Here is a 288,358-nt window from a genome sequence, read left to right on the forward strand (position 1 = left end):
AGCCATCATGCACAGGGAGTCAGGTGGCTGAGCGGTTAGGGAATCGGGATAGTAAACAGAAGGTTGCTGGTTCGATTCCTGGCCGTGCAAAATGACATTGTGTCCTTGGGCAAGGCACTTCACCCTACTTGCCTCGGGGGAATGTCCCTGTACTTACTATAAGTCGCTCTGGATAAGAGCGTCTGCTAAATGAGTAAAAATTTAAATGTAAACAGCCAGGCTTTCACTGCTGGCCTATTAAGATGCACTTGACAAGAGGAAACAATGTAGCTAATTTCTGAAGGGCTGCTGGGCCTCCAATGGGCTCATCCTTGGTGTGGCTGGGCCTCTAATTGGTGCTTGTCCTTGGGCGTGGCTGGGCCTCTGATTGGTGTTCTACTGCTAATGAAAGCATCTCGAGGGGATGAAGGAGTTATTGTTATTTGCAAGGTTGTCAACCAGGCTGACGGTTTCAGGCTGACGGTTTCAATTCAAGGAGCATTGCATAGAAGTACCGGAACCATCCTTGTCAAACATGTCTGGAGACAGCTAACAGTGTGACAACAATGACATCAAAGCTCAGTGAAATGTTTACTCAGTTATTCAGGATATGAATAACTGATATCAGTTCAGATATGCATAACCATCTCTTGTGAGTGTATTGTTGTTTATGTGTTGTGTTATTTGTAATCAATACCCATACAAGTAACCACCAGTTGAATCTCCTCTGGAAGTGTCCATTTGCTGCTATGAGCTAAATATCCTATGGAAGTAAGAGCACATGGAGATCACATGAACAGTTATGAAAGTGTTTTGTAGTTGCTTTAAATACCTTCTTTTGTGAAAGACTTAAGAGGAATCCCCTTTGTGTTTAAATGAGTGAATATCTACATGAAGCAGAACAAATGGGATCCCTATGGCACGCCACAAGCTCTCCAAGGTCAGCTGCTTCCAAAATGGTTTATGTTTGTGCAAATCAAGCAAATTAAGCAACTGTATTTTATTAGTCATGGTATACACATAGTACACATATCCAGCGGACCTCCCAAACACAAGATCCCACTCACATTCTACATACTTTCACAGATACTGCAGTTTCACTTCTGCCACTTCGTCAGGATGTTTTAAAGCAAGATGTAACACGCCCTCACATAATACACTTGAAGTTCTGTTCTTGATTGTCTAAGTTTCACTTATTCCCTGCGAGGGGATTGGTTAGAGGAAATATGAGCCACCTCTCAAGCAAACCACTGTGCTCTGCGTACATAAAAAGGATTACGGCAGAAAGAAAACAGAGAAATCGAATCTTACAATCAGCTGTGCGTAATATCATGTTTGCACGCAAACTATTCTTTGCTTGACAACCCTTCAAAAACAACTTTCTATACAGCCACTTCTTGCTTGCTTTGGAAATCGTACTGGAAAAATGGGGTTTGAAACTTCTATGAGAGCTGTGGTTTTGAGAGCAGGCATTCTGAACTGTGGCTTCGCTCCCCAAGGATATATTTAAGCCTGGGAAAATGTGATGGATGAGACTTCATAACTGAGTTTTGAGGTATCAGTGGCTTAAAGGCACAGTCAGTAATTACCTTTCTGTCTTTATTTCCAAAGCTAAAACACTTCATTGTGTATTTGTTAATCCACAGCCATAGGCTCCACAATTTCTCAAGTATTCTTCTACAATGTCTGACAACAAAAACATGTGGGAGGTCAAATTGGAGAGTGCAGGTAGAAACTATGCCCTTACTGGGATTATTAATCTACAAAGCCCGAAGGCAAGGTCAGGCTTTGATGTGGGTTCAAATATGGTTTCCTCCCTCTGTCACCGCAGCGGCGCTGATCCCTTCATTTAAAACATGATTAATTCATAGATTTATGGGCGAAGTGTAGTTACAGCCGGCAGTAAGTTGGATGCAGATTAAACAAAATAACAAAAAATGTAACCGAGGTGATGATGACGCAATGTGGAGCCGGCAATAGCCTACCGCATGTGTCTCTTTGCTGTTTTGCTAAGATACTCATAGTTGTCTGTTTTCGAAGCGTGGCGTTCATTAATGGGTTTGCTTCTTCCATGTCAGTGTTAGGGTTTTAATGACTAAGTCCTCCTAATTTGTTTGTAATTGTGACGTTGACTTTAATCCAAGCATGATTCATGGGTAATAGCTGACTTATTATCTGTGGATAATTGATAGCTGGAGGGATATTCTAGGCTATAGTGTCTCCAACCATCACACCACTTCACATAACTCAATTATCATTATTTCTGTATGCACCAATACAAAATCAAATGGCAACATTTTAATCAAATGTGGTGTTGTTTACATTACATTTATTGGTATCTTTACAGCATGTTGTTAACACTGCTGTAATTAATGACCACTGTTATTTACGCCGCCATGTGGCTTATAGATCAATTACACCCTACTAGCTCAAGCTTGGACAGTTCCCACTCATTCTCTCCAAGATCACTCTGGTTAGTGAGGTTTAAATACACTATGATTGTTCTAAACTGCCGTGTAAAAGTCTGTATCAAACAGATGTTCTGAGTGACTCATTTTTTAATATGAAAAAAGAATTTCACAATTCAAAGAAACAAACTGGAACACATGGGTCCCATCTTCAATAAATGGCATTCGCTATATGTGGCTAAATACACGTGCACTACACTAAATAATATAAGATTATGTGGGTACAAATAGTTTACAAAGAGTAGTATACAGTATGTATAATAGGTATAAGAATATCCAACATAAAAACAGAACATTTTCACAATTATATTGTAACACAAACAATGTATGCCAATATATTGTGAAGACAAAATACTAAGTTGCAAAGGCAAATATGAGCGGCCTTGTCCTTTTTCTTTGCCAGCATTGATGAGAGAAAAAAGAGCATTCACTAAAGGTGGCACCAGGTAATTTCATCCTGCTTATGCAGGGCATGTGGACTGTAAGGCACAATAGCAGTCTATCAAATTGCCAGATACATTTCACCAAGGTGAATGTTTTAAGGCGGTCATATTCAATGTTTTGACTCTTTGAGTCTGAGAGTGCTGACTGAATGAAAGCAACACGGAGATCGAACCCAGTTTGACTTTCTGCCATGTAGCTTCTACCTGTCTTGCCCTTTTTACAAGAGCACCGAGAGGAAGTAGGTCAAGAGGAAAACTGTGATATTGACGTGACTCCAAAGGTCTCTGGGGACAACTAGAGAGGGACAGAGTGCTGAGGTGAGGCTTCTTTGGACCTCTGAATCAAGGAGGTGTCATGCTATGTGGAAACACACACAGGTAACTCTGACCGATTCAACATGTAGATTAATTTGGCCTTTTGAGAGAGTTACGATCCTGGGATTTGGGTTTCCGGAGTCGCCCCTACAGCCATTACAACAAGCCCTGTGTGTTTTGATCTCTTGTTATTGTTAATAAAATCACAAGTTATTGATGTAGAAGCATAAGGCAAATGGCTCAGTGGTGTTAAAATATACAAAAATAAAAACAAAACTCATGAATACTATTGATGTAGTATTAACTACGTCAGAACATTGCAGTATTATAATATGGTTTGAATACCAACAGCATTATAGTGTGTAACAAGCCTTGCATTGTAAGTTGTGTGTATTGGGTATTTATACACACTCTGCAGTGCATATGTTTTTCTGAAATAAAATGTGTTTTCCTATAAAATAATTTTTATAAGCTATTATTTGTGTTCTACACACACACACACACACACACACACACACACACACACACACACACACACACACACACACACACACACACACACACACACAATAAACACACCCACACACACGCACGCACAGTCACACACATACTGTATGACATAAAAACCGGTAAAAATAGAGTATACATTAGATAATAAAACAATAGTATAGATACATTTTTTACACTGCATACACATCTTAAACATGTGATTTACCAAAATAAAATATTTTCTTTTCCCATATTTGAACATATGAAAGTGTACAAACTAAACACAAAAGCTCACTTAAAAACGAAATGAATCTGGCTCGCTTAATCATAATATTACAACAGGGAATTTGGCGACCTATATGATGTGATGTTTAACCATGCTCAGAAAATATAAGAATATCCATACTTCATACTTCTAATAATCTTACTCATAAAGAACTTGATAGATGTATAGGCTTCATCTTGCAGCATTATATAAACACAACAATAAGGCAACAATGAAGACTCAACAGATATGACCAAGAAAAATCACAGGAGTGTGTAAATTCCTATCTGATGTATGAGTCAAGATCACTTCTCCGTTCGGACACAGCTCCTCCGTCTGCTAGTTAGATGTCGCAGTAGTGGGTTTGGCTGTGGTTGGTAAAGTGCATGTTTCCATCTACCAGGGGTATTGAGAACAGTCCAGTGCTGTCCAGAGGCTGGCTCAGATTCTAGTGGAAAGAAAAACACATAACAAACTGCAAAACTGTATGTATATATTTTTTTGTTTTATTGTTTTAGTTTTACCTTGTTCCAAGCAATAAACTGAGTAAAACAGAAATGATCAACTATCAATTATCAAACACATCGAAAACATGTTTGGTTTCATTGTTGTTCTCAAAAAATCGAATGTATAGAATTTACAAGCATTTTCACCACTAGCTTACGTAACGTTTCCCTCCCTCCGGATGTGCAGGTGTGAGGTGTAGTTGTGTGTAGGTGTGAGATAGAAGCTGCTGTACCTGTGTCTGGCCGTTGATGCTCAGGTACTGCTGCATGGCCAGCAGATCCTCCGCCGTCGCCATGCTGGGTACGACGGAGCGTGTCTGTGGACTGATTCTGGCGTTCTCCTGGGCGATGGCCGACGTGCCCACCACGGGTTCACTGTGCCCCCACTGGAAGTAGCAGGACCCTTGGGGGGGGCTGTAGTCCTGGGGGGCGTCCGTCCTCCGCTGGCACAAAGACAGAGAGGGGTCCTGGACTGTGCCATCTATGTGGTTTCCGTTTTGGAGGGGTGGCAAACAGTTCTCAAACATGCAGCTGTTGGATGAAGCTGATGGGGCTGGCTGGCCCTGAGCCAAGCCCCCCCCCTGTTGAGAGTGGTACAATCCACTGGTGTTGTTGGGCCAGGGGCCTGCAGGGGGCAGTCTCTGGGGGTCTGAGGGCTGACTGAGGCAGCCTGGAGGAAGTTTGTACCCATCCTGCATGAGGCCGTTCTGGGAAAGCTTCTGCTGCTGGTTCTGGGGCCACTGCTGGGTCTTTGTGGACTGAAATGGGGCACCTCCTTGGATGCAGGCAGTCGGGAAAGGAGCAGAAAGGCCACTCGATTCAATAAGGGGGGAGGTGAAGCCGTTGCAATGCATCATGGAAGGCAAACCGGGGGCTACAAGGTTGGTGTGCCCCCCAGAGTTCTGCAGCTGCCTGTTTGCTACCATGGTGGCCTGCATGTCGTTGGGAGAACCATGCTGGTCAGGTTGGCCAGAGCACACCTGGCCAGGCATGACCTGGAAGCGTCCCAGGGGCTGGACCAGCTCCTGGGCACAGAACCTGCCCCCATGGCCGGAAGACTCTGGGAGGCCAGGGAGCTCCACCGATGGAGTGAAAATGTCATTAAGCTGCAGCTGCTGGAGTGTGGGGATGTTTAGGTCTGGTTTAGGGACCTGTGGACCAAAGTGGGTCAGTCTCTGGGTGCTGATGAACGCTTGGTTAGGGCCTTGTCTTGCCAGGCTGGCAGGCCTGTTGTTGGGACTTTGGTTATTGAACCCGTTCAACATGGGGAAGAGAATCTGCTGTTTCTCCGGGCTAGAAGCGTTCATGTAGGGCTCCACCTGGTTGCTGTTGGTGAACTTGTTCTCCTTGAAGAGCACCTCCTCCACGTAGGAGAAGATGTCGTCCGTGACGATGTCATGCAGCTCCGGTGTGGAGTCCCCGTCGGCAGCGCCCTGGCTCAACCTCAGGAGGGCGCTCTCCCAGTCCATCAGCTCTGCTGGGTCCATGTCCAGCTCCTCCAGCGTCGAGCACAGCCCGCTGTCCCGCACCATTTTCCCCAGGGCACCAATCATGGCCGCCATGGATGCGTCGTCTTCCTTCACCCCCAGGGGCTCCATGCTGATCCCCCGGGACCCCAGGGCCTGCCAGGGGTCGCTGGGTACGCTGACCAGGGCATGGCTGTCCATGAAGGCCTGGTCCACAGGGAGAGGGGGCTCCACTTGCTGGGTGTAGAGAGACTCATCCTGCTTCAGCAGAGAGCCGAGCAGGGACGAGGGGTCCACCTCTTTAGGGTCCACTGTCTTGGGGATCTTGGGGGGCATGCCGCTGTTCTGGAACTCGGTGGCATCCAGGGTGGGGCCCGTCTCGTACAGGACGGCCTCGCCCGTGGCGAAGCTGAACGGCAGCTGCATCTTCCTCTGGCGGAGATGCTCCTCCCCCTCCGCATTACTGAGGAATGAGAGAGAGGAAGAGAGAAAGAAAGAGAGGGAGGGAGAAAGTGGATGAGAGAGAGGGGGGAGAGAAAGATGGATAGAGAGAGAGAGAGAGAGAGAGAGAGAGAGAGAGAGAGTATCGAAACATGAGATATTGAGGGGGTGCTGCAGTGTGGGACAGTTGAGTTATAGATAATGTAATCAGGAGCTTCCTAGTCAGATACTCACACGAGCGCTCTCTGACGTGCGATGATGAAGTCGGGCCGTCCCCCTTTGTAGATCAGCTTGGCGTTGGCCTGGACCCATACCCAGCCACCTGTCTTAGTCAGCAGTCTGAACACTGTCAGGCCACTCTCTCCAGTCTTAATCACTGTCAAACGAACAGCAGGTGTCAGGATCTTGCTCTTAACTTCAACACAGTAAATCACTGTAGATCACAGAAGCTCATAAAGCTTATTAAGATCAAATGGAAAATGTATCATCCATAAAACAAAACACATGACAAGAGTGAGAATGGGTTGAGCCTTGACAGGAGACACAGGTCTAGAGATGGATTAATCTTGTCCCTACTAGTGTACTAATATTGTCCCTACTTGTGTACTTATATAATATATGAGCAAATACAGAATGTACTAACCCCTAAAATACAGAACCCTAACCCTAACAAATGGGAACGGTATTTTGAATAGGAGTATTGGGACGTACTTCTAACGTGGTTGTCAGCACAGTGCATCATGTCGGCAGCGTGGATGAACTGGTATCCAGAGCCTCTCATGCAGAGCTCTATCTCTGAGTAACCCAGCACAACCTTGCCCCTGTAGAGAGATAGTAGAGGAGATAACAACTACTGAACATTTCAACCTCTGATGACAAAAAGGAGATAAATACTAACACAATAAACTTTGACTATATTGAAGCAACAACACTGTCTACTGAAAAGCCTGACATAAAAAGAAGAGGGTCAATGGTGTTTCTGACACTGTTTTAAGTGAACTTTCACGCTTACACTATTCGAACGCTCCACACAAACCCAGACCACACTAAAGCTAACCATATTTAGACAACCTCAGGAGGTGATCTGAGTACGATTCGTAGTGGAGTTTGACTCTCATTTTGATTAGATTATTTTGTCGCCTTTTTGGTGACATCCCCGGCCCTTACTTTTTCCCACAGCTGAGGGTTTATAGGGTCACCTGGTGTCGATGCCCATGGGGGTGAAGTCCAGCTTGTGCTTGGTCTGGAAGATGAGCGTCTTGGACCTAATCTCCAGGATGGAGGGGGTCTGGACGGGTGTGGCGATGGTGAACATGGCCAGCTGGGGCGGGGCACGGCTCCCATCCTCTCCCATGACGCTCTGGCCGTGCAGGTACTTCAGCCTCCCCTGGAAGTTCAGAGCCTGGATGGCAGAGAGAGATATGAACGTGTTAAAATGGGGTGAGATCCAGGATGTGACGTTCCACTACCACCCACCACAGAAAGAGACAGTCAGGAGACGGGCCCTGAGAACAAGAGAATGTAGGATATTTTCGATTTCACTTTTACGGGGACCATGTTTGCTTGATTACCATCCAGGCTCTCCCTCCCACCTACCAGGAAGCCAGAGGAGTTGTCCAGGAGGCAGCGGAAACGACAGACGAAGCTTCTCTCCAGGAAGGAGGAGTTCTCTGGAGGAAGTTCATCTGGGTTGTAATTCACAAGGTTCCTGGTGATATCACTGCTGTGCTGCATACCTAAACATGACAGGAGGGAGAGGAGTGTTTCATCAGTAACCTTCCCTGGATTCAACCATGGGAAGCTTTTTTTTTTTTTTGTCTCGTGCTGTGTCTTGTAAACACAGACTGTTCTGTGCCACTAACTACTGTATTACTTATACATCATAAATACATCCCAAACTGATTTATGTACTTTTGTATGCCACTTTTGATAAAAGTGCCTGTTAAATGAATAAATGTGAATGTGTAAAGTATTCATGCAAACTTGCCCACATAATAGATGGAAATGAATGAAGTAAGGATTTGTCTGTTTTTATGACGGAAATGTCCAGAAACAGTCTCTCAACCTTTCTTAATAATGTAGCTTTTGTTAGATCACTCACTGTCTCCCCCCTGGTCAGCACTGAAGGGGTTGGGGTTGAGGGAAAAGTGGAGCTGCCGTCTGAACAAGGCCCTGTCGTCTGTGTGGATGAGCTCAAACACACTCTGGTGGATGACATCAGACTGCAGGGAGACACAGGGCAACAGAATAAAACACCCAATCACTGCTTAGCCCCCATAACAAAGATGTTTTTGAGATGAGATGTTGTTGCACTGTGTCTTGTAAACAGACTGGTCCTTGGCATCAACCACTGTCACATTGTTAGAACTTCGAGTCCTTGATTATACATCACTTAGTAAAAGCTCTATTTGTACGTCGCTTTGGATAAAAGCATCTGCTAAACGAATAAATGTACATGTAAACAATGAGTGTTCTTGCGTGTGGCTTCTATTGAAATGCTTACAGACTAAGAGACTCTAAATACATTTGGTAGGGTCTTCAAAAGAGATACTTCAGACAGCGACCACCCCCTTTGAGATGAAGTTCTACTTCTGAAGTTTTACAAAAGCGTGTCTGTTACTGAGCAAACAACCCCTAAAGCCACAAGACTGATGAGGGTCCTGACTCCTGTTGTGCCTTGCCTCCTTTTGTTTGCCTGCTAGTTACCAAGAAGTCTCAACTTGAGAACTGGAATAACTGTGCGAATCATGGTACAAGCTTAGACATACCATTGGAACACAGAGAGCAACATCACAAAGCCACAATACAGTTGTCACAGGATAGTCTCTGTCAAACCCAATCAGATGAGACTAGGTATATTTCCTCAAGACTTCATACGAAAGAATGAAGTCTGAATGAAAGATTGAAGCTATCCCTTTGCACACACAGGGATAGCTTTGTGAAAAACACAATGCCTTGTGACATTGATCTCCTCAGGGCATCTGTCTTAACGGTGATCTCAGAGAGATCTGAGATAGATCAAACACACAGGGACTGGGCAGGACTGCTGAGGGGGCACTGACAGGGAAGTCCAGCACTTATCTCCTCCCAGGCTCCTATGTGGCCTGATAGTAGGGCCTGATTTACAGTATAGACAAGTTCTGGATAAAACTCTAAAACTTCGGAGTAACATATTCTGCAAACTCATTTAAACTTTCTGTAAACCTACGTTAAAAATCCCTGCAAACTTCTTAACTTAAGGAGTACATTTTAAAAACTCTTGTTGTCAGACTCTAGTCTTGCATTGTTGGCTCTGCTGTTCCACAGTCCACCCAACAACATGGACAAGAGATCAAAGAGTCTCCTCCGGCCTCGTCTCCCTGTTCTGTGGTCTTTGTGGGACAGTCTAGATGCTGTGCAGATAATGACCGTAAGCATGGCTAATAAAAGACACATGTCTGATGGTAGATCCTACCCTCATGCTGTATTAGGACACCATGTAAAAAATGGTGGAATCTCCCTTTGTCTGTGGAGAAGACGGTTCTGATCTGGTGACTGTGTAATTATGGGGAGAAAGGAGAAACACAACTGCAAATTTGCTACAAGACATTTCCTTCAACACCTGCTTATTTTGGTTGAGCAACAGGTTGGGGAGCAGCAGACATGCTGCTTTGATAATGAATGAATTTGGATGCTCACCAAGTTATGCTAGGCTATGCTCTCCAGAAAAGATGGGGCCTTGTTCCTGTCCCGGCTAATTAACAACAAATGTTGCCCTTGGCTCTGTCTCTAGCTCTCCCACTCTCTCCCTATAACCACCTCTCTCTCTCTCTCTCTAGCTCTCCCACTCTCTCCCTATAACCACCTCTCTCTCTCTCTCTCTCTCTCTCTCTCTCTCTCTCTCTCTCTCTCTCTCTCTCTCTCTCTCTCTCTCTCTCTCTCTCTCTCTCTCTCTCTCTCTCTCTCTCTCTCTCTCTCTCTCTCTCTCTCTCTCTCTCTCTCTCTCTCTCTCTCTCTCTCTCTCTCTCTCTCTCTCTCTCTCTCTCTCTCTCTCTCTCTCTCTCTCTCTCTCTCTCTCTCTCTCTCCAAGGGTTGCCTCTCAAAGCAATACACCTATCCCTTCAACTAGGGCTGGGCGATATATACTGTTTGACGATAAGAAAACGTCCATCGTTTCATATTATTCTCTAGCGTTTCTATAGTGAAATCCCACTCGTTGCGGCAATATTTACGAATATACAAAGCAGAGTGAAAGAACGTGATTGACGACTAATCAAGAATCAAAATATGAAGTTTAATTAGTTATGTAACGTTGGATAGAACAGTGGACCGGTCACTGTATCAGCTCACAGCAGGCACATACATAAGAGATAACCGCTGCACGTCGGACGGTTCACGCTTACGCATCGTCCATTATTTTATGATAATGGACATCTCATCGGGCATAATCCCTTACATAATTGACATCCCTGCAGCCTATCAGAATCAAGTAATACACCCAGACCATGGTATAATTTTTTTTTAATCGATATCGGGATATGAAAGAATCCATATCGCACAGCCCTACCTTCCAACTTAACAAAAGCCTGTTATCCCCTTAATGCCCAAATGTAATGCAACGCTGCTAAATGGTAATTAATTTCCTGAATTCAAAGGTTGCAATTGTAAATTGACATTATTGTCTGTGACTCCAAAGTAATTTCCCTCTTTTTGTGTCATCTTATACCATGTGGAGACCATCACTGGGTAAGGTTATTTGCAGATGGCATCTGTCTACTGGTTTGATCTGGTATGTGACATGTTGACATAGTTACAGAGGGTGCTGGTCCTTACCTGATGGAAGCCCAGGTAGTCTTGGATGGTAGGGGATGAATAGAACACATGTCCCTCTGCGGAGACTACTAGCACGAAACCATTCAGAGCCTGGAAATACACACACACAGTGAAAGCATGTCCACACACACACACAGAGACCAATAATCCGAACACTGAAAAAAAACACTTTCTGAAAGGAGGTAGAAAGTTTCTATGTAGAAAGACACTACATAACAACATTCAGCATTACATAGAAGAGGGCATTTTGTTTGCTGGGCCACCTGTTTATGATGCTAGTGGGTTTCCAGGTCATAGTGCTAGTGGGTTGCCAAATTATGATACTAGTGGGTTGCCAGATCTGATTATGCCCCTGGCAGATGAGTGTTCACAACAGGAGAGCCAATCATGCGAGAGGAAACCCAAATATGCCAGTCTCAGACTGTGAAAGCATACCTGGCATGTGCATATCAGCAAACATGGTGCACAGCACCATGGGAGAACTGTTCTTTTAATGGCTTTAAACTGTGACCAGGCTTTGGCGAACAATGCCAGGACAAAGTGTTTCACTTGTCACAATTTCATGCTAAACGGATAGGGCTGTATTACCTCAGTCCACCTGGATTAACCAACAAATACACAAAGTCTAAGCCTAACCTACGCAGCTGTCTGTCTGTCAATATTTAAAATTAGATATTTCACCCACGAGCTGAGATAGATTATTATGTTATTATATCATCCAGGCAAATATGTATTTTCACCATCACAGGACCAATGTTTGCTCTCTTCTCTCAGCAACTTGATTAAACTGTAAAAAAAACTAGTGTCTGGGACAATCTAAGGACTTGGTACTCTACCTAACACCTGTCTATGACAGATTATGAGGTATTATAAGTGAGTTCTGTGACAAACGTTCCTCCATGTTTTGCTTTGCACTCCAGAGTGTGTTTTCCTGGGAGGTACCTGAAGCAGCACATCCCCCTCTGAGAAGGTGGACGGGTCCACTCCATTCAGCCCGTTCATGCTCAGCATGCTGCCACCAGAGAACATCCCACAGTTTTTCTTCATGGTGGCTGCAGATGAAGTGAAGGGGAGGGAGGGAGGGAGAGAGGGAGAGAGGGAGGGAGGTAGGGAGGAAGGGAGAAAAGGATAACGGGTTCATGTCAGCATACAAAGTTAAAAGCAATACACACAAGAGTCTGGGGATTAAACTGCCTGAACCTGTGGCCACGTTCAAAGTTTGTTTACAGTTTGTGGGCTTTTAACAACATACCAGCTTCTCCAGCTTTCCTCCTCCTCAACATCCCAACCCATACCTCCAGTCCAGTTCAGTTATCTTACTACTCAATTTGTTCTTCACTTAAACCTCACTCCGACACACACACACACACACACACACACACACACACACACACACACACACACCTTCCATCCCCCTAACCTTCTGACCCGTCCTCCCTAACCCTACCCTCCCATCCCATTCCCCCTAACCCTCCCATCCACCTATACACCCTCATCTCTAATTCTCTAGACATCCCTTCTGCTCTTTTTAATCCTCTCTCCCTTTTTACCTGTATCTTTCCTCCCCTCCCTTCTACTCTATCTTTACTCTGTTGTCCCTCCCTCTTTCTCCTGTCTTCTACCCCCTCCCTCCCTCTCTTCATCACTCCCTCTCTCTTTCTGAGACATTAGGGAGAACTAAGAAGTGGAATTATGTGATTCCACAAGATACAATAGTCCCTCTCCCTTCTTTCTCCTCTCCTCCCTCTTTCCTTCCCTATGAAGGTCCAAACACACAAGGATCAGGAGACGCTGAGTGAAAACAACTGGTATGTGTGGGATTGCGTCATCAGAGGCCGTTCTGCTCTCTCTCGGCTGGTTTGAAGAGCTGCCACGGTGACGGGCTGAATGAGAATCAGGGTGATGAAACTCCATCAATCATGACCAGGACAGAGAACACTTTTTCGTCTTCCTCTAAATGACATAATGTTGGATTCCATTTGCACACATCTGGTTCAACACATGTGCACACACACCCCAACCCCCCCCCCACACACACACACACACACAAACACACAGGCATACAACACTATTGAATACTCTTGTTTAGTCTGTGTATTAAAAATAACCTGTGTAGAAACACCATGTTTTCGGTTTAGCGAGAAACAGATGGATCCCAGATTTTCAGATTCCTCCCTCTGTAATATTAATGATGCAGATTTTGTAACCTGCTTCATAACACGTAATGTTAGAGCTAGACAGAATTGCCTGTGATTTCCCTGCCGCTTGCTTATGGGAATCGAAGACATATCTACAACTTTTAATTATACCACGGCACCACAACTTAGATGAGTGAATGTTACATCATTAGAAAGGTACAATGTGTACAAACAGTTTTAAGTTCCATTTTATAGGCAGGGTAGGTAAGTTTGGCAAAACTAGCAATTTTGGCTTGAGTTTGAAAGTATCCAACCTAATATATCCCATCCTCGCCCTTCAGAGCCACTCCCCCAAAACACATGAACACACTGCTTGACTACTGCAGGGAGGTAGGTAGGCAGAACAGGCAATCGGTCCGAATGCAATGATTGTTTATGTTTATTACAGTCCTGCAATGGCCATAGATGTTGGATTTATTTTATTGTCAGAGCATTTGATTTATTGATTTCTATCAAGATGTTAAGTTTATTTGAGCAAATGTGACAAAACTTGACTTAACTATGACTTCTTGAAAAAATTACCTACCCTGCCTTCAAGAGTGCATTGTGAAAGGTCACAGTTTAAGCATTTGCTTTTAAAATGAAACCAGTTTAACAAGGCATTGTCGCTGTCTATGTTAACAGACACTTATCTGTTCAGGCAGGAACACTTAGTATGCACAGACTGGAACAACAGAGCAAAACCTTTACCCCGTCTAAACGTCTTGTTGTTTCCTTGTTAGTTTATGTAATGCTAGTGTAGGTGTGGTGTATGTGTGTACGTGTGTGCGTGTGTGGGGTGTTGGGTCCTGTACATATGTATGCATGAGCTAGCTGTGTGTTCATGTGCGGAGTGAGATTGTGTGTGTGTCTGTGTGTGTGTGGGTGTGTACTATTTGTCCATGTCTGTGTGTGTGTGTGTGTGTGTGTGTGTGTGTGTGGTAAAGAATTCCAGATAATGACTTCCTGGCTCCATTCACCTGGACAGCCTTTCAGAGGAAAATGAAGCAGCTGCTCCAAACTATTCAGCCTGTTTAGAGAACCACTGTGGTTTTCTTGACATGATCGGCAGAGAACTGGCAGCCATTTGAAACTCAATAGAAAACACTGACAAGAGAAGTTTTCCACAGGAACAAAACATAGCCTCTATGAGTCATAGAGTCCTTCTATGAGTTTAGATTCACAGCTGCTACACCTTCTCTAATTAGGTTCCAAGGTTAAAAAAAAGAACTCTGTGCTTTACCCAACCTCAGTCTCCCAAACTAAACAATGACTATGTAAACTCTAAGACCTGAAGGCGGGATGTGCTTCGAGGGAAGTGCTCAGTTTAAAACAGTGTGTATCAGTGTGTGCAGATGTCACACAGTACTTGAGAAGCTACTCTTCTGTGGTTCCTTCTTAGAAATAATGAACAACACCCCTGCTTTGGGCAACTGAGGATAGTTAAAGTCAACAGGAAGACTGAGCCGTCTCCACCTGAACCTGCGACAAAGACAGAGAGGTACAGAGCCTGTTAAGACAGACACTTCCAGCCAAGGGATTACAGACGAGGACTTGTGATCTACAGCACTAAGTCGTAAGCAGTTTTTTTCTTTGACAAAGATCCCATGCTGTTTACAGCACACCGCATTCCCTGAGGCGAGGATCAGAGAGTGGGCGGGAGTGCAGAGCGTTACTCTCCCTGCAGTCTGGCAGTGGGCTAGCCACACGGCACATGTCCAGAGCTCCTTCTGGTGGTCATCCAGCCTGTTTGTTTTGGCCTGGCTAGGCATGACTGCCCCCTCTGCCAGCCTGGCCAGTGGAAGCCATTAGAACACGTCAGCATCGTCGAGGCTCTCTGGTCGGCCGGAGAAGGATGGCAGCACACGAAGGAGACAACAGTCGATGTTTCATCGATGTTGGCCACACACTACCTGGCTGTTTTGTGATGTGGTTTAGCTGCCTCTCCAATCCAACCAGTCTGCGTGTTTGGCCAAAAAATTATGAACCCCAAAACTGTACACTACCAGAATTTCTGAAGTTACAGTAGTAGGCCTACTGAGAACCGGGTATACCCGGTACCCATGCAGAATCGGACGCTAACAAGCACAGTGTTGCCAAAGAAATCTCATCAGAAGTCACTGGTGGCTCTCTGAAAAGTCGCTAAAAGTTTCTAGGTTTGTTGCTAGATGAGACCTTTTGTCGCTAGGGAGGGCGAAAAGTTGCTAAATCTATTGACAAAGTCGTTAAATTGGCAACATTGGACAATCATAAGATGCCGGCATGGTGACACGCAGCTAATACTGTAGGGGCTCCACTAAAAGTTGTTGACATGAAAAGTGGAAGAGCCACATATGGAAATACATTGGGATTGAGGCACATGACAATGAGAACATCGTTGATCACCAGAAAACAATTTGCAAACATCACCGTCAGGGCCGGAGTGGGGCCACTTTTCAGCCCGGGAGTTTCAGGCCCAAGACCAAGTCTTTTTTTGTATACCAAACCATGCCGGATGCAGCCTGCTTTGACTGGGGGTGCAGTGAACATTTCTGGGGGGTATCATGATTACAGAAAGGGATCGTATTATTTTTTATATTGATACCATTTTTGAGACTGCTTAACGATCCGATTGTTAATCAGGCATGGAGCCAGACGTTGTAAACATTAGGAGCTTTGCCCCAACCTAGGGTGTATGGGTTTGATGTGATGCAAGATAGGGACTTCTACAGTTAATGCTAGTGCGCACAGCGCGCGAGCGAAATTTTTTGGCCATTATTTGACCGCAAAATTGTTTTTTGAGCTTTATGTAAAATAAACAGACGTTTTTCAATTGGTAAAACCTTGTCTAGCGATGCCGTCACTCCGGCCCTGCTCCCATCCATCCTCCCTGACGCGTATCGTTACGGTAGGGCCGCCCGTCCTAGCTATCGGTAGCCGATCTGGGAAAACCTTTTGGAAAAGACGGGCTATGGACCCAACCAACTATATTTGGGAGGGGAGAACTCCCTCACATGGTACAACCCATGCTGAGGCTGAGGTGTCAGAATGCGGAACGTGTGTAGCCTACTTTAAGAGAAGATAGACTAACGTGACAAATGTCAACAACAAAAAAATCCTCGACCGGCCCAAAAGTGAAGCGGCCCACCGGGAACTCTCCCGATTCTCCCGATTACCCACCCCGGCCCTGATCACCGTTCATGTACTTTATGGTTTGCAGCATACTGTTAATGCAATACCTAATACTGGGGCATACGAAAGGAGATGACAGGCTTTTAGATTAAATAGTTTGCTGAAATTTGTGTGTTGGGGTTTGGGATTGGCTGAATAATTGGGATTGACCAAAGTTTAAAAAGCCCCATGAAGCGTGTTGAATCCACTCCCTCTTGCCTTTAGGCCTACATGCATTGTTATTGTATTAATGTTCTGTTGTTGTCATAAGTACAGCCTTAGATATTGTAGGTGACTGTTACTGTCAACAAATGAGTGTTGTTCAGTAACCTATTTTAGTTTTGTGCTTTGGTATCAAAAATGGTATTGAGTACCGTGAAATCTCACTGGTATTGGTACATGTGAAATGTTGGTACCGTGACAACACTATTCCCCAGTAGGTGGTTCCACTTTGGAATCTAGAAAACATTTTACTGACACACACACACACACTCACTCAAGCCCACCTGAGCCCACCCAATCTGTGCAAGTTCAAAGAGAGTAAATCTTCCCAGTTGAATAGAGCTTTTGTTTCCCTCATGTCTGAGCAGTGGTGCGTCTTCAGTTGCTGAGCAGGTTCTGACCTGCTGAACAGCTTCACCCAGACAAGGAGGGAGGGAGGGAGGGAGGGAGGGAGGGAGGGAGGGAGGGAGAAACAAAGAAAGAAAGAAAGAAAGAGAGACTAGAGAGAAACTAAAGAGAAGGAGGGAGAGATATTAGAAAGAAGAGAGAGCAAGAAAGGCAGACTCGACAGAGGAATTGAATATCATCCATTAAATAAATCAATAAATGTATGTATATATATATATATAATATATATATATATATATACAGAGAGAGAGAGAGAGAGAGAGAGGGAGAAAGAGATAGAGAAATGTTCTCATATATATATGGTGAACATCTGGCGGAGCACTGACAGGGACACTCATAGAGGTCTGGACATCCCTTCCCCTGAACCCCCCTCCTCCCCACTCAGACGGCCCAGCAGAGGGCTAGTATGCTGGGGTCGTGAGACATGCTTGGCCCCTTCCCCTGGAGCCTCAGGAACTCCCTTGACCTTGGCAGTGTGCATCTAGTGGTGGGCACGCAGGCGGCCAACAGGAGAGCTGTGACTATACCGTATGGCAACACATAATGTGCAATAAACGCTGAAAGTTAACAGCGGAAAGAAGGAAAATAAAAAAAAGCTATAGAGAGAGAAGAACACAATGCACAATTCACCATGGGGAGAGTAAAGCAGAAAGAAAACAAAACAAGCAAAACGCCACTAAGGGGCCTACTCACTCACGCGAACATTGAACAGGAAGAAAAAAAACATTTAAGGGGATGTGCTGGACTATCCAAATATGGGCTTGATTTGCATGTAGAATTTACAGGATTTACAAGAAGGGCAGCGAGAGAGAGAAATATATAAAAAGAGTATATATTGTCTGTCTGTAGTCTGTCTGAATGTGTGTATGTGTCTCTCTGTTGTCTGTAGTCTATTCTGGATGTGTGTATGTGTGTGCATGTGTGTGTGCACGTGTATCCATGTGCACACGCTTGCATGTGTGTGTGTGCGCTTGTTAATAATTTTTTGTAAATGTGCTTAACTTCATGCAAGTGTGTTTACATTGTCTCAGTGAGTGAGCATGTGGGTCTGACTGTGTGTGTGTGTGCATGTATGTGTGTGAGAATGTGTGCCTGGGTGTGTGTGTCTGCTGAGTGTTTGTGTAAGTCCTGTGTGAGCTCTTGCCAAGAGGACTAGGAGGGAGGGAGGAAGGGAGGGAGGATGGATGGAGGAGGAGGGAGGGGCGGTTAGGGGCCCCCTGCCCCCTAAAAACTTGCGTGACAAGAGTGGACGGACGGGCTGGGGAGAGGGAGGGAGGGAGGGAGAGGCCACATCCTGGGGTTTTCCTGCGGCGGCAGCTCAGATAAGGGAAGCGCTCTTGTCGGTATTGCTTACAAAAGCCCTAGGGGCCCGAGGGGGAGGAGGGAGTGTTTTTTGTGTGTGTTCCTGTATGTGTATATACGGTATGTGTGTGTTTATGCAGTCAGCCAGATCAGTCCCATAGAAATGAGAAAACCTGTCTTTTGGCACAAAACCAAAACTGAACACAATCAACACCCATCACAGCCAGACAGTCGTCTGGACTGTTTTGCAAGCATTAGTTTGTGTGGTCTCACATGAACAGAGCAGAACCTCTGGCAGTCCTCCAGCTGTTTCCAGATGCACCTCCCGCAACCCCGACTGTCCACGGGATTCCTGGCTCTAACTTAGGTTCATCACTAGGATACAAGATCCATGCAAAACACACATTCACTCCGCTTTCTCCATAAGTCTGAAAATGACAATTCAAATGTCTTCTCTTACTGTAATACCCCTACTCTTTTTCTTTTATGTCATGCAAACTTGCAAGTTAGGATATTTGTAAATGTAAAACCCAAACAGAAGCTACAGCTGACCACTCAACATCAGCCTTTTAGAGGAAGTAGAGAACGAGACTCCATTATCAACAGGGCAGAAACAGCATTCAGCACTTAGCCAACAAATCGAAGTTTCTAGTAACACTAACACTGTTACAGTATATTAGGATGATTTAATTCAGCTACGTATAAGCTTTCTGTAAAACCTAATGATTCCCTTAAAAATTCTAAGATATAAATAGCTCTGGGAACAACTAAAAGTTGATGTTTGATAACCCTCGTGCAAAAAAGCCAAACATGTCAGCCTCTACAGTTCAACAGCCGACTGTCCGTGAAACTGCTTTTCAGAATGCTCATGAAATCTGACACTGTTTTTGCAGCCCATATCCAACATGTTAACTGTGGCCCGCTCAGTCTCAAGCAGACTTTTATAGGACTCCCCAAATGTAGATGTCTCTTTTGATGTTTGAATCTTCGCTTCACTCCAGGCAAACATGCCCGTCATTCGCAAAACAAAGCCTTGCCAGTCCCGAGGATGGTTTGTCATCTTTTCAACAGTATGCAATTAGATGAAACCTGAAGACCAAATGGGGGGATGGGGTGCTTCTACAATATGCTTTGACTGGTAAGGAAAAACTCTGGAGCATGTTGTATACCAGGAGTGCTACCTAACACTGGTATATCACACTACAGAACAGACGATTCATGGTTGAATATACATGTTAGCTGAGGAAGCAAGAAAAAACTGATGAGAGAGAGAGAGAGAGAGAGAGAGAGAGAGAGAGAGAGAGAGAGAGAGAGAGAGAGAGAGAGAGAGAGATTGAATTCAGGCCAGAAAGATTAAGTGTGAGGTGAAGTAAGTTTAGGGGAAAAAAAGGGAGGGAGAGAGAGAGAGAGAGAGAGAGAGAGAGAGAGAGAGAGAGAGAGAGAGAGAGAGAGAGAGAGAGAGAGAGAGAGAGAGAAGAAATGAAAGCATGCCAGCTATGCATAGGGGGATATTATCTTGATTTGAAAACATGTAGTCCAGCAGATCCAGTACACAGATCTCTGTTCTCACGCAGATGTGCAGGAAAGGGTAGGGCTAACAATTAAACAAGAGCCAATCAGGAGGGCCACAACAGCCATAGGATCATCCTCCTGTCACTCAAGCTGATTTATGACCCCATTACTTCCTTGTCCGGAGGGAGAGGAAAGATCCCCAGCTTGTTTCATATCAGCTAGGAGTGCAATCTAGGTATTTACAGGAAGGGAAGTTACTTCGATTGGATTGTTCATCAGGTTTGAGCTAACCAATTGGGTGTCCATTTAGGAGGAGTCAACAGGAGTCAACTGGCACCAGAGATAGCAGGCTCAACAGTTATATAATGCTGCTAACCAAGCCATTCCTATGCTACGAGTCTTATTGAAACTAACGTTTGAATGTCAAGGGATTTATGAGGGAAAACCACGACTTGAACTCAAATCTCACAAACAGAGATGTGCATCAGTGTATTCAGTCATCTGTTTAGCTCTGGGTATCTGTGCAGGTCTTTCTGACTTGCCAGCGAGTTGACCACAGATCTTGAGAGGAAAATAAAAGATTTGCAGATTGTGGTGGTATAGGAATAGTTTGGAGACAAACATTATTGATGTTGATCGTGTATCTCCTGTTAATTTTAGCCTCCTTCATCTTTGGTTTCAAGGAAGACCCAAACAAAACACTGTAACCATAAAAGTTCATGGTTAAGGTGTGTATTCTTTTGTGACTTCAAAATCTATCCATCTCTTCAAAGACAAATTAAGTATAAAAACGTTTACTTTTATATGACCTCTGGCTGCAATAGACAAAGCATAACAAACACCCAAAGCGTAGCACTTTGAAAAGTCTGCATCAAGTTAGTTAACACTAAACTATTTGGATTGTTTTCATCCAAAATGTTTTGATCATGTACGGGAAACTGTGTCATCTGTCCTGTCTGACATTTTGCTGTTGATATTTCCAGATTCCTCAAGGCCCTGAGAGATAAGTGACTCACCCAACACACTTACACATAGACCTCCCCCCCCCTCCCCTTATGATAGTCTCACAGTGCTCCTCAAACTTCCAGACTTAGGTCTGTTGATTACGGCTTTCGATAAACACCCTGATCCATTGTGGAAGTTACTAAATGTCACAGTAAACCCAGTGGGCTGTGTCCAACAGCTGCCAACTAAAGCAAGAAGTTAAAATATGAAGAAAAGTGGAGAAGTGCTGGCGTGGGCCAGAGAAACCAAAAACATGAGCCTTCCACCAAACTCAAGTCTGCAGAAATGAAAACATCATTAAAACCGCTTCCCAGTGGTCGTTTGCCTTCTCACGATATTCTGAAAGGCGAGCCGTGCTCCCAGAGCCAAAAGGCAATACTTCAATGATAATAAAACCTGTCACCTCAGTGAAATGTCCTTCTTTCCTCTGAGATGTTGATATTGAGTTGACAGGTGAATTACACAGAGATTTATAGAGTCTTAAAAGCAAAACATCACGTCCTTCAAGGAAACACACCGATGATCAGTTAAGCGTCATTCAATAACAAACAAGAGCGGATGTCTCTGAGACAGATGCAGAGTGACACCCTCTGCCAATGTTGAGGCACTGTGTGCGTGTCTTTGTGTATAGGTGTCATCTATGTGTTTGTGTATAGGTGTCATCTGTGTGTGTCAAAGGTATCAACATACATTCATTTCCAAACATCACTGGCACCACAATAGACTAACAGGCCAAGGATGTTCTCAATGAACTTGAAAACGCATAGTTTTTTTCCCTGTCTTTTTTTTTGTAACAAACTGAAAATCGAAGAACTATCTAGAGAATCGAAAAACTAGCTAGATAATCTACGAACTAGCTAGAAAATCTAAGAACTAGGTTTTCAAGTCACACTCAAGTTGCTAGTCAGATCAGTTGAATAGGGCACACAACTGCTTCAATCAACTGTGTGTCTTGTCTCTTTCTGAACCACACAAACAAGCTTTGCTAAATGGTTACAGCATCCCCAGAAAACCTGGCTGTTCATTATTCTCCATACCTTTAAACATAATTTTTTATCTTTCTCCTGAGCTTGTCTCCACACGAGAGCTGGGTACGTTTTTTTTGACTGCAGGAAACCCTGAAACGTTGACCTGGCTGATACCATCTTGCTGCCCCAGATATAACCTGTGCAGAGTGCAGAGGCTTGGACTGTGTTATCACCTGCTCCATCCACCTACCACCAAACCAAACCTTTCAAACCGATTCTTCTGTTGCTAGGCTACAGAACAGGGTAGGTCACAGTTAACGGTAGGCTACAGAACAGGGTAGGTTACAGTTAATAGTAGGCTAAAGAACAGGGTAAGTTACAGTTAAAGGTAGGCTACAGAATACTACAGCCAATACACAACAAACCAGCGATCCAGACCATCTATTCACAACATGTCTCTAATGTTGTTGCAATGACACGACCAGCCGTACAGACCTGCTCATTTCATCCCTGTTCAGCTAGACAGAGGGTTCCAGTCAAACAGCCCAACCCAGTCCTGGAACTTCTGTACAAGCACAGGTACACACAAGTGGCTGGAAACACAGTTTTGTTTGGGAAACCAATGTCTGCTCAAGTCACAGGCCTTCCAATGTTTTTAACATTGGAAATATTCTCCAAATTGAGCAGGAACAATGACTAGCATCACACTGACTGATCAAAGACTCTAACCATCACCATGGGGGAGCTGAGGAAATCACGTTTGATTATTCCACTGGTTCCAGTTTCTAAGTGTTGCTATGTATGCTATCTGGGCGCAATTGTTCTGTTCTATGAAACAAAGAATGAACCATGGCAACTGTACGAGTTCCAGCTCCTTTGAGTTTGGGTTCAAAGCTCAGAGGGAAGGCCTCATGCGAGTGGCACAGTTAGGCCTGGGTGCTATGGACGCCTGGATGCTGGTTCAACTCCACGGTGACTTCTCTGGGGGGAGGCAGGGGTGTTGGTACAGGGTTTGTGGTGTGGGTGGGGGTGATGACAGGAGTGGTAGAGGTGGTGGTGGGGGACAGAGGTGGTTGTGGAGGTTGGGGGGGTTGCCACTGACCCCCATTAACATGCCACTCGTTCTAGTAAACAGGTGGTTCTAGCTCCGAAGTGGATATCCCTAACAGTGCACAACGCCGTCTGGAGGGCAGTCTGCTCTTTGCTTGATGCCTAAAGTCACAAGAGCTGCAAATACAGCCATCAGATGAACTTTCCCACAGTTTTTGTGTGTGTGCTTCTCCGCACAAAACTGGAAAGTTGTGTTTTTTCCTGTGGAGAACTTGAACTTTGACCTGAAAGCTATGAGTGAGAGGAAGAAGAGAGCACAGCGTCCCTGGATGTGGAGACAGTTTGGAGTATCTCCACAGTCTTTGAACCTTGGGCTCTGACCCCTTTACCTTTCACCTTACCGGGTGTTGGGAAGAGAGGGGACTCAGAGAGGTGAAACGATATAAGGATTAGAAGGCCCCCCTTTGTTATGGTTGTTCTTTATAAACACTACGTTTTCAGTCATGTCTCTGTCTTACACCAAGCATCTAGCACAACCCTTCATAAAAACATCAAATATTCACAACACCTGCATGGTCTTCTTGGGCTTCTTCAAACAGCCTCCTGACGTTTGATTCATTCAGTAATATAGGCGTTTAAGAAATAAATTATATGTATATATACAAACTACTGGGCAAAAGCTTTAGAACACACCCATTTTTTCCATTTGTATTGAAATTTAAGCAGTTCAAGTCCAGTGAATAACCTGAAATGGTACAAAGGTAAGCGGTAAACTGCTAGAGGTTAAAAAAATTGTTTACTTTTTTCAATTAACAAAGGAAAACAGACAGACCATTATAACCCTTAAAAGTGTAGGTCTTTACTTTAGATAGAAATTGCCAAGAAAGCCAAGGTGTCAGTGAGTACACTTTCCTACACCATCAAAAGGCACTTGGAAACTGGAGGAAACTCTGACAGGAATGGGTCTGAGAGTCAACAGATTGTTGATAGGTCTCACAGGACAACAGCTTCAAGCACAGCTTAACACTGGTCGAAGTAAGACAATCTCAGTTGATGGTTGAAATGCTGCAAAATGCTGTGGTAGCAGTTTTGGTTCAGGGTGTCACTCACTCTGTGGAAGTTGCCGACTCTGGATGCAGCAAAAGAGCTCCCAAACCATCACTTTCAACCATCAACTTCGGTACTTCGACCAGTGTTAAGCTGTGCTTGAAGCTTTTGTCCTGTGATCCGCCTATCATGCAAGCTGTTGACTCTCAGAAACATGTCTTCTGATTCTGTTGTGGCTTGGGTCTGCCAGACCTCTTCCTGTCAGAGTTTCCTCCAGTATCCAAGTGCTTTTTGATGGTTTAGGAAACTGTACTCACTGACACCTTGGCTTTCTTGGCAATTTCTATCTAAAGAAAAGACCTACACTTTTAAGGGTTATAATCTGTCTGTCTTCCTTTGTTCATTGAAAAACCTAAACAATTGTTTTAACCTCTGGCAGTTTACCGCTTACCTTTGTACCATTTCAGGCTATTCACTGGACTTGAACTGCTTAAATTTCAATACAAATTGAAAAAATGGGGGTGTTCTAAAGCTTTTGACCAGTAGTGGATATCCAGATAAGAAGAATAAACTCTACACATGCCTGCATGCTGATGACAGCAGCAGGATACTGACCCCTATGTGTTCAAGAGGAACGGGAATGTGTCCCCTCCAACCATGGCTGAGAGGGGCGGGGGGGTAACCATGATGTTTTTAACTGTCAGGACAGCCTTGACACTGCTGGATTTACAGGCTCCACACAGATGTCTGGGGAGCAGCTCACGCCAGAGAGCCAGAGGTCAAAGGTGAGGTCTTTACCACCCCCCATCTACTATTCATTTTAACAGACTTGAAGTCTCCAGCATCAACACACTCCAACACAACTGACCATCAGTTTGTAACACCACAATCAAACCGCTTGCTTTGAGAAGGGCGACAGAAACTCGTTTTTTGAGAGTTCCAAATATTCAGGTGAGAGGGTGTGACGGAGATGGGAGGAGTTGAGACATTTTATGAATGCCATCTCTGCTGAGTTTGAGAAGGGCTGAGTAACCTCTTCCGGGGTTGGTGACACCACCCGTTCATTCTTAAAAGCAGCAGCTCTAGCACACGGTCACCTGAGCACCCATCAGACACTGCAGAGAGCTACGCTTTAAATAAACTCTTCTAACAGCTCATAAATCTATTTGGTCATCCCTGCCCACAACCACCCTCACAGTCCCTTTCAGCACCTTGCATTCACCCATGGCAATAAGAGTTACGTTAACACAGAAGTGAATGATTGGGGATTATTTTGGAAACTGGAAAAGCCATTTATGTTCCACAACAGTTCCAGGAGTAGGCTATATTTCCATGGTGACCGATGGGCGGCTGTGTGCTGTACCTTGTGCAGACTGAGGAAGAAGTACTCCCAGACTCATAGGACTTGATAGCAAAGCCAGAGGCGCCTTGAGAACTTACTCAGCTGGTCTTCTCATTTAGTCATTTAGTCATTTAGTCATTTAGCAGACGCTCTTATCCAGAGCGACTTACAGTAAGTACAGGGACATTCCCCCAAGGCAAGTAGGGTGAAGTGCCTTGCCCAAGGACACAACGTCATTTTGTCATGGCTGGGAATCGAACTGGCAACCTTCAGATTACCAGCCCGACTCCCTCAAGGCTCAGCCATCTGACTCCCAACAACAGGGCTTTTATGTGTTTGCAACCCTTCCATGCTGGACGTGTTGTGGGTGTTTGTGATATTTCACAGGGATGAGTCATGACTCTGAGTCAAATGAGTCATCATTAGTTTCAACTCTGTTGTTGGAACCCTGTATTTAGCCTCATGACTGTCCTGAGATTTAAAGGATGTGATCAGCTGTCGAGAGCATGTCGTTCGTTCGTTATCTGCCGCTTGTCCGGGGGTCAGGTCGCGGGGGCAGCAACCTAAGCAGGGAGGCCCAGACTTCCCTCTCCCCGGCCACTTCCACCAGCTCTTCCTGGGGGACCCCGAGGCGTTCCCAGGCCAGCCGAGAGACATAGTCCCTCCAGCGTGTCCTGGGTCTTCCCCGGGGCCTCTTCCCAGTGGGACGTGCCCAGAACACCTCACCAGGGAGGCATCCAGGAGGCATACTGATCAGATGCCCGAGCCACCTCAGCTGGCTCCTCTTGATGTGGAGGAGCAGCGGTTCTACTCTGAGCCCCTCCCGGATGACCGAGAGCATGTCATGGTTACAAAACCAAAAAATCAAGATAGTTCATATTCTGAAGGTCCAAAGTTATACCTTTTTATTTCATGAAAAAAAGGTTAACTTAATTAAATCAGTTGTGATTACTACTTGTGATTTGGCTAAGGAATCCGGTAAAAGGCGGAGTCGACTACACACTCTTGAGGATGTGCCCTTTTCCTAAAATCAGATTCCCAGCATGCCTGGCGTTCCAGAGCCTTCTTTCACTAACAGACTCACAGAACTGCCCTAAACCTGCTCCCAAACGCTCATCTGTCACTGCACTACAGTAACAACATGAGAGGACATTGATGGACTGAGGTGACTTATGGTACACACAGTAGGGGCTGGAAAACAGATAACTGAGTTTCAGAAGTTATATTTCCAAACTGCCATAATTCACCAACATTCCTATTAAATTAATGGCTAAAGATAGTTGATAAAACCCACTCATTAGTGGACGGGCTTGTTCTTGTTGTCTAGTAGCGAACAGACAAATGGCTCCAGAGCCAAAAACATTTTGGTGACTCAGGTTAAACTAACGGTCTGGGTGTGGGCCTGTTTAAAGTTATAGTTGCAACTATTTATTAATGTTGGCCAACCCACAGATGTTAAAATAGCTTCAGATGTGTTTACACACGTGTTCTTGTTTAGGGAAATGAGCTGAATTTAGTTATTGTTTACAGCAGATCCAAACAGAAAGGTCTATCACCTTCTGAGCTGTTGTGTACTGTTTTATAAAAACATAAATGCCAGTGTTGACTGATTCATTCTACAACCGCTTCTCTTTTGCTCGTTGGGCTGAACTGACGTGGACTTTCTCCAAGACTCACCTTTGAAGAAGCTCTTGACCTTCAGGTATCCAACACTGAGTCGCAACACGGACAGCTTGTCCAGGCGGGTGTGCACATCCTCGGGGAAGGGCAGCAGGCCCGTCAGACGGTCCAGTTCCCCGTTAAGACGATCCCGGTGTCGCTTGGAGGGGTTGGACTTGCTGCCATCTGAGCCTGGGATCTTCTTCCTGCACAGCAAATGAGACACAGAGATATGGTTGCAGGTTGGATCACAGGAAAAGATGATGCTGATATTATATAATAGTACCACATTTTATTGTTGCGATGGAAATGACACTCAAAAAGCTTATGGGTATTATATTTAATGAATGCTGAAATTGAAGAATATGGTTCATGTACACAGTACAACGTCTCGACAACAACTACACCAGCCTTCAGCTGAACTGAGATCTCACTATGCTGGATCTCCTAGAGGCCGTCTATGTGTGATAGTGGGGGAGCCATAGCTGAACAGTGAGAATGGAAGATTCACATCCTATACTTCACAAGCTTGTAATGCTTGGCAACGATCACATGCACTAAAAAGCTTCCTGTGCAGTAACAAAAGAATCATGAAGCATGTAACAATGGAGAGACGCTTCCTCGTGCTTTATAGAGGGAAATGGATAACGAGTGTTTAAAAAGATATGAACCATGACTGAATCCCATCAGCCGGGCTTGGCCACCAAGCCTTTCCCCTCCGAGAACGGCGCCCTTCTGTGTGGGGCGTGTGACGCGCTCGTAAACCAGAGAGAGTCCAGACCGAGCAGCAGCATGGCGGTGCTCTGGCTCCAGACCCGACGCAGGAAGGACGAAGCCCTTCATAAACATGTCTCATAAACACCAGAGCCTGTGTCTCATCGTTAGCTGACTGAGATACAAGTTGGACCAGACATTGAGAACGCCCGGGGCAAGACAGGGCCTCCAATCAAACAGCAGAGCAGAGAGAGCTATTAGTGAAGCAACTGTCGTTCATTAAGCCCATTCACCAGAGGAAGGACACCCTTCACTCGTGAGCATAGGCGGAAAAATAGGATTTGTCCCCCCCAATAAATATCTGTAAACATAAGGACATTTCATTTGTATTAATAATATACATTTAACATATTACAATGTAGGCTATGTGTTAAAGCTGTAATTTTGGTTTCCCCCTCAGGAATTGGGGAGTCAGTTGGCTGAGTGGTGAGGGAGTCGGGCTAGTAATCCGAAGGTTGCCAGTTCGATTCCCGGTCATGCCAACTGACGTTGTGTCCTTGGGCAAGGCACTTCACCCTACTTGCCTCGGGGGAATGTCCCTGTACCTACTGTAAGTCGCTCTGGATAAGAGCGTCTGCTAAATGACTAAATGTAAATGTAAATGTAAATGTAAATTGCTCTTGAGAAAATGTAATATAATTGTCCCCCCCAAAATTTATAACAGATTTTTGCCACTGCTCGTGAGGACAATGTGAGGGGGAATGGAGAATACACTGTGACAGTTAACAGACACCAGAACACACAACGGAACAAGTTCATCCCTTCAGATTGAAATCTTGAGGTAACATTGATATGATTGTGCTGCAGAGATTACCTTTGGCACAGATCACAAGAAAATAAATGAGCTTTGTGAAGGATGAACATGGATGAGCCTTGAAGTTTGCTTGCCCCTCACTGGAATGATGGACACAGTGGTCCTACAACTCACTACATGTCACTGCTCTTTTCTCACAGCATCAGAAATGTTTGCTACCGTGTAAATGGCTGCTCAGGAGCGTGTGTTTGCTGTGCTGAGCTCACAGTGGTATTTGACTTCAGGGGTAACGAGGGGTGAGCAGGTCACAGACCACCCTTGCTGTAAGCCAGGGTCAGGTATAGGGGACACATGTCATTAACTGCAAATCAGACACACATGGTCAGAACTGCTGGGGAAGAGGAGAGGTTTGAGCCTGGAAGAGAGGGTCCCAGGTCTGATGGAGGGTAACAGGTCTGATGGAGGGTCCCAGGAGGGCCCCAGATCTGACGGGGGTTCCCTGGAGGGCCCCAGATCTGACGGGGGTTCCCTGGAGGGCCCCAGATCTGATGGAGGGTATTTAGTGGGTGCAATACATATGTTCTCTACTTCACTATGTATAAATGTTCTATACTTTGTACAGTAAATTCTCTCCACACCATTCAGTTTAAGTGTTTTCTAGTTCATAAAGACTGAGACCCTCTTGACTGTACTAACCCAGTACAGTCAAGCCTGTGCCCAGGGCAGGCTCAGTCTTGGTCTGGGATAACTGTCTCTTTATGATCTGTAGCTTTCAATGCAGGTCTTCTACACAGGGCGTTGCCAGCTGCTGAAGCTGAAGGTCTAAAATCACTGAAAGCACCAGATTCCTCTGCCAGTTCAATATCTTCTTGATTCAAACCGCAAACGGGGCTCCACCTCTTCCCTCAGATCTCTAGGATGAAAGGTCGGCTGTCATTTTTTTAACTTTGTTCCCTTCCAATTTCCATAATATGTTTGCTTCCTTTATCAAAACAGAGAGTTACAGTATTTGTGGTCATAATGATATTGCATATTTTCCGACTCCCTATTGAATTCCCCGCAAATAATTTGGCCATAACTCAATTCCTGGCCTTAGATCCAAGAGATACCTTCCCAGAAATAGGGCAAAAATGACCTCATTTACTAAAAATGCCTGCCAAGACAAAAGTCAGTATTTGAACTACCCCTCCCCCCACCTGCTTCATTCCCCTCCACCGTGTGCAGCAATGCATCATGGGACTCAACAAGTATCAGGGGAATCACTGTTAGATGAGCTGCTTTACATCATCTCTCTTTGGGGTGGCAGATTTACAGACGACAGAGACCCCTGACTCTTATTCTAAGAGGCTCATCTTGCATTCAAGATGTTACAATGACACTGCCATGCTTTTGTCTACTCAAAGTGACTGGCGTGGTTGTCATTGACTGTGTAATGTGTACAGGTGACTTACTGCGCATGGGTCTTAAAATATCAAATTAATGCATTTTAAAACTTTTATATTAAAAACACACACAGGAATAGGATAAGCATTTGGAATCTGGTATATTAGTCCATGGTAGGCGTCTACACTCAACCATTACTATAGACCTTGAATCCACTTCCTTAACAACACGGTACATAAGTCAGTACACACACACCAGCCTTGACAGTACGCTAAAAACCAAAGCTGCTTTATTTCACAATATCCGTTCTCAGATGTCTTTCTCCTGGTGCATGTCCTGAGGTGAACCCCAGCATTCCTTCCACCTGAGCTCTCTTAGTCACGGACGCAAATGGATTTGTCCGCTTCCTCCGCTGCATTGTACGGCTGGACTACGGATCTCCCCGAACCCCTGCCCGGACCCCTCTGCCGCACCCAGGGAGGGAGATTGGAGGTGATATCCCTACCTCCTCTCCCTCCCCATAATCCTCCCTTCCTCCCCCACAGGATCTTCATCTGTGGCTCCTACCCTGCACCAGCAATCAGGCACGCTGCAACTGTTTCCATGCCGCAGAGGAGGCTGACTAAGAGGCTGAAGAGGCACACCAGTATGGTCAGGAAGAACTTGGGAGAATGCACATCTGTCCAGGAAAGGTTCTGGTTGGCTGGCGGACTCGCAACTGGAAATAGAAGGAGTCACTGCACTCAAAATGTTTATTACAAAATGTAATAACATTTGGGCTGAAAGTTGTCTTGGTCAGGGAACCCTACACAGCAAACTTCAAGTGTTAATTTAACGCCAAAGGCCTCATTTATAAAGCGTGCTTATGCACAAAAAACATCCACACTCAACATTTAATGCACAAATCGGCATTTATGAAAACTGAGCTCATCGGGAGACTACAGACATTCCCATGGCAGCTCTAGACCTTGCGTACGGACATTCTGATGAGAAAAAATCTAATAGAAACACTCTTTGGCCGAACAACAAAACACAATTATATTTGTTCCGAGCACCCCTGCACGTCATTCCCTGCATCTTGTACATTTTCTTCTAATTCGGACCACATAACTTCATCAATTTGAAGTACAAATCTATTAACATCATTGTAGCACATCCATTATAAAATAAACTTCCATATTTAGAGAGTCAGGTGGCTGAGTGGTTAGGGAAGCGGGCTAGTAATCTGAAGGTTGCCAGTTCGATTCCTGGCCGTGCCAAATGATGTTGTGTCCTTGGGCAAGGCACTTCACCCTACTTGCATCGGGGGTAATGTCCCTGTACTTACTGTAAGTCGCTCTGGATAAGAGTGTCTGCTAAATGACTAAATGTATATTTATGCCATTGCTGTAAAAGAACAAGAAATCACTCAATCCATTTGCACTTCTCGTAAATTTCAAGAAAGTGGGTTTCTATACTGATATTTTCAAGTATTGTCCAGAGGATCTGACCTATCGGTATGTGGCTTAGCTTGAAAAGCCTTACTTTGCATGGGTACAGGGTGGAGGTGATTTATTTATTTATTAATGTAATGCACAAATGGTGCTGACAAATGTAGCCAATGAAGACTGTACGTGATGAACTCTGTAGGGTACATGACTCAACATTAGTTGTATAAGAAGAGAATACGTGTTCTACATGATATACTGTACACTGTTCTTAAATGACACGTAGACGACAGTTGATCTACAATTACATTTTCGGGGTACATGGCAGACGCCCAGAGATCATTCAAAGTGTTGTGCTAGTGTACAGTTAGTTTAGGGCGTTGATAATTACCATTTGTTGCTAATCGGAAGCGTAAAAGGTGCGGAGCATGATGCTTGATCACGTTTGAAAAATTATAGGATTGTTTCTGATTTATGATTGGAAACCTGTTGGAAACATGCGTTCTTGTAACATATGCCACGTTTATAAATCGTTCCGTATGAAGAATTTTCCTTTCTACTCACGCCACCATGTAGAATTATATGTATGGCAGGTTTTATATGTAGCCCTAGGGGAGTGTTCATTTCAGTGTTTATATAGGTCCACTCATGGGATGAACCTATACACTCCTAATGTGCTTGTAATGTGCTGTGCATGATAGTTACAGTTGTAATAGAAGCCATGGTTTATTAGGCCCAAGGCTCTGCTTCTGGTACAGATGAGGCAGCTAAATGTAACTTTGAAAGAGCTTGTTTACAGAGCTTCAAACAGGATTCATCTTCAAAGAAGTAGATGTTTAAGTTGATGCTGGTGTGGTGTCCTCCTTGTAGACAAGAAACTGTAGTAGAACAATGGGCCACTATGTTATCGTGCAGTCAGTTTATTTTGGCTTCCTGCCCCGGCTCTATCAGTTAGTTTGTGTGTGTGTGCACATGCAAGTGTTTGACTCTCTCTCCTACAAACACACACCTATCCTCTTTGTAGGCTGTTGGAAAACATTAATCCCTTCACACAGCAGTTGGCCCAAAGAAACGTTGACACCAGTACTCTCATAATGTGATTTTTGTTGCTTTCTGAAATAGATTAAGAACTGTAATATTATACAAATGCTGCAATTGAAAATCTGCTTATACAGAGTGTTGACTGTGCCAAGGCCCCCACTGTGTTTTACACACACACACACACACCACAATTTCCCTTCCCACAGGGACTTTAATGAGCCTTAGGAAATAATGAAGCCATATTTTCACACAGTGGTCTTGGGCAGTAATCACAACAAGCTGCAGAAATGCCTAACATAGATATCCAACCCTGTACTGCAGGTAGGACGTTTTATAACACAATTACTATGTACTACTGTGTAACTGGCTCTATGTGATGTTAAATTGTCTTACGAGACTGTAAGCACCAAACAAACCGACATTAACCCATGCATGTGGATTAACATGATAATAAGCAATGTTTCGGTGCTTATTACATTTACATCTTATCCAGAGCGACTTACAGTAAGTACAGGGACATTCCCCTGAGGCAAGTAGGGTGAAGTGCCTTGCCCAAGGACACAACGTCATTGGCCTGGCGGGGAATCGAACCGGCAACCTTCTGATTACTAGCCCGATTCCCTAACCGCTCAGCCACCTGACTCCCTGACGCTTATGAACATGCTTAATCCAAAGCAAATCAACATTGTTTCTGAAAACTAAGAAAGCAGGCTGGCTGCATTGAGGGAACAGAGAGGGAGGGGGAGATGCAGAGCCTAGATGGGCAAAAGTATTTTGGAATGCCACTATGAAGTGACCACAGCTTTTTTTTACAGTCAGTCTCAATGGTGCCTTTGTGCTGCCAAACCCAGATGGGAGTACAGGAAACCTCAGCCCTCTCAGCACTGGCCCTGATCTCCATGAACACAGAGACGTCTGCACAGGCCACCTCTTTATTTTGGTGGGGGGTTGAGGGGTATATTCGGAAGATATAAGACACACACGGCAACAACATACAGGTTTGGGCTGTCTAGAATAGTTTGAGCGCCCGTACAACCTTAAAGCGTAACCTAGCCTACACGAGTTCACAGACAGACACAAACGTTGCTTTTAAGATTCAAATTAATTTCGTGACATAATTACTTTTCCTTTGCATTTCGCCCTAAAACAAAACCCAAGAACTGAGTCAAGTTTGTGCGCGATAGCCTAGTCTTAAACTTCAAATACAGTGCACTGCATATTTACGGCAGACTCCAATTTAAATAAGAAACTCTTTGCAGAACTTTAGGTCTACAAAACTTGTCTTTTATAAATCGATGGCGTCAATAGTCTCGATTGCTTGCTCTAAAATATGTTTAAATGGAAAAAAATAGGAAAGACGCAAGTGTTTTCTCATAATGAGAAGAAACCGTAGCTATATCAGATTACAATAACACTCAGGCCAACGAACCCCAGCTTCCCCCGCCCTCGTGTAAGCATCGCGTGAGAGCGCAGCCGACTCTCAAACTTGATTGTGATTAATGCAAGAGTACTATTTCCATGCCAGACCAAAACTATACACGATGAGAGATTCTTAAGGTAACCCTGCAAAGTCCAAGAAGCACGGGTCTGGCCAGGAGCGCACATATCTTTGCAAAACAAAGACACGCACTTTAGCCTACTTCACTTTCATAACTTCTGTATGGGAATTATTCTACATATGCGTAAGAGTTTTTAAGAGGTAGAATATAAAGATCAAAATCATATAACACTGGCTTTTTACTGAAGCCCAGAGTAAGCAGCCAGCACTTTTAGAACCAGTATTTACTCTATTGTCTATGGCTTAAATCAATATTGCATTCTGTAGATTAATCTGGACCATAAGCAAGCGGTCGGTCTCGCAAACCTAAAGAATATTAGTTGCTTTTACTGTTATCTATGATCGATGTCCATACATTAGAAGATTATACGATACGCTGTATTTCTATAGGTATGTGACATAAACTACCAACAAAATACAGCTCAACGTCGCCTTCTACGGTGGTAAACTTGAAAGGCCCATCAGACTTAACTGTAGTAGCCTATGAAGCCAAGGCCTAAAGCATGTCAGAGGTTAAGATTTCATTCTTACGGTTTCTGAACAGGCTTCTTCCTCTTCTTGACAGCATAGATTCCAGCGTTACCGAGCATGGTGACACTTCTGATGTGTAAAAGCTCGAAAACAAGAACACAACATCCACTCTTTTCCGTTAATGCACTTCTAGAAGAGGCAAGGGACGTTATTTATTATCCACGCATAAGCAGAAGCCCTTAAATAGAGAGCGCTCGCTGCACTGATGATCGACGGCCGTGCGACATTGACAGATCCGAGCGATCCGAACCAACCGCGACCGATGTGCGGCTAAAAGAAGTTCTCGAGGGATCAATCGTTTTGGAAAGTTCCTCTTTTCAAGTATGTGGCCTGTGATCTCCTTGCGTCTTCCTTTTCCTGAAAAGTCAGCTCTTTCGACCCCAAAACACACACGAAATATTATACTGTCAATTGTGGATCAAAACCGATCAGTACACTATCGAAGCTGAATTCGGAGCAGGTAAAATTGGCCTATCGTTTTTGGCATGGGGCGTTTTCAGGAAATCATATACGCTATGTAAGAGAGTCTCTTAAGGTGGACTGGCGAAAACAGAAAAGAGAGGCGGGGTTATTCGTTACATTATTCTGTGTAGGATTGACTTTCTCCGTTTCGTCGCGTGTGCTAAAACCATTAAAAAAGTTTCGGACGTCATGTTTTTGATTGCAGCGTAGAGGCTACACTGTGGCCAGAAGAACCCGAACTACCAGAGAGGTCAAGCTGTGAATAAATTAATTTGTATTGTTCTGAGTTGTATCTACTTGGCTGCGTTTACACAGTAGCAAAACCACTGCATTATTCTCTGAAAGTAAGGGTTTAAAAAAGTTATTTTGGGTTTATGATTTAAAAAAATCCTGTTTTAAACTTCAAACAGTGGCTGTTGAAACTTCGCTTCATGAAGTAGCCTAGTTAAGCCACAATAATTAAAAGAGATCTTGATCTGCAACGACAAGGTGCCTTAAAGCTGTTAATATATGACACAAGCCTGACCTCTCATTTATTTATGACCTGTAAAACTTAAATAGTCTGACGTTTATGACCGGACATTAACTTAAAGTAGGCTACACAGCGCAGTAGGCCTACTGTAGCCTATATTCAAACCTTGGTGTTTCAACCTTGGGGTTGTTCAATCAAGCCAATTGCATATATTTGTATATTTATTTGCTTTCATGAAGTGTATTCTATGGTGTGTGTTACTTCTCTTTGTTGTTGTTGTTTTTTGTGTTTGTTTACCTGAACCTGGAATTTTCTTTTGGAAGAATAAAGCGAATTGAATTGAATCTTAGCGTTGGTGGTTGGCTGGATTCCCAGGAAGACCATGGACCATGTCCACACCTCACCACATATCAGTGACAGCCTGGAAGGTGTACATAACTTGAAAGAATGGTTCAAACTCCCAACATTTACTTCTCCATTCTATAAACATCTGTATTTCTAAAGCATCCTGTGAAACTTCCTCATAGCGACTGTCAATCATAGTGTTCCTGTCCCCTGCCCAAAGTATGCAAGTCATGAAAAAGGTGATGTCTGGCTTGAATAAAGGACCCATCTTACATTTCACCATAGACTGGCAGAAAATACTCAGGGAGACAGAGACCTATTAGCACACATGATCTGTAACTTAGAAATTTGTTTGATTGAGGACAGAGATACTCTGAATAAATATATCCCTTACCATGTCTGTCAATCTTAAAGGATATCTTTAGCCCTTAGGTTATACAAATCAACACCCTAACAACCAAATGAATAGTAAGAGAGAAAAAACATCCGTGAACATTCTCAATGATGTGCCGTTTAACTATCACCTGTTCTTCTGGTTTGACACCTTCCCCTCCACCACCCTCCTATGTAAACACCATCAAAACACATCACAAATGAAGCCTATTGATGGCAACAATCCTGGGAGATGGTCATGATGTTTCCACATTATTGTGTCTCAGTATTAATGTGTACGCTAATCCCTTCATCGTTGTCCCGCTCATATTGCCAGTTCGTTGCTGGGTGGACCATGTTGCCCGACAGGCCGATAGCAATGGCAGTTTGCACACGTGTATCAAAATAACCCATCTCGTTCCTCAGACAGCAAGGGCTGTGAACAAGGTCTCTGTTCTGCCACAAAACTGCAAGTGGTTTTGGCGAGAGCCCTATGCAGCTGTTCTCATGGGCAAGATTCATTACGTGTGTTTGTTTATGTGGCCACGGTACATTCCTGTGTGACAGCCACCGGTGCACAGCCATCCACACCGTGGTGCAACGTCTTTATTTACGTGTTCACTCTGGGGCAAAGCTAAGGTTTAATTCATCCTGGCAGGGCTGTTGTGGACATGCAGACAACTTCACACGTCCCATTAAACTGCTTGCCTCTGTGCTAGCAGACCCAACACAACCTTCTTCGCTGTTGTTGTTGTTGTTGTGTGACAGAGTCAGATGTATGAATTATTGTTCTTAGTGATGAAATATTGAACATCTGGAGAAGTGGCCACAGAATAACAGTGTGTGTGTCTGTGTCACTTGTTTGACAATAAAAGCAGTTTTCCACTATGGGGTGGTTGGTCTTTTATGGGCAAAAGCTTCAACCACACATATCTCCATATTTAACCCAGAAACCTCTGTTTGCCATGAGTAGTTCATATCCTGCCCATTATTAATTGTATTTTTTTGCATTCTATCAACTGAAAAACATGGCCATGCACTGTAAAAAAAAAAAAAAAGATGAAATTACCGCACTTTTTCTGTAAATTATATGTGTTTTTTTCTGTATTTCTGAATGACAGGAAATACAGATTGAAAGACAATGGCAAACTTTAAATTACTAATTTTACATAAACATTACAGCCAAATGTAGTTACTTAAAAATACACTAAAATGTTTGTTTTTTTAACAAATATTAATAACATTTTCACCAAAATGTTCTGTTAAAACACTTACTTTCACTTTATCAAAACTAGCTAATTTAAAAGTTATTTTGCAGATATTTACTTTCATCCCATGGACAAATAACATAATTTTTGGTTTAGACATAGGAACCTTGAATTGTGAACTGAGCTCGGGTAGTTGACGTCATGAAATCCCAGCATGCACCAGTCAATATCAAAGACTACAAAAGCCTGCAAAAGCCTTTTTGGGGCTATCTCGTTGTTCATGATCATTGACCAATGCACTTTGAGTAAAGTTCTATCTTGGAAGTCGCTTTGGATAAAAGCGGATGCTAAATTAATCAATGTAAAGACGCCAGAGGAGGACGAAGGAAAGTTGATTAGATAGTTGTATAGCGACAACGCTCCTGTTACCCAGAATGCCCCGCGGCAAGCTGAAAGACTACAGAGTTAAAGGTTTAAGCTTAGTTAGATAAGCATTGTTTGGAATTTTGTTGTTGTGTTCGTTCTGTTTTGTTATGTGTAATGTGATGGTCTGTAGTTTGGATACATTAAGTGTTCACCCTGAGTGTGAATGTTGTCCAGTTAGATAGCGATCTAACCTGTGTATGGAGTGGATGGACATTAAAACTCTATCCACTCGCACAGCTAGCCGGCGTTACACGCCTGGGACACTTTGCCTGCAATCTGCTGCGACGCGCCTGGAAGCGCCTCCTATTATCATTCGGTGCCCATGTTGTCAAATGGGACCGACCACACTGGCTGCGAAGCGCCGCAGTAAATAAAATTACTAAAAATACCAATGTACAAGATACAATTTTGTAATGTAGTGCAAAAAGCAGTGTGTTTTAAGCAGGAAGTCATTAGAGTCAGTGTGGTCCCTTGGCCTTGATGATAGTGATGGGCATTCCGGCTCTTTTTTGTGAGCCGGCTCGTATGGCTCAGCTCACTAAAAAGAGCCGGCTCTTTTGGCTCCCTAACGGCTCTTTAAAAAATACATGTTTTAACTATGAATTTGACTATGATAGGTGTGAAAACAATTTGATTAAATTATGAAATGAAATCATACTCGACCGTAACCACATATCTTTAAAAATGCATTGATTTGTCATGGCTCTCCTCCGAGTTTTGACTACTCTGACTGTGTGAGTTGTCTCGGCCCTCCCTCATGCAGGATTGACAGGAACAGAATGTGAGGATGATCGTGTGCGCCTTTAAGCCTACAAGTATTTTTTCGTTGTTCTTTGAATTAGTCAATTATTTTAAATACAATTAAAATTCATTATTTCATAATCATTTAGTTTTTATAGGCTGTATTAATCTATTAAAAATAGAATCGGCTCTTAAGATATGCGAGCCATCTCCCGACGTTCACCTTCAAGAGCCCGCTCTTAGAGCCGGATCGTTCGCGAACGACCCATCACTACTTGATGAAGAGGCCAACAGCGGAAGGGAAAAAACTGTTTTTGTGGCGTGAGGTATTGGTCCTGATGGACCGCAGCCTTCTGCCGGAGGGGAGTGACTGAAACAGGGAGTGTCCAGGGTGGGAGGAGTCGGCCACAATCTTCCTCGCTCGCCTCAGGGTCCTCGAGGTGTGCAGGTCCTCGAGGGTAGGCAGATTGCAGCCAATCACCTTCTCAGCAGTGCGGATGATACGCTGCAGCCTGCTCTTTTCCTTGGCAGTGGCAGCAGCGTACCAGACGGTGATGGAGGAGGTGAGGATGGACTCAATGATGGCTGAGTAGAAGTGCACCATCATTGTCTTTGGCAGGTGGAACTTCTTCAGCTGCCGAAGGAAGTACATCCTCTGTTGTGCTTTCTTGATGAGGGAGCTGATGTTCAGTTCCCACTTGAGGTCCTGGGAGAGGATAGTGCCCAGGAAGCGGAAGGACTCCACAGTGTTGACTGTGGAGTCACACAGGGTGATGGGGGTGAGTGGGGCTGTGTTCTTCCTGAAGTCCACAACCATCTCCACTGTCTTAAGAGCATTGAGCTCGAAGTTGTTCTGGCTGCACCAGGTCACCAGGTTGGCCGCTTCCCACCTATAATCAGACTCGTCTCCACCAGAGATGAGCCCAATAAGGGTGGTGTCGTCCGCAAACTTCAGGAGTTTGACGGCCGGATGACTGGAGGTGCAACTGTTGGTGTACAGGGAGAAGAGCAGAGGAGAAAGGACGCAGCCCTGAGGTGATCTGGTGCTGATGGACCGGGAGTCAGAGACTTGTATTCCCAGCTTAATGCACTGCTTCCTGTCAGACAGTATTACTGGATGCTGATTACAGCATCTGGATGCTGAATGTTGTGCACACAACTTGTTATGAATGAGAATGTTAAATCGTCATATCTTATTTTGGCTAATTAAATAGTTTTATTTATTGAAAATGCAGGTTTTTTTTACAGAGAAGTTCAATTAAGAAAAGTCATATTTACCGGAAAAGAACAGTCTGTAATGTAATATTACAGATATATCTATGTATGTAAATTTGGTACAGGAAAAATACAATAATTTTACGGTTAATTAATGTTAAGATTTTTTTTTTTACTGTAATTTAATGGGTTTAATCTGGTGTCCTAGCTGCCAGATTGTTCCTGTTTTTTTACATTTTTTTTTTTTTACAGTGTGCTGAAGGGTGATGCCATGACCTAACGCATTGACCCGTCATTTGTTTTACAAATTCAATGCTATGCTCATATTCTGTTAATCCACACAACCTTTCTTCCAGTCCCAGTCAAGTGCAGACCTATAAAGTCTAGCTCTCAGACCCAGGAGGTCTGAGAAAGTGCAAGATGTTTGCTTTGTGGGAAGGCAGTAGCGTGTGAAGGATGTGAATGCATTTATAACACTTTAATATGTGACTCAGCCATGTTATGGACTGTAAAACAGTTGCTCCATCAGGTCATATAATGTGTCCAGGGAGTGTCATGGTTTCTGCTGAACTGCTGCGGTCGATTTGGAGAAGGTGATGTTATTAGTTAACAATGGCAATTGCTTCTGTGTGATGAGGAGGGAGAAACCACAATGACTTTCAGGAAAGGAGTAGGGGTGTGTGTGTGGGGGCGGGGGGGGGGGGGGGTGCCATCATTGCTGCCCCTTGTTTTTTTTACTTTTTCTCTTTTGTCTTCAAGCCAAGTCTTCCTCTTCTCTGGGAAGGAAAACTGATTTTGGTGTACCCCTTCTCTGATTGATTGCAGCCTTAGATTGAGATCAGGGGATTATTGTTGTTGTACAGTCTGTTGGACACAACAGACCAAATGCACCCAGTCAAGACAAGTCATGACGAATGAAGTGTTCATTTGTAAGATAAAAATGATATAATGCATAGTTTTATTTTGTCTTTGAAGGTATGAGTTAAGGTATTAAAACCCAGCTATTTTTGTTGCCATGGCTGTCCATTTGTTTTAATGATAAACAATGCAGGCAAATTGCCTCCCCATTGGCACTGTTAAAGCTACTCTGAGCTACAGAAAAGTGAAATAAAACCTGCCATAAAACCAAGGGAAATTTGGCAGGAATACACCGTCAAATCCCTACTCTGGCCTCCCAAGGCTTCATCCAGAGACCTGAATGTACGGTATTGTTGTTTTACTGCACTGTACTTGATTTCCTAATTACCTTGGTTCCTGTGTGTGTGTTTGCACGCGTGTGTGTGGGGGCATGAGTGCGTGTGTGTGGGCGTGTGTGTGTTTGCAATCAAATTCTGGCAGACATCTGTGTGCATTTCTCTGTCTCTCTGTGTGTGTACTGCTGTGCTTGTGTGTGTTTTTTGCATGCCTGGACAGTTTTGTCTGTCTTGCCTTGCAATGTTCACAAAGCAGTGGTTGTGTGAATACCATTAAACAGACCTGTGATGAACATTGAAAATCATGTTGTATTGTATCTTTCCCTACTTTCATTTCCCTAAATAGCATTCCAACCGAAGTTCACTGGTGGTGTATGTGTGAAGGATCTTTTATCAACATTATTTATTCACAGTTTATTTAACTTTTAGGTTTTTTTTCTGTTAGGAAAATAGGTGATGAATGTGTGGTAGTGTAGTCTGAGTAATGACATACTGTATAATGCTATGATTGACAGTTGGCCTTGTTTACATCCAAGGTTTCCTGGACTACGAGGGAAACAGACAAAGCCCAGCTCATGATCTGACAAGCTGGAAGTGTTCTGCAAGGAAAAGTGAGTTACAGGTGTCCTACAGGCAGTGTACAGGCTGTAGGAGATAGTAACCAAGCTCAGCAAATGTACCTTCAGTGTTAAGCACTGAGCAATGCAGATGAACTGTAATTGGTCAGAGACACAGGTGTTCCTGTGTGTTCTATGCTGTTTCTGAACCAGCACTCTGCAACCATACATGGCTTTGCCTTGGCCTGAGCTGATCATTGGCATAGTTAGTATGAGGTCATAATGAACCTAACACCCCTGGCCCTTACCACTGATTGTTAAAAATATGCACTGCTGATCCTTGATTTTTCTGCTGTACTTTCTATATGCATAATAAAATATAATATATATATAGATCAAAGTGTAAACAAAATCAATAACATGTAAGTGTAACAAAAAGAAGGGGCAAATGTCTCATGAAAAACTGTTTCAAAGGCTTGTCAGGACGAACAGAAACTTGGCAATCATCTTGAGATGCTTCCATGCGTACTGGCTCTGTAAGCTGGTGTCTGTCACACAATGACACCTCTGACACATGTGATCTCTGTAAAAAGAAGAATGCATCTACTGGATCTGGTTTTGAAGTCAGTATCCTGCTGAGTATCCTGTTGCATCCGGTTTTCTGACACGCCATGTCACATCAGCTGGAGTGGATGCAGCAGGCGTTGAGTCAGGTAATCACTGGATTGGAAAAGGTACATGTATTTGTTATTTCTCTCTCTCTCTCCCTCTCCTTCTGTGTTTATACATACCAACCTTTTCTCTCTAATATAGAATTTTGTAGCTTTCTACTTCCATTATGTTCAGAAAAAAACATCCCAATCCTTTTACAGCAAGAGCTCAGGGTGCTGCAGGATTTGACACTGACAAACTAAGTTTACTCCATGATACTCATTTAGCACCATCTAGTGGTTTGTAGGCAGACCTGCATAAAATACATGACATAAACGCTGTTCTTTGTTGTTGCAGAATTTCAATTGAATCGTGTACATAATTTTGAATCTCAACAAAGCAAACCCAGTTATTTCAAAACAATATGCTTTTTAGAAAATATAACATACATGCAATCTTATTTCATACAACACACACAACAAAAAGATTTTATAAATTATGATTCTGTTTGTGTAACTGTTTGTCTTGTTTTACCTACGTTTAACAGCGTACATTACACTGTGTACGTTGAAGCATTCAAATATTCCATACACAAGTCAATTTGCTGGAAAGTACGATAAAGTATTCAGGCAGTGGTTGAGGCCCAATTCTGACGTCAAATTTTAGCGCAAGAAAGAAACGGCCCTCTGACGTATTAGTGTCGCGCCTCAATAACACAAGGCGATTGACCGACTTTTGGGTCAGGTTTAGGTTTTGGTGGAGAATAACAATGGCTTTACGGGTGATGCAGCTGGTCATCTCCCAGGGTGCTGTGGGTTACCACGCTGGGAAGACTGTACAGACGGTGAGATAAACTTACCGTACTAACCCGTTGAGGACAGCCATCAAGTTCACATGACACCGTACAAGGACACCGTCCGCAAAAATCCTGGTGCTTGCCAGAGAGATAGCTAATCATGCTAGCTAGCTAGAAATTATATATAGAGCAGGGACCAAGACAGGTTTAATTTAAGATTTTTCAGATAACTCTTTAGCTATGTGTATCTGACGTAGACTAATTAGCTAGCTAGCTAACAACTAGACATCTGTTTCCCGAGTTAGTCAAGAATAATCGATATCGTTAGCCCAAGTTTACCAAGAAATACATGTCACCTATTTTTGCATTGGCTGGTGTTCTTTAGATGCCAGTCGTAAACAACACACAGTTTGTCTGTTCAATATTCCCTCCCTCCACTCCCTCACTCCACTCTCACTCACCTAGCTAGCAAACAACAATCGGTATTTACATTTGTTTGAATAGAACATATTTTCCACACGTAGGCTGGGATCCACACAGGCTCAGTGAAGAACCTGCGGTATGGCTGGTGGGCATATGCTCTGGGTGAGAGGACAACCCCAAGATTCAAGGAGAACAGCAAGATCATCTCCATTGATGGCAACCTGGCATCAGGAAAGAGTGCACTGGCACAGAAGCTGGCAGACAAACTTGGTAAATTTACTTTTTAAATTTAAAACTATCCTCAAAAGTATTTATATGATGTATACTGTATGAGTGTGAATGCAGTGGAATTTGGTTACTTGCTGAATGACTGTTTGATTAAAAGTATTTCTGAGGCTTAACGAGAAGAATTGAAAATGACAGCAGAAATTGAATAAATATCCTTTTGGCGTTTGTAGGGATGTTGTACATGCCCGAGCCCGACACCCACTACTTGGACAAGATGACAGAAGAGAAGGTGTCTCTTCCTTCGCGGTTTAACGGCAGCTGCAGCCTGGAGAAGTTCTACCTGGACCCCAAAGCCTCGGACGGGAACTCCTACCGTCTGCAGTACTGGATGTACATCATGAGGCTGCTGCAGTACTCCAATGCCTTGGAGCACCTCATCACCACCGGTACAGAGGCCTCAGCCCATCCTGCTGGCGATGTAGAGCAGCGTTTTAGAAACTGGGGGGCAAAGCCCTGATAGGAGAATGGGAGGTTGTGGGTAGAAGGGTATGGTAGGACATCGTTATAGTAAGTTAGTAAGTACATTTTATTTATAAAGCAACACAGCAAGGCTGACCGAGTTGCCGAACAAAAGCAAAAAAAAAAAAAAAAAAAAGCATCAAATACATAGTAGAAACAAAATACAAACCGTCAATAACAGTAAAATAAGTAACATCACAACTCAAGAGGTAGTGGGAAACGCTAGTGCATATAAGTATGTTTTAAGTTTGGATTTAAAAACAGACATTGAAGGAGGCCTGTCTGATAGAGAGGGGAAGATGATTCCACAGCCTAGGACCAGCAACTGCAAAGGCTCTATCACCTGTACGTTTACAGCGTGACCGGGGAGTGTACAAAAGTAGCTTGTCCGCAGACCTCAGTGACCTAATGTTATAGGACAGAGATGCTGTGCTGTGAGACCTCCCTTTGCCTTTAGACTAAGTCTCAGCTGAGCGTTTTGATTATGTCATTGTTTTAAACATTTGTTCAATGTTTTAATGCCAGGTTCTTTCTGTTCTAGGCCAGGGAGTGGTTCTGGAACGTTCTCCCTTCAGTGACATGGTGTTTGTGGAAGCCATGTTCAAGCAGGGCTACATCAGAAAGCAGTGTGAGTACAGGAGTCCATCATACAGGATACATATTGTCACATTTCATTCATGTTTAAGAAAAGTTGAATGCATTAAATATGCTATAAAGAGAGGCTATAGAGCCTTTGTTTGGATATATCCCTGTGCTCAACACCAACCCAGCATTTGTATTTATGCAATACACAGTCTTGCTCTTCAGAATATAAAGTCTGGGTGGTGATGGTAGAGAAACTGCTGTCCATCTATGCCTGAACAACCTTGTGAGAGGGATCAGTGATTGATTCTCATATGTTCTGGAACGCAGGTGTGGAACACTACAACGAGATCAAAGGGATCAGCATCTGTGAGTTCCTGCCTCCTCACCTGGTCATCTACGTTGACTCGCCAGCAGAGGAAGTGCAGAAGAAGCTGAAACAGTCAGGCAAGGTGAGGAGACGGCAGCACCAGCTGGCAGCATGTACGACTTCCTGTCCTACTTCCTGTACATCTGCCAGTTTGTCTTTGTGTCTCTGTCTATAGCCAACTGGCCATCTGTGATCAGAAGTCTTTTCTGATTAATTTGTTCTTCTTAATGCTCCATATAGATTGTTCTGAAGGCTCATTTTGTAATCATATTTATGTGCTCTCTGTGGTTTAGTACTGTAGGCAGCTCGAGTCTAAAGGACATGATTGCTTCTGTGCTGATTATGCAAATGGTCCTCATTTGGAGGATCTTGGAAACCTCTGCAAATCCTCTAACAAATGCCGTAGTTCAGATATCGAAAGAGGCACTATGATTCCTTGTAGAAAGGAAAAAAAGAGGCATAATTGGAACCTTTTCCCTAGCCAAATGCCTCCATGCAATGTGTCACAATTGCAAGAATGAGTTGTAACTTTTCTGCACACGCTACCCATTAAAGACCACTCAAATTTGGCAGACAGGCAAACCCTCACAAAGCCTGGTTGTAATTAGCAGTGTGCAAATAGTGGTCCCAGAAATAATCTGCTCTTTAAAGATAATCACAGGGGCCTGGAGGAATGCTAGTGTGAACTGAGTCAAACATTGGGCCCTGTCGTTTTGAGCTTGATGTTCAGAACTTTGATTATGATTACTGCTGTTTGATTTATACATTAGATCGTTTGTTAAAATCTATTTTAAGCCCATTTAAAATGGACAGTTTAGGAGCGGTAGGGTTTTTAAACCTCGGTATCAGAAAAAGCTTCATAAACCTACTGAAAAAGAAACCTGTTTTTGGTTATGAAGTAAAATAAAAATACTTTGGTACCACAATAAAAATAAAGACTTTCAAAGATATTTGTTGTTTGACTATAGAACTAGGAACCAAGTAGTAAATATTTGTTTATTTTCCAGTCATATCTTCAAAATGTACCTTTGGCCTATCTGAAGAGCATTGAGGATGCTTACAAGAAGACCTTCCTTCCTAAGATGAGGTGAGTGAACCTGAACAGCCTTGCTTCTCTGCAGCTTGGTCAGCCCCTGGGGTGCTGACCTGGGAACAGGACACAGAAGTCCCATCTGTGACTACACAGCTTGGTTGTGTTTGTGTCTTATGTTTCAGTGAGAGTGCAGAGCTGCTTGCATATGACACAACCCAGATCCAAGACATTGAGAGGGTAAGTAAAGCAGGAGGAATGATACGAGGCATGTTAAAGACAGTGACAGTACTCCAAAGAACACATGTTCTACTGATGTTTTTACTGTATGCATGATTTAACAACCAACCTTCGCTTGAAGAAGTATACATATCTCTCTGCCGTATACAAATCAGTCACCTCACTGATAAGTCCTGTTCTTCTATAGGTAGCAGAAGACATTGACGTCTTAAAGTTTGATAAAGGACCATGGATGGAGCAGGACGATGTCACTTTCCACTACACCAGGATGCTGTGAGTCTGTTAATCTTTGTATCCACACCTGGAATACCAGCCTGTTTATCTCAGGGAAGTTGTTTGTTGAGCATCTGTGTAGTTAACTGAGGGGAGTTTTGCACAGTACATTGGACTAACTAGCTGTCATCTTAAGTTATGTCCTTGTTCCATGATTCAGTATTAGATTTCCCTTCTGTGGAGAATGTCACATTGCCCCCAGTTAATATCCAATGACCTGCAGGCTGAGAACTAACTTTCGACAGTTTTATTTAGGATAAGAATCTTATCAATGGGTCATTACTTCATTCGTGCTGTATGGATAGCTGTAACCAAACGCTAGACTTCCCCTGCTAATCCCAGCCTCATAGCGTCTGCAGTTTAGCTGTGGCGGCCTGGCGTTCTCTTATGCGTGCCATTTCCCTCCTGCTTTCCCCCAGGGTGGAGGACAAGCAGCTGGTGGGGGACCTGGCCTGCATACCCCGCTTCCTGCCTGAGGTCACCATCGGAGCCCACGAGTTTGATGCCAATTACTATGAATACAAATCGGTATGTGGGGAAATATCTCAACATTTCATATGTGCTCTGAATACTCGGACATCTCTCTGCTCTTTCCGCTTTACTCCATTATTTTTCATATACTCCATAATGAATTGCATTTTCCCCTGGCTGTGTTGGTGCTGTGTTCGTCAACAGCGAGGGCCTTGCCTGCAACATGATGAAGAACTGGTTTCCTTCGAAATATCGACATGAGAAATGAAAGCGGTGAAAATGCCATATGCAGAATATTCTCCAAGTCATCAGTCTTGCAGGAAAACATTTGGCTCTGACCTTTCTAGTTTATTGACTGGAGACTGGTTTTGTCTCCCTGGCACCAGGAATTGGGGCTAGGTAATGTGCTCCAGGGGTCTTTGAGCTGGCATTTAGCTCTGAGTTGGACCCTGTCTCAGTGTGGATAAGGCTGCATGCAGTTCTCCTGTTGCCCTGCTGTTGACTTAGTCTCCTGCAAGCTGTGATCAGAATAGAGTACGCCTCTTGAATGTACTTGTCATGGACACAAAAGGCTGTGTTTATAATGGCATAGTACCATCAGATCAAAATCCAATACATTTGTTGTTGTATAACATACATGCATTGTCATCAAGGGCTTCACAAGAACACCAAAAATGCATAGTAATACCCCTCAACTAAACTCACATCTCCATAGACTTGGGGAAACTTTCACAAGCAGGCTGAGTAACATTTCGACCTTGGGAGGAGTAATTCAACCTAGGGGTCTCCTCTCCCGTGCCTGTTGGGTAACTGCTGGGAGCAGATCCAGGGCAGAAGACAGATATCAAAAATGGTTTGTGACTGTGGTCGGGGTCGTGGTTTCTTGACATTTGTTAAGAAATGTATGCCACTTTCCCAATCCTGACCAATGTTGCCTTGACCTGCTGTCTTAACAGCGGTTACCCACCTGCTCGGCTAATTGTGAAGTGGGTGGCAGCGTTAGCGCTGTGAAACTAACGACATGGCAAAGAGCTGGAGACAGAGCTGCCCCCCTGTCTGTCACTCAGTCACTGGCGAGGCTTCAGGTTAGCAACAGCTCATAACAGGATGTTGGACAAGGCTCGGGGTGATGGACTGCAGTGTCGCCCTCAGTGACACGGCACTTTGCTATGTCATTAGTCTCAACTGTCAGCCCTCACCTGAGGATGAATGGGTCCAGACCAGCTCCTCCCTTAAAGCTTCAAGTGCAGAGACAGACCCCGGAGCCTAACATCAGACGACTGTTAAATCAGCAAGCCTCCATTAACTATTACTGACATGTCTAGTTAATGCAGACAGGACCGTGGTGACAGTGACCCCTGTTTATACTTTCCCATGATTGGCCGACACCACGGCCTGTGTGGGCATGAGTGATCTCTCCTTCTCCGTTTTAATTGGCCTTTGTTACTGTTTCTTCCCTCCTTCTCTGCAGATTCCTGGAAAGAAGTACGCACCCGGGTTTAATGCTGACGTAGGAGACAAGAACATCTGGTTGAAGTGAATGAGGGAATGGTGTAGGGGAAGCCTGGCTGGTGACTCACCTCCTCCTCCCAGCCTTCCTCCCTTGCTCCAGCTGCCCTGTGGGGGAGGAGTCTATGATGGGCTCATCCAATCAGCAGCTTGTAGTCGGGGATTTGACAGCGTCTATCTGGGAGAGGTTTTATGTCTTGTATAACGTGTATGTAATAAAACAAATTTAATTTAAAACTATTCAGTATGCCTTTCTTCTTTTGTATCTCTCATACTCTGTATCTGATATAGTCTGTAATATACTGATGGAATACACATGAAGAAGTGCATAAAAGGAGGTGGAGTTTGTGTGTTTCCAAAGAAACACTCGACTAAATGCTGTAGTTTTACCTGTGCCTGAAAACTCTGACAAAATAAGTACATGCATACCTCTCCAAACATAATGCCTAGACCCACTAAAGGATAGAGCACTTAGATTAAACAGCAGAGAGATCCACAGCTTATCTTTGACCCTCTATTATTGCCAGGCAGGCATATTACCTGAGTACAGTTATGCGAAGCAGCACCAAACACACAAGATTGGTTCAATTTATGTCCCACTTGCAGCTTTTAGTGTTTCAACAGCATCCTCCCGGAATACATTTCAGGGCCAGCTATAACTGGAGTCCTTGTTTCCTGTGGGATGTTATATGAGTATGGTGTCTAAACTCCTCTAAGAAGAGTGAATTAAGCTGTTTCTAGCTTCATAGCACTTTCCCAGTGTTTAACTAAACACTTTCCCAGTGTTTAGTTGCATTTCATTTCTTTTGATTCCTTAGTTTACCCTCACTTGTGGTAATATTTGTCATGCTGTTGCTTGTGTTCACAGGGTGTTTTTCTAAAAGTAAATTTAGGTCTCAGTAGATTGAACCCAGAGGAAATGTTGGTGGAATATATAAAACCAAAAAGTCATTGTAACTTATATTAAAAAAATAATATATTTCTGCTACTGTCTATCAACACAAGAACAGTTGTGTCCATTAAATGACATTCAATTCACTTTATTGATCCTAAAGTTAATTCAAGTATCCCATTATAAGATTGGGTTTATCTGATTATCACCTTTTATCTTCTCTGCATGACGGCGAGCTAATTACATTATAGCTTCGGCACAGGTCCATCTTCTACTATCATCATTAACAGATTTTACGTGTTGTTATAAAGACTGGAATCGCCTTTGAGTGTGATGAGCGTTTTTGCTGCACAAAAGGCAGATCTAACCGTAAGAGGCCACAGCAGGGGCCCCTAACACAGACCCAGAAGAACACAATGAAAAAGGTTTTAAATGTAAGTGAAAACTAGGCCTGAAGTCCTTTACATCAACAGAGAATGTTATCAAAGTTAAACAATGTTATCACAAAAAATAGGTTAACTTTTTTAAATTTAGTATAGTTTTTTATAGGTTTGCACTCATAGCTTGCCAAGGGATGCTATCTTTACCTTCTCTATTTCTGTTTCTCAGTTCCTAGGCTGAGACATAATTTAGCAACCAAACCTCCACAAATAGCTTGTGCTAAGAGCTTGAGAGAAGCGATTCATTCCTTTTTCTTTTGTGGTCTGTAGTCGGCTCTGTGCTTTAATCAAGCCTTGATTGTCAGAGCTGATGTACTCAGAGGACTTTATAGCTGAGTGTGCATGTGAGACTAAAAGAGGATTCTCCAATTACACCCTTCCTGCTCAAAGATCCTTATGAAGATAGCTCCCTTCAGCTGGACTTGATTCTCTCTCCTCAACGGCTCTTTATTGACAGCTCTGGCCAAAACATGTGGGGTCATAATTCACAACCCTCTGTGCTGAGTCAAGGTTTTGTGTAGCTTCAGTGTTTCTAAAGATTTGTGATATCACACAGAATGGCACTGTCAAGTAATTTTCCAATAGACAGGACTGGAGCTGAAGATCTCAGTTTCAAAAGGGGGCACTATTGCACCATTGTAACTTAGCGTCAATATTTCAGTTTATTCAAATATATGTTTTTGTTCCCCCAGATTGATATGCATGCTGTGGTGTGTGCTTTTGTCTGGGGTGTGGTGGATGTTAAGAAGCTTCTGTTTTGACATCAGCGTTTTAGGAGTATACATTTTTTATGTCAGAGAATGCTTCTCATGCAGCAGTTGCAGCATCAGTAGCATCAGATCTTAGGTCTCAGTTTGCGGAGAGCACTAAGCCTGCTGGCATGGGTCTGGTACAAGAAGCTTTCAGTGGAGTCACAGCTGATGAAAAGAAGTTGCTAATTCATTAACTCAAAACAACATCATTAATCAAAAGCTAATTCCAACCAGAAGTTAGACATCTGTCCAAAACACTTTATTGAGCACATTCATTCATCAAAACCTCACTTAAGTTCATAGCAATTCATCAAATTCATCCTCACTTTCTTATTTAGTTTAAAGATGAATACACATGATACCTTTTCCTTTGAGATTGAGACATCTAAATTTATGCGCGAAAAAAAGAGAATGTGGGTGTCCCAATACCCATCTCACTAACTATATGGTAAACACATAGTGTATATACCACAGGCCTACTAAATAGTATGGTATGGGTATTGGGACATACAAGTCATTATGGTCGAAAAGGCCCTTCATAACACTCACCAACAATTACATCACAACTCTTAAAATAAGAGTAAAAAAAACAAAAAACTCTTTGCCAACATTTTGCGGACAATACTATAATAAATCATAAACACAATCATCTCACATGAGAACTCCAGGCCAATCTCTGACACGGTTCCTCAATGCCGAGTTGGATCCAAACGGTTCCGTAAGCGAGTCCTCCTTCAGGGGCTCTGGGAGGAACACCCTCTACAACAGGTGGCATGCCAGGAAGAAGGAGGACCGGGGGAAGATGGCTGCCACCAGAGGTTGAAGAACATAATGAGAAGATCAAGGAGCCTGACACGACGGTGTTGGAGGGTGTCAGAGGAGCGGGGCTGCTTAAATGTGAATGAGATGAGCAGCTGGAAGACAGGGGGCGTGGGACATGGGAGGTCTTGCTGACAAGTCAATCAGGACCACTCCATATTCCACATGACATGTTCCCTCCTCGGTGACAGAAAGGCACTGAAAACCTCAGGCTCTCATTAGAGGGAATCAGTAGACTTGGTAAACTGGTGTGTACAGTATATTTACATGCAAACACAAAGCATTAATGTATCCTCATGAAGTCATCTTTTTAGAACCGTACATACGGAGATGTAGCATCTGAACTACTGTAGAATTACATCTGAAATATTATTTTAAAACATTTGAATAGGATGCAGGATAAGACTGGTTGTTATATTAATGCCAAATTATTCTTACCACAGACATTTGATTGTTTTACTGTTTTAGGGGTTTCTAGTTCTGGTTTCTGATCATTTCGTCACCTTGTGGATACAGCAACCCTAGGGGAATGACAATGTTGATATGCTTAATGTTTAATGATGCTTGAAATTTTCATGTGCCCAAAGGCCTCATGTTCATTCACTGAAACATTCTTTCCACTCCCTATTCGTAGTTTTGATTCGATTTTAATTAGCTCCAATAGACAAGTTTCAGTTTTACCAGCCTTTTCAAATGAAAATACTAACATTATTGAAGATTCTACATGTTATATTTCTATGTGCCACATTGTAATATTGTGCGATTGGCCATAATAAAGTTTTGTTTTTCCAACACTGTATGACAATTTCTTTTTTTTTCTTCTTTACGGCACTCTACCTTCTATAAAGTTTCATCAACCTAATCTCATAACTCACATGAAAATGGAAAAGATTTCTAGCACACAACTTATACAGAACTGTAGCTATGATGGTCTACTGTACTTACTAGTGGCAGCCTAGTGCATGACATTCACACTTCACTTGTTTGGTCATTCTTTGACCAACCTGACATCAGTTTAATTGTTGTCGTTCAACACCATTACAGTAAGATATCACCTTGCTTGTTGACATCTCTCCATCAACACCTCACATCAATGCAACCCAAAGGACTTGTTTTCACTGATAAATGTTGTCGAGAAATGAAAACCTTGTTCCTTATTTTTGCTCTCACTGAAATAGAAACACAGTAACTTGGATGTGTTAGGTAAATAAAAAAAATTACTGAACGCCAGTACTGTAACGTAGTGATATTCAACTTGGTTCAACAGCATGAACTTGAACTTGAAGTTGTTCTGGAAATGACTCAACAGTGCACACAAGCACACACACGCGCAGACACACACACACACACACACATAGTCTCTCAGTACCAAGGGGTATGGATTTGATTCTGCTTCCTCCCACTGACTATAAATGCCAGTTCTAGCAGAGAGAGGTGATCTCATTCATCAATATTGCGAAATTGTGTCTTGTAAGAAAGTGTGTGTGGAAATGCACTTCAAGAATGACAAGCAATATTTCTGCCTCGTGAAAATATTCCGTCATATGACTGAATGCCACCGTACTCGGCTGTAATCTCTTCTGAAAGCCACATCTGGAGAGAGAAAGTGCCCTGCAAATTTTTTTTTGACTTCTCACGATAAATAGAGTGCTTACCCCTGAACGCTGGCAGAAAAGGCTTCTGAGAGTGCTGGGTTCCAGTGAGGCGTGTTTGCACAGTGTAAGGCCGTCTTTTGAACGCAATCATGTCCAACACCATGTCATTTACCACTCCAGAACTCATTTATTTATCACATTGTCTACTATTTCCCTCTTTGAGTCACAACTCTATTATCACCCTATAGGAAATTGTGTCATTTAAAAAGAATAACAAAAATGGCTCCCAAGGCTGTGCGTCCTTCCATCAGAGTCAGGGCGGAATGAGCAGCAGATAGTGCAGACATCAAGGTGAGTGATGTCCATCAAAATATGAATGTACAAATTATAACTTCAGAACAGACTACCATATTCGGTGGTTGAGATCCAGTTATTCTAATGTACTCAGTATTTCTCTGTGTTTATGCATAGTAGAGGACGTCAGTCCGTGTGGCTCTGAATGGAAAGGTAAATTTATGTTCAGTCCCTAACAATTGCTGAAGACTTTTTAATTCTGATGTTACAGTTGTTGACTAAGCAGAAATTTATTTATGCTATTCCAGTGTAGCTAAACATCCTGTACATTTAACTAAAGCACTCACTGTAAATGCTGCTGAGGTGTACATTGTGTGTTAATTATCAATCAAATTGCCCACATTTTCCATGTCTAAACTAATTGTTTCACCCAACAGTAGGCTATTTTATCTGATCTACAAAGTGAAACCTCTTAGTTCAACATCATGTGTAAACATGTGCCTCATGGGCAAGGTAAAAAGAAAAAAGAAATCAATGGAACGGTTGTTGAATACTCCCTCACTGAAGAGAAGCGTGTTGTCAAAATGACTTTTCACAGCACACCACCGACCCACAACCCTACTCCGTAAAAGCTGTTCAGGTGTTGAGACTTCTGGAGATGTCCCCGAGGTCAGGCGCTGTACGGCTTATCTGCTCAGTATCCACAACAACACACTGTTTTCAACAGCTGAGACACGAAGCTGGACTCACGATGTGACTCATTGCCGAGGAAACCAGGCAAGGCTGAGCCGACGGCGTGAAGGCGGTGCCGCCCGCCAGCGTTAACATATTCTATTATTTACCAGCCAGGCAGAGGGCCCTTGCCCTTAGATAATTACATAACTTAACACTTTTAACTCCTCCGTTTATAGAGCCACACACACTGTCAATGCAGATTAAGGCACTCGCCCAAGGGTGGAGAATCGGCATTGCCTCAAACGTGATTTGGAGCTTCTGGCTATAATCTTAAATCCCTACTCTGAAAATGTCTTTTTTCCAAGAACAGACGCTGATATTTCTGAAAATGGAAAAATAGAGAAAAGCCTGGGTTTGTTGGATAAGCAGTGGGAGCAAGCTTTAAATAGAAGTTTTTATTCCGATGTTCCATGTGTAATACACGTTGAGAAAAAAGGATGAGAAAATGACTTGAGGGAATCTCTTGAAATCCAGTTAATTTGCTCCCTGGCCAAAATTAAGCCCAGAGCTTTCATAAATTACCATTTCATTAAGATTCGAAAGAAAAACAGATTTAAATATTCATGTATTCTCTGGCACTCTGGCCTCGTCTCTGATTAGATTTTAATTACATGACTTTGTCTTAAACAAATGAGGGGCGTCAGTGTAAAGACCCATTCGTCTTTGCGGACAATGGCGCACCTGAAAGGTAGCTCTGCTGATAAGAGCGAAGCGGATCCTTCATGAACAGAAACAAAAAGCTTCCCCTCCTGGATCCTGTCTCCTCTTGTTTACTTCGGAAGACGGACATTAAGGAACGAAATGAAATAAAATCATTGCTATCCACAGCTCGACCCAGCGGCGGTGATTCCACACTTAGTCATGAAGTGGCAGAAGCTCTCTTCTATCTGAAGAGCGTTTCTCATCACCTCTAATCTCTCACCACCTTCCGAATGTCCCTGTTTTTGAAATGTCACCTCTTTTCACAACCCTGAATGACATACTCAACGCCTCAGTCATTTCTGAAGTGGGGCAGCATGGATAGGTCAGGGTCAATTATTGAGTCTTTGTGTGTGTGTGTGTGTGTGTATGTGTGTGTGAAAGGCTGTTTGGCCTTACAGTAATTCATGTATGTTTGTGCACATGCATGTACGTATGTGTCTGCACCTCGGTGTGTTCCCGCGCATGTACAGTATGTGTGTCTATGTGCATGTGTTCCTTTGTGTATTTCTCTGTGTGTGTGGGTCTCTGACTGTTTATCAATTCAAAGAACGCTTAGAACGTACTTGCATTCTTGAGAAGAACGTTCTTGCATTCTTGAGAAGAACGTTCTTGCCAAGCGTCTTGGGAGAACGGTCTTGCAAGACCACGAGGATGGAGAACCAAGGACGTAATCATAATATATATTGGGGGGGGGGGGGGGGAATATTCAAATCTGGTCAAAATGTCCCCCCCAATATATTGATATAAAAAAAATATAAAAATGTCCTACGCAACGACAGGCAACCACGCACGCTGTCCAAAATTATCTTTAAAAATGTCATTCGTCCCCCCCAATGTTGACTCCATGGCTACGGCCTTCAGGAGAATGAATTGAAATGAGTGTGTTCTTGCAATGACTTCTGGGAAATCAGATGTGTTCTCGCTGGCCAAGTCACAATCCAATGCATCCACAATAAAAGAGGCGGAGCCGCGGAAGACTTCCGGGTATTTTTGGCGTCCTTGGTGACTTGTGTTCTTTGGATTGGAACAGTACTTGTCACGACGTGAGGTGGGGTTGGGTTGGACCCAAACACAGGGGAGTCGGCAGGCATGGCAGAAACAAGGGTTATGTGTCTCAAAAACGGGGAACAGATAGGGCACTCACAGGGACAGGTATTGTAAGGACAAGACAAAGACTGGACACAAAACAGAAACCTAAATACACAGAACCAAACGACACACAGGTGGACACAATAACGCTAACGAGAACAGGTGAAGACAATGACAGGGAAACACTAGGGCAGGACAAAACCTGAAACCGGGGGGGGGGGGCACGGCTGTGGCCGTGACAGTACTTGAAAGATGACGTCAAACGAGTTCACAAGAACACAAAAACGGAGAATAACATGGATTGATAAATGGCCAGTGTGTGTGAGTTTCTGTGAGTGTCTTTATGTGTGTGCTCCTGTGTGTGTGTTTGTTCCTGTGCCGGTGTGTTCCTGTGAGTGCCTCTGTGTGTTTGTGCTCCTGTGTGGGTACTTGCTCCTGTCTGTGTGTGTGTGTCCTGTGAGCGCCTCGGTGTGTGTGTTTATGTTCCTGAGAGCGCCTTGGTGTGTGTGTGTGTGTGCCCGAGGCGTTGCCCATAATGCCCTGCAACTGTGTTTACACCACAAAGTCAAACCCCTACCCTCTCGCAAGGGTTGGTGCCAGGTGCTCCCCTGCCAGCGTAAACCGTTTTACGAGACCCAGCAACACCTCCCTGCACTGGTACATTCACTGCTGCTCACTTGAAGAAGAGTGTCACTGCGATAAACAAGTTCAAATTGAGGAAACAGGAGTGGGTTCCATCTGCTGTGGTTTGCAGTGCTTGTAACAAGCCTCCATTTCCTGCTGGGTCTCTCTCTCTCCCCGCTCAATGTTGGTGTGTGTGTGTGGGTTGATCAGAGACCAAGAAGGGAACACTGGCATTCTCCCACAACTCACATTTAACAAATGAATAAATAGATGTTGGTTTCTCACTTCCCAGCTGTTCCATTCACTCTTAGATTTTTTGTACATGCTTGATTCAGTTGCACTGTAAAAATTGTTACAGTTCTGAATATTTTCCCCACCCCTCCTATTGCTGGTCTTCTGGACATCACTTGGCGGGCTGATAAGACATCTCACATTTCTTCATTCAGCACTTCCTCCTCGTGTCCTCTTAGACACCCCGAACCCCAGCATGCCTGTGGGAAGGACAGAGAGATGATCCCTGATAATGATCTTAGTAGAATCAGGAAGCTGCTTTTTGCCCGTGTAAGCAGTATGTCGTCCCCTATGACATCCCTAGCAGGATGAGCAACCATGCTAACTCATTTTGGCTAATGGCCCCACAACTGGATCCACCCCCCTCCTTGCCTTCACCTCCTCGCCTTCACCTCCTCTCAGCCAATTAGGTCCCAGTGTGGAATGCTAATGAGACCTGGTGTTTGATGTGTGAGGCTCAGATACGGCCTGATCCCCTTAGGTGGCGTCTGTTGCATGACTCATAATGTCTACAGACTCTATGTCCTCTCTCTGCCTTTTCATCTTCATTGATTACCGTGGCAGTGGCTGGAAGTGATTAATTTTAAAGTGAAAAGAGTTGGGCAAACTTCCTTGTCATTTAATTCCTTGTCATTCAATTCTCTCTCTCTCTCTCTCTCTCTCTCTCTCTCTCTCTCTCTCTCTCTCTCTCTCTCTCTCTCTCTCTCTCTCTCTCTCTCTCTCTCTCTCTCTCTCTCTCTCTCTCTCTCTCTCTCTCTCTCTCTCTCTCTCTCTCTCTCTCTCTCTCTCTCTCTCTCTCTCTCTCTCTCTCTCTCTCTCTCCTGCTCTTCCTTCTCAACCTGTTTGTTTTCTTTTGTTTTGACTGGCCCCCTGGTGTATGGAATTGGCTACAGCAGGGCTCCTGTGCCCGGAGGCAGGTAGAGTCCAGTTAGGTAACTCAGCTTGCTTCCACTTCTCACTTTAAGGCTAACAGCTTCCACTGCCTCTCGCCAGGGGCTGCACCTGAGGCTGTGCAAATAGGTTGTGCTCCATTGACATACGTGTGTCATGGCTGAAAAAGCAATTAACCGTAACCTTGTGTGGAATAAAAGATGCAGATAATTTTTTAGTTATTTTTTTTTTCTATCTTGAAGTGATTAAGGATGTTTTCATGAGGATGGATACGAAGCAGCCAGTGTAGTGCATTTTTTATTAGCACATGAATGGCAGTGAGGGCAATCTAGAATGTGCTTTCTCGTAAGAAAAACACAGGTGCACTAATTAATCATTCAACAGATAGCAACTGTCAGTCAAGCTCAATGTATAGCTAGAGATATAGGACAGCATCACAGTTTTTACTGTGTGTTCTCAGAGTGGTGTCTCGGAGCACAGGGGTATATAGTTGCACCATATCTCACAAGCAACAGAGATCTTGTCACTAATCATATTCTGAGTCCTTCTTTCATCCGTTCCCCCACGTGACCGGGAATAACAAGCGCTAAAATGAGCTCACATCACTGAATATCCATTGCTAGATAAATGACTCTAACACTGCTCTTTCTACTGATAACAGAGCCTTTAGAGGATTTGTTGCTTTGTGGATAATTGGGCCCTGAAACCCAGTGATCAGGGCTGGATCTCAGCTGAGTCAGCACAGACAGACTCAGGGGGCCCCTGTAGGGCCTGGCCCAACTCACTACCCCAGGCAGGGAAACAATGTTAGGGAGTCTTACACAAATTGCACATTGTTTGACTGTCCCTCATGATAAATCTCTGTACATATTTGGCACCAGTAACAGTCCTGTTGTAAATTAAATTAGACAAATGTAAGACGCTAACATGATGCAATATCATGGTTAAATTTGCTTTGTGTTTAAAGGGAAATAAATTCTGGCAGCACACATGAGGAGAGGAAGGATGTTTAGGATGTTGGACAAGCCTCCAGTCTCATGATACCAGGAATGATAATTAGGATCGCTACTCACCACGCATAATACACATGGGGGGAACAACACATGACAGAAAGGACTCTATTCATTTCTTTTTTCCTTTTTGAGTTTTGATTACCCCTAAGCGGAAACATATAATATTTACTGGTCCTGTCTAAAACGGTTTGCCTGGTATATTCAATTATATTTTTAAAGCCCATTTCTCTCTATTTTCAATATGAGGGCACACTGGGCACAGCGTTACAGAAAGAAGTGAAAAACAAGGCCTCAACCTCAATGTCTGTCAGAGAGAGAATATGAAAGTGGTTAGCATACACTTTGATCCATTGTAATGAAATGAATGCATTAGTCTCGGGGCCTTGAAAGCAGTGAAGTAATGACAAAAAATCCTATGAGATATAAAAGTACCGCCTTTGAAGATGTCCCAGGTAAATAGCTGTCATTTCAGAATAATTTGTCTCCCACAATATGTCTCAGGCATACATTATAAAATCCTGCCACATAAGCAGTTTCTGTTGAATTGCCCTTCTGAAAAGATGTTCTCCCTCCTAATAAATGGACAATATGTTCAGTGGTGCATCTCCACAGAGGCATGGGGCTTGATTATTCTGGGGAAGACTCTTAAGAGGATGGATGCAACGTGGATGCAGTACTGTTGTGGTGAGTATTAACATTGCCTTCGAAAACATATGACCAGGTTTATAACGTTGTTTTAACACATAAAACTAAGAAAGCATCACATTATGAGGCTCAGTGGCTGGCATTAATGTTAGGTGATTAAAAATGTACAATATTTTTCACAATAGCCCATTTTTCTATGTGACTTCACACAGAGTAAACTCATGCTCTTGACTTACGCCCTAGAGAGAAAAGTGAGCATCCAAAAGCCTCCTCATGGTTTGCATCATAAGATGCAAGTCCTGAAATTTAAAGCAAGGTTTCAGAGTGCTGTGTGTCACGTTGTTTTTCGGATCTAATCTATAAATCCTTCCATGTGTCTGCAACCCTGTCCCCCTGTGTTGGTGCTGTGGCCAGCCATCGCTCAGCTCTTCCAGCCAGGCAGCTCATCTCATCACCATGTCTAAAAATACCCCGAGCAGCACCTGAGCAGAAGTGGTGAGTGTTCCCTCCTGTGAGGACAGATGTCCCTGCTTCAGTAGGGGAGAGGACAGTCTCCAGATATGACCCCTCAAAGTAAGCCTCCATCCTGCTATTCAACCTCTAAAACGGGCACCGTCCATACTCCCCAATGCTCCAAAACTCAAAAAATAGTTGAATGTAGAATTTGTTTTTAATGAAAAGCTAAAGGACAGACCAAGGACTAACCTGCTGTGTCTCCTGAATGACCTGCAGTACATATTTGCGGGCAGTGCATAAGAAGTGGCTTGTCAAAAACACTGCAGGAAAATTGTGATTCTGTTTGATCTACGTTATATGATAAGACGTTATGAATGCATAGACTGTAGAAATTATCTTAATTTCTCCACCATCTCTATGCTGAGTTCATCTGTTCTGTTCAGAGTCTCTCTGATGCACAGTTAAGTCGTAACATTTCTGCTTCCAACTACAGCTTTGCGTGTGGCGCACCTCGTTAACATGTCTTATTGCATTTCTATTATTCATAATTATCTGGTTACACTGCATTCATATTAGATGAAGAATTATAATATTTAATACGCTGCAGCATCTCATTATAGTGCAGTTGGGAATGCTTACTATTCTCTTGGTTGGAAATCTGCATGCAGATAGGACTGCAGTTAGCATTGTAGCTCACCTAAAACTTAAAATACTGGTAAACCCTATAGTAAACCCTATATTGTATAATAAATAATTGTATAATAAAATAAATAATAAGTATAATAAAAGCTTATGAAAGATCCAGACTACAAGGAACACACTGTGAAGAGTGAGAATAGTAAATATAGCCAAACAAGGGATTAACTAACACTTGTTTCTGAACATGAAGCACTCACTACCTGGGAGAGAAATTGTAAAGCTAGGTCAACTTCCAAACAAAAGCTTTGGGTAACAAACAGCACAAAACAACTTGAGCTTTGCTGGTGATACAAACGTTCTCCTGAAGAATAGCTTAAACATTGTTGGAACTTGACTTTGATATGACAATTCCCAGCACACCATGTCACCACAGTGCCACAAAGCACAAATCAAACAGTACACTAAGCTTTCATCACAAAGGAGAACACTTATGCATTTCTCTCCACCTTATCTTGCTTACTCTTAGAGCGGCAAGCCTTTGGAGTTCTACAGAATACTGAAATAAACTTCAAGAAAGCAATTTGTCTGCAAGGTAGACATTCAAAACGCTGCCTCCAGAGTGCAGAGAGAGGATGCAGGGAGACTATACACCAATCTGTGGAGTCTGTGTAAATCTCAACACACAAGATGGGTACTGGGGACCAGGGTAGGCGATGGGGCATCTTATCGAAATGGAATGCCCATGCAGGCTGTTAGTGTGATAGTGTGGAGAACCTCATAAAAACCTGCCTAGGGCGTAAGTCAAGAGCATGAGTTTGGCTCGGAGCTCAGCTTGCTGCATTTATCAGTAGTTTTCCAAAACAACGTGATCCGAAGGTTAAAAAAAAGCGACAGACTTTAAATGAGCGTTGGGACACAGTGACCGGAAGAAAAGTGTCCGATGGCCTCGTCAGTTCGACCACTGGGTGAATAATTGACTGCGCTCCTTCCTTTGCCAGGGAGTGAAGATGGAAATCAATCTTGGCCAAGCCATAAACTGTAACTCCTGTCTCAGGTCTGACGGACTCAACTGCTTTTTTCATGTGTCCGCGTGGCGGACTGAGAAGATAGCCTGGTGGATGTAAATCAGACACCGAGCCCTTTACACCTGTCAAATCTCCGTTTGTATTTTGTACAATTCTTGTGGTAAAAATAAATAAAATGACACCGCAGGATAGAAAAGATTTGTATGAAAAACGAGTGCTGTAGAGTTTGTCATATTTTGTTTCTGTATAGTAGTTTCCTATGTGTAGCTACTTTTAGACTTTTGTAGCATTCATACATGTTTTGTAGCATAACTTGAATAAATGACGTAGTGCACTATCAACAGTTCTGCATACATTTTTTCTGTAAAAATGATACATTATGCATATTATAGTTTAGCTATTCTTCTCACTCTCACTGGGCCATAATTCGATTATTTTACCAAAATCCTGTTGGAGAAAAGAGATTCTGATGCCTTACTTGGAAGCAATTTTTAGGAGTTTTCACAGCTCAAAACAAAATCCTCTTTGCTCTGGCAGACATGCTTGATAAATTCCCAAGCTGTCCCTCTTTACAGTGAGCTCATCAGAGATATTGACAAACAGAACACACTGCTCTCTGCAGTTTAAATGGAAGTCACTTCTCCAGTCATAAAGAATGTCTCTGAACCCAGAGTAGCACTTTTCAGTTCTGAATGTCATTTTCAAAACTTGGAAATAGTACATGTTTGACTTGGAATGCCTTTTATTTGCTTTTAGTTGGATTTACCTCATGGAAATAAATAAAACATTGGAGCTTCAAAATAATACGCAAGCATGAATATTTCACCAGTTAAGACTACATTCAGAGTGGAGGGGACTTAAGGAGTGAATAGTTCTCACTTGAATCCAGTTGTCCCTGGGTAGAAGAGACACAGAGTAAAGTTTGATTTCTCTCTAGCTGAGACTGACTACCTCCTTTCCGCTGTTTCTTATTGTTACTTGTTTCCTCTAAGTTCAGAGACGGACAACCATTACATCAGAGTTCTGTTTTTGAAAGCTATTATAATTGTTCAGAGTATGCAAGACTGAAAATATAAAACTGCAGAAAAAAACAGATTCAACAAAAATTAAAATCAATTTGTAAAAAATGGTGTACATCTTTATTTTTCTGTGTAGTGTCACTGCTGATAAATAGTACATTATGAACTGAAGAGTAGTACTAATATAGAGATAAGTCTTTCTCTTTTCTTCCAGGGAAGGAGAAAGAAAAACAAGAACTGCAATATATTGAGGAGCTTGTTTATGAGCCTAAGTAATGTAAATTTCCTAAGTAATTACACCAAAAGGTTGTTTGCAGACAGTTCATCACCTTTGTCAGCACCTGTTATCAAAGCAGAGGAGCTGTTTTTGTTTTGCTCAGGCTTGGTTTGAATCCACAGCGCATATTTTGTATCTCTTCCATATCTTCTCGAGCAACCCTAAAGATAAAGAAAATCTCTCAAAGTCTTCACATTCCTCGGTGGTGACTGAGGGTGGTTACAGAGATTGGGGAGAACAGATGTAATTTGGAGCTCTGAGAATTTCAGTTTCACTGTCCATTTATTCCACCATTAAGTTAATGATACAGATAAGAACAAGGTACTCACAGTTGGCTTGGTATTGTTTGAGAAGGAACACACAGTCAAATAATTGTTGTTGTCATTGCCCCATGAGTCCAGGCAGTTATCCATTATAAATGGTGACTTGATTTAATTCAATCAGTCTGTATATATATAAGATATGAGCAAAACACATACACACCATAAACACATTTCAAGATTCTGGCCTTGGCTAATAAATAAACCAATCACAAGACTTTTCCCCAGAACCCTCAGGCTCTGTCAAAAAAGTATTAAATGATAAAAAACTATCCAAAAATGGTAAGTGCAGGAATACCCTTAATTTCAAACCATTATCAGATTCTGGATTCATAAAATCATGCAACTCCTGTTGTAATTCGATTTGATATGCTGTGTGGTCGACCAGCAGCATGAAAGCCCAGCATGTTTAGAGCTGTTCACCACTAGTGAGGTTGACCAACTGCCAAATACATCAGCACAGTTTACTTGACAATTCACTGCTATTCCAATAAGATCAGATCATCACCCCTGAATAATCCTCTAGAAGATGTTTCCTCGTTCATCTCTTTGTCCTTCACCCAAACATACCATATTACATAGAAAACACAAATGGTAATTTACAAACACAGTGACAGTGTGGCTACAAGACTATTGATGTATATTTTTATTATAAATGCACAATGTTGCATAGTGGCATTGTATCCGATGCCTCCTCTGGGCATGATAAATGTATGCCTATTTTTTCTTCTGGGACTTTTCTTCTAATCTCTCTTCAACATTTGATCCTTTCAGAAAAGGCTGATTGTATGCTGTACATTCATTTTTTTTACTCATATTTGCTGTGTTTCTGACTTCCAAACAATCTTTGTTTTACTCCAACATGGTCACCTTTGTAAGTGTGGTGAAAATGTAGGGTAAACCATCAATTCCTTTTTTAGAACTATAATCACAGACTTGTCTTTGCAAAAAATGTATTTGTGAATTTAGGATTCTATTGTTGTATGTGTGTCTCTGTTCCAGGCATATTCCTGTTATCGGAAGATGAGAGGTGTCTGTAGGTGTTTAGATCCTGGATCTGAAGATATTCACTGAAACATGAGAGTCTGTAGACATGACAAGCACAGCTTCCTACAACCAGGCTAATATGGAGCAATTCCTAAGTTATATGGTATTTTACAGTACAACATATGGTAAAGCGTACTGTACAAGAGTAAGACACAGGCACATTTAGCATTTGAACATGTCCCCCACTAGTAATTTTGTTTGGGCAAATAATTTTCAGGTTAGTCACTTAGTCACAAGGAAACATTCAAAGCAGATGCTCTTAAAATGAAGGTTATTCTTCACCTAGACACACCAAGGACCCTGGGTCCTCCCTCTTTCAGCTTTGACCCTCCACCCCCGTAACATTTAACACGTTCAGAGAGAGCAGTCCATCAGATACAGCGTGAGGGCCTATCCTCTCAGATGAAGTATTCTTTCCTGCTCTGGTCCACGGCGCCGTGCAGTGTCGGGTCGCCGCGCAGCGCAGCGTCCGCTGTATCGGCAAACTCTGTACCCTTGGCCTCGTTAGTGTGGTAGGTGCCCTTGTGTCGGTACATGTAGCGAAGCAGCACCACTGCCAAGCACAGGAGCACCAGCACCACTGCAGCAATCACCGCTGCAAGAGAAGGAAGGAAGGTACATTTACATTTAGTAATTTACATTTAGTCATTTTTACATACATATAAAGACTTATAAGTAGGTAGGTAGGTAGATAGAACGATAGAGGGATCAAACATGGACTATGTATTGTAAGACAGACATTAGGACAGGGGTGCTCTTCTTCTTTAAAATGTGCCCCAAATAAGGTCTAATGGTCTTGGAATACACAACGACAACATTTCCACAAAATGGGCTACTGAAAGTAAAAAGTTGTAGCAGAGACCTATTAACCAACCCTGACCCGTTAAATGCATCTGCCTTGGCCTAAATCACTAACTGTTAAGATGTTTTGTGTCTCACTATTCACTCCTTCATTGAATATTAGTCCTTTAAGACTTAAAAGTTTTATGTCAAATTCAAGAATTAAACACTTAAAGAGACAGAAAATAGTATTTTTTGGGGCATGCCATGGCCTGTTATATACAGCTGTTGGCAGACAAGGACAATGTTATGAGCTATAAAAATAGCTGCAACGACACATTACATTTAGAACTCACTCCCTTGCCTGACTGACTTCCAAATGACTTTAAATAGCTCGGTTCCAAAACATTTAGCAGCATTTTTCTGAGAGAAAGAAAAGTAGTTTTTCCTTCCTTGGCTATCATTGAACCAAGGAGCATGTCTGTTTCCAACCTCAATCCATTTGGTAGATTGACATTTGTTTTTTTATTGGGGAATAATAAAACATGTAAGGCTTCGAGTGCTCCTCAGGGCCTGTTGGGTGGGTTTCATCTCACCTCCTAGTATGGGATCAAAATAGCCGTCGTCCACGGTGGTAACTACAGGGACATAGAAAAGAATGGATTTTAGATGCAACAGTATCATGTAAAAACAAAACCAGCACATCAAATGTTAGATTGCAAGCCTAAGCAACTAACCTTCATCACATGCCATGCATCTCTACTTACATTAATATTTATTTTCCCCAGACTTTGACTTTGTTATTTTAACAAATGTAAATTTTTCATGAGCATTTGTTTTTTTTATAGACAGCTGTCTCCCTGGTGTGTGGAGATGGCTTCTTTGTATCCGTCACAGGGGGACGAAATGCTCATTAAAGAAAGTGATTAAAGGTAATCATGAATTATTGCACAGGCAACATCTGCCCGCCTCGACTTGACTTTCTCTGAAGGACAGAGGCAGGCCAAGCCTGAATGTGTGACATTTGTACACAAAGTGAAATCTGAAAACAAGATCGATCCTACAAGCTCAGTGAGGTGCTTAGAGAGACGAGAGAGAGAGTCAGAGAGAGAGGGAAAGCAAAAAAACAAAAAAAACTACAGAACATTGTTAATGGAGACCCCAAAGTATGCAATTAAAAGGCAGGCTCATTAATGCCTAATCACCCGAAACATTGAGGTGTTCGCCCACTCATTAAATTCTCATCTCATTGCATTGTTTACAATGCGGACACGTTCTGAGCAATTAAAGGAGAATTACAAGACTTGTTCATTTGGGACAGGAAGCGAGAGAAAAGAATCAGTATAGTTTATCTGGGCGTCCTCAGAAACAGGATTCAACTAAGGAGCATAATGACGGAACCGCTGGACACCTCACCACGTCTTTGGGTCTCACAAGAACGTGAACCACATCAGGAGTTTAATATCTTCGTGCACAGACTAAGTAAAAAAACATTCTCTGGCTTTTGAAGTGTACTTCCCTGCGTCAATGGTACCGCACCTTCCTGGGGCCCCTTAACCATATGCCTGGATGAATTGCTAAAACTTCATTAGTGGTCAGTGTGAATGTTATTAGATTTTTTAAATGCACACACACACCCTGTCCTCTCCCTCTCAAGTAATGATCAAAGGGACTCCTAACAGGAGTTCCTGTTTGGAATTCAACATTCATTTAACAGGCAAGAAGAAGAGTCTGCCATTGGCCTGGCCAAATTGTCTCTTATATGAATTAAATGTTTTGTAGTAACTCTGTTGCTGTAGTGTGTCATGTGGACTTAAATGATCAGGAACAGACATTTATGGCAGCAAAATCTATTTCAGTTGATTTCCTATATCTTCATGTGGCTATTTTAACACATAAGAATCACAAAGTTATGTATTATGTTAATCTGTTGTGCGAATATTGATTTTTATTATGTCTACTTGAGAATGTTCTACTTGAGATACAAAGACCCTAAAGTAACCCAACACATAACTAAAATAGAATTAGCTTAAGGTTGGATTTAGCATCAGCTAATGCAGGTCAATAGTTTGCCTCTTCTAAGACAGGGAAATTGCAAAGACGGCCTATTTGAAAATGAATCGTGTCTACAGTAGAGGAATGGGTTAAGCATAATTTATATGGTCTCTTTTAATCAGGGCAGCAGAGAATCTGGTATCCGAGGAGAGAGCTCAAATCCCTGATAAATTTGCCAAGCGAACACGGGGGGCCTGTCTCGCCTGGAGGTGCCTCCTCGTTAGCCTCGTTAGCAGGATCCGCTCGCCGCCGCGACACGGAGAGTGGGACATCTGCTCCGCCCCGACGGGGATCACTAAGCCACATCCAAGGGCACTTCGCTCTCCCTACTTCTGAACCCAGAGGGCCAGACAGACAGCCATACAGAGAGACAGGCAGGCAGACAGCGGAAAAAATGGGATGGGGAGGACTTAGAATACTGCGGTTTCGGATGCCACCGAGAATTAAAGCACCAACATGCCTCCCCGCCTCTTCGCTTCCACACATTTTCGACGACACATCCGCGGAAAAGTTTGCCCCGGGAGCAAGATTCAATGCTTTCATCGCATTCCCAAATGTGGCGTTAATCTCGACCCAAAGCCGACTCTGAAGCAGGCCTGGTAAGTGTCTCCCGGTAGGAAGGAAGGGGAAACTGGAAGCCAAATTAATTCCACCCTGTAGTGCTGCGGCTGACACTGTGCTGATATCATATTCACAGGAAGTAAATATATGCTAAAGCTTGGCCGCAATCTAACTCTCTCCGCGTGTCCCTAAATACGGGCCAATTTGGGGTCCATCTTTTGGAGAGTGGATGATATCCATTAAATGTTAGATGGTCTGCCATCTTGCTTCATGCCACATGGATAATCTTAATGGAAATGTTATCACTTTTGTAGACAGTTTGTGCACTCCAAGAGGTCTCTCCACTGTTATTTGGTATAGTGGACAGATAAGTCATTTTCCCTGGCGTTCCTTAGGATTGCCAGCATGGGTTTTGTAATTAAGTTTCTGATAAGTGTTGAGTTTTGCTGTCGGCAACCACAACCAAAACAGTCCTGGTCTTGACAGTGGTGGTCACTTAAGGCAATCCATGCTGTCACAACGACGTGATGTTTCCCATCATCTGCCACATGGTTATTTTTTATTTCCCCTTGTCACTAACCTGTTCTTAATGGGGCAACTCTACATACTACATTTAATACAGCTTTAACAGTTCAAGGTTGAAAGTGAATGCATTCAGTCTCAGTGAATCTCCAAGCTGAAATGGCTGGCCGGGGGAAGGCTGCCTCTCCCTAGAAGCTTCTGCTGCCTTGTGAATAGGCTACACTCCCGATTCCTGTCAACAAACACACCAGCTAGGCCACACTGCCTGTGTGTAACTGAGGTTGAAAATACTCTGAACGCCTGGCTAAACACTCTCCCCCCATCTATCTTGCTTTTTTTCTCACTGTATCTACACTTCTCTTTTTTCCCCTCCTTTCTCTTTGCTTCCACCCACTTTCTCGTTCTCCATTTCCCTGTCTCGCTCACTCATCTTTCTCTTAACCCTCTCTTTCTCCTTCTATTTCTCCATCCATCCATCCTCCCTCTCCCTCTTCCTTCTCTCCACTCTTCTTCCTTTGGTTTGTTCCAGAGAGATGGATGCTTGTCGTGGATTATTTAAGGCACAGGGGGCAGCTGGTGCTGAGGCTTGAGTACAAGGAGGCGTGGGTTGCCCTTTAAATTTATATGCACACCTCTGGAGTTCTGGCAGGTATGTGAAGGATAGGATTTACTGGGGTTAACTGTCATATTAAAGGATTGTGGGAGTGGACAAACAGAATGTGTATTTGATTAGGACCTCAGCACACACCTCAGCACACATACCTAAACAACTATGAGGCTTCACTACTGTTTACCAAATATCTACTGAACCTACTCATTCTACGTTGTGATGATCTATGAAGTGTTCTTTTCATTTCCATGGATGTAGAGAGAATACCGCATAGTCAAATCGTGAATATTTTAAATAGAGATTGAAGTATCATGACCGTTTGGAGTTGTTTTATCATGCAGTCATTCTCACTTCATTCATTCTCTATGACTTCCTGCTTCCAAAACGTAGTCGACTTCAGGACTTTTTATCCTGAACCTTTGTCTGAACCCTACCTTTCTGCAGGGCACATCACAGGTACCATGGACAATGCAGAAAATTTACCTAATAATAATTTTCAGTAAAAGCACTCGTCATTTTTCAAGCACTCGTCATTTTTCAAAGTCATATAAATACTCATGTACCCATAGCTCTGTCTGAAAAACAGCATAGATGGAAATACTGTACTTCACGTCTGTTAAGACTTTAGACTTTTCAATCAAGGGGTGTCTTCTTTGGCATTCAGAAGCGATCAGCACATTTACAATGGGATACTGTACAATCTCATATCTCTTTTCCTTCGTCCAGTTCACCAAGACCTAAGTAAACCATCCACTTTCCCTGCTAATCCTAATATTTTTTGTTTAAGATGACCAGAGCGTCCTCCTCCTTCGTGTTTCATGCCATGCTAATTTCCTCACACACAGAGCCGTGCTTGTATGCTGACCTCCAAACCACCTTCTGATAAGGAAACTAAGAAAGCTAGGTTGCTAGGGGAGCTCTCTTATCAGCCAGTGGGGAACCCTCACAGCCAGCTTTGACTTGTCTGTACGAGTTCATTAGCTTAACACACCTTTAATAGGCAGGGTTCCTGTACATATTTTCACACTACAGCCAGCTTATTTAGCAAAGCATGCATATACCACACTCAAGTATAGATGTTGAAATTGCTCTAACTGATAAACGGTCTGGCAGGAGAAAGCCCTGGTGTGTTTAGAGGTTTTCCAGGGAGAGCTAGCTAACAGAGATAGTGCTGAAGATGCAGACTCCCAGTTCAGCCCTGGAGAGGCTCTCTCAACAGCAGGGATACAGGTTGGTCATCAGCTGCAGTTAGAGTAATGGAACAAAATTATAGTCAGAGGGATGGAAAATGACTTAATATTTTAATAAAGTTCTATATCTGCTAATGGCCCACTGGGTAATCTACGAATTCTAATGAGTTTCAAATTTTTTTTTAAAACATCAAATAGTGCTGCATGATGGTGCTGCAAAACAGCCCTGTGAAAACATACAGAAACACAGACACCCACACATTAACCAGAAAAGGAGACTCATGATGACTCTTGAAACACACAAAACAACTTAACATCAGGTCAGACAGATACAGGAAATACCCTCCACATATTGGCTTTTGCTCTAATATATTTCTTCTATTCACCTATAAGTCCCCTGATGTAATCAAAAATATATGTAGGTTGGTTTATTGGGTGTGCCTGCCTTTGGCAAGGCTCAACCTATATTCTCTTTCATATATTTAGGATTCCTCCGTCAGGAGGAACCCTATTGTAATTATTGGTATTATTATTATTAGGCTTCCTCCGGTAGGAGGGAACCTATTGTTTTTGTTAGTATTCTTATTCTTATTATTTTTCTTCTCCTTGCGCCCCAATATCTCAAAAAGTCCCTGGCCATAAATTTCCTAATTTGGCACATTGATACTACATCCAAGCGGGTACCCCCACACCAAATATGGGCCACATCGGACCATATGGGCGACGCCCAAAAGTCAAATTTTCAAAGTGATGGCATTTCCACCCCATTGCTCCAATTCTTCTGAAACTTGGTGTGCATGCCTCATTTTTCATGAAGAACAAAAAAGCCTCAAGAACCCATAAGGTCCGCCATGATGGATTTTCCTGTACAGTACAGTCCTGTACACAAAACCAGTCAGAGGCATAGTTTTGATTTTTTATTCTGACTAAACGGTTTCTAGTCTTCCGATCAATCCTCCGGTTGTAAAACATAGCAATGCGTGTTTATTTGAGACCATCACAACACTCTGATCATCTGTTTAGCGAGACTGTGTAAACCACTGCAAAACAAGCCAGGTTACCACAGTAGCTAGCTACTTGTAGTCTACGCATGGTAGAGATAACTCTAATGGTTATCTCTAATGAAGTAAATTGATTGTTCAGGTGGATCCCTTGCCTGTTGCACAAATTCATTTCAGTAACCTAAGCCAGGACACATCCCCACTGATGCTAGACATGATTTGAAATTCCCTTCCATGACAAGTTATGGCACTCCAAACAACCTTTAAAAAAACTATGAGTAAGTTATTCTTTACAGCAGCAACCTAGTCATCCCGTTGTCCCGTTTTTATAGGAAATGTACAAGCAGTTTCAACTTTGGCTGAATCTAACAACGCTTACCACAGGAGAAACACCGGTAGCAGGTTGGAATCCAGCCATTATCATTTGGCCTGTCATAATTTTGATTATCTGCTAAACAGGATGACATCATTCTGAAATACCATGCACAGTTTCATGCAATTTCACCTTGAAATGTCAACCGTTTCTTAACCTTTGTCCCAAAGCTGACCAAAGCTAATACTCTGCCCTTTCTATTCATACACTCTCAACAGCTGGTGTGTAGCAGAGAGGATAGAGAGACTAACTTGTAACCTTATGCTCATGAGTTCAAATCCCCATTCAGCCTGTTGTTGGCCAAACATGAAGTAGTTTTGCTCTCTTGTTGTCCAACTCTCGATCTTCGACAGTGTACATGTTTATAATATTTTGCCATTTTGCGGAGGAACCCGCATCGCTGCTTGCAGCTATATTTATTATTATTCTTGTTATTTATCTCATGAAAACATTGCTAAAAAGTTTTTAAATTTGGCATATTGATACAACATGCCACAAATACCGCCCAAACACAGACTGGCCCACATCAGACCATAGGGGGCGCCACAGGCCACGCCCAAATGTCCACTTTTCAGAGTGATGGCATTTCCACCCCATTGCTCCAATTCTTCTGAAACTTGGTGTGCATGCCTCATTTTTCATGAGGAACAAAAAAGCCTCAAGGACCAATAAGGTGCACCATGATGGATTTTCCTATACAGTGATAATTTGGGAAAACCTTCAAAATTCCTCTTCTCTTGAACCAAAGTCCTAATTGACTTGGAATTTTGTTCAGATATGTATCATTGATGTATTTAAAAACCTTACTTAAGACAGTTGAAATCCAAAATGGCTGAAAGGGGTGTATTTATGTAAATGTCCACATTGCCTCAATATGTTTGTGTCACTAAATCAAATGTCATTTTGAATGATGGTTTTTCAAACCTAATAGGCTTTAAGGTGACACCCCCCTTAAGTACCCTGTAAAGTTTCACCTTGATATATGAAAATATGACTGAATTACAGCAGTTTGAGCTTGGGCCAAAGCTGACAATGCTTGCCTTTTTTTATTATCCAGTTACTGAACATGGAAAAGTCCAGATCTGGGAATGGCTCAATTGGATGAGATGTTGTGTTGGTAAATGTAGGGTTGTAGGTTCCAAACCAGTCAAAGGCAATTTTTTTTTTTTTTGGACAGAACGGTACTAGTCTTCCGGTCAATCCTCCGGTTGTAAAACATAGCAATGAGTGTTTATTTGAGCCCATAACAACAATCCGATCATCTGTTTAGCAAGACTGTGTAAACCACTGCAAAAACAAGCTAGCTACTTGGAGTCTATGCATGGTAGTGTCAGATTCACAACCGAGTTAGCTTTAATGAAGTATATTGATTGTTCAGGTGGATCCCTTGCCTGTTGCACAAATTCATTCCCTTCCATGACAAGTTATGGCACCCCAAACAAGCACTACGAGTAAGCTATTCTTTACAGCAGCAACCCAGTCATCCCGTCGTCCCATTTTTATGTCCCATATTCAAATAGGACTAAATTACAGCTGTTTGAACTTTAACCAAATCTGACAATGCTTGCCATTGGAGAAATGTCTTATTTCCTGATACAAAAACTGAACAACCAATTGTCTAAGTCTGCCTCTGGGTTAACAGGATGAGATGCAGTGCTGATGTGTGAAGGGTGGTGGGTTCTAATCCAGGCAAAGGTGTTTTTTTATTTTATTATTATGACAGAAATTACAGTTTCAAGTCTTCTGGTTAATCCCAGTGTAACTATCTATTATGTCAATTTTACAACATTTTGCCATTTTGAAGGAGGAATCCGCCATTGCAGCTTGCAGCTATATTATTTATTATTCCCACCCGAAGTAGTCCCTCAATTGGTGCACTAGATAGACAGTGTCAGTGTAAAAATGTTCGTCTTGATCCCTATTGCATTGCTTGTATTCCCTCAAAGGTTTTGTTGTATGGTTTAGGCAGAATATACGTTTTTGTGTAGAAAAGTGCAGTTAGTTGTAGCTAACTAGCTAGCCACAGTCAGAAACGTCACAATGTCATGCGTCAGTAACAAGGCCTGTACAGTAAAAACAAGCTGGTATTTCCCAGTGAGAACATGTTATGGATGGCTCCAAATGTTTGGATGTTTGATATTAGTTTCAACAATAGGTTTAGAGGTGACATAGTAAAAAATGTAATAAAGTAAATGTCCGAGCTGCAACTGATATAAGAACACCTCACAATTTCCCCAGAAATGGTACCCTCTCTAGTTATCCTTCAAGTGTTAAAGATGAAACACATATTTGACTTTTTGTGAGAAATAACTGTTGTTGCCTGGCCATATGACCTTGAGTGATATCAAGACCAACATATTTTTCAGTTATTGGCATGGTGTGTGTGTGAGGGAGGTTACATTTAATGCCTGTCGGAGCAACAATTCTTTGTAAAAAAAAAAAAAAAAAAAGAATTGACCAAGGCTTCACCAACCTGTATTTTTTGTGCCAAGACCTTTTTTTTTTTTTTTTTTTTTTTTTTTTTTTACAATTTGGCCTCCATCAACCTGGTGAAAAGTGGACTGTGTAATTCTTCTGGCCTCGGGCGTGATTGTACGAGAGATGCTATCAGAAGATTGGTCCTAGAGGGACAGTTTCTGGGGACCGGGGTGCGTTTATCAGAGGTTATGTGTGTTGTAACCACGTGCATACTTCTGCCAGGCACATGATCCCAGAACCCCTACGATGGATGAACATTCCTGGAGATACCCTGACTACTTTTTCTTTGCTCTCTCTCTTTCTCTCTGTCTTCCCCTCTCTCTCTCTCTGACAGGGAGGCATAATGTAGACTATCTCTGAGTTCTCAATGAAAACATTTCAATCATGACTCTTAAGAAGGCTATTATGCTGGCAGGGAGCCTGGAGTGAAACGAGGAGGAGAGAGAGAGAGAGAGATGAGGACCGAGGAGGAGATTGAGGAGACATGGAGGAAAAAAGGAGAGTAGACATGGAGGAGAGGAGGACGGAGGGATGGGGCTGAAACACCAGACACAGCCTTGGAAAGGAGGCCCTGAGTGGACGAGTGGAATTGAAGGAGAAAGATGGAGAGCAAGGTTAGAAAAAGATACAATTGAGGGAGATAGACTGTGAGGGCTGAGAGGAGGAGAAAGAATGATGGTAAAAAATGAAGTCAGACTGTAAGAGTAAGTTGTGGAGAGATCTCCGACTAGCCCTTGTTCATCATCAGGAGGGGCTATATAAAGCTGTGAGGAAAGTACAACCATTCCCCCTCACGCACGTACAGGCACTCACAAATCCACACATAAACACCCGCAGACACACACAGGGCCGTTGCTAGGAATCCCGCTGCCCCCCCCCCCCCCCCCCCCCCCCCCCATAATCAACTGTGCTGATTTTTACAGTTCATGGAAGTCAGTCAAATTAATGTACTGACAAAAAATCTAATGACATGTACAACCGACGTTCCCCCGCACCCGGTATCGAACATGTCAACTTTGACATCTCAAGCGAAACTACTACCAATTAAGCTAACGAGAAGCAAGTGACTCTCTGGTGCTGGTGCTTGAGTGAGTCTAACCGATGTACACCGGTTTTATAACTCATCTATCTGTACACCAATTATTTCATAACTGAATGTTTTTAGGAGATATCAGCCCATTGTCTGTTATTGGACACTGCGGGCAATGTCAGATAAATAGAAAGTTTCATGAAGCGTGAGAAGTAAGTGCTAGCTAACGTGTGTGCCTGGCCACCACTACACCATGATAGCTAGGTTACTAGTGTAGTCTACTGTTGGCTCACCTCTCAAATATTTTCCTGTTGTGGTGAAAAAACTTGTGAATCATATCCACCTTTCCCCGCGATGCGACGTACCTGGACACACATGCACACACACCCCGACACACAGGGCTGGGCCTAGGGTTTTGGGGGCCCTAAACAAAAACATATTTTACATATGTTTAGTTTTTTTATTGGGTTGGGCCAGCCCTGTCAACACACCAACCATCTCTCACACACACATGTACACCACACACACACACACATGCACGTACAAACACACAACCACTTGCATACAGACACACACACACAAACAAACACACATTCCCCCACTCGGCCATTATACCACAAATTTTGGGCATAATCACATTTTCTCATTTAGCACCTACACCCCTATATTTGGGCCACCAAAGATAGGGGTGTTCCTCAAAGACCACTTTGAGGAACAGAGAAATACTGAGACTAAACCTGAACCTGGTTTCATGTGTTTTCACAGAGTTAATGTGTTGGTACAAGACGTACCACACAGCACACATTTTCTGCCACACAACACGAATAGCACATCCCTATTTTTGTATTCTTATTGTTGTTTTCATGTTATACTGCTTATGTTAATTGGAGGCCTCCTTGTTAAAGATACCTCTGTGGGGTTTCTAGGGATGGACCTTTATAAATAAAGGAATCAACATACCTACATTGTAGATACACCTGTTTCCTCTGTCAGTATATATGTTTTATGTTGCCACGGTGAGGCACAGCATTATGCATTGATGTTTTCCAGTGATAAAGACAGCTGAAGTGTCATCCTATTTCTTCCCATCATGCTGCTTTGTTAAAGAAAATTAAGTCATATTTTTTCATAGATTAGATTTCACACAAATTGAGGATAATCTGTGTGTTCTGTATTTTCTTTTTACAATTATAGTCTACACTGGTCTTCCTGGTCTGGCCTTCAACCTACCCAGACACTCCCATGTTAGCCCGCTCCTCATCTCCCTTCACTGGCTACCCATCACAGCCCGTATCAGATTCAAGACCCTGGTACTGACTTCCGAGCGGTGAACGGGACTGCACCCGACTACATCAAGTCTCTCCTCCAGTCTTACACCCCCACGCGCCACCTACGGTCTTCTTCTGACAACCGTCTGGTGGTCCCACCGCTCAAGAGCGCCCAATCCCAACACAAGCTCTTCTCCTGTCTGGCCCCCCAATGGTGGAATAAACTCCCCACCTCCATCAGAGACACTGACTGTCTCCCCACCTGCCAAGAAAAGGCTTAAGACGCACTTGTTCCGGGAGTACAACGGTACTTAGGAATGATTTTCTGGACCTGATGTTAGTTTCCTCCAGGATCACAATGACTCTTATTGAGAGACTTGTTGCTATTGTTATTTAGTTGTAACAGATTTAATATTATTGTACTGAGTATTATTGGTTACTGTGAAATATTTTACTGTTGCTTGCTTTTCTACAGGTACACTCTTGCACTTTTTGAGGTTCATATTGTTTAATTGTAACTTGTTTAACATGCTCCTATGGTTCTTCCCTTTGGCACTTATTTGGTTTTTCACAATGTATGCTTCATGTTTTGGCTACACGCAATGTTTGGGGCTTGTTGTCTCGTTGTTATGATCAGTGACCTATGCACTTTTGTAAAGCTCTCTCTTGGAAGTCGCTTTGGATAAAAGCATCTGCTAAATGAATACATGTAAATGTAAAATGTAGACATTCACAATAAAAAGTTTTTTTAAATTCTGTAAGGGACCAAACTTGACCTCAAAACTCATGATGTAGAACAAAACAAATGTTGGCCCTGATGGAGCTAATGGCACATGTGTACAAGCACATTTGCCTACTTATTCACTTTTAGTTACTGTAAGGTATTGAAGTTAAAGGCTAGGTATCTAATGTGTTTGAGAAGCATTTTTGTCATATTTGCCTTAATAAACTTCACATCTTGATAGCAACCAATGCATATAAAGGTTTGACGGTAATATGAAATCAATCTGATATCTGTGGGCATCGCAAGACTGTAATAAACACAAATAACTAGGCTGTACCCTGACTAATGATTGGACGGGCTACCTACTATCTACTTGCTTACACTCTGCACCTGCACTCAATGCACATTGCTGTAGTTTTGTGGGAGTGGCTTTGATGGGGGGGAGGGGGATATTTAGGTTTGAATCGTGTCAAACAGAAGCTAAAATAGCTAGCTTCGCAAAACTTGCATAACTCAGCTTTAAGGTCAAGTTACAATTATAGTTATAGTTCAGTCAAGACAATCACGTATTGGATTTGAGCATTTATTGTTACATGACATGGACATGTAGATTTACTTTGGCGGAGTGGATGATCTAAGGGAAGCACTCCCTGCCTCCTCGATGCAACACATACATAGAGCAATAGAGATATAATCCCCCTGGTGGATAGAACATACAGACAGCATGGGGGAGAAGGGGATGGTGGAGGGTGGAAGCAGCACTGATCATACAACAAATGGGCTGAGTGTGTGCGTGCGTATCTGCGCGTCTTTTAAAGACGACTTATCGGACGTGGCCCAATGGATATGCGCTGCTAACATGGGTGTGGTAGTGGGCGGAGGAAAGGAAGGTGGAGTAAGACGCCTTATGTCGGAGAAATTTAGAATGTAAGTTTATATTCTGAAAATACTGGTGCTAGCATTCCTTTGTCAGTAGAGAGCCCTCTCCCCACATGACCTATAGATGACACTAGGCTTACGTAAACAAACTGACCTAGGTTGACCATTATCATACTAGAGGTGCAATAAACCTTATCTGTGTTGAGTGAATCATATGGTCAAGCCTAGGGTCGGAGAACTCTGTAAGTTTCCACGTGCAGGCGCACTCTGTCTCTGGGATCGATCATATTGACAGCTGATATGCAGGGAAGGAGACTTCTCACCAATAAATGGTCTTACCTGAAGACTTGTGAACCAGACAAACTTTGTAGCACAATGGCGTGTGATGTTTTTGTCTCCTTGTGGGCCGGCCGCAATAAAGCTTTCTTAAACTTGTTCACCGACTGACTGTGCAATGCTTGATAGATTAATATTTCTGAAACCTTACGTCCCTGATAAATGGATGACGCGCGCTGCCCGATTGCCCTGCCTGAACTAGCTGCGCTTATTTATAGTTATAATTTGGAAAAACAAAACAAAAACACTGGACAGTAATCAAAAAATAAAATAAAATAAAACCAACACATACAATATATCAGGTGGTGCAATATTGAGAGATGGATAATGAATTCCTAAGATGGTTGACATCCAAGAAATTGTAAATGACCTATAGGTCACATCTGCAGTTATTTAGAGAAATATTATATTGGTAGATAAAGCCAGAAGAGGAGGCCAAGTTGGTTTTCACCGATTGTGGCTTAGAGATAGCCCAAGGGTCTTGAAGCGATTGTGTGGAGAAAAAAAGTGATTGAAGATGGCCTGAAGGAGAATCACCCCTATTCTGGAGGACTATATATATATACGAAAGCACCCATTCCCAATCTTCCCTTCACTGTCACCTTTTCTTTGACCTGTTGGATTAGTTTTTTCAATAATACTTTTGTTATAATGTTTCTGAAAAAAACCCACAATATTAAAAAGAGGAAAATGTGGAAAAGCCTTAAAATGCTAGTGTTAAATGTCAACCTTGAATAAAACAAGGCAATTAACATGACAATGACCACAATGATTTTAAGAGGAATACGGACAGGTCCCTGAGCAAGCCACATCCTTGCCAGCTCTAGGTATCAGGACATTGACTTATCTTTACATCCCTCTACAGTCATTAGACATGATCAAAGAGTGTCACCAAGTGTGAAGAAGGGATTGGGGGGAGGATGAGGGAAGGGGTGCAGGTAGCTGCAGGGGAGTTTCAAGGGAATTGTTATTTGAGATATTAAATCACTTCCACCCTCAGATCCGTTCAATTAGGTGTGCTCTGCTCTCTGGCGGTTCAGTGGGAGGCTCAGGGTTAATCATGTTATGGACTCACAGAAGTAGCCAGGGTAATTGGAGGTGAGAGCTAACATGGATCAGGGTGATTCGTATGTCTTACCAAGAGAACTCCTGGTATAGAGTGAGATGTTTGAAGTTTGGATGAACAATCACACAGCCTCTGCTAATGCTAATACTGCTATTACTTCTAAAACCATTACAACTATCGATATTGCTACAACTAGTATAACTGATGCCGTATTTTTCGGAAAATTTGATGCATTTCCTATAAACTGCATCCCACTAGAATGGGAGATTTGCGTTTGTAAATCTGAGTATAAACCGCACTGGAATATATGCCGCACTTGATACGGGACAATGATACCAAGCAATGTACAAGTATAGGTGATCTTACAGCCTGCCGTTGTGTAACACACTTCGAACACTAAAGTAAGTGCGTAATGTATGTTTTTTATTTCCCAGGAATTACCTTTAGTACGCGTGAGTTCTAAATATTTCCGATGGTCCCCAAAGTGTAACTTATTTTTCCGAAACGGTAGCACTAGCTAGCTAGCTTTACTTAGCTTCCGGGCTAAGTTAGCTAGCATAATACTCGTAGCAATGCTACTACCATGCTAGTGTGACTTGTAAGCCTTCTCATTAGTACATTTTGAAGCCATACTAAAGCGTTTGTGGCATAGTTTTTGTCGCAAAATATTCAGTTGGAATGTTCGAAATCGCATATATGTGACGTTACGCTGTGAGACCCGCATTTGAACAATCACGATGATGTGCGACGTTACTCCTTAATGGGTTAAATAACATTCATGAATAGGGATGGGCATAATTAATCGACGATCGATTAATTGATCATTAAGAATTTCGTTGATGACATTATTTTTTCATCGATAAAACTAATGCATGTTCTTTTGCGTATTCTGAGTATTGAAGGAATGCAATGGATTTCGTTATGTGGCAGCAATTAAACATTTTACCACACGAGGGCAATGTTTGAAAAACATTTCCATGTATTTCAAAAGTAAACATGAAGAGGTCACGGCGAAGTCAGTGTGCGAATTACGGGGGGGTTTGGGGGAGTCTGACCCCCCCGATTAAGGCTCGGACCCCCCCAAAAGATGTAAAAACCACAGGTTGGGGGGGTCGATACATTTATATATCGTTCTTACCTGTAAAAGTTAATATCACAATATAGTTACCAATAACAGGTTGGCGATACACAGAAATGTTGACTTTATGGCAGGGAATATCACACACTATTACACTGACTGCCACAGTCAAAATTCACTCAATAAACACACCACGAGTGACCAGTGATCAATAAAACTCAAGTAACACCGCGCGCGAGTGACCAGGCGGTGTGCAATACAGAAGCTTGTTGAATCACTAGCGATGCGTTCTGCGTCGTGAGAAAGTGCAAGAAAGGCAAGTTTGCTATCTAACACCCCAAAAATCTGTCACGAATGTATTTGTAATGGAAATTAGCTGTAGAATATTCACAAGAATGTTAATGATAGAAACATGGTTTAACCACCAACTTAAAAGATAGCTATCGCTATCTCTATATCAAGCAAGATAGCTTCATTTGTCTGTCTCATTTCTTGTCAGAATCTGGAGCGATTTCCAACAACCTTAATTTGTGATGAACAGTCAGATATGTTCCTCTGGTAAATTTGTAAAGATCAACTTTTTTATTTCAGAAAGAAATGACTACAAACAAGTTTAGTAGTGCGTTCGTGTGTGCCATTGTTTTGCCGTTTACTTGGTTGGGGCGGCGGCAGGGGTAAACTTCTTCCCGGGGGGGGGGGCCCACGACGACTGAGTTGACCCCCCCCCCGATTGTCATTGTATAATTCGCACACTGGGCAAAGTGTAGTGTGGGACCATTTTGACTTTAAAAATGACATTGTTCGCTGCCAACACTGCAAAGTAGACCGAATGGCTTCCCTCGCATCTTTCTCCGCCGCCATTACGGAACTACAACACAAACTAGCGCACATCAACTTCATCGTTCTCAGCCACAGAGTACAGAACATAGAGTTAATATAACTAGAGGAAGCAACTTTTGTCTTCCAAGATGGCATCCCCATTCATTTCTATGAAAAGTGCTCAGTGGCGCAGTGAGGTAAGCGAGAGCGCGAAACTGGACCACGCCATCTTTCCACTTCCGACTCTTCCGGTCTAGCTTTAAACAGTGGCTCTTTTTTTCCATAGCTCCGAGACCTCGTGCACGCTTGCAACTAGCTGTACACGTCATACTTTGCGACAGCCAGTGGCGAGCATAGATTTATATGGTTGCGAGCGTGTGAGCTAAGGCATTGCAGTGGCAGAATGGGGTACAAGTCCGATAAGAATCAGAGACATGATGCAAACTTTACGTAAATGTATGCTGTCATTGTATAGTATTCCTTTCACTTGGTTGTTAGAAATAGGTTATAGGGCTAAATATCTTGACAGAAAAATCAAATCTGTTTTAAATAACGGGAATAAACTATATTAACAATATTTCATGTATGTGTGAAAACCATTTAATAAACTTGCTACAACAGGGCAGGCAACTCAAGCCATTTCTCCCTGTGCTCATTCAATATGGATCTTTCAGCTCCAGGTAAATCGGCTATTGGCCAATGTGAACTTTTGTGCTCGTGCCCTGTTAGTAACCGCGAGCACATTTGCAGGCAACTTTTATTGAAGTAAGCAAATAAATGGGGTGCTAGTTTACCCATTTCGGATTGGTTTCAAATTTAGCAAAAATCAGGAAAAATATTTTTTTATGAAACAGCTAGTAGTATGAGCCAGGTTCGAGAATCTAACAAAAATTATTGGGGGAGATAGTTTTGTAAATGTTGACTGGAGTTAATAGAATAAAAACGACCCGAAGAGCCGGAAGTCTAACAAGAAATGCAATACCACCTACATCCACCGGGGCCGTTGCTTCAAGCCGAGGGGTGGAGGCTTGGTACAGAAGCAAAATCAAAATTGAGCGGAAGTACGTAGGAGGGCAGAGCCAGGCTAGCGAGGGCCAGCCCGACGTGCACGAATACACCTGTACAAATGCAAATTAAATTTCTCGCTTCACACCACAGTTGAGATTGCGTATGTGCGTCCTTGAGAACTGTAAGTCGTATAACTTATGTTGTCAGTTCATTTAAGCCTGTTATTGTATAAGTCTATACAAGGAATCAGGTGGCTGAGCGGTTAGGGAATCGGGTTAGGGAGTCGCAGAGCGACTTACAGTAAGTACAGGGACATTCCCCCCGAGGCAAGTAGGGTGAAGTGCCTTGCCCAAGGACACAACGTGAGAGCCCTCTCCCCACATGATCTATAGATGACACTAGGCTTACGTAAACAAACTGACCTAGGTTGACCATTATCATACGTGCAATAAACCTTATCTGTGTTGAGTGAATCATATGGTCAAGCCTAGGGTTGGAGAACTCTGTAAGTTTCCACGTGCATGCGCACTCTGTCTCTGGGATCGATCATATTGACAGCTGATATGCAGGGGAGGAGGCTTCTCACCAATAAATGGTCTTACCTGAAGACTTGTGAACCAGACAAACTTGTAGCACAATGGCGTGTGATGTTTTTGTCTCCTTGTGGGCCGGCCGCAAGCAATAAAGTTTTCTTAAACTTGTTCACCGACTGACTGTGCAATTAATATTCCTGACATTTTGGGTCCTTCGAGCCGGATTCCAACATCCTTTCCATCATCCAGAACCAATAGCTGAAATCGTGCAGATGTGCACGACGATGGAGAACCTCGCAGCAAATATGGCTGTTTAAAAAGAGGCCAGTTTTTTTTCTGGGGGATGGTGGAAAGGTGACGGAATTCTGGACTAGCTAAGAGGCACAGCTTTCGATGGACAAGGTAAGAAGAAATTGTATATATATAGTCGAAGAATACTTGTTTTTATTTGTATATACCGCGAGGAATGAAACTTCAGCAGTGAAGTCGTTAAAGACTAATCACTGGTTATAGTCGACTTTTGTGTTCCCCTGAGAGAAAAATTACACAGTGTAGTCGGTAAGGATGCACTCTGGTCATATATTGCTAAGACCCGGTGAAAATCCAGTGCAGCTAATATAGGGCGTCATATTTTACTGAGACTGGTATTGGTGGCGTATCAGTGAACTAAGTCATTTTGCTAAAACCTATTGGTGAAGCGAAGTGTTTCGAAAACTGATGCAGGAGAAATACTGGTGATGTAAATAGGCGGCGTTATAATTACTAAGAACGTGGTGACGGGAGAACCGGGTAGCAGAATTAGTTATTAGGTGCGTTCGACTTCATGCAGCGCCGGCGTTGCCTGCAGCCCGGTTGACTTGAAGCAGCCAATGACATTCTCAACTTAAAGGCAGCCGGCTGTCGGCGCCGCCGGTGCTGCATGAAGTCGAACACACCTAGTATGACCTAACCGACCAGAACTGAGAATATATTTGAAATATATCTGAGTTTGGTGGTAGTCAAATACATAACCAAATGGAAAGATTTTTGCTCATTTCTGTGAGAATGCCATTGAAGTAAATATAACCTGTAAGTTCATAGCCTTATTTAGGAGGCTACAGAAAAAAATTATGATGAGCCAGTCCGAGGGACTGAAGTGTATACTAAAGAATATATTGTGCTTAGTAAAGTTATGCATTGTGCTTATTAAAGTTCTGTCTTATGATCTGAGAAGTGTGCTCAGGCTTAAACATGGTGTCTCACACAGGGTGTGGGAAGCAGGCTGTTCTTTGTGTCTCTATCTCTTCATTTTCAGAAACAACCTTGAAACTGGGTGGAGATGGCACCCGAGCAGGTGGGACGCGTAGGCAGGAACAACTCCCTGATGCACGAGAGAACAAGCTCAACCCTTTTATGAAACTTGTGTTTCAATTGCATTGTATATGATATGCTGGGGCAGGGAAAGATAGCCAGTTGGACTTCGTGAACCAGCCCAAACTCTGTTGCGGGTAGGGAAACTTAGACAACCCCAGAGCTCTGTACTTGTTGATTTCCAACTGCTGCATTAAAGCTGATATTATCGGACCTCTGCGACTCCAGACCACTCTTTCTAGAACACAGATTTGTGTCATTGAATACTATCATTACATATTGGAATAGACACAAGGAATTTCAATCCTTCAAATGGTGACCCCGACGCTGAAAAGAGGGAGTCCAGAGGGTTCCGGCCCGACCGACGGATCGGGGGAGAGACCCATACACCGGTACGAGGAGGCAGACGTAATCGTCAGAGGCCTCAACATAAAAAAAGGTAAGCAGACACCTAATTAATTCAAAGTACTGCTATTCGGAACTGAGAACCAAATTTAGACGATTACTATGTTTCATCATACCTAGTCAAACCAACAGTGGTGGGAAATCAACCGTTTTTGTGTTTTGTCTTTGTCAAGGGGAGGTTAGAGTCCTCTCCAAAAGGGTGGAAGTCCCTACACGTTTGTCTTTTTCAAGGGGAGGTTAGAGTCCTCTTCAAAAGGGTGGAAGTCCCTACACGTTTGTCTTTGTCAAGGGGAGGTTAGAGTCCTCTTCAAAAGGGTGGAAGTCCCTACACGTTTGTCTTTGTCAAGGGGAGGTTAGAGTCCTCTCCAAAAGGGTGGAAGTCCCTACACGTGTTTTGTCCTTGTCAAGGAGAGGTTAGAGTCCTCTTCAAAAGGGTGAGAGTCCTAACACGTGGTTTGTCTTTGTCAAGGAGAGGTTAGAGTCCTCTTCAAAAGGGTGAGAGTCCCTGTAGGCCTATGTGTTTTGTGTTTATAAAAAAGGAGAGGGTTAAATCCACCCCAAGGGTTAGAGTCCCTGAACTTGTTTTGTGTAAAGGGTTAGAGTCCCTGAGGTTAAGAGTCCTCTAAAGTCCTAAAAAGGGTTAGAGTCCCTGAGGTTAAGTGTCCTCTAAAGTCCTAAAAAGGTTAGAGTCCCTGAACTTGTTTTGTGTTGAATAACCTGTATAATTTCAGGTTTTTCTATTTGTTTCGAATTTAGTTTATTTTATTACAATTCTAAAAGCTTGGCTGAAGTTGTATGTATGTGGTGAAGGGGGCCTGTGAGCATGTCCAGGTCTGCCGTGGATACATGGATGTCGAATGTCCACTCTGTGGACTGACGGTGGGTTTTCCCCTATAACATCATTAGGGTTTTCCCACTGTGTCCAGTGTGTCCACACCACTTGACCATAACGCTGCATAGTCTCATCATTATTGTTGATTTGTATGTCAACATTGTGTAATCGGTAATGGGATATTTTTGTTATTTATTTGGGTTTGTTGTCACACCCTATAAGGGTGTGAAAGGAGGGATTTATTTGAACTTTAAAAATATCCACTTTAAATCCTCAAATGGGTTCTTGATTTCAATATCTGTGTTTAATCATTTGTGTTCGACTGTTCGCATCTCATTTGACTCAGTTACTGCTTGATCATGGGAGATAAGGTGATGCTGGGACTGTAACTCTTTTCTGCTTCAGGGCTAGTCAGACCGGCGGGTCTGACTACCTAACCCCTGTTCTAAGGCCCCATTCCCCTGGAGACCATGCCCCCCCTTCCCCTTGGAGACCCTGCCCCATCTGCCCCTATGCCTCATCAGACCTAGGAGTGGTCTGCCCCCCCCTTCCCCAATACATCATCAGATGTTCGGGGAAGCCTGTTGTACATTTATGGACTAGAACCATTTAAGGTCATCGAGAGAACCTTGCACGCCCTAAGGGTGCTGGGGAAAGGAAGTACGTGGTACCACTGGAGCATGTGTTGTGCTGCTCCAGAATCCAGTCGTACGTTGCAGGAGTTGGTGGAGAAGGGCTTAGTGAACCTTTTGCTATCGCTACGAATGTGAGAGTCCGGAAAAGAGGGTTACGACTAGGTCAAGAGTGATACTGCTTGACCACACTAGAATTGTACTGGACTAAGAAGGTTTCCGCTATTTTACTTAAGAGTGTGCTATATCAATATCAACATGATTGTTGCTGTATCCCGTGTATCAGGTCCCTGTGCAACCGAATCATTGTCTCGGCTGTGGAGAACCCAAAGACGGGGTTCCAAATACCGTTGCTGGGGCTGGCTGACCAGGACGAGGAGGCGGTGGTTGGTCCGGGCTATGTTGATTGATCTCTGGTGTTTTCAGAGATCAAAAGAGGGATTAAAGAATATATTGTGCTTAGTAAAGTTATGCATTGTGCTTATTAAAGTTCTGTCTTATGATCTGAGAAGTGTGCTCAGGCTTAAACATGGTGTCTCACACAGGGTGTGGGAAGCAGGCTGTTCTTTGTGTCTCTATCTCTTGATTTTCAGAAACAACCTTGAAACTGGGTGGAGATGGCACCCGAGCAGGTGGAACGCATAGGCAAGAACAACTCCCTGATGCACAAGAGAACAAGCTCAACCCTTTTTTGATACTTGTGTTTCAATTGCATTGTATATGATATGCTGGGGCAGGGAAAGATAGCCAGTTGGACTTCGTGAACCAGCCCAAACTCTGTTGCGGGTAGGGAAACTTAGACAACCCCAGAGCTCTGTACTTGTTGATTTCCAACTGCTGCATTAAAGCTGATATTATCGGACCTCTGCGACTCCAGACCACTCTTTCTAGAACACAGATTTGTGTCATTGAATACTATCATTACATATTGGAATAGACACAAGGAATTTCAATCCTTCAATGCATGGGGAACCAGGTCGAGATTGAAGCGCGATTGTTAAGGCCTAATTTTTATGTTGAAGTTAAAATAGTACTAATAGTTGATAGAATTGTAAATATCGAGGTTTTGTTGTAAATATAACCATGGGTAATTGTTTGACATGTGTAAGAGGGTAGAATTGTCCCAGCAAAGAAATCAGAAGGCTGACATGATTCTAGCGAATTTGCCAGTCCGCTGTCTGTTGAACAAAATTGCTAGGATAGCTTTGGGATCTGAGAGGAAAATATCCAAGCTGTGACTTTGTAAGCTAATGGCTAATGGTGAAAACGTGGAGGAAATGCATTCTGCTTTGTCCTGAGACAAAGAAGAGTCCAGGAAGTTAGATTTGCAACTATGGCAACGACATTTGTAGCTAACAAACTTAAAGACAGACTCAACAGTGATGGCGACGGGTACAGGCTAGTAAAGGAATTGCAGCATGACATTTGAGATCCAGGATAAGTAACCGCATGACACATGTGCAGACATAAATTGAGAAATTTACAAATACGTAAATTTAGAGAAATAGATACATTTGGAGCGAATTTGACATACTAATTTGGTTACTTTTGAAATATGTTACGGGATCAGCATTTTGATACATTTGCTAACAAGATTTTTGGTTGTTTGAGTACATTTTATATGAGTTACAGAAAATCCGAGGACAGATGGAGAAAGGTGGGGGCTAAAATAGAGTCCCTTTACGTTGAGATCTTACAAAGGTGATCCCAGAGGGTATGGTTCTGCATAATTATGTGAGTATTATTGCTGAAAGATGAGTCCATTTAGATGAAGTCGAAGTTTGGTGGTTAATAAATTCTTGATCAACATTTGTTCTAAATCCTGGTCAAACAGGGAGGTTTTTAAGCCTTTCTGACCAGAACTTGTATTTATAGAACGGAAAATCTGTGATGTGTGATGGTATTCAGTAAAAATGCAGAAATTAAACCCCTGGTTCATAAATTGGGATTGGAAAAGTTATCCTTTAGCGAAATTAAGTGAATAGAAGGTAAACGCCAACCAGCTGTGTTGGTCAAAGGAAAAAAGAGAAAAAAGGTTTTTCCCAGAGCGTTTTGATGTTTGTCTTGAGTTCCAACACGCGCTGAGAGGCTGCGTGTTTGATTCGAGTTTGAAATGCGCACTGATAGATATTGTTTATTTGAGTTGATTCATTGAGTAAAAACTAAGAGTCATTGAGAAATGAGAAGTGTTACATTAAATCATATACAAACTACTAAATATTCAAATTAAATATTTTCATTTGGGTTAATTTGGTCCGCAAATTTCGAATTGAGAAAGTTGACCGTGCATTACGCATGCTGAGGGAGTGGCGAATAGGAATATTCAAAGGAGTATTCTGTATTACATGCTTTAAAAAGACTTTTGAGAAGTTAGAGTAAGGTTTTGTGTTTTATGGGCTTATGTTACACTTGTTAAATTGTGAACTTAAGGGCTTAGAAAAGGAAAAGGGAGACTTTATATTTTCTTTTGTCTTAAGGGCATTGTTTGATTGACGTGATTACGAGTCGTAGCGTAATTCTAGCATGAATTACTTGGTTTAAGAGCAGTTTTTGACCTATCTAAACATGGATTTCATGAAACAAAGTTATGATAACGATAGTTAAATGTGGGTCAGATAACTAGTAAGGGGTTAATTTTGAAATCAAACGGCGAGATTCATTCGATATTTGCAACCTTGGGAACTTATGGAAAGTTTTTGTGTTCAGAACAGAAAGGGAATGTGTTTTGTTTTAAGGGTTTGATTTTATTTGAAAATGTAACTTTATTACTATCTACATCTGATTTTAATAACCACGTGCACATCGAATATCCATTGACATGGAATCAATTGATGGCACTTTTCCAGTTGGGTTATTTTGAAGCTGTGTTTTTCACAGATGTTTTATTTAAGCAATAAGGTACGAGAACCCTGGAACACGTACTTTATTGACGATAATGTACTGCCTCGAGTACCTTATTGCTTTTATAATACGGTTACCAGCGAAATTATAAATAGTAAATAAATAGTAAGCTGTCTTTCAGCACAAAATAGTTATAGCCAACAAACGTTGTGTATCCATTTCAGTAGCCGAGAGACAAGTCCCGTACGTGTGGCTGTTGCTATGCAACGGACAAACAGCATTGTGAACTTCACGTTTGTTAGCCTAGCTAGATCTCGCACCATCTCATTCATTCTCAATGCTCATTTTATAAAAGTTGCCTTTAAAATAACAACAATGACAATGGGACACTTTCAATAAAATATTTAATTTAAACATTAGGCCTAAACATTGTAAATCATTCAAATGTAGGCACTGGGTATAGGCTATACTATAGTTACGAGTTACTCGATAGAATAAGGGCAAACAGTGTTTCTTTCGTTGCGCAACATTTCAAAGACCTCAATTTCTTTTTTGTCTATAAGAGCATGACGCCCACCTGAATCATCCTCTTCGGCTAACCATTGATCAAAAGTCATCCCCCCCAAAAGATCGAAGTTAACACGAAACATGTTGTTGATGTGATTACTGTCAAGCTTGAAATGAATAACGGTCGCGCACAATCTAACTAATCTTGCCATTTGACTTTATTTCTTTTACCTATGTTTTACTTTTTATTAACCATGGTTTGATATTATCACCTGTATGTTTCAGTATATTCAGGGGGGAGCTGTCGGATAAGGGTACATAAACTAGTACTGCTAGTTTATGTAGGCCTACCCTTAGTATAGTCCACATATTTAACATTTTTGGTCCCTATATGTTTATTGTATGCACCTTCCTGCCAAAGCAAATTCCTTGTCTGTGCAAACTTTCATGGCAAATAAATCCCATTCTGATTCTGATTTAGAATGTAAGGTTATATTCTGAAAATACTGGTGCTAGCATTCCTTTGTCAGTAGAGAGCCCTCTCCCCACATGATCTATAGATGACACTAGGCTTACATAAACAAACTGACCTAGGTTGACCATTATCATACTAGAGGTGCAATAAACCTTATCTGTGTTGAGTGAATCATATGGTCAAGCCTAGGGTCGGAGAACGCTGTAAGTTTCCACGTGCACGCGCACTCTGTCTCTGGGATCGATCATATTGACAGCTGATATGCAGGGGAGGAGGCTTCTCACCGATAAATGGTCTTACCTGAAGACTTGTGAACCAGACAAACTTGTAGCACAATGGCGTGTGATGTTTTTGTCTCCTTGTGGGCCGGCCGCAAGCAATAAATCTTTCTTAAACTAGTTCACCGACTGACTGTGCAATGCTTGATAGATTAATATTCCTGACAGCGAGATGTTTGATCGGCTGGTGGAGCAGCGGTGGGCTGTTGCTGCTGTGCTGTCGGACTGAACCGTGACCAAGCTTCAAGATGCCAGGATCTTGGGGCCTCATGTATAAACGTTGCGTACGCACAAAAAGCTGTGTGATGTATAAAGATTTACGTGACGTGAGAATGTGCGGGCCGTCACAGAAAGTTTTGAGCAGACGTGAGAATGTGCGGACCGTCCGCAAAGTCTTGTCTGGCTCTGTAACATGGCGAATTCTAACTGAAAAGTGCCGAAACTCACCAAACATTACAAAATAAAGTTTCCACTACAGTTTCTGTCATACGTATAGGCATCACCTTAGTTATTCAAAAAACATATTTGGGCTACCTAATACAAGTTTGATCATTAATGTGGATGATCACATCAAAATGCCAAAACGGGAAATGTTATATAGCTTTCTGTTTAATCCGCCACCACTTAATAACTTCTGTTAAACTTTAGGGTGTCAAACGAACGACAAAATCACTCTGGAAATGCATGTCACGCTAACCCTATAGCTGCCATGCTGTTACGATGCACCACCACTCGTTTCTTCATTTAAAGTTTTACATCGGACCATTTCTTCTTAATTTCTGCCATGGTCCGGTTCTCTGAACCCACAGCATGTATGGCCCTATAATAATAATAATAATGATTTTATTTGTAATGCACTTTACATTTAGCTAAATCTCAAAGTGCTACAGGTTAAAAACAAGAAAGGGCACAAATAGTGACAGTTTTCCACTCCGCCGACTTTCTTTTGTCGCTAATACCTGATGACAGGCCGACAAACAGGACACATTTTCTCGCCTCCACCTCTGTTGTCAGAACCTCGATTTCACAGTCACCGTATTTCTTCGAATAAATAACGTTCATTTTTGGTGCAGCGTTTATTCGAGGGCGGCGTTTATTCTAAGAAATACGGTAATTCAGACAAAGAAATTAGGCCTACCTCAGGAGCGCATTTATAGTCCATCTGCATATTCATTTATGGGAGGAGGCAAAAGGCGGGGTCAGTGGCTCATTCACGTGCGGTCAATCTCACGTTGATTGTGATTTATAAAGGAAAGGTGCGCAGGACCTGGCGTACGAACGGTTTTATACATGTGAATATTTCTGTGCCTAGGTACTTTTCGAGTTTTGGCCGTACGCCATCTTCTGGTATGAAAGCTGCGCAATCCTTTATACATGAGGCCCCAGACAACTTTCTGAGGGAAGCTCCCCCACCCCTGGATTGCACCCCTACAGACTGGTGGAAAGTGAATGGAATAAGGTTCCCCAGGCTTGCCAAGTTAGCACGGAGGTACCTGTGTATCACGGCAACGTCAGTCCCCTCAGAGCGGGTGTTTTCGGCAGCTGGACTGACGGTCACCAGGCTGCGTTCACGTCTGACCCAGAGCATGTTAACATGCTCATCTTTCTCAACAAAAATCAGTAGGCTGGTGCTGAAGTTGTATGTGAGATACTGGTTATTTTTATGACGCTTTGTTAATTAGCCAAATTCGTTGTTAGTTGTTGCTAATCTCTCTCTCACCCTCTTTCTCGACTCAAGTATTTTATTTGGCAGACTTGGCGCCGTATTATATATTTTTGTTTAAGTTATTGTTTAACATGATTGTTTTTTATATTATTATTATTTTATTTTGGAAAAAAAAAAAGGAGGGTCAGTTGTTTGAGCACCAGCTTCTAGCTATCGGCTCCGCTGCTTAGGAGTACAGAAAGAGTTGTTCATCTTGTAATAATGATCTCAATGAAGAAACGCACTGTTTTTTATATTTTCACTGCATTTTAATATAGCCTATAAATAGTGAATTTTAATATAACAATATTAATGATGAATCGAAAATCGCATGCCCATCCCTATTCATGAATAAAGTTTTTTTTTCTATAAGCCGCTTTGAAATATAAACCGCACCACCGCAAGAACATTTTTAAAATCGGGGTATAAACCGCGTTTTTATTTCTGAAAAATACGGTACTTGTTATATTAATGCTAACACTATTACCTTTGTATCCTGATTGGATGTCAGGTCAGTGTTCGCTTGAGTTAACATCTGATGAACACAAATTGTGAGTTGAACCAAAACTATATTCTATATACTGTAGTTATACAATGACTATCCTTACTTCATGATGTTAATTATCTGTGCCTTACAGCTGAACTCTGTGAACAATATTTGTTAATGCAGGCTGGACAATGTTATCAGTGGTACTTATAGACTTCCTGTGTGGAGTATATGACTTCCTTAGGGGAATGCTTTCAGCCAGGGTTAAACTCTGACACTGTTTACAATCCAATCACACACAAACACACAAACGGACATACACAAACTTTCATACACTCACATAACTTTCAGTGACCTACTGCAATTGTTTACACAAAAACACATCCACATAAAACACACACACACACACACACACACACACACACACAAACAGACACACCCACACAAACATACCATTCTTTATCCCCCTCCGTTTGGAAAGCACTCATCCCTTTCTCTAACTGGCTGTCTTGGGTCCTGCAGCATCAGCCAGGGGGACAGAGAGTGAAGTTACTCTCTCAATATCTCCTCCAAACATATGTCTTAGGACACCAGGGGACATAATGGCACTTCCTGTGTTTTTACATCCTTGTTGCCACTCTTGTACAGTACAAGATCCAACTGCCTCAGTGCTAACTGGGTAGAGGGATGAACAATTTCTCCAGGGTACGTTGCTTAATGGCTCTGAAATCTTATGAGGGGATCAGATGACTGGCTGCCGACTTGGAGGAAGCTGACTGGGGACAGATGGTTCAGTGTCTTGTGCTCCCTGCTGTTTCAGTGCCTTGGCGGAAAGCCTATGGGGAAGAGCAGAAAGCCCCTTTTCTCTGCTGGTGCTGGCCCATTGTAGACAGACACATTGAGACCAGTGAATCAGAGAGAAGCACAAACAAACAAGACCCTCCAGGACCATGACATGCTGAGCAAAGGGTTCATGTTTTGCTCTGTATTCTGAAGCCAGGCTGATTTGATCACTTTAGGTTATTAAGAGTGCAAACCTTAAGAATGTGAAACGCATATTAGTGTGTTCATTAGGTAAATTGTAAATTCACTCTTCACAAAACAAACAATGTTTCTGCTAAATCTGAGCACGTTACTCTGACTCAGTGTACTGCAATAAGACTAATTAATTGGGTGATTCATGTTTTTCAATATATTCGCCATGAACAAAACTAAACAGTCCACTGTGAGCTCCTACTGAGAGGATTCTGTTGGGCCTTAGAGAGAGAGGGATGAGGGAGAAGAAAGGAGGGAGGGATGGAGAAGATATTAGAGACGGATGGAGGAAGAAGAGAAGAAAGAGACAGATGGAGGAGGAAAAGAGGAGAGAAGGATGGAGGGAGGGATGGAAGGAGAAGAGAGAAGAGAGGGATGGAAGGAGTAGAGTCAAGGACGGAGGGTGAAGATAGGACAGAGGGATGGATGGAGGGAGAAGAGAGGAAGGAGAAGAGAGGGACTGATGGAGGAATAAGAGGGGATACAGAACATCTGGTTAATAATGTCTGGAGCATGGCTAAGAGGGGGTGTTGGTGGATGCTAGTGGGGAGGTGGACACTGGAGGGGAAGAAGATAAACAGACTTTAAAGTGTCTGTCCCTGACCCCCCCAAAGGCTTGACACAGACACCCTGGTGCCCACTTCCCCTCCTCCCCTCTCTTCCAGATGAGGGACCACCTCCAACCCCTACAGGTTCCAATTTAACACATCCCGTTCCAAGGAGAAGGGAAGGCTTCTTTCCTGTGCCAGATCCACCACCTCCACGCCTCCAGCCCCCCATACACTTTCCTTGCCGCTCCTCTATTTATTTATCGATTTTTCAGTTTCACTTTCCAGACCTATCTTCTCTCCATCTATGTGCAGTGCTTTCTCTCTGCATCCTAGTTGCTCTCTGTCATTCTGCTTGCTTTGCTCTCTCTCTTGCACTCCCTCTCTGCCTGTCTCTCTATCTTCCTCCATCCCTCCATCCCGACACCTCTTTTGCGCTCGCTCCATTTCTCCCTCTCCCTCTCTCTTCCTTTCATCCTCTCTCTCCCTGTCCTGCTGTTGAAGGAAGATTTAAAACACTGACAGTAAGAGAGAGATTCCCCTCAATGTTCTGCCCATTCTGTCTGCCTTCTCTTCTGCCTGCAGATGAACTCTTCCAAGACGCTGTTCTCTGCAGCCCAGACACACCCAGGTCAGGTCTGCTGTCATCCCATCTCCGCTGTCTAAGACAAGTCCTTTTGTGATAACAACGTAGAGTTGCCACCGTGGTTTCCTTTGTGAATCATTATGTGTCTCAGACGTCATTAACATGTCCCAGGAAACTGTGAAAGGCACACTGGGGCTTAGTGTATGTGTCTGTTAGTGTGCGTAGCAGTATGTTGGTGTGTGTGTGTGTAAGCTAACTGAACATTTTAAAGGCATGTGCGCGTGTACAAACACAAAAGTGCCCTGCCATAGAAACTTTTACATAGAAGCTGACAAAGTATAGCGCTAATGACAAGAAGAGAAAGCCTCTGTTCCCCTGCTCACCTCCTTAATGAGATCCTGCCGACTGACAACCACCAAGCATCCCTTTATGCAAACATCTCCAGCACACACAGTCACAAACAGTTCTCCCAGACAGGCTCACTGGACAGCTGGCCTAAAATAACAGATCATTATTTAACACTGCGACTAAACACACCTTTAAATTGGGCCTCATTAATGTTGTGTGGAAAGGCCAGGGATAATACCATACCTACACGCTGGCAGCACCGTGCCCTGCACACCTGCATGTGTGACTCGATAGAAATCCTGAATTCCTATCTGTCAAATCCCATCACAGGTATACACTCACCTGTGACTGTAACATTTCTAGCTAAGGAGTTGTAGAACTGTAATGAGATTTGTCAGCGCAAGGACTGCATGAATATAAACTGTATAAACAGACGATATTCTGTAGAATGACTCATTCTCCACTACCTATTGATTGTCAATACAATAGCAGAGTATGAACAACTATTACATTGTTCAGTCTAAAGGGATTAAATATGGTGTTCTGGAGTGGGATTACTGTTGGGTTCTTCAGTGTGTGTGTGAAGAGCTTCACTGACAACACGTCGTACCACCTCCCTGATGCTACAACTGTATCGATTGTGTACAATATTACAACAGTGACTAGCAGTCAGGGATTTTCACAGAAGAAACTGGATTTCTGGTTCGTCCAATTCAGGGGAGAACTCAGCCAGAAGGCATGATAGCAGGTAATTGTCAATTAACATCAAAATCAAATTCCACCATGGTGTAGCACTTTATGGACATCAGCAGTCAAGCATTATGACCAATTTTATGCTTGCTTAATCATTGCTGTGACATAGAGGGGAGCTTTCAAGTTCATTTTTGTCAAAGAGTGACAAGTGAGTCTCTTCATGGTCTTGAAAATATTGTAGCAGCCCTGTGCTCTGAATCCAAAGAATATTTTTTGTATGTAGTCCAAATAAAAGAATTGCAATCTTCTATACTTTTATACTTCCACAAAAGTAAAATAAATCTGATCGTTCCCAGGAGCGAATGACTGCCCAGCCTTAAGCGCCCATGATGGAAGATGATACCCTCCTCAGGCTCACTTGATTTGTGAGATAAAATGCTGGTCATTTGGTGAAAATAACGAAAGAGAAGGATGTCTGCTGCCTCTTATAAATTTATTTTTAAGTTTGTGAACATGCATAGTAATTGAGAGACAGCTTTCAATATTTTTGTATTGTCCCGACATTTACTCCTCCACCCCAAGACTGATTTAACTGTAATGTTAGTGATGCCAGAAGACACCATGCCTCTTTGAATTAGAACATTTTTAATTGTTATTAACTTACATGTTTGTTAACACATACTCACATTTATAACCAGACAGCCCTGCTTACAACTGTAAAAGGGATTTTCTCTTTGGTCTAGCGATAGATATTTGGGTTCTCACATCACGTTGGTGGTTTCATCACTACCTCAACCCACAGGCAATGCTGTTACGATGATGATAATGAAGTCACCCACAAAAACCAGAAGTAATGAATTCTCCCACTTAGAAACCAGAAATGAAAGAGTGACATGAGCTCAGCAGCATTCTGAAGAGGTTTGTTGGAGCCAACGTTGTCACATGTGTCCTGTGCTACTTATTCTTTTCCTCTGACACATTTCCCTCTGTCAGTCCTAGAGCCACAGGCCTGCAGGAAGCAGTCACTCCTGCCAGCGTCGTACGGCAAAACACTCATCCAAACGCACATCAAAATTGAAGGTTTTCTGTCTCTTTCTCTCTCTTTCTGTCTCTCAGCTGGTTGTCCATCTGAACAATAATGCTCCTTTTTGTTTGTCCATGTCCAGAAAGCACCCTGCTGAAGGGAGGTTGGGTGGACTGCATGTTTTTGTGATTCCTGTCTTGTCAGACTACCGTTGACAACAAACACCCAAGCGAGTCTGACAGAACACAGAAGCAAACACAGTACAACAGTACAAGTAGCTGTGAGCGCAAGGAAAAAACGAGCTAGCTGTTGTTCCTTTCAATCTTGTTTGCAGAGAAAGAGGGACGGTGTTGACCCTGTCATGCTGCTCTCTCCCAGCTGCCAGCCCTGCTTTCTAAAGACCTCAAATAAGCGGCAGATATATTTACACTGCATGAGTCCTGCCAGTTCATCTGAGAGTGAATGTATTGTTGGACTACAACTCCCATAAACTCCTTTCTCAACTACTCCAAACGATATCTCCAGCTGTCAAAGTGGAGTAAAGGGTGATATAGCAGTCAGCGTTTTCTGAATGCCAGACACACTTGTTGAAGAGTGACGGCAAAAGTTGTTGATGTGGGTCTATTTGTGTGAGTGTGTTTGTGCGTGTGTGTGTACTTGTGCATGTGTAGGTTTGCATGTGTGTTTGTTTGCATGTGTGACCAAACAAAGCATCAAAAATGTATGTGTTCATGTGAATGTTGGGTTGTTTAATCTTCTACTCACCAGTTGGTGTGGCCTCTGTTTGCGCCAGGGCAGGAGGGGTGGTGGTAAATGGCGCAGCAGAGAAGTTCTCCATGCTGAGAGAATGTTAGGATGTCCGGAGATGGGATTGAGGGGGACAGCTGAGGACAGATGAACAGAGAAACGGAGAGAGAAACAGGGAAGTAGAGAGCGAGAGAGTGAGTGTGAGAAAGAGTGAGAGAAGGCAGAAGGCCTAAAGAGCTTTCCTGGAGGAGGAGGGGAACGGGGGGGGGGGTGGTTGAAGTAAGGCTCTTTGGTTACCTAGTCTCCATGGAAAAGGAAGAGAGGATATGGTGCAGTAATCTCTCCCAGTGTGTCCAGTTAAATAGGAAAGCACAGATCTTAATGCACTTACTGATACAGTACTGTACACGCATGTACACAAACCAAAAAAGACCAAACATAATATGTCAGTACTCTGAAGATACTCTCTGCTTTAAGTAAATCAAAGTTAGATTCATCAGGATACAATTCAACACGATACAGTATGATAAAGCACACTATCAAGTGAATCGTCTGGTGACCAATTCCTGTAGGCACCCAAAGGCAATGTATGAGAAATCCAGTCTAGCTACTGTTGATCTTTTCTCAAACTGACCAGGAAAATGCTTGTATTGGGAATTGGACACACACTACAACATCTGCAAACTGCAAAAAAGCTCATGCTGAGAGTCGACTCTGACTATTGCCTCCCCTCTGAGAGTCCTCCACAAGCCCTGCCTCCGCCTGCTGGCTGGCGTCTGCATCCACTGACCCCTCAGCTCTTCAACAAACAGAGGAAGTGAGGCTTTGACTGGCCGTTTCTTATCACAGACACACATTCAAATAGGCGCTCTGCAGAGCCGGATCTCTGTCCATACCACAGTGACCTCCCCCCTCATGCCAAGTCAACCCGCTCAAGCCCGTGGTCTGCTCAGGCTAGCTATAGCACTGCAGATGGGTCCTACATGGTCTTGTAGAAATCATGTGATGGAGATTTTACATTACACATAACACCAACATTGAGGTTACATGTAACTACATAGCAAACCCTACAGTAACCATGTTGAAGGTACATGGGACTTGCCATATTATTGAATGGTATTTAGTGTGTAGGTTATTACAAAGATGAAATAAGTCAAAATAAGAGGGATGGAAGGGGTATCAGGGGTAAGTGGATGTTGTAAAGGGGCATTTGAAGGTTATGTTACCAAAACAAGATCCATGTTGTTGTTGTTATTATATTATTCATAGAAATCCCAACATCTCCCATACCTTACAACTTGTACCACAAAACCACAATGAAGTGTAACTACATATCATCAGGTAATATGTTCAGTTACATATGCAACTACACTGTTGTTGCCATGGGTATTGGTACAGTATTTAGTTACATGGTAATTGCCTTAATGTTAAGTGTTGCCAAGATTGTTATGTAAACAGAAAGGTCATACAGGATCTTAGTATGTGGATATCATTAGAAGTGTTAGTCGGCATTTGAGAAACAAGTGCAAGTGTTTCTTAAATTGTAGATTGTTGGGATTTATCATGAATTTGATACAGTTCTGTGACTCAAAACACTGGCACCTAACCCTTCGGAAACAAAACCTCTGTGCATTGTGAGTTTGTTTTGTATAATCTGTATGTGGATGACATGGCCTGTGTGCTGCCACAGCATGAACTATGAACCCCTATGTCTCATACTAATAATCTTGAAACAAGGTTTTCTGTGTTTGGGGTCTAATTACCAACCGAGCGAGACAGATGTTATTCACAACCACTCGATCACATGAGCTGAAGACGCTACTTGTGTTCAGCATTCATGCAGGTCATTCCAATTTAATTACACAGCATGGCAATAATTACAGACCCCTGCATGGATCAGAACATAACTGATCTCTTATATATATATAAACACTTTAATAGTTACACAATATAATGCAGTTGTTCATAGTTAGTGAATAATTCACAAAACATCATCAATACATTGTTAGAACACAATGATGTTTAATAAACTACAGACCTGATGAACTAAAAATGATCAAATTATCTACAAAGGCTTCATTTTGTGTAGTTATTACAAAGTGTTACCAGAACTGTCCAAAAGGAAGGCTTACACAGGTCGGCCTGATATGTGAGTTAGATTAAAACAATGTGACCTCCCTCCAGTGTCCCGGGATGGCGTGGGAGTCAGCTGTCAGAGAAACGACTCCTGTTCATTAATTTCTATACTTTAAAACGAAACTAGTAAACTAAATTAGTTTTCAGGACAACAGTGTTGGTATGGTATGTTTATAAAGTGACTCTGGGAGCCATACTCCTAGCGAATATTCCCTGCGACAACTGATTATGGGAGGCCTCACCAGCTGTCTCAACACATGAGGGGAACGACTTTTCCTTCAACACACTACAATTGTAGAGACAGTTTTCAAGACCTAAAAAGGTACACTCACCAACTATCCAGGACTGCACGCTGTGTGTCTGTGAGCTGTGGGTCTGGGTACTGGATAGACCCCCTGCTCTCTCTCCTACTCTCCTGGTCCACAATACTGAAAGGAACCGTTATTCAGAGCAGTATAGCAGAGCAGCTAGTGCTATGGAAGCCTTGTTCTCTCTTGTTGACAGGAATCACACAATCTCACAATATTGTCGTCAAACCCTGCAACTTTTTACTTGGCGTGAGAACCGGGTGGTCTGCTCGTGAACTGGACAACTTTGCTTCCACCCCCTCCCTTTCACTCTGGTAAAGTTATTTCCCAGTATGGAATCTCTTCTGCTCCACCAATGGGCTATGAGGCCCCGCCCATCCCAGCAGCAGACAAGTGAAGCACAGCTGTTCCAGGGCCGAGGCTGCCTCTGGTCAGGAGTCTGAGGGAGGAGACAGGAAGTTGGAGAACAGGAAGGAGAACGAGGCGTAACCCTCAATCCAAAGTTGAGTTTTGTGAAGGAAAAGTGTGAGTGTACTTCATGAGGGTATGAATGAAACTATGAAACTTTAAATGTATGATATCATGGGCATCTCTCTGGACCATGTCCTGTACATCTGTTGGCAGACATATCCAGCTCAATTGAGAATTGAGTTGATCTTCAGGGGATGGAATATTGCAGTGATACAGTTATGTGGAGAGGCTGAGGGATGTGATGTGGACATGGGGGAGCAGCGACAGGGGGAGTGGAGGGAGGGTTGAACAGCTGCATGATGTTTGGGTTGTGTACAACCAAAAGCTATTGTCTCAGTACAGCACTGCATGGAGAGCAAACCAAACATTCTGTCCACCTGTGGAGGCAATCAATTCATTGTGCTGATAAATATACTACATGTTTCACAACTCTTGGTTTATCATCAATACAGTAAGCTATAAACTTCCTGTGATTTAAACTGTTTAAATTATATTTTATAACATTGCAAATTAATTTAATCAATTACAAGGCAAACATTTTACAAAATGAGAATTTATTTTAAATGTTACCTGGTTTACCATGATTATTGAGAAAGAGAGATAGAGTGAGAGAGCGATAGCTCATGGCCAAGGCCAGGTGAGGAGGGTCAGAGGAAGAAGAGTGCAAGGAGTAGAAGAAGTGACTGATAAAATGGTCCACTTTTCTCTTTAATACCCAACCATCATCTGTAAGAAATAACCAATCAGAACACATCTGGACCCTTACTCATTAGCATTCATAGCTACCAACTTAACAGGAGGTCACACGATGAGGTGTGAGAAACACCAAGCACCAACTCCTTCAGCATGTGTCCCCCAGGTCACACCTTTCACAAACGTGTTATTTGCAGTAGAGTATATACTTCCCATCAGAATTACCCAGAATCATTAGTCATTTTAAACTTTGATCTTGGTAAGATGGTAAGACAAAAAAAACTTTGATGGATGCACGGTGAATAGCAGGTGATTTGTATTTGATCAGTGAGAAGACATACGTAACCATGATTCTGAGGACAGCCGAGATCCTCTCCTGACACACAGATTATCTTGTTCTTCTATGCTCACATCCTGCACCCCATGAAGAACTCAGGAGCTTTCATCTTCCCCGAGACAGAAATCATATGGAGGTCAGTGGAAAAGGGGGTTTTGTGCAATGGTGGGATGACAGGGTTAGATGATAATGACTGCTCCTCAGTTTTATGAGGCAGGGTTGTGGGGATTTTCTGCTCAGTTACTGTAGCTGTTCCTACATTTTAAATAGCATGCCTTCCATGTGCAAAAGCACCATGATGTACAGCAGGAAAGCTATTAGACTGAGAAGACATCAATGATGGACACTCCTTGTGATTGTTTTGAATGGATTGTGTATTAGTAAATTGTGTGTTGACTATGTTGATTTTCAAAATAGTAGATTAAACTGTTCCCCTTTTTACTTAACAGGTTTTAAACAATTTTCACCCGCAAGTAAATATGCTTCCAAAAGGTGTATTTTGTCTTTGACAGCTAAATGCAGCCTGAGTTGTCCTCCTCCCACCACTTACCACTTCCTCAGCTCTCTGCTCTCCTGCATTCTTTCACTCATACTCACAGGCACATTCTGACTAAACTTATTATGACAGCTGGCATCTTAACTATGAAGGCAGAAATATCTGTCTGTGTGTGCCTGCGTCTCAATTATTTAGAGAACCTGACATTGTATGAAATTGTAGTTGTGCAGGTATGTTGCTCAGGATCCCCGGACATGCAGTGCGGACTGAGGATTGCGGATTGTTTGGATGAGTGGTCCGCGACAAATAAATAAAACGGTGTTTGTGGCCATGCTGAGCTGCACTAAGCAATTGAGCTACGGATCTTGTGAGAATGGGCATTATACTATCGTGCGCCACCAATGGGCACCACCAACTGGCACTGTATGAGTAATTGTGTGTACTTATCTTGTTTATCCTCCTATGCCACAACATTCCTGGCAAGTTGAATCATTTTAGTTTAATCAGAGGAGGCAGCAATGGACAAAGAAGTGTGCTAATGGTGATACCATCCCAAACCTGCAGGCTGCTATAAAACCATTGTGAATTAAGTGTGTTCATCACGGGTGTTCAGAACACGATGAAATACCTTTTCACACCTCGTTTGGGCTTCAGTGAGAGTCTTTAGACCATTAAGCACAACAAAAACATTACACATTATTTACATAATGGATGATGGACGATCCCACTAACCGTTAATTGTGGAAGTGGAAATTACTGTAAACAAAAAGGTTGTAGCTTACTCTTAAAAGCTACCCGCTGTGAACCTGGCCCTACAGGGTTCCTCAGCACATTGATGGACCGTTATGTAAACAAAGCTTGACTTTCTGGAACAAAATAGCTTTTTAATTGCCGCCATTTTCTTTCATAAAAAATTGTCGCTGACTGGTGACTGTCAGGCACTACAGATGCTGGGCAAACAGTTTTCATCTCCCTTCCCCTAGCACCAGATGTTTCCCTGTCATTTCCAGCTATTACATTAATTACCTTGAGAAGGCATTGTCTCATTGCATATATTGCTCCCCCAAAGTGAGGGACAATATTGCAGCTTGTAATGAAAACTGTTGTTTGAATCACCAACCCTTGTGAATTTATACGACCATAAAGGCTTGGTATACATTCTTTAAGAAACACTGTGTGAGCATTTACTGTGCTTATGCAATGAGTTGATTCATGGGAGTTCCCTCGAGTTGCTAACCCTGGCCTGGGACTGGGTTGTCTTATTATAGAGAGGTTTTGGTAGTCCATGATCAGAGTTAATTGTGTAGCCTCCATGTTAGTCCGTTGGGGATCCTGTGGATTGTTCTGTGTAGTGGGACTGTTTTCACACCATTAGTAAGAGGAGTGTTTATAGTAATTACTGGCAACAACTACATCCCCTCTACCAGACACACAACGGAAAGGAGACAGGAACCTGCTGACTGGCTTTTTAGGTTTTTCTCTCTCTCACACAAGCACGTATGCACTCACATACACACACACACACACACACACACACACACACACACACACACATACACACACACACACACACACACACAGTCAATTCATGAGATAGGGTCTTGGCAATTCTTGTGGGGACTCACATTTAAGTCCATAATCCTGTTTAACCTAACCCTCAACCCTAACCTTAACCCAAAGCTTAACCCTAACCTTATCCAAAAACCTAACCTTCGCCCCAAACCCAACCCTAGCTGCTAACCCCAAAACTATCCCTATCTACTAACCCCAACCCTTAATTGAATTCCAACACAAAGGTGCAATAAATGTGTTAACCTTATCTGTGCTGAGTAAATCATATGGTCAAGCCTAGGGTCAGAGAACTCTGTAAGTTTCCACGCACACACACGCCAGGTCTATGCAAGGGAGCCAATGAAGAAGAGCCATGGGACATTTGCATGCCTTTGTTTTAACCAATGACTGTCAAGAGCAGTTCTGTTTAAATAGGTAGCTAGCACAACATGCTAGCAGACAAACTTTGTAGCACAATGGCGTGTGATGTTTTTGTCTCCTTGTGGGCCGGCCGCAAGCAATACAGCTTTCTTAAACTTGTTCACCGACTGACTGTGCAATGCTTGATAGATTAATATTTCTGACAGGTCCCCACAAAAATAGCTAAACAAGTAAAGGTGTAGCAAGAGTTTTCAGTCAGTTGAAGGACTAGTGGGAAGCACGTACCTCCCAAAGACCTTAAGCCCATCCCCTACACGCTGAAATAATGGTGATGTGCTTTATGATGTGTGTGGTCTTTGGCTTTGGAGATGGGGGTTCTATCCTCGTCTTTACACAGGCACACACATCCACATGCTCAAAACATATGCCAACCTATTAGTCTTTTAACATCAAAGTGATGGTAATTTTTTATGCTCTGATTATTGATTTATGTTGCTATGCTGGGCTGCAGTTTTAAAACCAAGGATCTTACTTATTTTTAATCAGAGGAAGGGATGGAACTCATATGTAGACCTACATCATGTCTAAATCTCAAGCATCAACGATTAGACACAAAATCAGAGGAAAAGGCCCAATGGGGATTTGACGATAGATGTCACATGCAACACCTGCCCGGTGAGAACTGGTTCTAGTGTTTAGGCACTGTCACAACTTATGTATTGTGAGCAGTGCCGCTGCATGCCATTTTGGTGCCCTAAGCATAATTCCTTTATGATGCCCCCCCCCAAAAAAAAAAAAAACAGATTGTTTTTGCCAGTTAAACTTTTTATTACCAAACATATAACTCAATACCAATAGCCTAACACAACAGCAGCATCACAATGTAAAACCTATTCAGAGGTGGTGGTTCTCTGCTGTGTATCTGTCCCTAAACAGCTGGTTGAGGGTGGTTGATCAGGGCTTGGCAGGGACGGACTGGGAGTAAAAATAGGCCCTGGACTTTGATCCAGACCGGCCCACCAGAACCGGCCCCCGTATACGCCACCACAGCTGCCCTGCCAATGCATCCACATTCTGTGTTTGATGTGATGCTAGTTACGGAGTTCCCAACGTAATGCGAGCGCGAGCGAAAATTCTTGGCCTTTATTTGAGCGCAAAATAGTTTTTGAGCTTCGTGTAAAATAAACAGCCGTTTTTCAGTTGGTAAAACCTTGTCTAGTGAAGGTGATGTATTTTTGTCTCTTAATGCTTCAACCCCACCCTTACGTTTTCCAAATTATAAACATTTAAAACTGAAAGCATGCAGCCAAAGGAGCTCTCCACCGTTATTACTCATTTAAAAACTATTTGATAAATCGAATATAAAAGCATCATAGAATGTAAAGTAAAGTAACAGCTAGCTGGCGTCAGTTACTTGTAAAATGCATAGATAATGTTTAACAGTAAAATCTCAATTTAGCTTGCACCTAACATATTTGAGTGTGCTAACATTAGCAATAACGTCAGCTAGTTCGAGGTGTATGCATAGGCTAACCATTAAATTAGCAGCACATTTCCCGTATTTAACAATGCGTAAACATGGACTTACCTGAAAGTGATGCACGGGCATCATTTCGCAGTTTCTTTCTCTTTCTTATTTCTGCCCCTGACTCCTGGTGTCTTTTTGAGGCCATTTTTGAAAAGTTGACCCTACTGTCAAAGTTCGTCAGGCCACTGAGATAGGAAAGGGCACCCACGGCGAGCTTGGGAAGTTGAGTGTGTATTAGTTTTTTTGGGGGGGAGGCTCCATCGTAAATCTTTTTGAGTAATTAAATATATCTCTTGTTCTGCCTGTTTTGTGATATACATGCCTAAAAGGTGCCTAATATTTATATACTGATATAATATCTGCATTATAATTATTAGTACTATGATGGCTTAAAGATCCACCGAGCGAGGATGAAGTGCCTGTTGGGAGCAGATGCAACACAACGCACAGGTGTTACACCTGGTGAGACGCAGGAGGGGCCAGGCCTGGAGTCACCCCACAGTGCCCAGTACCTCCAAGTGATGCAAACTAATCCCTTGAGCATCAAGTCTGACAGGAGGCGGATCAAATGGCCTGCAGCTAGCATGACCTCACTCTGGAAGCAGTTTGATGACGATGTCGCCCAAATTCTGGAGGCAATGTCGAAAGGAGAGGCCGACAGGAAGCTACGAGCTATGACTACAATCATTGTCAGCATCGCAGCTGAACGGTTTGGCGAGCAGGAGAAGAAAAGCTCCGGAACATTTTACTTAAAGAATCAAAGAGCTGTAAGGATCCACAACATTAGGCAGGAGATGAAAGCACTGAAATCCCAGTACAAAGCGGCAGGACAAGAGGAACGCATTGGCCTGGCCCAGCTAATGTGCATCCTTCGGAAAAACATCAGAGTTCTCCGCCGGGCTGAGTGGCATAGGAGGCGGCGGCGCGAGAGGGCACGTAAACGTGCTGCTTTCATCGCTAACCCCTTCAAGTTCACTAAGGATTTGCTGGGGCAGAAGCACAGTGGCAAACTGGCCTCATTGCAGGAAGACATAGACCAACATCTGAAGCAGACGTACAGCGACCCCGCAAGAGAGCAGGAGTTGGGAGAGTGTAACAACCTCATAGAACCCCCTGAACCAGAAGTGCAGTTTGACATGTCGGAGCTGCAGCTAAAGGAAGTCAGGGAGGTTGTCCGCAAAGCAAGGGCAAGCTCTGCACCAGGACCGAGAGGCACTTCATACAAAGTGTATAAGAACTGTCTCAAACTCCTGCTGCGTCTGTGGAAAATCCTGCGAGTCTTCTGGAGAAGAGGGAGGATCCCTGAACAATGGAGAGTGGCTGAAGGGGTATGGATCCCGAAGGAGGAAAACTCCACTCAGCTAGACCAGTTCCGCATCATCTCCCTGCTGTGTGTTGAGGCAAAGGTTTTCTTCAGTGCTGTTTCCAAACGGCTGTGTACCTACCTGGCAAAGAACACCTACATCGATACATCTGTCCAGAAAGGCGGCATTCCAGGAATGTCAGGATGTCTGGAGCATACTGGTGTGGTGACACAGCTCATTCGGGAGGCCAGAGAGAACAAGGGCAACCTGTCACTGTTGTGGCTTGACCTGGCAAATGCATTCGGTTCCATTCCACACAAGCTGGTTCAGCTCACCTTGAGAAAACATCATGTACCCAGCAGGTGTAGAGACCTCATCGCTGATTATTACAGCAATTTCAGGATGAGGGTCTCTTCAGGTTCAATAACATCTGGTTGGCACAAGGTGGAGATTGGTATCATCACAGGGTGTACTATCTCTGTGACATTGTTCTCCCTAGCCATGAACATGCTCACTAAGTCTGCTGAGCCAGAGTGCAGAGGGCCCCGCACGAATTCCGGACAACGGCAACCACCCATCAGGGCATTCATGGATGACCTCACAGTCATGACAGAATCAGTCACAGGCTGTCGGTGGATTCTGAAGGGACTTGAAAAGCTGGTGGAGTGGGCCCGGATGCCTTTCAAACCCGCCAAATCAAGATCAATGGTGCTGAGGAAAGGGAAGGTGGAGGACAAGTTCCGTTTTAACATCACATGCACAGCCATTCCAACTATCACAGAGAAGCCAGTCAAGAGCTTGGGCAAGGTTTTTGACTGCTCTCTGAGAGACACAACATCTATCCAGTCGACCTGCACTGAGTTGGATGGCTGGCTGAAATCCGTGGACAAGTCAGGCCTACCTGGGAAGTTTAAAGCCTGGGTCTACCAGCATGGCATTCTTCCCAGGATCCTGTGGCCCCTCCGTGTCTACGCGGTCCCTATCTCAACAGTTGAGACCTTGGAGCGGAAGGTCAGCAGACATCTCCGGAGATGGCTTGGATCACCAAGGAGCCTGAACAGCATTGCACTCTACGGGAACACCAACAAACTGCGACTGCCTTTCAAATCCTTGGAGGAGGAATTCAAGGTAACTAGAGCCAGAGAAGTGGTTCAGTACAGGGACTCAAGTGATTCGAAGGTGGCTAAAGCAGGGATCCAAGTGAGGACTGGCAGGAAATGGAGGGCAGAGGAAGCGGTTCAAGAGGCAGATGCAAGGTTGCATCACAGGAGCCTGGTGGGAGTGGTCACACGAGGTCGAGCAGGGCTAGGATCCTTTCCAACTCCCCAAATGAACACCAGGGGGAAGGAAGGGCGACGACTTGTTCAGGAGGAGGTGAGAGCAGCCGTAGAGGAGACGAGAACCTGCAAGGCAGTGGGAATGAAGCAACAGGGAGCTTGGACGAGGTGGGAGAATGCGGTTGAAAGGAAAGTGACCTGGGCTGAGCTTTGGAAAGCCGAGCCTCACCGCATCAAATTCCTCATCCAGGCAGTGTATGACGTGCTTCCAAGCCCGTCAAATCTGCACATATGGGGCATAGCAGAGACACCAGCATACCCACTGTGTTCCAAGCGAGGAACACTGGAACACATCCTCAGTTGCTGTACAAGGGCACTTGGGGATGGTCGGTACAGGTGGAGGCATGACCAAGTCCTCAAGACCATTGCTGAAGCTATCAGCGCAGGACTGGCGTGGGCAAAGCAGTTACGACCCTCCAAGCAAACCATCGCCTTTGTCAGAGCTGGGGACAAGCCAACTCTTGCCAGAAGATCATCATCTGCAGGTATCCTGACGTCTGCAAGAGACTGGCAGTTGTTGGTGGACCTTGAACATCAGCTGAAGTTTCCCAGCCATATTGCAGTCACCACCCTGCGACCAGACATTGTCCTTGTGTCTGAGTCCACCAAGCAAGCAGTGCTGCTGGAGCTGACAGTCCCGTGGGAAGATCGCTTGGAAGAAGCCTTTGAGAGGAAGCTCTCCAAGTACGCAGGACTGGTCAGTGACTGCCAGCAGGCTGGCTGGAGAGCAAGGTGTTTCCCTGTGGAGGTTGGATGTAGAGGATTTGCAGCCCGTTCCTTGGCCAGAGCCTTCAGTAGTTTAGGCATCGAGGGTGAGAGAAAGAGGAGAGCCATCCGCAGTACCACCGATGCGGCAAAGAGAGCCTCAAGATGGCTGTGGCTCAAAAGAGGGGAGCCATGGAGTCATGGTAGCTAGCTAGCCATCTGGACACAAGCTGGGGTCTGATCAGCCCCGGCTGGGTCACCTAGAGGAGGGCGTATGATGTTGAAAGACCCGAAACGTCCAATGATCCCAGGAACATCACTGAAGATGTGTCCAGATTAGGCATCAGTAGATGTATCTACACAGTGATGATTTTTTAGTTGGCAATTTTTTGGTGCCCCCTCAGGACTTGGTGCCCTACGCACAGCGCGTAGTGCACGTTATGGGAGCGGCGGTACTGATTGTGAGGAAGCAGATGCCTGGAAGGCGTGGAGGCGAATGATGGCTGATTGAGCATATGACAACATTCACACACGTATGAGAATGAACGTCTGTACCTGAACATGTTTGGTGTTTAAAATAACGTCTGTAATAGCCAGGTCCTCTGTTGATATTGTGATTATGATGAAGTGCCATCTGTCATGAAAGTATACAACATCGATGAAGTTCTGTGAGTCTTTAATGTCTGAACAGGCACTTATCAATTCCACCTTTTTTCTAACCAGTTTTTTATTCTTTGCTTATCCGCCTTCTAGTGTGGCGTAGTTCTGTGCTTAATTGGAGTGCTATTCTGGAGCCTCCTGAGGAAGGCCTGTAAGGCTAAGAAACACCCCCCCCCCCCCCCCCCCGCCACCTCCCCGCTGTGCCCACACAAACACACATACACAAGGAGCAGCAATACAGGAGCTTGAGAATCTGTATTGGCTGAGTCATCTGTCATGGTGCAGTCATGGGCAGTGGACCTTCAACCGGCACTCTCATTATGATGTCTGCGTACTAACAGATTGAAGTAGAGGGCGTCAAATCAACCACTAAGAAGATCAGAGAGAAATACAGCCACACTGTTTTCTCTGAGATTTAAACTCTCACTACACTATGACCATGCAGTGTGTAGTATAATAAATATATAAACAGTATCTATCTACCTACCTACCTACCTACTTACCTACCTACCTACCTACCTACCTGTCTATCTCTCTCTCTCTCTCTCTCTCTCTCTCTCTCTCTCTCTACTTACGTAACTCTCCGTGGGTTTGTTGATCGTGGATATTCTCTGGCTTCTTTATTTGACTCAAATTGGCCAGGACTAATGCTTCACGTCAGTTCAGTATTTGGACCTTACTAAGTCACCTCTCTGGTTGTATCTTCAGCTCTTGCCCCTAGGTCACCTGTTGCTGAGGGGATTCATCAAGGGAGTGGGGCTTTAGAGTTTTTCCTTGTCTCATAAGGGGGTTTAGGTTGGATGTCAGTATTGGTCTGTAAATATCTGGTCCTTATGATACATACTGTACGTGCTGTGTGAATACATTTAGATTTGATGCACACACACTCGCATAACTACAACTCCAACATCATAGACTATCATGGAAAATGCAAACAAGGGCACATTAACACACACAGCTTTCACACACATCAACACTGTAAGCCCATGTTCCTTCCTCACTTCTGTTGTGTCACTGCCTCAATGCCACAGGAGAGGGTGGGGAGTGTGTTATTATTCAAAACCTTCAAAGCCCAATAGGGGGAGCTCTAGTTCCTGTGTACTGGCTTCTGTCTTGACCATAGAGACAGTTGTTGTTGATGAGTATGAAAGCTTTGTGGCTTTTTGCACTCCTACTTTGGTGGGTGTTGTGCAATATTTGGCAGTCATCTCACACAATATGTACCTCCCTAAAATTAACAAAGCCAATGATAGACACAGCCTCCATGTTTTCACATGAAATACAATGACAATGTCTCCCTTCCCTTACATTGAACATGTGTTTCTCCTACGCAGTTTTGTACCACTTCAACCCCATTTTATAACCCCCTTACTTTCTCTCTGTTTATTTCCTCCCTCCCTTTCTCTCCCTCTGTCTATCTCCCTCCCTGTTCTTCTCCCTCTCTTTCTTCCTCCTCTGCTCCTTCTGTTTCCCCATTCACTACCACCCACTCATGCGCTCTCCTCTCCCTACCCCCTCCCCAAACAGACTTTGCTTGTCGACTATTTTCGGTCTCATGCTCCTGCTCATTCTCCCTACCTCCTTCTTCACCCCTCTACCTCCCCATGTTCTCCCTTCTCCTCCTCACCCATTCCACACCTAACTCTCACACTATCGCTCACTCTATCTCTCTGTCTGTATCTCTTTTTCTACCTACTCTTCCTCCTCCTCACCACTCATGCCTCATTCTCACACCCTCTCTCTATCTCTCTATCTCTTTCCCTCTTTTTCTCTCTCCTCATCGTCCTTACCCATTCCCTACTTACTCTTGCAGTCTCTCACACCCTCTCTCTTTGTGTCTCTCTCTGTCTCTCTCTCTCTCTTCCTTCTCCCCTACAGCTCTGGGCTCAGATAAGCGTGAATGAGAACGCGGTGGGGGAGTCGGGTGGAGAGGTTGCAGGCGGGAGTCAGAGGCTAATGCCAGACGACTGGAAATCTATGATGCTTGGTTTGGCCCAGGGGGTGGGCGACAGGAGCAGCACAAATGCCAATACAGCAGGTTGTCTGCAGACACTGCCTGGTGCGACACCAACATGGGAAAGCAAAGCAAAGATCATAGAGGTGTGTGTGTGCGACGGGGTGTGTGTGTGCGTTTGTTTGTGTTGGGGTGGGCAGGCAATGCTGTAGGTCGGCCATTTAACCACCAACACTCCCCACAGGGCTCTTGACCAACCAGTGACCACTCTCCCGCAAGGTAGTCTGGGTGGAAAGCATCTGTGCGTGTGCTGTGAGTGTTATTGAGTCAGAGTGTGTGTGAAAAGGAGAGAAAGAGTCCACAGTGGTGGCATACACATTATTTTGCTTGGAGTCAAAAGACATTTGTGTGTATGGCTGGGTGGGTGTGTTTGTGTGCAGAACACTGTGTTTGTGTAAATATCACCCACATTTCACTTCTCTAAACATACTGTACAGTTCCCCCATGCACATCTCTGCTTTGTCCACAGGGCCAGTTTATCACAGTTTACAGTGTGACAAGTCACTGGAGCGATGCCATGGACCTAAACGGGTGTGTGTGTGTGTGAGTGTATACTGTATGTTTGTGGCCGTGTGTTTGCATGCGTGTATGCTTCTGTGTGTCTATGTGTGCGTTTACCTGCGTATGTCTGTGTGTGTAGTTGCGTGTGTGCCTTTGCATGTGCATGGGTGTGTGATGTCCATGCATCCATGGCTCCCCGGTGTTTTCTGTGTGTGTTTAATCAGTGCAGGACAGAGAGGAAAACGCCCAGATATGCTGATAAACATGACGCTCAGTAAGCCTGTCTGAGCCTCCCTTAACCCACTTAAATCAATTACCCAATGTGTTTGCTTTACCCATAATGCCTCAGGTGTGCGATTCTGACCTTGTAGAGGCACCCTCTGAGCCAGGGTACCAGCTCCAATCACTGAGATGGAAAATATCCACCAATCAGCAGGTAAAGCTACATTCATTGAGAGGAAAAAAATCAAGCTGCCATAAAAAATCAGTGACTGGCGTGAACTTGAGTGCTAAAGCTACAGCCGCAAGTGAAACAAAACAACAGCCATAGCTCATATTATAACTCACAGGCCACAAATCCATTTGAACGTTTTAGAAGCTCTGCTGGCTTCTTTGTGCCTGAATCTGATTTGTTTTGCCAATCACAACAGCCATTATTAGTCTATCGCTGTTATTAGGGAGGTGTGTAGGATCGGAGGGATTTTTAAAGGCAGAGGCGGGCGGAGGTAGAGTAAACCTTTTCTTAAAGAGGTCCAGGGCCCATGATGAGAGTCAGGGACAGTACTGAGAACTGAAAAGCTGCTGTTTGTATCTATAATACAATATGCATCTATAATACACAATACATGTACAGTACAGTAGAGACTGTGACGTGTGTGTTGGTTGTAAAATTGCCATTTGACTTGTTGACGTTGCTGTTTCTCTATAGGGGACTGAAACATGGCATGGTAGGATTAAATATCTGACATTTTGAAGGGGTACAGCACTTTTTTGACCTGACAGCTCAACATGCCTTGAAGCAAAGCCACACATGTACGTCAACAGTGACTCTCACTGCTACATGCATTCTGAGGGGTGTTGCCAGTGTAGCATTGATTTAACCCCCCTTGGGAGCAAACTAACACCCCTGGGGCTCCTCCCTTTCTTGTGAAGCATGCTTCTCATCGATCCATTGGCGGAGGATCTCAGAGGATCTCGCTGGGAGACGTCTTCCTTCCTTTAATGATTTCATGGTCACAGACACGCCGCTCCCGCAGTAAACAGTCCGTCTCCTCATGGCGTTGGATGAGAAGTTAGATTACAAATCCGTCTCATATTCTCCTCCCTCGCTTCTCTGGCCCTGAAATACGCAGGCTCTGGCGGGTTGTGCTATATTCACCAGCTCCCTAAAAGTCTATCTGGATCCTCAAATCTGTTTCCAGGCACTGAATCGACAATAATATGTCAAAAGTCTAATACAGTGTGTGGTTGCAATGTTTAGCATTGATACAAATAACTTAAGTCGTCTAATGGAGGTCACACACTTGTCTTTCCCGCTATCTCTTATAAGAAGGAATAAAACATTATTTGGGTAATTAATAAATGAATGTAGAATGAATACATGTATATTTTTTCTACTCTACAAATAAACAGTCCTGTGTGAGTCATTCCTCACATCTCCACCTACGCCTACTAATATTTATGACATCAAACGAAAATAATGTTTGAGTTTGAAACAGAACCACAGTTCATAACCAAACAAACACAAGTGACTCTGAAGAACAGGAGCCCATTGGAAGATGAGACAACGAAGCTTCTTGCCAAAACAAAATTCAGCGCGTCCATTTCTGATTGTATTTCTGCTTCGAAGAGCACTAATGGAAAGTGAGCGGATAGAATAAAAGTTCCTTGTCCCCTCATCAGTTGAACACGCAAACACCTCATGAGATGGAGGTTTTACAAATACGTTTTCTAGATTTGCAATACGACTATAACACAGGAAGCAGACAGTGTGAAATCTGATTACCCCCTACCACCAACATGCATGAAATTGGTTGATTTTTAGGCTCTGTCTTTCTAGTCTGCTCTTTTTTTTTCTCTTGCCCGGTTTCACTTAGCAAAAATATTAAGTAGGTGAAAATGATTGGCTCTTGACATAATAAACAAAAATAGATGTTGTTACCTAAATCTTTTTGGCATGGTCTGTGTGTGTGCTAACAATCTAAGAAGGTTTGCAGTGAGGGGCCGATTAAATTCCCCAATTACCTTAAAACAACATCAAATTGATTTTATAAAGTGTAGCTGTTTACATTTGACAGCCTTTTGATAGTTATTGCATAATTAATTTGCTTAAACAGCACATCAGGATGTAACAGTTTATATTTTATTTTACCCCAAATTGATTTACAATTGATTTGTGCAGGATTGTACTGTGTATTGTTTGGCAAAATATGCTTTTCCAGGGCCTCTTTTCTTCTTTCCTAGCATTCAACCTCAAGTTGACCTAAGTCGCTTTGGATAAAAGCGTATGCCAAATGAATAAATGTAATGTAAATGAATAGATTTGTTGTATAGACAATTTCATATTTAATACTGTCCAATTTGGGTAGAATGTACAACAGAGAAACAACTGTGCATTGTCTGTTTGTTTTAGGTAATGCATATGGATTCCAATATGGTTCCCTGTGAGAAAATTACATTTCAACAAGGTCTAAGGCAATACTGGTCATATTTGGCAGTTACAGTGTGCCAGTCTCAAATGATAATATTGTTCTAGAATGCACCTTTAATATTGTCTTCCCGACAGAGACAAATGAGGCAGCTGTGTCATAAGATCCAGTTCTGCTTGGTAAGCTTGTATGAGATTGGGTCCAAACCGTTACCTTCGTAGGTCTTCCATTTACTTTCTCTGTGGTTGACAATGACCCAATGACCCCGCGTCACAATCAAACCATCAAATGAACACTGAGCAACCCCGTCATCATTGGACATGCTGTGTGCTTTTTATGTGCTTATTACACTGTCCCTGGGGGTGAGGCTACCCACCTAGTAATGACTGGTAATCTACAATAGCACTGCTATTAGAAAAGTCTTACTACTCACCTTGATGGAGTACGGGACCAGTGCATTTCCACTAAACATCATGACATCAGCCGGGCGTAATTCTTTTTCTCTTTTTTGAAATTTTCAAACCTTTTCCTTTCTAAAAATCTATTTTTTCCAGTGCTGAATGAGGAAATTGTATATTACAGTCCCACACTGATAAAAAAGACCAATGCTATGAATAGATTATTTCTGAACAACATACCAATGCTGAGTGTGAAAGATGACTGTTGCCTCCAGTGTATTAAATGTCAGACTTCCACAGGAAGCAATACACAAATTCTGTGTAGTGCTTCCTAAGGGGTCCGCTACTGAACGCCACCTTTGCCGGTTTCCCACAGCGAGATACTCTCTCTAAAATAAGTGTGGTTTGAGGGTGTCACAACCCACCCCCCCCATACATGCAGATGCTGTAGTAGTGGAACTTAGATGACCCTCAAGGTTATTTATGGCCCATAGCCTATAGTTCAAGGTGGCCCATGAAAGACACAGACCTCCTTAGAGAGTGCGTGACAGATGCAGATACAATATATGAGGTCCTTGTGTCAAAACCCAGTCAATTTCACCGGACCCGCCCCACTGAAATCTAATTTCATGGTGGTTTCACCATGCTGCGTCCTCCAGACATGGTCCTAATCTGATATCTCAGCCTCCAAAGTTGCTTCATGTAGGTTCTTTATGGAATGGCCTTACAGTGTGTTGGCGTAATAATGCTCTTTCTATTACAGAACGAAGACAGCCTTTATGTTTCTGTATTGTGTCATTTGAGACAAGGTGTATGACTGTTTCTTTGTTCTTCGATGCCCAAAAAAACTTCTGCTCATCAAAAACTTTGAAGCTACTCTTCTGAGATGAAAATACGTTTAAAATAACAACATACAGGTAAAGTGGAGTGACATTGAACTGGTGCCCTCAAGCACAGGTCCAACTGTAACTGTTAGCTCATGTCGTTATATTTCACAATAGAGCCAAGGGATGGGGGTGAGATAATACTGTATACAGTGAAGTCAAATTTTTGGCTACATCTAAACTAGATCTAAACCTACCTTATGTGCAGAGGTCATTCCAAAGACAGATCATAATACAAAATCCAGACTTAATAATAATACATAATATCCACTTTTCTTCCTCAGTTGCACTTTCCAACCAACCACTCTTCAAGTGCATTCATGCTAGGAGGGAAGTGAAAGCATTGCAGGGGGCGGATCAATACCCATTGATTGCTACAAGATATTTAGTTCATCCATCCAATTAAGTCGAGGTAAAAAAAAAGTCGGGACTTACTGTTTTTTCTTTTTGTCCTCCAGTGTGGAACAAGCTACATAAATAGACCCTAAAGAATATCCCAGAGCTTTGGTAAGAAAACCGGCCAGCATGGCAGTTCAGCTAAATCGATTCGGCTTGGGATTCTCTGCAAACCTCTCCCTGCAAAACACATTTAGAGGACTTAGATTTTAGAGTGAGATAATTTTATTTGCTATTTTTTGTTTTCTCCATTCATGGTATTCAGCAGTCTATTTGCTTCTTTAACCAGATTGCACTTTTTAACTATTCTGTAATTATTTTAATAACGACTCCCAATAGAAAGATGAACTCCAGACAAGCTGTATTGATACTCAAAGCATACCTGTAGACAAGTTTTCAACCACAAAAAGGTCATGTGTTATGTATGGATTGCCATTATTTAAGGCAGCAGTTTCACACAATATAAAAAGTACTCCTTTCATTTTAATAGGGACCTTATGTAGGTCCGTATGATTCCTTTCCCCCATTTTTAAAGTGATGTTTTAGATGGAAAAACCTTAAATACAAAACTTGGCATTGACTATTTCTAAGATCAACAACATTCTTTGTGAACAACATACCGATAAGTAAAACCCATGATACTGAGGAACACAAAAGGTTTCTCAACCGTCTCTGGTGTCTAGGCCCAAGAACCATTCAGCATCCTAGAAACTAAATCAATATGAATAAAAAACTCAAACAGAGAAACTAAGACAAGAGGGAATGAGAACAAATAGAACCGGGGAATCATTCATTCATCTCCACTCGGCCCCTTAGCGTCATCCACTGATCTCATCTCATTCGGACTTCTACAAAGTAAGATGAGAAACTAACAGTCGTTCAGTAGGCATAAGAACACAGTCTATCCCTCTATAGTCTATACGCATCTGTCTGAGGGTATGCTACAATAACATATCTATTTTCTGAGCCGTCAAAAGCATGTTCTCTGTGCTGGCCTCCACAGGTTTTGGTTCTGAAAAAGTTTTGGACTGAAGCTCTAGGTTAATGTTTCATGGGAGGATACAACTGTAGGACTGTGATGGAAGAGAAAAGGTAAATTTACATTTATTCATTTAGCAGACGCTTTTATCCAAAGCGACTTCCAAGAGAGAGCTTTACAAAGTGCATAGGTCACTGATCATAACAACAAGATAGCCAAAAAACATTGCGAGTAGCCAAAACATGAAGCACATATTGTGAACAACCAAAGTAAGTGCCAACGGGAAGAATCATAAGAGCATGTAGTTAAACAAGTTACAATTAAACAACCTGAACCGCTATAAGTGCAAGTGTACCTGTGGAAAAAAAAGCATGCAACAGTAATAAAACAATATATCACAGCGAGAATTGTTTTTTAAAAACAGTTACCACTAACCACAAGAGCAACAAGTCTCTAAGCAAGAGTCATTGTGATCCTTGAGGAAACTAACATCGGGTCAAGCGAACCATTCCTAAGTACCGTTGTACTCCCGGAACAAGTGCGTCTTGAGCCTTTTCTTGAAGGTGGAGAGACAGTCAGTATCTCTGATGGAGGTGGGGAGTTGATTCCACCACTGGGGGGCCAGACAGGAGAAGAGCTTGTGTTGGGACCGGGCGGTCTTGAGCGGTGGGACCACCAGGCGGTTGTCTGAAGAAGACCGTAGGTGACGGGTGGGGGTGTAAGGCTGCAGGAGAGACTTGATGTAGACGGGTGCAGTCCCGTTCACTGCTCGGAAGGTCAATACCAGGGTCTTGAATCTGATACGGGCCATGATAGGTAGCCAGTGGAGAGAGACGAGGAGCGGGGTAACATGGGAGCGTCTGGGTAGATTGTAGACCAGGCGGGCCGCTGCGTTCTGAATCCTCTGAAGAGGGCACATGCTGGGAGACCAGCGAGCAGCGAGTTGCAATAGTCCAACTTGGAGAGGACAAGTGCTTGGACTAGCAGCTGGGTGGAGTGCTCAGACAAGTATCTCCTGATCTTCCGGATGTTGTAGAGGGTGAATCTACACGACCGGGAGACCGCAGCAATGTGGGCCGTGAGGGAGAGCTCGTCGTCCATGGTAACCCCAAGGTTCCTGGCAGAGGATGAAGGGGTCACCGTCGCAGATCCCAGGGTGATTGAGAGATCGTGGGAGATGGAGGGTTTAGCCGGGATGATGAGAAGTTCTGTTTTGGCGAGGTTCAGCTGGAGGTGGTGCTCGGTCATCCAGGCGGAGATGTCTGTGAGGCAGGCTTCAATCCTAGCTGAGATCCCCGGATCGGTCGGGGGGAACGACAGGTACAGCTGCGTGTCGTCAGCGTAGCAGTGGTAGGAGAAGCCATGGGAGGTGATGATTGGTCCAAGTGAGGTGGTGTACAGAGAGAAGAGGAGGGGTCCAAGGACGGAGCCCTGTGGGACACCAGTGGAGAGCTGACGAGGTCCCGACAGTTTGCCTCCCCAGGAAACCTGGTAGGATCTTCCCGACAGGTAGGATGAGATCCACTGGAGTGCAGTGCCAGTGATGCCCATCTCAGAAAGTCTGGCGAGCAGGATCTAGTGGTTAACCGTATCAAACGCTGCAGAAAGGTCCAGCAGAATGATGACGGATGACCTGGAAGCCGCTCTGGCAGACTGGAGGGCAGTGGTGACTGAAAGGAGGGCAGTCTCTGTGGAGTGGCCAGTCTTGAAGCCCGATTGGTTGGGGTCAAGCAGGTTGTTCTGAGAGAGAAAGTTAGATAGTTGGTTAGATACAGCACGTTCAATTGTTTTTGAAAGGAAGGGTAACAGTGATACCGGTCTGTAGTTCTGGAGGACGGCAGGGTTAAGGGAGGGTTTTTTGAGTAAAGGGGTAACTCTAGCCTGTTTGAAGGCAGAGGGGAAGGTGCCAGAGGTAAGAGAGGAGTTTAGGACATGGAGAAGAAAAGTTATGATGGAGGGGGAGATGGTTTGAAAGAGAGGTGAAGGGATAGGATCAAGGGGACAGGAGGTGGGGCGATGAGAGAGAATGAGGTCAGAGATCTCTGCCTCAGACAGGGGAGAAAAAGAGTTTAGACATTTAGTTGGGTCAGTCATGGAGGGTGAGAGGGTAGGAAAGGTGGGTTTAGGGAACCGACTGCTAATGTCGGCGACTTTTTTCTCAAAGAAGGAGGAGAAGTCGTCTGCTGTCAGGGTGGAGGGAGGGGGTGGGGGAGGTGGGTAAGGAAGGGTGGAGAAGGTAGAAAAAAGTTTGTGGGGGTTTGAAGCGGAGTTGATTTTGTTCTGAAAGTAGAGGGTTTTAGCACCAGTTATGTGAGAAGAGAAGGATTTGAGGAGGGAGTGATACTTATCAAGGTCCAGGCCGCCTTTGGACCGCCATCTCCTCTCAGCTGCCCGAAGGGTGGACCGTTCTTCACGAATAACATCCGTAAGCCACGGGCAGGAGGGAGAAGATCGTGCAGGCCTGGTTGACAGGGGACAGAGAGTCAAGTGATGCAGTTAAAGTGGTTAACAAGGTGTCTGTGGCAGTGTTAGTGGGGTGGGACGAGAACTCGTCAATGGGGGGGAGGGAGGATGAGGGAGGTAAAAGTTATTATATACAAATTATGCCATTACTGACAAAACTAGTTTGACGCTAATGCAGGTCACTTTCAATCTCTATATTGTTTGCATTTATCCTGGAGGACGGCGCAAAGCAGTTACTTAAGCATTGTTATTAACCCTCTTTTAACACCGTGAAGTAGTCTTGAAATCACATCATGGCTTTGATCAGAATCAGAATTTGGTTTATTCGCCATGTATGTTATACAAACACGGAATTTACTGTGGCAGGGAGGTGCAAAACACTAAACATATATAGATCTTGTGATCTAGAAGGATCACAATGACTCTTGCTTAGAGACTTGTTGCTCTTGTGGTTAGTGGTAATTGTAATTTTTTTTTGTTATCGCTGTGATATATTGTTTTTACTACTGTTGCTTGCTTTTTTCCACAGGTACACTTGCACTTATAGCGGTTCATGTTGTTTAATTGTAACTTGTTTAACTACATGCTCTTATGGTTCTTCCCTTTGGCACTTACTTTGGTTGTTCACAATGTGTGCTTCATGTTTTGGCTACTCGCAATGTTTTTTTGGATAAAAGCGTCTGCTAAATGAATAAATGTAAATGTAAGATCTTAAATTAAGTAAAAGTACAAAAGTTTAACTATTCCTAAGAACTAAACAATCTAAGAATACAACAATTTAAATATAAAATAAAATATATATAAAAATAAGAATAATGAGCAGCGTGAATGGTCAACATAGTGCAATCGGATACTGAGATAAAGTGGCTTATGCATACTGAATTGCCATTAGATGGACTTATAATAGTTAAATAAGTGAATGAATGTCAATGGGAGTCCTTGGCCTTGTTGAAGAGGCCAGTAGCAGATGGAAAGAAACTGTTCTTATGGCGTGAGGTTTTGGTCCTGATGGACCGCAGCCTTCTGCCAGAGGGGAGTAGCTGGAACAGGGAGTGACCAGGGTGGGAGGGGTCGGACACAATCTTCCTCGCACGCCTCAGGGTCCTCGAGGTGTGCAGGTCCTCGAGGGTAGGCAGATTGCAGCCGATCACCTTCTCAGCAGTGCGGATGATACGCTGCAGTCTGCTCTTGTCCTTGGCAGTGGCAGCGGCGTACCAGACGGTGATGGAAGAGGTGAGGATGGACTCAATGATGGCTGTGTAGAAGTGCACCATCATTGTCTTTGGCAGGTTGAATTTCTTCAGCTGCCGTAGGAAGTACATCCTCTGTTGTGCTTTTTTGGTGAGGGAGCTAATGTTCAGTTCCCACTTGAGGTCCTGGGAGAGGATGGTGCCCAGGAAGCGGAAGATAGATCCAAGATGGCGCCGATGATGGCTGCCTCGGTCGTTAGGTGCGCTCTTTTTTGTCTTGTTTTGTCTGTTAATTCAGTGTTCTGCCAAGATTTCCGGGGTTCTCTAACTAGAGAAGTACTTCTAAACATCAGGACTACAACTCCTGTGGATTTATTTCCCACTTTTCTGCTTCCAGCGGCGGAATTAGTGGGAATTATAGTCAAAGCCACCCTCGGCTTTGTCCTAGCAGCGAAGCACCGTAGGAGAGGCAAACGAGCCGGTGCTCTGGTGCGACTCCGTCGGCGTGGGGCACGCACAGCGTTACCGGGGATATTTCTCTCCAACGTGCGTTCACTGAGCAACAAACTGGATGAACTTCAGCTACTGGTGTGGAAAAACAGAGACTTTCATTCATCTTCCGTTTTGTGCTTTACGGAGACATGGCTGAGTGAAATGATCCCAGACTCTGCGCTACAGCTAGCAGGTTTCAAACTGCTGAGAGCGGATCGTAACCCTGTGCTCTCTGGCAAAACGAAAGGCGGTGGTATTTGTTTTTACATTAACAGTGGCTGGTGTGAAGATGTGACAGTGATTCTGCAGCACTGTTCTCCTGATCTGGAATCATTTTTTATTAACTGTAGATCTTTTTACTCGCCACAAGAGTTTGCATCATTCATTCTGGTTGGCGTCTACATGCCTCCGCAGGCTAGCGTCAACGAGGCTCAACGTGTGCTCGCCAGCCAGATACTGAGTGTGGAGCATGAAAATCCGGATTCCTTGGTTATTGTGCTAGGCGACTTTAACAAAGGCAATCTCACTCAACAACTCCCAAAATATAGACAATTCATCAAATGCCCTACCAGAGAAGGAAACACCCTGGATCACTGCTACTCTACAATCAGCAAAGCATACCATGCGGTCCCCCGAGCAGCACTGGGTCACTCTGACCACGCCATGGTCCACCTGATTCCTGCATACAGGCAGAAGCTAAAGCGCTGTAAGCCTGCTGTGAGGACATCAAAACAGTGGACCAGTGAAGCTATGGAGGATCTGCAGGCGTGCTTGGACTGCACTGACTGGGACATGTTCACGACTGCTACCAATAGTCTGGATGAGCTCACAGAGGCTGTGACATCATACATCAGCTTCTGTGAGGACTGCTGTATACCAACACGCACCAGGGTAAGCTACAACAACGACAAACCTTGGTTTACAGCTAAACTCAGAAGGTTGAGGTCAGAGAAAGAGGCCGCGTTCAAGAGTGGGGACAAAGACAGTTTCAAGGAGTCGAAGAACAGGTTTAGCAAGGCGGTGAGGGAGGCTAAACGACTGTACTCAGAGAGGCTAAAACACCAATTCTCTGCAAACGACTCTGCTTCTGTCTGGAGAGGGCTCAGGCAAATTACTAACTACAAGCCCAGAGCCCCCCACTCCACTAACGACTCCCGCCTGGCCAACGACCTGAATGAGTTCTACTGCAGATTTGAAAGACAATTGGACAGTCTTGAACTACCCCTTCCCACCCAGGAGGCCTCCCACCTCCCCCCCTCTACAGTGACGACTCTCTCCATTCAGGAGGGTGAAGTTAACAGACTTTTCAAGAGGCAGAACCCCCGCAAAGCAGCTGGGCCGGACTCTGTCTCTCCAGCCACCCTCAAGCACTGCGCTGACCAGCTGTCTCCGGTGTTTACCCACATCTTTAACACCTCCCTTGAGACATGCCATGTGCCAGCCTGTCTCAAGTCCTCCACCATCATCCCTGTGCCCAAAAAGCCAAGGCCAACAGGACATAATGACTACAGACCCGTCGCCCTGACCTCTGTGATAATGAAGTCTTTCGAGCGCCTGGTGCTGGCACACCTTAAATCCATCACTGACCCTCTACTGGACCCCCTGCAGTTTGCCTACAGAGCCAACAGGTCTGTGGACGATGCAGTTAACATGGCCCTCCACTTCACCCTACAGCACCTGGACTCCCCAGCATCCTATGCCAGGATCCTGTTTGTGGACTTCAGCTCTGCCTTCAACACCATCATCCCCGCCCTGCTTCAGGACAAGCTCTCCCAGCTGAACGTGCCTGATTCCACCTGCAGGTGGATCACAGACTTCCTGTCTGACAGGAAGCAGTGCGTTAAGCTGGGAACACAAGTCTCTGACTCCCGGTCCATCAGCACCGGATCACCTCAGGGCTGCGTCTTTTCTCCTCTGCTCTTCTCCCTGTACACCAACAGTTGCACCTCCAGTCATCCGTCCGTCAAACTCCTGAAGTTTGCGGACGACACCACCCTTATTGGGCTCATCTCTGGTGGAGACGAGTCTGATTATAGGTGGGAAGCGGCCAACCTGGTGACCTGGTGCAGCCAGAACAACTTAGAGCTCAATGCTCTTAAGACAGTGGAGATGGTTGTGGACTTCAGGAGGAACACAGCCCCACTCACCCCCATCACCCTGTGTGACTCCCCAGTCAACACTGTGGAGTCCTTCCGCTTCCTGGGCACTATCCTCTCCCAGGACCTCAAGTGGGAACTGAACATCAGCTCCCTCATCAAGAAAGCACAACAGAGGATGTACTTCCTTCGGCAGCTGAAGAAGTTCAACCTGCCAAAGACAATGATGGTGCACTTCTACTCAGCCATCATTGAGTCCATCCTCACCTCCTCCATCACCGTCTGGTACGCTGCTGCCACTGCCAAGGACAAGAGCAGACTGCAGCGTATCATCCGTACTGCTGAGAAGGTGATTGGCTGCAATCTGCCTACCCTCGAGGACCTGCACACCTCGAGGACCCTGAGGCGAGCGAGGAAGATTGTGGCCGACTCCTCCCACCCTGGACACTCCCTGTTTCAGTCACTCCCCTCCGGCAGAAGGCTGCGGTCTATCAGGACCAATACCTCACGCCACAAAAACAGTTTCTTCCCTTCCGCTGTTGGCCTCTTCAACAAGGCCAAGGGACCACACTGACTCAAATGACTTATTGCTTAAAACTGCACCACAACATGGTATCTTGTACATTTGTATTTTTTGTAATATTTGTATTTTGTATTTTTATATTGTAATTTACGGCAACTTATATTTATCCCACTTAGTACTGCTAGTTTATGTACCCTTAGTATAGTTAGTCCACATATTTAAATTTTAGGTATATGTTTATTGTATGCACCTTCCTGCCAAAGCAAATTCCTTGTCTGTGCAAACTTTCATGGCGAATAAATCCCTTTCTGATTCTGATTCTGAAGGACTCCACAGTGTTGACAGGGGAGTCGCACAGGGTGATGGGGGTGAGTGGGGCTGTATTCTTCCTGAAGTCCACAACCATCTCCACTGTATTAAGAGCATTGAGCTCCAAGTTGTTCTGGCTACACCAGGTCACCAGGTTGTCAGCTTCCCACCTATAGTCAGACTCAGCCCCGTCAGAGATGAGCCCAATGAGGGTGGTGTCGTCCGCAAACTTCAGAAGTTTGACAGACGGATGACTGGAGGTGCAGCTGTTGGTGTACAGGGAGAAGAGCAGAGGGGAAAGGACGCAGCCCTGAGGAGATCCGGTGCTGATGGACCGGGAGTCAGAGACTTGTGTTCCCAGCTTAACGCACTGCTTCCTGTCAGACAGGAAGTCTGTGATCCACCTGCAGGTGGAGTCGGGCACGTTCAGCTGGGAGAGCTTGTCCTGAAGCAGGGCAGGGATGATGGTGTTGAAGGCAGAACTGAAGTCCACAAACAGGATCCTGGCATAGGATGCTGGGGTGAAGTGGAGGGCCATGTTAACGGCGTCATCCACAGATCTGTTGGCTCTGTAGGCAAACTGCAGTGGGTCCAGGAAAGGGTCTGTGATGGCTTTGAGGTGTGCCAGCGCAAGGCGCTCAAAATACTTCATTACCACAGAGGTCAGGGTGACGGGTCTGTAGTCATTGAGTCCTGTTGGCCTTGGCTTTTTGGGCACAGGGATGATGGTGGAGGACTTGAGACAGGCTGGCACATGGCATGTCTCCAGGGAGGTGTTAAAGATGTAGGTGAACACCGGAGACAGCTAGTCAGTGCAGTGCTTGAGGGTGGCAGGAGAGACAGAGTCCGGCCCAGCTGCTTTGCGGGGGTTCTGCCTCTTGAAAAGTCTGTTAACTTCACCCTCCTGAATGGAGAGAGTTGTCACTGTAGAGGGGGTGAGGGAGGAGGCCCCGTGGGTGGGAAGGGGTAGATCAGGACAGTCCAATTGTCTTTCAAATCTACAGTAGAACTCATTCAGGTCGTTGGCCAGGCGGGAGTCGTTAGTGGAGTGGGGGGCTCTGGGCTTGTAGTTGGTGATCTGCCCGAGCCCTCTCCAGACAGAAGCAGAGTCGTTAGCAGAGAACTGACGCTTCAGTCTCTCTGAGTAGTCGTTTAGCCTCTCTCACGCCTTGTTAAACCTGTTCTTCGACTCCTTGAATCTGTCTCTATCCCCACTCCGAAATGCTTCCTCCTTCTCTGACCTCAACCTTCTGAGCTCTGCTGAGAACCAGGGCTTGTCGTTGTTGAAGTTCACCCTGGTGCGTGTTGGAATACAGCAGTCCTCACAGAAGCTGATGTATGATGTCACAGCCTTTGTGAGTTCATCCAGACTATTGGTAGCAGTCGTGAACATATCCCAGTCAGTACAGTCCAAGCACGCCCGCAGATCCTCCATAGCCTCACTGGTCCACTGTTTTGATGTCCTCACAACAGGTTTACAGAGCTTTAATTTCTGCCTGTATGCAGGAATCAGATGGACCATGGTATGGTCAGAGTGACCCAGTGCTGCACGAGGGACGGCATGGCCATGGTCAGGCTCTACTGACTGTAGTGTAGCAGTGATCCAGAGTGTTCTCTTCTCTGGTTGGGCATTTTATGAATTGTCTGTATTTAGGGAGTTTGTGGCTGAGATTACCTTTGTTAAAGTCGCCGAGTGCGATAACAAGGGAATCCGGGTTTGCTCGCTCCACACTCAGAATCTGGTCGGCGAGCATGCGTTGGGCCTCTTTAACCTGTGGACCCGGTGCCATGTAAACACCGACCAAAATGAGTGACGCAAATTCTCGTGGCGAGTAAAAAGGTTTACAGTTTATAAAAAATGATTCCAGATCCGGAGAACAATGTTGCACATCACTGTCACATCTACACACCAGCCACTGTTTATGTAGAAACAAATACCACCGCCTTTGGTTTTGCCGGAGAGTGCAATGTCCCGGTCAGCTCTCACGAGTTGAAAGCCTGCCAGATGTAATGCAGTGTCCGGGATCAAATCGCACAGCCATGTCTCCGTGAAGCACAAAACCGAAGATGAAAGAAAGTCTCTGTTTTTCACCATCAGTAGCTGAAGTTCGTCCATTTTATTGCACAGTGAACGTACGTTGGAGAGGAAAAAACTTGGAAGCACTGTTCGGATTCCACGTCTGCAAAGCCGAACTAACGCTCCCGCTCGCTTTCCCCTTCTACGGCGTTTCACTGCATGAGCAAAGCCTAGCGCGGCACTGGCTAGAATTCCCACTAAATCTGCCGCTGGAAGCAGAAAAGTGGGAAACAAATCCACAGGAGTTGTAGTCCTGATGTTTAGAAGTACTTCTCTTGTTAGAGAACCCCGGAAATCCTGGCAGAACACTGAATTAACAGACAAAACAAGACAAAACAGAGCGCACCTAGCAACCGAGGCAGCCATCATCGGCGCCATCTTGGATCTTGGATGCAAAACATTACACTGCTTCATTAACACCTTTACAGTGGTATTATATTTGAAATGAAACTTTAGCTACAAAATGCTTGTGTCCCATGTAATGAGGCCTGGATTGTGTGTCGTTTATCTTAAGGGTCACCGTGAACAGAAACCATTAGCTTTTCTGCTTGGTTTTACTTTTAGAGCAAATATTACCTGCAAACCAATACCATTACCGTGGAATTTTTCTCTTTGAATCCCATTAGATATGTTTTTGTTTTGTCTCTCCAAGCCTTGTAAGGAGGAAAAGGGAACAGAAATTAAAACCTTATACAAGGAGATCTTTCTGATGCGATTCATCTTTATTGGAAAAGGGAAGGATTTTAAAGATGAAACTCTCCTTAGTACATATATTAAATACAACTTTCCTCAAATTGACAACAGGTTATAATTTCTGTCTGCCTATACATGTGTATTTTTCCAATCAAAATCATATCCTTTACTAAAATAAGAAATGCTTCAGCAAGCATGAATTACTCATAATCTTCTCAGTACAGCACCAATTCATCATGTGTATTCTACTTCTGAGGTTGGTGTGGGGTTAGAGTGAGATATTTCACATCAAGGCAACGGTAAGGGTCAGAATTAGGGTCACGATTTGGTCAGAGTTAGGATCAGGGTCAATGTATAGTTAGTTATATTTGTCTTCAGGCCAGGATTCGGCAAGGGCCCGAGTTGGGATAGGAACAGGGGATTAGGCCGGGGTTACGATCAAGGGGTTAGGTCAGGGTTATTGTAGGATAAGGGTTAGGTTTACAACCAAACGCAGTAGCACTAGCTCAATAAAAAGGGTTGCACTTCATTGGCATGGATGGTTTTGGATTGTAAAGCACACTTGTATACCCTCTAGACACACATTTGTTTATTATTATCATTTCTGCATGCCTCCAATCACTGTTGGTCTGCTTCTGTGCCTGTGTCCTGGATTGTTTTAGGCGCATTTCTTCAATGATCTTGTAATTTATTTATTTTTCTCTCTCATGGCTCATGCTGCCAGCTAAAGGGTTACCCTTCTGATTAAGCCGCAGGCTTTCATTCTGTCTCTGGTTTGTTAATCAACCACATAATTGTTTTTAATTGTATGATTCATTCAGTCTAATTCGACTGGTAATTACAGCTGTGTTTCACATCCTCTGACTAGCCAGTGGGAAATGCCATTTATTTATCTTCTGTTTATAGAGTGGGGATGGCTCTGATATTATCTAGAAATGTATAGAATATATGCACCCTATGTATGTTAATGGCGGTTTTTCTTAAAGCAAACAGCACACAAAATATTGTATGCACTGTTAACTGGAAAGGTGTTTGCATGTATATTGTATATAACAATAATACTTATGTCAAGCTAAAAAATAATAATTACTTAAATCATATTAATCCTCATGACAAACTGACATTAACTGATTGATTCTGATTGATGGGAGTCAGATGGCTGAGTGGTGAGGGAGTCGGGCTAGTAATCTGAAGGTTGCCAGTTTGATTCCCAGCCGTGCAAAATGACGTTGTGTCCTTGGGCAAGGCACTTCACCCTACTTGCCTCGGGGGAATGTCCCTGTACTTACTGTAAGTCGCTCTGGATAAGAGCGTCTGCTAAATGTAAATGTAAAAATGATTCAATGTCGTTTTGTCAAAAATTAGATTCACTCTAAACCACATCATGGTGTCAGGACAATAACCTCTCTCTCAACATCAGTAAGACTAAGGAGATGATTGTGGACTATAGGAGGCGGCAGTAGGAGGAGCATGCACCCCTATACATCAACAAATCCGAAGTGGAAAAGGTCAGCTGCTTCAGGTTCCTCGGGGTGAACATCAGCAATGATCTCACCTGGTCTGCTCACACGGACAAGGTAGTCAAAGCGGCCCAGAAAAACGCTTCTTCTTTTTGAGGAGACAGAAGAAGTTTAGCATGGACTCAGTCATCCTCAGTAATTTCTACAGACAGCACTATAGAGAGCATACTGACTGGTTGCATCACAGTGTGGTATGGGAGCTGCACAGACAGAGACCGCAAGGCCCTACGTAGTGTAGTCCGGTCTGCTGAGTTCATCATCGGCAGGAAGCTCCCTGCCCTACAGGACACCTACCACACACGATGCCTCAGGAAAGCTGGCAGGATTCTAAGAGACTGTTACCACCCCTATCCTTCTGTCGTTTTACCCCGTTAACTTCTGGCAGGCGATACCGAAGCATTTGGTCTCGCACACGCAGACTGGACAACAGTTTCTTTCCAAGGGCCATCAGGCTTCTGAATGAACACTGATGGTTATTGATACACTGTCGACACACTCACACTAGTCACTTTACACACTGTCACTTTAGCTACTGGTTGCACAATCAGCAATATTGCACCAACTTGTCTCTAGGTTAGTATAGGTTATAAGGTTAGTATAGGATATTATGTGTATTATAGGTTTAGTATACTGTATTGTTTATTATTTTGTTTATTTTGAAGGTTTATTATATTATATGTTAACTTGTCATAGGTGTAAACTTGTTCTGAGTACTCATGTCATGTTATGCCAGGTTATGTTGTCTTGTCTTAAGAATTTCAGTGCCCAGTCTGACCCTGTGTTGGTCTGTGCATCTGACAATAAAAGACTTGAACTTGAACACATATACCAGGGGAAACATAGCTGCTGAACTATAGATCGGTGATGGAAGTTTGAAACACATGAAGCATGTTTTCTTGTTGACAATTGTTACTATTTGGTGTCCATCCATGCAATTTAAGGTAAACAAAACAAGGGGCTGAAATAGTGAGACTGAAGGAGACTTGAACTCACACAGTGTCGACCATCTGTGTTCTATGACAGACGCTTGGGAAGGTGTCATGCTTGACAAAGGTGGAAACGGCGACACCCATTTCCCAAATCCTGCTTCGCTCTGGGTTGGGGGAGATTAAAAGAGTGATGGCCTGTCACTCAGGCTCTACGTATATGCTCTCACCAGGGGCCATACTGCGAGGAAGCTAACTGCGGTCTGGGTTTGATGTATGATAGAGCTGAAATTGGCTCTTGTTATTTCAGGGTAAGGTTGCAGAGCATCATACTTGTTCCAGAAATGCAGCAAACAGCCAATCTAGGTGAGGATATAGACTGCAAACCTGGGTTTTAGTTTGACAATTCTTTCGTGACATTGTAAAGGCTTCATAAGTAATTGACGCAGAAAAGAAAGAATCTGAAAGGACTGTGAAAAGCACTTAATTATAATTTTGTTACAAAGTGATCTTACAAACACTTTTTGATTTGTATTTTCTTTGCTTATGCTTAAGCTATAGGCCCCTTATTCAATTAAAAGCTTCTTTAAATACAAGTTTTTCATTCCATGGTTATCTTTATATCTCTCAGTTCATAATATATTTCTTGCATCTTGCTATGACTCAGGTTGAACGCTTTTGAATGTTTCAAAGCTAGTGCATTAAAAAGCTATGCTCAGGAAGGAGTAATATCTTGGCATCAGAAAAGAAAGAAGAGACTGCTTTCATCTCTCGACCTTGATAGATTTTTCTTGTGTGTTATATTTATGTGTAAAGTAAAAGCCCTTTTTGTAAAATGGAATAACCATACTTTATGCAATATCAAATGTCAGCCAGCAATTCATGTTCAAGTTTTGTGTCATTAGTCATTCCTTCACAAACATAGGTTACTCTTTGAGTTGCCCACCTCAGATGAACTGCAAGCTGACATAGTGCAAGTTTATGATTTAGATTAAAGTTAATTAAGGTAATCTTGTTCGCAAAACTTGAACACATGAAATATGTTGGACAAGAATGCAAAGAGTGCACATATAAACCCCCAAAATGATGGATTACTTTTTGCAAAGTAATCCAGGAATTGTATTAGCGCTACTTTAATAGCAATATTCAATTTTGTTTTGAAATCCGCTCTGTCTGAGTTTAAGCCCATAGTAATTACATTGGCTCCAAACAATTCTGGAGAAAATAATTGGGTTTCACGCAACATATTGAACAGTCTTTTTGCTTGTGGTAATGGGTGACAAATGCTTGTCACTTTTCCCATTGAGTATCCCATATCCTCACAATAACAATTGTCTAATTCTGAGAAAATCCATTCTGGAGAAAACAGAGCATACAAGACCTGCATGCATCATATCATTGATCTGTTCTCCAACCCATCCCTCAAAATCATTTTTTTTTTTTAAGCCCAGAGGAAGGTTTGATTGATGTACGCCCAAATTACGAGGATGGTTTCATTTGTATACAATTTCGATTCGCCGTCTTTTGTCTGACATGCTATTTATGTGATTCTTTGTTGAATAGGTGTGCGGATAAAGGTCAAGTCTGTATTATGTGATTCATTGCAATGAGACTTTTGACAATCCTGAGGCTAAAGAAGTTCATTCTGTTTCTGGTGGTTTATTCTGGCCTTTTTTGCTTCCATTACCTAAATGGACCATCTCAGAGGGCCTCTCATGATAGTTAGGTGTTTTAACTCAATCTGTTACCTCGGACTGTACCTGTATGTTCTAATGTCAATAAATAAATGTACCAAGGTTATATTGCCTATTAAAGGAAAGCAAAGCCAAAGGCTAATTAATGATTAAACAACCAGATCACAGGTGAGTGAACTGCAACCCTCTCTTGTGACTTAACTGTTAATTACCTCTTGTGCTTTTCTCCACTCAGAGGAGTAAAAGGTGACTTTAATTATATTACATCATTCTTCAGGAGGAACTAATCATCTCGATCAGCGACAGTGACATTTTGCAACTAGCAGATCAACACTTTAAAACCTGAGCTGTTGTTTGGTCTTCTTCTTTTTGGAAATACAATTTTATTGGGTTGATGTTATTAGATAATCTCATCCTCAAAAACAGATTTTAGAAAAACAGTTCAGTTGTATAACAGGGCCATCTATTATTAAAAAACAACAACACGCTCATTAGCAGGGCAGAACATGGAGAGTCATGTATCTTTTCAGATACCATTTCCTTGTGAGATCTTAACTGACTTATGAAATCTAAGTTTCTTGTCATGGATAGTGGATGCAGTCAGATATAACAGATCCTGGCGTTGACCATCAGCAGGCTACCCTTTCAGCTTTGCTGCTTTGAAATTGTCTTTGAAATTGTCAATGGATCCGATCAATAGGATAAATGAAGGTGATCATTTGATGTAGAGAGATTAAGTCAGTAGAGACACAGTAATGGTTTCAGATGACACACAGTCTATTGACTGCCATTAAGACAAAAAGCCCCCTTCAAAATTCATACTCTGATAATCCGTGTATCATTCGTTCTTTCATTTTTCAATTGATAAACCAAAAACTATTTGTTTTTCCGTTATTCAATTGAGAAACCAAAAACGAGAAACCAAAAACTATTGTTTTTCTTGTTATTCAATTGAGAAACCAAATTCGAAAAACCAAATAGAAAAACGGGGCACTGACCAAAAATGATTTTGAAATGTTGTTTTTGGTGACCCGGAAGTTGTTACTCATACGCCCGTTGGCTGCGCGCAGTTCGCAGTGTAACCCAGCCGCGCGAGAACCATGGAAACGAACGGAGCGTCCACCAGAAAACACAAGGAAGAATGTAGATAGATAGATCCCAAACTTGAAATGGAATGTTTGCACTTTTTTTTATATTTTGTTGTATGTATTGTACTTATGTTTTTCATGCCAACAATGTTAATAAAATGATCAAATGCATTCAAATAGATAGGCTAACCTGGAAGGTCCTGACGATTTTTTCGGTTGTCATCAGGGTTCTAAATTAACTTTTTTGATCACCAGCCAATGTGGCTATGGTAACAATCAGAATTTCCACTAACCACATTTTTTCGGTGAAAATAAGAGAAATTATGAGTGCCACTGAATGCATTTGATCATTTTATTAACATTGTTGGCATGAAAAACATAAGTACAATACATACAACAAAATATACACTGAAAGTGCAAACATACCATTTCAAGTTTGGGATCTATCTAGTATCTACATTCTTCCTTGTGTTTTCTGGTGGACGTTCGTTTCCATGGTTTTTTCGCGCTGGTTACACTGCAAACTGCGCGCAGCCAACGGGCATATGAGTAACAACTTCCGGGTCACCAAAAACAACATTTCTAAATCATTTTCGGTCAGTGCCCCGTTTTACGATTTGGTTTTTCGATTTTGGTTTCTCAATTGAATAACAAGAAAAACAATTGTTTTTCATTTCTCGTTTTTGGTTTCTCAATTGAATAACGGAAAAACGAATAATTTTTGGTTTTTGGTTTATCAATTGAAAAATGAAAGAACGAATGATACACGGATTTCTGATGTCCTGGTTTTGTGTGCCCTGATACATTTGTGCATCCTTGTTTAATACAATACTGTTGGCATATGATGCATGGCCCTATTATAACCCTAGGTATTCCAGTTAAACCGAAAGCCTGTATTTGGTTTGGAAAAAACGTCAGAGGTTCTGAGATTTTACAAAACAGAACACAGAAGCTAACAAACACTTCCTTTAGTAATACTGTGTGATGAGATATCTCACACATCTCAGTCCCCATATGTTTTTACATCCCAACAGGCTCAGGTAGTCCTTTGAAAGCTGTTGCATGGTAAAGGTGCATAATATGCTGACGAGGTGTTACTGTGAGCAATATATGAATTCCCTTATATTAGGTTTGGACTTTATGAAAAAAATAATAAAAAATCAGTAATTCAGAAGGAAGCAGGACCCCACAGAGAGAGTGGATTGTTTGCCAACATGACCACTCTGCCAGGGCTTGCTGCCCACATTTCTGCTTGTCCCCTGAAGAGCTCCTCTTGCCATTCTAATTGTGTGGAAATAAGCTCTTTACAGGTAATTACAACAACAATTATCCTGTTCAATGGTTCACCAATGCTCCTACTAGCAGTCTATTAAGGGCAGATCACAGGGAGGAGAAAACACATGCATGACAATTAGTTTTGGCCCAGTATAGAGAATATGGGCAGAACACAGAATAACAAACAGTGGGTCATTAATATGCAGAGGTGAAATGAGGCCAGGTCAAAACACCCTCCAGTTTAGCGTCACAGGGCTACTTTGGCTAAAGACTGACTTATGTTGGGTCCTGGGTGTTTACTTTCAGAACATGTTGCATTAATACTAGTGTGCTACTCGCTGCTGTGCTGCGGTAAAATTAAACACAAATATTATTTAAGGATTAAAATACATTATTATTGTGCAATATTCATTTTGAACTCAGCTTACGTGTACATAGAAAAGCAAATAGCTAAATCAAACATTTAAATATAGCATTGTGTTTCACTCGATAATACTAGAGTCATGACCAAAGTAAGGAAGTGACAAATCTTGCGTTTTGTGTGTTGCTTCAGTATTTGCTGATTATTTGTTCACATTTCTATGGTATACTGGAAAATAATGATAAGCATCTAATTGTCAGTTTTTTTTAATTTTTTTCAGTTTTAAAGGTTTATTTTGTCAAAACATTGTACAGTATGCAAAGAGTCCCTCCTTTTACATTTACATTTTAGTCATTTAGCAGACGCTCTTATCCAGAGCGACTTACAGTAAGTACAGGGACATTCCCCCGAGGCAAGTAGGGTGAAGTGTCTTGCCCAAGGACACAGCGTCAGTTGGCATGACCGGGAATCGAACTGGCAACCTTTGGATTACTAGCCCGACTCCCTCACCGCTCAGCCACCTGACTCCCTTTTATAGCAATCAGTCTGCTTGCATAATCCAATCAGAATGATATAGTGATTTGTATGACCACACACAGCTCCAATGTCATCCTTAAGTTTGCGGACGACACCACCATCCTGGGTCTAATCTCGGACAACAATGAGACCACCTATAGAGATGAGGTAAGGGGCTTGGTAACAATGTGCCAAGACAACAACCTCTCTCTCAATGTCTGCAAGACTAAGGAGATGACTTAGGAAATGGCATCATGACCCCATACACATTCACTATAGTGTACATGCTGTAGTGGAGAGTCTCTGACTTGAAATTTCTCGGTGCGTTCATCAAAAATGACCTTACCTGGTCCAGGTAAGTGGACTCAGCAGTTAAAACTGCCCAAAAGTTCCTATACTATGAGGAGACTCAAGAAGTTTGGCATGTCTGCAAAAACTCTCACCAACTTCTACAGGTGCACCATTGACAGTGTGCTCTCAGGCTGCATTACTGCCTGGCATGGCAGCTGCTCTGCTGCTGACCGTAATGCCCTCCAAAGGGTGTTGAAGACAGCAGAGCGTATCACACGCGATCCCTAGGAAAGCACAAAACATCATAAAGGATCACAAGCCAACCAGGCTATGGACTGTTCACACTGCTGCCGTCTGGCAGACGTTACTGACGCATCAGCTCACGGTCTACCAGACAGGTTCTTCCCCCAGGCCATAAAGCTTTTGAACCAGCAACATTGACAAACTATGGACATTCTATGGTCACCCTCTGGACATCCCCTGAACGCTCTCTGGTCATTTCAGGTATTCTCTGGTCATGTGTACCCATTCATAGGCACTACCACAATATACATTTATATTATTTATATTTCTTTACGTTCCTATTCATATATATTCCCCATTCCTACACTCTGCAAACTGCTGCTAGTTTTTCACTTATAATTGTTATTGCTTCTGTTATTTTGCGTCCATCTTTGTATAGTAATTTGATCTTTGCATATTTTGTGTTGCTGTACGGTATACATACAGTATATATATAAGTGTAATTTTTATTTAGTATTTTTTATGATGCTACTGCATAGTTGCTTGCCAGGTCATAAGAATGTATTGGTCTTAAGGACTCTATGCTAGTGGGTGCTAATGTGACAAATAAACTACTTTAACTTTGACTTTTGACTTCACCTGACTAGTACTCATTCGCACTTTCCCACGTGCTGATGATATGATTCTTGAAATGATGTCAGCTTGTCATTTTGTGCCAGGGCCCAAAAATGTTGCAATGTGGGTTTTTGCAATAAATATCTTTTTTGGGGGGGGCTTATTAAGCTTTTATTTCAAAAGTATCTGATCATTACACAATTATCGAGAAACAATGGGAATCAACACCATTACAGTTGAAGCAGCAGGCTTTGCGAAACACAAAATGTATGTCACTGAGAATCCTTTTGGCCATAACTGTATGTGTACAAGATGTGGTCAAAATAAAAATAATTAAACTGAGAACAAATGAAGGGTAGTTTGAACCCAAATCTGAAGGTAAATTAGACATGTGAACCATCAAGGATATGGCTGTGTTTTAAAGTTCCCGGGTAGAGACACCTTTCAAGTGAGCAGTACACGAATGCCATACATGCACAAAAGTCTAGAAAAGTGGTAATCTAGATAGTAATTTAATGGATACAATTTAAATACTGTCTGGCAGTTGCTCACCCTGTTCTGCCTTTCACTCGCATCTTACTAGAGCTGTGTAGCACATGATTATCTTGATTGTTGGAACTAGAAGGTGTTCACCATCTGTGTACTAGCAGCTTCAGCAGTTATGGGGTCATGTATTCTTGAAATAGTGTTGCATCTTAACCAAGCCTGAGGACATCTTTGTTCAATTGAACCATTCCGCAAACACACTGTATCCGACAAATGCACAAGCCAATGATTTATATTGGTTAAAATGTGTAATTGTATCGTCAACACTTTTATTCCATATTACAACAGATACTGCATGGCTGAATGGTTGCTTCTTGCAAGATTAATTGTTGGCCAGAAGTCTCAATTAACCAGGTGTCAGAAGGTCAACATAACCACTGTCATGACAACATATATCTATATTTCCCCAATTGAAGCACATTAGAATATTATTTCCTTCTTGGTATTGTTGTTGACCTAAGCCGATTAGTAGAATATAGTGAATTGCTTTGTTTCACAATTATCCGCTTTCAAGTGATGTGTGTCCTTACTGAGATGATGATATGAATGGGAGTTATTCACTGTAGTCAGCTGAATGAGGGTCACTGTTCCTGCTGGTGTTCTGCTGCTCTCCAAGTGTATATTGACATGGATTATGATCTTGATCAGGTCTATTAAATCGAACAGTAGTTTTCAACAACAACAAAAAAAGGCCATATTTGGATGTCTTCCTTTATTAATTTAGGGGTTTAGACGCCTTGGAGAAAGGTCCAGGCCTGTGTTTTGCAAATGGAAACATTGAAACATTTATGCTCAGAGGCAAATTCCTGTCCATGCATGTTATAATACGTCACAAGTTTAACATAACATTTTCTGTTAAAAAATTATGATTTTGTTTAATTATCGCGGCATGCGTTGACTTGCCATTCGGCACTTGGAGTTAATGCTGTTCTGACACTTAACAATTCCTCTATCTCCATTGTAGTGGACATTGGTTTTGGGTTAGTAACTTTGCAATCATTTTGCCCTTTATTGGGGTAAAGCTGTGTTTTTAGTTAATGGGTTAATGTCTTTCACAGCTGTGGCATCATATTTGATGTAGCACTATTCTGCTCCATACATCTAAAACTGTATCAAGGGTATTTGTGCATTACTAACTTTAAATAGCTGTAATACATTTAATTTAAACGCTTTGTAAAATGTTACATGCAAAACACAATTTGTTAAGTTTACTTCCCCCAATCAGTGCCGCTGCTAGCCATTTTGGTGCCCTAAGCATAATTCCTTTTAAAAAACCCGATTGTTTTTGCCAGTTTAACTTTTTATTACCAAACATATAACTCAATACCAATAGCCTAACACAACAGCAGCATCACAATGTAAAACCTATTCAGAGGTGGTGGTTCTCTGCTATGTATCTGTCCCTAAACAGCTAGTTGAGGGTGGTTGATCAGGGCTTGGCAGGGACGGACTGGGAGTAAAAATAGGCCCTGGACTTTGATCCAGACCGGCCCACCAGAACCGGCCCCTGTATACGCCACCACAGCTGCCCTGCCAATGCATCCACATTCTGTGTTTGATGTGATGCTAGTTACGGAGTTCCCAACGTAATGCGAGCGCGAGCGAAAATTCTTGGCCTTTATTTGAGCGCAAAATAGTTTTTGAGCTTCGTGTAAAATAAACAGCCGTTTTTCAGTTGGTAAAACCTTGTCTAGTGAAGGTGATGTATTTTTGTCTCTTAATGCTTCAGCCCCACCCTTACGTTTTCCAAATTATAAACATTTAAAACTGAAAGCATGCAGCCAAAGGAGCTCTCCACCGTTATTACTCATTTAAAAACTATTTGATGAATCGAATATAAAAGCATCACAGAATGTAAAGTAAAGTAACAGCTAGCTGGCGTTAGTTACTTGTAAAATGCATAGATAATGTTTAACAGTAAAATCTCAATTTAGCTTGCACCTAACATATTTGAGTGTGCTAACATTAGCAATAACGTCAGCTAGTTCGAGGTGTATGCATAGGCTAACCATTAAATTAGCAGCACATTTCCCGTATTTAACAATGAGTAAACATGGACTTACCTGAAAGTGATGCACGGGCATCATTTCGCAGTTTCTTTCTCTTTCTTATTTCTGCCCCTGACTCCTGGTGTCTTTTTGAGGCCATTTTTGAAAAGTTGACCCTACTGTCAAAGTTCGTCAGGCCACTGAGATAGGAAAGGGCACCCACGGCGAGCTTGGGAAGTTGAGTGTGTATTAGTTGTTTTGGGGGGGAGGCACCATCGTAATTTTTTTTGAGTAATTAAATATATCTCTTGTTCTGCCTGTTTTGTGATATACATGCCTAAAAGGTGCCTAATATTTATATACTGATATAATATCGGCATTATAATTATTAGTACTATGATGATTTTTGAGTTGGCAATTTTTTGGTGCCCCCTCAGGACTTGGTGCCCTACGCACAGCGTGTAGTGCGCGTTATTGGAGCGGCGGTACTGCCCCCAATGCTGTATCAATACACAATACATAATCATACATCCTTAAAAAGTTCAAACCCATTTATTAATTCATATTTACCTCAACTTTGGTATCTTTGTACACAGATCCACAAAAATAATTTTCATTCTCTTGAAAATATTTGCTGTTTTCTGTCTAAAAAGAGGTTGGCCAAAACCAAGATTCACGGTGATGCCGAAAGAGTACAGAGAGGCAAACATATAGTACAAGTAACTGAATAATGTTGAATTGTATTTGTCAAGTTTGTTGAGAACAAGGCTGCACCCAGTCACCCAGAGAGCGTAGAGGAAGTAGTTAAGGGTGTGGATGAGGCCCATGATGGTGAACCTCATCTGGCTCTGGTGCAGGGGACTGGAGAACGAGCTGCTTCCCTCCATGCTCTTCATATGCCCACGAAGGTAAGCAAGGGTAGCTCCTGAAGATGCCGCCATCATCACAATGAAGAGGAACATGTATAAAGGATGGATGTGCCTAAACACACTTTGGTAGACCTCCATTGTACCATCATCAGTACTGGTGTTGGAAAACAGGGACAAGCCAAGCCTGGCTTGAGTTATTTCATATGTCATGGCACATGCATCCAACAAGATGAAAAGTCTGTCAACGGTGAGGCAGGAGTAAAAGACCAGTTTGATGTTCCTCCTCATCCAGATGAAGAAGGGTCGTTGGTTGGGCACGATCTTGGAGTAGTAGAAGACGCTTAGCCACACACAAGAAGACATGCTACAATATGAACAAAATATCAAAACATCGTAATAAGCTCTCTCGAGTGTTTTGTTTGATATCAAAGATGTAAAAAGCATGGGAAGAAGAATCATTGCCTGAAACAGGCCATTCACAGTCAAAGTGGAGCAGATAAGAAAAAATAGAGGCTGTTTAAATCTTCCTTCTTTATCACGTAGCACGCACAGAGCATAAAACATATTTTTAACAACACCTAAAAATGATATTAAGACCAACAGCAAAGAATAAACTACTGACATGGTGAACCAGTCCTGTCTACAGTGAAGGACTTCTGTTTGTTATGTTTGTTGGAGCTCCTATCCTTAGACACAATTTTAATATCAATGGTCTGTAGCATATGCTAATGTTAGTGCCACAGATTAGGCAAAAATGGACTATCAACAATGTGGATGTCAACACACTCTCATATTGGAAATGGAAAAGTGCTGCGTACCATCAAATCATGGTTGGAAATGTTCAGTCCCATAGGGACCTGTGCAACATTTCATGCCAAATGATTATCCAAAATTATCCAATGCCATTCTATGGTTGAATGTTTTCCAATGTTCTATGGTTAATCTGATTATGCTTTGTGGTATTGTAGGATTGTCTTTTGCACTTGTGTGACTAATTTCTTTTTGAGGTCATATCAATCCTTCATGGAATAGGCAAATTAGACACAGTGAGTCCCATTTTAAATTAATAAAGCCAGTCCCATTTTTAATGGTCAAGTCCACCTAATATGTAAATATTATAATGGAAAGCTCAGCAATTAGTTTAAAAAGTTAAAAACTAAATTGGAATTATGTTGCGCGGTTGTCATGCAACAGTTTTTATTCTCATAATGTCTATATTATTGTACAGACATCCTGTTTCACAGTCCCTGTAGTAAAATACAGGACAACCACATATATATCCAAAACCACAAACGTTTTGGTTTGTCTAATGGAAAACTATATCCGTGGTGGCAAGTTCTGTAATTATTAGATGAGGAAGTGCTTCAAGTAGCCATTTTATTTCTTTCTCATTTGGTAAGATATCCCACCATGTCTGTATTTACATTTGCTAATTTTAGCAGACGCTCTTATTACGAGCGACTTACAGTAAGTACAGGGACATTCCCCCCGAGGCATGTAGGGTGAAGTGCCTTGCACAACGTCATTTGACACGGCCAGGAATCGAACTGGCAACCTTCAGATTACTAGCCCGATTCCCTAACCGCTCAGCCACCTGACTCCTGTATTTAAAGAGATGTAAGGCAACTTATTACAAGTTAATACAAGTTAATTGATCAATACTCGTCCTAACAAATTCTAAATCAGTATGCTATTCACCTAGCACATACCACAGTGTGCTTCAGCAGATAAAACAGAACACGTATATTTTCTTGGAATTGCTAAGTATCTTTCTATGAAAACTGTTAACACATTTTAATGCACATTACATAGCTCTGAAAGATGTATGCACAAATCATAAACATGCTCATCATTCAATGTGAATCCATTTAACTACTTTGTTAAAGAGAGCAATCACCCTGTGTCTGAAAACAGACTGTGAGAAGCCCAAACACAAAGAATTTGAAAAAATAATGAACATAGCTATACCACTGTGGCTATACCCTTCTGGATCACGCTTCAGGTATTCAGGGTTGTCATAAATGGAGATCACTACAATGCTAAACACACTCCCTGGTAAAAAGATTACTGCCTGGACCATGCATGTGACAGCAACCCTCATCAGAGCCTCCAGCTACGGCTGGGAGAAGGAGCTGCTGTTGTCCACTATGCTCTTCATGTGCTTGTGCAAGTAGATGTAGGTGCGGCTGGAGCACCACACCATACAACTCAGAGGATGGACGAAATATGTCAATAATAAAACACGAGACATGAAAAACAGATAACTCTTGGCTGTGTGTCTTGCCTGGGGAAGTGTTGAGTTGTGGTGGACCATGCTGACGTCAGGGTAGACCAGGCCCAGAGTACGCAGCTTGTCAAATATGGCAGAGATCCAGACCTGAGAGGAGAAAAGTGCAGTCTATGACGAGACCACAATATGTGACTTTATCAAAGTTGGTTTTCACCCAGGTGAACATGGCTGTGTTCCGTTGTACAATCTTGAAGTAGTAAAACACACTGATCCAAGAAGAGCAGGAATAGTTGGCCACGAAAAGCAAGTAAGCTAAGTAATTCATGGCTAGAGAGTGGATGACAGATTTTTCAAACGCCTGTAAAACCACCGTTAGAAATTTACACATTTGGTAAAATAAGCTGATAAAAATAACCAAACCTATAATAACAAACCTGAGAAGATGTTGTTGGTTGACACCTGGTTCCCTTCTTGTGAGCACCAGGCAAAGTATGAAAAACACATTAAAAAAAATGTCTGCAAAAGTAATAGATCCACACACAATGGCAAATGTTTCCATTGATTTTTGTCATTTTTAAACAGTTTGAAGTATTGCTGATAGTAAAAACTCCTGCTCTCCACTCAGTCAGTTTCAGAGTTTGATCAAGACTATACCCGACTGCATAGATGTAAACCAGCTAATGGTAAATGGACTGCATTGCTTTTCTACCTTATCAGTACTCAAAGCGCTTTGAGCTAGGGGCAGTTTACATGAGCATGACCATTATGTCATGCATGCAAATCAAATACTTGATTTACATCACTCCTTACAGTACAATTCTTCATGGTGATACAACAATATTAGTCATCAGAATATATGGAAAATAAGGACTTGTCTGCACATGAGTGTATGGTTTCACATTCAGCCATACATACTGCACAATTGCATCGTTTGCATAGCTCCTACACAGCAGGCAAACACTGGCACAGGACAGAGAGGATGGGGAAAACTGAGGGCTAAGCATTCCCAAAGATCCATGGTAGCTCTCTTTTTATAGACAAAGATAAGCGGGGGGTTACACTAATAGGACAGGACCCCCCCAGGTCAAATTGTTCAGATTCTGGACTTTGGGGACAATTATTTTCCCGCTCTTTTGTCATACAGCCATCTAATGGCTGATGCTCCAGGCTCAATTTGATATTTTTAATGCTACCTCCAGTGCAGTTTGCAGAGTCTGTGTGTAAAATTGAACACAGAGTAGGCGGCACAGGTTATGGGTGTGTCAAGAAGAGCAGCAACGCATGAGAGCAGTGCTGCTCATCCTCCCAAATTGCATCTTCATCAGGAATTTCTTTCACAACTTCATTTATTTACTAAATCATAATTCAGTCAATCAAGAACATTTATTTATGAAGCACTATATCATATACCATCTATGTAAATCACATGGGTTTAAATTGCGTAAATGTTGAAGTTGTGTTCAATGAGAGGTTATGTCATGTCATGTCTGCAACTACCCTGAATCAGGGTATAATTCTTTAATATGACAGAATTCTTAACTTCCTGTCTTCCAGAACTAAGCTCTGTATGAGTGGGTGAAAGGTATCCATTATAGACCTGACACGCTATACTACAAATTATTTTCATACAACCCCTGGTTTGTACCGTTGGACAAATGAGTGAAAATTATTATTTTCATTTTGCATGGTACCTGCAACTTAAAATGCGACTCAATATCATTAGACCATACCTCTGTCTGATATCATATGTCCATCCTTAAAGTTGAGGCCCTACAAGGAATACATGTATCCATATGTACCAGCATGGACATGGTGGCATGGGCGATTCAATATTTAAATAATACCAGAACACACACAAATCCTTTAGAGTACAATTTTTGCATAAGCATCTAGTTATCTTTGGTCATATTTAATTCTGTTCAGTGTTAACCATGAACTTGTTTAGTGTAAGACAGGATACAACTCCATTAGGTATGCATTTATCCATGCATAAGCTGAATTTGTTTGTTCCGTTTCCAGTTTACTGTGGTTATTTAAGGACTTAAATGAATGCTCCCCGTCTTCACGTCTGGTCTTCCCTTTGAGGAGACATCTGCTTGCTTGCTGCTCCAGAATACAGACACACCCACCCTCTCACACAGACAAGCAGAGGGTAATCTGAATAGCAATTATGTGTTCAAGAAGAGATGGTTTGTTTCAAAAAAGAATGTCAGATTTTATTAAACATATATTGATAATAATATACCTGTACAATTAAAGCCATACAAAACTGGCCCTCAAAATAACCACAATATCAACATGAGTACAAAAAAGGTCTCAGAGGTTAATTACAACTTGCAGTCAAGGACACTTTAATTGTAAATAAAAAGGTTTTCAGGCAAAACTTTTCTGGCTTTTGTTAACCTCACTACTTTGTGATTGAGTGTGTTAATGAATAATTACTCATGTAGGACTTCAGCATATTATATATGCATTATTTGTTCTTTTGGTTGTTGTTGCCATTGCTGTAGTTAGACTGTCACTGTACCATTTTCTTAGACTCAGAGTATTGTCATTCATAATCATCCCTCTTACTGTGAGACAGAAAACACATCTACGCTATGCATCACTTTTTCATGTCTCCAACAACAATCGGCAGTGCTAATCCACAACCTAAATCTAAAACAGGAATGCTATGTTACAAAAGGTATACAAGATCACGTGACCCTGATCAGGAAAGCACACACATAAAAAAAATATCGGAAGATGAACAATAGCTTTGAACAAAATACAAGAGTTCAAGAGAACGTGGAGGAAAAATATAGATGTTCACACACGGCTCAGCTCTGTTGATGGTCTTCTAACCCTTGGCCAGACGCCACTCAAGTGGTATTTGATAGGTTTTCCAGCCAGAGGACAGGCAGCAGTTATTTTTACACACTCTTGCCTTGCCACAGTGCAGTCCCCATCCATACAGCTTCTACAGTGAAAACAAACTTGCTTTGAAAGAAACAGAAAGCAAACTGGAGGTAAGGTTTTTCGAGGAACAAAGAGAACTGTCTAACATCTTTGCAATTTTATCATGTATTAAGGATCTGTTTGAATTAACACGTAATAATGAATGTTCTGTTAGGGAAAATGCAGTGTTTCTCAAACTGAGAAAAAAAGAGGCCTCCCCTTGAATTATAATATACTGTATCTCTATATATTATACATTCATATATGTATCGATCCCCTCCCCTCCCTTCAGTTTGAGAACCACTGGGAAACTCTGCATTGAAGTGTGCAGATGTCTGAAATAAAAATATCTGATTTAGAATTGTGAAACGGGCCGAGGTGCACTCCAGTGATCCTCTTAATTCCTAAATTCCCCAAGATCCTCAAGATCTCACCAGAAATAACTTCCTGTTTTTACCTTTTTTAGAGCACCACATTGTCATTAGCTACTGATACGATCACCAAACAGTCTTCACTTCCTGGGAAGATCTGTCCTACACGCTTGTTTTCTTTATCTAGGATAAAGTTGTTACATTTTGGACCATATTCTAGCCATTTAAGTACATTAATTGCACTAACCACATTGAGGCAGAAAAAAAGCTCAATGATTTGTTGTTGCTTCTGTGCCTCCATCATTCCATTAATAGAGCCGTAGAGTCCATCTTCCCTTCCACCTCTACTGGAGGATCCTGAGGGACCTTTTATGCATTTCACCCTTGATATTGCCTCCGCCCTCCCATCTCTCCTGACACAGTGTACACAAAATCGCTGGATAAATCCATTGCACCAAACCCATAGTCATATTCTATCAGCGGACTGTCTCCTCCCGTCAACATAGCCAACATCATTCGTTGGTCCACAGCACAATGTCTTTGTCAGCTACAACTTCTGTTTTACTGAGTATCTAGACAGAAGCAGGGACATCTTCCCTTCTTCCCTCAATTCCCTATGGGAGAAAGGACTTCTCGGTCTCTACTCTGGGAGGAGGAGGATGCCAGGGGGAGCCACATCTTGTGCAGACAGCTGGACGAAACAGAAGAGAGGGAAGCAATGGTTTGAAGGCTTGGCTGGGCTTTGGGTTTCAGATGTAGTACTCCTTAATGTTGTCCCTGACTGGGTTGTGGAGGTGCAGCTCGGTCCGGTAGGCCGTCTCCAGGCTGTGCCGCTGCTGCTCCTTCTCCTTGATGCTGCTGGCGCTCCTCTGGGCCTGGCGCTGCTGGCACAGGAAACGACTCATCACCACCACCACACACAGAGTGATGAAAACCACTGCAGTCACCACACCTGAGGAGGAAGGAAGGGCCAGGGGCGGCCATCTTAGTTGATCAAGGTGGAGAACTTGTGATTTAAAAGCAAACACTGTGATAGGATTATGTACGGTGGATCTCAGTGTCATGTATTGTATAGCAAACTGAATTGTTGTAGTATAACGCAATATCTTGATAATTGGTTTGATAATGGAGAGCATTTTAGAGGTAAGTCAACTGTAAAGTAAATATAATGGAAAGAAGGAGAGTGAAGAGAGTGAGTTTATGTCAAAGCAGTAGAAAATGAAAAGAATAACAGACCAGGGGGAAAAAGGGTGAGAGATAGAGAGAGAGAGAAAGAGAGAGCGGCAGAGAGAGTAGAAAGAGACAGAGTCAAACATCAGACAGCTGGGGCTTAGTCCACATTAATCAACACAACACAGAGAAACTGACCTCCTATTACAGCTGAATTGTTTCGGGTATCATTACCGAGGTGCTCCTTATCTTTTTTTGGCTTGGAAGCTTGATCTGGGGAAGGCAGCCACAGGTTCATTCATTAACTTTCAGTAATGAGTGACTGAGCTGTACGGCACAATGGATGTGCTTTCAACAGGGTGTTTGCAGCTCCTGATAATGCATTTGTGCAAGTTCACAAACAATGATAAACAAAAGTTCCATTAGGTTGGAAGGTATCAGCTCGTTATTGTTGTGACTGTGTCCTGATTTATGCTCGGAATGTAATAACGGGCTCTGAGCTGGAGGCAAGACTGAGGCACAGCCACACCTGACTTAGACTCCTCCAGTCTGCTGCTGGGAACACAAACTTTTGTGGAAGAGAGGTGGAGAGGATCTTGTTCGTTTGTTAATTCAGTGTTGGTTCATCCAGGGACAGAGCAGACAGTGTGGGACAGACTCGTACCTGAGAGTGAATGTGATGGGGTGGAGTCAGCCAGTGCTCCACAGTTAGACTCCACCAGCTGACCCCGTACGCTGACCAATGAGCTGCCTCGGTTCAGCAGGGCAGCCTTCAGGGGTGCCACGTGATTGAACTGGACCGATGACAGGCAGCCAATGAAACCCTTTGAACCCGCCTGCATCACTTCCTCGTCAAAGTTCTCCCTTCCTGTGATACAGAATCACAAGGGAAAGATTAGAGAGCAGATTGATCAGAGAAGACAGAAATGTTACCCTAAACAAAACCTTTTTTCGGACAAAATTAACCACTACACAAATAATGCTACCATGTTTTGTGTTTTTTTTTTTTTTACTGTTTAAAAGCGAGATTTCTGTCATGGCTATTGAAAAGACACAATTTTGTCTTTGTCCCAGTGAACTTTTTTATGTAACACCAATGGCTCTCTTCCCAGTGAATTAGATATCTCGTTGCCAACAGAATTGAAGATGAATGTTTCTATGGCAACAGCAGCAGGGGATATCAAAAGAATCATCCTTCAGCATTGATCATTAACTCTCAATTTTTTTGTATAGGATTAGAAGGTCAAAAAGGGATTTTTTTATATGAAAAAAATGGGAACAAACAAATTGAACAAAATTAAAGATAAAAAAGAAAAGATGAAATAAAAGAAGGACCAATTCAACTGAATGAATATGAAATAGCCATGAAAAAAGGAGCCAGCTACTTATCTTATCTCAAAGCAAAATCTTTGTCTTTTACAACAAAGATTTTAGGACTCTGTATCTATGGCAGCTATTTCAAACATAAGCTGACAATATGATCGTGTGTAAATGTTACCATACTGGCTGGTGGATTACATAACATATTCTTTATCTCTAAATGTAAGATTAAATGGCATTAGCTCTCAACAAAAAGGAGGCATGTGCAGTACCCGTGCTGTTCTGTGATATTATGCTATTCTCCTGACATCTGGAAATGGTGCATGATGGTAATGTTGAGCCAAAAAAATCTGAAAGAAATATGAGGGGAAACATTTATTTTCTACTCTTTAAACATTAATTTTTACTTTCAATGCAATTTAGGCCTCTAAAAGTTCAGTAAGTGATCCACAATGTTCTTTTTTGATAGATATTTGAACGTGGGTGCTCGTCTTTAAGCAGCATAATATCTAACCATTATCATTATGGTTGCATTTCATAAAGGGGCTTACCGATGACTTTGCCCAAAGTCAAGGATCTGATTAGGATCAGCTCAGCATCAGATGACAGGGAGTACTTTCGGTGGATGTCCTGGTCGATCTGGTGAGTGGAACATAATCAAATAATAAGCCCGGTTTCAAGCAATCTAAAACCATAGCAGTTTTTCCAATATATTATGGATTGAGTATTAAGTTCTGTCATGATCTTTTCAAACGACGGTGTAAAAGATTCTAGACAATGCATTTTTAAACCTAGAGCACCCACACTGATAAACCGGCCAACATTTACAGTAAGTTAAATTATCTCAATGTTCTATGTTCAAAGCGCAACTTCTGAAGCAGTTGTGTTCTGTGGCCTGTGTGTGCCTGTGAGGATGTTTCTACAGTGAGTGATGAAGTGATGGTCTGGTGTGTTCTGACCCACCTGTACGTAGACGTCCCTGCCCTCACGGTGGATCCTGATGCGGTGAAGCAGTCCGTCGGCAAGGCTGGAGGCTCTGGGGCTGAACACATCTGGCTTCCTGTCGGCATGGAGGTGGTACCAGATCTGGAGGCTCCCTGGACGACACAGATTCAGAACAACACAGACATTACTGTGCTGCATTTCAAAATCTATTTCAGATGCTTTTATAGAGGGGGGGGGGGGGGGGGGGAGGGAGACACAGGCTACTTTGAAGATTTCAATTGTCCTCAAGTCGTGCCTGAGTGAAATTCTCAGAGATGTTTATTGATTGGAAAACTGGGGGCTTGAGAGTACCCTTTGAAAAGCCTGCATTCTGCCTCAATATATTGTAAGAACCTCTGCTTCATATTCAGCACACCCATGCATATCAATCAATAATAATAAGCCTTGTGACCACTGAGGGAGGTAGGAATGTATTGTACTTAATACTCTAACAAAAATGCATTGTAAGAGCAATGAAATTGAGATTTTATATAAATAGAAGGTTCTCTATTGAGGCCCCTAGAGTTGGCTCTTTAGATATATAAATAATTATTCTGGGAGCAGCCTAAAGCTCTTTGCTCTTGTATTGAATATGTCAATATGCACTCAGTGTTCCTCCCCCACACACACACAACACCAGATCAGAGAGGTAGAGAGCTTTGCATTATCAAGTGAAGTTGGGTCAATATTACAATTCAGGCGGTGAAAGCAACGTGTTTTTTCATGTTGTGTTTGAGAGAATCCTAACAGAACCCTGGTGGATGGAGATTACCTTGAATAAAGTGTTCCCCTCTCCCTCATTCTCTCAATATTTACCCAACCTGTACACATCCTTGGGCTCTCAACTGACGAGCTTGAAAGAGCAGTGACTTGGAGAGACACAGGGGTGTCACTCAACATGATGCTCTGAGCCTTTTGTATTTGACCCAGAAGCTGTCAGCTTAGAGGTCTAAGGTGAGGGGCACTCATAGCTTCATTATACTCTGAGCTGAATAGCTGTTGACGCATCGGTGAACTTGGCAGTGTTTGCAAGCGGGCAAATCAATTTCCCCTGTCCCTTTTTGGGATGGACCAAATATTCTTAATATGACAAATAAGCTGTGAAGGGATTACAACGGAATCCTTTCATAGGATAGGAATTGCACATCCTTTCAATTGAAAGTTTGTTCCAAGCAATTGTCTTCCTCTAAACTTGGCAAACTGAGGAACAATTAAGACATCACCTTTTTACCGCTTTTTTTAACACCTCTGCGATTTATATTAATTATAGCCTTTCTCAACTGATGGTTTGGTGTTGTGAACTCATTTGGTAAAAAAAAGAAAGTTAACACTAAGAAAAAGAGTACAGTGTCGCATCGGTCCCTGTGGTTTTTCAAGAAGTCCCAGTACTGTAACTAGTCAGTGGATTGAATTGGCTATACGTTATTATGCATCCTAATCATATGGTAATAAGCAGAGGGTACCGTTGCGTGCCAGGATGACAGCGATGTATTGCTGGCTGAAGGTGCTGACAGCGAGCAACATGGCAGGGCTCTGGGAGGTCAGGAAGCTGAAACCCATGTTCTCTCTGGCCCTGCTCATCTCTCTGTACACACTGGAGGCCTGGGAGCTCCTGTTCTGCATCACCCAGAAAGGCTCCTGGAAGGTGTAGGTCACCGAGGACTCCTGGTCAAAGGACACAGACACCTCTGGAGGGAGACAGAGAGAGGGGGATGGGGCGAGAGAGGAAAGATGGAGAGAGGGACAGTGACAGAGTGAGAGTGGTCAGAGAGAGAGATAGAGAGAGAGAAACCAAGAGGAGGAAAACGGAGGGAGAGAATGGGGAGAGAGAGGGGGAAGGGATAGAAGAGGAAGTGAAAGTGAGGAAGAAGTGAAGGACAGAAAGGGAAAGAGCGAGAGAAAAGATGTTAAAGGTTATCCTAGGATTCAGAGGTTGTACGTCTCTTGGACATGGGGATTTTTAATGAGAAGCTTTTTTATAACCTTAAACCTTGAAAGTTGAACTCCCAAAACAACACTGCCGTGTTCAGAAAATACAGAGGCTCATAGGGGCCATTACACAACCTTTTTCACAGTCTAGTTATTCCAGAGGACGCATCTACTCCTCCATGAGGAGTCAGAGAAGGACCCTCCCAGACAGACTGGAGACAGCAGAGCAGCCAGGATCTGTCATTCTCTTCTCCTCTCCTGCTTTGATCACTTCCTCACTTGCTGTTTGCCCAATCTGCTCTTTGAACACCACTGATCTTAACACCTTCCCTTCAACAGATGGAGGACGGCTGAAAAAAACTCAAAAATAGTTTCCTCTTCCACCGAGATCCTGAACTTGGATGACTACAATTCCAGTAAGTTGCGTAAGAAAACCACAATTGAGTATGTATTCAGGGATTTCTGTTGTTTGCATAACTTTTCTGAACAAGCCATGACTTTCTTTAGAGGGAAAGTCCCACACAGAAACATGAGAGAATCTACAAAGACACACACGAGGGTTGAGACAAGTCAATAATGGATGTTTACTTCAGTGTAAATGAAGGGTGATGGTTTCTTTACAGTAGCAGGGAATTTTAAGTTCACAGAGAATATGATAAAATATGCAAGAATCCCACTCAAACCGCTGCAAACAGACACATCAAAGAGTTTTAAATGAGTATAGCTGATCGTCTGGCTCATATGAGAGCTTAGAACATTACTGCTTCATGGTTCAGAGAGAAAAACAACAATACATTTATACATTTACAGGTTGATAAGAGTGCAAAAGGCAGAAGGTAACTGTTGGTTGAGTTATCAATACATTATTTATTAATGACAAATTAATTATTCCAAGAAGCAATCCTAATTTCAATGTATATTTTATATTAATGACGGCTAACAAATTGTGTACATTGTTTTCACAGTCCTCCATCTTTACCCACCTTCCTTGCAGGATGGTCCCCCGTACGCGGACTGGGAGCAGTCACAGACGTGGCCGCTGTTCTTCTCCAGACACCTCCCTCTGTTGTGACACAGGCTGCTGGAACCGCTGCAGTAGCCAGGGCAACCGGAGCTCACCCCTGGGGTCATCTTTGCCCGCTCCTCCAGGTTAAAGGTCACGCCGTTGATGGTCAGGGTTCTGATGCAGCCCAGGAAGCCTCTTTGTCTGGATGCCGTTCCTCCTGAAGGACAGAGAGTGTGTTCGTTTATTAACGGTCCTGTGATTCTATATACCAGTTAATACCTGATGGGGAGGTTCTAGAGATTCTATAGGCCAGTTAATACCTGATTGGGAGGGTCTATTGATTCTATAGGCCAGTTAATACCTCAGTTGCTTCCTCCTGAATGACAGACAGCATTGAAGGTATCTTTTATTCATAAGTCTGATAGACTTAGTTGGTCTGATAGACTTGGTTGTCCCAAACATTTATAATGTTTACTCATAGGAATCCATATCTACTGTATACGATACTCATTATAGTCCATTCTGATGTTGATGAGGATTTACAACACCCTCTGGTTTAATTCCAGAGAGCCAAGTGAACTCTGGAAAGCACTAAAGTGTGAGGGGTCTCATTAAGACTAAATATATGCAAATATGGAAGAATATCTATTAGGATAAAGTGTTAGGCTGACCTTTCCAGCCTTTATAACTAGAGGCAACAGAACGAGCCTGGGAATGACTAAGCAGGATTTATGGCCCACAAAGATTACATCTCTGGGAAGCTTATATGGAATTTCCAAAGCTATTCATCTGTGTAATGCTTTGGCACAGCCAGAAAGTTACTGTGAAGTAATGATAATGAATCTGAAAAAAATATCTAATAGCCTTATAATTCATTCCATGACCTAGTATATGTTTGGGAACATCGTATTTCTTGAACTGGCCTATGGATGTCAATTGAGGAAATCAATCTCCTAATTCAAATTAAATAACTGTCTGTAGGGTCTAGTGATTCTATAGGCCAGTTACTTCCTTAGGGGCGGGGTCTAGTGAGTCATGACCACACCCACCTACAAAGAGCTGGCTGTTGAGTCGCAGGCGGAGGTGTCCGTCAGGTGGGGCCTCCAGGAAACGCAGGGGAAGCTGGTCCACCTGCAGAGACGCCTCCTTCACGCTGCGCTCCGCCCTCACGTGGTGCCACTGACGGTCGTTCAGGGGCACGTGGGACTTGACCACCAGGAGCACCGGGCCGTTGCCCACGTCGAAGGAGAACGTCACCACGGACGGAGCTGAGGGCACACAGGCACCACAGACGGGGGTCAGAGGAAATACAGTACATTTATTATTACATATAGCTGATACACTTTGGCATTTCCTGTGAGAACTCCCTCAAAACACACACAAGCTGACACACGCATGCCTGTACCACCTTTGCCTTCCTCACACGATAAATGCTGATGTATATTTTAAATTATTCTCCATTTGATTACATTGTTCCTTACTAAATTGTCACTTTCCTGATCACGTATCTATGTAATTGGGCTTATATGGTCATACATTAGTGAACATTATATGAAATCATGCATATTTTATACACTGCTCTCATATTGCCCATTGAAAAAGAAGCTTTGGAGACCTGTTATCATGATGCCCTTTGTGAATGTGTGTGTGTGCACTTTTCTGAGTAGCTGTGTGTGTGCTTTTGTGTGTGCGTGTATGAGAATGTGTGTGTGTGTGTGTGTGTGCGGGTCAGACTCACAGCTGAGCTCCACTCTGATAAAGTCCTTGAGGCCGAGGTTCTCCAAGAAGACCCCAGAGGGGGTGCTGGTCTTGAAGTAGAAGGAGATATCAGAGCTGAGCTCTGCCTGCAGGGTGGGGAAGTGCAGGTAGGACGACTCCTGGTAGAAGGACGCTGCATTCGAGACAGACTCTGCAGCACAATAGACAGGAGGGTCAGCAGGACACAGTAGAAGCGCTCCATTCACAAGGTAAACACACAGAAATTATGGACCAGAGCATGGAGGAACATCTCAACATGCTCTGTATGGGCAACAATACAATCTCATTCCATTTCTTTGTCCCAATTTAAGATTACAAGATAGAAGCGGTCACCTACTGTCTCCATAACAACGGAGTGGGCCGATGCTGTAGACGGCCTCCGAGCCTGTCCTGTTGGTGTCTCCAATAACAACCTCCCTCACGGGTAAGTGGTCTTTGTAGGAGATGACTCCCGTGTCATTAGACCTGTAATTAAGGAAAAGGAGCTCAGTGCTGAGGGCAGAATGAAGCAATCAGGAGCCCTCTCTGTCCTTCAGTGGGAGCCCGCTACCTCAGAGCTCTACTGGAATAGACCTTGTTCCTAACCATCCTAAAATGGAGAAGCTACACAGTACCATTACAGTATTTGCATTTACAGCAGTGAAGTGTGATACCATTGCTGTGGCTTCACTGAGGGTAGCCAATAATCAACATGCAGCCACTAAACAGTATATACCAATAGAACAAACAGTTTGCTCACACTACATGACAGCGGTACAGTAGTGATGGGAAGTTCGGATCATTTTACTGATTCGGTTCTTTGAATCTCGTTCAGTAAAATGAACGAATCTTTTTTGAGTCATTCGTTCATTTCAACGGGGGGGGGGGGGGGGGGCTATCCGTCCACTGCAAACACGTATCATATTCTCATGTAAGTTAGTGCATGACATGTGCACCAGCAGATATTATTTTAAAAGATATTCCTGCATTAAAATAATGTATCATGACAGTTTGTATGATTTGGTCATTTATTATCACACTAGCATTTAATTATCACGGCAAACAATTACACTGCACTGTAAGTGTAAGTGAAAATAACAAAACCAGTCAGTATGATGACTGGAGCGAATATCATTCATGTCTTACTAAAACAGCGGCCAAGCGAAAGGGAATGAGGAAACTGTTTCCTCTACTAAAAAATACAATGCGGGTCACGTGAAAAAAGGATCCAAAGACTCGTAGAAAGACCGAGTCGGGAAATGAACGAATTGTTCGTTTCCTCCAGTACAGAGCCTATGCAGGTCACGTGAAAAATGATCCAAAGACCCGTAGAAAGACCGAGTCGGGAAATGAACGAATCGTTCGTTTCCTCTAGCTACCACTACAGAGCCTATGTAGGTAACGTGAAAAATGATCCAAAGACTTGTAGAAAGACAGAGTCGGGAAATGAACGAATTGTTCCCTCTTGCGTTTCCTCTAGCTACCACTACAGAGCCTATGCAGGTCACGTGAAAAATGATCCAAATACTCGTACCCGAAGACCGAGTCGGGAAATGAACGAATCATTTATGTTTACTTGGACGAGCCTATGCAACAGTCCTGATGCGCGGCCACAAGAAAATGAACGAATCACTCTTTGAGAGAACTCGTTACTCCCGAGTCCTTGTAAGGATTTGTTCAAAATGAACGAATCATTCACGAACGACACATCACTACGGTACAGTAGCCTACAGCTCAAATTAAATTGTGAGGGAGATAGAGTGATGATCATGAACACAGGCAGATACAGCTCATGGTAGTGATGAGCTTGAACCCCAGGAGATATAGCATGTGGGGGTGATGTTCGTATGTTACCATGAGTCTGTGTCTGCGTCACAGTTGCAGAAGTAGTTCATGTCTCTGCAGTTCTCCTCCAGGCTGCAGGAGCACTGCTGGACCCCAGGCAGGAAGCCTCCCCAGTAGGTCCTCCTCTCTCCACCTTGGTCCACCCACCAGGACAACGGGGGTACCGTCTACAAACACAGATCAAACGCACATTCATGTTCCCCACACGGATACTCTCAGGATTACTACACAAGAACCGACGACAAGAATCGTAAGACAACAACCCTGATAGCAGAACTGTATATTTTGCAATGGGAAAACCACTTTTTTTTACACACAAAAAAACAAACAAAAAGACTTTGTGTGACATGTCTTCAGAAAACAATCTCACGCTTGGCATCCCAAAGAGAATTGGGCATGGACCCATCAGAAACCTGGTGAAAGTCTGGGGCTCACCATTGCAGAGTGGCCTAATGAGGGTAGTCAGAGCCCTGCTGATGGAACCTGCTGCTGGTATCTGCTGGCACCATCCCTATGAGTGCTGAGTGATGCCCGTCAGACTGGCCTCATGTACTGCAGTCTGTCAGACTGGCCTCATGTATTGCAGTCTGTCAGACTGGCCTCATGTATTGCAGTCTGTCAGACTGGCCTCATGTGCTGAAGTATGTCAGACTGGTCTCATGTATGAAAGTCTGTCAGACTGGTCACATGTACTGTAGTCTGTCTAAATGGCCTTGCCTCTCTCCTTTGCCTCTCCACAGGACCCTGCATTGGACTGCTGACCTGCAGTAGATGAGAGCATCTCTAGGACCATACAGACAAATTTAACATAATTATCAACCTCAAATAAAAGTGTTCTTCCTCGAGAAAATAATTGAATGGCTCCCACAACCTATACAGCAATACACAAACCACAAAACACAAGCTGGTTAAGTTAAACCTGGAGTGAACTGTTTTACACTAACAGTAGAGGCTTGGCCAAAACTCTGATGACCTTGGTAAAAAGCCAAGAGATTTCATCAAGTTCCAAGCTTCCATCATGATGCAAAACCATAAATCACCTGTTTACGTTTCATTAGCGCTTGTAACAATGTGATATGGGATATAATTATGGATTTGGGTGACTGGGAAAGAAGCCAAGATAATAATTCAACAACACAGAGGTTGTTATCTTCCATAGATCTGCATCCAGATGACAGGTAAGTAGTGTTAGAGGACCTTGTTTCCTAGTTAAATCTAAATAGTCATGAGGAGATTTTGAAGGTACTTGAACACGGAGGTGAAATTTAATCAAATCCACTGTATATTTTTCCCTGAAGGGAGAATAGTTACTTAGTCTCGGAGTATGTGACAGAAAGTACTTAGTCATAAAGGTTTTTTATTTTGCTGAAGGACACATTTTGACATCAGCTATAAAACCTTGAAGTAAGAAAGAGTGACAAAGTTGGGAAGTTGACTTTCAATGCAAATTGTTGCGTTTAAGAGTGCTGTAGGTTTTTCCATCATTGTGTTGTGATTAACACATCCAAGTTCAGTTCCGAAGAATATGAGAACTGTCTTCACAGGGACATTTGGGGGTAGAACGACCATAACGTTGACTACGGTGAAAAGCATCTGTTTTTGAGGCGAGTACAATTATAGCGACCAGTTAAATAAATAAATAAATAATAGTAAATAACTTTTTTAGACAGCGTCAATTTCTAAAGCGATGAAGTAAACAATGGATGCAATTATATTTTGTTTCAGATCTGCTGGGCTGAAGAAAAGTCCTTTAATGATCTTGTTTCTTGGGCATAACAAACTTGTTTATTGTCTGCTGTGACATGGTATTCACCTCATAGAGATCTGCCTCCATACATTTTTTATAAATGATGAGCCTTTTGTCGATTCTCCCCAAGCTATGCAGGAACCGAGCGACTAACTGAGTTCACATTCAGCGATGTATTATTCAACTCCCCAAGCGACCGCTCACAAAAATTGTTTAATAGAACAAAATCATCAGGGAACACACGGAGAGGATGTGACTAAACATTCGGTCATGCAGTACTGTTCCTGCTTTTGATGTCTGTTTAGTGAAGTGTGAAAGATATGCGCAGCAGAACTCTTATTGTTGGAGAAGTACAACAACAAAAAACGGAATAGTGCCCCAAGTGTTGAAAGACTCACAAGACTCACCCCAAGTGTTGAAGAGGCGTGACTTCCTGCAGACGTATGTCACTTCTTGTTGACACTGCTCGGACCTGGCTACGAGGGCGCGTAGTTGGTCAGACGAGGCGCTGTAGTTGAAGCTCATAATGTAGGGCTTCAGGATGGAGGACCCCTGGACTCTCACTGGACCTGAACTGTTGTGGGTCACCACTGTCCACACCTTCTCATCTGCACACACACACACACACACATTCACATATACATGCACTTTATTAAAACAGTGGCTAAAGTTCAGTGTATTGCTCAGTGTATAGTCTTATGTCTGTATTTTACTGCATCAGATATAAATTAGTGTAATATGTTGTTACCTCACATGAACGGATAAACTGAAATCGGGGGAATTCATTTAAGCCTCTACATCAAGACCTTAGATAAAGCCTTCATATAGAACACAACATATTCTGAATGATCATATTTGTAGGATTAAGAGATATGTAATCCAATCTGAAACCATATTCTGCTCATAAAGACAGATTACTGTGGAATGTAGAAATTGGCTCAGCCATTTCAGTAGGGATAGATATGAACACACTCTCAAAAAGCTTCTGTCCCAAAACTGTAACGCGTATACTCCAGTCAGGACCCTTCTCAGGTCGGATAAAAATATTTTGTAACTCTTGTACATGTCAGCTGCCACTTGATCTCCTTACTGTGTTCTACCAGGAACCTGTTCTGTTTGGAAAGCTTCTAACATACACAGAGGTTACCACGTGCTGGGTGGAATGTAGGGACAGTGGCTCACGTGTCATGTTGCAGTAGACCTGTGTGGGCCCCAGAGGTCCACTTCCATCGGGATCAATTGAGAAGTAGCCCGAGGAGCTGCCCACCTGTCTGTAGGCCTCGCAGGACGCTTCATAGATAGCTGGAAGGAAAACAAATGAAAAGGAGATTCATGTACAGTTTCTGAATGAACTAGAAATAGCATGACATTTACAGAGCATATGTCATCAGGCATAGAAAAGAGTTTGGTAATGGCAGATGTGTATTGTGTGCTAAATTGTTTACAGTTGCTGAATGATTAGAAGCTGTAAACACACACCAGCAGGGAAGAGACAGTGGTAACAAACACAGGCACCAAGAAGTTCTAAAGTTATTATCATACTGTCTTTAATGCACATGGTGACAGCAGCAACATGTTAAACATAATGGTGTTGCTTGTTACCATACAGTGGGATAGAACTGTTGCAACTGTACAGTTTTTCCTTGAAAAGGATACTGTATACAGAAGAGGAATCAAAGTAAACAGTAAACAGTCTGGATAAAGGCGGACAGTATGGAACCGCAGACACTCTGGTCCTCATGTACGTACATTTACAAACGTTATTAGGGCCATATGATATGGCCAACCCTGCAGATTGCGCACGCTGTGATACTTCAGTTTACGTCGTATTTACGAAACCTGCAGTTCATCGGGTAATCAGCGCCTTTCTCCGCGCACTAGACCGTAAATTGCGAGCATTTAAACGTGCAATTGAATGGGCCTCCTTCTCTCGTTCTATCATGGATCAACCACCAAAGTAAAAACTGCGAAAACAAAGATTTAGTGATAACGACATTTATGTGCTTATTCATGAGGTAACAACGAATTTAAATATTATACAAGGTCGGAATTCCACACCGACACAAATCTGCAATCTGGACCGAAATTACAAATTCCAGTAACTGTAATATTGCATGGCTGCTTAATCTGGAATGCGTAATGATTTCGTATTTACTCAACTGAAAAAGTGTGATCCTTGTGGCAAAAATCCTTTCAAATCGTCTCCTCGGCCTATGTCTTCGTCTTGCTTGGATTACTGCTGTCATTTCACCAGGAGGCATATGCGAGGGAACCCGCGTGCATCCAGGTTTACACCTGCTTTTAAGAGGCGCAGAATTTTCACCACAAAATAGAGGCGCACTGTCATGGGTGGTATACATACCGCGGAATACATAGGTCTAATTAGGCGCACTTTATCTCTTTATGGGAAACTCCCACTTTCCCCTTGACCCTCCCGTGAATTCATATGCATGACACGGAAATGCGTAATTTGCCATTTTCAATTCCCGCGACAGGCTATCTGCGGTTTTACCTCAGTGCGGCATGTTTGTACCAGTGGCGGCTGCTGGTCTTTCAAAGAGGGTAAGCTCATTTTCGGCCTACATCCTAAAAAGGCTTTATTTATTTGTCTATTCACTGGCTAGTTCACCCCTACAACACGAGCCTACTGAATGAATTAACGAACGATCTGACAAAACAATATTAATCAAGGAGGAAATGTGGAAATTAGGTTCAACTGAAACAAGGAACGTGGTGTATACTTGTATGAAATGTATGATGAAAATTGGTTAGCAAATTTCCAAGCAAATACCAAGAAATAGGTTGCTGCAGCTTCGGTGACTTTTTGTAGTACAAAATTACTGTCAATCAAAAGGAGATGCAGTCTTTCGACAGACCCTCCAATCATCACGCGGAAGCTCAGCGTCCAGGCCAGCCCACTACTCCATTCACCCCGAGAGACGCTGAGCGTCCGAGGCGGGACATAATCTCAGCATTCATCCAATGACCTTACAGTTTCGAAGCACTGAAAAAAACTGTTAAAAAGCAGCCCCATTGAAGCCCATGGAAGCTGAGCTTCAACAGGGAAATGCACTGTGACGCTACGGGAATGTATGAGAAGGAAATCAGTCAGTCGACCTGCTGCTAATATGTGTAGCTGATTCTGAAAGAACTCGTCTTTGATATGAACGTGTTCTAACGCATTTAAAATGTTAACACAATGGTAAATATTTGACCATTAATTTTTTTGACATTTTAGGGGACGCTGAGCTTCCCTTGCAGTCTTAAAGAAATCGCCACTGGTTTGTACATACCTTGCCATGCTTTTACGCGCAAATTGCAAAACAGATACGCCTGAAGTGGGCGCAAAAGCGTTAGTATATGACGCCCACTGTGTCTAAAGCACCGGGCAAAGCAAAACTAATTTAGTATCTTGCTTACGCAATGTACCTAGAAGTCAGTGAGACCAAAAATCTGACTAAAAGTCAATTTGGGAGGACGAACAGCAATGCTCTCATGTGCCTCGCTTCCTCCCTGGCTCCCAGCACACACATAACCTGGGACGCCTCCAGATGCCTCCACCAAGCACATCCAGACTCACAGTTGTGGCAGGTAGCTCCAGAGTATCCTGTTCCTGAGCAGTCACAGTTGAAGGTGGTCCAGGACTGGGAACACTGACCACCGTGCTCACACAGGTTTGGAAGACATCTACAGAGAGATAGATAGAGAGAGAATAGGAAGAAGAAATACAATATTACCCAAGTTATGTTCAAATGTATTTACAAAAAAATATATATTGCATCATGCCTCAGACTCTAGATACAATTTGATTTGTAAAGGGGCTTCCAAAGATTGATTCAGGACCAGCATCTTTTATGTTGTTAAATTCTTGAATGTCATCTAATCCCGGGAGACAACTGTTGTTAGTGTGGAGTGTGTGAGCTGTAAAGCCAATTTCGTTCCCATTTAGTTTCTTTAAAGCTACATGTGAACTTTGTTGGTCATGGGTAGTGATGCTTTTAGTGATGGCCTAATGGTTGCTCCAATGTTCAAGATCTTCATTGGACAATGCAATTATTCTGTCCTCTTATGTCCTACACTTTTTGGGGAAATGATTTGGACAATGTAGTTCTAGTAGTTAGACTTTCGTTCTCTAAGGGCTTTGGCATCACATACTATAATTGGTGCCCACAGGAACAAAGACATTGATTTCCCCCTCCCTGTAATGGAAGTGACAAGCTGGAGAGCCAACTTGTGTTTCACTATCAATTATGTGTTTCTTTTATTTGTTTCTTCAGAACCATGGAGCTTCAAGTCATGGAGGGGTCACAGAGGAGGGCGACGGGGGGAGGGGGGGGGGACAGCCTGCTGTCAAGACAAATGTGAGTAACACAGCAAGGCCGCATAGAGTATGGCAAATTACAGCCAAGCTCTAAAGCAGGGGTATTGGTGATTGAATAAGCACACAAAACGCTGTAATGACAAACAGCAACATTGTTAAGCTGCCAAAAATATCAAACACAGAATAATCAATCAACAATCATCTTCCACACTAAGGTACAGGAAGTCCTGGTAAAGGATGGTAATTTTGCTTGATTACAGTGATTTTGTTCACTTTCACACAATTATGTTAAAAAACTGTAAAGGTCAAAGCAAAGAGCTGCAACATGTGTTGCTGTGGAACCCCACAGACTTAAACTGATTTCTTAATCCGGTTTCTCCACAGGGGCTGACAGGAAGGGTTATCACAGTATCAACGTTCTTCCAACTTCCTCTTCTGAAATGCTGCTGTGAAGACCAACCTGAACGTATTTCCAATACTTTACAATATGTGATGGGAATTATGTACATCATTCTGAACAGTGACCAATGGAGATTTACCGGTTGAGAATAACAGTGTATCATTCATCAAACGTTGCCGGTGCTGCTCCCTGTAACCTTACTAATCCTTTGTTTTCTTTATGTTACATCTCACATGCCCTATATACACATTCTTTGTGCGTTGCTTCACAGTGGTCGTTTTCCGAAGAGTTCCCCCGAGCTGAAAGGCGAACACCACCACAGCACAGTGCATCTTCATTCAGGCTGCCTTCCAACAGGTGTCATGGCAACAAGGACAACTGACAACAGTAATTATGGCTAATCAGTCACACCACTAGAGACACAGTTCAAAGAAAGCCTCTATGCAACCTTAACCATTGTGAACCTCTTTCCTATCATTTTCCATACTGTGTCACCTCCTTTGTGCTTCAGCTACTGACACACTCTGAGGCAAGAAATCCGCAAATATGAGTTCCAAGGTAACTTTGCATAACTTTTGAACTGTCTGACAATTAGATAGACCCATACATAACGGTGGTAGAGACAGTACCGGCGTAGTGTTGATGTTGGAGTTTAGGCCCTAGCTAACATGGTCACTGGGTATACTCCAATGCAGTAGCAGTAAAGGAACCGTGTTATAAACTTGCAGGAAACAAACCTTAGCTCCATTGAAGAAAGCACATCTCATCAAACGTTGACATCTGCTAATTGTCATACCTGTCATGTATGCCACATGTGTCAAACTGAAGTTCGTTGTGGCTTCCCAGCAGGCCTTGCTGGACGTGGTTGAGGTTGATTGGCTGGCTGTTGATGACAATGAGACGCATGCATCCCTGGAATGCCAGTGTGGGGTTCCTGCAGCCCGAGACACTCTGGGAAGAGGGACAACCTAAAATGACACAGTGTGGAGGGTTTATATAACCTGACATCTGTCAAAGCAGCCATCACCAAACTAATGCAACAAAAGAGGCTTAGAGAAATATGTTGAGATGCTAAGAGGGTGGTGTGCTGACTGGCTGCTGATGCACCGCCAAATACTCAGAAAACTGTGATTTGATGAAAATGATCTAAACAGAATATTCAGGGTTTTATTTCTTTTCAATTTTGTTCATGTATTTATAAAACATTTTAAACAAGCTCTGTGGTAAACCTTTCTGATGGGTGGGTGTCTGCCACCATGGAGACGGAAAGAGAACAGAATTAAACCTGCTGAGAATCTCCATTTTTGCTAGTTAAGGACCTTTAAAGGAGCTTAGTAAAATGCCAGCTATCAGAAGATTTGTGATTTACATAGCAAGTTCTGGGAACTCCAAAGTTTGGTCAGATGAAGTAAATCTCTGCTTACACATCCCTTTAAATGAAGAGAACAGAGACTTTAAGCATCGGGAATGGGTTACCCAGGGCACTATGCTTAGAAAATTTACAAAGAAGCCAGAACACACTGTACATCAGAACCACCCTACATTGAACATTGAGTCACATTGATATAATCTCCTTGGATTTGTTGGAGAGGGAAAGTAGGAGATATGAGGCATGGACAGGAATGTTCTGAGGTTGAAGCTTGTCATTGTGTGTGATCTGACCTCCAAAGTAGAAGCTGTGTCCTGCCTCCAGGTGCTCCCCCAGCTCGATGGTGGAGGCCGGCTCGTTGTCCAGACTCATGGTCACCTGCAGACCCTGCGTGCTGAGACTCACCGAGTGCCACAGTCCATCATTCACTCTGTGACCTAAGGAAGCACATTGGACAGGTCTGAGTGAGAGTGTCTTAACAGGACATTATCAGTCGCTCTGGAAAGGGTTCTACATGTCACTGATGTATTCAAGGGTGTTTGAAATCTCTCCAATCCTTTTTTTAATATTTCCATCCTGACATTGTTTTTTTTTTTATATAAATCATATGAATATTCTGTTTAACAAACACATGCTATCAAGCTAAACTAATACATTTCTGTGTTCCATCTACAGTACACAGCCTAATCTGTTTGTAAGAGCTATGCACATCCCATTCTGTCAGAAGCTGTTAAAATATGTTGACTTTATAGATTTCCTTCTCCCTCATTTAATTAACACTGTATATAACCTTCCATTATCAAATAAACCAAGCTGATTCACAGCCTGTTTCCTGCTGTTTGTTTGGGAGCGAACCAACATGAAGCCTCACAGGTGCAGCCCTTTATTCTTTTTTCTTTTTTATTCAATTAAACGTGGGCCTTTACAATGAAGGGCATTTGAGCAGCTCCTGTCTGCAGTGTGTCTACAATCCCCTCTGTGCTAGCCATCTGGTGTCGGAGTGAGAGGTAGGTTGTATGCTAAAAGAATTACCATTCAGTTCCCTTAAATGAGCTGGATTTTCAAACAATTATTGTTTGAAACAAACAATGGAGGGAAAAAAGCAGAGGAAAGCACCCCGGTGGTGACAGTGACTCTGCAGATCCTCCAACGTGCAACAGATGGAGACTGACCTCCGTTTGTTAACATTCACACCTGGACCACAACAATCAGCCCCTAAGGAGCATGTGGATTTTGGCTCTGACCGGGATAATCGTCTCACTAAGCTGGTATGAATGACCAAATCCACTGATATGCACGATTCATCTTCCCGTTGTGGGAACACATCCGAAAAAACCTGATTCTTATCTTGTTTGCAGACTCGGAAATAAGCTGAGGGCCAACTGAGCAGATCTGTCCTCCTCCTAACGTTTACAGACCATCAGTGTGAGAAATGACAAACATCTAAGGCACAACTGATCGCGCCTCTGTGTTTGTCTGTGGAATAATAATAGACCCTTTTATATTCTGAGCCCTCTCAATCCCAGGGTTGTCCGGGTATGTGTGTGTGGGTTGGCTCCTGCAGGCCAGTGGCAGGGCCTCACCAGTGGACACCTCGGATTTCTGCTGGGCTGATGTGTGGTGGGTGAGACGGAGCCGGCTGTTGCTGATCTGCAGCTCCAGTCTCCGGGGCTCCTGGGCCAGCAGGGTGGAGAGCAGCAGGCCGTCTGGGTTCCAGGTACGGAACTGGAAACGAACCGCCAGACCCCCCATAGCGGACGGCGTTGCCGGGAGCGACAGGAAGCTGCTGCTGGAGCTCAGGAAGGTGGTGGCCACCTGCTGGGACTCTGAGCAGGAGAAGGTCACGTTGCCCTGGAGACGAAGGAACCACAGTCACCTTGCCGCGATCAAGATCAACTTTCAACATATCAGGGTTAATTAAAAATATGATGCAAGCTTTGCTGTTATTAATGACTACAAACACACTCACTGGCCTCCTTTCCAGAGGGAGAGAGAGAGGTGGATGGGGGCAAAGAGAATGTATGTGTATGTTCATGCTCATGTGTGTGTGAGGAAGAGAAAGAAATAGAGAAGGGCAGGGTGCAGAGAAACAGGGAGGAACTAAAGAGTGGTGGTGGGGGAAGGGAGGGAGGGCAGGAAGCTGGGTTAAATGTCACTGCCAACCCCACTGTGACTCTCAGAGCAGGACGACTGAGAGCAGAGGATGTGAGGTCCTGGACACAAGAAAAGGTCACTGCAGTGCAGGATTGAACACGTCATCGATCCTAGTGACTCAATGTGGCAAACAGTAAGTAACGTTAATTAAGCCCTCCATGGGGAATCCAACATTTTAGGCCGACGGGAAGTGTCCTATGTAATTCGGAATCATCGATAACTTATTCATGCTAATGCTAGTTTTGTGTTAGCTTCTTTGTTGCCAGCGTCCATGTGACACTTGCAGTTTGGCAAGCTGCTGTGTTTGCGTCTGTAAACTCAGTGAGCCAGAAGACTCCTCCAAGGCTAGTACTGTATCCACCAGGGCGCGTCATCTAAGGTGGCACAATATCTCAACACATCCACTGTAGACGTGGGCCACCTTGAATAATGCAATCTACCCCCAGGAGGGGAGCGAGAGGTAATAATAACCTGACTGTAGAGATCCCTGGATACATTCTTCTCTGCATCATCAAGAGCTCATCTCTCTCCAGAGCTAGACCTAAAGAGGACAATACAACTCTGGCCTCTTGGAAGCACTCACGAAGCGCCACTCCTGTGTGAAGACTTTCTAGTTTGAAAGGCAACAACTGCTGTAATTCATTTGTTTTAGAACGGTTATGTGTTGTTAACCTGCCCAACTCTGTCATACATCCACGCCCACACACAAACACACATGCATCCTGTCCCCTGGCATAAATTACTGTGTTAGTGTGCTGCAGCAGCAGAAACACTTAAACCCTACAATGCCTCTATAAAAGAAACACATTCAAGCTCCTACCACACTGTAGATCTGGGGCTTGCGTCGCTTTGCCAGGTCGATGATGTTGATGCCGTTGTAGTAGAGGTTCTCAATGCAGCCGTGGAAGTTCTTCCTGAGGAAGGTTCCGGGCTTGCCAGGCAGTGGGATGCCCCCAAAGCTCAGCTAAAGGGGAAGGTTGGGGAAAGGAGCCGTCAGACATAAAGAGATTCAATCTTCTGATATGGTTTTAGAACAGAAGGTTACACCTAAGGGGCTTCACTAAGATTTCCTGCTAATGATGTTAATGTGATGTTCCACAGTTCCTCAGCAAGAGTCAGAGGACATCTGGGCAGCTACAGCTTGAGAACCTAGGAGAGAACCACCTCGTGGTCCACCTTCAGTTCAGTTAGTCTGAGGAGAAAGGAGGACTAACCTCATAGTCCACCTCTAGTGAGTCTCCTTCCCCCTTGGTTCTGAAGTGCTGTGTGTGGGTGTCCACTGTTAGGTTGACCTGCTTGTTGAAGCGCTCGATGAGGACAGAGTGCCAGTGCTGGTCATCTAGAAGACTGCCCAGAGTGACCGCAACACGCCCACTGCTGAACCGTAGCCTGGTGTCGTCTGTAAAACAAGCACATAAACCTCTGTCTGAGAACACTGGATCCCAGCTGAGCTACTGACTGAACCCTTAACCATCTTAGACCAGCTAGTCAATAGAGCTCAGGTGGAGTGTTCATTGAGAGGGCAAGGACACACACACACGCACGCTCATATCCATGCACAGGCACACACATACACACACACACACACACACACACACACACACACACACACACACACACACACACACACACACACACACACACACACACACACTGACAAACACCCACCTAAGCATACACACACAGGCACTGACACTATCTGACACTGGTCTATTTGCTATCACTCTCAGTCTTTCAGTCTTTCTCTTTCTGTCTCTCTCTCCTCTGACACACAGGCACACACTACCCACCAGTCACAGTCCATTAACCAAACTGCTCCCCTAACTCCATGTTAACTGGTCCTCCAGAAGCACCTTCCCTCCACAGCTCCTAGAGGCCAGGCCCCCTGGTGAGAGTCTCACCCAGGTTGAGGTAGAGTGCCAGTCGGCCCCGGTGCAGCTCCAGAGTGATGTAGTCTCCTCTCTGGCCCTCCCCGTGGACCAGCACCCCCTCAGCCTGACCACTCTTGAAGCGCAGGGAGATCACATCCTTCACCGTCGACATGGACTTCTGGTTAAACCGGTACAGCAGAGAGCTTCTGCCATCAAAGTCCGCCACATACGATTCTAAGAAGGATTGCGAGAGATCAAAAAAATCAATGCATTTCAGAAAATAGCCCAAACACAGCTAGCTGCATTGCCACTGAGCTTTAGGTGTATGCTTGCCTCTACGCCTGGAGTGTAGTTGAAGTAGAGTCCCCTGCTTCTTTGAACTGAATTGGCTGCCACTCACACTTCTGATTGGAACAATGTTCAACTTTTTATATATTTTCTCACACTTTTCCTCCCTGCCTGACACATGCTGTGTGAAAACCATTCGTATGGCTTTAGATTTGCCAGTCTTCGCTTCAAACTGCACACAGTGCTACAGAACGAAGGGACAATGTTGAATTGCTGTTTTTAAAAGCCAGAATACATTATATTTCCCCAATGAGATCCAGCTGGTGTAGGTAAAACTATCTGAATAAATAATGCAATCTCTAACATGCACCTGTTCTTCTTCCTCAGAGCTCAGGGAGCATGATACAACGAGAGAAACAAGAGAGTCTGCACAAAGCCTGGGGATAACTGACATGTTTGGCTAAATCGTTCAAATAGCGTTTACATCACATTGTATCAAAGGCATTTCTATGCAAAATGCTTTCAGAGGTTTTACACATTCCCCAGAATGTTGAACACACTCACATGCGTAGAAACAATGACAACCAAACACACCCTTAGGTATCTGTAAGGTTTAACTGAATTTAAAACAGAATCTTAACACAAACTATTCACTGTATCTTTCAAGAATGGAAAGACAATGGCCGGGTTTCCCAGATTCGTTAAGAAGCTTGAATCTGGGAAACCCGGCCAATGTCACATGTGCTTTTTTGGGGTCTTTTAACTGTCTCTGAAGTTTAAGGAGAATTTACAGATCAAGCTAACTTCAAAATAAAAAATATTATGAGTCAGAATCATAGCCTGTAAATAAATAATCTTTATATACAGTCTATGGTCAAAACAGGGAAGACAAGCCTTCTCTATCTCTGAAATTACCCATGGTGCCATTTCTTGACGTGAAAATAGGACACGTACATGACTTAGACACTTAGCAAAAATTGAAGTGAAGGTAGATGCTCTCTCGTTCTAATAATGACCCACTTTTATGTCTTTAGCGTAATAAAACCTGACATGCTCTGTTTGAAATGTGCTAATTTAGGCCATAAAGGCAACAGTTATGCTAATTATATCGAACTTCTCAATTTTTTATCGATCGTGCCGGAACCATGTCTTGGCCTCCTAAATCATTTACAAGATGTATAAAACCTACCGTTACTAAGAGACACATCTTAGTAACGATGATGATTACTCCATTAGCAAAATCCATGGGCTTTTCCATAAGTGCATGTCTGTCTTCTTTGACAGACCACGTGATGGTGTTTGGCTCTGGGGTTCTGTTCTTCTGCCTTTCTGTTTGCACTGTAACTGCACTCTGGAGTTTCATTCCATTGGTAAGTTAAAAGCCTTGTCATTCTGCATTTATTAGCACAGTGAACCACCATCCAGCACTGACACAGAGATCATGCTGTGCAGCGCCTGGGCACTATGAAAGCCCTCACTCAGGGATAATTATAACTGTCTTTCACAGGGCAGTAATTCACTGCTGATCCAGTAAGAGCAGAGTGGCAGGCAGAGGCGTCCCATAGACGGCCCTCTTTATTTATTCAGCATTGGCTTCCCAAGCTGAGCAAGGCTGCTCAGGAACAGGCAGGCCTGATGTTGTCTGTCTCTGTTAGCTGCTGGCATTGGGCTGGGTCAGCACACTGGCACTATAGAGCCTCATCAACAGGAACAGGAACACTAGCATTGCTCCTCTGGTTGTCCTCCAGCATACAGCCTCTGGACCAAGATGCAACAGGGGAACCAGGACATGCTTCACATGAACAGGCTTGGTGGCTTGGCGCTGATGATGATGGATGTCAGAACACTCCTTCCTGTCTATAGCTCAGGTAATCACAAGGCATCTATGCACAGCGTCAGCACAAGAGCCCCACCCTGTTCAGATAATGTTCCAAGAGTGATGGGTGCTGACCTGCACTGAGACAACCGTTACATGACACGTCCCATTTTTATGAAAACAAATGACTGTCATGCTGATGTGGTATGTTATGTTTTACATGGTAAGTTAGGACTCATCAAATGTCTCAAAAGACTGGAAATTCATTAACTACTGAGTTGAGGCTAGGTGCTGTGTAAGGATCTACATGTGCTGGTATAGGGCTAGGTGCTGGGTGGGAATCCTACAGGGAGGCTAGATGCTGTCTGCTGTCTTAGGGGCCTACAGTTACTGGTGTTAGGTAAGTTGCTGGGTAGGGGTCCTACTCGGGGGCTATGGCCTGGGTGGGGGTCCTACAGGGGGTACTCACTGTAAGCACAGCCGTACAGCTCCACCCGAAGCCCCAGCCAGCCGACTGGGTTCCAGTCCAGGGGGACGAAGCGCAGGAAGCGGGTTCTGAGGGGGTGGGGGAGCTTGTGGAGGACGACACCGTCAGCGTTCATGTTCCCCACAAACCTCTGCAGATACAGGAGAGAGCAGGATGAAGAGAGATTAGTGTTGGTTAAGTGTGAAGAGTTTGGACTACAGTATGGTCTCTAATGTATGGTCTCTGCATTTCTCTTAAAAGGACATTGAGAGACAAAGTGCAATGCAGCTTTATTGCCTAAAGTGTGTGCATCAAGATGATGTATATGGATGTGTTTTATGTTTACGGATATGTTGGTAACACTTTAGAATAATGGTCCGTTGTTAACAAGTAGCTATGCAGGAAGTAATAGGTAGTACTACATTAACACCGAATTTAACACTATTAACTAATATGGAACCAAGATTAACTAAGCAGTAAGTAATAACTAATTTATGACAAAGGAAGTTCCTTGGTAGGTATTTGGTTATTACGAAATAAATATATCCTCTTGAGAACTACTTGTGAACTATAACCAATTAAGAAAGAATAACCAATTAATTACCAATCACAAAAGTAACATGTCTAAAAAGTGAACAATTTGGTTGTTTTACTCTTAACATGGTCATAACTTTTCAGAAGCTTGTGCCTCAAATGGGTTCTTTGTGGAAACCAGTTTATGAATATTATATCCCCCCAAATACATTAGCTACAGGTTGAGATTGTGACTACTCTTACCAAAGGATGGACGTATGTTCTCTGTTTATTTCAAACTTAAACATGGTATAAAACAAATAATGATAACTTGTTTAACATTTTTAATAATTAGGAAGTGATGCTGACACGCTCATGATTGGATTAGTTTACTATTATGAGCTCTTAAGTGTCAGTTCAATATGTCTCAGACTCCAAAGACCTACCTTTGTGTTACAGTAGCCGCCTGAGGAGGACTTCTCTTTAGGATATGAATATAAACATTTATGTTCTCTTGTCAAAAACAATTTGCATCCTGCATTTATGTTGCGATAAGCGTAAAACCACATCTTCCAGATTACAATGTTTGTTAGAATATCACTAGTGCCTCACAGAAATGTATGCCTGTACCTTATGTGTCAAATATAAAATTTGACTTATTATATAACTTGTGAAAACCAGTATAACTCCTCACTAATTACTCATGCGTTACCTTGTCATCCTGCAGGAACTACTTGTGATGTGGACCATTATTTTAAAGTGACAAACATGTTAACTCCTCACTAATTACTCAAGCGTTACCCTGTCATCCCGCAGTAACTGTAATCTGTACCATTATTTCAAAGTGAAAAACATGTTAACACCTCACTAACATCACCTCGCAAGATCTACTACATAAAACAACTGCAGTGATTTTTTAAATTATATGCACTGGAAGTTTTCCATGAAATCGTAAAAGAAAATCCTACATAATGCAAAAATGCACATGGGCATGCAATATAAAGAATTTTGTAAAACATGTCTGAAACATTTTTTGTTTGGCACAACGATGAAACCTAGCATTTAAAAAATGCTGTATTTTGGAATGAAACATACACATTCAACAAACTGTGATGAGACACTGAATCAAACATAATGGCTAAACAAGTAATAGTACATGGCTAACCCTAACCCAAATTAACGTATAGGCCTACTCACTCTATAATGAGTCTAGCATTGGCCACTACTGCGAAATACAACAGCAACGCAATTCCAAAGGGATGAAAATGATGAAGGATGAAAGAACAAATGGCAGGACTGTAAAATAACTTGCTAGATAACCCAATTCAGAGAACAGGAACATGGCCCAAAACGCTAGTACAGTACAGTTGTTGCTAGCTGTAAAGCCAGGCTAGCTGTCGGCTAGCTTGTAAAAAGTCCCATTCATACAAACTGTATAGTATTGCAGTCGAAATTCGCACTAATTCTACAATTCGAAATTCGCACTAATTCTACAATTCGAAATTCTAGTGAAATTCACCTAGTCGTTATCTAAGGGATTATGTTAGCCAAATACTGAATATTTACCATCCATAAAAATGTGCCAAATGATTTCGCGCTCCAAACTCACTCATTGAAGTTGCACCAGAGTTTAGGGAAAACATGACATGGTTTCAGGACAAATAGGTTTCGGTAAGCTAAATCGACTGGATTTGGAAAATGGACCGGCCGGGATTTGATATTTTCTGAGCTGCAGAAAGACGTAATAGCAGTCATATTATTGGGGGGGACGTGTTATAACGTTAATATTCATAAACTGGTTTCCACAAAGAACTAATTTGAGGCACAAGCTTCTGAAATGTTATGACCATGTTAAGAGTAAAAAAACCCACAATTGTTCACTTTTTAGACATTACTTTCGTGATTAGTAATTCATTGGTTATTCTTTCTTAATTGGTCATAGTTCACAAGTAGTTCTCAATGAGGATATATTTATTTAGTAATAATCAAATACCTACCAAGGAACTACCTTTGTCGTAAATTAGCTATTACTTACTGCTTAGTTAATCTTGGTTCCATAGTAGTTAATGGTATTAAATTCGGTGTTAATGCAGAACTACCTATTACTTCCTGCATAGCTACTCATTAACAACCGACCATTATTCTAAGGTGTTACCGATATGTTTTATGTTTATGTCTGAGGTTTGTGGTTGGTGAAATATCGAAGTACAGTACATCAAATGAGAAATTGCATCTATGCATACTGTAAATGCTGTACACACACACACACACACACACATACAAACACACACAAACACACCACACATCCATAAATATTGGTCATATTGTCCCACTGCAGTCATCAGTGTACAATGAAGTCCTCATTTTAGTCCTGTGTTATTACAGTATGAATAGCACAGCCCTGGTCAAAGTGCTGTGTTATTACAGTATGAATAGCACAGCCCTGGTCAAAGTGCTGTGTTATTACAGTATGAATAGCACAGCCCTGGTCAAAGTGCTGTGTTATTACAGTATTAATAGCATGGCTGAATCCATTTCAATTTTTTTCCTTAGCATGAGCTATTTAGTATGCTGTTTGAATTAGAATGCCCTGGAACCATTTACATGATGCAATTTCTCTATTGTTTCTCTGTTTATTTCCTTCCCTGCTTGTGTCAGAATCACCTCACTGGCCCTCATGGTTTTTCTTATTTTTTTCTATGTTTCGATTAAACACCTGGTACAATTGTTCTATCAGAAACATCCTCTGGTTTTCTTACTTAGCCGGCCGCATCAGACATGTCTTGTTTTCATCGAATTAAGCTTTATAGCCAAAACTAGCTCTCCAACACAATCAAGCCAGCTTACCTTGAAAAACACAAGTGAAATAAATGGGCTTATTATGGATTGTTTACAAACAGAAAGTCATTATGGGGTGGCCATTTAGCACGTAGCCTGGCAATGATGTAACTCCCTCCGCAGCCATGCTGTTGATGTTGTATTTGGACAATGCTGATGCATCCTCATTAAGATGATGTCTTCTGTGTTGGCAGTGTATTGATCTGAACATTTGGATCGATATGATAAAGTCTGTGAGTGTCGCAGAGTCACTGGGACCAGATATTTCCTCCTTACGCTCCTTGAGAACAAGCGAAAGGAACCAGGGGACTTCAGATTGACATCTATCGACTGGAGATTCAGTCTACATGTTTGTGCTTAACTGAACCGTGCTAAGTGGTGCGATGTGTTCCAGGGGACAGCATTCACTTCAATTGTAACTCAACTGTACTGTAACAGGTAATAATGCCGTTTATTAAGATTTTTTTTCATATATTACACAACATCATAAATATGTCTGATAAATAAAAAACCTTGGATTCAAACATGGTCAAAAACATCCTACATGTGTCCATGGTAATTGCATCACTGGAAACACAACTTTCACATGCGTCACTTAACATATGAACCTGAGGGACCAAGATCCGTGACCCTGACAACTTGATGTACAACAACCTCACTCAGGTGGGAGGAAACCTGCGAGCAAGAAGCTTAACACACTAACCCCCCCTTCCCAGTTGTCTTGCATCACGCTGCCTCACTCCCTCCAGAGACATGGAGTCTATCGCGTAAAGACGACAAACCATGTCCCAGAATGCTCCTTGTTATTCCATATCGGAAAAAAAAAGTTGTGACAATACATCCTGGTAATTAGTGTGCGGATGTGATGCCTGAGTCTGAGGACTCAGGCCCGAGGGGGCTCCCAGCTCCCAGATGAACCCAGGGCTCAGGTTAGTCACTGTCCACATGAACAGCTCCCAACCTCGCCCTGACTTCATTATTTCTATTCCTGTATCAACTCCTGAATCCTCCCTCCTCTGTCATTAGAGGTCTTTACTGCCCCTCTCCCGTGTGGTCCTCTCTCGAGTCACTGACATCAGCTGAATGACTGCCTGTCCCTGGGTGAAGCAGAGCGCTCTGCTGCTACTGTAGCTGCATGCGTGTGCTGCATTGCTACTGCTGGAGACATAATCAAGCCAAACACACTAGAAGAAACTCATCATGTTGCAGAGCTACCTTCCAGTAGGTTATTGATCCAACCCTAGTTGTAATGTAACTAGATTCAACACAACAACCATTAATTTTTAAAATCAGGATGCTAGATTAGTGTTGGAAACTTACAGGAAAGTATCTACAGATACAGAGTTGGAGACTGACAGTCTCCAACTCTCCAATGAGAGTAAGACAGACACTCTTCATAAGAGCAAAGAGTAACAGAGAAAAGTAGAGCAGGGTAGAGCAGAGCGGGATAGAGCAGTGTAGAGTATAAAAGAGCAGGGAAACGTAGAGTACAGCAGAGTAGAACAGTGTAGAATAGAGGAGTACTTTAATAAAGAAATGACACAGGGTTAAATATGAAGGGCATTCGGGAGGAAATGACCGGATGTTTGTTATTTCTAATCCCCCCCCTAACCCCAACCCTTGACACCTGTTTACGTGTCAAATACAGAGAAAACTTGAGTGCCATGGTTACCAGGCTTATTAGAGAGGCTAAGACAGCAAAGCTCTCCCATTGGGGAGGGGGAGGGAAGAGAGGATAGGGCAGCGGTGGAAGGGGCAGGGGTGGGAGGGGGAGGGGGGAGCAGGAGAGGGAGGCAGGGGGAAGAAATATGGAGGAGGCAAGGGAGTGCTACTTTCCTCCACTGCATCAGATTTTCCGGTACAGTTGCACATAGGCAAACATCTGAGGCAAATCTATTATTTACTCTGTTCAATGAGAGGGAAAACACAGAATAGCACCTGGGATGAGACTTGAGATGGGAGATGATGTCATCACATCTGGTGATCTGCTGCTGCTCTGTTGATGTGTGGTAAAAGGAAATTGAAATATAATCATGATTTTTAATTTAATACAAGTATTGGTAACACTTTATAATAAGTCAACACTTTTTGGCATTTACAAAGTGTTAGCTAATAGTTAGTTCATCCTTTATAAAACATTAACAATACATTATTAAATAATTAGCTAAGCTATTATTAACCACTATGCTAATCATTAATAAACACTGTTATTTTTTTTGTATTTGATTCATAATACAATTTATAAGGTATTTGATTACTGCATTGCCATACTTTATGCAGCTTGTTAACATAGTTGCAAACTAGCAGTAACATAAGCAGTTAATGGTTCATGAGCTCTTATAGAAAGCATTAGCAAATAGTTAACTAACTATTTACATAACCTGAGTAAAGCATGAGTAAATAACTAACAACATATTCTATACTTATGGCCAAGTTAAATACATGATACACACTAATACTGAGCAGATGTGTTAACAACTATTTTTTAACCACATATTAACGATGCAAATTGTGATTAGTAATGCAAGTTCTAAAGAATGTACTAACTGTTAGTGAAGGTTATTTGCATGATCTAATCTAAAGTGAGAACTATCTATGCCTTATTAAACATAATAAGTTAGTTTATTATCTTAACACTTTGTAAATTTCAAAAAAAGCGTTGGATAAAGTGTTACCCAAGTAGGAATATAAAACATGAAAGATGATTGACAAAATAATGCTAACCTGCACTCACACAATTTCATTAGTGATTTAAATAATACATATCTTAATTGTATACAAATACAATTAAAACCATTAGCTTTAAGTTCTTTTGTAGTTTTTCATTTTACTTTTAGTGAAAATATATGACTCATTCATGAGAGCAGAGAGGGAAGTAATATATTGAAGCTAGCTCTAACGTCTACATAGAAGGTTTTCTAGAAATCTTGTCAAGAGCTGCTGTTTTTCTCTGAATACAATATGAATGATAAAAGTAAACTATCTTCACATTGCAGAAACACTGTTGATTCATAGCTGCTCAGAGACATACAGTATTTCAGTCAAATAGTGTCAAATACAAACAAAAAAATAACCAAATCGCCAATAGATTGTACCTTCTTCATATAATCATACAGTCAAAGCCTTATTCCATGTTGTACTCTGAAGCTAGACTGAAGCTCAATTCTAAAATCCTAATAAAAGTATTTCTCTCTTTTCCTCAGAACTGATTCAAGACATCAGATAGATATTGAAACCACTGAGATCCTTCCGTTAAGGGCCCATATTGATCACTAAAGAAAACAAATGATTGGGTTTGGTCCTCAGAAGATCCATGAACAATTACAAACTCAACACCCTTTGTCCTTTTCCTGAACAGCTAAATGAGTCACATACTCAATATCAATTAAACCCATGGAAGATCTCCATTGAGCATCGGACCATAAGGTCTAAGCCACCCAATCCTCAAATGAGAATAGACTCCATATTGATTACCTACAGGCCGCCCAGGCCACCATGTAATGGTAGATTATGGTGCTGGAATCAAGGGATGAATAGGAGGGAGAGAGTACACATGATCAGACTTCTGGTCATGTGATCCATCGAAATGGAACAGGACCTTGGAGCTGGTCTTCAGGAACTAATGAAAGGTGTGTTTGCTTGTGTTTCCTTCCAGCCTAAGGCAGTGTGACGCCCACACTGTCACCAGGAAGATGACAGAAGCACACAGGGCTAATGAATCCTGCTGTTTTAGCTTCACCCCAATTTGTATGCAGGGACGTATCTGCTGCAGCTGCACTGGTCTTTCAATGTCTTTGATCCTGGGACTTGGAGAAAATTACCAGCAGCATGTCAATGAATACAATTCTTTTAAAAGGTGCTCTGTCTGTGTGACTTTCTTTCTTTTTCTCTTTCTTTCTTTTTTTTTGTCTTTCTTTCTTTCTGTTGTTATTCTCATCCTCAGCCTCTATTTTCAGCTGTCTGTTTCTGTCTCCATCCGTCTCTTTCAGAGCTCTTTCTCTCAACTCCCATCTCTGATTAAAGAAACAAAAACTTTTTTCGTCTTCTAAAAAGTACCTTGTGCGCCTACATCAAAAGATGTTTTTTTCTGACACCTTTCATTGGGAATTATGATGAGGTTGAACTTCTGAAACCTCAGCAGCACAAGAGTTTGAACCACAGTGACATTCTTTTCTTATCAAGGACAAAGTCGCTGTATGAAGACAAAAAGCCCCAGAGACTCCTGGGGGAAACTGTTTAATGGAAAGAACTGACCACTCGAGCAACTGAGATATTGGTCGATATCCTTCTCACAATGTCTAACGTTAACATTATTATGATTATGATTTTTACTGGAAATCTTTTTCATGAATTTCTACATTGAATGCTTTCTCTACATAATATGTTATAACCATTAATTATATTGTGTGCATTAGCAAAGCATATAGTTATCAAATTCAAGTAATATAATTTATTAACAGGTCAGTTTTAAATGTCAATCTCAATGTCAAGATTTCTCCAGGTGGATCAGTATGTTACTCCTTGTCACTTACTAGTTCAAGTCCCAAACATAAGCCGAACAATAGGTTTTTGATGCATGTTAAAATTTCTCAATTCCTCCATGGCTTCCCTACTGTTCTTTCAGCACAATAAGTCTAACATAAATTAGACACAAGTCCTACAGAGCCAAGAGCAGCTACAAGCAGAACATGTCCTTGAACATGAACCACTGACACAACATCTTTCAAATCTTCCGATTGTCCAACATCCATATATTTGGGGTAAGGTAATAACTGGGCTGAAAGCACTCAAAACGTCTTGTGCACTTTGCAGACCACTCAAAAGAGTATCGAGGTTGGCCTGGCGCTAAGTAACAAGTGAGAGGTGAGGAGTGAAGTCAGCGTCAGGGTTACTGGAGTCTGACAGAACAAAGACCACCACGCTGGATCCAATGGTGGCTCCACCTCCATCAATGCAGTAAGGAATACTGGGATGGCTGTTCACTGCAGCAGGGCTTTCAGTCAGTCAGGCCCTTTAAGTGGAGTGCACTTAAAGACAAACCTTCCAGCTATGTGTAGCAATATGCAGCTGTTGCCTCTGTGGTCTTCCATTTAGTGGACTGTTTGGCTGAGGAATGATCAGGAGCAGGACCGATATTTGTCCGTGCATAGAATGTGTGTCCATTCACAGATTTTATTTTGTTACTGGATTACTTTAATGTGTGTGAGTCAGTCACAGCATATGTTGCCATTCAGAGATGAGCTTTGGCATTGCTCTCAGCACTTCACAACTTGAAATAAATACCATTGTTTCCATAGTCTATCCTATACTCCAAGTTTTTAAAGAAATACTGTATGAAGATGATTATCATGATTATCATGTGATCCACAATGTGTTAGAGTCATGAATAAAAGGCTCTTAGCTAAAACCCCTCATCTGAAGGAATTTCTAAAGATATAGCAAAGAAAGTGCAAGAATTCAAAATTCTTGATCATCTCCTATCTCTCCCCAACAGTATCTCTGAAAAGAAGAGAAGACTTGAAAGCACTGCTTCAAACTGCCGAGGGGAGATAGAGCTGAGAGGCAAAGAGGTCTTATTTAGCAATGTCATTTTCCAGCTTGATTCAGATCTTTAGTACAGCTAAACATCACATTCAGCATTTAGAAGGTGGGCGCTGACAGGCAGGAAGAGAAGTCTGTCCCTAAAGATGCCCATCTTTATTTTCCTGTCAGCTTCTGAAATAAGTGTTTATGAAGCTTGGTTGATGTATGTACTTTGGGGGATTAACATAACTGACAGAGCGTTTCTTCTACTAGTTAATAACTTTAAATGCTATTCTGCATTGATATCAGACGTGTTCAGACTACTGTGTGATATTGTTACAGGTTAAAACCTAAATGAACAAGTCTGGGAAATCTGAGCTTGTATTACGGTCCATGATCATGCAGCACATAGCAGCAATCGTTGACACCGATCCCCCCAAACAAGACTCACCCCAACTCCGTGGTCCTGGCGGTACTGCTGCCAAGCCCGGCCCGTGTCACTGTAGAGAAGTAGGAAGCTGCTGAGCCAGTCAGAGCTGCCGTAGCGCCCTTGTGTGGCCACGGCCGTCACCTCCATCCTGTCTCTCAGATCCACCTGCAGCCAGGGCTGCCTGTCCAGCACCAGGGGAGACCAGCCTCCCGCTCCTGGGGAGAGCACAGAGGGGAGAGTCATTGGACAGAAAGGTTGAGAGGAGAGAGAATAGGTGAGAAGGAGAGAGAGAGAGGAAAGAAGATAGAGGTAGTAAGAGAGAGACTGAGAGAGAGTCGGGAGGAGAGAAAGAAAAAGAGTGACCAAGAAAGAGAAAGATAGTGAGCGAGAAAGCCAAACTTGCTGACTGAGCTGTCATAGGTGTCACTCGACATGAAAATACAGAAGGCTACACGCGCACCACTAACAGATCGCGAACAGTACTTTCAGCTTGTGCTATAAGACTAGAGGGTGAGGAGAATACAGAGAGTGAGGACGGCTGTGTTTGATCACAGAGATGGTTATGCTGTACAGTGACTTGGCCACATGGGGATACCATGGATGAACTCTGAACTAGCATGGGGAATTGAACTGCGCTGTTTACATTGAGGTTTATAAATAAATCAGTTTATAAATAAATAAAATGGTTTATAAAACAGTTTTCTATATCTGGGCTGGATGGGATTATAGTGGATTTATTGCGATGGTTCCCTAAATTGAACTGACCTTTCTTGCCAAAGTCTGCAGAAGGGCATCTTTACATGTTCTGTGAACTTTTTATCCATCATAAGTCAACATAATTAGTAAAAAAAGACTTTTCTCCAAACTTGACTTTGAGTCTGAGGACACAATAAGTCGTCAGTGATGGTGTCTGTTCATCTGCTCCCTCAGTCTGGTCTTGCCTGTCTGTACTTTCTATGTATGATCTCTTTATCTGTTATCCACACATGGATTATCTTTCACGTTTTAGATATCTTCTGTTGGTCAAGTGTATTAAAAGCTAACAGAATGAAACAAAAAAACTGCTTTTATTCTGGTCTGACATTCAAGCTGCTATTCAAGCTGTTATATAAAAATATTTTAGGAGAAAATACAGTTGGGGTGTTGTCCTGATAACCTATAGCCTATTGACTTTGCTTCCAAGATAAACTTGCCGAGGCAGACATGCCGAAAGACAAAGATTAATGGTCGGTAGTGTTGGTGTGTTACATTGCATGCACTTAATCATGTTCCTCAACACACTGTCATGATCTCATGTTAGATTTCTGCAGATCATGCAAGGCGACATGGAAGAAACAGAGTGTAGATATTGAGACATAATGTATCATGTGCTCCATGAAGATATGTGTATAACCCCACAAGCTCCACAGCTATCAGGCTGGAGAAACAGGTCAGCTCTGGCAGGAAGGTTCATTACTCAGCCGCTGTGGGCTGGGACACAACACCATGGGAGCAGATGAGTGCAGAATATCAAACCAGAGTCTCCACCACGGAGGAAGCATCGTTTACGGAGCCCCCCAGGGAGCAGCATCGTGCTGTTGTTACAGGCACCCGTAGCGGAGGTTGGCCACCGCTAAGAATAACCTGAGATACAGTTAGGGTATGATAGACTTGCAAAATGTGTTTGTGGCATATAAAATATGTATGACAATGTTTATATTTGATTGTTGCATATTTATGAAGATGTCACAGGTGGACACACTCATAGATCAACTAGTCTAAAAACATTTTCCGTCAGTCCATATTAAAAAAACATTCGGAAAACCAACACAAGATTCACAGCAAGTGTGTAATCAAAAACAGGTGTTAAATTCTAGCTAAAACAGGTGGCAACACCTTTTTACGACAAAGTCAAATCATGAACTTGAATGACACCATTTTCATGTTTACCATCTTTTGATCAAACATGTGTGGTTGATTGGTATGGATTAAGGAACACATATATTTTTAAATACCTATATCTGAGTATTGAACAGTTCTGAGTGAGATTTGGAAGCTCATTGACAGAGCTAAAGTCTTGATGTTTCCTCTGGGAGCGAACATAAAGCTAGGACTGGTGTTCGGCCAGACTTTGCGACTGTAGCTAAGCCAGCAGTACTGGTAGCACATTCCGATTGGTAGCAAAATATGATAGGACACTGATTAATGTCTTCACCATTAACTGAATGTCCCAAGTCACATTACCCAGTTTTGCTAGTAAGTTGAAAAACCTACTAGTTTTCCTCTTCGGACATCTCTGGAAACCAAGGTGGAAGCCTCAAGATTTCACATAACCAAACACAGGTAATCTACAGTCAACTGCATGTGAAGATAATGCAACAATGATGAGTGTTGTGTCTAACTGTACTTACCATCTCGCCTGTTAAGCTTGGCGTACTGAGGGCCGGTGCTGAGAGAGGACTGGGTGGAGCTCTGAAAGGACGATGGAGGCAACGTGGACACCAACGGGCTGTCGCAGTTATCTGGAGGGAACAAAACAGCACCAGCATCAGGTTAGCGACTTCCTCTGGGCTCAGTTTACCTTAAGTGTTCATTGAATCTTACAGTATTTTTGCACTGTCCTATGAGCAGAGTTATGCAATATTGTAGTTGAGATAATGTTACTGTGTACAAATACAGCTCATTCCTTGGCTCTAACCACTGAGGTATAATCTACTGTTAGAACTGTGCACTTCTGGTCCTTGATTATCTGCAGCACGTAGGGGCCTAATTGTTTAACATACACTTGTGTTGCTTTGAATAAAAGTATCTGCTAAATTTATTGCATTTAAATGCAATTTCCTGTATTTGTGAGATGACTAGTTATTACTATATATTTAATATGTCATTAAACTCCAAAAAAACATTTAGAAATCCTGTAAGTGACTAATGTATGATATACCACGTATCCAACATGCAATACTGATATCCCAATGTGTTAATCTTATTTTGTGTAATCCCCTTGAGTATCATACTCTGCCTCCCGCGAATGATCGATGACTATCTAGTCAGATTTTACTGCCTGCAATACCTGACAAATGACATCATAGTGTGGGGACAAATGTGGAAGCCAACTCATTACACTGCAATGACACCGGAAACAGTGTAGATAAATGGGTGGGAGTCAGGGATGAACCTGGACACAGCCTCTCAAAGTCATGCATGTGCCGATGGAATACTCCCTCTTGTAACCTTTTCTTCAGGTTTTATCAAGCCAGGCTATTCTTTGTGCAGTGGGATATGTGGTCTAATTACCTACTTTGTAATCAGTCAAATGTGACTTTTATGATGGAGCACCGCAGTAAAAGTTCGTTTTCTCACTCTCATCGTCTATGTGACAGCAATGAAAGGAAATAAACTCATCTCAGAGATTAGTCATGCGTGTCATACATCATCGATTTGAACCAGATAATATAGAATTTTGAAGATTCTGATTGTGCTCTGCAGTATATTACGGCATGGTTCATCTCCAGAGGAATGTTCTACTCTAAGGATTGGGTTATGCAGAACCAGAGCCCTTGAAATGACCGACAACAAACCGCTCTGCAAGTGTTTGAAGTGATCCGTCTGTGTCCAAAGGGGATACCCGTCTCTTTAATCTGCCATTGTGGGACAGAGTCATTTTCAGTTCTAAACAAAACAACAAGCAATCGTTGTTCGGATAAAAGACCACAAATAGTTTTTCTTCATTTGCTGCTTGCAGTTTGCCCTTACTCGTCACTTGACACATTTATTTATCTACTTGGAGCAGTGTCAAGAAAACCCAAGGGACAATCCATTAGTATGCTGTATTATTCAATTGCAGCTTCAAAGCATCTGTGTTGCATTCACTTGTTTTGCTAAAGGGATTTTCTCAGGCACATATCACACATAGTTTTCTTGTGCTGTCTGTCAAAAGTTTTCATTATTTCAGTGTTAGAGTCCAGTCCCATGCATTTTCTGTGGTCAGCCCAGGTCTCACTGGGTAAGTATTGGAAATGGTGTAAAAAAGTATTTCCCAATTCTCATTCTCCATAGAAGAAGGTTCCTGTTCCTACATATGCATAATTTCTATTTCATAACCTTAGACTCTCCCTGGCACTCTATTCCTCCCTCCCACTCACGTCTGAGCTTCTTGATATTTTTTCTTCTCTCTCTCCCCCTGATGCTGTTTCTCCACACTTGCCCGCCTCCACCTCAATGTCTCTCTCCCCTCCTCATTAGAGAGCACTTCCTCCTCATCTCCGGCACTGTGTGATTGCCGGGGACAGCTTTCTCCCTCGTCAGCTGGACAGAGAACGAGCTCTAAACTGCAGACCTGTCACTGACCCCTCCTCCCTCTCTTCCTCTTGACAGTCCTGGACACATCCCACAGGGCATCTGCAGGTGAACAGTGGCGTTCCCAGCGTCCGCTGAGAGGCTAGCCTCACCCTGGCCTCACCCCTGCATGCATTTTTACTGAATGATTTGACAAGCAAGAGCACATGGGAAACAGTGCTCTGAAATTAAGGCCGACGTGATTCCCCAGATGTCAGCCCCGTGGCTACGCCCGTCGCTGTGACTGGTGTGGTTAAATACATAGCAGAACAGGCTAAGGAAAATGAGCATGCCTACATTCCCAATGGGCGCTAGTTTTAGTTTCCCCGCCTTAAGCTGATTATTCAGCTAATTAACCTTTTAGAAGCTGTTCAGTGAGCCTGACATCAGAAAACGATGGCCAGGGGTTTATGAATCGATCTCTACCGACACAGAGTGACAGCTGGGAGAAGGGGGGATGGCGATGAAAGAGGTAAGAAAAGGGTAGAAGGTGGAAAGGGCAGGAGGTGGAGAGATGTCTGTAGCCTGTGGAGATCTCTAGTTATTTCTCAGTGTGAGTGTTTCCGAGGCACATCAGAAGGGATACCGTTCAGACACCAGTCGAGACAAGTTCTAACCCTGAAAGATGGCTTTACATTTTCTGTACAAAAAGGATAAGAAAAACAGGTTGAAAGTGAGGTTTGGACTCTAAGCTCTGAGGCGGTGCTGGACAGAGAATTATATGATACCCTGCCTTAATCTTACTATGGGGGCACTAAGTACCTAAAGGAATGGACAGCAAGAAGGCTGAAATCCGCTCAGAAACATACAGGATGTTGAATCACTTGGATGTGTCCTTAAGCTCTTAGCGTTTTTTGAGACAGAAACTTTCAACCTTTCACACAGAGGGAAGAAACACAAAGACGTCTGTAAAGATTGAAGAAGCTGTCTTTCCTCTTTCTTTTGTTTTGTTTACAGCATCATCTCCATTGGTTCTTGTCCTTCTGGATTTCAAAAACTGCCCTTGGTGATGGATATGCATGTATCTAGGTTTGTATCAAGTTTAACTGGACTACTCAGTCCTTGAAAGAAAGTAGAGCTTTAAATGAAGTTCAATGAATCTAAGTAGTAGGTGTTTTTATCTTCATATTGTGCTGAGACTGCTCACAAGCCAGATGCAGTCCACCCTTCAACCAATTTCTACACAAGTATGTGCTCAAACAGGCCTTTAATGTAATGTTGTCCCATTTTAACGTAATGGCTCCGTCTATGCAAACTGCAATAGTAAGAAATATAACAGTAAAGCAGTTTGTGGCAGGAAAAGAAAGAAGACTGTTTGTTTCGAAATACACAAGTTTAGAGTCAGGACTAAAGCTGGTTAAGGTTGAGGTTAGAGCTAAGACAAGATCTAGGGGTAAATAAAGGAAGAGACAACATCCACCTTCTCTCTCATTCTGGTTCATTTGGTCTTATTATAGCTTGTCATCACTACTACTGTCGGATGATTCTGACGGAGGTGTCCTGGACCATAAACCTTTGGCAAAAGCCATCAGCATCAAGTCTACAGTTTTAACAGTAGCCTACACAACGGGGACTTTTTGCATCACACATTTTGTTTTATTCGTTAATATTTTTTTTTTATGTGAAAATGCCAAAAACGTAAAAGCAAAAGTCAATCATACGGTGACACCCACTGAATGTATAAATCATGTTCCCTCTCATCAACACATCCAGTCTCCCTCCTCTTCTTCTGGTCGGCATTCCACCTGTCCTCGCGCGTCCCACCCAGGCAGTCTTTCACTTTCATCACCACAATAAAAATGACTAATTGTCACCTCTCACAGTAGCATCAGGTACAGACCTATGGTAATTAAAAAGCCCCACCTGCCACATGTGTGGTGCCACAATGCACTGGGATAAAACAAATCTACAACAATGAAATTGTTGTGTTTCCAAGTCTAAACTAAATTAAACATGCTCATTTTAAATCCATTGGTTACAATGTCATCTTATTTGTTATTGGATAGAGGTGTGCCTCTGTATGTGAGGGTGCAAACACCCATTCTACACAAACCAACAACTAGAGCATGGGCCTATAAGAAATTATATAAGTCCTATTACTAGGAACAAACATGAAAAAATAAGATGTTCATTAAAAAATTGCTGTGTATAGTTACTTTTTCCTTTCTTTAAGAATAGACTTCTAACTTTACTCCCACTACCAGGTAATATGAATCATTAGTCAAAGAAATGTAAAAAGAAAAGAAGAGAAAATCTACTTTGTGATGGTTAAAAAAGGGAGATCACCACGGAGCTCCTCTGAAGAAAGCTGACACTTGGAAGACCATCAGCCTTGTTTGAAATCCTAGACCTACTTTGTAGACCTTTCCTCCCAAGGTCTTGGCTTCTGCTGAACAGTGACTCTTTAGCAGAAAACACACAGGAATTCGCTGACATTGTTTTTGACAGCTTTTGATAGAGCTGAAAAATATATATTTTAAAGCCAACTCCAGAGTTTCTTTTATCTCCACTACTGTGTGTGTGTTCGCAATTTTGTTTTCTGATCATATGTTATTCACATAGTAGATGAAACGCTTCTGGCTGGGGATTGAAGATGACATTTCCTGGCCTTTCTGACAACACATTCTTATTCAGATATCTTATTCTCTTCAACCACTGCATTTGTACCTCTCACAAGAATCGATGGCCTTGAAAGCGAAAACACAAAAATGATAAAGATAATTGAACATCAATATTTACACTGGGGAATTCTCGGTCATGCAGGCCATTTCTGACTGTATGTAATGAAACTAATTTCCATTTTAATATACCTAAACATTCCCCCCCCTTTTTCACCCTTGTATCATGGGATCTACTCACTCAAAAAAACAACCCATCTCAACATATATTTTGATATGAAGATATATGAATAGATAAGTAAACAGCTTCTTGACAATTTCACATCATACAGTTCATTATGCTCTATACTGTACACATGTAATTTTATATTCCAAGAGCCTAAACAATATCTGCAATGTTATTTACCAACCAGTCACAATAGTGTATCTGCTGGGTATTGTACCCTGTCCTGAGTCAATGAGAGCTTAAATCCAATCAAACTATATCTACACCACTTAAATCCTGAGATAGATTTTCTTGACTGTTTCATCAAATCGCCCACAGGCTTTCATTAGCCTATTACCTGTTTTCTGAGGCATGAAAAACAGCTAGGGATTAACACCTTAAAAAAGGGTAATGAGTTGTTCATGGTAAAAGAGCTCATTAAAGCTCTACCAACAAGACTCCATTAAAAATGTAGTCTTTATCATGGATAGGGATTATTGTACGATCCTAGAAAATGAATACAAGTTATAATTCACTGAAAATGTAGACTATGTGTGGTAAGGGCATGCCAAATGGAAAAACACAATGCATTTTGTTTGCAGGCCCAAAGTAGCATACCTGTACTCTTACTCATACCCCCCCCCCCCCCCCACACACACACACACACACACACAAGCACACACACGTACATGCATGTACACACACATGTTTAAATCCAGCAGTGTGAGATTAGAGCACTTCCAACAGGCAGGAGGAGATTAAGAGGCCAGTGATCTGAGCGTGTCAGACTCCTCTTCCCCTGATCCAGCCAGGACAAGAAGAGCAGTGAGGTGGGGTGGAGCTCACATTTACTGCAGGAGCAGGCTTTGTTGATGCCATTGAGCAGAGCTGTGTGTGTGAGTGCGCGCGGCAAAGTGTATGTGCATGTACATGTATGTGTGTGTTTGTGAAAAGCAACTAAGGACAATGAGGACATAATAGGAACTGCCAGCAGTTTGATTACAATGACTACTGTACTCTCTCCATTAGGGATCCATTCAGTCTTTTTGTTACAAGAGGCTTCATGTTTTATGGTATGATCTTCTCTCAGTTGGGGGCCTGCTGATAACATTCCCCTTCACAAAAACTAACTAGCTGTCTGCTAGACATTCTGCCACGGTTCGCCATGTTGAAGAATGATGGCTTCTGCCTGTTTTTGGCCTACTGGATCTCCTCTGACCTGATTTGACTGCACTCAGATTGCTCGCCAGCAGATGTCTCTTCTGTCGAGTGGTTCAAGCTGTTATCTAAGACCCAAATAAGGACGGGAAGTGAGATATCTGCCAATGTACATTACATACATCACAGCTCTAGAGCAAATTTACTCTGAAGGGATTTGATGTGGACTCTCTCTCTTCAGTCTGCGCTGCAGGCTGTTTGCTCTTCCTCCCTTCTTATCTCACTTCTCTCTCTCTCTCTCCCTCTCTTTTTCTTGCAGCCAGAACGTCTTCCTCCCTACTCTTAGAGATAGACAGAGAGAGACCGAGAGATAGCAAATGTTTGACCTCTCCCCTGATAAATACCTCCAAATCTAAAAACAGATAAGTAGACTTTCCCTACAATTAGGTTACACATCATACAGTATATGACTTGAAGTCAATTATTGAATGTACGCCCAATGGATCCAAACATGCTATCTTTCCACTTTTATTTATCAGTGGGTGATAACATGTTACGAACACAGCTTCAACATTTTCATATCAGCCAGCTCAACATGTGTGCAGGAACATGTTTAAACACTTCAGTTCCACCCCTGTGGCGCAAGTCATCGGGCTGGAATAGAGGAGGCCCCGACTGGAGCCGTGACTCAGCGTAAAACAGTTGGTGGTCGTATAATTACATTTCCCTGTGGTCAGCACGTTAGGACTGATGCTGCTGGCGCTAGCGTCACCAAGCCATGAGGGAAGATTTTAGGCACCGGAGCTCTCCCTGTCTTTCTCTCTGTCCTTCTCTCTCTATATCTCTCTGTGCTTCTCTCTTTCTCTATTTCTCTATCTTTCTTTCTATGTATTAGTCTCTAAATCTTTCTCTCTGTCTCTCTCTCTCTCTACAGCTTTCTGTCTCTCATTTTTTGTGTCTTCTCCAACTGCTGTTAAAGACCAGTTTACAGATGAGTATAGTGCAAAAAAACTAAAACAAACTAAAAGTGCCTTACCTTTCCTTATTGGATACAGACTAGTGAGCAAGATTATCAGAGTGGGGGAGTAGAGGGGGGACTGGGGTGACATAATCGCTTACAACACACTGACAAGACAGGTGGGTGACTGAGGGAGATTTTCTCCCAAAGTGTTAGAGAATTATCCACTGAAATGTGACATACTTTGCATGTAAGCACTTTTCACCCTGACAGGTAAGAGGATGGGTGCATACTCAAATCAAGTGCCGTCTCCTAAGATGCGAGCACATGGTATTTCTGTCTCCGAGATATGTACTGATAAATCCTGAAGGCTCTCATCCTAAAATAAGCTTAGAGAGGACTGTGTCAAGACAAGGGCTCTTCTCAGTTCAGGTGTTGGGTTTGGATCTCCCCATGATAAAGTCGACCCAAAGTGAAGGGCATGAAGGCTGAGACTTTGGAGATGTGTGCTGAATATCAAACAGCAACAAAGTCAGCAACAACTCCATAAATCATGAAGGTACACTAGCATATTACTGCTGAGGGGGAGTCAAAGGGGGATTCTCTACCTTCCTCTCTTGCTAGGTTTCTGCTGGTAGAGGGAAGAGGGAAACAATTATTGTTTCTTATGTTCTAACCTGGCTATTGGATTCATGGGGGATGCATTCTAGAAATGTACATGGTACAACAGCTGTATCAATAAGACAAAGCAGGGATAGGCATTCTGTGTTCCTGACCATACAATGGAGTAAATATTTTTCAAACTATATGTATGTGGGATTTATATGTACAGTTTGAAGTCAACATTTCCGTAAAGATCTTAAACCAAATACATGTATTTTAGAGCCATGCACACACTATCTACTATTATAATCTAAAAGAAATGAGTCCAATACGTTTATTTATTTATTTACTTTTATAGAACATTTTAAATATGCTGACTGATTTATATTTGATAATTTTATGGTTCAGAAACCAGATTCTGGAAATGTAGAACCCCTAACAAAGAACTCAGTCTGACAAAATGTGCCATATCTTTTGAGAGTGCCTCTCTGCAGATTGGCAGGCCTTACTGCTAATTAGCAAGTATCTCAGACACCAAACAAACAAGCGTTGCCCTACAATGACACCAGACTCGTTTATGCTAACAAATTGCCCTATATTCCAATAGATTGCTTATGTTGTCTCCTTGGACTGAGGCACATTCAACTCTTACTTCAAACACCTTTGTCTGTCTATGGAACTCATCTTTGTGTTTGAGTGAATCCAAACATACATTTCTTGACTGGGAAGGATATGTAAAATTTCTGTTCATATACCTTTTCCTTCTCCATCCCCTGCCAGGCATAACGAGTACAAATCCAAAGTGATGGTTCTAATCATATTTGACACTGCAGGAACTCCTTTCTGACATGGACTAAGAAGCTCCTTTAGAGATTGACAATGGATTCCAATTGGTTGTTTTAGCTTATAGACTAACAGGAAGTGAGTTTGCCTTGGTGACTAGCCCGTTAGCTTGTCCTTCAGTACAAATTAAACTGGAGGGGGACCACTACTGGGGAGGCAAACAACAATTTGTTTAAATTGAGTTACGTAATATAGTACACTTGTTGTCTGATGCACGCCAATGCTATCAATACTTCTTTACACAATTCCATTGTTAAATAAAGTGCACTTTTGGGCAAATGTGCACAATGTTATCTAAGGTCTACTGTATACACAGCACTCTGAGCATCAATATTAGCTTGCCTTCAGTGTCTGATCTTTTAGAATGTAAATGCCACAGTCTCCACTGGCGCCACATAGTCAAATAGATTTTCATTTTTGCACTAGCGACATCGTCTCTCTAAATTAATTGCTTCAGATCATATTTCCAGAGCTTTGTTTGTGAGTGGGTGTGCGTGTGTGCGGCTGTGTATGTGTGGGTGTGTTTGTATTTGCGTATTACAGAGCTTTGTCTGTGTGTATGTGCGTGTGGTTTTATGTGACATTTTGACCCTCTTTAATAAAATTGAAATGAGATTTTCTTTAAAAGAAATTAATTTCTCACATCAAAGGAGAGGGATGTGTTTGTGTGTGGTGATTACTGTCAACTGCACGCACAGCTCTGAAGTTGATGAAAGCAAGTTGTTTCCTTCACAGGCCACCATGATTTCCTCATAATAGGTTATCAGATGAGGAAACAGGACTAATGAGAAAACAGAGACCTAGGGTGCCTTGAACTGCACTGGCCTTAGGCCTTGTTTGCGGCAAATAAGATGATGTGGTTTCCTCTCTTTACTATAGACACCAGACAACCCCACAGAAATGGAGACGGAGGGTTATTGAGGGGAAAAAGAAAAAGATTTACCACAGGGATGTTTGGACTGATAATTCTGGACTATGGTTTATTATTATTTGTGGCTGCCCACAGTTTGGATGCAGAACACCTTCACATCTGTGGCTTCAGTCAAACTCGGTTAACTCAAATTATAGTTTTCTGCTGAAGTGGAGTCCAGTGCTGATTGCAATGGATTCAAAGCATTGAGCCATAAGCTGTCTTAGTAAAGAAACAACAGCAGCGTCAACAAAGCTAAATTTGTTCCAGATTTGATCCAAAGGAATGCCTTTGAATTAAAATGCCATTTCACTGCTGTTGTAGGGCTTTCTTTCAAGCCAATAGCCATAATCAACCACACAAAAGAAGAGCCAAACAGCATTTACTTAAGACGTCCTGTCAGAAACAGAGGCACTCAGACAAGGAGCTGTCTGGGAAGGAAAACCATGAATCCAGCAGGAACGAGGCTGTTTAAAGGTGCAGGTTGTATCCACCACATTTGTGTTTGTATAGGATTTAGATCAAACCCTTTGGATAAAGCCAGCTCCTTTTTCATTGCCAGCTGTATCGCTGCCCTGTCCTCAGCTTCTTGCCAATGCAAACATTTTGATACCCCCTGAGCCTGACCGGGGCGTATTATAATCTGTACTATCTCTGATCTTGGCAGAGGGGCGGCTATGCCCGTGAAGACTTTCCCGATCCAAGAAGTGATAAGGCTTTATCACAATGTCCTCCTCAAGAGCAGGTCAAATGCTGAAATGCCTTGTTGATGGTTTTGAGGGGGAGGAAGGGGGAATTGGGTGGTGTAGGTGGGGCGGGTGCTCATTTGTAATTACCATACACCTCTGAGATGTCATTCTAAATAAATTATGGTGACACTGTCCTCGTCAACATCCTCCAGCACTTTAATTGATCTCATCAGTCTTAACTTATGGGGAAATAGACCAGGGGAAAAATTGCATTTTCTGGAGGGCAGTTAGAGTCTTAGGAAAGTTACTAGATATGTCCACTGGTGAATCGAGCCCACTCCATAGCCTAAATTAGGCTGGTGGAAAGTCTTTGAAGACATCAGTGTATGGGGTGAAAGAAATTATTGTCATGTGTTTTCCACTTTCCTCCTCATACCTTTCAAGGTCAATTCTGCTCAAAGTGCCCACAGTGTGAAATGTTCAATCTACAACGAAGATATTAATTTACATTTAATAGGGCTTCAAAGGTTGACAGGCAATATCAGACTATTCTGGTGTGTGTATGTGTGTGTGCGTGCATGTGTCCATAAGTGTGAATTGCGTGTCTGTGTATCCTTCTTGTTTTTGAAAATCCCTTTTCAACTAGAGTGTGCGTTGTCAAGACCCTTTTCCCTGTGGCATTGACAGGATCTGGAACAATATGTTAAAGCCAGGCCCAGGGGAAGTATGTCACCGGTTCTGCTTTCACTGGGAGCTTTTGTAATGGAAACCCCCTACTGTTTCCTGCCCAAGGCAACCTTCAAATTCACACTCTCCCTCCCAGCAGGCACTCACCATTTAAAACGCTTTGCATGCTTGACCTCATAAAAAAGTTGAAGTAAAAGACTTTATCACACTAATGCTCTGGTCAAAAGTCCACAATCCCCCACAGAGTTGGGAATGTATTAGGAATGTGAAATTAGGCAGGTCTGCCGGACCTGAAATAAAATATTCTGTTAAAAAGGGAGGGGAAGATATGAAGATGCAAATGTAGGACTGCTTTATGTAGATCCACCTGTCAGCAGCCATAATGCAGGGCTCCTGACAGGTGGAACCTCCGATTTCGGCTCCTTAAACAATCGTCCTGTTTATCCTGTCTTTTCACATTTAATCCGGTCCAGTTGTACATCCTCACATGTTCAAATCCACTCTTGGCGTTCCAAAGATATAGTATCTACCCAGCTGTCTTACTGCCATTCCTGGCACCTCAGAACTGTTTTGGCACTCCCTTTAAATGTGAAGTTCTCTTTTTTCAGATATAGGTGTTGAGACTGTAATGTGTGTACCATCATCTTCGTCTACTATGGTTGGATGAAGCAAGCAACCAACTTGCACAAAATGCTGCCTGTTTTTGTGGCTCTGCTAAATAAGATTGGATCAAAGAGTGAAATTGCCCCTACTCAACATTCCCCAGTTTATACCGAGTCTATTATAATCCCATTACCAACAATAACAAAGTTGCCTCCACATACAATGGGTTATAATCCAGAGCTACGACTCTTGGAGTGGGGAGTTAGAGGGCGTGACAGAGAGAAGGGGTGGAAAGTGAGAAAGAGAGAGATAGATAGATAGAGAGAGAGAGAGAGAGAGAGAGAGGGAAGGGGGGCAGAAGGAGAACGAAGGAGGACAATTCTCTGCTTCTCTTTATTGAGACATTCAGGGGGTAGACATGCGGCAGCACCACTCAGTCTGGAGCAGACCAGCCTGAAGAATAGAGTCCTGCTCACCCAGTCAACACCCCCACCCAGCAGAAAGCCCTGCAAGATACTAGCCACTAAGGGATATTGATTCTCACCATCACTGACCCAAGATAGAATATTGCATATTTTACCCTAAAGCATGCCGACTCTCAACCCACATGCAGTAGCATAGGGTCACTCAACTAAGAGACAGAGGAAGGAGGGGAGACAGAGGGAGAAAGAGAGAGAGGATAGGGTGGTGGGGCGACTGAGGACATGTCCTCTGAGAGGATGTGGCTGCCATTATCTCTGTCACCTGACACAGGGGCCACACAAACCAGCCATGATGGATCTCTGGCCTCTCCTTTAGTTTCTCAAAGGTAAATATGAGAACAGCCATTTGCTTGTCCTCAAGGAGAATCTAGACGTTTCATCTCTAGAGCACTGTGTCAATCCTGATCATTGGATACATTTGAGAACTGCTGCCATGATTGATCCACCCTTGTGTTTTGATGTTTCTCTCAGAGTAGGCAAAAGGAGTGACAACAAGGCCACCCTGTTCAAATCTAAGTAGGCAGGGTTGTGATTGATGCTTAATGGTGGATGTTGCTGAAGACAATGGGAACCTGCTGTAGTTGTACATTCCATCCATTTTGAGTCATACACACTCCGAGTACATATCATCATGTTTAGAATGAGGAGGAGCAGAGGTCAGGTGCCGGCTTTGAACTGCTGGAGCGAAAACACTGTTCAAATTCACAGCGGGGGAAACTACAGTTACACTGGCATTTCTATAATTTAAACAGCTTTAAATATGCAGAATGCTTTGAGAGCGACACTTTGTGTGGAGTGTACCATGAGAACATCCATCACAGCCCTTTTGTGGATTTTAAATTAATGAATTGTCTTCAAAGATGTGGTTAAAACATTTGAATAGATGCTTTCATTGGCTGCAAAAGTCCTCTTGTTTATCTCTACAACATCTGACATCGTCAACCACCGAGTCACAAACAAGTTCATGTCACCTCAAACTACTCCAGTTTCAGGTTTGGAAACGTTCCTTGTGTGGGGGATGATGGTGAATGAACAGAGGTCTGACAGGGCTCATGAAGCAGGAGCTTGACTTGTTGAGACAGTGATCCTGAAAGAGAGCAGTTGGCTCAGACTGGTAGACACAAACAAACCTCAATGATTCTTCAGGCTAGTCCACAACGCATATTGCAACAGCAACACAAGGAGAGGCGATTTATTGTCAAGAAAGCAAAATAAGGACATTCAATGTTACTAAAACCATATCTGTTGTAATCAAGGTATTACAACAACCAATACGACACACACACACGCTCACACATGCACACACACAATACACATCCAGATTTGCGCACACACACATCTAAACACACACACACAGCCATATCTCACATGTTGGAGGGCAACCATATTCAGTTCCACATATATTTAATTTGAATATATTACTCAAATTTTCAATTACTTTTTAATCTGCAACTGTGTCCCTCCAACAGTTCTACTTATGGAGGTGTATCTACATGTGTCTCAGCTAGTTTTATAGTTAGGATTAACCTATTCAGATCACAATCCATTAGGATATGTCTCTGCCTCTCTTCCAAGTGTTCAATAATGTTGTCAGCTCCTCTCATTGACCTCCATCTACTCTGTCTGCTTCTGACCTCTAGTGACTGCGTGGACTCCGAAATTAATTAGAACAAACATTCGACCAAACACTCTAGACAGTTTACCCTACCGCTTGCCGGTGGAAGAGGGGTTTCAAATGTGCGCATCTTTTCAACGGATGGGTGGATTTATTGTTTTTTCAACAGCAGTGTTTGAATGATTCTGTTGTGAAGCGCGAGTCCATTATTTATACTGCCCCTGCTACATGTCCGCTGAACACATGATTAATATTATTAATCGTCAGTGAATGTGACGATATTCCTTTGAACCCCAACTGCTTTAGCCGGTGAGTCAGTCAATCGTTTCTGATTATGATAGCGTTGAAATACAATTTGGCATACTCCCGAATCTACTGATTTACGACAAATAACAAATGCTACGAATGCCATCACTTATAAACACTTAACATATGTGGCATATAAGGTGAGTTACTCACAGTGACTACCCGCCAGCCCGGTACCAACGACGCAGAGCACGGTGAGACTGACGGCGATGGCCAAAGATGACATTTCCACCTTGCTCGCAACCGACCAGATATCCAAGGAGCTGGTACAGTATATCCTGTCTAAGAGAGAAAATAGCTCCGGTGCCGAGGTAAAATTCCAGCCGTTGTACTTCACCTTAGAACCATGAAGAAGCAGGACAGTAAGCGCGCGCTCACAACATGATCTGCTCACTATTTACTGTTCTACCTGGCTCCGTCTCACACACTCTCTATTTCTCTGTCTCTCACACACTCACTCACTCTCGCTCTCTCTCTCCTCCATCCCCCCCCCCGCACACACACACACACACACACACACACACACACACACACACACACATCTCACACACACATCCACCCCTCACTCTCTTACATACTCTCTCGCGCGACAAATACCCACAATCAAGTATACCCTTTTCCTAGTTGTTGCATGATTTGCCAAAAGTACAGTAGGAGTCAGAATTATATTTTAGTTTTGTACACTGACTAGAATCACTGGTAGCCTAGTAAGCCTACTCAGTGTTGAAGGACGCGTAGGGTAAATTCCCGAAAAACCGGGATTAAAATACAATTTCAGCACCACTGCGTCGGATAACCACATGCGTTGCGCAACAAAAGGAACGTTTACAACTGTAACATTGCTTTTGACAACACTAAATATCAGACAGAGAGACAGATCTAATAGCAGTACCGACTGCTTAAGAAAACGTTGTGTTTCACTTTCACACCGTATAGGCTGTACTTGCATGTGATTTTCTCAGAAAGCAGTTGTTCCCTGCGGAAGCTGTGCCCGAGGCTGTATATTCAGCATGTTTGGAACCCAACGTTGTGCTATCTCTCCTGTTTGTTTCAGCCCTCAATCATTGCCTTCAGGCGGTCACCAGGCTAACAGCGGAGGAAAACGGCAGTGCAGGTGTGACTTTAAATTCTCAAGTTAAAGACAATTACAAAAAAACAAAAACAAACTGGGGCTAGATCTTGTTGCAGCAGTTTTAGTAAATTCAGAACAAAATGTAGATTTAATACTACTCCGAGAATAACAACATATTTAGTAAATAATATATAATAGGCTACCTCTTACACTTAGGGGGATACCATCTGCCTATTTCAGCAAACGTATGGCTTGCCTGTAGTGTAGTTATTATAAATATGTCCGTGTTTAGATCTTTACAATATATCTCCATATTTTTGTTGTCTCATGGTTTAGCATCAACAAGATTGTGCCTTTGTCTTCATTTGATGATATCAGTGAGTGTTCACAGGCCACCAGTGCTCATTTCATCCATTACCTCCTTTGCAAGCCTGCTCACCACTATTTAGACCTGTCCCCTTTCTGACAAAAACAGTCAATTTCTCTCACAACCACTGTTTGTTATGATACATTCATGTCCTTTGTATAATAAAAAACACCCATTCCTGAGTAATTTGCCATACATAACCTTCATCACCTGCTTTCATCTGTCTGCATACACCCCAGTGAATGCTCAGGCAGTACATATCCCATTAGCATAAGTGCATGCAACATTCATTTATCTAACAGCTCTGTGGAGGCATTCCTTCATGCAAAACCCTGGGGTTCCTGTCAAGTGTCAAGATATGAGGCCTACACTAAAGTGCTATTAAATTACAGGGCCATATTTGACACCTATCTCCGGCCTACAAATATGGTGCCTAGTTCAACACCATTTTCTCTTGACAAGTGCCTCATGAAAAATTGATACTTTCTCTTAAGGTCTCAAGGGTTGCGGTAAATTGAATATTTAAAGAGGCAGAATAAAGGATTACTTGTATCCAAAAACCATGAAGCACATGCCTTGGTTTTTTGGTTTCACTGAAAAACACACCTGGAATTGAATTCTGGTGTTTGTGAAATCACAAACTTATAATTTTCCAACAACACCATGCTAATGATTTCCTACGTTTTTGAACAAATTCAGATATTCTAAAGTATTTCAGACAAGCAATGGTCCCACTAGCATTCTGACACCCATTGACTGCCTGACAGACTGACAGAATGGTTGGTTCATAGTCAATGGCCCTTACTGTTTCCAATGGCAGCTGATGTTACTTTATGTTCAGTCAATGGCTGTCATGTTGTAGAAATAGTGAGAAGAGGTCTATCAATGGAATAATTTCACCCACCATCTATGGAAACAGCACTCAGAGTGCTGACCAAGTAATCATATAGATGCAGATGTGATTTAATTAGATCTTCACAATACCAGCACATTAATAAAGCAATTCGTCATTTTTGGCCTTTCGTTTGAAGCAGAGGGTGTTTTTCAAGGTGTCGAGAGGCTCCATCTGGCCGTGGTTGGTGATGTCTTTGTACACACTGGGAACAGCTGTTCCTCCACCTGTGCTCTCACACCCTTCCTACGGCACTTCACCATTCCTCTGTCTACCACCTCACTTCAGGATGGATGCAGTACAACAGACACGTACAACAAGTGTGTTGGCCTGTAAATAGTGTTCTGCTGTTCCCATGGTTGGTAGAATGAGTGTTGATGCCCGTCTGTCAGCTGAGGATGGTTGTTTACTTCGTATGGTGATGTTACTGATTAGCTTGTGTGTTGATGATACTTTCTTTGGCTATGGAAGGTGCTGAGGTGCAGTTCAGGAGCATGGTTTCCTCCAAGGGTTTCCATTTTCAATGTGCTTTTCAGTTTCTTTGACCCTGGCTTGCATTGACATTGTCCAACTTTACATTTAGTATCTAGACTGACTCTAGCAAGGAAAGAAAGTGCTTCCTGTAACTCAAGGTATCTTAAATTCCATTCCATATGTTAAAATGTTTAATTATTGATACTTTCAACATTACATCTCACATAACCAAACTCAGATTCATGGTTTACCGCCCCTGTATAAGCACACAAGCATTTCCTTTAGCCATCATCATTATTGGTGTTTTTGAAGACTTGCTACCCAGTGCAAAAGGAGGTTGATCGTCAAGGTTTTGCTCCTTAACCCATACAGGCTACTTCCCAGACCTTGCGCCCGGATTGTTGGAAAGGTGTAACGTTAAACGTCACTAATGCATCCACTTGATGAAATCTGCAGATAATGAAAATGTGGAAGAGTAGATTGGGCTGTTGAATTTTTTATGAGAAGAAAGGATAAAGAAAAAAAGCAGATGGAACAAAACTAAACTATAAGGAAATATTACTCTGGATCAATAATTGAGCAGTTATTGTTGTATAAGAATGGAATTTTTCTCTTATTTCTAGGTACATTGCCTAAAAGAAATCTCTCCATGGGGTATTATTTTTCATAGAGCAGAAACTAAGCAGGAAACGCTAGCCTCAACACTTGAGTAAAAACTGGAGTAAAAATAATTGATTTTGGATGAAGAATCTCAAATACTCATTGGCTAGGTATACTGATGAGATCATGAAAGTGAGAGCATCAACAAATTATAGAAGGTGACATCCTGAGACACCTACTGTATCTGTATTTTTTGGGGTTAATTTATTTTAATTCTGTAATTTAATATTCCTACTTATTATCGGACAGATAATTGTTAATCCACATTCTGGTTTAGTGTTCCTTTTTAGTATACCACCATTGCATTTTAATTCCTGTAAGCAGACCATTCTCAGGAAGGATCTAAGTGCAGAGGGTTTATTACGAAACAGGTTAGTCAAGGAACAGGCACAGATCGGTATTCAAGCAGGGCAATAGAGGCAATCCAAAATGGTAATCCGAAAACAGGCAGAAGGTTGTAATATAGGCAAACGGGGCAAAGTAGAGAATCCAATAGGAGTTGTCAAAAGGCAGGCAACATTGTCAGTAACACTGACCAGATAAGACTCAATGGAAAAGTGCTCAGACAAACTTTAATAAAAAGTAAGACTTCACAACAAAACTAGGGAACACAGGGGTTTAAATAGCAAACAAAAAGGGGCAAACAAGCAACAGGTGAAACCAATTAACTCAAAACTCAGGGGAAGCAGAGTGCAGCCTCCTAGCAGGCTGCTCTGAGTGCCTAGGTGTGACAGTTCATTCAGGACCTCAAGCCTGGAAGACTTGAAAAGACAGTTGCATAAAAAAGACATTCAGTTTTGTCTTGTGTTAATTAAAGAAATGGCATAATCAGAGAAACACCTCTGCTTCAAAAAGAAATTTCCATCTAGGAGTCACATTTCACCGGAGTGTCAGACACCTCTGTGATTGCTGCCTTCTCAGGATCTCCTCTCTGGCACATTACTCACGTGAGAACATACCGAGATGCAGCCACTGTGGAGAATTTAATTTGGGAAACGGAGAAGCTGCTGAGAGTTTCATCATATGGATGATGGATGAGCTGGAGCTTTCAGATGCAAAGAACTCTCCCACCCAGGGCCAAGCAGTCTCTGCTGATGACACCCTTGAGCGTTCTCCAACCGTAAACCCTCTGTCATTAGAGAAAACTTTAGCAGCAGAAGAAAAGAGCTTTGTATTGTACCTAATGCTTCCAGAAGGCTCTTCCAAGCCTCCGGTCACAGCTCAGCCCTATCTCCGGAAGATAGATCAAGTGTCTATGTTTCATATTGTTGCAGTCTCTGCATGCATCCTCGTTTGATCTTAATTATATTTACCAGCGGTGAATTGTAGAGTGCCAGACAAAAACAAATATGGAGCAAAATATCTAAGGCTCCGAGTTCTTTGAGTGTTATATTAGCCGTCCGGTTTAAAAATCCAGTGACAGTAACCTTTCATTTTTCCCCCTGTTAGATATATATTTGCAGTGATAGGAAGGCAATATGAGATATCTGTTTTGTATTATCCAGAGACAGAGGGCAGATTCCTCATTTAATCACAGCTGCATTAGCCTTTTCATATTAGCTCCTGTGTTTTTTTTTCCTCCCTCGGCTGAAGTAATATTCTTACAAAAGCAATAAGTGACAGATCTCATGGTGGTTGTAAGTTTCCATGGTGCTGGTTTTTTGTCGAGCTATGCTTCAAAGCAAACACAGCAAACTTGGATCAGATGAGATAACAAGTCAGACAGTAACTTGGAAGAGTCTTGAAGTATATGTAACCCTTTCTTATTGTTCTATTGCTTCTTTGTTACAGCCTGCTCCGAAGCCAAACCACACAACTCCTTTACTGCACCCAACAAAATGTAAGTATCTTGGTCAGACAGCAGAATGACACGTGTCAAGCCAACATTTTTAATGTAATGCATATTTTTTGGTAAAAATGTTTTATCCAAGGAAGGGTTTTAAACATGTGACCTTGTGTGGTCTACCACTGATCTATACTATACCTACCCTTTTTCAACAGTATATAGACAGTGTTTATTTTTTTATTATGTCCAACATTACATTTACATTTACATGTATTCATTTAGCAGACGCTTTTATCCAAAGCGACTATCCTATCTCTTGTCTGCCATCTGGCTGTTCTGTCTTTTTTTTCTTTTCTTACTGTCATCACATCACTTAGTATTGCACTTATGCAACAGTCAATATTACACTAAGATGGGATAGACCTCTCAGAAAACAAGCATGCATTCTTCCTATGGGCTGTTTATTTGAGTGAACTTGTGAAGTATCTACATAGAACTGTTCTCCATCTAAACTCCTACACCATGAGGACTTCTCACCACTCACTGGCAAGATGGATGAGCTGTCCCTGGGGGAGCATCTCCACACCCACGGGTTCTACTTCCTCTTGACTGTCTTCTCAATTTTTCTTGCATCCACTTAAATCCTGTGACTTCAGAATCCTCATATGTCTGAAAGTCAGAAGGATCCACCTGTTAGGGGGGCATAGAAAATGTGTGTGCGTTAAACCGTACACGTTTCATGAGGATCCTTGACTTTATGAGTTGCTGTTTAACTTGACACCTCACTCCGGAACTGTGTGACTGGGCATAGTGTCGCATTTAATTAATCAGACTGAGCTTTTCAACCATCTCTGCAGAAATTGATCAAAAGAAGTCCTTGCCAGATTTCCTCATTGTGAAGCATGCTGATGTGTGTGCTTCGCTGAAGGGCAGAGGGAGAAATGAATGGGTTATCTTATTGAATAAGGAGGGGGACGTTTTATTGCAGGTTTAATGGCACGCCTCATCTCCTCTGATGTATCACCTTGGGCCCACGGGGAAGTGTGGAAGAGTGTGTGTTTTTGTATGTGTGCGTGCAATTGTGTGTGTTTGTGTGTCTGTTGGCGTGTGTCTGCTAGTGTGTGTGTGTCTGTCTGTCAGTGTGTGTGTGTATATAAACGTGTGATAGTGTCCTTCACCGGCTGTGCCTGGAGCTTGTGTTGGGACAAGGAGCCCACTCTCTCCTCCCAATCCATCTTCTCACACCTCTATTGGTCTGTCTTCTCTATTGACCATCTTTCAATCAGTCACTGTGGAACACTGTGATCTACAGCGTGAAGCTGCAGTATGTTCGCGCAAAACACCTCCAGGAAAGAAAAAAAACCTTGCAACACTGTAAATTGTGTTCAACACATGACTTACTATACACAGCGGTCCGGGAAATCTTTCAGGCGTGGCAGTGTAGGGTATGTCTCTTTTGTTGCCAGAGGAACCCTGTCTGTCTTCACCTGCTGAAGTCTGCAGAAGCCTCAGCCTCTTCTGTATTCCTCTCATCTCCTCTGCGCCCGTCCCTTGGCTCTGATGGGGACAGACAGAGAGTCAGGGAGACACTTGACGGGTATTGAATCGTCTCACAGCGTTGATGCCCAGTCGGTGAGGAGGTGATAACAGGGTCACACAGAGAAAGGATACACCTCCTTCCTGTCAGATCTGGTTCCCCTTGAAATGACACCGTGGCCACCATTTGGGCAAACACTCAAATGTGGAAGAGCCAAAGCCTGGCGTGTAAATCTTCAGTTTAAAATTAGTCTTGCCACTGTGTGTGCTGTAAATGTTTGTTTTTTTGTAAATGTATCGATCCAGAAATGATCTGTGGCCTCAGTGAAAACACTTTGTCCCTGGAGAGGACACTCAAGGGGTTCTAGTTATATTCACACTCTCGCCAAAGGAAAGGCTACCATGAAAACACAGTGATGAAGGAGGCAGCCTTTCCTCTACCTGGACCCACACTGCCTCTCCAGGGAGATGGTGTTTCTCCTTGCAGACAAGCTAACAGCATATCCAGGCCAATCCTGTAATAGCTGCCATTGGCACCGCTAACCAAGGCTGACTGGGGGAGGGGAGGGAGAGGAAGGGAGGAGGTTGCCCAAAAGTTCACTTTAAAACCTCTTGGGTGGAACAATAGAGGCACGATTGAGGAGGCAATAAACCCTGACACCGCGTCTCTAGGGAGCCAATGAGGATGAAGGAGATATTATGGAGTTTAGACATGAGAGGCACTAACAGTCACCGATGTGGGAACTCCCGATCACCCCGGCAGGCTGCTTGAATACGCTGAGTCATCACACTGAAGGATTAGAGCTGTAATGGCTGATGTAGCCTACACGCTGTCTGCAGTGGTCTGAGGAGGAACTGGGAAAGGGAGGGGTGGTGGTGGGGAGGATTGGGGCAGGGTGAGTGGTGAGCTTTGTGTGTGTGAGAGTGTGTGTGTGTGTGTGGGGGGGGGGGGGGGTTGAGGAAGGGGGTTGGACAGGACAGGACAGGCTGGTGGGTGGCTGAAGCTCCCTCTCACTAATGGAACATTACAGGTCTCCCACATCGATAGTGCTGGTGCACATTAGCAAGTATAATATGGACGTTCGTATGTGAATCCGAAGGAGCTTGCTAACTGTGCGGTCAGACAGAAGCCTATTTTCACAATGTTTTACTTTCAAATCATTCATCTTTCGTAGTGGTAATACAAAACTAAAGCACCCTACCACCACAGTAAAGGTTATTATCAGGCCATGCATGCACCTGGAGCCTAGAACATATCCTTACATTGAGGTGTCATTGTACATAATAACACACAAGACACCATCGCATGTGCTGCACTCTGCGAGCAACGTTAGAAAAACAGCCCAGATTATTCTATACTGTAGGACCCAATCAGTGGGACGTGACTGGCTTCCGGAATTCACCTGTCTCTGATTGGCTGATTCACCCCCGGAGGACCACTCGTCTCCTCTATCATTGGAGCTGAAGAGGGTGAATATAGCAGGCAACCAGGTGACACGGTTTGGCAGCAGCCCCGTCTTAATTACCCAGCTGAGGCAATTGAGGTGCTGAATGACGACAGTTGGAAGCAGCACAATGATGCCTGGAAGGCCTGATGTCAGTAGACGTGAACCCTCATTGTTGAACAATGCTTTGAAAAAAAACAACAGCTGTGTAAAAATTCATAGAGTTCCTGATTTTAAGTGGGGGAAGATGGGGACCTTCTCTCTTGAAGAGGCTGCACCCAGCCACCTACAATGAGCTCTGAGATTCAGCAACAAAGCTTTTCAAGATATATATATTTTTTGATCTACCCCTTTTTCCCATTGTGAAGAATCTGCTCCTGAATGCAGCTTGCTCACAGGTGCTCAGGGAGAGGCAATGTGGAGCAGCGTTTTAAGCAAAGACAGATAAATTAAAGCCCACAGTGTGAGCAAAGCTCACATCACCCTCTGGCTCATTTCACAGAGGCAGTGTGGATGCGAGGCCTGAAGGGAGAGGCCAGCAGAGTGCGTTGGACAGCCCTGGGGAGAAGCAGGAGCTGCATTTGATGGATGGGGAGGAATGCAGAGAGCTGAGCTAGGGAGACTAGGGGGATCACATTTCACCACCCGTCTTCCACAGGGTAAATATGATGAATATTCATCCAGTTCACAGCAGGGGCTCCTCACCCCTCTCTAAACCTGAGCCTAGTTGCCAAGCCATGGGTGCCTTGTCCTCCCAACCCTGGGGGACATCCACAGACCCTGGGGAAGACGACCACACTGACGGAATGAGAGATGCAGCAAAGAAATGTCCCAATCTTGAGATTAAATAATTCTGTGTGAATTGTTGGAACTTCTGGGATATGTAGCAATCTACAATCTGCCAGCACAGGGTAAACAGGAAAGTAAGAAAATTATTTTTGAACAGTATTTTCCATCCAGTCTACCTGCATTAATCTGTTTAACTGCGGCAACTATATTTATTTTCTGTCCCAGCCAGCAGGGCTACATCAATATTTAACCATTCAACAATCAGTGTTGTGGGTTTTAGAGCTCTAGGTTTGAGCCGAGCTTCCAAGAAAAAAAGTATGCTTATCTGGAGATACTATCGAGCCACACTGCAAATCCCAAATATTGAGCATCATCCAGCTACATTGTATTCTGCTCATTGAAATCCCCATGACATGTGTGATGTATTCATGTTTGTGGAGTCTATGTGCTTCTGGGGATGCACAGGTACTGACGACCAAGGCAATGGTCTCCCACACATTATAATACATCTGTCAATCAAATGACATAGAGCCTGTGTCATTTCAGGGGAGGATTCAGGCAGTTATTTGATAAACAAGTCATGTGACCTGTCAGAGCCTATAAGAAGGGTGACAGTGCAGTTCTTCCATTTTTTCTTCTCCTGTTGAGAGTTTTTTGGGAGTTTTTCCTTGTCTTCCTTGAGGGTTTAGGTTGGTTGAGGGGCAGTTCTATGGGCATATGTGAAGCCCTCTGTGACATGCTTGCGTGTAAAAAGGGCTATACAAATACATTTGATTTGATTTGATTTGATGCAGTTGTATCTTTATGTCAAATGAAGAGAGTGGTTTGGAGATGGATTCACCACAGTAACAAATACATGTATACATTCCCTTATATACTCTTTTGAAGTAACCTTTAAAGCTATTAAAGCAACACAAAATTGTAAAACAAATCCCGCATTTACACATCAAGGAGTAATAAATGCAAAGAACTGCAAAAAAAGTAAGTTCTTCCTTAAGGCCTCTGCTTGCCTTGGAGATATAACCTCAATGACACTGTTTCATCCAGAAGACGCACGCGGGTGTTTAATGTTCTCTTTGCTACTGTTTGGCATTTCATCTTTTTCCGAAACTTGAGAGAGAAAGAAAATACTCCTTTGTAACTTGAATGAAACTCAGACTTGAAGTGCCCCACTAATCTCCCCCTGTGATGCATTGAGCCGTGAGCTCTCATTCTGAAGGAGATTTGTCATAATACCCGGCTCGGCCAGATCCATTCCCCTGTGTTGTCAGGGGCCTTTGTCTTGATCTGGTCCCACCCTTTGGATCCAGAATCATTTACATTCTGGTCTGAAAATACAGGTGCAGACCATAATATCTGATCATACTATATGATCATAGAATCGGATCCTAATATATCTCATCATAATATCTTGTCACAGCCTTTGCAAACGAAACAAGAAAACAGTGATGTGTTTCAGCGTCACATTCATGAATGCTGACACCCCGTTGGAAAGCACAATACAGTACAGTAAGAAGGCAAAGCCCACAATCAGGGTCTTCTAAAAGGCTCCACAAGGATGCGTGAGACCCTCCACACAGTATGGAATGTGTGAATGGAGACCAGTCTCATACCGTCTCCCCATGAATTACACCGTGGCTGTTTCCACAGGAGGAGCTTGGAGTATGTTGATGTGTAGGGCTGTGGGTGTAGTTACTGCTGACTCCAGCAGGCTGTGAGAGCGGTCAGGTACTGACTGAGCAGCATAAAAATCTTCATATCCTCGGCTCACACTTTATCAAAACCTTAACCGAATGCTGGCTTTCTGCTGGTTCATATGACCTGGCTGTGGAGGAACAATTTCTCACACTGGTGCATTGTAACAGGGTCTCTCCTGTGGAAATGGGCTGTGTTTTCTGGTTATCTTTCCTGCTTGTTGTTGAAGATAGTTGTTATTCAATGCGTACCGGTTATGTCATTGTTATCCATTAGTTGTTCACTGTATAGAATGGTACTAATTGTTTTCCATGGTGATTTTTTTCCATTTCATCCAAATGATTGTGTGTTTTATTTTTGAGGAGGCATGGACAGTAATAAAGCAAGCTTATCACAGGCGATGGCATATGCTGTGAGGAAGGTGAAACATGGTCTTATGAACCATGCTTCTCAGGACTGAAACAAGCCAAGAGCAACAATTTATTTCCACAAACAATCAATTTCACAAATATAAATATAAATAATATCATATTGAATGCTAATGAGAACTTGGTAACAGCGGTGCTAGTGAGGAAAGTACTCTCTAATATCTGGACTACCAGATAGCGATGCAGACTTATTCTACACAGCCAAGATTTGTATATGAATGCAACATCAGTCCTTGGCCTTGCAGCTTTCTGAGTCTCAGCTCCAACCAGCTTTAGTTTTTGGTTTGTTTTCCATGATTAGCCGATAAGCTATACGGTGCATTTAAGATGTCTGGTTCAATTTGAAAGGAACTACACTGCATGAGGAATGCATGCTGCTCAGAGATGGACCTAGATTGCCAGGGTACCAACAAACGTTTTAACCACATCAGAAACTCAATTAACACCATTTTGGAAAATGAAATGGGCAAAATGTTTACTTGAGTTGTTTTGGTGTGATGAATCAGATGTGGCCAGAATGGATTTACAGATTAGAATGGTCTAAATTAAAGAACATAACACAGTTTACTTCAAAATCAACATGAAGAGGCAGATCAGAGACACATAAAGAGAACACCATGGCCAAGAGCATGTCTTCATGGGGCCTCTTTTACTTTCAATCTCCTCTCATTTCATTTTCTCTACCTCTCTCTTTTGCATTTTAACCCCCCCCCCAGCCCCCCACCCCTTCCGTCTCTCTCAATCTCCCTCTCTCTGTCTTCACACACCCCTTCTCTCATCCATCCAAAGCCTTTCCTCACTCTTATCCAGACAGGCAGGCTGGCTAATTTCACTCGGGAGATCCAATACTGCCAGCCAATGAGCTAATCTAGTCTTCCTATAGTCCATTAAGGAATTGCCCATCCATGCCTACTGTAGCACATCCTGGGGGATAATAAGAATGATATCCGCTTTATTGAACATTTAAATGTTTCCACTGTTCCACTGTGTCTACCTTGAACTGACCATTTGGTCCCACAGTACAGCTCACTATAAAGGCAAAATTATTCATTGTGGATTTAATGACATAGGTTTGTTATGTTCAAGTCTCAAAAATGGCTAGGTACCCACGTTAAGTGCCTTAACTTTAGGTACATTCAAATCCTGAGAACAATTACGTTACTATGTTAATTGTATTAAGTATAGGTGTTATAAAGTGCAATCATATTTCTCAATGTTCTCATGTCACTACAACTTTCTTGCACTTGAAGGGAGAATGAACAGTTGTGAGGACTGACAAGGGTCAAAAAGATTGGATTTAGAGTGCAGGTAAAAAATAGAACATTAATAAAAAAGCCTATAAATGTGTTATACTTTATCACTGGCTAACAACCAGACACTAAAAGTAAAGCATTGATTGTCCATGGCAGAGGGGGTGTTATGCGATAATTGGCTCCCTGTGTGCTATTGGGAGGTTGGGAGCTGAACATGTGCTTTGTCTGCTTGCTTCCATTAGCGTAATGTACCATTTGTTCCCGATGAGTGCTGAGGTGAGCGTGACTCTGGAATGATAAAGTCCTGAGCTAGAGGTACAGGTAGAGGGAGTGAGATAGGGAGACAGAGAGAGAAGGGGAGAGAGAGAGGGAGGAGGGCATCCAGCCATGCCAATGAGGTTGCATGAAAATAAGAAAACTGGGAGCACGGACGTTGTCATTCATGAGCATGATTGATTTAGTTTGCTTTCAGTTGGATTATCTCAATTCTAGTTGTCAAAGAGATGGCTTGTGTACATTTTTATTTCATATCCTCCAGGCAAAGTCTTGTTAAATAACAACCCTGGATGACATACCAATTCATTCAGAAACAAGGGGATGGAGAGGGTGGGGTCAGCATCTGGTCGCCCCTGACAACAGCTGGATGGGAGAAAGTTCCAGATGCCATTCTGCCTGAGGAGAAACCTGGCATCTGCATGTAGCTCACCTGCAAGCTCAGCCTCTTCTGCTGTAAGAAACACCCAGAAAGTAGCAACAGTGTAGGGTTTTGTTTGGTGTTGTGCACCTGTAATCTCTTAAAGTCAAATATAATTTGACAGATCATAATGATCTCCTCACATTTTCATTACCTTTTAGTCAATTAAACAAGTTACTAACTAAACAAAAGAACTACAAAAAAACTACAAAAGATTTTCTTGTTGAGTTATGGCCTGTGAAAATCCTCACTAGAAAGGAAATGTAATATTCTGAAGCATATCTCTACCAAAACACAATGTGATGTTTCATGATGTACAGTTGGTGTTTGAAGTACAATAGACCAATGCCTACTGTGCTGTAGCAACAGTAATAGCTTCGCCCTGGGAAAAATAACAATACACCTAATTACTAGTGCGATTCATCAGATTACAGATATACTTTGCGTTACTGTATGGTGTATCATGGTGGTGAGCTATCTTTATCTGAAGGGCTGTTAAAAAAGAATTACATTACAATAAAATCTTTCTGGTCTTGAGTCATTTTCCTCTACACAAACACTGTGCAAGAAAAGATTATTTATGTAAGATGCAGTAGGCTTTTTCTGCCACCCAACCAGGTACTCAACAGTATTTCCCACCTTAAAGAGAATAAGTACCAAACCATGTACAGTCCGTTGGAGAGACAGCTGAAGCTCCATAATGAACCATCAGGCTACACTTACAACATTCTACAGCGTTCTTCTTCATCGTTCCTCTACCTAATTCTGCAGCCATGCACGTAGAGACCCGACACCGTATAGAAAACACAAGTGGGAGTTCAAATGTGATTCATGAAAGATGGAGAAGGCCAAGGGTAGGTTTGTTGAGGATAATTCGCAACATGCCATGGTTCAAGACCAACAGGATTGACATGTCAGACAGACATAAAGAAAGCATTGCTCCATTGATAGAATAAAAACACCAACCAGTCCTGACCAGAAATAATATTTTTACATGAACAATTCTTTTATGGAGAGTTTCATGCAGGGCATATATTTGACTGTGGGGACTGCTGTAGATATTTCACATTTAGACGAGAGATATCCGACACAATGTAATGTCAGCACAACCTGCCTATTTAAAGTTATTTGTTTGGACACTGATGGAATTGTGTTGTGGTTGTGGATATCTTTTAATCATTAAAAGTTCTTTGGACCCGAGGGTTTGTGTCATTGAGACAAGACTGGAAGCTTCACTGATTCGTTTATTTTGGATCCTCTGTGACTCACTCTGCATAATATCATTCCAGGCAGTAGAAAGACGAAAGCATTTTCTCATGCTGGGACAGAGGAAGACATGCTTCTTCACTGATCCGGCCTGCCAGGGCTTTTCCAATAGACTGTCAAAAAAGTAAGATGTTAACGGTTTTGCAAGCTGTACTGAAGTCTGATATAAAGTTAATGACGACTTACACTAATGTACTATTACGACTATCACATCAGTTGTCATAGTTAAGGTGAATAAAACCTGGTCTGAAAAAGGAACACTTGGACACGTCACTGCTTGTATATTTGCTGAGGGGCTCTTCTTGAATTTGAATAATAAAGTGAGAAAGGAGGGCAACTATCCTTCAGCAGTTGTCATGAATGGAAGATTTTGTGCTTTAATGTTGTACAATAAATGAACCGAAGAAATTGTATGGTATTATATTCAGCACTGGATCAATAGGTACATGAAAGCGCTGGGATGTGCTAGCCCTACCTTTGACAGCCTGTGACAGCTATGTGAGTCAGAAATACAGCCGAGAATAAAAAAGGTTTTCAGGTCCCTGAAGTTGCTGATGTGAGACTAGAGCAGGTTAATTCCGAGAAAATGAAAGGTCTCTTGGAATGGACAGTGGAGTCAGTATCGAGCGTCTAAAGCCAATCTTGGAGCAAAGTTAAATCAGGTCAGACAACATACACCGAACAGTCTTCAGACGGCAGGTAAGGGGAGGGCATAAAGTTTATAATGCTGTATTAAAGGCCAAACTATGTCTACAATGCCAGAACAAGCTTGGTGCCAAACTAAAATAACCCTAAAAGACAATGCCTCTGAATGTCTCACTCCTGGTTGTAAATGATGTAATTTAGTCGGTATGTCTTCATTTACCCACATAATGCATCGTATTTTGTTCATTTTACAAATATTCTACATGGGAAAGGGATAAAAGGAGTTTATATAACGATTAGCTGGGATGTGATAAGGTGACCAGTGTTAGGGTTCTGTCATGTCGTTACTCAATGGCCGCCAAGGGACTTCTAATGAATGCTGTGAGCTAGGACCCAGGATTAAGGGTCCAGCCTGTAGGACAAACCTCTCTCTCCGCCATCAGTCTCCATTACGTCCGCGGTCATGAGGAAAATGGATGCGTTGGGGAGAATCACCGTCACCCTGTGTTGGCTAATGCAGTGAATGTCGTCTCTTTCACTGCCACTCTTTTCCTGGGAGAATAAAACAGGGCTTGATCTGATTGGACCAGGACACTGAATGCCGGCCAGCTAAGAGAGCTAAGAGGAACAGGCTTCAGAGATGAGAAAGTTGCTTGAAAGCTCTTATTGAGTTTCAAGTAAAACCACAACACAGTATCTGTCAGAAAATGAAACCTCAGTTATGAAAGTAGAGTTTGAAACAATTTGAAAACAAGGGTATAATTCTCTGGGATCGGTTCACTGGTTCACTTAATTAAAGACTGTTTAATGTTCCAGGGTGTTTCTATAATTTGAACCGCCACACTTCAATAACCGTATCTGTCGTTAATATAATAAGTCATGTTAACTGCAGACACAGGGTCCTTTACTATTGTTATAGCGCTTCCCAATAAAGCCACAGTTAATGACTTGGAAAATACAGACTGAAACATACAAAGGAAACTAAAGTACCTTAGCATGAAAAACTAACTGACAGCTCATTAGTGCAAGCAGAAAGAACAGCAGGGTTACACTAATTGTCTTTATCCCATTTTTGAAAGTAATTAATATGTACATGTACACAAATAAGTATGACTTGAAAGTTTTTACTTTAATAACTTTTTTTTAAGGAACTATGATTGGCAAATACATATTTCAGAGGAGGCTTTGATAATGGCAACTACATTATGATAGCAATTGAATGTGATGTCACACATTTTTCCCATGAGGTGTGTTTAGAGAGCACAGTACAGCAAAATGGGACATTCAGAAAGGCACATTTATTGTCTTGATTTACATGTTTACATTATTTACAATTCATACAAATGTTTCCATCGTCAGAGCCCCCATTCTTTGTGTCTTTCCCATTTTTCCCCCTCCCTCCCTCCCTCCCTCCCTCCCTCCCTCCCTCCCTCCCTCCCTCCCTCCCTCCCTCCCTCCCTCCCTCCCTCCCTCCCTCCCTCCCTCCCTCCCTCCCTCCCTCCCTCCCTCCCTCCCTCCCTCCCTCCCTCCCTCCCTCCCTCCCTCTCTCTCTCTCTCTCTCTCTCTCTCTCTCTCTCTCTCTCTCTCTCTCTCTCTCTCTCTCTCTCTCTCTCTCTCTTTCTCTGTCCTGTCTGCAGCCATCTGTTTCCAACCACAGAAGTTCAATTACCAACGACTGATTCTTTTTCACAATTACTCACTGGCCTCGTCAGACATGGAGAGGAGTGACTTTTAACGACTTTGAAAAGCACAGAGTGTAATCAATAAGTCATTGGACACCTACGAAATCTACCCTGTCAGCCTGCTGTCCACTCCCTTTCCATACAGGCCTACAACAATGCTGGGCAGAGAGCAAGCAAGCCCACATGATTGGCTGAAACCCACAGTCTTGCACTCATTCATCACAGATTCTGGAACTCTGCTGGGTTCCTTACAGAACTGTCTGTTCCCACGGCCGCAATTATCACCCACACTCACCCACGGTCTTCTGCCATTCTCAGTATGTAACAAAGAGAGTGAAACATATGCAGTCATACAACAGTATGTGTAGACCTGTTTCTAGGAGACAGTATGGCATTATAGTGACCAATTAAATATGCAGAACTGAATTTACGTAACTTGTCTGAAGTTAAGTGTCATTCAGTGTCACATAAAAATAAACTTTATACACAGGGTATACTCAATTTACAACAACATTGTATGCATCATAACCTCTATGAACACAATTTTTTTTAATAAAACAAGTAGCCACAGTGCAAGGAAAACCTTATTTTTCTGTACCACACCCCTCAAAGCTCCAACAGTCCACACATTCTTCCTATCCAGGGTTCGGAAGGTAGAAGCCAGATCAAATCATGTGGTGAATTATAAATAACCTCAAGTTAAAGTAGGCATTATCATTTCATAGCGAAGAAAACGGCAGTGAAATAAACACAGTGTGTGTGAGCGGAGGAACTTGGAAGACTGGTGACGCAATAAGAAAAGTAAGGTCGCACAAAGTGATGGAGTAGCAGAAACCTCAGCACTGGGAGGATGGACGCTGCCACCTGGCATATCTGTCATAAGAGGAACTGCTGAGACTGAGAATACTGCCAATAACCAGGGGGACGGAGTGCACCATCCAATAACATTGTGTCAACAAACATGTCCTTTCCTATTATGGGGGGAGGCTGAGGTTGACAACAGACGGAGAGTGTGAGAACGAAATATAAAGTCTGAATCCTCGACGGAGAGCTGAGGGTTTCTTAATCCAAATGCTGTAGTAGAAAAGAACAAAGCTTGTCTCACATCCCTCTCTCTGGCCATCCTGTCATGGTTCAATCTATGTTTCCCACATCAATGAGTGAAAGTACAATATTATCGACCGTTCAATCATAAGTACGTGAACACAGTCACTTCATGCAAAGTGACAAAAGCTTTCTGTTTTAGAGCAAAGAAAGACATTACATACCGTATGTCTACAGTAAAAAGTCCAAGGTCTTCCACCAATTCCCTGAAGCATGTGTGCGGTAGCTGCCCCAGGCAAAGGCAGGTCCTGTTTATACAGGTTGTTGCTGGACCCCTGCCTTCTAGATGATTCCAAGGGTGTCCCCCAGGCTATGGATGCCCCATGGGAATCCATTACATGACATGTCAACACTTTACTTCCTGAGTGATAGTACTGCACGATTTGTCACATCATAAAGGCATTTTTACTTGCTGTATTTTAGTACTTACGTTTGCTCCACACACAACCAATTTATTTACTTATGTGACTTTTATATTTATCTATCAGGAGCACTAGATAATTGATGAATCATGCAGAATTCCATATCACTGTAAACACAATCATTCTTAAAATACATTGTAATTATCAATTATGATTGGGGAATTTAGCTCTTTTTTTAATCATCCATTATACTCTATTTGGAAACATTCCTAAATAGTTTCCTACAACAAACATGGTCAGCTAATTTTTTATTTGTTGTTTTAAACAAACAACTGGACTTATTGTCATTTTCTACATGATATGTCTAAACATGGGACAAACACAGGGTGAAATGAAAACTTCAGAGAGATTGAGAGGTCACCCAGTCATTTCACATGTAAGGGTCACAAGAGTTTTAAACAATAGTTGTTAGATAAAGCGTGACTCATATGTTGGAGAATAACATGGTTTTCACAAGCAGTTATAAAGTCCTCACCAAATTACCGCCCACATTTCATTGGAAGTCTTCACAAAAGTTTCACATGCATTGCGGCCAAGAAAGACAGATGGCGCTTCTCAGTATTCCTGACTGGAACCTTTCATTACTAAACAATGTGCTTACTGTGGGAGTCAGGTGGCTGAGCGGTTAGGGAATCGGGCTAGTAATCCGAAGGTTGCTGGTTCGATTCCTGGCCGTGCAAAATGACGTTGTGTCCTTGGGCAAGGCACTTCACCCTACTTGCCTCGGGGGAATGTCCCTGTACTTACTGTAAGTCGCTCTGGATAAGAGCGTCTGCTAAATGACTAAATGTAAATGTACTCTCAACAAAATTATAGGGCCATCCTAACATCGGGTACCAAAATGTTGTTGTGTTTGATAGCTATAGTTGTAAATAGAATCGAGCGTTCTTAGATTCACATCTGGCAAGTGCTTAGTCAAGCCATTGCTAATGAAGAACTGTTCGTAACAAGACAGCTGTGTTTCCCCATACATGTTTATGTTATGGAAGATATTCAGCAACTGGTAGACTGGTGGAGGTTGTGATGTGAACTAAAGCTGACACACCCCTGGGAGTCCAAACTCATGGTCGGGAGGGACACTCAAATATTATCTTGGCATGACGTGAGACTCATTCATGGGCCATTGCACCCTGATCTGAAACACTGCATGTAATGAATATTGCGGATGACTGCTGATGTTCGGATATTTTCTGATGATTGGAGTTCTTTTAGAACTGTTTTGATTGAATCGATTGAGATTATTTGAACTTTCTAAAATTCAACAAAACTCAACAAAAAAAGAGAACACGTTGTTTCATTCAATCTATATACTGAAGGCCTCTTTGCCTCGCTGACTACCAAATGCTTTGAGGGATCTAGACATACCACAGACCTCTCAAAAGCATTCAGCATCGGAATGGAGACTCTATAGTCCATCCTATCCGTGTAATTTCAATTCATTAACAGAATATAAAGTAATGCGTGTCATGCTTTTTGTCCCATCCGCTATTCATGCCAATTACCTAACACCTCCTCTCCTCAGTACCACCGAAGGCCATTGATTTTCCAGTTAACTGCAAGTCTCATGACCAACAGGAACTGAAAGGACACATCCTTAAATGTAAAATACATCTTGACGTAGAAAAAAAAGTAAGGTCCTGTAAGAGGATCTTCAGATTCCTTTCTACATTGAAAATGAAGCAATGTCAAAATCCTCTTTCCTGATTTACTATTTCATGAAGATATTTAACATTGATGTCAGAGTACAGAATACAAAAAACAGTTACGAAACAATCCACCTCGGCATTGACAGGGACTTTGTGGTACAGAGGGATTTGCAGTGTTTTGGTCTTTCCTTGTGGGTTCGCCCTCAGGAAACTATTAGAGCACCATGCTGCAACACTGCTGTTGTTTATTCTGAGGCTGTGTGTCCCTGGCTGAGCCACAGCTGGAGCTATGGATGTCCTGGGGACACTGTGTGGGAGGGTGTCCCAGTAGGTTCCTCCCCCAGCTGCTGAACACCCCCACGTTGTGCCACATCTGTGAGTGGACTGGGCCCCAGAGATGGATCAGGTCCCCGCTCTCCAGTAAAAGATGCAGACGGATCCCAGACATCTGCCACAGGGACAGAATCACAAAACCATACATTAAGATGAAGTGCAGTAGTTCATGACCATAAAAACCAATTATACCAATAATAAGTTACTTTATTTGTATTTATATAAAATACATTGTTCATACATACTGTCACAAGAGTGAAATAGTAGGTATTGATTCATTTTGATTGTAAGAGTTTGAAAGAGTTTTTTCTTTCATAATAGAGGAGAATAAAACTATGAAACTAAACCAACAGCCTATACAGAAGCACGGTATAGCTGAGGAACAGAAATATATACAAATGTTTTCTGTATTGAACTGATAGTTAGACGATGGTGTATTAGAGAAGCAATAAAACAAGGTTGCTAATGTTGCTAATAGCACAATTCACATCTGAGCCATTCCAATTTCTGAGATAGAAACCTTGATAATGCAGTGCTAGATCTGCAGATGTCATGACACCGCTTAGACCATTAGCATCGTAAATGAAGCGTTTCCACTAATGTCACCCCAAGGCGGTGGAACCAGCAACAACTCAAATGTACAAAGCGAGTCACCCCAGACGACTGAGGTCTCGTTTTACTAACAAGCCTGCTCTGTCTTCACGTGGGTCATTTTACATTCAGTAGCCTTTTAATGGTGACATTAAAGCCTTATGTATCTGAACTCTGACTGAATGGTCCACTAAAAGGTCAAGACTCTCATTAGCGGGGGAGAGCAGCTACTTCTTCTAATGGCATTTGAAAATGCCTTTAAAAAATTCTAATCATTCCTCTTCATTTGTGTACAGTTTTCCAATGAGATATGCTAAAGTTGATGCCAAATATATGCAACATGCAATCAAAGCTTAAATCAAACATTCAGTAATGACTGAAACATTCGGTGTCATTCAAAGCATATCTTAAACACTTAAAACAGTTTTCATTTGTTGGCAATTGTTGCTGAAAGAGTCTGTATTTTATTATTGTATTTACCATTGAGTACCACTACCTTGTGTCAGTACCTTGGGAACCTTTAAAAAAAGTATTTTCAAGGGAGGCTTCCCATGTCGATGCTCCCATTTTGGAACTTGCTGGTGTGAAGCGATTCAGTAAAATCAGTTTCTTCTTCCCATGATCTACAAGGAGGACAAACGAGACTTTGATGTTTCCAGTGAAAGTAAGGTATTTCGGGGAAAACAGAAGGGTTGCTGTGATTTACAGCTGCAGGCGATGTGTTTGAGAAGCGAATCCCCGTTTGGCTCTGGAGTCACGGAGAAGCTCCAGCTTGTGGACGCAGTGCTCAGTCTGTGTTTTTCTTGCCACTGAAGAGATTGGGTTTGGTCTCTAATATCTTGCATTCTGCAAGGGCAATAAAACCCCTAAAGGCAACAAAGGTATTTTTCTTATCAAATGAAAATAACAAATGTAATGTTTTATTCTACCTTTTATGCATAGGGCCAAGTGTATTGTATGGCTTAAGACTGCTGAATAGTGCACAGACATATCTGTGATATCAATAAATTACATTTCTCAATGGATTCACACTGGGGAAGATAGTTCAAAACAGTAGTAACAACGTTATTACACTTGCTGAAGACATCAAGTGAGGACAGTGAAATAAAAACTGAATCAATACAAAAAAAAAAAAATCTAACAGTGTTATGTTCTCCAATAATGTTCCTGGGAATGTGCAGCATAAAATAAAATAAAAATCAACCAGATCTGGAATTCTGAGTAATGTTTTGATGAGGTTTCACAGATCAAATACATCTTAAACAGGATGACATCATTCTGAAATACCATGCACAATTTCACCTTGAAACGTCAACCGTTTCTTAACCTTTGTCCCAAAGCTGACCAAAGATAATACTTTGCCCTTTCTATTCATACAATCTCAGCAGTTGGTGTGTAGCAGAGGATAGAGAAACGGACTTGTAACCTTATGCTCATGAGTTCAAATCCCCATTCAGCCTGTTGTTGGCCAAACATTAAGTAGTTTTGCTCCCTTGTTGTCCAACTCTCCATCTTCTACAGTGTACATGTTTATAATATTTTGCCATTTTGCGGAGGAACCCGCATCGCTGCTTGCAGCTATATTTTTTAAGTGTAATTGTGTTAGGTTGTGAATTGACTGGATTCAATGTATGGACAAGCTACAAACAAACTTATTTTTTAGACATGCAGCGTCCTAATCCTAACCTCTAAAAACATCTAGCAGCAAATTTACATTTCAAAAGTGACACTGATGCTGTGTATATGTTGCTAATTGAGAACCCGCTAGCATCAAAGTGTGTGTGAGTGTGGTTTAACTAAACAGATAATCAAAATTATGACAGGCCAAAAGATAATGGCTGGATTCCAACCTACAACCTTATACTTTCCAGGTCACCATCCCAGCCCATTGAGCTATTCTCAGTGTTGAATATTGTCATGTTCAGTTACTGTATAAAAAAGTTAGCTGTTTCTCCTGTGGTAAGCGTTGTTAGATTCAGCCTAAGTTGAAACTGCTTGTACATTTCCTATAAAAACGGGACAATGGGATGACTGGGTTGTTGCTGTAAAGAATAACTTTATCATCATTTTCACTCCAAAAAACAGGTTGTTTGGAGTGCCATAACTTGTCATGGAAGGGAATTTTAAATCATGCCTAGCATCAGTGGGAATGTGTCCTGGCTTAGGTTACTGAAATGAATTTGTGCAACAGGCAAGGGATCCACGTGAACAATCAATTAACAAAAAATAATAACAACAAATGCAATATTCATATCACACATTATAGTTGCAGCCTGACAAAAAATACAGTTTGAAGATAAAATGCGTGAACTAAAAAATTGAACTTTCCAGTTTTCAGGATTTGCCTTTGGTAATGAGCATTTATCTTCAAACAGTATTTTTTGTATGGCATACAAGGTTATATAAGACACAACGTTTTTATGCTTTCATCTACTCCTATAAATGTGCAAATTATGTCCATAGAACAGTGAACAGAAGCACAATAGTGGGGTCTTCTGGCTGAGAAATCTCATGGAACAAAAGCAGCCCAACTCCATTCAGCTGTCAGAAATCTTTTGAAACTGTTATTTCTTTTTTATGCCATCTGCAGTGGAGGAGAATTATCATGTAAGTTCATGACAAACTGGACACAGTTGATTCTGATGTGCCAGTGAATACAGCATTAAACTGTAATCCTATGAATATGCTGTGTGGGAAAGAGATAACTGAGGTTTTATAGAGATATGATAGTGTGTTAAATAAGTGACATATTCTTTTGAAAAAAACTAGTGAGATTGACTTAAACAGTTAGTTTTGGTTTGGTGCTTCTAAAGAATATATTGTGCTTATTAAAGTTATGCATTGTGCTTATTAAAGTTATGAACTTAGAAGTGTGCTCAGGCTTAAACATTGGGTCTCACACTGAGTGTGGGAAGCAGGCTGTTCTTTGTGTCTCTATCTCTTCATTTTCAGAAACAACCTTGAAACTGGGTGGAGATGGCACCCGAGCAGGTGGGACGCGTAGGCAAGAACAACTCCCTGATGCACGAGAGAACAAGCTCAACCCTTTTTTGATACTTGTGTTTTCAATTGCATTGTATATGATATGCTGGGGCAGGGAAAGATAGCCAGTTGGACTTCGTGAACCAGCCCAAACTCTGTTGCGGGTAGGGAAACGTAGACAACCACCGAGCTCTGTACTTGTTGATTTCCAACTGCTGCATTAAAGCTGATATTACGGGACCTCTGCGACTCCAGACCACTCTTTCTAGAACACAGATTTGTGTCATTGAATACTATCATTACATATTGGAATAGACACATAGATATATGAATCCTTCACTTCCCAATTTAGTTTTAATGTCTTTGTGATGGGATCTTAACCCCTTTAATTAAAACAACATATCTATCCATCCATACATGAGATCTTGAGCCCTAACCTGAGAGTATAAGTGAAATTCGATATTTGTAACATTTAGGTTAGTTTTGCACTTATAGGGATCAAAGCTGCTCAAACCTCAAGCAAAATAATGTACTACCCATTACAATACTTTAGTAATTATTGGAATCTAAAGGCTGTAACAATTCTAAAGATTAGATTCAACTTCATTGTCATTGTGTAGAGTACAGGTACAAAGCCAATAAAATGCAGTAAGCATCTAACCAGAAGTGAAAAATAATAATTTATGTACAGTAATGCAAACTTAAGGCTATAAATTACAGTATGTATAGAGATATAATGACATTGGAGATAGTATGGTCATTATTTACAGTAGAAGAGTATGTACAGTATGTGCAATATGACAGTATGAACAGTGTGCAAAATATGCAATGGAGAGACTTGTTTAAAGATTATATTATTGTTATTATTATTAAAGTTGTGCGTATAGAAGCAGTGGGCAGTGCAAGAGACGTACTGGGCAGTTCAACAGAGTTCAAGAGTGTTTATTGTTGTGAAGTGGAGTTCAGCAATGTCAGAGCTTCAGGGAAGAAACTCTTCTGGAGCCTTCTGGTGCGGAAGCGGATGCTCCGGGTAAAGAGACTGGTTTGGATGTGATGAATCCTTGATTATGCTTTTTGCTCTGCCCAGACAGAGTTTGTGGTAAGTGGCCTGGATGTTGGGCAGAATGGTGCCGATGATCCGTTGGGCAGTCTTTACCACCTGCTGCAGTGAATGTTTGACTGCTGCAGTGCAATCACCATATCATACTGAGATGCATTTGGTGAGAATGCTCAGTGGTAAAGCAGAAGAAGTCCACGAGTATCCTAGAACACAGGTGGGCTTTCTTGAGGCTCCACAAGAAGAAAAGGCACTGTTGTGCCTTCTTGATCAGGGGGGAGGAGTCTAGGGACCAGGTAAGATCATCAGAGATGTGAATGCCAATGAATTTGAAGCTAGATACACTACCTCTCCATTGATACGGATGAAGATGTGTGTGATGCTCCTAGCTCGTCTGAAGTTCACAATGATTTTCTTGGTCTTGTTGGTGTTGATTGTCAGGTTGTTGTCAGTGCACCACTTAGCCAGGTGCTGGACCTCCTCCCTGTAAAGCAGTCTCAACGTTGTCTCTGATCAGGCCTACCACCGTGGTGTCATCTGTGAACTTGATCATGGTGTTGGACACCAATGTTCAGGGTGATAGTGCACGAGGATACGTGTTCTAACTTAACAGATTAGGGTCTGTTAGTCAAATATCCTTAGTACACCATAGAAAAATCAATTCAAAATGGTCCAGACGTTAGATAATACCTAGTCTAATGCTTATACACAGTATAATATTTAGAAAGGATTTGTGTAATACGTGCATGCCAGAGATCTGCATCCTGCATTCGTAAAGCTAGCTAAGAGGAGAAAACAAATTCATGTTCCAAATCTAGGTATGCACATTGGAGCTGCTTTTTCTCCTCCAACTTGCAGTTCACTGGATACTTACTTCACACAGACAAGGCATATGTGATGGTGTACAAGTGTTGCTAATTGCTTTCCAACACCTCTTATTAACAGGATGACACCACCATTGCTTTTCTGTGATGTTTGGTTCAGCTAAATGATTGTCTGTAATTGCACCACATCATCGCAAGCGTCCAAGTAAAAAACAAGTCAGAACTACGTCTTAAAAAAAAAGAGAAAGAAAGTGAGACATGTTCTTGGGAGGAGGGAGGAGGCACAGTCCTCCACAGGGATGCGAACGAAGGCACTGCTTGAAGAGAAAATAGACATCAATCCTGCTACTTCCTGTTCCCCTCTGAGGGTTTGCTTCAGGCTCGTATTTGTTGATGTTTCACTAGCCCATCTTCACATTCCACCTTATTTTTGCATGTTTCTCATTTTATTTATGTGTCGAATAAAAGTAAGCAGAGAAGTTGCTTCCAAACCTGCTTCAGAAACTTTTCCATGAGGATGGCCCACTTTTTAAGGCATGCTCAACAAATAACTTTACAAGGAGGCCAAAATACCTTGCATTTTTCCATACATTAATAATCAGATTCTCTGTCAAATTAAAGATGATGCCTTATACATTCAGTATTTTTGCTTTCATGCTATATATGTTAACGTTACAAATGCTTGTAAATTATGTACGTCTTTGTCTAAACTAAGTCATGTTTGGACCAAGTACTTAAACCTAAACCCAATAGACTAAAACACTAAAAAAGGCAGGTTGTCTTGATTTGACGTTTCAGGCCTCCTAGTTATTTTAATTAACATGCTTTTCAAACTGTAAATAACAACTCTGGTGTAATTAAATGCAACAGAGATCAAGAGAGCTTTTAGTTATTTCTGTCAGTCCCCTGAGGCTTCACATGCTCCAAGGGGAATCAGTCATGAAGCTGACACAGTACAGCCAGATTTATGAAAAATAGGAAGCCGATGCATTTTCTATTCTGGGATCTGAGCTTAGACAACAGTAAAAGTATTAAATGCTCTGAAGTCTTCCTGAGATTAGATTATGTTCAGTGCATTCAAGTTGTTCCCAATTGAGGATCTCAGTCCACGAGAATGCAGGAACGTCACGTATAAATGCATTTGTCAGATGTTTTGACGACGTTATGGATACAAGAAAAGAAGGTTTTACAGTTACGTAATGGGTAGAGTATGAAATATTTCTAGAGTAGAATTTAGGAGGTCCAACAACAATAATTTATCTTCATTCATATGTGCAAACAATATATTTAAAAACTTTGCAACCATTTCAGACGGTTGAGAATGAAAACACAAGGATTCTGAAATCTCTGCCCTTTCAATTCTAGTGAGACACGCCGGAATACATTCTTTTTGAAGAAGAGACTCCAACCGTCAGTGTTCATTGCATTCTATTTTTACGGGTCATGTTTTCATAATATTCCCAAAGCAGACCAAGATTTAGACAGAAAATCTTTTCCCTCTGTTCTTCTCAAAGCAATTCACAGTTCGACCACATCCTGGTTTTCCTTTACGACAATAAAAAAATTGCTCCGAGCCTCACTTCAGAGGTAAAGCAAGATGGCCCATTATCTGGAAAAGAGAGATGAATGGTAAGCCATATGGAAGGATGGGCTGACATCTAAAATCGGTTGTACAGGTTAGTTGAAAATTACCTTCAGGAGCTACCTAGGTGCAAAACCATCAGAGAAAGAACATCACTTACTGAACAACATATGTTGTTCAGTAAAGATAAAAGTTAAATACAAAGTGATAGTAGTGTGCATTGAATACATTTGGCTTGTGTGAATCCAAATATTTTAACGGTGCGTGACTAAAGAGCAGCAATATGTCATAAAGGAGTACATTATCCAACTGTGAATTGGAGCAGCCGTGCTGTATTGGAAGTTTGATTACAGACCTAGTTGGAGCTCAGGCATAGAAGAGAGTTGCTGGCGGCAAGAGGAGCTGGAACACACTGCTCTCTCTGGCAGGGCACTCTGCCCCGTTCTGGAAATAGAAACAAATTGAAACTAAAGGTTAAGAAGCCTCGCTCCAAAGCGACATATTCCCTCCCCTCTCCCCCCACTTCCCTTCCCTCACCTCCAAATGCCTTTAAGTCCACACAGATGAATGTCACGCTCCAGGATCAGAAATGTCAGGGATACTCTGGATAGAATGGCAAAGTCGAGAATGTGAAATTAACTTCCATTTAATTTTTTTATTGAATGATATATCGTTCATAATGTTGTCTATCATAATACAGAGACCGGGGCAGACTGCAGTGAAAACAACCTCAAGGATGTTGTTCTCCTGTTGAGCCCAGTACCATGTGGCTGATGACATGTAATTGCTTTTTAGCGAATCAGCATCTAGTACCCTACAGCATACACACTCAGCATATCAAGTTTTAGTATCAGATCAAGGATCTTCTCAGCATAAGGACCAGCACTGTTACCCAAGGTCTGATTCAGTACCTTGGACAGCTGTGTTGTGACTCCACCTATTCAGGACTGTTGACAGCAACACTGCAGGTGCTAAGCAAGCAGGATGGCTACTTCATGGACAGGCAAGTGGACATAGAACTTCATACAGATGAGGCCAGTTACTCTCCCTAAAACTTAAGCTTTGGCATTGGCCACCAGTAACTGAAACTAATATCAACTATCAAAACCACATTCAATACAGATCTCTTCACACAATCCAACAACAATAATGGAAGGTCAGGATGTTTGACAATTGTTCGATGAGTTAGACAGTTGTTTTTACATACTCTTTAAGTGGGCTTTCAGCAAGGTCAAGGTCTCCATGACTTCCCCCTCTGCCCCAGTGGTCTGGTTGAGGACGACACAATTATTGTTGATGCACACAGAATACTGCTTGACCCCCCAGTTACACAATACAATGAAAACAATGACAGCTGTTCATGAATCATTTATCTCACTCCTACTTTGATGTCCGGGACGGTGTTGCCTGGCCACATGACAAAAATACTTAGGCCCCTCTTGCCAAGGCAGCTGGCCTATCCAGATAGTAAGTAGAGCCATTTTTGTTTTTTAAACCTGAATGTGATTTATGAGTAAGACTTTTTAACAGGCTGATTCTCTTTATTTTCAGGTTCACATAGTTGTTTCAAGATCAACTCTTTCAAAACATGTAACAATAACAAGGTAAGTGCGTAATGCTAATTTACTAAGATGTCACTGAATAAAGTTTACATAAAATACTATGTGTACAGCACAGATGAGAGGATGCTTGCCAAGGCTTAGAATTGCATCCCAAAAATAGCCTGAACTCCACAAATGAAAGGTTGATGCTGTAAGATTGAGGCTGAGCTTTAAATAATGTTTCCTGGTCAAATGTAATCCAGTATACCAATATATTGTCTTTCTATCCTCAAAGTACTGTCATCTCTTCTTTGACATACTGCTGGATCAAAAGGTGTAAAACGATAGTTCTACCATTAACTCAAGTCAGGAAAGGTCTCTAGACGTGTTTAGAAAACGAGCCTGCCCTTCCGTGCTCAGTGGTGGAGCAGTAATGGTTGTGGGTTTAAAATCTTTGGCATTTGATTATGATTACAACTAAAATGCCAATGGCTCGAAGCAAGATGCACAACAAATTAACACTTTGCAGAGCTTGAGAGATAATGAGTTAGAGAGACAAAAAGGGAGCGAGAGAGAGCGAGAGAGAGAGAGAGAGAGAGAGAGAGAGAGAGAGAGAGAGAGAGGAAAACAGGCAAAGATGGAAAGATAAAGAGACAGACGGACAGTTACAGACATTGAATAAAACAAAAAGACTTCTGTCAGTTGAATTAAGAAGATAAAACAACTCCTTTATTTGATTTAGATGAGGACTGAAATATGGTGGCCCTACACTAGAGCATGGCCCTTTGTTTTGCCTTAGGGGTACATCATACAGAGATCCCACAGCATGTGTGCTTTGGTTCCCTATTAAAATGCTACCAGAGGGACTAGAAGCATAGAAGTACTGATTTGAAGGATGTATAGAGACACCACACACCGATATACCAGTGAACCTTGTCTGCTATGGAGGTTCAAAAACGACCATGTTCAAATGTTTTGTCTGTGGTCATATATTAACGACCAGATATAAGCGATCAGATTTCTGGATTTTTAAGGAAGTGCTGACCAAGCCCTACTATTGCTTCTTTCATTTTTTATTTGTTTAAAATTCCTGTCTCTTGCTATGAGCCCAGTGGGACAATTCCAAACAACATACAATATCAACAATAAAGACATTCCCAGGATCTCATGAAATGATACATATTGTTCATGGGATTTTGTAACACAACACAGAGGGTGGGTACTGCCTTCTTTGCCTCCTCTATCTTAATGTCTTTGTAAAAAAGAGGAGGAAACAGAGTGAGAGAGAGAGAGAGCGAGAGAAACAGAAAGTGAGAGAAAGAGAATTTTAGGAAACAATGGATAGGGATATATAAAAAGTGATGGACAGACAGAGGTAAACAGAAACTAATAAAAAGAAAAGAAAAAAAGAAAGGGAGAGAGAGAGAAAAAGACAGTGAGTATGTGTGAGAGAGAGAGGGAAGGAACAGTCTCATGCTGCAGATCCAACACCAATGGTGTGAATTCGATTGCTGACACTTTCCCAAGCACCCCTGTCACTCTGAGGACTCCTGGGTCGCAAAGGGGACACTGTGAGAAGGCTCCCACTGTTGTCTCTGCTTTGATAACAGTCACTTCATGTCAGACTGTATTACCAAGCTCCAGGAACAGCCACGATTATGGGAGTAACCCTACGAAATAACCTGGATTTAACATGCCATAGCAAATATTCCATAGCCTTTCATCTGCTGTCTGAAAAATGCTACCATCTGTAACAGATTTGAATTCTTAGAGAACATCCTTAAATCGTTCTGCATGTTGCTTTGAAGGTGCTGTGATGATGAGCAAACATCTCAGCTTTCTCCACAGGTAGATTGTGCTCACAGCGGCAGGAGACAACAAACATTATGGAAACTGACATGGCTCCAAGGAGTTTCCTTAATCTGCATTACAACTGAACTGACTGAACAAGCTTTACTTCTTCTCCAGTAACAACAACCTCTCGACAACCCCACCAACACTCCCACCAAACTAAGTAATTCCCAAACAAACTTGCAAAAAAAGGAAACTGTGTGTATAGCTACGTGTTCATGTGTGCTGGAACTGTTCTTGCTGTTGTTGATTTGTTGTTTTCTGAAGTGCAGAGTACTGGATTCAGGACACAGCCTTCAGTGGATTACATCCAGTCAGCCTCGGTCTCGATAGCACAACAATGTTCAACCAGCCAGGAGTTTCTGTGCTTCTTCTGAAGATAAGGACTCTCATAACTAAGCTCTTCTCTATAGCTCAGCTGAAATGTTTATGATCATTTCTCAACAATGGCTTCGTCTTCGCTTGCTGGAGAAGACATACTTATGTCATGACTGCATTAGTAAATGTGTGAAAACCATCCAGTAAGCAATGAGTCCTGGAAGACTGCAGTAGCAAACAGATTCCAACAGTGACAACCATAAATGCAAGAGGTGATGACATGTCACTTCTCATTAAGGCATTATCTTAAAACTGACTGCTCTCCATCTAGTCATCTAGAGTAGGAGTGAAGCAATATATGAACACTGACTCCAGACATATTCATTAGATTAGAGTCTAATTCCAAATTCTTATTACACTCTAATCCATTCATAGAAAACTTGATGAAGTTGCTGAAATAACCGTCTGGTCTTTAGCTTAGACAGAAAACCTCCAATTACTGTCAGTTTGAGAATTTTGCACTGAAAGAGGTTTTGGATGAACCAGAATTATGCAATGTGATGTAATGGCATAACTTGTTCATCAGAATCCTGCCCATGGCTCTCTCAGGTGAGGGTTAGGAAGAATGTAAATCTCTCATCCAAAATCCAGTTTACAAACAGGGGAGAAGGTGCAACAGTGCTGTTCACTAAAAGCTTTGGAACAAGTTCTCACAGGTAAACATTGAAGAAACTCATTCAATGAATTTGAGAATACTCTTTAATAGTGGATAATTTATATAGGGCAAATATTGAATTAAGATTTTTTTATACTTGACATGAACTTTCCATGGCATTTATTATATTTCATTAATATTAATTGATTGGCAACTGTAATAAATGCTTTTTCAATTAATTGAGATGGAGTGCTTTGTACCTCCGATTGGTGTGAATGTTTTAGGGCAGTTTGTTTCAAAAATGTCCAAAAGGTAAAGTGCCTTTGGGGATTTTATCCTTTTCGGACATAAAAGGGCACTTTCAATACCACGTGTCTTTGTTCTAATGCTAACAGTGGTCATTTTGCACCAATGTTCACATGAAGAGAAAGTACCTATCTACCTCACTTAAATATTTAGTTCTACTTAGCCCGTGTTGAGAATTGCTCAGAGGGGTGGAGATGAGAGAAAATAGATTGAATCGCTATAACTACCATATGAATATGGATGAAAATGCCTTCTAGGCATTCATGTGGCCTTGGTCATAAAATATTCCCACAGCAAAATTATTGAGTCATTTAAATGGTGACCTTGCTCTGAAAATTCAAATGTACAGCCAGCAAATCTGTGGAGAAATTAAATGACCGGGGCACTATGTCATTTTTATCCCAAGATAAATGGCTGTGCCCACACTACCCAGGCACTCAAGACTGAAAGGGCTTCCCAGTCTTTTTACAAGAGTTTGGGCAATACCTAAGATAAATCGAGGACACCAGTGGAACATTCTGGATGTGTATAAAACCATTGAAAGAGAGGAGTATTTGTAGAACACATTTTTATTGCTTTACTTTACATATCTAAATCGGAAAGTATACTCAGTAGAAGCTATTTCAAGTACATTGGGTAAAATTACAATATTGTATTGCATTTAATTAAATACTTCTCCATCAAACAAATTGTACCCTAAAACGTTTTGGATGTCAGGCTGAAGTTCAGTGGTCTACAAATAGTGTCAACTGACCGCTGAGACTATCAATCCGAAAAATTGCCACTGAACTGCCCTTATTCTGACTTCTGTTCTGACCAGAGCATCTGGCCAGGGGAGAGATGGGACTGGAAAGTGCTCACTGAGGCCAGTTTCAGCGCGAAGGGAACCTTCACCTCTGCAGTCCATCTGTGGTGTACTCCACCACCAGGACATTGACCTGTGGTCTCAAACTGGGACTTTTAAAACAACAACACACTATCTCACTGTTGGAATAGCACAAGGAAAATATATGGAATAAACATCCATTTGACATTTCTGGTGACATTGTTTGTAAGCAGTGCTCAACAGAGAGAAGTTGAGGATCCCTGTGATGACACGATCCATTCACCCCTCTGCGGCCAACAGCACTGGAGCTCCACAGGCTGCTGTTGAGATGGTTGGTAACTCTTTCAAATGATGCAGTGATACCATGTGGTGTAACACTATTACAAACCCTGATTCTTAACATTTCTTTGCATATAGAAATTTAATTTTTGCTTAAAGATGGTTTCCTTTGACATTGCTTTCACATTGAGGTTTGATAAAACAACAACAACACACAAAATAAATTTAAAAGACAAGATCAAGCTCAGGAATATGAAAAGTTTTTAATTTATCCAAATTGAAATAAATACTCTTTTCCATTGTTCATTATCTGTAAGATCTGACTGGGGTAATACATATATGCTCTAAACAATGTCAGTGTATGATTTCTATGTTGAAGTGTAAAACAATTAACAAAAAAAGGTGGAAAAAGGCAAGACATTAAACTGAGAGAAAAAGAGAGAGCAAGAAAAGACAGATATATATAGAGAAATAATGAGGTGTGTGTGTGTTTGTACTGACATGGATGGCATGATTACAATTACAGAAATCTCTCCACAGCCTTTTTGATTTATCAGATGTGTCAAATTACCATATTGTAATGAGCGATGGCTTTAATTGAATTACAGTATATTCACACGTCTTAACCCTTTCATTCCAAAGTAGGACTTTATCCAGTATAACAGATCAAGACTCGATTACTGGGAATTCCATCCCAACAACATCAATCCCTGGTTGCTCCATACATCAAACAGCCAGGACAGATCTGTGCTCTGAGTACATGCAAAGTTAAAGATTCAGGAGATTTTTCCAAGTAGGCACCATGTGGCCATGACCTTTTATATTAGCTGCTAATGTAATTCTCGCTCTTCAGTGTAATTTACCCTGCAGGAACCATCATGAAACACTCACTAATGGCAGGTATTCTCATACAGAAGAACACTGACATTTGTGTTAAGATTGTTTTAACCTTTGATGAGAATTGATTAAGACCTCCATAACTGCCTAATGTCAAATTGTTTCTTTAGAATCAATTGATCGTTTCATTGTTTGGGTACAAATACTGTTCAAATGATTTAAATTAAGTTAATTTAAATTACTTTCCGTTTATTATTCTCAAAGGAAATTAAGGTAACTCTCAGTGTACAGTTACAGAATGTGTGAAACCAGTGGTAACACATGCGATAAAAAAAACACAAAAGCAGCAATGAAATATCTAAATAGATCAAGAAAGGGACTCATTGGAAATATAACATTGAATAAATATACATGTACAACAGATCAATAATTTAGAGGAATGCTTTGAGGAACCCATAGATAAAATCCCCCATGGAAAATAACCATGGAAGACATTAGTGGCACCTAAACATGTAAGAACTGTAGATCTGTGACCAGAATTATTTGATAATAATTGGAAAAAAAAAAAAAATCCAGGATGGAGCTTGTAAGAGGCTCTCCCTGTGAAGAAGCTACTGTATCTGTGTTCTGCCATTTGGAAGGTCTCACAAGAATGAATCAAAGCAAGAGTCAGTGGTTGTCCACTCACAACGCAGGGAGGTGGAAAACCCATTAGATCATCAGGTTGGTTGAGAGAGCCTTGATGGGAACACACCATGATCAAAGAAGGAGGCCTCAAATTAGAGGTAAGCTAGACATGGCTGTGGGGGGTGGGGTCTAATGGTGGGGGGGTTGTGACGCCTGGACAGGCCATCTTGTCCTGGGGCTGCTTGTAGAGCAGCGTGAGTCTGACATTCTGCGGTCTCTGATGCTGGGAGCCTCTCACACTCTCGGCTCTGCGGTCAGTCTCCAGCCTCATCTCTGAAGCTCAAACAGAGAGAAAGGCCCGTTTGATTGAACACAAATCTGGAATATGCATGAGTTTTGCAATTCTTGCCCCTTGGGTTGGTGTTTGTAGGACTGAGCACTGCACTGTTCTCATCAGGCACGCAACATAAAAAAGGGATTGTTTCACAGGTAATCCATTCTACAATCTACAGAGATGTTCCTGTGCACAATCCATAATACTGTTTGACAGAACCAACACAAGTGGACGAGATTCTTCACCTGAGAGATTTTTCTTCTAAAACGCTGCTTACTTTTAATTTCATTATTCTCTCCAAAGCATTTTCGCTTAATTGCTTCTGTAAGTTAATGGGTGAGTCAGGAGATGTGCTGAGAGAAGCAGAAGCCTTGTGTGCAGGCATGTGATCTCCCTGAAGTACGATTAAACGAACAGAACAACAAGATGGCCTGAGATTGAGCTGCACGGATCGAGGACTGCTGGGGATCTAGAATGGAAGCCTTCCATACATCATCATTACCTCACTCAAACTGATCTGAAACTAGAGCATGACTGATACTATCAATTGACAAGATAACACGGGAAGGAAAAACACCTTAAATGCCACAACAGCTTTGCAGATTTGGTACTATGCAGCTTCTACAAGAAAAGTTTGTGTTCTTAACTATAATATGCCTATCCGCCTCGTCTTGCAAGCCGAGAGAAATTCAATTAAATCGAGGGCATTGGTCACCTGCCCTTGGTGACATTGTTTTATCCCCTAATTGTGAAGTCTTGTTATACCACAGTGTTAAAATATTGCTCAAATCAAAGCTGCCATTGTGTGTCATCTAACAAAATTGCTTTTCGTCTCTCCTGCTAGGGTCATATATCCCATTTATCACACTGTAGCTCTTGGCACTTACCTCCATTAGACACTGAGGCTGAAGGAGGACAAAGGAAACAATGTTGTGCTTCAACCTTGAAACAATCAAACAGTAAAGTGACCAGTGTAATCAGTGAGAAGTGATGAGTCCCGTCTCTGACTGCTTAAACACTAAGCTGGATATTTTACCTGCTGGAGTGAAACTGAGAGTGAGCACTGACAGCCCAGACAAGTCATGTTCCTCCCTGTCTGGCACTGACCTCTCTCTCCCCTCTCTCCCTCTCCATGTCTATACTCACGGGAAGAAATTACAACAGACAAAGCCGTCTACAACTGCAAAGCTGACTTTTTCCAATGCAGCGAGCTGCTGTGAGTAGAAAAGTTGCCATCATTCTGCCGTTCCAGTTTCATGTCAGTGATGCTGCTCTGAGTTTAGCAGAGAGAGAGTGCCAGATCCAGAGATGTCAGGTGCTTCCACATCCTGTCTGTCTGCACGGCCAGCTCATTGCTCCCCTTCCTAGTTAGGTGGGATACATTGTGTGGAGCGAGACAGTGCTCAGTGCGTTGATGTGAAAGCTGTGAAGGCTGCAGATTCTCTGGCAGAGAAAAATGTAGTGTGGTTTGGTATAAGCTGCCAGTCTCAACACCTTTTTATAAAACACTGTTGTCAAACAGCTGTGCTGGAGTTGAGTTTCAGGACACACACTAAATATGAAATATATATTTCAAGTTTATAAAAAATCCAGAGTAAAAGATTGTCTATCTTCACTGACCCCTCCATTAATACACACGTATTAACAATGGAAGTAAGGCACAGGGGTGTGTATAGCTCATTGGTTGAGCCTTTAATTGCAGTTTAAGAGGCTGCAAGTATTAAAATGCAGAGTTTGAAGTTTATATCTACTGTATGGGGAGTCAGGTGGCTGAGCGGTGAGGGAATCGGGCTAGTAATACGAAGGTTGCCAGTTCGATTCCCGGTCATGCCAACTGATGTTGTGTCCTTGGGCAAGGCACTTCACCCTACTTGCCTCGGGGGAATGTCCCTGTACTTACTGTAAGTCGCTCTGGATAAGAGTGTCTGCTAAATGACTAAATGTAAATGTATGGTTTAGCAGGCTCTGAAAACAAATGTGGACACAGTCAGAAGAGAACATTGCTTCTATAAAAGGAATAGTTGACCTAGCCAGCTTGCTTGACCTGTACTGACACATACAAACGGACAGTCTATGTTGATGAACAATATGGCATGTACCTGACTGTATGTTAAATGTTAAAATACTGGACTCCCCAAATACCCATAAACTACCCATAAGACTGACATCTAAATAATTGGGTTTTTATTCCATCATACAGATTTGAATTAGAAATAATTTTTGAAATGACACTTTATATAAATCAACATTATGATTTCAATCCTTTCTAATGAGCAACAGTGTCTATAAAATTAACACCCAGTTAGCAACACAGGATATGTACCTGTATGCATGTGTAACAGGCGTGGCCACGCTCCGTTAGAGGTATAGGGGCCGATGTTCGCCACTCGCTGGGCTCGAACACGCCACCTCTGACCTGCCAAGTGCGACCACTACCAGCTACGCAAACGAAAAGCTTTTACAATGCTGTTACAATGGTGCCGTGACCCAGATCACTTGGTTAGCTATAGCTGACCTGCCGGAGTGAGTTTAGAGGGGTGAATTCAACCGGTGTGAATCGGTGAAACTCACTCCTTAAGTATATGGCAGGTCAGAGGTGGCGTGTTCGAGCCCAGCGGGTGGCGAACATCGGCCCGTATACCTCTGACGGAGCGTGGCCACGTCTGTTACACAGTCTAAAACAAAAAAACTGGGCCTGTGGTTAGACTGTCTGAGTGGAGTATGGCGTAGTTACCTTTTGCGGTATGATGACAGATGGGCAGATAATGGGATCACCTGTTTCTCCAATCCACATAAGAAATGCTACCACAAATACATATGCCTTTATAATAAACTCCCCTCAACAGTCAGGTCACAAATATCACAGACTGCAAGAGGCAGTGGGCGCAAAAGGTAAGGTGAGAGCCCTTTTTGTAGTAAATGAATGCAAGTTTAAATTAAGGCGGAAAGGACAAGGCTCCCTTGATGTGTGGATCCATTCAGAATCCTTTCCATCCAAACCAAGGACCTTCTGTACTGTGAGTGCTCCACTGCAACCCTTCCAGTCATCACTGGAACATGCCTCCTTCCTCCTCTGTTCTACTTGACTGGCGCAGAGCCACATCCGGATTAACCCTTGTGTTATCTTCGGGTCATTCTGACCCATCAGTCATTGTGACCCACCATCGTATTGCGACAAATTTACCTCATACAAAAACAAAGTGAAGCATTTTTCTTTTAACTGTCGGGCTGTCTCAGACCCCCCACATTGGAATGGTTAAAAGAAAATTATTTTTATTTGTTTTTGTATTGGGTAAAATTGGGTAAACACAACGATGGTTCGTTATGAACCTTTGGGTCACGTGACTCGAAGGCAGCACGAGGGTTAAAAGAAAAGGAGCACTGTAGGCCTCTGAAGGAGCATTCTGATACCACAACACCTCCCGGTATTCCACTGCACATCCATAACCTTTAACCAGACTGCTGAGACGCGGAGACAAAATGTATTCAGGATGGCGTGCGAGTGTGATCCGTCTTCCCTCAGTGGTTTCAGGCCAGCTGTTCCCTCAGAACGGAGGGAGGTGTGATGGAGTGTTGGTTGGGGGGAGTGCTCTGAATAGTGAGGGACAATCTGAGTCATGTATCAACCAAACAAAGTAACAACCATGCTTGGAACACCTTGACGTCGGGTGTGTGACGGTGGTGGAGGGGAACACAGCCAACCAGAGGGGAAGAACAGCGTATTATGTACGTGTTGTTTTGATTGCTGAGACGTTTTATGTTGTATAAAGCAAGAGGGAGGAGGAATGTTAGACAGAGAGAGAAACAGATAAAGAGAGAGATGAACAAAAGGCCAGGGTATGCTGATGAATCTTTGATCCAGACAGATTCAGATATAAGCAGGAGCACAAAATGGCTTCTCCCGAATGGCTGTGCATGGTCTGCAGTAATGGTGGCCTCATGTCATGTGAAGCATAAGTTGCATTTGGTCCACACGCCTCTGAGAGCTGTTCTGTCCCTGCCTCCACATTCTTCAGATGGAAACAGTTGGATGTGTTAAGGACACCTGCACAACCAATAAGTAAGTCATGCTGTAGTGTGACAAACTGTTGCTATTTAGAAAGGTGAAACTATAGGAATGTTTTTCAAATCAATTTATCTTCAGATCAATTTAAGGAAAGCAATGTGTTATTAATATCCACCAGGTTGAAAACCAGTGTACCCTAATAACCATTATCTATTGCAACATATACAGAACTAATGATCCGTTGTGAAGTGCATGTAATGCAAAATGTGACAGTTTCTTTATTCCTTATCATGGAAATTCCAAATATTAGCAATGCATTCGTAGACTATACATACTATAGAAAACACAGATTAATACAGTTAGATATCATTGTGATGGATGATGTTATTCCATTGCAGGTCAAACTGATGGAGAACAACATTGTTTCCCTCCCAGCCTGGCATCACTAGACCAGTACACACGAGCACATCCATCTGATTCCCTGGCCACTCCCACCCTGCACCAGTTTTGACAACTGCCTCCCTAGGAGTTCAATCAGCATGGTGCTTGGATCCCCCCTATTGTCAGGCCTGGAGGATCAGACAGCCTCTACGCTCAGATGTGCAGGGCAGGATGACACAGCCGAAGCACAAAGAACAACATTACCAGGGGTGCCTGGGTGAAAGATGTTTAGGTTGTCTAATGAAATGCTATTAATTCTGTAGACGCTGTTGTACATGTATAAACAACAGCAGAAAGGCAAGGATCAGAAGTGCATAGTTTTTACAGGCTAGTGGACCAAACGCAACTCAAATGACTTGAGGCAACCATTACAGTACACCATGTACAGCCATGTGGGAGAAACCATTTTGTGCTCCTGCTTATGTCTGAACCTGTCTGGATCAAAGATTCATCAGCATAGCCTGGCCCTTAGTGAATCCCTTTGTTCATCTCTTTCTCTCACTTGCTATCCTTCTCCCTCTCTTGCTCCATACAGCAATGTCTCAGCAGTCTAAACAAAACATGCACATAATGCTGTTGTTCATGTGTTACGAACCCTGTGGCTTTAGCAGTCTAGGGTGGATGGTACAGCGACCCATAACATAAAACTCATGCAACTTAGTGTAGTGTAAAGGCACAGAGATCAACACAGACAACCGAGGCTATGAAATTAAATGATATAGTCCAAAACACCCCTGAACTGAACTTGCCTGCCTCAAGAACCACTTAGGTGACTACTAATCTTTAGTAAAAAAGGTTAGTAGTCACCTAGTAGCGGACCACCAACTGTAAAAATACAGTGGGTGGTCCGCTCAGTTCTAACTTTTAGTTTTTAGACAAAGTTTTCTACGGGTTGTGTATGCCCAAAGGTGACTTGCTAAGTCCCAGGGATAAACAAAACACACAGGTTGTACAGGGACTAAACAGCTAACAGCAAACAATTGACTAGACAACACCAAACAAAACCTCACAGCAATACATACTCAGATGAAACAGGACAAAGTGAGAGGTATGCTAAACTAAGTGAGGTATGCATGAACAAAGTGTCTGTCCATGTTGGGGGGAAGCAAAAGGGTTCCCCAGGAGAACCAACTGACTGGGTTTTTAAAACAGAGATTTGTGATGCGATTGGGTAATGGAAAACGGAACAGGCGGTGCAACTAGAGTGGGTGTCCACTGATTGGTCCCTCAGCAGTCAGGCAATGCACTCATGCCGGCCAGGTGGGAAACACCAAGGAGCACAATCAGGAACATAAGGAACACCTGGGGAAACTATAGGAGGGAAAAAACACAAACGCATATAGGGGAAGCCTGCATGCGTAACATCATGTAACTGACAATTAACTATACAGTTGAGAGTACGAACTTAAATAGCTTTAAACTGCCATGCAGCTGGATCCAGTGCTATGCATTTTTTAAGAAGAACATAACTTTGAATACTGACACATTTCCTATATAATCCATTTGAATCTCAGATTACTGTAGCAATGAAATCCTATTGCTTTGTCACATTTTATTAGATTTTTCTTCCAGGTAATTCTCATAATCCTACCTAAATTAAGATCTGATTTCTTACTTGGCCTTTATGATGTATGAACTCATTAGTAGCTCATTTTGAAAAGATCATCATAGATTATGGAGGTTTTCACAGTTGAAACTTGGAGAATATTGCAGTAATAGAAAATGAACATTCAGAGTACTTTGTGGGAACCCTACCAGTAGCACAATGTATCTGAAATATCATTTTATACTCAGTAAGATGTATTGCTGTGTCTCTTGTTGTAACTATGATGAAACTGCAGCACCAGGTGCAGCTTTAGTTTGATAAACAACCTTGTTGCACATTTATTGTTTAAGAGGTAATGACTGTTTTGCAATTATGTCTGAGAAAAGTTAAATAAGTTATGGACAAAAAGGAAAAAGTGATGATCCATGAATATGTGATGTAAGCACATCAAAGCTGCTCTTCTTGCTTGTTGGAACGCACATATAACCGTTAGGTGTAGAAATCCCTCTATACGGTTTTATCCAATCACGTTTTTCTTGACAAACAGTTTCATTTAGCGTGGCTTTCAGCAGGGGCATTTGAAAACCATCTAAAAATCTGGTTACCATGGTGACCACGCTTTATCATTTTGCCACATTACCATCCCCATTGCTGTGAGAAACATGTAAACATGCCTAGCTGGAAGAAAATCCCCTGATTTGGATCTTGACCTTTATCTGATGAGAATCCCTCTCAGGGAAACATCTCTTATATTGTTCTTCTCTCTGTTAAATGGTGTGGAGGAATTCTCCCCAGACAACAGAACCAACATCATCTAAACCCATCTGCTAAGCTGTCAAACTCATACAAATACAGATGTTCAAAGACAAGCAACAACACTGGTAACTACACATCATGTAGGTATTTTAGATGGATGTACTATGGTTGTATTTGTTTCTGATAATAAATTACTGAAGGAGTGGGAGGGGCTAGGAAATTAGGTACCGGATAACTCTCTGAATTACATCATTGTCACCTTTTAGCTACTTGGAGATCATTTACTTTTACTAAAGTATTTTTACTTCACCTCAAAATACTTGGCATGTATTCCTTGCATTGCTTTCTCTTATTTCTACTGCTGCAGAGTTTGCCATCGCTAGTGATGAAGAAAGTGTTTTGTCCGTCTCTTCATAATGCGAGACAGGCGCTTTCATGATATAGACTACAGTATACTTAACGAAAAGCATAGGGACAATGCTTTTTTATCCACGTCACATGACTGCATATATATATATTAGTAATGAAGTACAGAAGTAAACCATCAGTTTTATTATATAGCAACATCTGTCACCACATATTAAAGATGCTGTAAAGCAGAACTGAAAATTTGTTCATGACACCACAGAAGAATGTTTTGTTAACTAGCCATCCAAATTCGAATGAAAAAAATCACAGATAAGTATGTTAAATTAGACTTTGAAATTGTGAGAAAATCAGCAGTTTTCTCTGCTTGATACTGGGGGGGGCGTGTCGCCTGAAGGAACTGAAGCTCAACTCCCTGCGTGGAAGGCGCCGCCCTCTCAAATACCTACGACCCGGACAATGGATGCTACGGCAAGTGAGAGGAGGAGCCATGCAATGATCAGACGTGGTAGATAGGTGGCTGTGACATAGATAGGTGGGTTTTGCCCCATCTATAAAAACCTGAGCTGAAAACGGGTGAGAAACTGTTCAACGGTCTAACTCCACATTTCAATGCGACAAAGTTTTCGCGCTTTGCACATGCTTTCAGTAACTCATTTCACACGTATTTATTAATGTACTGAGAAGCAAATCATGCAATATGCTTTACAGCATCTTTAAGTGTGTAGCCATTTGTGACATTGCTTGTACAATTCTCTATTCAAATAAAGTTAGATTTCATTAACATGATACAAAAATTGTTTTTATAATAAAAATGGAGCTCTGGGAACGGAATTCGCTTTCTTTTGAATTTCTTTACACACCACAGATTCAAAATGACATTCCAAAGAGAGCCTGAACAGGATTAAGATAGAAGATCTCCAGACACTTGTTGGACGACAGCATGATGGTCAGGTTTCCCTTCTATTCATCTGTGCATGCGTCTGACAGGCTGTCCATCACAGCGCTGCATGTGGTACCGTGAGATCAGATAACGCATTGGGGAGAATCACTGTCAGTCATAACACCCGAGAGATGGGAGTCTTTGTGGTTGGACACAAACAAGTCAGAATCACCCGGTGGGTTAGCGCAAGCTTGACCACTGAATGACACATGCTTGTTAATCAACTGAGTGTTGTCGCACCCTTGCATAACTAAAACAGGGCTTATGGGGACAGTGTTTCAAAAATTATAATAATATAACCCCAAAAAGCTTAAACAAGAGCAACTGTATTAAAAAGTCTGATCTTTTCCAGTGTGGAATAATCGAATAGGGGGGAAAAGCTGATCCCATTCTCATGGGTATCTACCACAGTGTATTCAAAGACAAGAATTGGATGATAGAGCACAAGCATGCTCTGCCATGACAAGCATCCGATTCTGTAGTGATTAAGTCGGCTATGAAAACCACTAACCCACAACCATGTCTCTCTGGACTACGAGCCCACACCCAGGCTAGCAATTATATTGTACCAAGGACTATTATCATTCTGAACATGAAACATGCTCTTCTCCCTTCTCAAGAGTCTTTCAGAGAATCAGAAGGGACTAATCAGCATTCATGCACACATTGTGAGAGGATTGTTTCAGAGAAAATTGAGTGAGAGAGTGATTGATGCTTTGAGGTGATTCATGCTGTATGATAGTGGTTGGACTGGTCAACTCTCAGCGTCCTACAAGAGTTGGGCCTTGTGTCATTCTCCATCTCCAGCCTTTATTTCTGACTGAAGCAAATAAAAAATGGGCACTCGTTTAGTGACTCACATAAGAACGTTTAGTAGTTTTTTGTCAAAGTAAAAGAAAACGTCTTATTGGGCAAGCCTTTAAAAGGACATCTCACCTCTACAGACTAACTCTAACATAATGTATGTGTGTACACAACTCAAGTGTGCATCTCTACCGAAGTCAGATCCAAGGATTTGAGTGAAAACCTGGTTGAAAGTGGGAGGGTTACCAGGTGTGACAATACCCCACCACGCCCCCCCTTTTTAGGTGTTCCAACAGCTGGAGTGTCCCCTGGAAGTTTGTAGAATTCCAGATGTTCTTGTAGCAAATCCAGATGATGGCCCACTGACTGCAGTAACAGTCAAACCTGGTTTAGCAATCTGCCCCCGGAGGCAAGCCCTGTTCCACATACACAAACAATAAACAGGAACAAGCCACCATCCTGCTCTTCTGTTCACTACACTGTACTGTAACCTACTTCTACAACTGAATAGTAGCAGTCTTTTTTAAGGCGTTCTACTTGTGTATGTGTGTATGTGCAATAGCCTAATCTAAAGGTGTTTCTGGAAACGTCAAAGAGGATCTGCAGGGGAATGTGAAAAAAGTTTGCAAAGTGTGCAAAAAAGCTGTCTTATGACAAAAGCTAAAAGGCAACGGTAAATTATGACTCTTTTAAATGTCAGCATTTTGTCAAGAGTAGAGAAAATACATTACATTTCCTCACAACAACATTTTTGGATAAAAGAGCAAACATTTACTTAATTTAAGTTTCATAGCAAACAGGATGTAGGTAATGTTTAAAATTATTTATAAATAATGAAAGAATGTAAATGGTAAACAGTGTGTTGTTTGGAAACCAATCCATTGCTATATAAAACAAAGCTAAACATAAAATCTCAGGCACCTTTGTTACGTGCAATTGCCAAACTACTGACCCATCATATTGTATAATGTCAGTCAGTATTGGAATTGATCAATTATATTGAAAGATAAATACATTTACAAGAACTTACTTGGCTTCAGTGTTGCAGCTATTTTCAACACAGTTTTAAGCTTGACAACTTCAGTTCCAGCCCTGAAAATATGCCTGATTAGAATACCGAATGCCCATGGTCTCTTCAGTGAATGCTACATTATGTGCAAATCCTCAACATTAAAAAAGTAGCTTTTAAGCCTTTGAAGGCCACATTTTAATTTCACACAATTAGATGAGAAAGAGGGGAGTGCTTGATGGTGGAGACGGAAGGCAGAGACTGCCCTAAATTGCAGTGGTCACTGCTTCCAAGCCAAACTCAGGTGTGCTCACCTCGTCTGGGCTCACCTCAGCACAACACAGGAACAAATAGACCATTAGGCTAATGGAAGCAACCAGATGAAGCTCCTGTGCAGAAACCATGCTCTCTAACAACACACAGGGAGCCAATTACTGGAGAACACCTCCACAACAATACTGAGGTGATGCTTCATTGCCAGAGTCTAAACATGAGACCTGGTTTCATGTCCACTAGATTTAGTGGAGTTTAGATGCGAATTGGTTGTGTCTTACTTCCACACAGAAAGAGTTGTTTGTACGCATAAAAAACACAGTGTGGTGTGAATGTATATATGTTAGGTCAGTCATGTCAATACAGACACACATAATCGCAGCTACCTTTGTGTTGATACAGCAGTAGCCTTTCTAAGAGCAAACATATTCTCCCCTCTGCTTTCATTCCAGAGATCCCTGTCCTTTAGACCTTTAGTCCTATTCATTATCTACCACTGATAATTTTCTGCTAGCTTTCTCCTCATTCAATCTGTGACTGATTCCCCAGTGCTACCCAGCTGACCCATGGGGGTGTCCAGGGGTCGAGGGGACACTGGAGTGCCTCCCCTGATCCAGGCTGACTGGGTGACTCTGCTGGCAGATATGATAGATACAGGGGGAACAGGGTGAACTCGCTGGCTGACACGACACACTCACTGGCCAAGCTCATCATCTCTTGGACCAGGACGAGGGCCTGGGAATACAGCTACAATCTAACCATACATGATCTAATCATCTGACCAGGGTCTAACAATGCATCACACTCTCTAAACTCCACAACACTTGAACAAAACTCTCCTGTATATATGTTGCTCTCTCCCTCTCCTTCTCTCCTTTCAATTCAATATTACTTCATTGGCATGAATGAGTGAGCATTGTTGCCTAAGCCATAAACGATTGAACATATCTAAATTCCGAAATAATAGCAATAATAACTGCAATAATATTAATAAATCAATTAATTACGTTAAGTTAAAAAAACAAATGAGAAAATGACATTTAAAGTCAAATGTATGTGAATAAAGAAAAATGATCAATTATTAAATACATACAATAATTGTATTTAATATTACATACACATTACAAATAATATACAATAGATAAGATAATATTGCTACAAGGGGTTTCACCTGCTTGGTATCTCTCCTCTCTCTTTCTCTCTCTCTCTCTCTCTCTAACCCTCTCTCCTCCTCTTTTCTCTGTCTGTTTCTCTCTTTGTCTCTTTTTCTCTCCAATGTCTCTTTCTCTCTTTTTTCTCCTCCCTCTCCTCCCTCTCTCTGTCCCCTGCCAACCAACACTGTTTGCTGAGAGGATTTCACACAAGCTGAAAGTGACTGACCTCAAAATAACTCAGAGGTCTCATTGGCACAAGTGGCTTGCTATATAAAGAACTATTATGTTCTAGCCAACTTTGTGATTCCTCCCAAAGATTGAGCAATAAATCTTGTCAAATCATGTGATGGTGTTCTGTGATTACATTTTTTATTTTATTTTTTACAATGGATAGCAATAACTTGTCAAACTTTCAATAACATATGTTTGGCTGGGCAGGGGGGATCAGGGAATGAAAAGCACTTGCCACTGTTGCTAGTCAACCTAATCTCACAGTTTTCTGGAAGGAATCCAAATAGAGAGCACTGCAGATACACTAGCACAGTAGGAAATAATAGCAGTTCCCAGCAGGCACTTTGGTGAAATTGATTGTAAAACCAACCTGACGTCTTCATAACACTATCAATTAAACTTAATTTATTAGCTGCAATTATAATTTTAGTCCTGTATTTTATTAATTATATTAATCAATATAAAATAAATGCAGTGGATTAACATCTTGCTCTGCATGTCAATAGAGCCAGTGCCAATACAATTCCAAGCGGCATAAAAATCTATTTTTATTTATCTTGGCGGTAATGTTCACTAAATTGAACACGTTAGCACACCTCTCGTAGCTGACGTTTCGCTTACAAGTCTAGGGGGAGGGCTACCTTAGACATGGATGGGCAATTCCTTAATGGACTGTAGAAAGACTAGATTAGTTCATTGACTTGCTGTATTGGATCTTCAAAATTAAATTATTCTCCGCTTGTCTAGATAGGAGAAATGCTTTGCTGAAGATGGAGATAGTCTTGAATGGGCATGCAAACAGACTTATTCCTGCTCACACTGCCTAAAATCCTAATTGAGGACATGTTGTACCCTAATGTATTAATGTACTGTACCTTCATACATGAATTGTTTGAAGTCAGTGTAGCACACATGGACCTTGGAAAGCTCTATGTTGTTTGTTTGTTGATGCTCTGACGTTGCCCTGAAAGCATTGTGCTCTGCAGTTTATGTAAAAGGTTAGAAATACTCTTGGTGAGGGAGACAGTCTATTTGCCCAGCGCACCGGCAGGCAAGGTGCCATGCATAATTAACAGTGTGACAGACTCTTTTCTATGGAGATGACATTTGCATGTACTACTGTTTCCCTATCATGGAGGGTCATAAAGATTGACATTTGCGCCGTCTCGATGCATAGCACTGATGATGGAGCACTGCTGTTTCCCCCTAGCTGTACTGTAGGTACAGAATACTGCCTCTGTCTACACATTCTCTGTCACATCTCATATATCCAGTCCATAAACATGGCCTCTGCATGTGTACAGTGTCTCAGAACATAGACATCTATTTCTCACCAGACGACTTTATGGCAAACCTGAGATGGATTTTTATGGGACATATTCAATTATATCACCCGCTATGGGATAGAGAAGATCTAAAGTTTGTTTTTATTCACCCAAAGGCTTTTATAATTGCTATCATATTCAGAGCTTAGAAGAAGGTTGTATGTTAGTGGAGTTCCATAACTGGATGTAATTATTTAGATGGCCCCCCATTCAAATAAAAACTATATTTAATGCACATGTAATGTTTATTAAATTGTTCAAACATCTAGATAAGGTCATACACTTCTTCTCTTTCTCCCTCTCTCCTTGTATCTACTCACACTCTCTCTACTCTCTCTCTCTCTCTCTCTCTCTCTCTCTCTCTCTCTCTCTCTCTCTCTCTCTCTCTCTCTCTCTCTCTCTCTCTCTCTCTCCGACCTGTCAGTTGAGGTGACTTCCTTCATGCTTAGACTGTCTGCAAAAAAAAGGTACATTTCAACGAGGCAAGTCAAAAATCCTTGCTAGGCAGGAAGCTGTGTGCCAAAACTGTCTGACGCGCATCAGTGGCCAGCCTGCCCGGATGTCAGTGAACCAGGGAAACGGATCTTGTTTACCCCAAAGATTCATGACACTGCAGAAAATGCAACAGCTCTATGTCTATCTAGCTCCAGCACACTGACATAGACAGAGGCTCCCTGGTCATCCACCAGGCTTTTCTACGCATGGCCAACAGAGGGTTTCATCCACTCTAGACCAAGGCCTTGGACCTGTAACAACAATAAGTACCTTTGGTACAACAGGAGCACCTGTGGGTATAATGATTAGATAGGATCAATAATTATGTTTCAGTGTGGAAAACGAAAATGGGTATATATATATGTGGTGGTCTTTGTATATATAGACTTAGGGCCCTATTTTAACGATCTGAAACGCAAGTATCAAAACACGAAACGCAAGTAACTTTGTGGGCGGAACTCCGGCGCTGTTACTATTATACCGGTGGGATAAATTACTCTGCGTCTGGTGCAAATCAAAAATGGGTTGGTCTGAAGCAGCTACATTACTCATAGGTGTGGTTTGGGCGTAACGTGCAATAAACCAATCAGAGCGTCATCTCACATTCCCTTTAAGAGCAGGCGCGCTTGTTCCATGGCGGATTGCTATTATAACGACGGATTTGCCTAGCCTGGTCCTAACCAGAGCCTAGTACATTTTATTTGTACAGAGGGTATAGGATTGCTCCATTGACAAGCGTTAACTTCCTTGAAGGCTGGTACCACTCTGATGTGCCACAACCAATCGCTAGCGTTCGCCTCAGCCAACTCCTTCACCACTACTGTAACGGATTTAGCTGCCGTAGCTGGAAAATCAAACTTTTCCCGAACCCCGTGGGGAGGAGGGCCACAACGTCAAGGCCACTAACAAAACTTAGCAAAGATTGTTCTTGCTCCGGCTTTAACTTTTGGATATTCGGCAGCGTTGCCACAACGGACCGAATGAATGGCTTCGCTCACATCTTTCTCTGCTGCCATTACTGAACTACAACTCAAATTAGCACACAATATCAACGTCGGGGAGTCAGGTGGCGGTTAGGGAAGCGGGCTAGTAATCAGAAGGTTGCCAGTTCGATTCCCGGCCGTGCCAAATGACGTTGTGTCCTTGGGAAAGGCACTTCACCCTACTTGCCTCGGGGGGTATGTCCCTGTACTTACTGTAAGTCGCTCTGGATAAGAGTGTCTGCTAAAAATTACTAAATGTCATCGTTCTCAGCCACTCCCTCTGTTCACTGATTGGCCCTACAAAAAATTTATTTGAGAAAACCGACTTATGTGCCGAATTCCCAGACCTAGTACAGAAGCAAAATCTAAATTGAGCGTTAGTACGTAGGAGGGCAGTCGGAGGGCAGGCTACAAGCATGCGCCCTTAAAGATCCTATAAAGTGGAATTGAAAACGAGTTTTAAGTTCACCACACCACAGAACAATGTGTTATTAACTACCCATCGAAATTCGAATGAAAAAAAACACAGACAAGTATGTTAAATTAGGCTTTGAAATCGTGAGAAAATCAGCACTCTTCTCTGCTTGAGACTGGGGGGGCGTGTCGCCTGAAGGAGCTGAAGCTCCGCCCCTCGCTGCCTACCTACGACCCAGATAATTGACCCTACGTCAAGCCAAAGAAAATAGTATAGAATTAGAATTTATTTGTTCAATGAGTGAAACATACAGATGCATATAAATGAAATGTTCCCCTGAGCTGTAACACTGGAGTCAAAATGGACACCAGAGACAGCAGACAGTTAGCTATCATACTACTTCTGGCACATTAGCTACCATTTCACCAAAATACCATCATTCTACACCGAGTAGCCTAATATCAAGTTAGCGGTTTGCACTAACTCATAGCAGAGATACCTGAACCCCGTCCATGTTAAAATTATCCACCGTGAAATGGTCACTACAGAGGCGGCCAGGGCCGGGGTGGGTAATCGGGAGAATCGGGAGAGTTCCCGGTGGGCCGCTTCACTTTTGGGCCAGTCGAGGATTTTTTTGTTGTTGACATTTGTCACGTTAGTCTATCTTCTCTTATAAAGTAGGCTACACACGTTCTGCATTCTGACACCTCAGCCTCTGCATGGGTTGTACCATGTGAGGGAGTTCTCCCCGAGTTGGTTGGGTCCATAGCCCGTCTTTTCCAAAAAGTTTTCTCAGATCGGCTACCGATAGCTGGGACGAGCGGCGCTACTGTGACGATACGCGTCAGGGAGGATGGATGGGAGCAGGGCCGGAGTGATGGCATCACTAGACAAGGTTTTACCAATTGAAAAACGTCTATTTATTTTACATAAAGCTCAAAAAACTATTTTGCGCTCAAATAATGGCCAAAAATGTTCGCTCGCACGCAGTGCATGCTCGCATTACATGTAAGTGTAGAAGTCCCTATCTTGCATCACATCAAACCCATAAGTCCTAGGTTGGGGCAAAGCTCCGAATGTTTACAGCGTCTGGCTCCGTGCCTGATTAACATTCGGATCGTTAAGCAGTCTCAAAAATTGTATCAACATAAAAAATTATACGATCCCTTTCTGTAATCATGGTACCCCCCAGAAAGGTTCACTGCACCCCCAGTCAAAGCAGGCTGCATCCGGCCCTGTTTGGTATACAAAAAAAAGGGCCGGTCTTGGGCCTGAAACTCCCGGGCTGAAAAATGGCCCCACTCCGGCCCTGGAGGCGGCTGATAAGCGCAGCTAGTTCAGGCAGGGCAATCGGGCAGCGCACGTCAGTCATCGGGGCGTCTTACTCCACCTTCCTTTCCTCCGCCCACTACCACACCCAGGTTAGCAGCGCATATCCATTGGGCCACGGCCGATAAGGCGTCTTTAAAAGACGCGCGGATACGCACACACTCACCCCGGTTGTTGTATAATCAGTGCTGCTGCCACCCTCCACCATCCCCTTCTCCCCCATGCTGTCTATATGTTCTTTCCACCTGGGGGATTATATCTCTATTGCTCCCTGCCTCATATGTCAAGTATGGATGTGTTGCATCGAGGAGGCAGGGAGCGCTTCCTTTAAATCATCCACTCCGCCAAAGTTAAATCTACATGTCCATGTCATGTAACAATAAATGCTCAAATCTAATACGTGATTGTCTTGACTGAATTGGAGTTTATCTGAAGCTTTCCATTAGCGTGGCTCTTCACAAAATCAATCCACCTATTTTCCTTTCCTCATCAATAGGGAAATTAAATAGCGTTGCATCGCAGCTGAAGTTCTTGCATCCAGGGAAGATGCAGTTGCGGGTGGAGGGAGACATCCTGAAGCTAGCTAGCTGATGTAGGCTACAATAACAGTACAGCAGGAGGAGCAATTCAGTGATCTGATGTAGATGGGTCAAAATTACATAGATAGGTCATTTTTTGGCTCCGCCCATTACATTTACATTTAGTTATTTAGCAGACGCTCTTATCCAGAGCGACTTACAGTAAGTACAGGGACATTTCCCCCCGAAGCAAATAGGGTGAAGTGCCTTGCCCTTAAAACCTGATCTTAAAACGGAAGAGAAACGGTCTACGGTTCTACGGTCTAACTCCACATTTCAGTGCGACAACGTTTTCGCGCTTTGCACATGCTTTCAGAAACTCATTTCACACGTATATAATGTACTGAGAAGCAAATCATGGAATTAGCTTTACAGGATCCATAAAATAGCATCTGAATAATGCGCCATTAGGTGTGTTCGACTTCATGCCGCGCCAGCGGCGCCGACAGCCGTCTGCAGCCGGCTGAGTTGAAGCAGCCAATGGCATTCACTGCTTCAAGTCAGACAGCTGCAGCTGGCTGTCGGAGCTGCCGGTGCTGCATGAAGTCGAACACACCTATTGGGCCCTATCTTGCACCCAGCGCAATTGACTTTGTCAACGACGCAAGTATTATTCCTAGGTTGCACTCGACGCAAAGCAGACTTTTCCCTCCACAGACGCACGTCGTTAAATTAGGGAATGACCTTGAGCTCCCGTGGTCGGTTCAGCAAAAAAAGGAGGCGTGTTCCGATGCAAACGTTCCCTGGTGCTATTTTGCAGTTTCAGAAAAACAATTCCGCCACAGACCAGGAAAACGTAGAGTTTTTGTGTAGGTATTATGGATTTTGCGTGTATACATTAGTCATGGTGGTCTTAGTGTGTAGTGTACGTCTCTTGTTTAAGTGTATGCATGATGTGTATGTAGTGAATATTGATAAGTAGATCAATGGAATGAAAGTTCAAAATCCTCCCTGTATTTTTGGGGTGGATAAAAGCATCTGCTAAATGATTACATTGTTTATAATTGTTATATTTTAACATTAGGGACTGTACTGGTAGGCTACTGGAATGGTAAAATATGTGGACAGGAATAAACAGTATTACCCCAGTAAGTGTCGCCATCAAAGATATGATCATATGGATGTAAAAGTCATGTCAACGTGTGATGAGATCAAACCTGTTTTTGTTCACAGAATAAATTTATTCAGAATAATATAATTTGTCAACTGCAGGAACATGTTTGGCAGGCAGTGCTGTTTGGAAGAATCTTCAAAATAATGGTGTGCCTCGCACAATATTATTATTATAAGTACAACACTTCAAGCCTCAGCACAGCTCAGGAGACATGATTTGTTTCTCCATAAGTGTCTGCAGAGATGATTCGTCAAACAACTGGAAAAGGACTTCATCCTTTCTGTACTGAGAAGCAGAGAAGACAGACAAATTCAGCCATCTTGTTACAGTAAGTCAATTTACTTAATTCTTAAACTTACTTAAAAGTTACAAGATCTGGTAAACAAGATTACATAGTTAATGGACTGAGCTGATTAAGTAATTTAACTGGGTGAATCTTGGATGACTAACATGCCTATAGACAAAGGTCCAAAGTTTTTTTCTGAGCTGCTAAAGTTCAACCCGGAGTACATTATGATAATTCATGATGCAATAATTTCACTGGATTTCTCACTCTCTGAGTCTATGCCTGCAACACTGCTGTTTTAAACTAGCACCGTTGATTTTAGGAAGGCCAATCGACTCAACCTTCTTCCATCTCTTTGTACCAGAATCATTAAGATGCTGAAAGTGTATTTAAAGCACTTTTAGAAAGAATTATAAGCTGTGGAATTTTTTAAAATATTTTTTTTTTATATAGGATACCAATTTTTGTCTTTAACATTTACATTTACATTTATTCATTTAGCAGACGCTTTTATCCAAAGCGACTTCCAAGAGAGAGCTTTACAAAGTGCATAGGTCACTGATCATAACAACAAGATAGCCAAAAAACATCGCGAGTAGCCAAAACATGAAGCACACATTGTGAACAACCAAAGTAAGTGCCAAAGGGAAGAACCATAAGAGCATGTAGTTAAACAAGTCACAACCAAACAACATGAACAGCTATAAGTGCAAGTGTACCTGTGGGAAAAAGCAAGCAACAGTAATAAAACAATATATCACAGCGAGAACCAAAAATTTTAATCAGTTACCACTAACCACAAGAGCAACAAGTCTCTAAGCAAGAGTCATTGTGATCCTTGAGGAAACTAACATCGGGTCAAGCGAACCGTTCCTAAGTACCGTTGTACTCCCGGAACAAGTGCGTCTTGAGCCTTTTCTTGAAGGTGGAGAGACAGTCAGTGTCTCTGATGGAGGTGGGGAGTTGATTCCACCACTGGGGGGCCAGACAGGAGAAGAGCTTGTGTTGGGACCGGGCGGTCTTGAGCGGTGGGACCACCAGGCGGTTGTCTGAAGAAGACCGTAGGTGGCGGGTGGGGGTGTAAGGCTGCAGGAGAGACTTGATGTAGACGGGTGCAGTCCCGTTCACTGCTCGGAAGGTCAATACCAGGGTCTTGAATCTGATACGGGCCATGATAGGTAGCCAGTGGAGAGAGATGAGGAGCGGGGTAACATGGGAGCGTCTGGGTAGATTGTAGACCAGGCGGGCCGCCGCGTTCTGAATCCTCTGAAGAGGGCGGGTTGCACATGCTGGGAGACCAGCGAGCAGAGAGTTGCAATAGTCCAACTTGGAGAGGACGAGTGCTTGGACTAGCAGCTGGGTGGAGTGCTCAGACAGGTATCTCCTGATCTTCCGGATGTTGTAGAGGGTGAATCTACACGACCGGGAGACCGCAGCAATGTGGGCCGTGAGGGAGAGCTCGTCGTCCATGGTAACCCCAAGGTTCCTGGCAGAGGATGAAGCAACAATGTCTGTCTTCATCCAAACATATATATGAAAGTAATCATACAGTTGACTTTTTCCTCCTTTGTACGTTAATGAAATAGACTGCATTAGTAAGCCTTGGTCTAACCCAGTGGATCATGGTATTGTTATGATAAGAAGTCATTTTGAACAGGGTAAATTGCTTTCCTTGCTGCTTAGATTTTTCAATTAGTCACTCTGCTCAGATCGCTGATGCATATTATAAAATAGGCTTTGGCGCATTGTACTGAGCACTCCAGTACAATGGGGCTGGTGGAACTGAAAATGCAGCGTTCATCTAGAGAGAGGGTTTGTGGCTACATTTTAAAGCCAGATCCACGGTGTTCAATTAGCTCATCACAGAGAAGTAAGATGTAGAGCACATACAAACATACAAACACACACACACCCTCCCACCCACACACAGACACAAACACACAATGTCCTTATAGTCCATGACACCGGTGACAAATTGTTCACTGAGCTTGCTCACACCGAGAAGGGTATACTTCCTGAAGCAATTTAGCTGAGAACTGCTTATGTGGCAAAAATTAAAAATCTATTTGAGGACCAGATTGAGGCAGGCATCACTTTGGAATGGCATATCTCAGAGTACTCAGTACTGCATCCCTCCTTTGATGTGAGATATGGTTTGATGCAGGGTGTAACATATTATTGTCAGTTGATTTATGAATGACTGGTTATTGAATATATTGAATGAACAACAGCTAAATGGCAGCCTAGTGGTGTGCCTCAATAGTGTGAAATGACTTCCTGTTCCCATCCCTTTCCACCATCAGATGTGAAAATGCTGAAGTTGACAGGTCTAATCTGGCATCAAATGAGTAAGAAATTAAGGCCTTTAAAGTGTTCAGTTTCAAATACGAATAAAAATAATGTTGCACTAAATATATTCATTATTATGCATAATCTGTGAGTGGGTTTTGATTTTTTTTAAATAGGTTTTAGTCCTCATTACAAGACGAACCAACCAGAAATGTGCACTTCCGTTTTGTAACCCTGGTCTGCTAATCATAATCAAAGAAACACAAAGCAAGTGTTGGCCTAGTAAAGCCTTATTTAGCATGTTGACTTTAGACTTGAGCCCAGTAAGAAAATGTAGCCACTACCTCTAACAAGCTGCAGACTGCAAAGAGATCAAACAGACTATTTGTTTGTTCTGCAATAGCATACACTATGTAGTGTACTCATTCTTCAACTTGAACTCCTGCAGAACTCTGGCTGTGCACAGTTAAAAGATAAAAATATACTTTTATTTCAAATCAAATCAGGAAGTCTGAACCGAGTCTGAACCGGAACTTGTTGAATACCCTCTCTGCCCCAGCTGATAAACTCTGACTAAAGTATAAAAACGCAGGTGTAAAAACAATTACTGTAAGTTTGAGGATGGTCTCTTAAACGAGGAACATGCATTATTAAACGAGCCTCTCAGTTATATGTTGAAGTTCCTGGGAAGAGAAGAGCCAATAAAACTGACCAGACTCTGTAACTGTGTTGCGAGCCAATTGTTGATGATTCAGCTGAGAGAGCTGTTGGTGGGTGCAGAGTTTGTCAGATCAGGGCTCTTTGAATCTCTTGAAGGTTAATGACAGGAAATACAAAAACTGACCGTTTTTTTTATTGTTTCGTTGTCTTTTCAAGATGTGGATCAACCCCGGTTTTGACAGGCAGACAGATGGCCTCCAATCTGGGTGTAAGGATAAACTTCAATGTTGGACAAACAGATGTTTAAGATGTCACAGCAATTATATTAATTAGTCAGAGAAAGTGTTGTCTCGTTGACCTTTAGGTGAATATTACTACTGGGAAGACAGAAATGACAAACATAGTCCTCTGTTTACCTCTACATTCTGTCAAAACAGGACTCAGGGACCCAGCCAAAGTTAAAAACTCTTTAAAGTTTTATTGTGGCTGACAACAGTTGAATACAAGATAACAATATTTCTACTTTGTGTCTTCGTGTATGTGCATGTTTGTGTGTGCGAGTGTGTGTTTACTGTAATAGTTTTCCTACTGTAACATGACAGTCAGATGTTCAGGCCACTAATTGTTCTCATGAACAGGCCAGCAACACCCCAGGTTGTGTGCATCCTGTGTATGTGTGCTTCATTGTGGTTTATGTGGTCAGGCAACAGTGAAACAACACACCACACTGTCCCATCCAGGCAAATAACTTTATTTACGTGTATGTGCCAGTGTGTATGTGTTTGCGGGTATGTGTGCTTGTGAATGTTTATGCATGCGGATGTGTGTGTGGGCCTGTGCTAATGTGTGTGTGTGTGTGTGTCTTTGTGTGCTAATGTGTATGTGTGCATGTGCATGTGATCTAATTCACCGTCTCTGTGTGCCAGTGTTTAGAGTGTGTCAGAGCAGCTGCCATGTTAACATCCCTAGTGGATCAAAGCAATTGTATTTCATGGGCAAAAGACAGTGAAGTGAGCCTCATTGAAATACAAACACATTGCAATGAGAGCTCTAACAGTCACCAGGACCATGCTCAGGGGGAAATCAATTTCTGTGTTTACATTTCTCAGTGAGCACAAATGTGAGTTGACCTTGCGTAGAGGGTAGACAGTCTCTGTGTCTGGTCTCTGCTAAACTATGTGGAATGATATCATTTAAATGGAAATTACTCTTTTTGCTCCTCAGTCAGCAGAGACTTGGCTGAACTCAGCTGTCTGAGAGAAGCAGATCTAACTACTGTAATGTGAAGGACAAAAATGGCCTCAGCACAATATTCAGATATAGCCGCCGTAATTATCCATTCGGAACAAATACATGATTTTGTATAGAGCTTTTTTGAGGGCTGTTCATACCAGGCTTAGATTGTTTTACACAGTAGAGTGATCTCAACAGCCATTAATATCTCTACTCTCCTATTGAAGAGCGGGAAAGAGAGCGTTGGTGCGATGGAGGACAGAGGTGGTCGGGGGAGAGAGTGAAACCTTTCATTAGTGAGGCATGGGGCCCTGGGAGCTGTTTAACTTGCAGGTGACACTCTGACCTCGGCGCTCAATTACTGGCTCACAAATCTCAGGGTGCCGCCCAGCCAGGGCTTCATATTTCACAACTCTGTCATTGAAAATAGCAGAGTATTGGCAACAGCTGTAATAGACTTGGGTATACGTACGTAAGCCCTCTCAGGTGTGTGTGTGTGTGCGTGTATGCATGTTGTGTGTACATGTACGTGTGTGTGCAAGGGCAAGGTGACCCAAATGTTCTCCAAATGCTTTTAGTTGGATAAACTCCATATACAGTATGGTGTCCTAACTTACACACATTCAGTCATCTTTTTGCAGTTTCTAAATAATGACTGGAAAATACCATCTGAAAACATTTCTCCCCTACATTGAAAAGGAATAATATATCATATTAAACATGTTCATAAATTCAGGTGCTTGAACGTTCCAACAGCCAGAGGACCCCAGAAGCTCTGCTGTAGGGTGTTTGTGCTCATTAATAGTAATATCCACTTTGGAGAAAGCCTCATTATAATTATGAAAACAATGGAGGAGTATTTTTCAGGCACTTGCCCGGTAGCAGAGCCTGTGAAATGAGTAAGTAACACATCTGCAACACTTAGACAAACAGGCTGGGGCTATGCCTGTTACAGGCTGCGCGCTCCTTAGCTCCCTCAGAGATAAAAGGGAATATGTTCCCCGACGTGCAACTTTCCCTTTGATTAAAGAGGGGATGAGATGCTGTTTCTTTATCTTCAGTAATCTGTGAAATAACTTGTTCTCTGCATTAATAAAACATTTGAATTAGGCAGATCAAAAGGAAAGCCATATTTAAATTGATTATATGCAATCAGAAAGTGAGAATGCGTTTTTGTCTGTTGGTCCAGATAACATTGGATTTTACCAGGTGATCTTTTTCGCCAGAGTTAGTGTTTTTATTACCGGACAATTTCAAACAGTATCAACAATATTATAAATGCACAAATGGACAACAGAAATGTACTTTGAGCTTAGTTTCGCTCCAATTCCATTTCCATTTATTGTGTAACATCAGGGCCAGAGAATGCCCTGTTGTTTGCTGCTTGGCCTAATTTCTGTCTTACCAGGTCAAGGTGTTCTTACTGCTGGTGACCCAGATTCTCAATAACTCCACTAGTATGTGTTTAGCTACTTATCAGCCTCAAACAGGTGGCTGTCTTTTTATACTATGTGATAAACCCAAACTCAGTCTCTCACTTTGAATTCCACCAGAGTTTTTTTGCCTTGTCACTCTTGTATTTTCAGTGACAAACGGGGACATCTCCAGACACGCCATCTGTGGCGTATTAAGGCGCTGTAGAGGATGTCATGCTTGATAAAGCTGGAAACGCCGACACCCATTTGAAACTCCTGTCTGGCTCCGGGTCGGGAGAGATTAAAAGAGTGATGGACTGTCACTCAGGCTCCAAGCAAATGACCGGGGGCCGGCCTCACAGGACAGAAGACAAGCCGGAGATGCGGCCAGGTGAGGGTGACAACATTCCACATGCTAGGTAATGACTCACCTCCAGGACAAATAGACTGATGTTAGTGATGAGTTTCCTCTGCAGGAGGTTACACATGCTGGGAAATATTCACACCCCAGGGAATCTCGAAACATCCTTTTCACTTTTAAACTTTAAAACTGTACCTACATTTTTGGGGGTTTAAAGCTGCCTTAACAACGTAGCACGGTTAAGAATGTCTCAATGAGGGGTTCAAATCAAGGTGCAATCCAGAAGTTTATGTACAATTTTAAAAAAGATGACAGCAATCTAAAAAATGGTTCTCATTCCCAATGTGTCATGTGTTACTAAACCTCTCACAATTTACATAAACCTCTGACTACTTGTCTTCAGGGATTTCTGTTGTTCTCCACAAGCATCTTCTCTCAGTCACAGGCTTTTTATGTTTGATGTCCGATGTTTCCAAGTCACTGATGTTACCAACCAAATCCCCTGGATGTAAGTGTTGCTAACAAAACTTCGCACAAGCACCAAGGTTAAGTAGGCCATCCCTCTTGAAAAACTTTCTCCACAAAGTAACAGACACAGTTTGCCAATATGGCGTTCGGCCATTCTTTTATCTCTAGATTAGTGCTAAGCTGCTCGAGTCCCATGCCTACTTTTCATTCAAGGTCAAAAACCACAGTCAAAGGACCTCTCAGAAAAAAATACCCCAGACACTTGACCTCTGGAATGAAATGGAGAGTTTTGTGAACAGTACAATGTGAATGACTGTAACTGGGTGATCAATCATCACAAATCATACATCCAGGCTTCGACCTACCTGCTGGTGTGTGATGTCATACAGCATGAGCATGATCGCACTGTACTAGCGTGAGATTAAGCATGGCCAAAAGTGTGAGCCGAATTCAAGTCACACCTGGTAACACTGCATATTTGTTTACTGAAGACAGTTCATAAGCGCAGCTAGTTCAGGCAGGGCAATCGGGCAGCGCGCGTCATCTGCTCATTACCACACCTGTGTTAGCCAGCACAAGCCCATTGGGCCACGTCCGATAAGACGGCATTAAAAGGCCGCGCGGATACGCACACACACGCACACACTCAGCCCATTTGTTGCATGATCAGTGGAGTCCCCTTCTCCCCCATGCTGTCTGTATGTTCTATCCTTCAGAGGGATTATATCTCTATTGCTCTCCTGCCTCATATGTCATGTATGTATTTGTTGCATCAAGGAGGCAGGGATTTCTTCCCTTAGATCATCCACTCCGCCAAAGTTAAATCTACATGTCCATGTCATGTAACAATAAATGCTCAAATCTAATACGTGATTGTCTTGACTGAACTTCATTTGAGTTGATTTGATCAGTTAATTAAAATGTCCATTCCTTTTTAAGGGGTGGGAGTAGGGGGATGGGATATTTAAAATGTTTCAGCTGAAGATATTGGTGTTGATCTTTGGGCAACTGTGAAGCCCTTTGTACGGAAAGACAATACTTTCAGGCAGGAAAAGTGTGTGGAATATTGTGAAATGGCTATACAATGTGATTGAAATAATACTTCTGTACTGCATTTGAGTTTCAGTTGGTGAATATAACCCGTTCTATTGCTAAAAACGACACTAAACAATATTGGGTTCAGTGGCTTATGGATATGTCTGTCTTTTAATGACACCCTCGAGAGCAACATATGTCAGATCTCCAGATTTAACATTTACATCAACAAACAATGCTGCGAAGCGTCCCTGAAGTGGCGTGCTCGGGTCCACAGGTCGAGGCAGAGACTCTGGCTGGGATGGAGCCTGAGGCTGCAGAAACCTCCAGCTGTCGTTTCTAGTAAAATAACATTAATCTGCAGGGATTAGGTCAGAATTACAGTGGATGAGACTACAGCTCTATCTTCACAGAGAAGACCAGTTTCCTCAGACATAATCTACACCAATAGCAGGCTAGATGTTATGTTTGTTTTTTGGTTGTACAGTGTAGATGGAGGGAAAAGGAGGATTACCCCCCCACCCCCTCCCCGTCTTCCTCTCTCAAGTGAGATTTATCTTCAGTTCTTTAAGGGTTTTGTATTGTCATTTTCTTGTGTTTTTTTTATCTATTTTATATAGATGTGCCAGGGCCAGCCCAACCCAATAAACAAACTAAACATTTGTTTAGGGCCCTGCGATTGTTTAGGGCCCTGCGATTTTTTTGGGCCAACAAAGGGCCCCCAAACTATTTTTATTTAGGGCCCCCAAAAACCTAGGCCCGGCCCTGAGATGTACTGTATACATATGAGCATTAACAGAGGACAGAGAAATATTGTGGATCAGCCATCAGATCAGTGAGCTTTGCTTGATTGAAAGTTGTTATCCTTTTGTCCTGCACTGTTTAACTGTCCTCCAAGAGATACAACATACGGACTTGTTAGACAAACAGAGAGGAACACAGCGTGTGGAGAACCTTTATTAGAGACACAAACTAAGTGATGGCATTTTTTACCCTGCAGTCATACACTCAGCTCCCACCATTTGTATTTCTATGAAACGGATACAAATAATGAGCTTGTTTCCATGCAAATAGCACACAGCAGCAAAATGTATCTTGTTGTTAGAGATATGTCTCCCACTATAACGTTATGAACTGAAAGTTTAAAATTACGAGCAATATAGTACCTCAAGCTGAGATGCCAACTAGGAAGGAATATCTGTTCACATTCTCTTAGATGGCGGTTAAAGCTGGGGAAAAGACATGAACTATTAACCTAAACACAACCTGTCATGTTTAGCTAGGTTCACTGTGTCAAGAGTTATACTGTTCTGAATTGGCTTAGTCTTTAAACAGTTGTACACTATAGAGGTCTTCTGAATATTTTTTTATTTAGTAAGGAGCTTGATATGAATAATGGCAAAACATGTAATTACTTTGCAGAGGAACACAGGGATTAATTTACTCCTTGCGTCTGAATTAATACTTCAGACAACCTGGCATGACATTTTATGGGATTCCCTGTAGCCTGCAAGGTGAAGAAAGTCCCATGGGGAGAGAAGGTACACACACACACACACACATACCCTCCTGTTTTCCCAATGTGGTTTGGCCCTCACATACATGGGCATGAGCAGCCACACACAAACACCTCCCCCCCCCCCCCCCCACACACACAAACACACTCTCACATACATAAACACATCTCTCCTTCCCTCCTTCCTATTGTCTGGCCCTCTCAACACACCCGTCTCTCCCTCTCCCACTCCCTCTCCCTCTCTCTCTCTGCACTACAAGTAACAGTAGAACCCCAAGGTGTCCTTTTTCTTGTTTATTGGAAGACCAGAGCCCTGGACCAATTAATCACTGCAGTGAGAGACACTGGTTCACCAGTTAAAACAACACAGACTCACACCTCCTTCACCTCACCCAAGGTTAATTAGCATCAGTGTTCCTCTCTCAAATAATTAGATTACCACTTTTGTGAAAGAGGGATGAGATTAATCATAATGGCCAGATGAAACTGTGATATCTTTTTTATAATATAAATTAAACAATTGTGGATTTAAAAAAAGTAATTATAGTTTACATAAGTGTTGATGCATTAAGTCGTTACTGTAATTCAATCAGCATCTGTTCGTTTGTTCAGGTTTAAGGGCACCTAAGCCCAAAATCAAACTCCATTAATCACAAGGTGGCTGCAGCGTCTGTGTAGAGTTCTCTTCTGTTCTGCAAATTAATTAAAACTGTAGACAATGTACAGGTGCTCTGCCACATCCCCCCTGTGCTCTGTGTGTGTGGATGACTGTTCCTGAAGGTATGAAATATTTTGTAATATATAGACATAGACAGACATATACAGTATGTGGAATCCTGGAACTCGTTCAACCCACACTGTATTTCAGCCATGAAATTGACAGCTTCATTCTTATCAGGAGATAAGAGCTTAGTTCTGTCACCAGGCTGAACATTAGCTAAATGTGACTCATGGCATCTGCTTGTGCAAAAAATAAGCTCAGCTTGTTCTTGGACTGTGAATATTAGATTGCTGTATCACTGCCCCTTTCCCATAACAATTAATCAAAACGAACTGAGCTATGCTCAAATTAAGTTTTACTCTCCCTAGGTATCAAAATGGCTCAACCAATTGTTAGAAAATTGCCTGTTGAGAAATTGGCATATCCCCACCCCAGCAATTAAATGTGCTTTGAGAACACAGAGGTGAATCGTTCTTGTCTGAAATGGAACATTGGCTTTAAACTCTGATAGCACCTGCTACCTTTTTACCAGGGGGACTCTGTCCTCCACCTGTCAAGAGTAAGTAGTGTTATTTACTGCCAAGGGATGCCCATGTGTTCTAGCAGCTGGGTTCCACTGCAGGCTGAGGAAATAATGGCAATGTTTGGAATGCTTGCTATGTCAAATGGAAGACACAGGGAAGGATTCAGACAATATTGACAAGATTAAGCTTGTCTTTTCTTGAACGGTGTGACGCCAAATAGACACACCTCTCCACTGTATAGATATCATCAGCAAAGATTTGCAACTGGGTGTTCCCTTCTCCCATGACTGCCTCGGGCAGTGAAGTGGACTGTCCTTGTCGTGACCCACAGGCCTTCTGAGAAGGATAGGAAAGTAAGAAGTCGTTATTGTGACTCAGTGCCATCCATTAGGTACTCATCTGGTGCACAGAGAGGGTTTGTACCTTCTCCTACCACTTAGATGGAAGCATCTACTAGTCCACTTTAATGCTTTGGAATTGTTTTGATTCATTTAAGAAGGAGAAAAGACACAGAAAAACATAATAAAAGTCATTCAGGGAACAGTGAAGCGTTGGTACACTTTTCCACCAGTTGAATAATAAATTTACCAAGAATAAATAAAATATATTAATCATTTATGGTAGTGCCATTTCGGAAATAAAATAAATGCATCTGTTTGAGAAGCTGCAGAGTGGATTCTGCATCAATGACTTTGAAGACCTTAGATTTCATCAAAATCACATACAATATAAATGTGAGAATGGAAAACAAGAAAAGTCAGAGGTACTATACTTTAAAATGTAACACAGCAACCTCAGCCACCATCAATTTTCTTTGCACCATGGCCAACAACTAAAAATAATGTTCCTCTCATGAAATGGTAGACTGAATGTTTTCTGAAAGCAACCCAAAACCCTATATTTATTACTTAAAGTCACTCCATTTCATCCTGTATTCCCCAATTCCCACACTAAATTATCACGCAGTGCAACAATGTCTCCCTCCTTTAAAATGGTTAACTTGAGTTCACTCAGTGTTCTGGAAGAAGCCATTACACAAAAACTGGACCAGTCCAAGTGTTCATCCGTATATTTATGTCCTGAGACAGTAATAATTTCCAGTCCTTTAGATTAGAAAAAAAACATTAATTATTGTGGCTGATAGCCAACTAGCCAGCTTTCTCATTGTAAGACAGAGATTGATTGTAACTTTTAAGATCCCCACCTTGTGCAACTATAAACTATATTCTAAATGTTACTGGATAAATTGGAGGGAATGGGTATGGATTTGAGAAGGAGGCGGGGACATCACCACGTGTCCGCCCCTCCTCTGGTTTCTGCTTTAATTCAGACTGACAGCCAGGCTAATGGAGGCCTGTCCATCCCCTGCTCCCCCCCGACATCTGCTCTCACCAAGGCCAGACAGAAGTCCTGTGCCCTCACCCTCCACTCTCACACAGATTATCAGAGCTCACCGTTTAACAGACATTTGACATTTAACTGAACTCCACATGTGACACCAGCAGGAGAGGTGGAGTGAGAGAGGGAGAAAGGTAAAGACAGAGAGAGCGAGACAGAGAGAGAGGGGGAGATAAAGACAGAGACACAGAAAGAGAGAGGTGAGACCTCACACAGTTTTCTGAGCATCCTAGTATTGAAAGAAATACTGATGAGTCGCTGAACAGTTTGACACAAATTTGTAAAGGTAAGGTCACGTGGCTTTTTAATACAGGTACCCAGCGCCACTGCAGTAAGAAGAAAGTATTTACTATTCATTAGCAATAATTACATGGTCTGATCCCTTACATTTCAGAACAAGTAACTGAAGGACATGGAGGGTGACTAAGCAATACACAATACTGAACAGTCTCGTTCTGACGTATTCTGTCTCATCCACTGTATAAATGTTGGTCATAATTGGTGAACATTTGGTACTTGGTACAAGGATACACCAATGAATGTTTTCCTCCTTAAAATATACTTTCTGAACTTTGTTTACTTTGTTAAACTTCACTCAAGGTAAAACAAAATATTGATAAAACAGTTCCCTTTATGCGTCTGTCAGTGAGCAGATGAAAGGTTGAGTTAAGATTCTGAAACATACATGCTGTGGGAAAAGACAGAGTTGTCTAGCCTACAATGAGTACTTCACAATAAGGTGTCGCTAGTTCATTCAGGTTCTGTTATCTCAGAGTCTGAAGATGAAAGCATTCATAATAACTGCAGAGATATATTAATGAGCCTCTCTTTATCCAATTTCACTCCTGTCACCTACAGTTCTGGCACAAAAGGAACATTTTTTTTTTTTAGCTGCACTGTATTTTTTTTCAACTGGCATAAGGCAAGAAGCAACTTTATCTTGGATGTATTTACTCAGGGTCGGCCTGACACAATAAGCAAACTAAGCATTTGTTTAGGGCCCCGCGATTGGTTTGGGGCCCCCCCCAAAAAAACATTAGTAAAAAATAGTCAAAGGGGCCCCCTACACATTTTTTGTTTAGGGCCCCCAAAACCCTAGGGTGCTTCACCACACACACATGTTCAAACATTCACACATCACACCACACACACACAGATGCACACATGGACACACAGCACACACACTTGTTCAAACACACTGACACACACACACATATTCAAACTTGTATAAAATTACGCAAACTCCTCTCACACACACACTCATACCAAGTGAACTACACAAAAAGCTTTGCATAGTTGAGTAGAGGAGGGTCAACATGGCAGTAGACTCTCCATCTCAAAATAGTCCTCTCGAAATGTGACAACCAACCCTGACATGGGCAGAGTTGCTGTGGGCAGGAGCTGGTGCAGCAGAGAGGTTTTAATACCAGGGGATGATTCACATGCTCTCCTGGGTCAATCTGAGAAGAACACTACCTGGAGGAGCGAGTAGGAGGCACCTTGTTGTAACTCAACCTTTTGCACCCTTCTCACACACAGAGAACATCGTTGTGCGTCTGGGTTCAACTTCAATGGTTAACAATTATGATTTCCTTCTTTTTTAAGTTTTTGAGTTTCTTGGTTTACTTTAGAACAAGTTAATAATAGTCGGACGGTGGGAAGAAAAATGATCTACCAGGAATGACAATGAGCAAGAGAAGAATTGTTGAATTTTTTCACTCAGGGCATCTAGCTGCACCATCGAAGAGAGAGCCATTGGTCTTGTCTGCTCCTGGGAGTCCAGATAATGAGCCTTAGGTTGAGCGAAAGAAACCCTTGACCTCACACAGAAATGACCAGACAATGACCACGAGAGCAGTGCAATCACTGACACAGGGGAATCTTTTTGGAAAGTACTGTTTACACCCTCAAAAACAGTGGACATAGGCCACTTTACATATTACTGCCTATACTGTTGGTCATCTGTCATAGGACCAGGGGCAAACTTTACCCAGGGAGAAAATAATAAATGGTTTAAGACAGTTTGGAATCATGGCTTTCATCTCATTTTACTGAACAGGAACATTGAGGACAATTGAGATGCATCCATACCACTCTGGAAATAATTTGGCAGTGACTTCTGAAACATTGTGTATTTCATAAATGGTCACATTGAAAAAATATGCATTTTCTTTTGATTGACACAGCACGCAAAAGTTTTGGACAGTCAGCAATATCCTGGCTAAATCAGCTGAAGCGTTCCTCTTCCAAATCTATAGACAGCTTCTTCAAAGATTCATTTTCGGTGATTGAAACAGCTGAACCTACGGAAGGCTGCTTTTCAGTCTGAAGTGCCAGCGCCATCTCCAATTTGATTTGTTCAAATATATTGAAGTGGGAAGCAATCTGCATATAAACAGACAGTATTACATTCCCTGTTTTTGCCGGAAGAGCATTGGATATCTGACAGATATGTGAGTCTATGTCTATGGGAGGTATGGCTGCCTTGACATTCCCTTGTTTGGGATATCGTGGAATGAGAAGAGCCGATCACAGTGCTTGAAGTAGAATGAAAATACAAAACAGATCCTTTGTGTCATGTTGGACATTTTTACAAATCACTCCTGATCTGTTATGGTGCAGGATAGGGAAGCATGGGCACAAAGAACACATGCACTGCTGACTCTGCCTGCCTCAACGTTCTACAAAATCATTCAAACCAGACCAATAAAGTCACCTTTCAGATCACTGAGAATCCAAATCTCTGAAGTTGGGAATGTATAATGGCATTCTAGAAAAAAGGGCTTACTACTCCTAAGGCTTCACTTGCCCTTGAGAGCTGACAACTGCCAGCTTGTAATCACCGAATGCAGAGCTGGAGTGTGCTGGTGACCCCCAGGACCCCTGGCTGGAGAAGAGATGGTACTGTCAGCTGAGCGCAGCACAGAAGGACCTCCGAGGCCTGAATACATTACCATTTCAGTCTAGTATGCAAGGATTACTGTCAGGTGAAATCTGACAATCTCAAACACCCACCTGCTGTTTTCTTTAGGAATTAAACAGTTATGCGGATGCATTGAGGGCTGCTTTCGGCAAAATGAAATTGACTCAGTGGAGGTTGTACAAGGTCTGACTGCACTTATGCTTATCTAATGCTACCATGGGGGCATTTTGGGTTGTCATAGTTAGACCTTGGACACCTTCTGCAAACAGTAGACACAGACGGGTCTCTAACATGGCAGTTATGTCTTCTGATGGGATATCTAGCAGATATTGTTTTCTAGAGCTATAAATTCTCATGATCTCTGTAAAATAGCAAATGCTTCATAGGCTCAAAGTTAGGGTGGGTGTTACTGTAAGTTTAGGGTGGACCGTGTTGTTTAGTTAAATGGTATGAAATGCTGTTTAGGGAATTTACCTTTACATTGTAGATTTGCCTGCAAATGCATATTGTCTATATGCGATAAATTAAGAATTGGTTGTATGGAAAATGTGTTTTCCATGCACCATTATTGTGAGTCTAATAGGCAGAGGCTATTGAGAGCCTAACATGGAAAATACTATGCCAATTATAAATATGGTCACATACAATGTGATGCAGACATACAGCATATCCCCTTATGCATGTCATTAACTACTGAGTCCTGACGCCTCAAGCTTTCCTACAGTCTATACATTTCTCTCCAGGTGGTGGCATTTGAAGTTGCATTTCTTTCTTATTTTTACTAACCACATGACTTATCTGGGACACCAAAATGGGTTATAAAGTATTCATGCCTACACACCAAATGCGGAGAGAACGAACACATATAGTTTCCCGCCTCAAAATCAATTATGCACAAAAGGCAACAGCGCTTTGAGGGGGGGTTGACACACTGCAGCAGCCTCTGTCTTTCTAATGGGGGAGGGGGGGTGGGGATTGTGCATGGCATCACAGTATAATTGGCTGTATGACCAAAGTGCTAGTCACACGGTAACGCTGGAAAGGCAGCGATACATTATGTATGGAGCAATGCTACAACGCCTGTAGGATTGTTTGAACATGACTTTGGCATGCGAGTGAGGTGAGGGCGGAAGAGTGGGGCACTGTCCCCCCTCCCACATCAACACATCTCTCTTTCTCTTCCTGTAGTTAGTAGGATTAGACGGAGCGAAACCCTTTCTGTCAGGGAACTGAACTAATAGGGTTGAGCTGGTAATAACCCATCCAGGTGTCCACTGAGGATTCAGCAGAGAGAAATATGAAAGTCACATATGTGGGACTCCACTTGTTACCCTGAGAGGAACCTATCATTATGTCTGACTAAGGTGGCCAGGCTGTTGAATGAGGCCTGAATACGTCTTTAGAAATATGCCGTGTTTAAGTGCCAACTTCTGACTCAATATATTTTTTTTTTCTTAAACTGAAGGAGTGTATTCATTTGTATTTACTGTGTGACAAATCAATAATACCAGCTAATTTACCATTGCCAAGACAGTAAAGTATATTGTAACTAATGGTATTGTAAGTATAAATGTATGCCAGTCACACATCAATTGTATGATAGCCATACTGTAATGCATAATGTAGGTGAAAATATTATGACTTTCATTTAGTCTTTTATTGTGTTAAACACAGCTGTAAATATAAAAGCTAATCAAGTCTGTACTATGTATGCTAAAACTGTTTCATATATTGTACACAGAAAAGTCTTGAAACCAGTTACAGGCGTGGGGCAAAACTCCCTGTCTGCCTCACACAGACTGCCTGGTGAAACACCCAGCCGCAGAGTCACAGACTCTGGACCACCACTACTGGTGTAGGGCTGGACTGGCCTTCAGAAGGAATCCATGGACCCGATTCTGCATTATCACTCCTACCTTGAGATCCTCGGGAAAAACAACATCATGGATGCAGATAAGGTTTTGTCACGGCCACAGCCGTGCCCCCCCAGTTTAAGTTTTTTGCCCTGTCCTAGTGTTTCCCTGTCATTGTCTTCACCTGTGTCTCGTTCTCGTTAGCGTCATTGTGTCCACCTGTGTGTCGTTTGGTTCTGTGTATTTAGGTTTCTGTTTTGTGTCCAGTCTTTGTCTTGTCTTTACCATACCTGTCTATGTGAGTAACCTTCTGGCCGCCGCCTCCTCCGCCCGAGGACTTCTGGCCGCCGCCTCCTCCGCCCGAGGACTTCTGGCCGCCGCCTCCTCCGCCCGAGGACTTCTGGCCGCCGCCTCCTCCGCCCGAGGACTTCTGGCCGCCGCCTCCTCCGCCCGAGGACTTCTGGCCGCCGCCTCCTCCGCCCGAGGACTTCTGGCCGCCGCCTCCTCCGCCTGAGGACTCCTGGCCGCAGCCTGCCACCGCGTCCGCGCTCCCAGGCGCCCCCTCGTCCGCGCTCCCAGGCGCCCCCTCGTCCGCGCTCCCAGGCGCCCCCTCGTCCGCGCTCCCAGGCGCCACCGCGTCCGCGCTCCCAGGCGCCCCCTCGTCCGCGCTCCCAGGCGCCCCCTCGTCCGCGCTCCCAGGCGCCCCCTCGTCCGCGCTCCCAGGCGCCCCCCTCCCAGGCGCCCCCCAGGTCCGGGGTCGGCCCCCGGACCTTCCCCGGCCCTCTGCCCTGCCTCCGGGCCGACCCCCGGACCTTCCCCGGCCCTCTGCCCTGCCTCCGGGCCGGCCCCCGGACCTGTGTCGGTCCTCTGCCCTGCCTCCGGGCTGACCTCCGGACCTGCTCCAACCCCCTGCCCTGCCTTATGGGACGTCGGGTGACGTCCCTTGAGAGGGGGGTACTGTCACGGCCACAGCCGTGCCCCCCCAGTTTCAGTTTTTTGCCCTGTCCTAGTGTTTCCCTGTCATTGTCTTCACCTGTGTCTCGTTCTCGTTAGCATCTGTGTCCACCTGTGTCGTTTGGTTCTGTGTATTTAGGTTTCTGTTTTGTGTCCAGTCTTTGTCTTGTCATTACCATACCTGTCTATGTGAGTACCCTATCCGTGTCCCTGGCTTTTTTCGGTAATAAACCCTTTGTTTGCAGTATGGCTGTGTACTCCCTTGCATTTGGGTCCTACCCCTCCTCACACCCTGACAGGTTTATTCTAGCATAGAGCTAAAACATCAGTTAAAACACTTTAGCCATGTTGATCTGCTGTACTTCAACTTAATGTGCATCACAGAACACCTCGTCTGGGCATCAGTAGAGTTGGATTGTGGTGTTTGTTTTGATGTTGTTTCCTTCAAAGCTATCACAAACCATAACCTGGCATTCCAAAAATAGGGTTGTTTTTGTTAATGAATTAAAAATCTAATAAAAAATGTGGATCTAAGAACGGGATCGGTTTCCTCTGAGATCCTGTGGTGTGTACAGTACACTGAGAACTGGGGATAAACAGATTGCATTTGTCCAGATAAGCCAGTGTGAGAGACCCTGTGTTCTGACAAGCAGCAATGTAAATCCAACAGTGCAGGATTGCATGTGTGGGTGTGTTTATTGCCAGGTTTTAGTGGGTTTGTTACTGTCGCAAAATATTAAGCTCCCCAGTCATAAAATCCAGCATCGTATTGATCAATTTGGATCACACTGTCCACAGAATTTTATGGCCGCGCATTAGCTGGGTGGTTTTATCTATTTAGCTGTTCTTGATTTTCTATTTATTTATTTATTTTCCCGGAGAGAGCTGGTGCATGCCATAACTCCTTGTGTGTCCTATAAAGATGTGTTTAAGCCCTACAGCTACTCAGCTATCAGGCTGAAGAAACAGGTCAGCTCTGGCAGGAAGGTTCATTACTCAGCCGCTGTGGGCTGGGACACAACACCATGGGAGCAGATGAGTGCAGAATATCAAACCAGAGTCTCCACCACGGAGGAAGCATCGTTTACAGAGTCCCCCGGGAAACAGTATTGTACTGTTGTTACAGGCACACATAGCATAGGTGGGCCATGGATGACGATAATCTAGCATATATTTCCTGTTTTGTAAGGAATCACAGACAAAACATGTTTTCCTCTCAGTCCATGCTTGTGGTTCTACACTACAGTAGACATGCTCATTATGACTCTGACACCTGAAGAAGTATTGGATTCTCCACAACAAAACACTACAGACAGCAATGAGAGAAAAAAAAGAGAAATCAAGGTTGCTCATCATTGCGTCTCAAGGGTGAAAGGGAAGACATGTGCAGGCAGAGAGTGTGTCACTTGACAGACAATTGAACCAGTGGCAAGTCGGCCGTCTTTCAGCTCTCATCAGCTGTAGCATTGATCTGGGAGTCTACATCTCTGTGTGATACCATCGATCAGGCATCCCATAATGCCATATGCACTACCAGAGTGACAAAAACGACAATATCACTCCCATCAGTTGCCGTGGGATGGCGGACATAGATAAGGGTGCAGATTTCAAATCAATGCCATGCCCGGCCAAAATGCCAACCGCAGAATAAAGAGAACCTTCACAAGCCGGGGTTTGTGTTGCTGCCATATATTCCCTGAGGGATTGCGATTATGGGGATTCCACTGGCAATACGAATCCAATCTGAAATCTTTCAGTATTCATTCAAAGCCAAAACTGGATTAGACTTATAGAACAAACAAAAAAAGAACCATTCTGATTATGGTGGAACAGATTTGTTAAAGATGATCCGACTGAACAACGTAGGGAAATGTTAATGCCTCAGTGCTGAATATCCCAGTAGAGATCAGTGGACACATAGTAAATCCCTCATTTGTAGGCCACATGTAGGCCATACAAAGACAGTGGAACTATTCTCATGCAGATTCTACTCATCCCTTTGATTTAGCCGTGGTAGATGTAGATCAGAGTACAGTGCGTTGAGTAATTAATTGCAGTAACTGTGAACAACCACAAGTGCCGTTGCCTGGGGAGCTATTCTATGACAAATGACCATATTGACTTTAGCTGCCGGGGGTTGGAATAGAAGGCCACAAATTATGATACTGATTCAACAATGTGTGTAAATATAGTTACGAATAAAGAAATAAACTTGTGTGTTTACTTGACCAAAAGCAGACAAAAAGAGATAAAATATGACAGTTGCATGGATAGACTCCCAGTTCATCATTTACTGAACTTCCATACTACATGCAGACTAGAACAAAATGCCTGAGATGGATCTTTGAGCTCCTGGTTAGCCTGTTTTAACTAATTTACTTCCTGATGAATTCATCACTGGGTGCCACAGTGTGAATTCCTAAACATGAAGCATTAGCATTAATCTGCATAGGAAGTTAGATTTCCCTCTGAACACTGCATGTCACAGTCCGTAATGACATAGTCTCATTATGTGGCTCCGAGAAAGCTCCCTCACAGTCAGATATTTTGGTGTCTTCAAAATATTGTGGATTTTCCCCATTTTGGATATCACAGGGATTATACAGTACAGCTGAATGTCTTTTTCTATCTATCCCTCCTTAACAGTGTACAGTCTCCTTAGCTCACATAGTCTTCCTCTGCAGTCTTCATCTTCCACGTAGCTGATGGTCCCGGTACTGCTACTGTTGGGCAACACTGTTTTTTGACAGTGGCAACAGTGGTGAGGTGCTCATGTCTGAGGATTGGAAAGGTATTTTCATCAAGCCATTTCCATCAAGCCATTTCTGTCAAAAGCCTGGCATTTACGGTCAGCAGGGTATCACCATTATTAACAGCAACTCTTCCTGCTCTTGTGAACATACTAGCTCAAGGGCTAATGGCACTAATGGCCTAATCAAAAGCTAGCAATTTGCTGTCGGGGCAAGGGGTTCTGAGTAACCACAAAGGAGGGGAGTTGTAGTAAAAGCGAATCCAAACAAAGCCCGGTTTGAGGTTTAACTACAGCGTTGTGGGCAAGATGCTTCCATCTGCCTTCAGGAGAAGTCCTTCCTTTCCAGCTGGCACTCTGCTGAGGAGGGAGGGGGGGAAAAGGGGGTTGGCGGTAAAGATTGTTTGCAGTATGTGGGTGTGAGACGTGTTATCCGGCGTTCTAATGACGGCTACCCCATTACTCTGGAGCCCTGCTCTCTCATCTTCCCCCTGTTGTCTGAAGCAAGGCCTAGAAGTCATGAAGGGGCCCTTTTCAGCCCTGAAAGCCACAACAAGGCAGATCGAGTTGCTGTTATGGGGTAGATAGGCAGAAGGAGCAGACCTTGTTATCTCTGAGTGTGTGTGTGTGTTGTGTGTGTTAAAAAAAGAGAGAGGTGCATAAGGACATGTCCTCTGAGAGGATGTGGCTGCCATTATCTCTGTCACCTGACACAGGGGCCGCACAAACCAGCCATGATGGATCTCTGGCTTCTCCTTTTGTTTCTCAAAGGAAAATATGAAAGGGCTGTATAACTTTTCTAACTATGACTTGGGTAAGTTCAGCCTGAGGTGAATTCAACTTCAGTGTTTAGAGTATAAAAATATATACAATGTTATATAATTTATTTCATACTTTCCCAATATCTTCTCAGATGTCTGTGAATTATGTGGTCCTGTCTATTTTATCACTTTCTATATACTGGTCTTGAAGATCTATAAATGATTGCCACAGTATTTTCTCTGTAGTTCTTCTTGACTTCCACAAGCATACATGTGTTTAAAACACAGGTCTCCATTTCCTATGTGGTTCATTCCAGACAAACTATCTCTTCTTCCCAAAAACATATGTGTAAAACTACCATCGACAGTTGACGAGCTGAGCTCAGGTGCTTCTCTTTGCAGAAGATTGCTTGGTGCACAACAGACACAAACATCTATCAAATGAACAGGTGTAGATACAGGCATGAATATATTCATGTAGGAGAGCCAAAAAACACTTGCGGTGTAATACTGCAATCTTAAGACTTCAGCTCGACACCAGCATGTTGTATTTACTCACAGGGGTTAAAAAACAAACAAATAAAAACTCAGGATAGAACATTGAGCAACCTTGTCTTCAAGCTATACTGTAAAAAGTTTAACGCCTGTGTCATTTGTTTTAAGTGCATTTTTACATTGGTCTATTTCAAAATCATGGTTTCCGGATTAAACCTGTTTTGTTCATTTTGGTGGCAAAATAGCAAGTAACGCCCTCTAGACAAAATGAAAACAAAACCATTGGGTTTGACGTCACATCAGAACGAACGCCACGTTAACCTTATTGACTTGATAGACTCAAAAAACGAGTTCAGATTACCTTTCGTCACTGCTTAAACTGCTTGAAATCTGCTTAATTGCTTTTTGTTAGAGATGCATTTGGATTTTCCTGTCAACACTAAAAGATAAGACATTGGGTCATCACAAAACAATAAGGCAACTTGTTCCACTAGACCTTTTGAGTTAGGCCAACTCCAAAACAAAATTTAAGTACAGTTGTATTAGTGAATGAGAATTAGAGTGACTTCTGATGTTTACCGCTGCCTTATTTCCCATCATGCTGTGCAGTTGACTGAAGTAGAATTTGTTAAGCTAATTGTATGGATCAAGCTAGTAAGCTAGTATGTAATTCAGTAGTGTTCATACAGGTGTGTTTGCGATTATATTGTTGGTTATAATTATGTGTTCATTGTGTAGAATGTTTTAGGATTTTGATAATGTCACCATGGGTGGGAACACTGAGAGATAATATACTACCACTTGTTTACAATAGTAAATTACTTTCTAATTGGCATTACTACATCAAAGCACTGACCGGTGGAGAAGTAACTGTCATGTTTTTGTCACCAAGATTCAGTATGAAGCCTCTTGAAGACCTATCAACCTTTGTCATACTTACCCGGTGGCTGGAGAGGTCTCTCTGATACCTATGTTCATGTTACTTGGAAATGCCTTTAATTGTAACAGATAAACTAATTCATAATGCGGTTTAAAACATTCCATTGGATCTATTTAAATGCGAGTGCTAATGTTTACAATTAGGCCTATTAAGCCCCTGCTACTTAGAAATGCTTTTTATTGTGTCCGAAAAGCTAATTCAACATACTTAAAATATTGTGTTGTATTAGGAGTTGGCATATCGCAAAAAGGTTAGTGGAAATTGCTGCCTGAATATTTTTTGTTGAGCCAATGTCTTATTAAAGAGCACTATTGTAGCGAAAACGCTCTTGGTTCCCATCATGCCTTGCAGCAGGACAAAGGGGACTCTGTTGGGGGATTTATGTAGTTCGAAAAAGCATTATTTAAATCTGTATTGTTGAGGTTTTATTTGTGTGTTGTTGATAGCTGTTAGCTTGGATATGGTTTATAGTCACCTTATGAGTGTAAGATGGCAAGCTAGATTTCTACCTAAGCTGTTCCCTCTTCTCATGATTTAATGAACAGTCTGGTAGCAGTGTAAGTATTTTGCTTGAATTTCTTAGTGAAGACCGCGATAGTTACCTATATTGTATATATTGCACCAAAGTTGTAAATCAGCCGGAGAATTCTGGTCTCTGTTTGCAGCTGTTTTATAAATGATCATTTCTATACAATCAGAAATTTAATTTGTGATTACATTTTTGTTTTATCAAAAGTAAAAACTATATTTAGATGTAATAGTAAATAATTGTTTATTACAAATGGAGAAAAACAATATTAAGTAAAAAGAGAAAAAGTGGTCTTTATAATAAATGATATCTTTACTTTGTGTGAATATAGTTTTTTTGTATTTGGGAAAGTTTACATTTTTCATTCATCTGAAATCAAAATAGGTTTGAACCCAATCATAATATAATTTGAGGAATAACTAATACATTTAGGTATATCAAATTAAGGTTGGTCCAAAATGTTGGTCAATGTAACAGCACAGGAAGTTCTGTTTATGGCCAGGAATGCAGGCCTGTCTGAGATATTGGATCATTTAGCTGCAGTATTGGGCGGCTCAGTAGCAGGCTGGACTGGAACCACATCTGGATTTGCAGCAACAGAGATGTACCGACCCCACCCCCATGACTCAGCACACCTCAGCATGTATCAGGATGACCTTCAGATTATCCCTAACATTTTGAGGTTTCTAGTTTGAATGTTTGCTGTTCGTCTTAGCATTTTATTCTAAACTAGTACACAACCCTGCTGCTGGAACTAGTAAGACTTTAGGGCTTTAATTCCTTATTGTTAAACTCCTTTGAAAGCAAATTCCTATTTTGGCAATTTGTTTTGCCTCAGTGGTTCATATTAGCTCAGACTCTCAGGTGGTTCACAGTAAAATAAGCACAGTGGATGAAGGCAATGGAGACAGGTGGGAAAGCAGCTGTTCCCACAGGGTACATAGACCTCATTCAAACAAGCCAGATGGATCTGCTTATTACCATGGGAAGGTCCTACTGCCATACATTCAGGCCTATCAGCAACTAACAGAGGACTCTGAGTGTGAGAGGGAGAGACGAAGAGATCAACCAAAATATAGACCAAACAGGAGATCTATGGAATATCAGAGGTACAAATTATTTTTGTAATCACTGTTAATGGAGCAACTATATGTGGCAAATTACCATTTTGAAGTTGGTATCCTCGGGGTAGCTTCTGTGCACAAGGAATACAAACCCTCCTGGATGAAAACAATGCACAAAAAACAACACTGTAAGTCTAATCAGAAGTCAGATTAAACAAGCCGTCAGATCTCAAAGGAAACGTTTGGTCTACATGCCACATGAAGTGAGTGATGAAAGTCCCAATCTTTTGAAGATGTAACTCTATGCCAAAAAGCTCAGAAATATGTACAATAATGGACATTTGTATATACAAGACAACACACAGGCGAACACACACACATCGTGCTGAAGTGACAACAGGAACAGAAGGTCAATGGAGATGAGGCCTGTCTGGCACAGTGTTTTCATGCAGAACTGTGTGAAGCGATGTCTGGAGGTGCAGCCATTATGTGAATGAAATAGCTAATGCAATATGACAGGGCTTTCCAAGTGTTTACTGAAATTGCATGTTGCACAACAGATAAGACATCATGGAAGATAGAGTCGGTCTTGTAGGATTAGTCCTAACACAAAATCCATCTTGTCTAACGATGATGCAGGGTTGGTTTTGGGGAGAGTCAGAGAGGATTATACGTATTTGAAAATACAAAAGAAATGAAAAAATATGATGAATCAAACTACTCACATCTAATCCAGTGATATAACTACACCCTACCAGGGGAGGGAGAGAAGAATGAAGAGAAAGGAAAGAGAGGACACAAAGGGAGAGATTGCTATAGATCTAGAGATGGAGAGATACTGCAGGGTTAAAAGACGTCTGGTAGGAAGGGAGCAGAGTAGTAAGTATCTGGAGCACCACATTGAAGCTACCCCTCACAGCAGCAACACCTGTAAACAGTAGGAAGCACTAAACAGTGTTATTTTGAGTTTTATGAGTAGCTGTGCTGGGTCCTCAAGATCTCGGCTCCACAGTTCTGAGACAGAAGTCCACAGAAATAGTTAATGATGTTTTCCATGAATCACACCTGTGGAAACTCCATCCAATGATAAAGCATCTGAAAACAGGCAGAATGAGGAACGCTCAGTTGTGTTTAACTTCACAGCTTCCTTTTGCTTAATTGCAAATTGTTTCCACTTAAGCTGTTAAAAAGACTGTGTGAGGCTGAGGAACTCTGTAAGTGTGAAACAAGTAGAACGTCAAGAACAGATCCGTAGATGGCACCATCAAAGGCTCATCATATCATTTCATCTTCAGGACAGTGAGTTTTATAACAGACTGAATGGTTGGGGAATGGCTAGTCTTGGAACATTCAAACTTTTTGTGGTAACAATTACTTTTTTTTATAAATAAAAATCAAAGTTTTTTCTGGGGCTGTTTCAGAGTTGGACGTCAGTTTAGTCCAGAGAAATAAAATGTTATACAAATAAATTTATGATTAAATGAATCAAAAACATACATAATTGAGTTTGTATATATATTAATGTTTCTTTTTAATACCAAAACGGATCTGTCATAACTCGTCGTAATAAAGGCTCAGTTTGATCAGATGACCAATACGTCTCAGATATTCTCTGGACTTCAAAGTGTCCAGTTCCTCCCCACTTGCTCTGTAGGCCGGCTGCATCAGGGGGGTAAGAGCTTTGAAGATTGCACTTTGCAGGGCAGCGAACGTAGCTTTATCCCCTACTTGTGCTAGATCAAATAATTTCAGTACTTCCTTTTGAAATTCAAATTGTCTGAAAAATATATTTGAGGGGTTCACCATAGTTGCATCTCATACTCTTACAATACCAGGTCTGAAAATGGCAGTTGTTGGGCTTGATATTGGCTTGTAGAAGCATTAGCTGTGTGTGGACAGAGATACAGTGAATGAACATGAAGCGAAAATGTGCCGTTGGCAAAGCAACAGAAAACAAATTCAATAAAGTGTAGCTCTTAAGTTAGATTGTACATTGATACATTATTAGCTTTTTGATTTGTTATAGGAACAGGAGCAGATGGCCTGTGAATTGGACTTTTGGGATGTCTTTGGTAAAATTGATAGATTTAAATTAATAGGAAAACGCTTTGAGTGCCAGGCAGCAAGGTTGAACAAAAAAGTGAAAGTACTATAGCCAAAGGAGTGGGAGGACCATGTGCAGGAGGGTATGTTCACAGGAATACCAAGGTATCTGTAACATATTACCACATTTAGAGCATTATACTTATTGTGAAATCACTGATGGTCAATTCCAGGTCTCAGACTTACCCTGCCTCATTACTGTATCCCGCAGCAACAACCAGCATCAAACACCACATTTACAAAATACACCAAGCTAAAATATTTACAGCATGTCTCAGTGACAACCCTTTAATACTCTCATCCAGCCAATGCTTCATAAACAACCTCTTAGTAGCTAAATGTGAAGGAAAGCCTTAGGGGGTAGGTTGGACATATGTGTATGTGTGTTTGTGTGTGAGGGTGGGAGGGAGTTATCTGGAGTGTTTAAATACATAATATATGCCTGGTGTCTTCAACAAGCTTTTCATGTCTTGGTTTTTAGATCATGTCTGCACAACAAAACGTTATCTCTACTGTGAAGTGACTGGCAGGCCCTCTTTCCCCAACAGAGAATCATCATCTGATCTCACCGCATCACATGCTGGGCTTTTGATGGACAGCCAGTCAACAACTGGGAAGAGTGAGCAAAAAAATTGAAAGAAATGGAATCACTTTGTCATCTGACAACACTTGCATTTTCCATCTTAATCATCTCTGGTGCTTATGGTAGTGATATGACACATTTACAACATAAAATGGATAGCCGACCTTTCATCATGTTCTGATAAATAATGTCAGTAGAACGGCAAATAACAATCGCAATTACGTGTCAGACATGGACGGGTGTATCTGTGAGTTTACATGGACCCTAGTATTGAAACTGTAGCCGTTGTAACCACTCAGCCATGAAGATGTAGACTTGCTGTGTACTACTTGGCTAGGAAGACCCTGCAACAGCATAATCAAACATGTAAGGTTGTGTAAAATGATGGAGCAGCAACTCTCTGAGCACCCAGAGGAAGGACCCTGCCACCTGGCCCATCTATCATGGCTGGGAATGCTGAGACTGTGAATGCTGCCAATAACCAATCCCCAGAGTACACACAAAATCCTCTCAGAGAGACAGAGAGAGAGCGAGAGACACCTTCATGGTTTCCCTGACACTACATGAATAATTATGAATTCGTAGTGGTGGCCATGGTTACATCTGGATGTAGTTGATTAATATATGTGAATAATGCATGGGTATAGATAAGCTGTTATTAACCTACAATGTATGAACATGTATTGACTTGTGAAAGACAGGGGGATATTGACAGCAGATTGCTATCTAGTCATGTTGATAATGAATCATTTGCTTTCTCTTCCCCTGCATTAAACTCAAATGCACCTTAATCTTAGCCTTTGCCAGTGATCTGATTCACATTACTGTTAGCTATTATTTCTGTTTGAATTGTGATTATTTTGTGAAAACCACTATTTTGTTGAAAATGCTTTTCAATACACTCCTAATTTCAGGTGAGATTAAACAATTGAAGCAAACTAAAATGTAATTACATTTTCAAAGTGGGCATAATGAATGCCTGTCCTAACAGTGAATGATTAATAACCAGTGTCAAATCCTTTACGAGATTCTCTATGCTTTCCCTGATAACTCAGAAAATCAAGAGATATTTAAGGTTTGGTGTTTGGTGGAATTATACCAATGAAAAGCCAGAATAACTGAACCCAAATGAGTTAAAAGTGTTTGTAATCTTTTCAATAAAAAGGGTCACACAACTATGTTTTTGCTCAGGACTGCAACACTATCACAGATGTTAGTTCATGAGATGGAGGCAATCTCGGTAAGAGCATTCTCTCTGGCACATCAGGGGGCTGAGACCCAAACAAATGTCTGGGCTTGATAACTTCAGTCAAGGTTGATAGAGATCAATATGTTTGTACTAAAAAGGCAAGTTGAAAGAGAAAACAAAGAAACCTTGAGCTCTGTTATCACACATGCAAGTGCAGATGAAAAGACTTTTAAATCCCCGCTTTTTATAGATGTTGTCAAAGTATTTTTAGTCTTTGAAAACTTCATAATTTTTCGTGAAGGCATTGTCCTCTGAATGTCATATCTAGTGCAATATTCACATATTCCCATATCTGATGCTTTTTGTAAATGTCACAATTGACGTTTTTATTGATGTTGAAATATTTGAGTTTACAGAAACATTTGGAAACATAGTCCCACTTAACCAAGGCTGAACAATGTGTTAGGATATCTGTCAAAATACACAGACATGTCCTAAAAATTAAGATCAGGGGAGAAAGCACAAATCCTCTAGATGTGCATAGTGATGTGATGACACAGGGTGCTTTTCACACTCCGCGCAACATGAGTGTGTTCACAATTAGCGCAGCTGCTGCTGCAGATCAATACTCTTAAATTATAGATGACCTCGTTAATTGATTTAGCTGGGAGTGTAAGAAGTGTGTCTGGTTTCACTGGATATGCAGGTGTCTGGGGCTGCACTGCACTCTGAGACTCATCTTCTGTCCTTGAGATATCACCTCACTTGTTAGATGGCTGTGTGGATCAAATCTAGCTCCGTCTGCCGAGCTGTCTCTCTGACTCTTATTCTTGATGCTACTACCCAGCATAAAATGTCTTTCAATGTTTTTCATACTTTCATTGTATTTATTTTCTCCAGTACCTGGTTGAACATCCTATTTTAAGAGTAGATTCCATCCTGTTGCTTTGTTTGACCAATGTGATGTCACGTTGCAGACGACATGTCACCTACTCTCTGCCTCTCTCTCTCCCGCCTCCCTCCCTAGGGCCAGATCGCTTCCGTCTCTCATCCGCATGGATCACCTGACGCTCCCCACCCTCCCTGCGGAGCGAGAGCCTCCCTGCCAGCTGCAGACGCCGGGCCGTCTCAGGTTCCCCCAGCCACCCACCAGCTAAGACAGGCCTGGGGCCTCCCATGATCACCGCCTGACCTTTCAGTCAAAAAGAGCCGTTTGGGGCTTGTACGTACAGCCTGCTTTAGAACACCCCATCCTGTCACATCCTGTCTTCGCTCACTTCATCCCCTCAACAGTCTCATCCCGCTCCCAGCCATGAGGGCGAACACAGCGGTACAGAGACAAACAGCTCTGTTTCATCCACTGAGTGCACAATTATGGAATGGGTGGTGTAACAGTTGTAGTAAGGATCTAAGTTGTTTACTTTTTTTACCTGTCAAAGGGAAGAATCTTTCTAGCATGAGGAGCCGGGATACTGTGCTGCATTTTCATTCTGTTATTTGTTAATATCGCTGGCTGGACCCCAAGTGCAAAGCGATTACATGGGTGGTCGTGGCTCATCTCCTCTCCGGGCTAATGGCCAGCGTTTCCTCTAGGCCCTCACGCCGTGTCCACAGAGGGTAATAGCTGTCATCTTCTATTTCACCATCTCTCTGTGCCACTGGGGAGGAGGGGAAAAAATCTGGAAAATGGATCCGGAATGAGAGGAAAGGGTGAGAAAGTGTCCGGGGGGCTGCTCTGGCTGAGATCCGCCCCCCACCCTGCCACAACCACACATGTGTAATAGTGGCCCTGGGAGTGATTATCCCATTTTCTGCTGTCCCAAAGGGCCTTCCCCACCCCAAATCAGCATGCCCTCATCGTCGGCAGAGGGGGGAACGAAATTGACATGGCTCGGCAGATGGGTAGAAAGCAAAGGATGTATACAATTTCCCTGCCCCGGAGAGCTAGTCTGAAAGAGACTTGCTGTTGTAACAAAATGGCTGACAACAGTCCAGCTCTAGTTCAACTCCGTAGTGTACAGAATATTGGATTAGGCTCTGTAACATGGTTTCCTTAAGCCGCTGGACCCAAATAGCTGGTGGTCTTCATGAGCCTAATCAAATGACAACAGTCCATTCAAACCTCTTGTGTATTTCCAGTTACATGTACATTTCCAAATAAAGTCAAACCAATTGATTGTAAAACTTCCTTCAAAGCTGACCTTTTGAGGTTCTGAAAAAGGCTTAACTTGTGCCCCAGTTTCCAAAGTAATGGAATACAAACTTTACATTCGCTCCATGAAGGCAACTCACACCTCAGGATCTTGTCTCAATTTGTAATCTGTTGTACCAGTCTAGCAAACTTGCATGCAAAACAATGTGATGTTCACCTCAAACTGAATACTGAGGAAAATTGTTAAAACATATTTTTAAAATTCATTGCAGCACATAGCCAAAAGCCTTCCCATCGTCATTTAGAGTAGTACTTGAGTTTACCTTGCAATTTGGCCCCTACCACCTTGGTTGGAAGTTTGTTCGACAGAGATCCGATCAGTGTTATTGTTAGTTCTCTAATTTACCTCTATTCCAATTAATCCCTTTGGGACACCCTGTTAATGAACACAGCCCAGTCAATACAGAGATTGCAGGACTCCCGCCAGCTCTACAGTTAATTAAAGAAGCTCTGTGTTTAATGAGAAATATGTCCTTCAACCAGTCAGTAAACAAGACAAATGCCCAACATTCTCCATGTTATCACATCTTAGACTATTCCAATGAACAACTAAAAAAGATACCAAATCAAATCATGGGAACTCTATGACCATGACAACCTCAAACCATTTACACTCAGAACTTTAGTTCCAAAGAAATGAAATGAAAAGCTTAATGTCCCACATTAGAATCACGGTGTGTTGGTTTCATTTATTTTCAGTATTAAATGAGAATACACTCATAAATCTAAAGATTGACTGTGATATTGTATTGGACACTTATTGCCAAGATCTGTACTGCTGGCTGACTGTACAATAGCCTTGCTGCAAGGTAATAGAATCTGTTCACTTTAATCTGTGTATCACAGAAACTGCAGACCTAGCAAACTAGGTCTGAGCCCACAATTCTGAATTCCTGGTATTTTATTTCTAATCACAGAGCAGAACTTCAGCCATCTTCCATAACATCCAGAGCTCTGCGGTACATTAGTGTACTATCGATGCATGGCAGACGGAGAGTTTGTGTAAAATACAGTATGAATGTATGATTGACATTTTCCATAATTCATCACCTCCATCGTAACTTAAATATGTCGACGTCGGGAATTTCAGCCTTTACAGACTGCAAATTATCCAGCTTGCTAATATATTTGTGGACACTTGAGCCCATTATAACCTTCACACATTCTACAACGTGTAGAATGTTTTCACTGGATCGAGAGTCTTGGTTATCAAGATTCCAAGACTGTTTTTTCCCTTGAGCAGCCCTGAGCCCCATCCTGTGGACCGCTGCCTCAGTGACTGACACCCTCATCCATCATCAAGTTTATCGCAGTTCAATTCCCAGTGACAGGACTGGGGTTTGTTCTACACCTGTCCATTAAGTAAAGAGTTACCCTTCGGACTGGTGAAACAGCCTACTGGAGAATCACGGGGCGGGATGACCTTTAAACAAGTGTTCTACTTCACAGTGGAAATCAACTCCTGAGAAATATCCAGAAATCAAATCTAAAAACACTAACAAGTTATACAGTTATACTTTCACAAGTTAACAGGCTGTAACGGATCTACTCTTCTTCTGGTTAAACACTTTTTTGTTGTTCATGGATACAAATAATTGTTACAATAAAGCAAATACATTTTTGCTAAGATACTCATTGTCATTTGTAACCCTTTAACTATAACCCGGTCATTCTAAATTTCCATTGGAGGCTGTGTTACGTGTTAACGAAAGGTCTTCCAGGCTAACTTGCTTTTAATATATACTGGACAACTGAGAAACTCAATGATCATGGAAAACTTACACTGAAGTGATCATGGATTCAATCCTCCCAAGATTGAAATCACTGTGGTCTCTGTGCATTCAGCAGCAGTCTATCTTCAAAGTAAATGTCTTCCCCTTGGCCATGATTTCTCCTGTTATACAGTATTTCTGTAAGGTGTGGGAGTGTGTACAACCATCACATTTACATCAGTAACTTATAAAAACAGAAAATGCATGTGACCTTGACAAATTATATTTGTTACGTTAATGTTAATCAAAAAGGGGAGGAAAAAATCTATCAGGAAAAGCTAGATAAATAAATAAAACAAAGAGAGATGGACATCTATCTTTCACCTGGTGTCCCCCTTTGGTAATAATGTTTTTGTCCTGGTGCAGTGGCTGGACTGATTGATGATCCAGGGTGATTGTTTTCATCCATCATGTCTTGAGAGCGTGGATAAGGAGCCTGGCAGGGCCAACTGAGAAATCACCGGCTAGTCTGCTGATTGAACATGGTGGGGGGAGCAAGTGTCAAACCACCCCTCAAAGGCTGGGGCCTGGTTTGATACGTAGGTTGGCTAGAATTCCTGTGATCACACTCATAAGATATATAGCAGGAGTGTCCACTGGCATTCCTTATCTCTCTCTCTCTTGTTTGTTTGTGACCTAAAGTATTTATACATTTTCTAAATCATCTCTCCAAGTATACCTCCAACTGGAATGGCACCTCAGTCCAGAAAACCATTTGTTCAGTGTATATTGACAAAGTTTCAACAAAACAATAAACTTCTTTCAGGCTCTATTTGTAAAAATATGACATGACAATCAGCTCAGTAATACAAACTCAATTCAGAAATCAAATTTAAATGCAAAACGCAGTCTTGATGAGAATGTTAATAGGCTCTATAATTCCTGCTCCAGGACGTGACCCATGAATGTTAGGATTGATTCCAAATGTGTTTGATGGTGTTTCGGTCAGGGCTTTGTGCAGGCCAGTCAAGTTTTTTCCCACCAAACTTAACAAAACGTTTCTGAATGGACCTCGCTTTATGGATAGGCATATAACCAAGCCAAAACAGAAAAGGTCTTTCCCCAAAATGTTGCCACAAAGTTTGCACCACATCATTGTCTAGAGTAACATTTTATGCTTCGGTATGAATAAATTCATCAGTAGAACTAAGGTTCAAGCCCAAAACCACAAAAAACTGCCTCCATTGTTAATGTGGCTTGATTTTAACCCATTGAACAAAGCGAGGTCCCTACAGAAGTGTTTTGTTGAGTTTGGTGTAGAAAAACGTGATTGGCCTGCATAGATCCCTGGCCTTAACACCATCAAACACATTTGGGATAAATTCTAACAGTAAATTGTGGTCCAAAGTTCTATCTGATGACACGGTTCAACATTTATATTTGTAATCCCAGTTACTAAATTAACTTTTTGTGTGCTACTGTATGACTTGTAGGACTGTGCTTCTTCACTTTATAGTGAAATCAATCTGATTTGTATTTTATTTGTCCTTTCACCCTTCCAACAAGCTAGGAGTCAATATCCTAAATGATTGGTTTGCACATAATCATTTAGGTTTACACCCACAAATAGATCCATTGATTAGCAAGCCTTTGATGGAATAATTTGTCAATAAGCACAAACCTACAACATTTCTTTCCTAGGGATATATTGACAGCTGAAATGAAAATGAGTCATATATATATATATTTAGTAAAATGAAAAGCCAGGATTCCTCAGGTTTCAGACCACCCAACTTGGTTCTCACAAACAACAGAAGCTAATTTTGTTTGACTCAGATTGCACACCAATCTAGGTAGCACACCAACAATTGCCTGGCTGTAAGTTTTGATCATTCAATTCATGTTTCACATTAACAAGCTTTTAGTACATTACAAACTAATTTTCATGTAACGGTAGGTTGGTAATTAAACAATGAATCAATTGCCCAACATTTCAATTACTCTTTCTGTAAGATGAGTTTGTATGACTCCCCAGTCATAATATAACCTGTCTTTTGTTTGTGTACACCAACAATAAGATGAATTACCCTATTTTAGCAGTAATGGTATTTATACCAATCAGTGTGTTGATGGTCTGGTGTTGCACTTCTCTGGTTCATCACAGAGGCTCACATTAGATGCTGTAACAAAACATCAGTGCTTACAGGCAGCAAATCTGACTGAAGGATTTTAGGTGAACCTTCTGTTCTGACGTTTCTCCTGGGTAGTCTAATGTGACTACTAATAATCTGTAACAAGGTCTTTGTTGCTGGAATACATTATAAAATATAAAATTATTGGATTATAAGCATTGGTAGCGGTGTATCTAAAAGGTTACCACTTTTTCTATAGACAGAAAAGCTCAAGTGAATACAGATTTTGCCTGGTGTTTTAACAATCTCACATTGGACCGTATTTCTGGATTGTTTACTCCAGGGTCATTTGAGCCATGATATCATGTTTTTGATCGTCACTGTCACTCTCTCACCCACAATCCACAAAACGTGTCAATGTTTCCATAGTTAGACATATTACATACCTAAATCCATGCATTTCAATCCAGCCATGGATTCAATGCCAGTGATGACCTGAATGAGAATACACCAAAGGTAATGTGTTTTGGATGAGGCAGCTATCGGTGGCGTTACTCTCCACTATTATTTAGATCCCAAATCACAAGGCTGATAATGAATATATTCAAGGCTTTAAAAAAGCACTGCAAAATATAACCTTGCCTTTCCAATAGATTCTGTCTCCGCAGTCTTCTTGGTCCATTTCAGTGTCCAATCCTTGCATTGATGTTAACACAATTAGAAGCACAGGCTATTATATAAACTAAAATAATGTATTTATTACATGACCCAAGCTGCCAATAGCTAGAAAACTGTGTTTTCCCACCTATATGATTTAAAGCAACATCACTCTGCTCATTCATGTAATCAATCATTTTGATACAAAAGTGGAGAGAATTGCTACATTGACAACTGAAACAGTCGCGGTAAACAACACAAATTCTGTGTCTGAATCTCAAAATACTACTCCAATCACTGTTTGACAAAACTCTTACATGGATAACGATCAAAACAGCAGGATCAATTCAGGTTCAACTCATGTGAAATTGACATCGTTTTAAGTGTTCAAAGTGTTTGCTACAACACTTCACACTCGATAAAGGGTAACTCATTAAAAGAGCCGGAAGAACATTATAGTTAAATGTCAAATTGATCTTGGGTTTGCTCCTTTTCCTGACTGATATACAATCACGTTTCAGGCTATTTATCACAAATGTGTCAACTCAACTCTTAACCTTTAATCAATAAAGTTTCAGTTCTGGAAATAACTTATTTAATTGCAAACTGTGCTGATCAAATTATCAAATTATCATAGTTAAATCACAATTAAAGAATGTAATACCACAGCTCAATACCTTCAATCACGAAGGGTTGAGAATTATTGAGTCCTGAATAATTATAAAAACATATTCAATATCATATTCAATCAAAAACACATGCAAAATTAGTAAAAGAAAATGGCCAGTTTAACATAACGTTTAATTTAAATATAAGCTATATATTATTGAATAGTCATTTGTCAAGGGGGTAAACCTTAGGTTGAATAATTCCCTTCAGGGTACCCGTGACTTCCCTACCAGAGGGCAGGGAAATCAGAAATGGTGTGCTGGTGTTTCTGTTGGCTATTCCCTTAGGCACCCCTTCCTCACACACAGTCCTGAGATGCCACCTTCAAAGAGTGGACTTGCTACAGTCTGATCAAGGGCAGAATCGACTCCTCATTAAACAAGTGAGGCAATAAAAACAGAGGGTCCTTCAGGACGGACCAAGGACTGCCTTTATGGTATAGCTCAACCTTTTTTAATTCCCCTGCTCTGCGATCAGAGTGACCATAATTAAATGGCAGTGGGCCTTATGAAGCCACCGTATGGGTATATTTCACTCACCAGGCTTCAGGTCCAAGAGCACCTGGAGGACAAAGCATACGTCAGAGTTACAGCCCTTTAGGAGGAGACTTTGTTGGCAATATATAAAATTACCTCAGTTTATAGACACAGTTTGGTGTAAAGACTATACAGTAACTTGCTTTGTAGGTATGGTGATTTTCTGTGAGCTCATTCAAACTGTTATTGTTGCATATTGGTTAGGACCACTGATGAACCCAACCTAATTTACTTCTCCCTCCCACCCCGAAATGTAATTTAAACCAATCCTAGCTCATGAAGGTGACTTCATAAGGAAGCATACCACACCTCTGTTTCTCTCTCAATTGTGTTTTAAAGTGAGTCTTGAAAAGGCTGACTTAATCTTTATTCCTACAAACAATGACAGACTATATGAAGTGTATCCGAAATTAGTTCAAAGTGTTGCATGCGGGGAACTTCATATTAGCCTCTCCTGGTTCGCTCTTCTGACCCTGAAGTAAGTATGCTAAAATGTTTTTAGCATATTGATGAACCCCCTAGATACAGGCGGATGGGCGCAGACCCATTAAGGTGGTTAGGGAATGGCCAGAGCTCAGATCACTCAGGTCCTTCTGCTAGGACTCCCCTTCCCCTTCTCCCGTGTTCTTAAGTGATAACAGCCACAGCCAATGTTCACGCATCATTTCATTTCATTATCACATCCCATTCGCCTCATTGCCTCCGTTCCCTGGCTAGCCTTTCATCTCAGTATGCAGGCAATCACTCATGGACAGAAACCATAATGGGGGGGCTCCTAATCCAAGGTTTGTGAAACCAATTTACCATGCTTCCACAGAGAGGAAATACTCAGAAAAACGATGTCAGCTATGAAAAAAATACTGATGATTTTGAGTAAGACTTTATAATTTCAACATCTTCATTTGGACAGAAGGTTTTGCATTGGCATATGCTTGTATGCTTGTAGTATTTCTGTTTAAGGATGATGGTACTCTGATGATGAACTCAGGTCATTTCAACACATCTGTTGCAACAAATAATTTACTTTGTTGCTGTGTCAAGTTGGTTATGTAGAACATTGCTGGTTGGTTACGTAGAACATTGTTCTTTGCAAGCACAGAAATAACAATATGTTATCTATATACAGACAAAACATCCAAATTGGAAATAGAAATCTGAATAGTAATACTTTTTTTTGTGTGATCCTCTTACAGAATTTTTTTTACATGATTTATGGAATGGCACACGCTCTAAATTCTACTCAGTATAGCAAGTATATTGTCAAGTACGATTGTTTTTTTATCAGGAAGGTAAGACAACTCTGAGCTTGTCAAGGTTGCATACACAGAGAGAAACCCTCTGTAGATGGCCTGGCTGTGAAGGTCACTCTTTCTGTGGCCCACCATATCTCATCATTTGGAGGTTTCATTGAATGTCACCTGGTCAGATGGAGCATAGCTAGTTCTTCCTACACCGGACCAAGGAAGATGAATGGTTCAGGGCTCTGATCAATAACATTTAGCCGACCAAACTGGGCCGTGTCTCTCTAATTCTCACCTGTCCTTGGCTTCATTCCAACTGGAAATGGTTGGGGCCATAATATTGGTCTCTCAATAACAACGTCTTCATCTCTCTGAAGGTAGGGTGTTGCTCATTGTAGTACATCATGATGTTCAGTGTGATCCAGATATCCTAACAAATTAATTGGTATTCCCAAATATGCTCAAATTCAAAAGAAACTGATTTACCATTTCTGCCACATCAAATACGAAATAATTGAGATGTTAATATCAGTGACAAAGTTATAAATTCAAGTTTGTCTTGGACCATTCTCACTCATACACAACAAATCTCAGTTATGCTTGAATGCATTGATGGCAATCCCGGTGGGGATGGGCGGGACACGACCAAAATACGATTTATCCCCCCCAATATATCATTTTAAACATAACAATATAATTTGAAATGGCTAATGGTTTCATCCACTGCCTCCCATCCTTCAGTAGCTGCAAATGATGCACAGGTACAGTGGTAATCTGACAGTGTCATTGGTGGCTGACCTCCTCCAGTAAGTAGTTCAAACACAGGGCTCCAGATTAACTTTTTTTACTAGGAGCACAGTAGCCCCTGATTAAAAATTTTAGGAGCACAAGCAGAAAATTTAGGGGCACACCTTATATTAACCTGTAATGCAATTATTAATGTCACTAGAGAGGGTACAATTCAGTGGCAATTTTAGACCCTTTTTAGGGGTCGCCAAGCACCCCTCATCTCAGCACCCCTAAAAATAAGAATAAAAAAAAAATATATATATTGTTTATTATCATTTGATGATGGTAGTTCATGAAAAAAGGGACATCCTTAGTTTTTTCATTCATTCAATATTTTGCATAATAAATGTATGAATTGTTATCCAGTGAAATTAGGGATTTATATTCACAAAGGGGTTTAGCACTTTTGCAAGGCACTGTATTCATGTCACATTCTCATTCAGGGTCTGAGTACCCCTAAAGGTCTGATCCTAGAATCGCCCCTGGTACAATTTCTGGGGAAATTGTGGGGTGTGCTTGCGTCTGTTGCAGATGGGTCCGTTTTTTTACAGACATTTTTACAACTGATATACAGCAATGCACCACATAAGTTTGAGTTTAAATACATTTAATGTGACATTACGTACTGCAAGTCTTAGCTAAATTACTTCAATGTATGATGTGCTTTTCGATCAGTCCTCCGACACCACGACACGATACTTGCTGAGTATAACAGCACAACAGCGCAAACACAGGCAGTAGCAACGCTAGTGCTAATAAGTATTTATCTGCTCCGCTCCATGACGCCGGGTAAGAAGGGCTTGTGAAACTGCTCACCAAAAGAACGATGGGGAACCCACTTGTCTGGCAGATTAAGACTAGCTACGATACTAATACTGAGGACTCGCTGATATCGCTGTTTTACTAGAACGTCGTATCTATGCGTCGTTGCCAACGTGTGCTGACGTTGTGCACACCCAATAAATTCCAAATTTGTAGGTCGCACATGCGCGAGTGTATGGAAGCAAATCGTTACCAAAATTCAAATGCATTTCCAGAAATGCATTTGCATTTTAAGAATGTGGCTGCATTATTTGACTCATAAATAAAATTTGTAATCAATCATCCTATTTACATTTTAATTTTCTTCTTCAAGAGTGCTCAATCTTTCACTTAATTAAAATGAAAAAGAAATAGACATTTGAGATTTAATTTTCAAAACATGCCCCAGCAAATAGATAACAAAATTCAATTTGAAATGTAATCTTGACCACAATTCAAATTAAAATGCATTTCCAGAAATGCATTTTCATTTTAAGAACGTGGCTGCAAAATCGTGACCACAATTCAAATTCAAATGCATTTGCAGAAATGCAAAATGAACGAAAAAGCATTCTGAGCGGCGCAGCAGAGTGACGTCAGTAGCCGCTCTTCTTCAGCTCCCTGCTGACCGAGCTACCCATCTTGTTCGGTAGGGGGCGGTGTGCACATCTGCATTGCATTACATTGCAAATGTGCCGGGAAATTGATTGAATTGCCGGGTCTTTAGAGGACGCATCAGAATCAGAATGGGATTTATTCGCCATGAAAGTTTGCACAGACAAGGAATTTGCTTTGGCAGAAAGGTGCATACAATAAACATATACCTAAAATTTAAATATGTGGACTATCTATACTAAGGGTACATAAACTAGCAGTACTAAGTGGGATTAGAATAGAATTAAATATACAATAAAATAAAATATAAGTTGCCGTAAATTACAATATAAAAATACAAAAATACAAATATTACAAAAAATACAAATGTACAAGATACCATTATTGTAATGCAGTGCAAAAAGCAGTGTGTTTTAAGCAAGAAGTCATTAGAGTCAGTGTAGTCCCTTGGCCTTGTTGAAGAGGCCAACAGCGGAAGGGAAGAAACTGTTTTTGTGGCATGAGGTATTGGTCCTGATGGACCGCAGCCTTCTGCCGGAGGGGAGTGACTGAAACAGGGAGTGTCCAGGGTGGGAGGAGTCGGCCACAATCTTCCTCGCTCGCCTCAGGGTCCTCGAGGTGTGCAGGTCCTCGAGGGTAGGCAGATTGCAGCCAATCACCTTCTCAGCAGTGCGGATGATACGCTGCAGTCTGCTCTTGTCCTTGGCAGTGGCAGCAGCGTACCAGACGGTGATGGAGGAGGTGAGGATGGACTCAATGATGGCTGAGTAGAAGTGCACCATCATTGTCTTTGGCAGGTTGAACTTCTTCAGCTGCCGAAGGAAGTACATCCTCTGTTGTGCTTTCTTGATGAGGGAGCTGATGTTCAGTTCCCACTTGAGGTCCTGGGAGAGGATAGTGCCCAGGAAGCGGAAGGACTCCACAGTGTTGACTGGGGAGTCACACAGGGTGATGGGGGTGAGTGGGGCTGTGTTCCTCCTGAAGTCCACAACCATCTCCACTGTCTTAAGAGCATTGAGCTCTAAGTTGTTCTGGCTGCACCAGGTCACCAGGTTGGCCGCTTCCCACCTATAATCAGACTCGTCTCCACCAGAGATGAGCCCAATAAGGGTGGTGTCGTCCGCAAACTTCAGGAGTTTGACGGACGGATGACTGGAGGTGCAACTGTTGGTGTACAGGGAGAAGAGCAGAGGAGAAAGGACGCAGCCCTGAGGTGATCCGGTGCTGATGGACCGGGAGTCAGAGACATGTGTTCCCAGCTTAACGCACTGCTTCCTGTCAGACAGGAAGTCTGTGATCCACCTGCAGGTGGAATCAGGCACGTTCAGCTGGGAGAGCTTGTCCTGAAGCAGGGCGGGGATGATGGTATTGAAGGCAGAGCTGAAGTCCACAAACAGGATCCTGGCATAGGATGCTGGGGAGTCCAGGTGCTGTAGGGTGAAGTGGAGGGCCATGTTAACTGCATCGTCCACAGACCTGTTGGCTCTGTAGGCAAACTGCAGGGGGTCCAGTAGAGGGTCAGTGATGGATTTAAGGTGTGCCAGCACCAGGCGCTCGAAAGACTTCATTACCACAGAGGTCAGGGCGACGGGTCTGTAGTCATTATGTCCTGTTGGCCTTGGCTTTTTGGGCACAGGGATGATGGTGGAGGACTTGAGACAGGCTGGCACATGGCATGTCTCAAGGGAGGTGTTAAAGATGTAGGTAAACACCGGAGACAGCTGGTCAGCGCAGTGCTTGAGGGTGGCTGGAGAGACAGAGTCCGGCCCAGCTGCTTTGCGGGGATTCTGCCTCTTGAAAAGTCTGTTAACTTCACCCTCCTGAATGGAGAGAGTCGTCACTGTAGAGGGGAGGAGGTGGGAGGCCTCCTGGGTGGGAAGGGGTAGTTCAGGACTGTGGGTGTGAATCACAGACTGAGCAACTTGATGTCAAACAATGACTAAAACAGTGGCAGAGCTACTATTAATGTGTAAATCTGTGACGGCAGAGTATGCAGCCAAGCTCTCTATGACTTGTTCTACTCGGTCACGGGCATCAGACTCAGATATATTATTAGATTCTACCTGCTCAGCTAATTCTAACAGTGTTTGCACAATTTGAGGGAGCGCCATGATCTGTGATGCGTCTTCTAAAGCAGCGGTCCCCAACCTTTTTTGTGCCACGGACCGCTTTCATGTAAGAAATATTTTCACGGACCGGCAGGGACGGACTGGGAGGAAAGATAGGCCCTGGACAGCTGCGGTGCTAATGCATGCACATTCTGGGTTTCATGTGATCCTAGTTAGTGACTTCCACACCTAATGCGAGTGCGCGGAGCGCGCGAGAAAAATAGCTTAGCTGATTTGAGCGAAAAATTGTTTTGGGAGTTTTATGTAAAACTAGAGAGGGTACAATTTCTGGGGAAATTGTAGGGTGTGCTTGCTTGCGTCGGTTGCACAGGGGTCCGTTTTATAATGACATTTTTACAACTGATATTTCTGTATATTTTATATAAAAATGCATAGGGCCTACTTATTATTTATAAAGATTACATAGATTTAAAAGCATCTTTTTTTGCTGCTCATTTACAACTCAAAATACGAGTGAAGTGTAGAATGAAATATGATGTCTTCTCATTTCCCCTGCAAGAGGCAGCCTCATAGCTGAATCAAAACGAAGAAATTTGTCAGACCGG

At 42.5% G+C, this 288,358-nt stretch overlaps 6 protein-coding genes and 1 long non-coding RNA gene across 9 annotated transcripts; 2 read left to right on the forward strand and 5 right to left on the reverse strand.

Annotated features, from left to right (window-relative positions):
• Positions 1-964: 964 nt before the first annotated feature.
• Positions 965-3,753, reverse strand: LOC136965922 (uncharacterized). Its single transcript, XR_010879351.1, has 2 exons — positions 1,569-3,753; positions 965-1,514 (listed from the first exon to the last, which is right to left on the reverse strand). It is a non-coding gene; the product is annotated as an uncharacterized lncRNA (long non-coding RNA).
• A 2-nt stretch (positions 3,754-3,755) lies between these two features.
• LOC136965903 (aryl hydrocarbon receptor-like) lies at positions 3,756-34,959 on the reverse strand. The gene is made up of 11 exons (XM_067260206.1): positions 34,495-34,959; positions 27,045-27,232; positions 12,127-12,236; positions 11,185-11,274; positions 8,474-8,594; positions 7,969-8,108; positions 7,572-7,774; positions 7,084-7,193; positions 6,607-6,748; positions 4,699-6,394; positions 3,756-4,407 (listed from the first exon to the last, which is right to left on the reverse strand). Exons 1-11 carry the CDS (start codon positions 34,551-34,553, stop codon positions 4,303-4,305), a joined length of 2,964 nt encoding a protein of 987 aa, XP_067116307.1. The 5' UTR covers positions 34,554-34,959; the 3' UTR covers positions 3,756-4,302.
• A 7,879-nt stretch (positions 34,960-42,838) lies between these two features.
• On the forward strand, positions 42,839-48,817 carry ndufa10 (NADH:ubiquinone oxidoreductase subunit A10). Its single transcript, XM_067260988.1, has 10 exons — positions 42,839-42,980; positions 43,457-43,625; positions 43,814-44,029; positions 44,644-44,730; positions 45,015-45,136; positions 46,062-46,141; positions 46,270-46,324; positions 46,512-46,597; positions 47,017-47,125; positions 48,540-48,817. Exons 1-10 carry the CDS (start codon positions 42,906-42,908, stop codon positions 48,606-48,608), a joined length of 1,068 nt encoding a protein of 355 aa, XP_067117089.1. The 5' UTR covers positions 42,839-42,905; the 3' UTR covers positions 48,609-48,817.
• Positions 48,818-63,147: 14,330 nt separating this feature from the next.
• Positions 63,148-99,689, reverse strand: gypc (glycophorin C (Gerbich blood group)). 3 transcript variants are annotated; one of them, XM_067250963.1, is made up of 5 exons: positions 99,604-99,689; positions 99,415-99,510; positions 96,965-97,083; positions 65,519-65,560; positions 63,148-64,737 (listed from the first exon to the last, which is right to left on the reverse strand). In XM_067250963.1, the coding sequence occupies exons 3-5, from the start codon at positions 97,035-97,037 to the stop codon at positions 64,541-64,543; spliced, it is 312 nt and encodes a 103-aa protein (XP_067107064.1). In that variant the 5' UTR covers positions 97,038-97,083; positions 99,415-99,510; positions 99,604-99,689; the 3' UTR covers positions 63,148-64,540. The 3 variants fall into 3 exon arrangements, with proteins under 3 accessions (XP_067107064.1, XP_067107070.1, XP_067107057.1); XM_067250969.1 differs by having other exon boundaries at positions 99,635-99,679; XM_067250956.1 differs by having other exon boundaries at positions 99,415-99,689.
• A 5,568-nt stretch (positions 99,690-105,257) lies between these two features.
• On the forward strand, positions 105,258-108,704 carry LOC136966947 (uncharacterized). The gene is made up of 2 exons (XM_067261088.1): positions 105,258-108,396; positions 108,598-108,704. The coding sequence occupies exons 1-2, from the start codon at positions 105,258-105,260 to the stop codon at positions 108,702-108,704; spliced, it is 3,246 nt and encodes a 1,081-aa protein (XP_067117189.1).
• Positions 108,705-138,012: 29,308 nt separating this feature from the next.
• On the reverse strand, positions 138,013-140,651 carry tas2r203 (taste receptor, type 2, member 203). The gene is made up of 4 exons (XM_067261089.1): positions 140,566-140,651; positions 138,592-138,812; positions 138,362-138,504; positions 138,013-138,027 (listed from the first exon to the last, which is right to left on the reverse strand). The coding sequence occupies exons 1-4, from the start codon at positions 140,649-140,651 to the stop codon at positions 138,013-138,015; spliced, it is 465 nt and encodes a 154-aa protein (XP_067117190.1).
• A 3,657-nt stretch (positions 140,652-144,308) lies between these two features.
• On the reverse strand, positions 144,309-193,930 carry LOC136956901 (contactin-associated protein-like 5). The gene is given in 25 exon segments (XM_067250945.1): positions 144,309-144,938; positions 145,355-145,429; positions 145,821-146,024; positions 147,028-147,115; positions 147,440-147,573; positions 148,924-149,148; positions 150,373-150,612; positions 151,445-151,663; positions 152,134-152,304; positions 152,491-152,618; positions 153,987-154,135; positions 154,137-154,144; positions 156,132-156,332; positions 156,907-157,026; positions 159,305-159,411; positions 161,242-161,413; positions 162,108-162,251; positions 163,398-163,665; positions 164,789-164,932; positions 165,183-165,367; positions 165,870-166,073; positions 168,413-168,560; positions 177,735-177,928; positions 180,104-180,214; positions 193,858-193,930. Coding segments are annotated over 25 exon segments (3,915 nt in total). The 3' UTR covers positions 144,309-144,735.
• Positions 193,931-288,358: the final 94,428 nt, after the last annotated feature.

This window comes from Osmerus mordax, chromosome 2, assembly GCF_038355195.1.
Source record: "Osmerus mordax isolate fOsmMor3 chromosome 2, fOsmMor3.pri, whole genome shotgun sequence".
Taxonomy (NCBI): domain Eukaryota; kingdom Metazoa; phylum Chordata; class Actinopteri; order Osmeriformes; family Osmeridae; genus Osmerus; species Osmerus mordax.

Coding starts and splice junctions, on each gene's coding strand:
- LOC136965903 (XM_067260206.1), bottom strand. CDS start 34,553: ATGCTCGGTAACGCTGGAATCTATGCTGTCAAGAAGAGGAAGAAGCCT. Junction 11,275..12,126: donor AGGGGGATGTGCTGCTTCAG/GTACCTCCCAGG, acceptor GTGTATTTCCAG/GCTCTGAATGGTTTCGTGCT. Junction 4,408..4,698: donor GCATCAACGGCCAGACACAG/GTACAGCAGCTT, acceptor TCTTTCCACTAG/AATCTGAGCCAGCCTCTGGA.
- ndufa10 (XM_067260988.1), top strand. CDS start 42,906: ATGGCTTTACGGGTGATGCAGCTGGTCATCTCCCAGGGTGCTGTGGGT. Junction 44,731..45,014: donor GGGCTACATCAGAAAGCAGT/GTGAGTACAGGA, acceptor TCTGGAACGCAG/GTGTGGAACACTACAACGAG. Junction 46,142..46,269: donor ACCTTCCTTCCTAAGATGAG/GTGAGTGAACCT, acceptor CTTATGTTTCAG/TGAGAGTGCAGAGCTGCTTG.
- gypc (XM_067250963.1), bottom strand. CDS start 97,037: ATGGAGAACTTCTCTGCTGCGCCATTTACCACCACCCCTCCTGCCCTG. Junction 65,561..96,964: donor AACAGAGGCCACACCAACTG/GTGAGTAGAAGA, acceptor ATGTCCCTGTAG/TTACCACCGTGGACGACGGC. Junction 64,738..65,518: donor TTTTGATCCCATACTAGGAG/GTGAGATGAAAC, acceptor CTTCTCTTGCAG/CGGTGATTGCTGCAGTGGTG.
- LOC136966947 (XM_067261088.1), top strand. CDS start 105,258: ATGAAGTGCCTGTTGGGAGCAGATGCAACACAACGCACAGGTGTTACA. Junction 108,397..108,597: donor AGGGGAGCCATGGAGTCATG/GTAGCTAGCTAG, acceptor GTGCCCCCTCAG/GACTTGGTGCCCTACGCACA.
- tas2r203 (XM_067261089.1), bottom strand. CDS start 140,651: ATGGTGTGGTGCTCCAGCCGCACCTACATCTACTTGCACAAGCACATG. Junction 138,813..140,565: donor AGCAGCTCCTTCTCCCAGCC/GTAGCTGGAGGC, acceptor TTCATATTGTAG/CATGTCTTCTTGTGTGTGGC. Junction 138,505..138,591: donor CAACACCAGTACTGATGATG/GTACAATGGAGG, acceptor CGGCATCTTCAG/GAGCTACCCTTGCTTACCTT.